Source organism: Schistocerca americana, chromosome 7 (assembly GCF_021461395.2).
Source record: "Schistocerca americana isolate TAMUIC-IGC-003095 chromosome 7, iqSchAmer2.1, whole genome shotgun sequence".
NCBI lineage: Eukaryota > Metazoa > Arthropoda > Insecta > Orthoptera > Acrididae > Schistocerca > Schistocerca americana.
The window spans coordinates 238,242,264-238,530,621 of record NC_060125.1 but is presented as its reverse complement, the minus strand read 5'-3'; the positions used below and the strand labels follow the sequence as shown (position 1 = coordinate 238,530,621).

General features: G+C 44.5%; 1 protein-coding gene across 1 annotated transcript; it reads right to left on the bottom strand.

Annotated features, from left to right (window-relative positions):
• Positions 1-99,067: 99,067 nt before the first annotated feature.
• LOC124622857 (translation initiation factor IF-2-like) lies at positions 99,068-245,031 on the bottom strand. Its single transcript, XM_047148650.1, has 4 exons — positions 244,784-245,031; positions 244,556-244,724; positions 242,302-242,446; positions 99,068-99,261 (listed from the first exon to the last, which is right to left on the bottom strand). Exons 1-4 carry the CDS (start codon positions 245,029-245,031, stop codon positions 99,068-99,070), a joined length of 756 nt encoding a protein of 251 aa, XP_047004606.1.
• Positions 245,032-288,358: the final 43,327 nt, after the last annotated feature.

Genomic DNA, 288,358 nt, shown 5'->3' with positions numbered 1-288,358 from the left:
TACAGATACGTCTCGGCTGTGTTTATTTTTAGACAAATACATGAAGACCACAAGGAATAGAAAAAATGAAAGTTTCTTCCGGAACACAACATTATAGAGTAAATAATAGTAACATAAGAACGGAGATCAGGATTCTACTACAAACATAGATCCGAATGCCTGTTCGTGTGAATGTATGTTCCTGTATTGCTATTCGTAAATCTGTAGAATTTAAGGCTTTAAGGCTTGTGTTTCTACTAAAAGGTAGACGTTTTCCTTGAAAGACTGCATTGAATCTTTACAATTCTTGCAACACGAAAAGTGTTTAAAAAGTAAGCAGAAATTTATAATTTTGTGTGTTATATTAGTCCGATTTGCACTACTTTTTTGCCACTGTCTTCGTAAACATGTCTCAAAAGTATGCGTACAATGTTATGCATATTATGTATTTACTCTGTTGTCAGCTGTCAAACAGGTTACATGTGTTTTGGTAGCACCAACGATTATTTGATTTGTATAAAAATAGATTAGAAAGAATCTGTATCAAATTTTGTTATAAGAATGGAATGAAGTTTATGAAATTTTCAGAAATGTTAAATATTGCTTTTGGTGAGCCTGTTATGAGTGAACCAAGAGCATACAAATGGTATAAACATTTCAAAGCAGGCCTTAAAGGACAGCGGTTTTACAAGCATGGATGAGATTAAAAATGCACAGTTAAGAGACCTATAAACTATCCCGAAGAAACAGTTCCTAAAGTGTTTCGGGAATTTGAAAAAGCACTGGCATACGTGTTTAATATGTAATGAGGAATGTTTTGAAGAGAATAACATTGCTGTAGATTAACAAATAAACTTCTTACTAAAAAATAAAAATTAATATGTGAACGCACGTCGTATGTCAAGCCTTTTTCTTAGAAGTTCAGAATCGGTGTACATGTTTCGAAGGAAATTTTAGCAGTGTTTAGAATAGCTATTGCGCACATGTTTTAAGCAATATGTCTTAGAATCAGATGAATAGTGATCGAGATAGAGATTTAGTGTTCCAGAAGCATTAAAGGTATTGCGTGATTTTGATATTGTCTATAACGGTGGGTTTCCTCCCAAAATTATTAGTTTTCCTTCGTGGCGATTCCAGTAAACTATGCAGCTTTTTTCGCGTTCCTTCCTTATGAGTCCTATTGGGCGAGGCTGATGTTTGCATAAATTCCAGCCCTTTGATTGGGACTGATAATATTAGCCAACAGTTCTTTTTGGGACGCCTCTTTAATACACGCTGTAATAACATTAGAGACGATCGAACGCTCGTTACTCCCCAAATACCTCCTCTTCTTCGTATTCTGCACATTTTCTTGCAATGCTAGACGTTTATCCATCACTTCCGGATGTCTAAGTATATCAATGCGTATACAAAGTTAGCTCACTGACACTGGCAACTAAGATCCCACGAACAGAAACGACATATATGACTGCACGCCGATCTACGCCGCTAGGTAACGGGCAACAGATTTTGGGTGCCCATGGAGGCCGGTGGCAGCGTTCTTCCGGGAAAGGCCACTTCCCCCACCAAAAGCGCTACTCGCTCTTGAGCTTACAGACAGACTATACACGCAGGGTCCTGGCTGGTTGTAGCGTGCTGTGAGCGGGCGCGGAGTCGCGCCGGCGGCTGGCTACGTCCTCTTTGCGCGTCTGGGTGGCAGCCGCGTCGCGAGGTTCTGCTGCTGCTGCTGCTAATGGAAATTGCGACTGTGCGCGGCGCGCCTTGTAATTCGATTTGCGCCGGCGCGATATAGGAGCGCGCCGAGATATTAAAACTGTCATCTCCGGCGAGCGGACGGACCGGACGGCGCGATGAGAATTGCGTATTTATCGAGACGATAAGCCGGACACCGGAAATATTGGAACGTCGGCCGAAAACGAACGACAAAAAAAAGGCACGCAAAAAGTGTCGCCGGAGGGAACGGCGGGGTGCAATAACAGAGTCGCCGAGCGGATCATCCGCCAGCGCCGGATAAATGATTGAGTGCGCGCCGCGTAGCTCCACAGTCCTCTGCGTGTGGGAGGAGGTGTGCATTAGTACCAGGCTGTCGCGGCGAGGACACGGCGCCGATATGTTCTTGAGCACAAATAGCTCGTGCCAAAGCTACGTGTATAGTATGGTCGTAATTCAACTTCCGCTATTTGAGCCAATGTAGACGGAAATTATTTACCGTATAGGTACAGAACTTTACAGAAATAAAATACATTGAATGTATTCGCAATTGCGACTATGGACAATCATCAGCTGTAGAATCTACAACCTGTACTCGTACATCCATTATGTACGCTACTGCCCATTAAAATTGCTACTCCAAGAAGAAATGCAGATAAACGGGTATTCATTGGACAAATATATTATACTAGAACTGACATGTGATTATATTTTCACGCAATTTGGCTGCATAGATCCTGAGAAATCAGTACACAGAACAACCACCGCTGGCCGTAATGACGGCCTGGATACGCCTGGGCATTGAGTCAGAGCTTGGATGTCGTGTACAGGTACAGCTGCCCATGCAGCTTCAACACGATACAACAGTTCATCAAGAGTAGTGACTGGCGTATTGTGACGAGCCAGTTGCTCGGCCACTATTGACCAGACGTTTTCAATTGGTGAGAGATCTGGAGAATGTGCTGGGCAGGGCAGTAGTCGAACATTTTCTGTATCCAGAAAGGCTCGTACAGGACCTGCAACAAGCGGTCGTGCATTATCTTGCTGAAATGTAGGGTTTCGCAGGGATAAAGTGAAGGGTGGAGCCACGGGTCGTAACACAACTGAAATGTAACGTCCACTGTTCAAAGTGCCGTCAATGCGAACAAGAGGTGACCGAGAAGTGTAACCAATGGCAACCCACACCATCACGCCAGCTCATACGCCAGTACGGTGATGACGAATACACGCTTCCAATGTGCGTTCACCGCGATGTCGCCAAACACAGAATCTGGATTCGTCCGAAAAAATGACCCAGGTTAGTCGTTGAGTACACCATCGCAGGTGCTCCTGTCTGTCATGTAGCGTCAAGGGTAGCCGCAGCCGTGGTCTCCGAGCTGATAGTCCATTCTGCTGCAAACGTCGTAGAACTGTTCGTGCAGATGGTTTTGTCTTGCAAACGTCCCCATCTGTTGACTCAGGGATCGAGACGTGGCTGCACGATCCGTTACAGCCATGAGGATAAGATGCCTGTCATCTCGACTGCTAGTGATACGGGGGCGTTGGGATCCAGTACGGCGTTCCGTATTATCCTCCTGAACCCATCGATTCCATATTCTGCTAACAGTCATTGGATCTCGACCAACGCGAGCAGCAATGTCGCGAAACGATAAACCGAAATCGCGATAGGCTACAATCCGACCTTTATCAAAGTCGGAAACGTGATGTTACGCATTTCTCCACCTTACACGAGGCATCACAACAACGTCTCACCAGGCAACGTCGGCCAACTGCTGTTTGTGTATGAGAAATCGGTTGTAAACTTTCCTCATGTCAGCACGTTGTAGGTGTCGCCACCGGCGCCAACCTTGTGTGAATGCTCTGAAAAGCTAATCATTTGCATATCACAGCATCTTTTTCCTGTCAGTTAAATTGCGCGTCTGTAGCACGTCATCTTCGTGGTGTAGCAATTTTAATGTCCAGTCGTGTATTTAGCGTATAGGTACCCACCTTTACAGAAATAAAATACATGGAATGTATTCGGAATTGCGGATATGGACAATCATCAGCCGTAGAACGGAATGACGGCAACGAAAATTTGTGTCGGACCGCGAGTCGCACCCGCATTTCCCGCTTATAGCGAGCAGTCGCTTTACTATTTGGCTATTTGTGCACGACTCACGGCTAGACTCCAGCTTCCATATGTTGTCAACCATGCATCTACAACTTGTACTTGTACATCCATTATGTATATTCATGTACAAGTGAGACTTGAAATTCGCTTGCCCCGTGTCGACGGATAAATACGATACTTCAATGCCTGTGTTGTTGTGAATTACGATGCTTAGTTCCTTTGGACATGCATGCATGCCCAAACAAAAAGACACTGTGGCGACTACATCCGTTATGAAATAGATTAAATATACTCGCAGTTGCGAATGTGGACAACCATCAACTGTAGAACGAAATTTTTGTGCCGGACCAGGCTTCGAATACGGATTGCATTTCCAAAGAACCTACGCATCGTAATTCAGAATAACACAGTCACTCCAGTATCGTTTTACAGGAAGGATGTTCAGACTGCGAGGTGCGGGATTTGCATTGTTATTAGTGTTATGGCACGGAAACTCATTCACACAGCCACAGTCAAATTCAAGTCATGCTGGAGACAGAGGTGGAAGGAGTAACAGATCCGGTACGACGCAAGTGTGTGAGCTCGCCGACACATTTTGACACTGTCTGCTGAGTCAGGAGACGCACTCAGCAGGACGGAGACTGCGACAGAAAATCGAAGGATGTGAGACAAACATATTCGGTAACTCGTAAGACATGTCGCAAGAAACTCTCTCTTTCACAAGAGCACATAACAAGGAATCGACAAAGCAGTTGTAAGGTGGCAGAATAAATGGTCAGATTCGCACCTTACATGAGAGCTTTACACATCGCAACGAGAAGGTGAATATGGCATCTAACGTAATTCGGCGGTTATGAGAACATTTGCCTTTCAGTATGCAATGCAAAAAGGGATGACAGTCAATCAACGGTAATTAACACACCATTTCTATACAATGCACGTCTTTGAGCGGAAGGTGGAACAGGAAATGCGAGTCATTTTCAGTTTGAAAAACCAGGCTGACAACAGGGTAGCAAAGGCGGGCTGCGGGGGTTACAACGGAAACCACTTAAAGGGGTGGCAGGAGGAAGGTCAGCGACCCTGACCAGGTGATTCAGGAGGGTGGACCGTGTGTATTGGCACATCTGCACAAGGAACAAAAAGGTTTAGAAAGCTGTGTTTTGGAATTCCAACGGGGTATGAACAAAAACTAGTAACGCATTTCGATCACGTGTCCAGCGAGTGCAACACACGAAAAGGTAAATTTACTTTAGACGTTTAGAACGTGCACAAAACGTCCAACTGGCGGAAACGCACTAGGAAGGAGAAAAATACTGAAGTTTCGACGCAGTTTGATAGAAGGAACATTGCAATTGGTAGAGAGAGTTTCCACAAAATAAGAGGAATGCTCCTATTGGTCGAAAAAGGTCTTGACATGAAGAATGAATGAACCCAAGTGGGGGAGGAAGTTCCGCCACGAGGAGGACAAGAGAGAAATTTTCTGGGGGACTCTTCTCTGAACTAGCGTCAAGTGCAGAATGGAACAATTAACACTCTGTACAATGCAGAGAAGAAATTTGTGTGGACACTGCGTTCACAGCGGCTGCACTTCAGCTAGAGATTAGCTGTAGCAACGTTTAGCTCCAACTGTGGAGAAACGAACCAGCCAAATTAGTTAATTGTTCTTGTGAGAACAGAAGGGGCACTATAATATGCACAGTGCTCCAACCATGTGCGTGTACACTGCCACATACTAAGACTAGGGCTGAGTCCATGTTTTCTTGCGTAATGAGAAACATAGGGAAAGTTTCAGCTGGAATGTTCAGCAAAGGCCTGATTAGTTTTGTAGGAATTTCAGTGGGATAGAGCGGTCTTGCAGTTGGCAGATCGTTGCAACTTAAGGTAAATACCGCGTGCAGTGCCGTAAACTTTGTTGGTTCACCAGCTTGCGTCCACTGTAAACTCGAGCGGTTGTGGGTAATCTGCGCTCAAATTTGTCACATAACTAACCATCCACCGTAGATTTCGTTGTCATCCTAAATAGTACCAAACTTAGAACTGGAATCGGACGATTTTCGTGGTACTGACCAACATCATAGCGTACGTGTAGGTGTAATTTTGTAAAGAAACTTCCAATTAAACTTTCATATTATTGCGCTTAGGACTAATGTTCTTTCAGAGAGTTAATATTTAATAGTGTTGTGTATAGGAGTATTTCACTTTTTGATGTTGGCGATATGCGTTATCCATTGCGCTGTTTTTATGTTGACGAGTTGAAAACTGTGTAGAAGCTGTAATTTTTGTGCTAAAATTTGCGACATCAAAATTGTCATTTCAACTTACACAGTTGTTCTCAATTATGGAATAAGCACCCACCTCACACAATTAACAGCCTATTAAGTAAATACAGCAGTGTAAAGAACAGATTTTGTCACTACGAATCAAGTCTAGCGTCACAGCGTCATGTTAGCTCCCTTTAAATACCCAGGCTCTCATCACAACTTGATCGTTGGGATGGATGGGATGCCATTCACAATATTAGCATTCGATTCCATGATTAACATATTGTAGTGAATCTACACTGATCATCTAGAACGTTAAGATCACCGACCTACTATCAGTATAAACCCACCCAGGCGATAGCATCATCACCTGGTGAGGAATGAATGCTTGTCACACATGTACATTGCATGTAATATCAATGAGTATACTGTCCGTTTATAGAATGGGAAACACGTGTGTTTGATCTGAGTTTGACCGAGGGCAGACTGTGATAGCCTCATGGCTTGGCACAAGCATTTTGGAAACTGCAGGACTTATCGGCCGTTCCAGGAGTGCTGTGGTGAGTGTCTTCAACACGTGGGAGAACCAAGGTGAAACCACATCCAAATGTCGTGGGGTTGGGCCGCAACCCATCTTACAAATGTCGGACATCGTAGGCTGGACAGACTGGTCAAACAGGACAGGCGGCGAACTGTGACTGAACTAACATCAGACTTTAATGCTGGGCAGAGTACAAGAGTGTCTGAAAACACAGCGCACCGAACACTCCTAACGGTGGGCCTCCACAGCAGAAGACCCTTGCATGTGCCAATGTTAACACCATGACATCGGTAACTACGATTCAAATGGGCATGTGACTATCGACAGTCGACACTGGCGCAGTGACAGGGCATTGCACGGTCCGATACCTTCTTGATCTTCTTGACGGGAGAGCTCGTATCTGCCGTCTTCCAGGGGGACAACTCCTTGATACCTGTACTGCAGGACGGAGACAAAGTGGCGGCTGCTCTATTATACTCTGGAAACATTCACTTGGGCATCCATGGGTTCTGTGGAGCTCCTGCACAGCACCATGATGACCAAGGAGTATCGACACCGGCTGAAGACCACGTACAACCCCTTCATAACGATTATGTTACCAGACAGCAGTGGCATTGTTCAACAATGTAATGCTCCATGTCACAAGGCCAGGAGTGTGACAGTGTGGTTCGACGAACACAGTGGCGAGTTCCATCTGATTCCAGCCCCGTAACTCGCTAGATCTAAACCCAACTGAACACACTCAGATGTGATTGAATGTGTTGTCAGAGCTCATCACCCCCTTCCCTGGAATTAACAGCAAGTAGGTTATTTGTGAGTGCAGATGTGGCGCCAACTCCCTCCAGCGACCTACCAAGGCCCCACTGATTCTATGCAATGAAGTGTTGCCACTGTTATCCGTGTCCGCCCTCGGTAGCTGAGTGGTCAGCACGGCAGAATGTCATACCTAACGGCCTGGGTTCGATTCCCAGTTGGTCGGAGACTTTCTCCACTCGGGGACTGGGTGTTGTATTGTCCTTATCATGATCATTTCATCCCCATCCACACGCAAGTCACCACAGTGGCGTCAAGTTGAAAGACTTGCACCAGGCGAACGGTCTGCCCAACGGGCATTTCCATTTCCACTGTTATTCGTGACAGACGTTGATATACCGGTTATTAATTTGGTGATCATAATGTTCAAGCTCATCAATGTATGTCCCATATGCTGCAGAACAGTCTATGAACTAGAAGACGATGTACTCTAGATGATGGTCTTCACCTGGTGAACTTTACACTGCTCGCCACCTACCATATACTGATGGAAGAACTTACTATCTTTCGACAACACCACATCGCAGGGTGGTGCCAGGACTAAATTTCAACGTGGAAGTCAGCAAAAGGGCCGCCTTGGGTCCAAATACCCTTCCAACTCTCACGTGTTACCTGGTGCTGAAACTTACCAGGCAGCAGGGAGGAGCTCAATAGAGCAGACTACTACTGAGTCACGTACATTGCCGATGGGTCAACAAAGGTTACACAGAATTCGGAGTGAAACCGAGGACACTCCAGCAACCAGTGCGATATTACTTCGCGCTCAGCAACGGCCGCCCCTGCTCGTCGGTAACTTCACACGGCACTAGGGTCACTAATTCCCCTGAGCGTGCAATTGCTGAGCTCACTGTACACACGTCAGCTAGAATCCAACAAGTAACTACATAAGCTACAACCGACGCTGATGCGGAAGAACAGCGACTTGGGTCCAAATTAAGCGGTGTTGGGCTTGGCTAGCGCTTGTATGGGTCATCGTCAGGGTCTGTCGATTGCTGTTTGGCGTTCAAAGTCTGTTCGGACGGTGATTGTTTAGTAGCTAACCGTAGGCAGCACGGGATGTGGACGACCTGTGATTACCTGGAATTTAAGGTGTGGTTACCTAAAAGAACTTGTGAATAAATGAACTCTAATAATGTTTTATCAGCGTTGAGGAAGCTTCCCAACGGGTACCCTGACTTCACACAGAGGTGTCACCGCTCGGTCCAGTTATAGTAGTGTCAGTGTCTTATCTTGGTGTTAGGCGCCGGTACTGGTATGGCGATGGAGGACTGATATGTAAGCACCGTTGAGCATTACAGTTGCAGACAACAAACGTGGGTGTGGATGAGGTGAGCAGAGCTTTACTCGTAAAACTGTTTTGTCAAAACAACAACAGAAGTGGTGTTGCTCTTTGCCAAAACCGACGCATTAAAGGAATACAGAGACATTTAACATATTCTGCACCTAGGTTGACGAGTGTGATTCGGAAGTTAGAATTAACTGGCAGTTTTGGAATTGCGCCACGAATTGTTGGAGAAGTTACTGTTGTCATGGCTGAGAAGGCCGTACACAATGTGCAATCTTCAACCAGTCCCGAGTTGTGTCACGACAGCTGAATGTTTCACGGTCCACCGGCTGAAAAGCACTGCTGACAACTGTTATTCAGCTATCGTGGATGCAAATGGTCATCACTTTGAGCAACGTTTGTAACCTCAAACATAAACACGGCACGCAGTTAACACATGTCACTCTCTCATGTGGACATTAGAAAGTGTTTGTTTCAATGTTTTATTTGTTATTTCTCTTCCACATGTCCTTACAAATGTTTCCACAAAGTTTCATTGTCCTACGATCACTCGTTTCTCATGGGGACCCTCTCAAGTAGCAACATTGTAATATACAGGGTGTTTAAAAAAATGACCGGTATATTTGAAACGGCAATAAAAACTAAACGAGCAGCGATAGAAATACACCGTTTGTTGCAATATGCTTGGGACAACAGTACATTTTCAGGCGGACAAACTTTCGAAATTACAGTAGTTACAATTTTCAACAACAGGTGGCGCTGCAAGTGATGTGAAATATATAGAAGACAACGCAGTCTGTGGGTGCGCCATTCTGTACGTCGTCTTTCTGCTGTAAGCGTGTGCTGTTCACAACGTGCAAGTGTGCTGTAGACAACATGGTTTATTCCTTAGAACAGAGGATTTTTCTGGTGTTGGAATTCCACCGCCTAGAACACAGTGTTGTTGCAACAAGACGAAGTTTTCAACGGAGATTTAATGTAACCAAAGGACCGAAGCGATACAATAAAGGATCTGTTTGAAAAATTTCAACCGACTGGGAACGTGACGGATGAACGTGCTGGAAAGGTAGGGCGACCACATACGGCAACCACAGAGGGCAACGCGCAGCTAGTGCAGCAGGTGATCCAACAGCAGCCTCGGGTTTCCGTTCGCCGTGTTGCAGCTGCGGTCCAAATGACGCCAACGTCCACGTATCGTCTCATGCGCCAGAGTTTACACCTCTATCCATACAAAATTCAAACGCGGCAACCCCTCAGCGCCGCTACCATTGCTGCACGAGAGACATTCGCTAACGATATAGTGCACAGGATTGATGACGGCGATATGCATGTGGGCAGCATTTGGTTTGCTGACGAAGCTTATTTTTACCTGGACGGCTTCGTCAATAAACAGCACTGGCGCATATGGGGAACTGAAAAGCCCCATGTTGCAGTCCCATCGTCCCTGCATCCTCAAAAAGTACTGGTCTGGGCCGCCATTTCTTCCAAAGGAATCATTGGCCCATTTTTCAGATCCGAAACGATTACTGCATCACGCTGTCTGGACATTCTTCGTGAATTTGTGGCGGTACAAACTGCCTTAGACGACACTGCGAACACCTCGTGGTTTATGCAAGATGGTGCCCGGCCACATCGCACGGCCGACGTCTTTAATTTCCTGAATGAATATTTCGATGAACGTGTGACTGCTTTGGGCTATCCGAAACATGCAGGAGGCGGCGTGGATTGGCCTCCCTATTCGCCAGACATGAACCCCTGTGATTTCTTTCTGTGGGGACACTTGAAAGACCAGGTGTACCGCCAGAATCCAGAAACAATTGAACAGCTGAAGCAGTACATCTCATCTGCATGTGAAGCCATTCCGCCAGACACGTTGTCAAAGGTTTCGGGTAATTTCATTCAGAGACTACGCCATATTATTGCTACACATGGTGGATATGTGGAAAATATCGTACTATAGAGCTTCCCAGACCGCAGCGCCATCTGTTGTTGAAAATTGTAACTACTGTAATTTCGAAAGTTTGTCTGCCTGAAAATGTACTGTTGCCCCAAGCATATTGCAACAAACGGTGTATTTCTATCGCTGCTCGTTTAGTTTTTATTGCCGTTTCAAATATACCGGTCATTTTTGAAACACCCTGTAACTACCCTGTATTTTGCCTCCCGAGTCAGCAGTCTAACTTCTATAGGGTTAAACTCTTAATACATGGAACTTCTATGTACAGTATTAAAATATGAACCCTACTGTTAATTTGAATTGCTTTCCTCGCTCTAATAAGCAGTCATTCCAGCAGTATGGTAACTGCCGTAAGGTGTGCCAACGATACCTAACTATCCAATCCTCCTGTGTGGGCTCTCTGTGACTGGAAGGGCCTCTGTCTTGAACTAGCAGTTCCATTAATCTGAGCAAATGCAACTGAAATTGTCGGTAAGTGGCTACTCAGGAAATCAGAACGTAGGTGATGGAGAGCTTGCATAAGCAACAGGGGCACTAACTGTCTTCCCGAGCTGGCTAACCCAGCGTGCACGCCAAATACTGTCCTGGTAAATCAGAGAACACAAATATTTAAAATTGCAGTCAACATTTCTAGGAGATCGAGATGAGATTGACTGATACAAGAAAGCCGGAATTTAGTATGTTCCCGTCAGATCACCGAAGTTAATAGCTGTCGGGCGTGACCGGCACTTGGATGGGTGACCATCCGCGCCGCCATGCGCTGTTGCCATTTTTCTGGGTGCATTCAGCCTCGTGATGCCAATTGAGGAGCTACTCGACCAAATAGTAACGGCTCCGGTCAAAGAAAACCATCATAACGACCGGGAGAGCGGTGTGCTAACCACACGCCTCTCCTACCTACATCCTCAGATGAGGATGACACGGCGGTCGGATGGTCCCGATGGGCCACTTGTGGCCTGAAGGAGGAGTGCTGCTGCTGCGGAATTTAATATAAGCAAATATTGAAAACTAATAGCAGAAGTCCGATATTAAGCTGTGTTGGGCTTGGTTAATACTTTTATGCGTCATCGTCAAGGTCTGCCGAGTGCTGTTGGGCGTCCAAGGTCTGTTCGGATGGTGTTTTGTTTAGTAACGGTAGGCAGCACGGGATATGGACAACCTGCGATTACCTGGAATTTAAGGTGTTGTTAGCTAAAAGAGCGACTCTCTGCCCACGACTGTCCCAATTCTCGTTGAGACCTATCGGAGACCTGCTCGAATTTCATCTTGAATAGCTGGTTTGTAAGAAATCGCTTTTGCAGATAAAACTGCAATTTACCAATATGCTACTATAGAAAAGAAGCGCACCAATTTGCTTTAACTACAATTGAAATTTGCCATTCTACTGCATAACACCAAACATTTTCACTCCCAGGTATGTGACTGACATTAGTTGCAACTCGCTAAATGTGTAGATTACTACGATCTTAAGTTCCAAAAAATAAACGATTTTACAATTCTCTCCGTTAAGTATTAGTTATCACAAGGTTGATTCTCTGATAAATTCACACTCAGTATGACTACAGTTATTACTAGGTAACACCTCATAGACTGCAGAGCTTATAGTCACAGCTTCGTGGTCACCCAGTATTCTAAAACGCAGAAGAAGCACGTGCCAAGGATGGGTCTAGCGTGCACGTGTCTATCGGGGCAGTGGCGAGTGACGTCACGCCGGCTCTCCACGGGTGGTGGCTAATTGCGAGTCCGGGGCGGTTGACGGATGATGACGGAGAGGGGCGCGGAGGCAAAAACCAGCGGCCATCTATCAGCCCTGGCGCTGCCGGCACTCGCTTGCAACACGTTCTCATTTGCTGGCCAGGCGACTAACGTCACAGCAGACGCGAGAAGAAAGGCGGTCACCTGAAGCGACGGGAGATGATGATTCGATACAACCATCGACAACAACGTGACTGACAAGTACATTAGTTTAACGACACATTTAAAAAATAAAAGCAACACGAAACTGGCTAGACAGACGAGTTAATCTAATCACTTTATAATGAAAGACTGAATGATAAATCATTCTGACACACTGGCTTTGTTCGGATTGGGTAAAATCCATACATATTATAAGAGTGGACATACGCACATATGTACGTACGTACGTAGTATGTACATGCGTATTTATGCATGCATTAAACTCAAAAGAAAAACTTCAAAAAGCCAAGGTCGCTATAAAACATTTATTTCGATAATTAGTTTCGGTAAGACTACGTTACTATATTGGTATCTGCAACGGATAGAACCAAGCTAACAGGCTAATGGGTTTAGAGTCAAGTATAACAATGTACATAAGTAGTTGCGCATACACTTGGAAAAGTAACGTAACTTATTACCTAAAAATTCACGAGATCTTCTCCATCTGTGATATGTATCGTGTCACATCACGAATATGCATGTGAAGATCATAAAAATCATTGGATATCGGCATGTCAAATTTAAAATAAACAATATGTACAAACATAAGAATAGTGCTCCGAATACAAGTGCTCATGCTCACACAACAGCCGACTACGGACTGAGATGCAGAGTAAACACAACAATTATTAATAAACTAACCAGGTGGAACTGAGATACTGCAATTTTGAATCGTTTTGCGTAAAGCACAGGCATGAATACAGGGTGGTCCATTGATCGTGACCGGGCCAAATATCTCACGAAATAAGCGTCAAACGAAAAAACTAAAAAGAACGAAACTCGTCTAGCTTGAAGGAGGAAACCAGATGGCGCTATGGTTGGCCCGATAGATGGCGCTGCCATAGGTCAAACGAATATAAACTGCGTATTTTTAAATAGGAACCCCCATTTTTATTACATATTCGTGTAGCACGTAAAGAAATATGAATGTTTTAGTTGGACCACTTTTTTCGCTTTGTGATAAGATGGCGCTGTAATAGTCACAAACATATGGCTCACAATTTTAGACGAACCGTTGGTAACAGGTAGGTTTTTTAAATTAAAATAGAGAACGTAGGTACGTTTGAACATTTTATTTCGGTTGTTCCAATGTGATACATGTTTACGTTACCGCTGTTGGTGAATGACGCTTCGTCGCTAATTAGAACGCGTGCAAAAAATCTGTCATCTTCCCGTAATTTCTCTTGTGCCCAGTGGCAGAACTGTACATGACATTCAAAGTCGTCGCCATGCAATTCCTGGTGCATGGAAATATGGGATGGGTGCAATCGATGTTGATGTAGCATTCTCAACACCGACGTTTTTGAGATTCCCGATTCTCGCGCGATTTGTCTGCTAATGATGTGCAGATTAGCCGCGACAGCAGCTAAAACACCTCCTTGGGCATCATCATTTGTTGCAGGTCGTGGTTGACATTTCACATGTGGCTGAACACTTCCTGTTTCCTTAAATAACGTAACTATCCGGCGAACGGTCCGTACACTTGGGTGATGTCCAGGATACCGAGCAGCATACATAGCACACGCCCGTTGGGCATTTTGATCACAATAGCCATACATCAACACGATATCGACCTTTTCCGCAATTGGTAAACGGTACATTTCAACACGGATGATGTATCACAAAGCAAATACCGTCCGCACTGGCGGGATGTTACGTGATACCACGTACTTATACATTTGTGACTATTACAGCGCCATCTATCACAAAGCGAAAAAAGTGGTCCAAGTACAACATTTATATTTCCTTGCGTACTATACGAATATGTAATGAAAAATGTGGGTTCCTATCTTAAAAAACGGAGTTGATATCCGTTTGACCTATGGCAGCGCCATCTAGCGGGCCAACCATAGCGCCATCTGGTTTCCCCCTTCAAGCTAGACGAGATTCTTTGAAGTTTTTTCGTTTGAGGCTTATGTCGTGAGATATTTGGCCCGGTCACTATCAATGAACCACCCTGTATACACAGAGGCGACAGAAGTCATGTGATAGCTATATGCAAAGATACAGACGATAGTAGCATTGGCGAAGCTGTCATTTGTATTCAGGCGATTCATATAAAAAGGTTTCCAATGTGATTGTGGCAGCACGACGGTAATTGACTGTCTTTGAACGTGGACTGGTTATTAAACCTACACGCAAGGGATATTTCGTTTCGGAAATCGTTAGCGACTTTAATATTTCGAGATCCACGCGTCAGGAGAGTGCCGAGAATACAAGAGGCATTACCTCCCTCTAGGACAACGAAGCGGCCGACGGTCTTCACTTTGGCGCCCGAGAACAGCAGCGTTTGCGCACAGTTCTCATTGTTAACACTCAACATTGCGTAAAATGATGGCAGAAATCAGTGTGGGACATACGACGAACGTACCCTTTAGAACGGCGGAACGAAATATGGTCATAATGGCTATGGCAAGTGACGACCGACGCGAGTGCCTTTGCAGTGTCTCTTCTGGGCTCATCGGTTGGACCCTCGAAGTCCGGAAAACCGTGGGCTGGTCAAATCAGTCCTGATTTCAGTTGGTAAAAACTGATGGTAGGGTTGGAGTGTGACGTAGACCTTACGAAGCCATGGACGAAAGTTGTTAACAAGGCATCCTGCAAGCTTGTTTTGGCTTCATAGTGGTGTGGGATGTTTTATATGGAATGGACTGGGTCCTCTAGTCTAGGTGAACCGATCGTTGAGTGGGAGTGGCTATGTTAGGCTATTTGGAGAGCATTTTCAGATACTGATGAACTTCATGTTCCCAAACAACGATGTCATGTCACCGGGCTACAATTGTTCGTGACTGATTTGAAGAACATTCTGGACAATTCGAGAGTGTGATTTGGCCACCCAGATCGCCCGTCATGTATCCCATCGAACATTCATGGAACGTAATCGAGAGGTCAGTTCGTGCACAGACAAAACGAGATAGAGAAAGGAGTTAATCTAATCTCTTTAGTGAATGACTGAATGGTAACATTCTGACACACTGGCTGGGTTTGAATTGGTTAAAATATCTCTATACTTCGTTTTCATTACTGCGCGTTTTCACCTAAGAAGCCATTTTCAGATATTAGTGTATTATAATACATCAAATTGGGCATATCTGGATTAGAACAAAAGGATTAATCAAATCGTACTAATAAGTACGTCATCACCGATTTCGTCCAAATTGACAGAAGTGGTAGGTCCAGATGGCAAGCGTTTAGAAAAACTAGTATTTTAGGCCTAGGCTGGATGAGACATGAGCCCTTAACGTTAGTCTAGCTTCCGGGCAACGGTTAGCGCAATGGAAAAAGTACACATGGTAATTCGAGGGACGTGGGTACGAGTCCATAACCAGTAACTTTTTTCTTTTTTATTTCCATTTTTTATGCTACTTGTACTGTAAATAAATCTAAATGACGCTCAATACACTGTATTTATTAAGATTTTCTTAAAAGGCATGAAAAGTAAAAGCAGGGAAAAAATCGGAATTGCAAATAAAATTTCCAGGGAAGGATTGTAAAGGTGCACAAGGAAACTTCTTACATAAAAGTAGACAATTTCATTATCTTACAGCTGATGATTTATACGTCCTTAGGCGATACTGATCATAAAAATAAGCCGGCCGCGGTGGCCGTGCGGTTCTAGGCGCTCCAGTCCGGAGCCGCACTGTTGCTACGGTCGCAGGTTCGAATCCTGCCTCGGGCGTGGGTGTATGTGATGTCCTTAGGTTAGTTAGGTTTAAGTAGTTCTAAGTTCTAGGGGACTGATGACCACAGCAGTTGAGTCCCATAGTGCTCAGAGCCATTTTTTTCATAAAAATGGGGGAAGAAATAATTTTCTCGGCATCTTGCAAACGTTATAAAGCCAACATTTTTACTATTACATAGTTGTTTTACATACATGAAAGGTTCTCTCTCGTCGAACAGTTTGGCAACAAAGCAAGTGTAACGCATCATTTCTCCAAATATGGCGAGAACAGGTGACCAAATTCTTCACCTGAAGATAAAAATAGACATCGCAGTGTTCACTATCGGACCGCTTTTTAGGTTAATCCCATCTTGGAAATTTATTTGCAATCCTAAATTTTCCTTTTGTCTTGTATTTTGATCCTTTTTACGAAAATCTTAATAAATACAATATATTGTGCGTTATTTCGATTTCTCTGCGGTTTAAGTGAAATAGAAATAGAAAATAAAAAGAAATTTCGCAAAGGGCCTCGAACCCACGACCCACGCACTCTTTCCTCTGCGCTTACCGCTACCCGGGGGATAAGCTGACGTAAATGGCTCCATGCCTCGCCCGACCCGTGCCAAAAATTTCTATTTTTGTCACTTTCATTTCTGACTAAGCTCTGCGTGTAGACTACCGTAAATTTGTACGAAATCGATGATTAAGAGTGGGCTTGGTCCCCTTGTAAGGTCAAAATGGTAGGCGATCATCCAGACTTCACAGTTAAACACATAGCATTGAGTATTCACTGGTATTTTACATCGCCCTTGCTCGTCTGGTCTGCAGCACGGGGATGATAGTATACAGGGCGTCCCAGGAGGAATGGTCATCAATCATTCGAAATAAAAGATGGCTAGTAAACATGGACTCTGAAATACTTTCATTAAGAACTACGAGAACTGCTTCATCTTCGATACTGCTAAACAATCTCTCCTACCGCAAGCTATTTGCTTTCCATGTTGGGAGAGGTGGCAGTAAGGACCGAAACAAGAAAAAAAGTCCAGCAAAAATGGGCCCTATTATACATAACTTAGGAGCTGAGCACTTTTTCATTTTCACTACTGAGACACATCTCTGCTAATGAACAAGTGCTCATAGCTCTTAAGGTATGCATTTTAGAGCCCACGTTTACTAGATTTTTTTTTGTTTAGAATGATCGTTCCTGTCATATCACTGAACACTGACCATATCCGGTGGAACATCGTGTGTAAGGAAAGAAAGTGAGGAAAAGAATTATGACTCACCAGGATATGAAATTTGCAGATGCTAAACATTACTTAGGTTCAAATGGCTCTGAGCACTATGGGACTTAACATCTATGGTCATCAGTCCCCTAGAACTTAGAACTAGTTAAACCTAACTAACCTAAGGACATCACACAACACCCAGCCATCACGAGGCAGAGAAAATCCCTGACCCCGCCGGGAATCGAACCCGGGAACCCATTACTTAGGAACGGAATGATTTTAGAAAGGAAATTTATGGCAAGCGTGTGTTCCTTTTGGTGCGGAAAAAAAATTTATACAATATCAAAAAAACCGACAACAAATAAATCGACAAACGAAGTACATGAGCTAGCAAATCAAATGAAGGTAACTCCCAGGTCGAAATTTCCGTATGTAATGGGAGGTAGAAGATGTACTGCAGTGAGATACTTCACTGCCAGCCGCTGTGGCCGAACGGTTATAGGCGCCTCAGTCTGCAACCGCGCTGCTGCTACGGGGGCAGGTTCGAATCCTGCCTAGGGCATGGATATGTGTGATGTCCTTAGGTTAGTTACGTTTAAGTACTTCTAAGTCTAGGAGACTGATGACCTCAGATGTTCTGTCTTACAGTGCCTAGAGCCATTTGAACCATTTTGATACTGCACTGCTAGACATTATATAAGGCACTTATATTTCTGCTGGAAGGTAACGTAGATGAAGATTCCTGACTACATCAATGGCTATGTGTTAGTGTCACTGCCAGCAGAAACCTCTGGCCGTGCGGAGTGGCTGCGCGGTTTGAGGCGCCATGTCACGGACTGCGCTGCCCCTCCTGCCGAAGGTCCGAGTCCTCCCTCGGGCATGGGTGTGTGTGTTGTTCTTAGCACAAGTTAGTTTAAGTTAGCTTACGAGAAAGATTTGAACAAAAATGGTAGCCAAAAATCTCACACCACAACAGCGAGAAACACGGAAAAATGTGGCTGCCGATCTGTTAGAGCAAACGGAAATCAATCTAGAATTTTTGAGCCATGTTATCACTGGTGATGAAAGTTGGTTTTTTCAGTGCGATACAGAGACAAAACGCCAAAGTTCGCAATGGTGCTCAAAGGGATCACCCAGACCAAAAAAAGCTCACATGTCAAAGTCAAAAGTGAAATGCATGCTTGTGCGCTTCTTTAATTCCAAGGGAATTGTTCATAAAGAGTGGGTGCCTCCTGGACAAACAGTTAACCAATACTACTACAAAGAAATTTTAGAAAGACTTCGTAAAAGAGTTCTTCGTGTCCGTGCGAACACTGCTGATAATTGGATTCTGCATCACGATAATGCGCCATCCCATACTGCTCTGTCAGTACAGCAATTTTTAACGTCAAAACAAATTTCAGTACTACCACAGCCATCTTATTCACCAGATATCGCTCCGTGAGACTTTTTTCTATTTCCAAGAGTCAAAACTGCGGTCAAGGGACACCATTTTCAAACAACACAAGGTGTCCAAAAAACTGTGACGAGGGTTTTGGAGGATATTACAGAAGATGAGCTCCAGAAATGTTACCATCAATGGCAGAAGCGCTGGAAAACTTGTGTGGAATCAGAAGGGAACTACTTTGAAGGAGGTAACACTAAACGTGACTAAAACGGTAAGCAACATTTTTTTCACATCAGTCTCATTACTTTATTGTCGCACCTCGTATGATGGAATACGACTCTGCCATGACCCAGCAGAGCTAGTGCGCGTGGAATTCCGTCACATTCGCAATCCAGCTGACCAAGTTCAGCCTCATATTGCCCTAGCAGCGGTGATCTCAGTCTAAGCAATCCAAACTATTATCTCTGTGCCCTGTCGCACAAAGGATGTAGAAAACACTCTGCGTGTAGTCGATGTACAACATCACCAGGAACTGCTAAAACGCCAAGGTCGCATAGATAACCACTCGATAATGAATACAAGAAAAGTCGTGTTGCTTAGATTCTTGTTGCCATGAGATTGCCCCATTTACAATTGCCTTAGGGAATCACTTGAAATCCTATTTGACTTACTCAGGATACGTTAAGTTAACTGTGCCAAACACTAAACATCGAAAGGGTGTCAAGAAGCTATCCTATGCCAATCTCTTCCTTTAAAATTAGTTATGCCACAAGTGGATGGTTGAGTTGAAGACACGACGCCGAACTAGCAAAGTGTTGGACGTGCCACACCTCACCAGTGAAGCCTATTCAAATGGCTTTGAGCACTATGGGACTTAAGATCTGAGGTCATCAGTTCCCTAGAACTTAGAACTACTTAAACCTAACTAACCTAAGGACATCACACACATCCATGCCCGAAGCAGGATTCGTACCTGTGACCGTAGCGGTCGCGCAGTTCCAGACTGAAGCGCCTAGAAGCGCTCAGCCACACTGGCCGGCGGAAGCCTGTAGTATCAACGTTCGATACCACACTTGTTAGGGGTTGGATGTATCGACCGCGTTCCGTAACAGATATCGCTGGACCCGCCGAGTCGCGACTAGCGCCTCTAGCGGCGCTCCGCGGCTTGTGACAAGTATGTAGCGAGCTCTCGTCCAGTCTTGCTCGGGACGTCAACTAGGAATGTAGCATAACCTTCAGTTGATAGGAAGCAACCTCTAACAAGGCTCTTAGTCAAGTATGGTTTATAAGTAATGCCTCTCTAGGTATCAGTTCGTAATTATATGTATGCAGCATATGAAGAAGCCTGCAACACAAGTACAATATATTATTTTTTACCAACGACTACGAATTATTTCAGTCTTTGCAGATACAGACTAAGCACCCAGCTCCTTACCGACTTCACTGCCAAACCTGCAATGTAGCCGGCCTCTGTGGCCAAGCGGTTCTAGGCGCTTCAGTCCGGAACCGCGCTGCTGCTACGGTCGCAGGTTTGAATCCTGCCTCGGGCATGGATGTGTGTGATGTCCTTGGTTAGTTAGCTTTATGTAGTTCTAAGTTCTAGGGGGCTGATGACCTCAGATGTTAAGTCCCAAAGTGTTCCGAACCATTTGAACCTGCAATGCATGTTTCTATTCAGCATTAGCCACCTGTCATAACGACTGACGACGAGAACCATAACAAAGCCGATCACTAAAAACTGGCGTTGTCTGCCTGTACGTCTGCTCCTCTCGAGTTGTCATCAACCATGGTCTTTTCGAATCTTCGTCTCCCGACAGCTCACGCAGCCAGCGGTTACGGTAGCCATCCGAGAGCTGGCAAATCACCCTCAATTCATTATTATTCAGCTTTACATCAACTGACAGTTCTGCCATAAAAAGATCTCCCCAGTTGACACCCTGCAACAATGATTCTAGCTGCCTATTTGCAGAAAAATTATCTGCCTCTTTTATAGTAAAAACATCCATATTTAATTGGTCTATTAGTATTTAGGCTTTTAACAGCATAGTAAAACGTGAACAAGCTTCGTAGTCATCCAGCCCCTGCATCTGATTCCGTGGGAATTATGCGCCTTGACGGCCAATGTGTGTACACCCTATTATCCCCTTTGCGGTAAGCTTTCACATGGCCACTTTAGCGGCAGTGGAGAGTTTTACACCCCCGACATGAATGGGTTCAAATGGCTCTGAGCACTATGGGACTTAACATCTATGGTCATCAGTCCCCTAGAACTTAGAACTACTTAAACCTAACTAACCTAAGGACAGCACACAACACCCAGCCATCACGAGGCAGAGAAAATCCCTGACCCCGCCGGGAATCGAACCCGGGAACCCGGGCGTGGGAAGCGAGAACGCTACCGCACGACCACGAGATGCGGGCACATGAATGGGATGTTTAGGTTCAAGGAATGGGCATTTACGAGGGGGCGTTCAATAAGTAATGCACCATAATTTTTTCTGGAAGCATGTTTATTTTATTCAGGATTACAATGCACTATATAACTCCCCACTCTCTTGGCTACAAAACTCTATTTTTCGACATAACCTCCATTCAATACAGCGGTCTTACGCCACCTCACTAGGAGGGCCTATACGTATGGTACTGCTCTACTGGTCGAAGGCAACGTCTTGTTGCTTCAATAACGTCCAAATTACCTACGTAGTGCTTCCCGTGGAGTGTATCCTTCACTGGGCCAACGATATGAAAGTCGGGAGGTGCGAGATCTGGGCTGTAGGATGGATGAGGAAGAACAGTTCAGTGAAGTTCTATGAGCTCCTGTCGGATGCGCAGTATTGTGTGAGGCCTTGCTTTGCTATTGCTATGGAGAAGGAGAAGTTCGCATGAGAGTACAACCGGCCGGTATGTGGGACATCAAACAAGTTTGCGCGACCATGTTGCGATGATGACAAATCTCTCAACCGACGACCCACCGTGTTTTTGTTCACTACCGGGCCACCGTAGACATTTTGCAAGTGCCCACGAATACACGCGATGCTCTGCTTTTTCGCCAAAAGAAACTGAATGACAGCTCTCTGCTTAGACCGCACCTGCTTTGCAGATGCTACTTTGAAAGCTTCTTATAAGGCTGCCATCGATCGGAATTGGATGAAATTAAGCGCTGAAGGGGGAATATTGCACGATGTCCCACAACAAATTCCGAATTTTTTCAACCGAAACTGGCTGAGAAGAAATGTGATGCATTACTTACTGAACATCCCTCGTAACATTGCGATATAAAGGGCAGCTTATTTTCTTTTTAATATTGTGGAGGAAAGATTTTAATTCTTGCAGAGTAAGTTTCGTGAATGGTAACGCAATCAATTTATCATTGTCCGTGGCATAAATTTCGTGGAAATAAAAGCAATCATTTTGCAATTACAGTCGTACAGAAGGTGCATCTAATGCTTTTTATTTGATACGTGTTGCAAACACGACATTCAACAGCGTTTTTCATAGTTAGTTAATGGAATTAATATATATTATGTTCTCAAGCTGGAAAATGTAGAAATCCATAACCACATAAAATAACTTCTGTAGGTTGGCCTAACAAAAGTACCACTACATCTTTATCGAACATTCAGCGAAAAAATCGCAGTGTTCCTGTAAAGTGAATAACACCTTATGAGGTCAGATGTGTATCTGAAATTAGATGAAATAATTTACTGATTCATACCATTTTTTGTGTAATCAGGCACATTGCTGCTGCTTAAGGGGGTTGTTCACTGCGTGATCAGTTTTGTAGTAATACTTCAATAGAGCGCTCAATGCGCCGTAACAGGAAAACGGCAATTTGAGGAAAACAGGAGATGGGAATGTAACGTGAGGTGGCCAGCGGTTCGGAATGGTGTTGTGTGGCGGAGCCTGCAGCAGCCCGGTTACAGCCGTCACGAACTCGGGCAGGCGAGCGCCCCGTGTTTGCTGCTGGCAAACGCGACACCTGCCGGCAAACATTTAGACTGTCAACAGCGCCGTGTGCCGGCAGACACCTGCAGCCCCTGGGGGCGGCCGTCCACTGGGGCTGGGTGTGCTCTGCCACGTAGTGCCAACTCACCCGCTCAACAGCAAGTGCGTGCCCCTTATCCCACAACAGCAGTCTGCTGCGGCAGCTCGAGTTGTCAGGTGGTGTTCGGCCATATGTATCCAAATCTGACCTGTCCGTGTTTTATTAGGCTTTGTAGCACTGAAGTAGAGAACGCAGAACTAAGGCCCGTTGAAAGGTAATAATGAGGAATATATGTAAGAAGGCATAAGGAGATACATATGAAGATCTCGGCTGAGTGGTATGCGATAGTTGACGAGTAACAAGTAAAAAATAGTTGACGAGTAACAAGTAAAAACGTGGTAAGTGGTGTGCTTCATTCGTATTAGTTGATACTTTCACGATAAAACGAGAAACGACAGCTCTGTATCTAATTACAGGTTCTCAGTAATGGCAACTTTACCAGTATCTGTGAACGTAAACAGTGGTAGGCGCCAAAAACCTGGCAGCCAGCAGTGCTAACACGTGCGGTGTTCGTGACAGGAAAATGCTTTACAGGGACCATCTGTATAAATATGAATACAATATAGATAACTACGACTCAGATAAAGATCCTGAATATCTTCCTCCACCCGAATGCGCTTCGAAAGCTGTTGGTAACCATGTAGCCGCGCGGAATTAGCCGAGCGTCTTAGGCGCTGCAGTCATGGACTGTGCGGCTGCTCCCGGCGGAGGTTCGAGTCCTCCCTCGGGTATGGGCGTGTGTGTTTGTCTTTAGGATAATTTAGGTTAAGTAGTGTGTAAGCTTACGGACTGATGACCTTAGCAGTTAAGTCCCATAAGATGTCTCACACATTTGAACATTTTTGTAACCATGTAATGTGAATAATTATTTAAGGAAGTGAATAATAATAAGTTGAATACCTTACCATCGTTTGCACAAATTTTGTGTGACAGTGTGGGGACAGAAAATGTTAAGGGACACTACAACCTTAACATTCTTTATGTGCCTTAGTAAGGCGACAGTTAAATTAATTTTGTATTGTGCTGAATCATAGATTAAGTTCTGATGTTGTTATACCTACTTAATTAACGCGATAATTGGTAATACAAATCATTGTATCACAAACTGAAACAATCTGAATGTTTTGAATTTGTATCTTTGAGAGGTTTCATAGTAATGTTTCTATAACTCGCCCAGCAAATAAAGAGTGGTAAGTCGATGCGAACCCATGTTAAATACACAGTCTGCAAGTAAACAATGATAAGCAGTCCTTCATGTATTTTTGAGAATAAGATTTTGGATAGAATTTACGATTTTAAAAATACAAACTTTCTCTAGAAATATTTGAAAAGTTACTCCTCTGAATTCAAAGAAAAATCACAGTGGATGCACTTTAAGTATATATTTTATGATATGTTATTGAAACTTCACTGAGGAATCTCTCAAAACAAATAACTTGTTCCTTACCACTGTTTATGGCCGACGTCTTCATGTAGGTACACTAACAAATGTTACTAATATGCTTGTGCCCTATGTTTTTCTTGGTAGGTCGAATGAGCCTAACATACTAAGTCGCAACCATGCAGAGCGAGAGAGGCAATGTAAACGGTCCACTCACATTAATGTGACCACAACCTATACTCGACGTCAGTGTGCAGTAACCACTGACAGGTGGCAGCACTGGCAGTCGTGGGCATATAAAGCAAGTTGAGAGGACACAGAAAACAGTGCAGTTGTTGTCGTAATGCGGAAACGATTCGGTTTGTCTGACGTCCAAAAGAGCACGATCATTGGCTTTCAATCCAAGAGTGGGAATATTTCCGAAACGACCAAGTTTATAAGCTTTTTGCGTACCGCCCTGATTAAAGTATATCGTCAGTGGCAAAATGACATCCAAAATCTGTGGCAAGGCAAATGTGGTTCACCACGGGTCATAGATGACAGGGATGAACGACGGCGGCGGAGATGTTTACGTGTGAACAGACGTGCAACTGTTGAACAACTAACACCCCAGATGAACCAAGGGACTACCAGCAGTGGCTCCTACACAACCTTCCTGCGAACGCTGCTATGTATGGTCTCCGCAGCTGGCGCCTAGCTCATGCACGCATGCCGCCTGCTTTTTGTCGGCGACAAAGGTTGGAATTTGCACGCTGGTACCACAACTGGACGTTCACTGAGTGGCGACAGGTGGACATTTCAGATGAATCACATTTTGTGCTCCATCATACGGGTGGCCGTTGGATCGTCGGAGGGTACAGGCCGGAGAAGGGTGCATTATGTCTCTGGAATGTTTTCGTGGCAGTTCTTGGGTGACCGCTTCATTCTGGAAGGCACAAAAATGCATCTACCTTTGGGGACGATGTCCATACCTACAGTATATGGACAATGGTATCTACAAGCAGATAATGCAAAGTGTCACACACCTCGCAGAGTACGTGGTTGGCTCGAAGAGCATCAGTATGTCGTGCTCCCATGATCACCATACTCCCCGGATTTAAACCGAAAGAGAATCTGTGGCACTACTTCGATGGGGCTGTTAGTGCCATGGGTCCTGAACCGAGAAAGCCAAGCCAGCGCAGTGGTTCGGCATGGCTCCACATCCTTTTCGGTACTTTTCCAGAACCTCACCGACTCTCTTCCTGTACTTCTCGCAGCGGTCTGCACTGCAAAAGATCATTACTCGGGCTTTTGACAGGTGGTCACAATGTGAGTGGACAGTGTAGAATTAAATGTGTCAATCAGCCGATGACAATGCGCCCCATCCCGCCACTCTCGCACGCCGCTCCTAGTCGTGTTGAGAGACGCAGGTGTGAATGAGAGGGTCTGCACTACGCCTGCGGTTGGGGAGTATGTCGCGCGTTCTTTCGCACGCGACGGCGTTCGTTCTTTCACTGATTGGCAGACATTTTTCGTAAGATTGTATTGGCTTTTTTTCTAGTTACTGGTATTAACATGCTATTCTTACGTGTTACCGTTAAACTACTTCGCCGTACATGGTCAAAATTTGTTTACTGATCTCAAACACTTGCGCAACTGCAAAGTGACACAGCTGCAAACAAAAATATGTTGTTCTTGTATCATTTTAAATTATCCTGTTAAGAGTTACACGAAATCAGTTATCAGAAAGAAATGTTCTTGATAAATGGGGGGGGGGGGGGGTTGGAGGGCAAGGCAACGTGACAGAGAGGGCATCCTTTACCCTCTACCACTAACATGCCAAATCTATATTAACATGCCGACCTCAAGAGAGGATACTAGGTAAAGGCCAGGAAAAAGAAGAAAATCAACGAGAATGAAATACACTCCTGGAAATTGAAATAAGAACACCGTGAATTCATTGTCCCAGGAAGGGGAAACTTTACTGACACATTCCTTGGGTCAGATACATCACATGATCACACTGACAGAACCACAGGCACATAGACACAGGCAACAGAGCATGCACAATGTCGGCACTAGTACAGTGTATATCCACCTTTCGCAGCAATGCAGGCTGCTATTCTCCCATGGAGACGATCGTAGAGATGCTGGATGTAGTCCTGTGGAACGGCTTGCCATGCCATTTCCACCTGGCGCCTCAGTTGGACCAGCGTTCGCGCTGGACGTGCAGACCGCGTGAGACGACGCTTCATCCAGTCCCAAACATGCTCAATGGGGGACAGATCCGGAGATCTTGCTGGCCAGGGTAGTTGACTTACACCTTCTACAGCACGTTGGGTGGCACGGGATACATGCGGACGTGCATTATCCTGTTGGAACAGCAAGTTCCCTTGCCGGTCTAGGAATGGTAGAACGATGGGTTCGATGACGGTTTGGATGTACCGTGCACTATTCAGTGTCCCGTCGACGATCACCAGTGGTGTACGGCCAGTGTAGGAGATCGCTCCCCACACCATGATGCCGGGTGTTGGCCCTGAGTGCCTCGGTCGTATGCAGTCCTGATTGTGGCGCTCACCTGCACGGCGTCAAACACGCATACGACCATCATTGGCACCAAGGTAGAAGCGACTCTCATCGCTGAAGACGACGTCTCCATTCGTCCCTCCATTCACGCCTGTCGCGACACCACTGGAGGCGGGCTGCACGATGTTGGGGCGTGAGCGGAAGACGGCCTAACGGTGTGCGGGACCGTAGCCCAGCTTCATGGAGACGGTTGCGAATGGTCCTCGCCGATACCCCAGGAGCAACAGTGTCCCTAATTTGCTGGGAAGTGGCGGTGCGGTCCCCTAGGCACTGCGTAGGATCCTACGGTCTTTGCGTGCATCCGTGCGTCGCTCCGGTCCGGTCCCAGGTCGACGGGCACGTGCACCTTCCGCCGACCACTGGCGACAACATCGATGTACTGTGGAGACCTCACGCCCCACGTGTTGAGCAATTCGGCGGTACGTCCACCCGGCCTCCCGCATGCCCACTATACGCCCTCGCTCAAAGTCCGTCAACTGCACATACGGTTCACGTCCACGCTGTCGCAGCATGCTACCAGTGTTAAAGACTGCGATGGAGCTCCGTATGCCACGGCAAACTGGCTGACACTGACGGCGGCGGTGCACAAATGCTGCGCAGCTAGCGCCATTCGACGGCCAACACCGCGGTTCCTGGTGTGTCCGCTGTGCCGTGCGTGTGATCATTGCTTGTACAGCCCTCTCGCAGTGTCCGGAGCAAGTATGGTGGGTCTGACACACCGGTGTCAATGTGTTCTTTTTTCCATTTCCAGGAGTGTAGATGTGGCTTTGCTTTCAGCTTGAAAAGTAATTTCAATATATTAGCCACATTTCTTATGAATTAATGTATAGCCTAACTGCATCACAGCAACGAGTGACTACATGTATCATGCAAACTGTAGAAATGAGTTACTTAAGTTGGAAACATCCTTATAACCCTGATTAACAAACGAGAGAGAACCAGTCCACGGTCAGGTGGAAGCTACAAGACATGAAATTAACAACCTCTTTTTAATCAAACTATTTCTTCAAAACAACATGTGAATGATTTAGTTCCCCTGTGCGCCTTATGAAGAAACGCGGCGCCGCGCAGCTGCCCAGCAGAAAACACCATGTGTCACAAGATTTATGCGCGATTTTAGACGCTGAGGCCATCGCGACGTGGTTTCTGCCGCGTCAGTGTGGAGAACGCCGGACAACTAGGCCCATGGTTTTTATGCAGTTTCCCACAAATATTGCCGCTCCCTAAAGCCTGCCGCCCTAGGAAGTTACCCAGTTTGTTTCCCCTTCGCCCCCAAAATACGGTCCTGGTCAATAAATTGTGTGTGTCCTGGCAATCCGTGAGTCCTCGGTTATAGTTGTGAACTCATGTACTCGCTCTCCCTTTTATGCAATTGTACCCGGCAACCGACTGAGTGACGGGGTTTCAGTTAAACGGACAACGGTGATGACTGGCGAGCGTAAGGGGACGTCGAGTTCGGACATGACGTCGTAGAAGCCGTTCTACATCTACATCCATACTCCGCAAGCCACCTGACGGTGTGTGGCGGAGGGTGCCTTGAGTACCTCTATCGGATCTCCCTTCTATTCCAGTCTCGCATTGTTCGTGGAAAGAAGGATTGTCGGTATGCTTCTGTATGGGCTCTAATCTCTCTGATTTTATCCTCATGGTCTCTTCGCGAGATATACGTAGGAGGGAGCAATATACTGCTTGACTCTTCGGTGAAGGTATGTTCTCGAAACTTCAACAAAAGCCCGTACCGAGCTACTGAGCGACTCTCCAGCCGAGTCTTCCACTGGAGTTTATCTATCATCTCCGTAACGCTTTCGCGATTACTAAATGATCCTGTAACGAAGCGCGCTGCTCTCCGTTGGATCTCCTCTATCTCTTTTATCAACCCTATCTGGTACGGATCCCACACTGCTTAGCAGTATTCAAGCAGTGGGCGAACAAGTGTACTGTAACCTACTTCCTTTGTTTTCGGATTGCATTTCCTTAGGATTCTTCCAATGAATCTCAGTCTGGCATGTGCTTTACCGACAATCAACGTTGGCGAGTTTAAAGGGATCTATAGTGACCACCCGTGCCGATGATGTACCAGCCATTGCAGGGCACATACATTCGCTGTCCTGGTAGACTCAGTCCGTTCTAGCGCACGCTCCCTCGCACTAAGACGGCAGAAGACAGGCAGAGCTGTCGCCTCGGATAGACAGTCTGCAGGAGCGAGGGTCCGTGCCACCTCGCGCGGTTCTTCCGGCCCAGTGAACAGCGTCACGCAGTTGAATGGGGCAGTGCAGAGCATGGCAGAGGCGGTGGGGGGACGCATCTCACATCACATCTGCCGCTCACTGCAGCCGCAGCCCTCACAGAGCCTGCCGGCGCCTTCTACTCAGTCCTGATGGACAGACGGCGCCGTTCCGCCAGTGGGCAAGCAGAATGCCTGCTGGAACCCTCGCCGTCCTCACGAACGGTGCCTCTTTTGTGACGACTGTTGGCAGCACTGACGGCGCGTAATGTTCAGTACCATGTGAATTATGATCCATATAACAAATGCATGTAATCTCACTAGTTGCCTTTAATGACCCGCGAGGCTCAGGAGCATACGGGCACTGAATAAAGGAACATTTCATTTATTCTGAATATACAGTTTTCTATTTCTCTTCGTATTTAATCCACATAGAGAGCGCAGGTTTTCATCTAATTTCATTTCAGTAAGTGTAATCGAGGACTCAGCTATAGTATTTTCATAGTTGCATCCAATGATTTAAACGGTCATCCAAAGTCCGTTAACATTTGACAATGCACTAATTCACGGAATACTGTAAGTAGAGAGGTAGAATTTAATACACATGCCTGAAATGACATAGGGTTTTACTGAAAACAAAAACAAGTGAAAAAATTCGCCAATAGATGGTGTTAAGACGGCAACACGTCCGTGTCGCCACATAAGGAACGGGTATGAAATGAACTGTAGTGAGCTCATTCCTAGCCTGGCTGATAAACACCTGCTGTTACAAGTGTGACAGATCTCATGCGCACATCGTTTGGTGAGGATCGCATGCTGACTCGCCATGCCCGTTGTACTTGGCCTACGAGGTCCTCAGACCTCAATTCGTGTCATTATTGGTTCTGATGGTAATTGAAGTCGCAAGTCTACGGCGATCATCCGACATCAATAGGGACACAAAAAAAGGACTGTTCAACGTTCCGTCGACAACGAGATCATTAACGACGGCGAACAAGCTCGTATTAGTGTAGGATCGAGAAAGAAAGCGGCGGTGCCTTTTCGACAGAACCTTCCCGGCATTTGCCTTAAGCGACTTAGGGGCATCACGGAAAACCTAGATCAGGATGGCCGCACACGGGTTTGATACGCCGTCCTTCCGAATGCGAATCCAGTGTGCTAACCACTGCGCCGCTCGGTGTCGGGCTAAGAGACAATATCCGACTGCAGTTTCTTACCATACCTACTGATATGCTGTACAGCGCTGCTCACAACATCCCTCGAGTACAGGTATTGTTGCTGAATGACCGCCATCATGATGGCCATTTGTTATAAAGAACATAGCCTTTCCTAAAAATTATCATGCTAATTATTGCTTTTATATCATATAAAGCGCCGTCTGTTGGTTATTTAGTGCACTTATTTTGGTTTCAATAAAACTCCATGTCATTCAAGCATGTATGTGAATTTTTACCTCTCTGCCTACATTATTCCGTCAAGTATTAAATTTAGAAATGTCGACGGGCTTTTGGGTCACTCTGTAATTCAAATGAACTGGGAAAAGCTATGTTCGAGTGGACGGATATAAACAAGAAACAGACTCTTCATCAAACGAGATCAATGTTTCCCCAGTGAACCATCTCGTTCGATATTTTATCCGCTGAAGTGTAGGATTTTAGCTACATAAAAATTTGCAACAGCGCTTCAGTGTATATCGTAGTGTTTCTCAAACGACTTCAAAATATTAGTCTGTGAGTCACACGAATTGACAAGTAGATGTAAGCTACTTTTAGGAGGTTGCGTTCCACGTTATTCATATACAAGGACTGTAGTTATCGCATTCAAACAAACACGTTTTACCGAGTAGCCCTGCATGTGTCACCGGAAGTCCCAACGGGCGAGGAATGTGAACGATACGTAAAGCAGTATGTTTGCAGAAATTGTTCGAAATTACGGCTATTCTCTTCAATTACACAACCAGGTGGATCGTTACAGATAATAATCCTGTCTGGGTTGCGTTTATCGGAGATGCGCAGTAGCTCAATACTATAAGGATGAAGAAAGGAAATAATTTGTTTTGTTGTAAGGACTCATACCAGCATTCGCTCAAAGTGGTTTCGTAAACCCTAAGCAGCCTGAATATGTACGAAGTATTACTCTGTGATAACGGTCGTGACCCGTACTGGTTTACCCTCTGGCGTTGCTTGAGTGTACGACAATGAAGGCTGCGAACGATGATTTAACGATCTTGAAGTTCCCGTGCTATTTCATTTGCTAGGCCACACACGAAATGTGCATGTCGCAGTTTAGCCCATAGGAAGAAATCCACGTCTCAGTTTCATACTTCATAGGACAATGACAAATTAAGAGTGTGTGCACCTCAGTATCAAATACAGTATAAGTACTGGGCAGCCCATAATAACCAGATAATACATGAACTCATGTAACTGAAAATAGCAGTTGTTACGTGGTTTTTCCGATAGCAGTGAAGCACAGGTCAGATAGGTTGGTTTGTTGATTTGCGGAAGGAGACCAAACACCGAGGTCATTGGTCCCATCGGATTACGGAAGGCGGGGAAGGAAGTCGGCCGTGCCATTTCAAAGGAACCATCCCGGCATTTGCCTCGAGCGATTTAGGCAAATCACGGAAAACCAAAATCAGGATAGCCGGACGCGGGTCACAGATCAGACTTGCTGCCTTCATAACATATCTGTACGAGCTGGAGAGCTCACCTATAAGATGCATGGCTACGTCTACGATTATCATTTCTCCCTTTCCGTCTTCCATTCGCGAATGGTGCGTGGTAACTTTTATTTTTTGAAATTTTCTCTTTCTGGTCAATTCACGAGGCTCCTGTGGAAGGAAGAAATACGAGGGCTATTCTTTTTCCAAGGTTCGATCCGTCGCGAAATTAAAACCGCAGTGAAAATGTGCCGAAGCTTTCCGCGGATGTGTTGCGCAGTGTGTCTGGTACACTAGTCGATCGTGTGACGTTGCACTTATTAGTTAAGAGCGAACAGTGAGCACGTTAAGATGCCTGGAAGCCCGAAAACACTTTAATGGATGTCATCTTTGTTGGGGGTCTTCTCTGGAAAAGATATGGTATTAAGTTATGTAGAAATGCGTGCTTAAAAAGTGTCTGTTTGATATTTAGAGGACGTTCATGGTTATGGAAGTGAAACAGAAATAGCTCCGAATGACTTAAGTCTATTGTTATACATAGGAAATTACGCAATGCATTGTTTGTTAACATTTATACATACATGGGTGCGATAGGGGGAGTGGGTGAGTTTGGTGCAGCGCGTAAAATGACGCACGTCAATATGACTTTAACTGTGAAAACTAGTCTTATCCGATCGGGCTGCCATCTGGAGCTCAGAACGCGGTTGCTAGTTGTCGATGCAAAGAGTATGAGTTTGTTTTGTCTTAGTTTCTTCTAATATTTTATCTCCAGTTTCTAAAGAGGTAAACCATTTCCTTTCATGTTAAAATACATGTTTTTATTGTCATGTCTATATTTGCACATTAACACTCACGATTATATAAGTATCATTTCACTTAAGCAAAGCGTGAGGATGGAACTACAGTATTATTTAAGCCGTGCCCGTTGGGGTAATTTAAGTTCCCCCCATCTGCCCTCGGCTGTGGTATGATATAATTGCCAACTTTTTAGTGCAGTGTTTAAGTGAATGTTCAGTGTTGTTCGTCTTTCCAAAATGTTGCGAACAGAAATCACACTGTCGCTGGGTGTGAATTTTATGTCTCTTGCGAACAGACACCAGACTGTCGCCGTTTTTGTTTTAATTGTCTGTCTATTATTTTACCTGTCTGTTTCATATGTATTTTATTAGCATCATCATTCCTTTGTTTCTATGTTTTAAGTTCCACGATTTTTCCTCCATGTTACCATTTAAGTCTCCGATTTTATCGCCTGTTTTTATTATTTATTATCTTCATCTTTTTAAAACAAATTCTGTAGGCCGAAGAGCGGCGTACTAAGCTGCTGCCAGCCCGCCCCCTTCGAGGGGAATCGAAACTCAATAAAGAAAAAAAAGGGGTAATTTAACGAACAAAGGCCCAGTGTGTCATTTTACCCCGCATCAGATTCACACTAATGAAAGTAGGTAGTTAAGTGAGATACGTTTATGTATATTTAATGAAAGTCAAAATACACTCCTGGAAATTGAAATAAGAACACCGTGAATTCATTGTCCCAGGAAGGGGAAACTTTACTGACACATTCCTTGGGTCAGATACATCACATGATCACACTGACAGAACCACAGGCACATAGACACAGGCAACAGAGCATGCACAATGTCGGCACTAGTACAGTGTATATCCACCTTTCGCAGCAATGCAGGCTGCTATTCTCCCATGGAGACGATCGTAGAGATGCTGGATGTAGTCCTGTGGAACGGCTTGCCATGCCATTTCCACCTGGCGCCTCAGTTGGACCAGCGTTCGTGCTGGACGTGCAGACCGCGTGAGACGACGCTTCATCCAGTCCCAAACATGCTCAATGGGGGATAGATCCGGAGATCTTGCTGGCCAGGGTAGTTGACTTACACCTTCTAAAGCACGTTGAGTGGCACGGGATACATGCGGACGTGCATTGTCCTGTTGGAACAGCAAGTTCCCTTGCCGGTCTGGGAATGGTAGAACGATGGGTTCGATGACGGTTTGGATGTACCGTGCACTATTCAGTGTCCCCTCGACGATCACCAGTGGTGTACGGCTAGTGTAGGAGATCGCTCCCCACACCATGATGCCGGGTGTTGGCCCTGTGTGCCTCGGTCGTATGCAGTCCTGATTGTGGCGCTCACCAGCACGGCGCCAAACACGCATACGACCATCAATGCACCAAGGCAGAAGCGACTCTCATCGCTGAAGACGACACGTCTCCATTCGTCCCTCCATTCACGCCTGTCGCGACACCACTGGAGGCGGGCTGCACGATGTTGGGGCGTGAGCGGAAGACGGTCTAACGGTGTGCGGGACCGTAGCCCAGCTTCATGGAGACGGTTGCGAATGGTCCTCGCCGATACCCCAGGAGCAACAGTGTCCCTAATTTGCTGGGAAGTGGCGGTGCGGTCCCCTACGGCACTGCGTAGGATCCTACGGTCTTGGCGTGCATCCGTGCGTCGCTGCGGTCCGGTCCCAGGTCGACGGGCACGTGCACCTTCCGCCGACCACTGGCGACAACATCGATGTACTGTGGAGACCTCACGCCCCACGTGTTGAGCAATTCGGCGGTACGTCCACCCGGCCTCCCGCATGCCCACTATACGCCCTCGCTCAAAGTCCGTCAACTGCACATACGGTTCACGTCCACGCTGTCGCGGCATGCTACCAGTGTTAAAGACTGCGATGGAGCTCCGTATGCCACGGCAAACTGGCTGACACTGACGGCGGCGGTGCACAAATGCTGCGCAGCTAGCGCCATTCGACGGCCAACACCGCGGTTCCTGGTGTGTCCGCTGTGCCGTGCGTGTGATCATTGCTTGTACAGCCCTCTCGCAGTGTCCGGAGCAAGTATGGTGGGTCTGACACACCGGTGTCAATGTGTTCTTTTTTCCATTTCCAGGAGTGTAACATTGTGCATCATTTTTGTAAGAATGCCTCCCTCTGTTCCGATACCGAGGACGTGCACCCGTAAAACAGAGAGACCTTCTTGGATGGCGGGTTAATTAAGAAATGCCGTCAGTGCTGTTTATAACGGGACTTCTATTAGAGCGCCATCCAGCACAACACACGAGACGCAGATCTGTACGTAGTATGTGGTGAATTCGGCAAAGATGGCAACGAATGGTATCGATGTATTTCTTGTGCTTTTTGGTGTCATTGTAAGTATAGTCGGTGGGACTCTCCTGAAATCTATGACTATGACTCCGGTCTGAAGAAGTATTAGTTATACAAGGGACCAATTACAGAATACGCTTACACTCGAGTCTTTTTTGTCGCTATTTTATAAGAAAACTATTATTATTATTTCGTATCTACTCCATAGTTACGCTGAGTAAACATAATATTCAGTAGATATATTTTGTATTATAAGATGTATGGTTTAAATACCTTACGCCACTCCTTGTGCCAATTTCCCTCACTTACTGCGTCATTTTACCAGCTATGTCGGGTCGGGTAACATGACATAATGTAATGATCTCATAATTATCAGTTATTTTCTAAAACTGTAGTTGCATATTTACGATTTTACGATATGTTAGAGTCCAGTAGCCGGCCACTGTGGCCGAGCGGTTCTAGGCGCTTCGGTCCGGAACTACGCAGCTGCTACGGTCACAGGTTCGAATCCTGCCTCGGGGATGGATGTGTGTGATGTCCTTAGGTTAGTTAGGTGTAAGTACTTCTAAGTCTAGGAGACTGATGACCTCAGATGTTAAGTCTCATAGTCCTCAGAGCCATTTGAACCATTTGAGCAGTCTAGTAAATACATGCGGCTAACGCTATACGACAATTGGAGCCTCTAGGTATTTTAGAACAAAGGTTATAGCCCAAATCCTTAGATACGTCACATTCCACCACTTTCCTCTAAATGTAAAGCACTTTTGCCGTTGCTGACGAGTTCACTTCAAGTGGAATACGCGGAGACTTTTTTGTACCGTGTGTTATCAAAGCTTTATTTTTGAAATCAGACTGAGCAACTAGTCTGAACATTTGATAAATGTTCGAAATCGCCTTGATAGAAAGTTGTCTTGAAAGTAATATTGTTCAAGGGAGTTTAGAGTTTCCATTCACCCTTCTTAGATCCTGTACAGCGCGATGAAGCATGATTAGCGGAACACGCGTTGCGTGACAAAAAAGTGAGGCATGTAGAAGTCACATTAATGTTATTTCGTACACATAAACATCACTGGCGCGTATGTAAATGATCAGACTTGCAATTCACTGTTACTAGTAAAACGGTCACAGGAGCGCTTTTGTGTCCTTCGTGTTTAGTGTTGTTAACAGGCCGGGTAGGGAATATAACGGGAGTGAACAGCGTCTGATGTTGAGTGATCATTGTGAAGTACACGGAGATGCCACATACTCTTGTGAGACAGCGTTATCAGCACCTGACACATTCTGAATCTCCATTTGGCCAGCTGGATGAATCACGCGATATCCCAATCTGAAGAGGATTTGGATGTGACAGTGGCGCACTGTTGGACTGTATGGGAACGTGAGGGAGGCATAATCGTCGTCAAGATTCCTCTTGACCACTTCTGACCACCAATAGAGGATCATCGTATTGTGCATAAAGCATATTCTAACCCCTTCATAACTACGCTTGCCGTGTAATGGATACCCCGCAATACACCGCGTCATCCTCAGCCACTGGTCGCAGACCAGCAACAACTAGACATCCTCGAGATGACGGGATGTTTGTGCTGTCTTCATCATTTCATCATCATTCCTGCAAGTGGCGAGATTGGACTGAGCAAAGGTTGGAATTTCTACAGTCGCTGATAACCGCGCTGTTGAGTGCCCCACAAACCAAACACCACCACCTCCACTTGAGGATTATCCTACCATGCATTGGTCGTCGGTAACATCACAACACAAACGGCTGCTTTTAGTGTGATGCCGTGATTGGGAAGCATGGACTGAGATCGCATTGTGTTCAGTGACGAATGGCAGTCCTGGCATTGCTACAGATCACCATCATCGGCGAGTATGGCAGCGACTTGCGGAGAGGTCCCATTCTTTCAATGTTTTGGAGAGATACAGTGGAATTATTCCTGGTGTCACGGTGTGGGGAACCATCAGGCAGAGCTTTAGGTCACGGCTGGTAGTGGCTGAGTGTACTCTGATAGCACAATGGTATGTCAAGTACAACATCCGTCTTCATAATTATGTTACCTCTCACGCAACAGTATTATGGTGGCCACTTTTCAACATGATAGTACTCATCAATGTAAGGCACTTGTCTCTATGAATAGTCTGCGGGATGTTGAGGTACCACCTTGGCCACCAAAATCTCCAGATCTGTCCCCGACAATGAGTGGGACCATCTTGGACGTCATTTCTACCTGAGTGCCAGTATCTGGGATATCAAGTACTAGTTACAACAGTTGTGGTCCAGCTTACTTGAGGAGAGAATACAGAGGCTTCGTGATAGCCTTCTCAACAAAATGAGTGCATGAATGCAAGCCAGACGCACTCATGTTGATAAAGGGCATCATATTGGTAAGTGGCCTCATACTGCCACGTTCTTTGTACATTTGACTCAATTCCGTAGTCACTGAAATAACATCATATACGCTTTCTGTCAAGCAGTGTGTAAGGTACTCCTTATTTGCAGATAAGAGTACAGTTATTTTATTTCCAGTTTTGCTATTTCACATGCGTGAAGTGCATCATCAGCGCTCCGGTACCTATAGAGTAAGGAACGAGCGGTAGGTTCCCACGCTGGCTAACAGAGGCGGTTGACAATCTGGCGCTTTCAGAATCAGTGGGATGAGGTGGTGATGCAGAAATCGCTCGTGACATCAGCAAAGAGATACGCAGGGAAATTACATGTATTCTATCCCGAATCAAGTAACTGTTATTAATAAATACTTGCTAACAAAAGTTGGTTTTTGTCACTCAGAGATTAGAAGGAGTCTACAGGTCATAAACACTATCTTTCAGAAATTTTGCAATGCCAGCATACGTTGATATTAATAGTTAAATGAATAACTTTGGCATAACCGAAGATGTACGATCTTATACGAACTATACAGATTGTACGCTCATGTTACAGACCGGGTGCCATAGTCGACAGTCGTCGATAGGATCCCTGTCGATCTAGTCTTGCGATAGACCACGCTCTCCTGCTATCAATAGTTAGCTTATAATCAGCGTGAAAAAGTTTATTTTACAGAGTTTCTTAAATAAACGCACCATAATGCACTTCCAGAATCCGACGGCGCTGCCATGGCTTAGCTAGGGGCATAAAACTACGAGAGCATCTCCACATAACAGGTAGGAAGAATTCCTGTGCGGTGGCTCACTAAGTCAGTTCAAGAAAGACTGGCTTAATTATCGCAAAACTCGGGTGAGAAAGCGCGGGCAGTTATACTATATGCCCCTTACACCACCATCTACGGAGGCGCCGGCTAAAGTCAAATTTCTGGAGGTTTAGTGCTCCAAGATGCTACTCCAGGCGGGTGTAAAATTAATGTGCGCAACGGAGAAATAATAAACGCTTAAATGATTATTTGGCTCTGTGTGACTACCCCCTGAAGCAGACCTTACGATCTCTTAATTCTCTAAATTACAATCTAAACATAAATGAATGATGAAGGCAACTAATCCTACTAATTGATAAACGTTGTTGTTTAATGCATTTCTATCATAGATTAAAGGCAATCCTTTAAGTACAATTGTCTACATTTCCTAACTAAAATTATTAATCAATAGCCCAATTCTGCCTCTTATTATGACTGCACGACCTAATATCAATAACGCGAAATGACTGACATCATCTACGTACCAAATATTAGAAGAGACTACTTTCAAAGATGATCTACGGTGGTGTGGAACCTCATTGGAAATAAACTAACGTGATCACATCTGTTTAGCTTTTATAGCCCTAATAAGCCGAAGCAATTTGCGATATCACCGTATGTAGTGCGTCCGATGCGTCGAAGTGACGGTTCTCATACTCGTCTGCGACGATAGAAGAAGTCCAGCCACAAATAACTCCTTCAAACTCTCGGACGGCAGAAGGTGGTCCTCCGACTAATATACTCTAATACTGTCTTCTCCTCTCTGTGTTCTACAGACAAGAAACGCGAACTCCCAGCCACAAGAACGGAGTTAAAATAACGTCTCGACGTAACTATAGGCAGAGGAATTGCTCTCAATTACTGAACGCTGCGTGCTCAATGATGACTTCCAACCGGGAGGGGAAGTCCAGAATCGTATAGGTTCTCTTCAGTACAGTGCCTAACTGTTCTAACTATACACTCTACTCAGAGCAAAGACAGCAAGTCCGTCTGTACCAACAAAGCCGATATCGAGCGACCGTCACACACGGACGCACAACGGAAGACTACGTCTCTCTACTGCTGGCCTCCCAGCAGGGCTCAGCTCCCTACCATCGTAATTCCGAAAACGAATCATATTCCAGAAACCACGGAATATTCTCCCTCTCTACAGATTCTTCCCAACTCCGACCAACCATATTTTAGACTTTTGTCGTCCATTGTGGAAGGTTTGCGAGGAAATACCTATACTCGTACAATGGTACGCTTCTGAGTAAAAAGCCTTGGGTGGTTTCCGAGGTGCCGCTTCTTCGTTCCTCTCACCTGCGTCCAAGATTTTCAAAGTTCGGGAGCATTAAATGGTTATCCTTCTGGCCCTACTACAATAGCGGCCGGTCGCGACTCTATTGCGCCCCAGCGCTCAGGTGTCCCAACATCCATCTTCCTATTTCCTGTGTTTAAGCGACTCCAACACACCTGTGTGGGCCTTCCACCCAGGGCTTGAGTTCTGCCTGCCATTTCATTTCCACTGGCGTTCCAACCTCTAGTAGTATAGGCAATCATTCATTACGCCGTTTTTATAATAAAGACACTCCGTCACCTTTCATGCAATAAGCGTTAACAATTATTTACAAGGCGTACATGACAATGAAACTCCCTGGCAGATTAAAACTGTGTGCCGTACTGACACTCGAACTCGGGACCTGGAAACATCCCCCAGGCTGTGCCTAAGCCATGTCTCCGCAATATACTTTCTTTCAGGAGCGCTAGTTCTGCTAGGTTCGCAGGAGAGCTGTAAAGTTTGGAAGGTAGGAGACGAGGTACTGGCAGAAGTAAAGCTGTGAGGACGGAGCGTGTGTCGTGCTGGGGTAGCTCAGATGGTAGGGCACTTGCCCGCGAAAGGCATAGGTCCCGAGTTCGAGTCTCGGTCCGGCACACAGTTTTAATCTGCCAGGAAGTTTCATATCAGCGCACACTCCGCTGCAGAGTGGAAATCTCATTCTCGTATGTGACAATGTCAGTCTCCTTTAAATATTCATATACAGGGTGAGTCACCGAACATTACCGCAGGATATATTTCGTAAACCACATCAAATACTGACGAACCGATTCCACAGATCGAACGTGAGGAGAGGGGCTAGTGTAATTGGTTAATACAAACCATACAAAAATGCACGGAAGTATGTTTTTAACACAAACCTACGTTTTTTTAAATGGAACCACGTTAGTTTTGTTAGCACATCTGAACATATAAACAAATACGTAATCAGTGCCGTTTGTTGCATTGTGAAATGTTAATTACATCCCGAGATATTGTAACCTAAAGTTGACGCTTGAGTACCACTCCTCCGCTGTTCGATCGTGTGTATCGGAGAGCACCGAATTACGTAGGGATCCATAGGGAATGGTGATGGACCTTAGGTACAGAAGAGACTGGAACAGCACATTACGTCCACATGCTAACACCTCTTTATTTGGTCTTTTTCACTGACGCACATGTACATTACCATGAGGGGTGATGTACACGTACACACGTTTCCGTTTTCAATTACGGAGTGGAATAGAGTGTGTCCCGATATGTCAGGCCAATAGATGTTCAATGTGGTGGCCATCATTTGCTGCACACAATTGCAATCTCTGGCGTAATGAATGTCGTACACGCCGCAGTACATCTGGTGTAATGTCGCCGCAGGCTGCCACAATACATTGTTTCATATCCTCTGGGGCTAGCCCGTTCTCCTGATCTTACACCTCTGGATTTCTTTCTGTGGGGTACGTTAAAGGAGAATGTGTAGCGTGATGTGCCTACAACCCCAGAGGATATGACACAACGTATTGTGGCAGCCTGCGGCGACATTACACCAGATGTACTGCGGCGTGTACGACATTCATTACGCCAGAGATTGCAATTGTGTGCAGCAAATGATGGCCACCACATTGAACATCTATTGGCCTGACATGTCGGGACACACTCTATTCCACTCCGATATTGAAAACGGAAACCACGTGTGTACGTGTACCTCACCCCTCATGGTAATGTACATGTGCGTCAGTGAAAAAGACCAAATAAAGAGGTGTTAGCATGTGGACGTAATGTGCTGTTCCAGTCTCTTCTGTACCTAAGGTCCATCACCGTTCCCTTTGGATCCCTACGTAATTCGGTGCTCTCCGATACACACGATCGAACAGGGGAGGAGTGGTACTCAAGCGTCAACTTTAGGTTACAATATCTCCGGATGTAATTAACATTTTACAATGCAACAAACGGCACTGATTACGTATTTGTTTATATGTTCAGATGTGCTAACAAAACTAACGTGGTTCCATTTAAAAAAAAGGTAGGTTTGTGTTAAAAAACATACTTCCGTGCATTTTTGTATGGTTTGTATTAACCAATTACACTAGCCCCTCTCCTCACGTTCGGTCTGTGGAATCGGTTCGTCAGTATTTGATGTGGTTTACGAAATATATCCTGCGGTAATGTTAGGTGACTCACCCTGTATACGATGTACAACCTATCAAATGATATCTAATTGTGATTGTAGTTCACGGCAAAGTATGTAGATGAGTGCTTGTAAGGTGCGAAATTATAGCCACCTCACAGTGCAAGAGAGGGGGTTCTTGCAAGTGCATCACTGTTTCTATTCTTGCACCTAATTTTCATGCTGGAAATTATAATGTGAGTTCCTTGCGTAGGCGCACCTGTACCTCTGCGTAGGCACTCACAATGTGACGTCAGGCTTGCCCCCTTCCAAGTAGGTCTCAGTCTCAGCTGAACGCTTGCGGTGGCTTTTAACGGAGCGCTCTACTCATCACGGACTCCGCGATCATTTTAACAGTTAGACATCTGAATGGGCGTTTCAACATTTTTTTCTTCTTAGCAATCACATCAGCGTCTAGTATCAATAGCTGTCTCTAGTGTGGTACAAAGCGAGATACGGAAAGATAGACGAAGACTTACAGCAGCGAATGGCTGTAAGATGTGATGTTGGGGAATATGACATTGCACGTTCACCTCCGGTTGGGATGGTGTAGCAGCGAGAGTGATCGGCGCACACAGCCGTAAATCCTGTCGTTGTTTACGTGGCGTGGCGTTCGCTGCGACGCCGTCGCTCACCGACGTCTCCCTGATTTACGACTCAGGGCGGACGCCGCTGGGAACGCGTCTCTAGCCGCGACCGCGTCGCCGCTGGCATCCATCACCGAAACCGGAGATCCGCTGTCCTGGCACGAGACGTCCCGCACAATAACACTGAAATATATGCCATGTCGAAAAACTGCGAGTCAAAACTCGTGACGGTAATAGACCAATATTTGGTGGATATCCTTGCGTCGGAGGACTGTGAAATGCGAATGTCCCTATCAGACAACTCGTGTAATGATACAATGTAGGATGTGTGGTCATAAAGACATCTATCTTGCACTACGAGGCGTATTCGGAAAGTAAAGTCCGATTAGGCGCGAAATGGAAACCACTGTGAAAATCCGATGGAACTTCGCACAGATGTGTCGGGCAGTGCCTTTTTAGTGCGCCTGTCGATCGTTTTACGTCGCTCTTTTCAGTCCAGAGACCAAAGTGCTCACGTAGAAATGCCTATAACAACAGCGTCTCCGCCGGCCGGAGTGGCCGAGCGATTCTAGGCGTTACATTCTGCAACCGCGCGACGGCTTCGGTCGCAGGTTCGAATCCTGCCTCGGGCATGGATGTGTGTGATGTCCTTAGGTTAGTTAGGTTTAAGTAGTTCTACGTTCTAGGGGACTGATGACCTCAGAAGTTAAGTCCCATAGTGCTCAGAGCCATTTGAACCATTTGAACAGTGTCTCCCGCCAAGTATGTGGATCTGGTGAGGGATTTCGCCTGAAGCTATGCAGCCCGCTTAACATAAATATCATGAGTTTCTTTCTTCAAGACAATTTTCAGCTGCATTCTGCAGGGGCAATGAAGACGCTCTGCAGCGTTTTCGATGGGAGGCGTTTGATCACCCACAATACTGCCCTTAAATGGCTCCCTCCGTTGTTCATCTCTGCTCAGTCCGCCCCCAGTAGCTGAATGGTCAGCACGACAGAACGTCAATCTTAAGGGCCCACGTTCGATTCCCGGCTGGGTTCGAGATTTTCTCCGCTCAGGGACTGGGTGTTGTGTTGTCCTAATCACAATCATTTCATCCCCATCGACGCGCAAGTCGCTGAAGTGGCGTCAAATCGGAAGACTTGCACCAGGGGAATGGTCTACCCGACGGGAGGCCCTAGTCACACGACATTCACATTTATCTCTGCTCACATGAACCGCTGGCTACGAAAACAACATTTTGGCACAAACAACGAAAGGTAGACCAGCGTAGAGAATTCGCGGAAAGCACAGGCGGCTGCTTTCTGTGACGACGGTGGTGGAAAGTTTCTACAACGCCATTATAAACGTCAAAGTCGGATCGGCGACTTTTAGAGAGGTAGGTGGAAGGTGTGGCTAACTGTTGTGTATAAAAATTTGATTTTCATAGTGGTTTTCATTTCGCTACCGATCGGATCTTACTTTCCGAACAGCCCTCGTATATATATATATATATATATATATATATATATATATATATATATATGTGTGTGTGTGTGTGTGTGTGTGTGTGTGTGTGTGTGTCTTAATTGGGTTCTGGACGACGTCCAACGTATAACTAGTTTCTAGCGTTTGGTTAAGTGTAAGTGGCAAATACAAGGCATTGTGATCTAGCAGAGAAGGAAATCTGCTCTTTATAAAATAATTATTTAAAATATAATCAGTTTTTAATATAATACGCTCTTATGTACGAATAAAAAGACAAAAATAATTTTTGATGGCTTCTTATAGGTTAATAACCAGTTACAGGTAGTTCTGAAAATTTGTGATTATGAATTTTTATTAGTTATGAAAGTATAAAATTGTTTAGGCCTTTGTGGCCACTTGTTCGCGAACTGCATGTTGGGCTCTCAATCGAATTCTCTGGCCAATATAAATGTAGGCTTCCGCGGCCATTGTCACATTCAATAAAATTTTTCTGGATTTGTGACCGCATTGTCAATATATATAAAACTACCGACAGAACAGACACCGCTCATATACACTAACGGAAAGAAAGATCGCAACACACAGAAGGAGTTGTGTGACATAAACGAAAGTTGGTAGGCGTCTTTCTACATTTGAAAGATGGTTATTCAAATTCCTCACCAGTGGCACAAGAATGGCGCTGGTATCGCGATTATGAAGGTTGAAATCTGGTTTGCTTTAAATACACGTTGTTACTGGTCGTCAGCATTTGTTACCTTTGAGATTGGACGTGGTGAATCGATTTTATCCAAGAATGCCTTTAAGGCGACAAAGACGCCATTATAAATACCTCAGAGGTAATAACTGAGCTACGAGAAGCCGGATGTTCCTTCTACGATATCGCACAAAGAATTGGCAGGAATGTAGCCATTGTACATGATTGCTGGAAGCGGTGGCCATGATAATGTACGGTCGCAAGAAGCTCCCGAGCCAGATGGCCTGTAGTGTTCATAACACTGACCCCAAAACACCGCCGTTTGGACTTGAGTGCTGTCAAGCGAGATCTCATTGGAGAGCAGGTTGGAGATCTGTTGTGTTTTATAGTGAAAGCTGGTTCTGCCTCTGTGCCAGTAATGACAGTCTGTTGGTTAGGAGGAGGACAGTTGAGGGCTTTCAACCGAACTGTCTGCTTGCTGGATACACTGTACCTACACCTGGAGTTATGGTGTTGGGTGCGATTTCGGATGACAGCAGAAGTAGTCTCCTGGTTATACCACTCACCCTGACAGCAAAATTGTACGTCAATCTGGTGATTCGTCCATTTGCGTTGCCATTCATGAAAAGCTTTCCGCCGGCGGAAGTGGCCGTGCGGTTCTTGGCGCTGCAGTCTGGAACCGCGAGCCCGCTACAGTCGCAGGTTCGTATCCTGCCTCAGGCATGGATGTGTGTGATGTCTTTAGGTTAGTTAGGTTTAACTAGTTCTAAGTTCTAGGGGACTAATGACCTCAGAAGTTGAGCCCATAGTGCTCAGAGCCATTTGAACCATTTTTGAACCAAAAACGTTCCATGGGGTGTTTTCCAACAGGATAATGCTCACCCACGCCGCTGCTGTAACCCAACATGCTCTACAGAGTATCGACGTATTGCCTTTTGCTTGCTCGGTCACCAGATGGTTCAAATGGTTCAAATGGCTCTGACCGCTATGGGACTTAACTTCTGAGGGCATCAGTCCGCTAGAACTTAGAACTACTTAAACCTAACTAACCTAAGGACACCACACACATCCATGCCCGAGGCAGGATTCGAACCTGCGACCGTTGCGGTCGCTCGGTTCCAGACTGTAGCGCCTAGAACCGCTCGGCCACTCCGGCCGGCTCGATCACCAGACCTGTCTCCGATCGAGTAAATATGGGACACCATCAGAGAACAACTCCACCGTCATTCACACTCAGCAGCCTCTGGATCATGGGGTCCCGGATTCGATTCCCGGCGGGGTTGGGGATTTTCTCCGTCCCGGGACTGTATGTTTGTGCTGTCCTTATCATTTCATCATCATCATCATCATCATCCGTGACAGTGGCTTGATTGGACTATGTAAAAAATTGGACTGTGAAAGAAATGGGGACTTTGTACGGGCGCTGATGACCGCGTAGTTGAGCACCCCACAAACCAAACATAATGATCATCATCATCATCATCATCACAATCAGCATTAACCAGTCCCGTATTGAGCTACCAAATGCAACATTCATGGAATTACGTCCCATAAACTGGCATCCGGCACTTGGGGGTAGAACATACAACCGGCCCAGGCGAGGGATAAAGCTTTGTGTCGTGTAGTCATATGAATGGTCCTTCCTCTCCGAAAGCCCATATCGATGATATTCTTTGAATAGTTCGCACGTTGACACTTGTTGATGGCCCAGCATTGAAGTCTGCAACAATTTGAGGAAGGGTTGCACTTCTGTCACGGCGAACGATTCTTTTCAGTCGTCTTTGGTCCCGCTCTTGCAGGATCTTTTTCCGGCCGCAGCGATGTCGGAGATTTAATGTTTTACCGGATTCCTGATATTTACGATATTCTAAATTTCGATACATCAAAAGAACTTTGCGTACCTGTTGAAGCTCCTCAAAGGCATAAACTGCAAATTGATATGGCATTTGCATGCAAGACTTTGTTTGTGGATGAAGAATCCCTTACAAATCATGAGGACATCAGTCTAAGGAAATCTTCGAACCAATGATTAGTAGCAATCCACCCTGTCTGAGAGACCGGATGTCCATAACGTTCCATTATCATTTCAAAACATCATTACTGAGATATTGCTAGATTATTGTGGTTTGTTGTAAAAGTTTAGCAGCTCTCAATGTACCCACATTTGGATGATTGCATTCAACATTCTGGCGGTTACACAGGTTGTACCAGCATTACACATTTACAATGGCTTATGTCGCGCTTACCCATTAACCTGTGGTCTTACAATGTTAATTCTTTAAACATGTTACCCAGACAAATGTATTCTCGATATTTAGTTACTCTAAATAATTTTTTCCGTCAATGTACATGTCCGTAGCCAATGAGATTACTGGTTTACATCTACGTCTATATGGTTACTCTGCAAATCACCTGGCGGAGGGTTCATCGAACCACCTTCACAATAATTCTCTATTATTTCACTCCCTACCAGCGCGCGGAAAAAAAAACGAACACCTATATCTTTCCGTGCCAGCTCCGATTTCCCTTATTTTATTATGATGATCGTTTCTCCCTATGGATGTCGGCGTCGATCAAATATTTTCGATTTCAGAGCTGGTGATCGAAATTTTGTGGGAAGATTTCGCCGCAGTGGAAAACGCCTTTGTTTTAACGGTGTCCATCTCAAATCCTGTATCATGTCGCGTAACTTACGGGATTTGCAAGGTTACGGAGAACTCTCCGTGACGTCGCTAGGGCTACCTGTCAGATGTAGCAGGCTACGGTACAGTTCAGGGTACCTACCCATCCGGCGTTCTTAAATGAGAGCTCTCAGGTGACGGAACTAGAGGAGAGCCGTTGGCGGCGAGTCGGTAATGAGGATGGCGGTGGACGGCACGTAAAACAGCGGAGCAGGAGTCCCGGCAGAGGCGCAGGTGGCGCGGGCGCTGAAGGCGCAGCACTCAAGCCGCCTGAATTAGTAAGCAGGCTGTCGCCGGCTGCATACTTCATACCGCCGACGCCGCCGCCACTGGCCCGTGGGCGCCGCTCCCAGCACTTCGCACGCCTACACCTCTTCCGTGGACGTTCTTTGCAACTCGCCACTTTGGCAAGAGCGTCGCTCATTGTGTGGCTGATGGAGGCGGATTACGAAGCTGAATGAAGAATGACTGAATAATTAATTTGGCTATCCGTTTTTCTTGTTTTCCTAAAAATGGTGATATTAAATCTCACTTGAGAATCTTCTGCTGTCCCGAACGCGGAGGCATCAGGCTCCATCACATCTAGTGACAATGAAAGGGTACAGTACCGCCCGACATTGAAAATAGGTACAACATTCTTCGTTATTCTTGTCAGAACAACATATTTTTTGTAATAACAACTCAATTTCACTTAATACACTGAAGCCGGATACGTGTAGGAAAGAAGGACAGTTTATTTATTTAATTGATCACATGTGCACTCCCACAAAATAAATCCCTATATCCAACTTGGTGAGATCTGCGAAATGAATGAATGCATGGTCGTCTGCTAACCGCAGATAGTGAATGTGCAATATATGATCATCTTTAAGACGGTCCTTTGGTCACCTTTGGTGGAACCAAGGAGATGAAATTTACCTGAGCTTTGAGCACCTGAAATGTGGCTCACCAATACGGTAGCAAGGTGCTCCCCCACCTCGGCGGAGGTGCGAGGTGACCTGAAGAACGGCCATGTTTCAGTACTCTGGCGCTGGATCTTGTGTTGGTAAGACCTGTCTGCTCCATAAAGACAAAAGAGTGGAGACAACAGTATGGATATGAAATACTTAAGCGTAGCTTGGAATAATAATTTCTCCATTTCAGGAACTTTTGGGGGGAGAATTAAATGACAGGCAGGTAATATTAAGGGGATCGTAGTAATATTCGGAAGCGACCAACGGTCACAATGAAACCACGAGTAGCAATAAGTTGAAATACTTCCGAGTGCTAAAGTTAAGCTAAATTACTGGCGTGTGTACTAAAAGTTGGAAATATTTAAGAAATGGCATGTGCAGGACTTGAAATTAGAAACGAGTACTTCCACATGGTGAGTACTGTGTGAGTCTCAATCTGTGTATGAGACAAAGGATAAAGAGAAGTACTCGTCCATGGTATCAGTTGAAGACTCGCGTGTGTGACGAATTTGTTCTTAATATTACCTTTGCGTGTTATGTTTCCGTGTGACGCTGGATTCAAACTGTAATATTCTGAGAGAGAAGCAAGATGAGTCAGCCGTCTATCCAGCAACGCCACTTGGCTTGCATTGCACAGGAAGACGTGCATATATCCTCCAGAGTTCGTAGTAGGAAAGAAAAGTTACGAAGTGAGGCAGTGTCGTGTGAACCTAGGATGAATACTAATTGAAGTGGGAAAGCTGCAAGTGAAGGGATTCTAACGTTGTGACTATTCTTTGTGATGTGTATGTGTGGTTTGCATGGGAGAGTAGCAAGATAGTTCAGAAGCAATGGGTTATGCATGTTCCTTTTTGTACCCCTCGGTCTGGAGGAAATTTTCGTGATGATGGGTGTGAGAGTCGAAGTGTGAGATATAGCAAAAGATCCACCATCCTATCCAGGAAGTTCACTGTACCGTTAGATAATTACGAGACCATAAGATAGAGAATCACCAATGTAAAGCCCCACTGGGCGGAGTTTCTCATGTGAAATTGTTGTACAAAATGTAATGGTGTGTTTAGGTTATCTTTGAATCATAATAGAATTTATCGGAACAAAAAAGGTAGTGAAAAGAAAAGGATTGGTGGCCTTGATCTTCGAATAGTGTGTAGTCATGATATCCATAATTTATAATGTGTGTGCCATTCACATTCAGTGCGATGGCCACGTGTTGATCAAAGCCGTTGGGTAAGAAAGAAAATGTGGTATTGCCAGTGCGTAGTGAACAGTCAGAGTTGTGTAAATTACTAATAGATGTGCGTTATCCGTTTCCGTTGCGTATTATTCAAACAGGAAAATAATTTGTAGCTTTACTGTGGGTACTAGAGCTCATAATCAGTCACTGATGTTTTTGCGAGAAATAAGAATAAATCCACTCGCTTGGCAGACCACTCATCTTGCAGGCCTGACTGCTTGATGCCACAGTATGAGCAAGGCATATGGGTGCCTCTCAACAGCTTCTCTATACGGAAGTGGCGCCTCGTTTCTTATTCAGTTTACTGGCGTCACTAAGTTGCTGGCTTGCCTGTCCGTGAATGGCAGCAGCAGCGCGTATCGATAAGAGCACTGTCGTGTTATCTTTGAAGCGACCGCTGGTATTTCCGGCTCGTCGTGTGTCGGCAGTTCAGTCGGGATTGAGCACCAGTGAGCTCCAGACAGCGAGTACTCGCCCGTCGGTTTCCGGGCCCCTTCAGTTGGTCATCTTGCGGGACGTGGGTCGGTTCCTCGGTTGTGCGGAGACGTCGGGTGCCCAATGGCCAAGTGTTCCCTATGCATGGTTGGGTCCGAGGCAGTGTCTCTGGGTCGGCGTGCGTCCGAAGTTCAGTCGGGACGCAGCGCCAGTGAGGTCCGGTCAGAAGGAGACTGGAGCGGAAACGACCATTGGTTGGTCGTTCGGTCAGTCTTCTCATCGAACGACGTATATTTGGTTTGCGACCGATTCGGGTTCTCTGTGTGTTCGACTTGCCATTCGTCCTCGTTGTTCCACAGTGATTGCTTTTACGGTTGTTCGAGTTCTTGTGGAAGCGTTTTCGTGGAACTGTGTCTAGCTTGTGTAATTTCGACTGAGCAGTTATGTTAATGCTGTCAGCGTATTGAGTAGGCAGTCGGTCGGTTGGGACAGAGCAGCGAGGAAGTCTCCGCGGCGAGGTCAGTAGTGTAGTGTTCCGCAGTGTGTTTTTCCTCGTCGTGTTGATGCTGTCCGTACCAACAGCCTTTGGTGTTGTTCATATTTTCGAGTGGTTATTGTGTCTTGGCTGTTTTTAGACGCCAATTTTGAAGACGTAGTGCTGCTGGTATCTTCGTCCTCGGCTGATATTTTACGTTGTCGTGCCGTTGGTCGACGCAGCGGAATTGATTAGGTTGTTGGTCGGTCCTTCAGCCGTCCCTGCGTCGGGTTGTCATCTGATTACGTAATCTTACTCTTGACTGCCTATCTCACCTAACCTTACGTTAGAGTTACCTCCTCAGGACGACCATTGGAACACTTCTGAGCACCATTGTTCTGTTGTTTTTAGATTGTGATTTTTGTCTCCAGTACTGTGAGAGGCCTTCAACCGCCTATTAATTTAGTTTGTTTTAATTATAAATAAGGTATTTTGAAAATTCACTTGTTTAAAATCTTTTTAAAATTTCTTCTCTATTGGATATTCTTGTTATTCAGGACTTAAGCCTCAGTTATTCTGTGTCCAGTGTGTGTCCTTCAGCCGAGTATTTATGTAAGATTTTCTTTTTTAAGTAAGGCCTTCAGCCGCGTGTATTCCTTAAACCAATTGTAACAACTTGTGTTCGGGCTTTCAGCCGTATTGTTTTGAATCCTTTTAAGGGCATGTGTGACTAAGTGTTTTGAGGAAAATAAAGTTTGTGTGTTATGTGCAACTGACAGTAGCTGATTTTGGCCCCTTTCCACAACGATAACCTGATCCGCTCTGTCCTGCGAAACCAGACTTCATTGGGTTTCAGCGATTAATCGATAAACCAAGAGACAACAGGAGGAATCCACAGAGACAGATCTGACACGATGTTGCACAGATTCTGCCGAGGCAACACGTTAGGTGTGCTTCTACATATACTCCACAAGTCACCGTACAGTGCTTGGTGGAGGGTCCTCTATATCGCTACTAGTCATTTCCTTTCCTGTTCCACTCGAAAAGAGAGCAAGGGAAAAACGACTGTCTCCCTGCCCCCGTAAGAGCCCTAGTTTCTCGAATCTCATCTTCGTGGTCCTTACGAGCAATATATGTTGGCGGCAGTATAATAGTTTGGCAGTCAGCTTCAAATGCCGATTCACTAAATTTTCTCAATACTGTTTCTCGAAAAGAACGCTCCAGGGATTCCCTTTTGACTTCCTGAAGCATCTCCGTAACATTTACGTGTTGTTCGAACCTACCGGAACCGTGCGACCACTACGGTCGCAGGTTCGAATCCTGCTTCGGGCATGGATGTGTGTGACGTCCTTAGGTTAGTTAGGTTTAAGTAGTTCTAAGTTCTAGGGGACTGATGACCTAAGATGTTAAGTCCCATAGTGCTCAGAGCCATTTGAACCATTTGTTTTTAACCTACCAGTGACAAATCTAGCAGCCCGCCTCTGAATTGCTGAATCCAAAACACTCGAATAGTACTCAAGAATAGGTCGCATGTGTGTCCTATATACGGTCTCCTTTACAGGTGAACCTCTCTTTCCTAAAATTCTCCCAATAAAACAAAGTCGACTAGTTGCCTTCCCTGTCACAGTTCTCTCATGCTCGTTCCATTTCATACTGCTTTGCAACGTTACGTCCAGATATTTAAAAGATTTGATTGTGTTAAGCAAGACACTAGTAATACTGTAACCGAACATTACGGGTATGTTCTTACTACTCATCCTCGTTAACTCACATTTTTCTGCAGTTAGAGCTAGCTGCCATTCCTGACAACAACTAGAAATTTTGTCTAAGTCGTCTTGTATCTTCCTACAGTCACTTAACTTCGACACCTTACCGTACATCAGAGCAGCATCAGCTAACAACCGCAGATTGCTGCGTACCCTGTCCGCCAAATCATCAAACATAGCGTTCCTATCACATTTCTATGGGGCACTACTGACGATACTCTTGTCTCTGATGAACACTCTCTGCCGAGATCAACATATTGGGTTCTCTTACATAAGAATTTTCGAGCCACTCAGATATCTGTGAGATTATTCCATACGCTCGTACTTTCGTTAACGGCCTGCAGTGGGGCACCGTATCAAACGCCTTCCGGAAATCTAGAAATATGAAATCTGTCTGTTGCCCTTCATCCATTGTTCGCAGTATATCTACATCTACATCTATACTCCGCAAGCCACCTGACGGTGTGTGGCGGAGGATGTCTTGAGTACCTCTATCGGCTCTCCCTCCTATTCCAGTCTCGTATTGTTTGTAGAAAGAAAGATTGGCAGTATGCCTCTGCGTGGGCTCTAATCTCTCTGATTTTATCCTCATGGTCTCTTTACTATTCCGCCCCTGCTCCCAACCCCTTGCTCCATGATTCATATCCCTGCAACAGACCTACATGCAAGGCCTGACCTATACACCTTCCCAGTACCACCGACTCCGGTCCTGTCACAGAAATCTATTACCCCATCATAGGCACGGCTACCAGTGAAAGTAGACAAGTGATCTACTAACTTAGCTGCAACCACCGTACTACATTCTATGAGGGCACTAATGAGCTGCCTGCATGAATGGCCACTGATAAACTGTGCCCAAGAGACAGCTGGACTACTCAGTTGTTGAGCATGCCACCCAACACGATGTGCCAGCTTTTCTGAACTGAGCAGGTGGGAACTCTCCATGCAACATATTCTTGGTTCCCATAGCCCCCTGGCTTCAATCTCTACCAGTGCTGGTCCTCCACTTGCCTATCTCCTTCCTTGCTCTCACTCCTACCCTACAAATACCTTCTCCCTTGCCAGCACACCTGCACAGTCCATTCTCTCCTCTACATCTCTCCACTCCGATTTGCCCTCCCCCTTACCAAGACAAACTCCGATGTTGTACCTAACAGCCCACTACGCTGTCCCCATCACAACCTTGCATGCTCCCACTGGAAGCACTAACACTGTCCCTCACCCCAACTCTGTTAGCCTTTCCTCTCCCATCACTACATCTCAATGGCCATGAACTATCCTCCCCTGAAAGTCTGTCACTTAGCATACGGAGTTACCACATCAGGTGTCACTCAATTAAAAGTGACACACAAACACAGTGGGACACTTCACAAGTGCTACAGTGCTACTCATGTAATGTGGATCAATGTTCAAAGCAGCTGCTGTCGGGTATGGTGGCAACATGAGAAACTCCATCCACGCACTGATTTTAAGTGACAAAACTGTGACTGATGACGTGTTTTGTAGTGCTGAACTTACACTCACGTCCCAACCTAACCATTGCCTCCTGATGTGCAATGTATTCCAGAAAACAGTGGTCAACAACCTGTTGCGAAACTATTATTGATGCTTATTTTGCTCATTGCAATTGTTTAAACCAGACTTCCATGAGCAAACAAGAGGCAGAAAAATTTCAGTTTCAGTACTAAAAGTGAACTGTAACTTCTCACTTTCATTTGTTACCTGAAACTATACAAGCTGACATGATACCAACCAATGAGCAATCCTGGTTGGCACTTGGTTACAGGGTATAGGCAGCACAAGCAGATTACAAACAAAACAGGAATCGTGTGACAAAAGGGCAAGCTGAGTTTCGTATGAGGGGTGCTTTCTAAAACCATCCTGATTCGTGGACATAAGGTTCTCAGTCTCAAGGCAGTTTATTATATTCGAACTGAGAATATCTTCAGTTCTGCAGCAGACCGAAATTAGGGACAGCCTGTTGCAGGTAAATAATGGATACTGCCCACCAACAAAGTCAAGAGACTGGCAAAACTCGTCCTGTTGCATGTCAAATGCAACAAATTACGGACTAATTTTGAATACATTACATGTATTCGCAATTGCGAATAGGGCCAACCATCAGCTGCAGAATGGAATGACGGCAGTGAAAATTTGTGTCGGACCGGAACTCGAACCCGGGTTTCTCGCTTATTCCCGCTTATCGGGAGCGGTCGCCATACCATTCAGGTATCCGTACACGACTCATGGGCAGACCCAGACTTCCATATATCGTCAACCATGTGTCAAAAACGTGTACTCGTACATCAGTTATGTTATCCATTTGTGGTGTTGGACAACTCCTGAGGAGTTACACTGCACGCAGTCTGCGCACTTCAGACTCGGAGGCGCTTGATCAAACCATAATTACGGGCGCCTTTTTTATATTGAAAATTTAAAATAAAGTTCAAACTACGATCAGTCATAATGACCAAACAGATCCTTTGTATGTCCTTTCATTGTCTCGGAAAAATCCAAACATCGCCTATTTTTCGCTGATTTGAATGATAAAAATGGGTCGGCCGCGGTGGTCTAGCGGTTCTAGGCGCGCAGTCCGGAACCGCGCGGCTGCTACGGTCGCAGGTTCGAATCCTGCCTCGGGCATGGTTGTGTGTGATGTCCTTAGGTTAGTTAGGTTTAAGTAGTTCTAAGATCTAGGGGACTGATGACATCAGACGTTGAGTCCCATATTGCTCAGAGCCATTTGAACCGTTTTTATCAAAAATGGTTCAAATGGCTCTGAGCAATATGGGACTTAACTACTGTGGACATCACACACAACCATGCCCGAGGCACAATTCGAACCTGCGACCGTAGCGGTCGCGCGGTTCTAGACTGAAGCGCCTAGAACCGCTCGGCCACACCGGCCGGCATTTGAATGATAACCTGGCCTTAAGCGAACTGCAGAAACCGTGGATAACCTGACTGGGTGGAAGGCGAACTGAAACCTCTTCCTCGCAAAAGCGAATTCAGCGTCTTGTGATATTTCCTTCACTTCAGCTTCCATTTATTACTGCCAGTGGATGTTTACAGTCGAGAAGGGGGCTCCGCAAGCACGAAGTGCAGTTTACCGAAGTTCACTCCCGAAGGAGTGTGCATCAAGTGAGACGATGATCTCTCTATCACGACAGCAGCAGAGCTCTGAAGCTGGTGGTCGTTCGCACCGCTTCCGGCGAAGTAACGATACGGGAAACGTGTCCCCGTGGCGATGTGGTCGCAGTTTTACAGCTCAGCTGCACTCACTGTCCCGCTATGGCTCGTAAGATCGCCTCGAGATGGCGACATGCAGCCGAAAGGGGCTGGACACACCCCACGGCTGCGTCATAACTGCCAGAGGCGTGAAACGTCCGACAAATCTCAACAGCGGACGCTTCGATTGCACGACGTCGGTGGATTAATTCGAGGCGTAAACGATAAGGATAAAATACGAAAATTTGCTGGTAATGTCTATTCATGGGCGGGTCTGTCTGACGTATGACGCGCAAAATGTTCGAGAAATCTCAGCATCGCACGAAACGCTTTCAGGATGTAGGACGATTAATTTGTGAGTGCAATGTTATCTGATTGCGGCGTTAGTTTACGTATACTATACTCTTCTCTCTGCGAATCAGCTTCTCCTTTGCAAAGCACGCACGTAATTTCTGGCGTGTTTTACTTCAGGAGCTAATGAAAATATAAACAAGGAAGGATGTGAAAGCCTTTTGTTTAAATGATATCGATATATATCGGCAATATTTTTTATCCTGACGCATCGATATATCAGTATCAAAATGGCAATATCGAGTGCCGAAATTTATATTTTATATTACTTTTTTCAGAATTTTCAGTAAATATTTGAGGTTGTTGACTTGAAACTGTAGTAGAACATAATTTTACTTTCACTGTGTGAAGGGGTCTTTTTGAGCTTTAATTACACCCAACCTTTCTCCTGGTCTGTGTGAAGCAAGTTTAAGCGGCGCAAAAGAAGAAACCCGACTGCACAGTGGTGGGGGTTGAGAATGGAATAACAACATTTTCGATGTTGTGAAGAAATAGCACACCAGATGCGTTAGAAAAAAAAAAAATTAACGCAACTAGTGTGAAATTTCTTCACATCGGCAGTCTTCAAAAGAGTTGCCGAAAATGATGAACAAAAATCTAAATGCCAAAACTGGTCTTCATGGTGGGCGGAGACGTGTAAGGGGAAATGCTGATGTAATCGGCCCTTGGCGCTACCAAAAGCTTAACGCAGTTTTGAAACTACAGCTGCCAGGTCGCTGGCGTTGACAGAAAACAAAAAAACAGGGAAGTGGGCATGAGGTGTTCCGGACAAATCCGATGTGTTACGAAACCGACCGACGGACCCATCGGACACCTTTTATTGTGCCACTTACATGCAGTTATACTATGCGTATCCGGAAACCCCCAAAAACATACTTCTTCATATTAGGTGCAGCGTGCTGCCACCTACTGCCCGGTGCCCCATATCAGCGGCCTCAGTAGTCATTAGACATTGTGAGAGAACAAAATTGGGCGCTCCACGGAACTCACGGACTTCGAACGTGGTCGGGTGATTGGGTGTCACTTGTATCATACGTCTGTACGCGTGATTTCCACACTCCTAAATATCCCTAGGTCCACTGTTTCCGATGTGATAGTGAAGTGGAAACGTGAAGGAATACGTACAGTACAAAAGCGTACAGGCTGACCTCGTCTGTTGATTGAAGAGGGTAGTAATGTGTAATAAGCAGACATCTATCCAGACCATCGCACAGGAATTCCAAACTGCATCAGGATCCACTGCACGTACTATGACAGTTAGCGGGGGGGTGAGAAAACTTGGATTTCATGGTCGAGCGGCTGCTCATAAGCCACACATCACGCCAGTAGATGTCAAATGACGCCTCGCTTGGTGTAAAGTGCGTAAACATTGGACGATTGAACAGTGGAAAAACGTTGTTTGGAGTGTCGAATCACAGAGCACAATGTGGCGATCCGATGGCAGGGTGTGGGTATGGCGAATGTCCGCTGAACGTCATCTGTCAGCGTGTGTAGTGCCAACAGTAAAATTCCTAGGCGGTGGCGTTATTGTGTGGTCGTGTTTTTCATGATTCAAAATGGTTCAAATGGCTCTGAGCACTATGGGACTTAACATCTGTGGTCATCAGTCCCATAGAGCTTAGAACTACTTAAACCCAACTAACCTAAGGACATCACACACATCCATGCCCGAGGCAGGATTCGAACCTGCGACCGTAGCGGTCTTGCGGTTCCAGACTGCAGCGCCTTTAACCGCACGGCCACTTCGGCCGGCAATATTTAAGCATACAGCTCTAAAACTAACAGTAAATTTACCATGTGCAGCCGATATTTTTGAAGGCAGGTACGTCGATATCTTTTCCGTCTATATATCGGTATCGACACTTTACTCGATATACTGAGGGCCGATAACGATATCTTCTTAAAAAAATATGAACAGTTCTATCAATTACGGTTTTTTTAAGACAACATCATAGTTGTTGTGGAGATAACATTTTTCACATCATTTTTGGATAGAGCAGAGCCCTCTATCTTTCGTGGTAGGGACGCCGTTGCCATGGGCGATAGTATATATCAAGCGCCCTCTAGCCTGTGTGGTTGGGACGCTGTCGTCATGGTAGCCGCTTCGTATAAGTCGTCTGCTGTAATACCATCTTTGCGTGGAGTACGTTGCTATGGTAACGGCGTACCATAACCATATTACAAATGGAACAAACTTTAAAATTTACGATTTCTTGCTTAAGCATGTAACTACCGTTGGTCACCGTGAGGGCGTTCCCGTCTGCCCACGTGTTGTTGACCGTTATTCAAGCTCATGCAGAGAACCAACCATGCACGGTTACCAATCGTGCACAGGCAGGATGACGACTCCATCGAACGACCAAATGGGTATAAAAATCCATTTATTTATGTAACTTTTACTAATTGCTTGTAGATTACGTACATGATTACTTACTAATATTACAACTTTACAGTGTAAATTGCCCTGAAGATGACCCCATCGCGGGTTGAAACCGGTTGGCGACAAAATAAATAATGCGACTGTGACCGCCAGTTTGATTAATTGAGTACCAGTTACGACTGCACTGGGCGCGGGGTCACAGAGATCGGACAGTATATTGAATGACAACGGGTCGCCTGGTCGGATGAATCATGTTTCTTGTTACACCTGGCTGATGGTCACCATACCAGCGAATGTCTGCTCGAAACAATGGAAGACATCATTGCAGCTGTGGACTACTTTAGGATGCGAATCACTTGCATCCCTTCATACCTGATGCCTTCCCCGGCAGCGATGGCGTCTTCCAACAGGATAAATGTCCGTGTCACAAGGCCAGAGTGGCGTAACACTTGTTTGGCGAGCACGATAGTGAACTATCGTCGATTTTTTGGCCATCAAATTCGCCTTACATGAACCAGACTCAACGAGTCGCTATCGGACGCCTGCTACGCACCCACTAACACCAACTCATAATTTACGAGAACTGCGTGACTAGAGCGTAGACTTCTGATGTCGCATACCTCATCTACATCTACATCTACATTTATACGCCACAAGCCACCCAACGGTGTGTGGCGGAGGGCACTTTACGTGCCACTGTCATTACCTCCCTTTCCTGTTCCAGTCGCGTATGGTTCGCGGGAAGAATGACTGTCTGAAAGCCTCCGTGCGCGCTCTAATCTCTCTAATTTTACATTCGTGATCTCCTCGGGAGGTATAAGTAGGGGGAAGCAATATATTCGATACCTCATCCAGAAACGCACCCTCTCGAAACCTGGCGAGCAAGCTACACCGCGATGCAGAGCGCCTCTCTTGCAGAGTCTGCCACTTGAGTTTATTAAACATCTCCGTAACGCTATCACGGTTACCAAATAACCCTGTGACGAAACGTGCCGCTCTTCTTTGGATCTTCTCTATCTCCTCCGTCAGACCGATCTGGTACGGATCCCACACTGATGAGCAATACTCAAGTATAGGTCGAACGAGTGTTTTGTAAGCCACCTCCTTTGTTGATGGACTACATTTTCTAAGCTCTCTCCCAATGAATTTCAACCTGGTACCCGCCTTACCAACAATTAATTTTATATGATCATTCCACTTCAAATCGTTCCGCACGCATACTCCCAGATATTTTACAGAAGTAACTGCTACCAGTGTTTGTTCCGCTATCATATAATCATACAATAAAGGATCCTTCTTTCTATGTATTCGCAATACATTACATTTGTCTATGTTAAGGGTCAGCTGCCACTCGCTGTACCAAGTGCCTATCCGCTGCAGATCTTCCTGCATTTCGCTACAATTTTCTAATGCTGCAACTTCTCTGTATACTACAGCATCATCCGCGAAAAGCCGCATGGAACTTCCGACACTATCTACTAGGTCATTTATATATACTGTGAAAAGCAATGGTCCCATAACACTCCCCTGTGGCACGCCAGAGGTTACTTTAACGTCTGTAGACGTCTCTCCATTGATAACAACATGCTGTGTTCTGTTTGCTAAAAACGCTTCAATCCAGCCACACAGCTGGTCTGATATTCCGTAGGCTCTTACTTTGTTTATCAGGCGACAGTGCGGAACTGTATCGAACGCCTTCCGGAAGTCAAGAAAAATAGCATCTACCTGGGAGCCTGTATCTAATATTTTCTGGGTCTCATGAACAAATAAAGCGAGTTGGGTCTTACACGATCGCTGTTTCCGGAATCCATGTTGATTCCTACATAGTAGATTCTGGGTTTCCAAAAACGACATGATACTCGAGCAAAAAACATGTTCTAAAATTCTACAACAGATCGACGTCAGAGATATGGGCCTATAGTTTTGCGCATCTGCTCGACGACCCTTCTTGAAGACTGGGACTATCTGTGCTCTTTTCCAATCATTTGGAACCCTCCGTTCCTCTAGAGACTTGCGGTACACGGCTGTTAGAAGGGGGGCAAGTTCTTTCGCGTACTCTGTGTAGAATCGAATTGGTATCCCGTCAGGTCCAGTGGACTTTCCTCTATTGAGTGATTCCAGTTGCTTTTCTATTCCTTGGACACTTATTTCGATGTCAGCCATTTTTTCGTTTGTGCGAGGATTTAGAGAAAGAACTGCAGTGCGGTCTTCCTCTGTGAAACAGCTTTGGAAAAAGGTGTTTAGTATTTCAGCTTTACGCGTGTCATCCTCTGTTTCAATGCCATCATCATCCCGTAGTGTCTGGATATGCTGTTTCGAGCCACTTACTGATTTAACGTAAGACCAGAACTTCCTAGGATTTTCTGTCAAGTCGGTACATAGAATTTTACTTTCGAATTCACTGAAAGCTTCACGCATAGCCCTCCTTACGCTAACTTTGACATCGTTTAGCTTCTGTTTGTCTGAGAGGTTTTGGCAGCGTTTAAACTTGGAGTGGAGCTCTCTTTGCTTTCGCAGTAGTTTCCTAACTTTGTTGTTGTTCCACGGTGGGTTTTCCCGTCCCTCACAGTTTTACTCGGCATGTACCTGTCTAAAACGCATTTTACGATTGCCTTGAACTTTTTCCATAAACACTCAACATTGTCAGTGTCGGAACAGAAATTTTCGTTTTGATCTGTTAGGTAGTCTGAAATCTGCCTTCTATTACTCTTGCTAAACAGATAAACCTTCCTCCCTTTTTTTATATTCCTATTAACTTCCATATTCAGGGATGCTGCAACGGCCTTATGATCACTGATTCCCTGTTCTGTACATACAGAGTCGAAAAGTTCGGGTCTGTTTGTTATCAGTAGGTCCAAGATGTTATCTCCACGAGTCGGTTCTCTGTTTAATTGCTCGAGGTAATTTTCGGATAGTGCACTCAGTATAATGTCACTCGATGCTCTGTCCCTACCACCCGTCCTAAACATCTGAGTGTCCCAGTCTATATCTGGTAAATTGAAATCTCCACCTGAGACTATAACATGCTGAGAAAATTTATGTGAAACGTATTCCAAATTTTCTCTCAGTTGTTCTGCCACTAATGCTGCTGAGTCGGGAGGTCGGTAAAAGGAGCCAATTATTAACCTAGCTCGGTTCTGAAGTAATGAAGAGTTACTGATAGAATAGGAGAGATAAGAAATTTGTGGCACAACTTTAGTAAAAGATGGGATAGGTCGATTGGACACTTTCTGAGAAATCAAGGGATCACAAATTTAGCGTTGCAGGGAAGTGTGGAAGGTAAAAATCGTAGAGGGAGACCAAGAGATGAATACAGTAAGCAGATTCAGAAGTATAGAGGTTGCAGTAGTTATTCGGAGACGAAGAGCCTTATACAGGATTGAGTAGCATGGAGAGCTGCATCAAGTAAGTCTTCAGTCTGAAGACCGCAACAACAGTTTTAAAATACCGATAGCACAGAACTGCAGTTCATGGCTCGTAGAAAATAAACTAACGTTAAATCACAGTAAGACTCAGTTCTTACAGTTTCTAACATACAATTCAACAAAACCTGACGCTTTAATTTCACAGAACGGGCATATAATTAGTGAAATTGAACAGTTCAAATTTCTACGTGTTCAGATAGTTAGTAAGCTGTCGTGGAAAGCCCACGTTCAGGATCTTGTTCAAAGACTTAATACTGCCATTTTCACTATTCGAACGGTATCAGAAGTGAGTGATACTTCGACACGAAAATTAGTCTACTTTGCTTATTTTCATTCGCTTATGTCATATGGTATTATATTTTGGGGTAACTCTTCCCATTCTACAAGGATATTTTTGGCACAGAAACGGCGGTTCGGGCAATAAGTGGTGTGAGTTCACGAACCTCTTGTCGACCTGTCTTCACGAGTCTGGGTATTTTGACATTGGCCTCTCAATATGTATATTCCTTATTGTCGTTTCTTGTTACCAATATTAGTCTATTCCCAAGAATAAGCCGCTTTCACTCGGTTAATACTCGGCAGAAATCAAACCTGCATTTGGATCGGACTTCCTTAACTCTAGTGCAAAAAGGTGTGCAGTATACTGCTGCATCCATTTTCAATAAGCTGCCACTCGAATTCAAAAATCTTAGCAGTACTCCACGCGCTTTCAAATCGAAACTGAAGAGTTTCCTGATGGGGCACTCCTCCTATTCTCTCGAGGAGTTCCTTGAAAAATTAATGGCTTGGTTCAAATGGCTCTGAGCACTATGGGACTTAACTGCTGTGGTCATCAGTCACCTAGAACTTGGAACTACTTAAACCTACCTAACCTAAGAACATCACACACAGCCATGCCCGAGGCAGGATTCGAACCTGCGACCGTGGCGGTCGCGCGGTTCCAGACTGTAGCGCCTAGAACCGCTCGGCCACTCAGGCCGGCTGAAAAATTAAGCTGATTCATATTGTATTGCTGATAGCGTTTACTTAAACTTATGGACTGACATTTTTCGGGGTTAATGAACACTTGTTTTTATCTGTTATTACTTTTATGTTGTAATTTCATGTACTGACACGTTCCATGACCTTGGTGATTTGCTCCTCAATTTGATCCTAGGGAACTTGACGTGTAAATAAAAAAAAAAATAATAATTAAAAAAAAAACAGAGAAATGACTAAGATGGGTGGCAAAACACATACATTTTCGTATTTGAAAAACTTGTATTGTTGTTTTTAGCGGTTAGAGCTTAGGTATATCCTTTGTCTGCGACAAAATAATGTAAGGATCGATCGAATAATAGGTGGTACTGCAGCGTGCAGCCGCCTCCGAACACTGGATTCAAATGACTCGCGTAACACCTGCCTAGACCAGAATATGCAGTGTGCAACTTCTGTCAGGAGCGTTCTGCTCATGTTTTCGTAACTGCAACACAGAATAGTTTTCGGCGGCGCGCCACTGCTTCGCTTCCGTGCGGAAAGGCGACAATTGCATTGTCATATTGGTATATATTACAGCAGCTTTCGGACTGCAGGGCGACGCATGATGTACAACAGAGTACAATAATTACAGTGATTCGCGCGCGGCAGAAAAATGTGCCGGCGGCTATGGCGCGCGCCGACGTTATTGGATTAGCAGAGTGCAGCCGCCGCCGGTGTGTGGGTGGGCGGTGGCCGCAGCGGGGTACCTGCGTGGCCGCAGATTTGCCAGCGCGCCGTGTTTTATGGCGCCGACTCGCCGGACTTCTTTTTTCCCCGGCCGGGAAAAATGTGGTGTGTAATGTGCGCCGTGATTAGTGGGCTAGCCACAGCGCTTCATCACGGGGTCGGCCAGCCCCTGAGGACTCTGTTCTCGTCTAGGAATGCAACGGAGCTGCTTCTGCCAGAACAAGAGTCTTGAGTCAGACGCTACGCAATTGTTTTTTTCCGAATCAGAAGTTGTACTTCCGTAGTTATCCTTCCAGAATAGCAGCTGCACTGCATAAAATTTTCTGTTCATTCATAGACGAAACATAAGTAGTTTCAGCGCAGATTTTTTAAAGGTAAAAGGAGAATGAATGATTGGTTCAAATGGTTCTGAGCACTATGGGACTCAACATATTAGGTCATAAGTCCCCTAGAACTTAGAACTACTTAAACCTAACTAGCCTAAGGACATCACACACACACCCATGCCCGAGGCAGGATTCGAACCTGCGACCGTAGCAGCCTCGCGGTTCCCGACTGCAGCGCCACAACCGCACGGCCACCGCGGCCGGCAATGAATGATTCCATGAGACAATGGGAAGAGGTTAAATTAAACCAAACGATTCCAGAAATGATCATTTATGCTTACGACGATGTGACGGCGCAGTAATATACAGGGTGATTCAAAAAGAATACCACAACTTAAGGAATTTAAAACTCTGCAACGACAAAAGGCAGAGCTAAGCACTATCTGTCGGCGAATTAAGGGAGCTATAAAGTTTCATTTAGTTGTACATTTGTTCGCTTGAGGCGCTGTTGACTAGGTGTCAGCGTCAGTTGATGCTAAGATGGCGACCGCTCAACAGAAAGCTTTTTGTGTTATTGAGTACGCCAGAAGTGAATCGACGACAGTTGTTCAGTGTGCATTTCGAACGAAGTATGGTGTTAAACCTCCTGATAGGTGGTGTATTAAACGTTGGTATAAACAGTTTACAGAGAATGGGTGTTTGTGCAAAGGGAAAAGTTCTGGACGGCCGAGAACGAGTGATGAAAATGTAGCACGCATCCAGCAAGCATTTGTTCGCAGCCCAGGAAAATCGACTCGCAGAGCTAGCAGAGAGCTGCAAATTCCACAATCAACTGTATGGAGAGTCCTACGAAAAAGGTTAGTTACGAAACCTTATCGTCTAAAATTGGTTCAAGCACTGTCTGAAGCTGATAAGATTAAAAGAATCGATTTCTGTGATTTTATCCTTGCTCAAAAGGAAACAGATGAATCTTTCGTTTCAAAGATTGTGTTTAGTGATGAAGCAACTTTCCACACTAACGGGAAAGTCAACCGTCACAATGTCTGTATATGGGGCACTGAGAATCCGCGGGAAACAACTCAGTATGAACGTGACTCGCCTAAGGTGAACGTTTTCTGTGCCATTTCAGCCAATAAAGTTTTTGGTCCCCTTTTCTTCGAAGGTGCTACTGTAACTGGACTACAGTATCTGGAGATGTTAGAGAATTGGCTGTTCCCTCAGCTCGAACAAGAAGCACAATAATTCATATTTCAGCAGGATGGAGCGCCACCACATTGGCACTTATCTGTCCGTAACTACCTGAACGTCAACTACCCGAGCGACGGATCGGCCGCCAGGCAGCCCCTGACAGAGCACTTCATCACTGGCCTCCAACAAGCCCTGATCTTACCCCCCTGCGATTTTTTCTTATGGGGGTATGTTAAAGGTTATGGTGTTTCGGCCACCTCTCCCAGCCACCATTGATGATTTGAAACGAGAAATAACAGCAGCTATCCAAACTGTTACGCCTGATATGCTACAGAGAGTGTGGAACGAGTTGGAGTATCGGGTTGATATTGCTCGTGTGTCTGGAGGGGGCCATATTGAACATCTCTGAACTTGTTTTTGAGTGAAAAAAACCTTTTTAAATACTCTTTGTAATGATGTATAACAGAAGGTTATATTATGTTTCTTTCATTAAATACACATTTTTAAAGTTGTGGTATTCTTTTTGAATCACCCTGTACTTTTATTCATTCGCTCCTAAAATACACTGACGGAAAAAACATCGCACCACCAAGGAATAATCAACGTACAGTATTAAAATTTCAGGAATACACCTTTCTAGGAAAAGTATGGAAGCGATTAATGTTCCAAGGATCATAGCTTAAATGCGAGAAAAGTCACTGCAAATGTAAAATGCTGGTTTGGGAGAGTTCATTCGTTTGTTCAGGAGGGGAGGCCGACAGTGTTTGCCCATCATTTCGTTAATGTTCATAGTTATGGTGATATTTACATGCAAGTAAGACACTGCGCGAAATTCGAAGAAGTTTTCAATGAAAAATTGGGGTCGCTATGATTTTGTATTTGATGCATATTACGTAACATGTGGCTGTGTACAAAATTTAGCTGACACACTGAAGTTTGAGTGGAGGACTCTGTCTGTCACCAACATTGAGAAATGGAAATGAGCGTATGGCATCGTTGGCCGGGAGGCCCCATTCGGGGAAGTTCGGCCGCCAAGTGCCAGTCTTACTTCAGTCGACGGCACATTGGGAGACTTGCGCGCCGGTGATGAGGATGAAATGACGATGACAACATAACATCCAGTCCCCGAGCGGAGAAAATCTCCAACCCGGCCGGGAATCGAACCCGGGCCCGCTGCAAGGGAGGTACGCACGTTACCACCCAGCTAAGCTGGCGGACAACGTTGAGAAAAATTGATGTGACGTAGCACACTCGTCTGCGATCGCGCAGCGCCAGTGATAAAGCCAGATTGATACATCCAAGCGTTCCTCATATTTCATAGGCGATTTGAGATATCGTAATGAGATTTCGCCAAATAATAGCACACAAAGAGGAGAATATCTTGCAGTATGGTTATTATGCAAAACTTCATTATCTACCATGTTATTCCACTAACTACAGACACTTTCGATGAAACAATGTAATTTTTAGGGGCCACCGATGGCTGGTGAAACGAAAATGGGTTTTTGAAACAGCATAATAAATGAAAACATTACATGTTTATTCTTATACCAAGGATGTGTTTTTTCATAAGGTATTGACCTTAATTTTCCTCAGATATCGACTTAATAAAATCAATAAATCAATGCTTCAGATTTCCTTTGCAGTTGCATCTGCATAGCATGTTAGTGACGTTACACTCTGTAATCTCTGCTGTGCAAATTTTAACGTGACAAAAAGAGACTTTTAGATTTCACTCAAAATTAACCACGCTTGACGCTTCTCTTAAAGTTACAAAAGGTTAAAAAACCAGGCAAAAGTAAGTCGCTCCTTTTGCAACATTTTCAGCGGAATTCTTTCTAGATACTAACCAAAGCAGAGGTGACAATAGATTTTTTCCAATGCTCACCATGCTAGTGTGGGCGTGGAGGGGATCCACTTAATATTTACAAAAAAAAAAATGTGAGCGTAGGCTTCAGTTTAGTCAGTGCTCGGCATTTCCCATACAGCACCTATCCATAACCCCCACGATTATTACTGTGCCCACGCAATGGGAAGTCAATGAATAGCGGTCCCATGCAGTCGAAGAAAGAGGTCAGCATGACTTTGGCTGAGCTGCCGCACACGGCTTTGGATTTTTTCGGCGGGGTGGGGCTGGGAGGGGGGCGAATCCATGTGCTTTCACTGTTGGTTCCGACACTACAGCTCAAAATGGTGACACCATGGTCATCTACGGCGACAATAGAGGACTATAAACGATATTCTTCGTAGTGATGCCATTCTAGACGCCACAGTGCGCCGTTCCGTTCAACTTCTGCTTCTTCGTCAGCTCACTGCATACATATTTTCTGAAACTAAAGATGCTCTGTCACGATGGCGTGAGCCCTACAGTGACTGGTGTCCCACATGAGCCGAGCGTCTTCACCATCTGCTGTCGATCATTTCTGACGGCAGCATCACCACAGCAGTGACTGAAGGTGTAATGACACGATAAGGCTGTCCTTGCCGACTGCTGTATTTCAATGACAACAGACCTTCTAGAAAGGATTTATTCCACACAAACATACTGTGTTCGCCATGAACAGCAGACATTTGGACAAGAATTTGAATTCATGACACTCTTTCCGCGGTCATAAACAGCGCTACACCTCGCTGATTCTATTTGCCGTCCTCCATAGTGAAGTCAGACGCGCACACAACTCGCTGACCTCACATCGAGCACGTGCGAGAGTCAAATGGCACAGCGGCGAGTGCTCGCGCTGTTCCTATCTAACCAACACAATCCGCATTGTTTTCGTTTGACTGGCCCTTCTGCCGGGTCTCTCTCCTAAGCGGGCCCTTGCAGTCAAAGGAGGACATCAGCATGACATCAGGGATGATGCACCTGACGACAATTTCGTTTTCGCATTGTGTAGCTGGAGTCAGCGCAAACAATTGCTTCTAGTCACGTCCTTCAAGCGACGCGTAGTGGAAACAGAAAGTGTCAGTTTCTTTTCTATTACAAAGAAAATGACTGTGTCGTAATTTTACGTGTCCATTCGACAGCGCGTTGACAAATTAGTCTATCCGATATTTGTTTGATCAATATGTATCAACACGTACAGTAAGCACGAAGAATAAACAGTTATCCAGCAGCGCTGCATGATTGATGCTAGCAGTCACCGCGGACCAGGGCAGTGCTATCGCTGGTGGAGTACTGCTTATCCTTTCGAGTTTTACTGTCCCTGTTAATTCATATCGATAAAACAAACGTCTCACTAGACGAACCTGGGACCGCTCTATCGACTGGGAAAGTACAATTCCGCTTTAAAAATCGTTTTGTTTGTAATGTCCCAAACTGACGCTATTTGCCGACATTGGGCGTCGCATGACAGACTTGTTGAGCAATACTCGTTTGGGCTCACTGCACCTTTACAGTTCAAAAACGAAACTGCAAATATGTGCCGAAACACAAGAGAAAATGAGCCTAATGACTCTTAGGAGAGACAACCTGTACAATACCGCTATTTCGGATCCCGATACTACTTGATGAAAGTTGCGTGTCTAACAACTTCAAGGGACATCGAAAATTTAATTTCAGTTCTTCGAGTAATTCTGTATCTACATTTATACTATATATTCGATACCTCATCCAGAGACGCACCCTCTCGAAACCTGGACAGCAAGCTACACCGCGATGCAGAGCGCCGCTCTTGCAGAGTCTGCCACTTGAGTTTGCTAAACATCTCCGTAACGCTATCACGCTTACCAAATAACCCTGTGACGAAACGCGCCGCTCTTCTTTGGATCTTCTGTACCTCCTCCGTCAATCCGACCTGGTACGGATCCCACACTGATGAGCAATACTCAAGTATAGGTCGAACGAGAGCTTTGTAAGCCACCTCCTTTGTTGATGGACTACATTTTCTAAGGACTCTCCCAATGAATCTCAACCTGGCACCCGCCTTACCAACAATTAATTTTATATGACCATTCCACTTCAAATCGTTCCGCACGCATACTCCCAGATATATTACAGAAGTAACTGCTACCAGTGTTTGTTCCGCTATCATATAATCATACAATAAAGGATCCTTCTTTCTATGTATTCGCAATACATTACATTTATCTATGTTGCGGGTCAGTTTTCACTCCCTGCACTAAGTGCCTATCCGCTGCAGATCTTCCTGCATTTCGCTGCAATTTTCTAATGCTGCAACTTCTCTGTATACTACAGCATCATCCACGAAAAGCCGCATGGAACTTCCGACACTATCCACTAGGTCATTTATATATATTGTGAAAAGCAATGGTCCCATAACACTCCCCTGTGGCACGCCAGAGGTTACTTTAAAGTCTGTAGACGTCTCTCCATTGAGAACAACATGCTCTGTGACTGAATCGAAAAATTTAAAGTGCTGTCATAATCTACTCATTAAGAGGTACAAACTGATCTAAAAGATTAACATCTAATAAAAGTACTACCACGCACGAACTGAAACTGTGGGCCTGGTTGCTCCTAGCCACAGTGACTGATAGGCACCATTCCTCTTACTACATGTTAACGGTTTCCTTTTTATAAGCGGTTTTTTAAGCTAATTAACTTTGTGGCAGCTGGAATATGCTTATACAGACTCGCATGTTCACGAATTACTTTTGTTTCCTGGAGTATACGATAGCTCATTTCCTTGACTTTTAGCATCAGTAACTTGCTTGAGAATGTTTGTGATCATAAAGAGGATGCTAGAAAGAGTGACAGTAATATACTTAAATATCCTCAACATTTCGCGGCCCTGTCAGCAACTGTATAAATTTTAATTATCAACAACCTCAGTTGCACCGTTTACCTAGAATTTACCTAGGTTTCAGTCGCGATAACCCAACCTTCTTCAGAATAACAGTAACTACCGTTTGTCCATAGTGGACATCGTCAAGCTAAAACCACAAATCCATAAATTATCTTCAGACTATAAAACTTAACTGGAACTGCCTCGGCCCCACTTCGCGACCGAGATGCGACAGCCACGAGTGCTGTACTGGAACTGACAGTCTGACGATAATTTATGTATTTGTAGTTTTAGCTGGCCGATGTCCACTATGGACAAACGGTAGTTACTATTATTCTGAAGAAGGTTGGGTTATCCCGAATGAAACCTAGGTAAATTCTAGGTAAACGGTGCCAGCTGAGGCTGTTGATTATTAAAATTAACAGTAATATACAGTTAAATGACGGTTTGTTCTTTCAAAAAATAATGCATGACTGCAGCTCTGCACCATCGAAAAACTTTTTGCATTGGTGCAGTTTAGTTCGGATATACAGATTTATACACTCAGATATCGTGAACACTTCAGAATGAATGGAATGTATGTAAATAAATTTGTGGTAATTAAATTGGTAGATCACTCATTAACATGTGCTTTACATGTGTATCAGCCGAAGGAACAAATAGTGTGAAAGGGACCCTTTTAATAGATAAAAGCCCGCCCGGTTGGCCGTGCGGTGTAACGCAATGTTTTCCGGGCGGGAAGGAGCGCCTGGTCCCCGGCACGAATCCGCCCGGCCAGTCTGTGGATGGTTTTTAGGCGGTTTTCCATCAGCCCCGGCGAATGCGGGCTGGTTCCCCTTATTCCGCCTCGGTTACACTATGTCGGCGATTGCTGCGCAAGCAAGTTCTCCACGTGAAACTTCCTGGCAGATTAAAACTGTGTGCCGGACCGAGACTCGAACTCGGGACCTTTCCTTTCTTCGAGGAGTGCTAGTTCTGCAAGGTTCGCAGGAGAGCTTCTGTGAAGTTTGGAAGGTAGGAGTCGAGGTACTGGCGGAATTAAAGCTGTGAGGACGGAGCGTGAGTCGTGCTTGGGTAGCTCAGTCGGGAGAGCGCTTGCCCGCGAAAGGCAAAAGTCCCGAGTTTGAGTCTCGGTCCGACACACAGTTTTAATCTGCCAGGAAGTTTCGTATCAGCGCACACTCCGCTGTAGAGTGAAAATTTCATTAAAGTTCTCCACGTACGCGTACACCACCATTACTCTACCACGCAAACATAGGGGTTACACTCGTCTGGTGTGAGATGTTCCCTGGGGAGGGGTGGGGGGGGGGGGAGTTCACCGGGGGCCGAACCGCACAATAACCCTGGGTTCGGTGTGGGGCGGCGGAGGGGTGAAGTGGACTGCGGTAGTCGTCGTGGAGTTGTGGACCATTGCGGCTGCAGCGGGAACGGAGCCTCTGCGTCGTTACTAGGTCCCCGGTTAACATACAATACAATACAATAATAAATAAAAGGTACAAAAATTTCTCCATTCCACCATAAATGATGCAAGCAATTGCTACTGATACCACGTAGTGTATCGAGTCTCATATTGGAACAGTCGTGAGGTTGGAGACGCTGTTGGCAAAAAGTGAGAACGGTGATCCGTGCCTACCTGTACCCTGGCCTCTGTGAGGTCGATCTTCATGGCGATCTCCTCCCGCGTGTAGATGTCGGGGTAGTGCGTCTCCTGGAAGGCGCGCTCCAGCTCCTTCAGCTGGGCCGAGGTGAAGGTGGTGCGGATGCGGCGCTGCTTGCGCTTCTCCGTGAGCACGCCCTCGTGGCCCGGGTACACCTTGTACGGCAGGCCCGCTGCAACACACCACCCTGTCACACACTTCACTCACCCATCCACATACAGCTAACCTAACAACCTCATACATACGAGGTGCGGCTAGAAAAAAACCGGACTGATGCTGGAAAAAACATTTATTTACAATTATTTACAATTTCATGTTATCTCCTTCAATGTACTCTCCTCCTCGGTCTCTACACCGCTCCATACGAATTTTCCACTGTTCATAGTAATGCTGCAGATCATTTACGGTAAGTCCATACATTACTTCCGTCGCTTTTTCTTTTACTGCTTCAACAGTCTCAAATCTAGTTCCTTTCAAAGCTGACTTGACTTTAGGGAAAAGAAAAAAGTCACAGGGGGCCAAATCAGGTGAGTAGGGTGGATGATCTAAGATGGGAATGTTGTGTTTTGCCAAAAACGTCTTCACTGACAACGCACTGTGAGCTGGGGCATTGTCTTGGTGAAAGATCCATGACTTTTTTCTCCACAAATCGTTCCGTTTTCTCCGTACTCGCTCACGTAGGGTAGCCAGGACGCTAATGTAGTAATGCTGAGTCACTGTTTGTCCCTCTGGTACCCAATCAATGTGCACAATCCCTTTGATGTCAAAAAAAAAAAAAAAAAAAAAAAAAACAATCATCATTGCCTTGAATTTCGATTTTGACATTCGTGCTTTTTTTTGTCGTGGAGAACCAAGAGTTTTCCAATGCATCGATTGGCGTTTAGTTTCGGGATCGTAAGTAAAAAACCACGATTCATCGCAAGTAATAACATTTTGTAAGAAGGTGGGATCACTTTCAGTGTTTTCCAGGGTGTCAGAACAAATCGTTCTTCGGCGTTCCTTCTGTTCAATTGTGAGACACTTTGGAACCATTTTTGAACACACTTTGTTCATGTTGAAACTTTCATGAAGAATCTGCCTAACACTTTCCTTGTCAACTCCTGTTAACTCAGACACTGCTCTGATTGTTAAACGGCGATCTTGTCGACCAAGTTTACCGATTTTTTCAATGCTTGCATCAGTTTTTGCTGACAATGGTCTGCCAGTGCGAGTGTCATCACTGGTGTCTTCGCGGCCATCTTTAAATCGTTTAAACCACTCAAACACTTGTGTTCGCGATAAACAATCATCGCCGTACACTTGTTGTAACATTACAAACGTTTCACTTGCAGATTTTCCTAGTTTGAAACAAAATTTGATGTTAACACGCTGTTCTTTCTGTACACTCAACATTTTCCGACGCACAGACAAAACGTCAACTACTTAAAAGAGACGCCACGGGCAGACTGAGTGCAGGAGGCAGATGAAACTCGAGCAGTAGGCGGAGCGAGAGTCAAGTGACAGGCCACGCGACTTTCAGCCTTATTGCATTCGTTTTATTGTTTCACCAGTACTAGTCCGGTTTTTTTCTAGCCACACCTCGTACGAGACTTCTAGCACTACTGAGGAACCACAGCGCTATACAAAACAACAACGAGATATGTAAATTGGAAGCAAAATCGGCATTGGCCGTATTTTGTTGTTTTATTGTCAGCAAAATCGATTTTCGGTCACTTAGTGACCATCCTCAGCGCTAGAAGTTAAAAATTCTCACATAACGATCAGAGAGTATAAAACCAAAAATCACAACTACATCGGCGTATGAACATAACAGTTGGTAGGAACATACCTGTAATATACAATTAAAATTGCTAGGCACTGGTAGCAAGCTATAACCACAAGCTTAGAGCGATCACATAAACTGAGGCCGCTGTCTACATGCACCTGTTCAGCAGACGTCGGTGTGACAGGGCTTGGAACGCCCTCTGTGTGACATGTGGCACGTTTAGACTTAATATTATTGGTTTTGCAAGATATTAACACAAAATACGTCTTGTGCATTTGTAATTCAAATTTAAAATACACGTAAAAAAAACATAGCAGACGAAGGGGGAAGGAACATCTAAAATACACTGGCGTATTGTTTTTTTTTGTTTTTAATCAACTTACAAAACATAAGACAGATTGATAATAAGTTGTCAGAGTGCAGGACAACTAAAAGAGAAAAAGAAAAGGAAAAAAGAATAATATATGAATAACATGAAATGAGGTATAACACAGTTTTTTAAAAAAACATAGTACCCACCATCTGGCGTGGGAAGTTAGAAGTACAACGTTCGTGACTTACGTAAACTGTTGCGTTAAGACTAAGGAGTCAAACATAAAAATAGTAATAGTACGAAAATGCCGTTACGTAATAATTAAAATGCCGTGAAACACAATATTTATTATAAAAAAGTTTTGAAGGTGTAGACAAACAATTTTGTCATCATATTTAACCGACATGATGATGTACATCTCGTTTGTCCCTTTGGACAAGCTAACATTATTATAACAATGGTTATACGCTTCCGCATGAGCACTGGAAGCCTATAACCATTGTTATAATAATGTTAGCTTGTCCATAGGTATGTTCCTACCAACTGTTATGTTTATACGCAGATGTAGTTGTGATTTTTAGTTTTATACTCTCTGATCGTTACGTGAAAATTTTTAACTTCTAACAGTGAGGATGGTCACTAAGAGACCGAAAATCGATTTTGCTGAGAATAAAACAACAAAATACGGCCAATGCTGATTTTGCTTCCAATTCCATCCACTATTCGGTCGTGGTGCACACAACAAGCCATGGAGTCGCCAATCAGTAAGAGATAAGTACAGTAACATAAGATACGCTGAAGTGACGAAAGTCATGGGATAGCGATAGGTACATATACATATGGCGCTAGCATTGAGTACACAATATATAAAAGGGCAGTAAATTGGAGGAGCTGTCACTTGTACACAGGTGATCCATGTGAAAATGTTTCCGACTCTGTTACAGCCGCACCACGGAAATTAACAGACTGAACGCGGGATGGTAATTGGAGCCAGACGCAAGGGGCATTCCATTTTTTGAAATCGATAGGGAATTCAATATTTCAAGCGCCACAGTGTCAAGAGTGTGCAGAAAATAGTGCATTTCAGGCGTTACATCTCACCACTGACAAAGCAGTGGCCGACGGCCTTCATTTAACGATCGAGAGCAGCGCCGTTTGCGTAGAGTTGTCAGTGCTAACAGAAAGGAAACACTGAGTGAAATAAGAGCAGATATCAATGTGGGACAAACAAACGAACGTGTCCTTCAGGACCATGCGGTGAAATTTAGCGTTAATGGGCTGTGGCAAAAGACGACCCATGCGAGTGCATTTACTAACAGCGCAACATCGCCTGCAGCGCCTCTCCTGAGATCGGTTGGATCCCAGACGAGTGCAAAACCATGGTCTGGCCATATGAGTTCCGATTTCAGTTGGTAAGAGCTGATGGTAGGGTTCGAGTGTGACGCAGTCCCCACACAGCCATGGACCCGAGTTGTCAACAACGCACTGTGCAAGCTGGTGGTTGCTCCTTAATAATGTGGGCTCTGTTTACAAGGCTTGGACTGGGTCCTCTGGTCCAACTGAACCAACCACTGACTGGAGATGGTTATGTTTGGCTACTTGGAGACCATTTGCACACATTCATAGACTTCATGTTCCCAAACAACAATGGAAATTTTGTTGTGACCGTAGAAAATTTTAATTTTTATTCTTGCTTTTGTGACCATAATAAGAGTCCAAACTCCATAGGCAAACAGTCAGCCGACATTAGGAAACAGTCCACCATGACGTAGGGACAAGATAAGCGGCGGAGGCTGCCAAGTATGACTTGTTGATCAAATAACTTAGTGTTTGACTTTCTGCCAGAGGAAGCAGCATGAATCAAACTTGCGCAATGGAAGAGAAAAACACCAGGGCGATGATACAGCAAGAGTGAGTGCCAGTCACGTGCGGAAAAGACTCGTGTGGAACCAAATTAAGATAGAAATGAAAGTGTCGTGTGGAACCGAAGGCATTCTTGCGCAAGCCGATCAATTAGAAACGAGGGCGTCGTGTGGAACCATAGGCATTCTTGTGCAATCTGATCACTTAGAAATGAAAGGGTCGTGTGAAACAAATTAACTCGCGTGCACCCAAGTACATGAGAAACGAAATAAAAGGCCAGGCAGCGGAATAGCTAGAGGCAGAGATTCAGATGCAGATTCAGAGCCAGTGCCGGCAGTTTGGAGATTCCGCAGCGAGACACCAGCGGGGCCGAGTAGGCCCTTAGCAGCCGATACAGCTGATAAAGACTTCAACTACGAGAAGACGGTGATAGACTCTGGTAGACACTCAGGAACTGCAGGTCAAGTAGGATTTTTATAGTTTCATTGGAATAGTGTTGAACAGAGGCTGTCAGTATTTGTCTCAATTACTTAGAGAGATTTCAGTGCTAACCAAGAACAAGTGATTGCTTTGTACTTGTTTCTTATATGTACCGGCAATTAGCTTTGAAGAAGCACGTCCGAATAAATAGACTGAATCTTACTAAGGGGTTTATGGTCCAACACTTCACATAAGTATATGTGAGAATAAACTTGATGGAAACTAACCGATCTTTTCTGCCTATTGCAATTCTGTAATCTATTTTCAAGAAACTTATTTGCTTCAAACCAAGGAGATTCTCTCCCTCTCATCTCCGATATAAAGGTTGACAGCAATTTATAACTAACCCATTGTCGTTAACGTCCCGATTGCGCTACGCAGTTCGCACTTACTTCATTCTGGTACAGTGAGGCTGTGCTGGGACGCGACAATTTTATTGATGATAACACGCCATGTCGCCGGGGAATAATGGTTCGCGATTGGTCTGAAGAACATCCTGCATAATTCGAGCCAATGGTTTGGCCACCTAGATCACCCAAAATGAATCTCATCGAACATTTATGGGACGTAATCGAGAGGTTAGTTTGTACACAAACGTTGTTGACTGCCGTGCGGAGGACGTGGGTTCGATCCCTGGTACTGAAGGAAAATTTCCTTGGTGGAAGTACTGTGAACGGGGTGCACTCAGCCCTTGTGAGGTCAATTGAGGCTCCAGGTCACGAAAAACGACAACGGCAGGGAGAGCGGTGTGCTGAGCACACGCCCCTTCATACCGCATCCAATGACGTTACTGGCGGAGGATGACACGGCGGTCGGTCGGTACAGATGGGCCATCAGGGTTGTGGAGAGAGTTTTTTTTTACCGTCTGTATATGGTTCAAATGGCTCTGAGCACTATGCGACTTAACTTCTGAGGTCATCAGTCGCCTAGAACTTAGAACTACTTAAACCTAACTAACCTAAGGACATCACACACATCCATGCCCGAGGCAGGATTCGAAACTGCGACCGTAGCGGTCGCTTCGCTCCAGACTGTAGCGCCTAGAACCGCACGGCAACTCCGGCCGGCGTCTGTGTATGCAAGGCCTTTCGAGTAGACGACAATTCTTCGGAATTGTTGAGATCCACGAGTCAACTAACCATGATTAGTGTGTGTAACCAGCTCTATGCGGGGTAAAAGACGTATGCAAACAGCTTTAAGCTTAAAGAAGAATGCAATAATGCTGATCTGAAAGCTGACAGCTGTGAGTGTTTACCGATTATCCATTTAATATGTCATGCCTGCAACTATCTAGAGAAGGAAAGAAGGAATAATAGAAACAGATTAGGGAAAGATCATTTAGCGTTCCAGAGAAACGTAGCACAGGCGAAGCGACACTGACCCTACGACGTATCTTAGAAGACAGGCTGGAGAAAGAAAAACGTACACCTATAGTATTTTTAGTATCTGCAGCCGTTCTTTCTCAGATGGTATTTAAATGACATGTATCACTTATACTGTCCATGTTTCATATGTTCTTATCCACAAACTGAAAATAATTACAGGGTGGCTATAATTAAACTTTGAAGCTTGAGCCAATGTTGACGGAAAACTATTTATCGTATGTGTTGAATCTTGCCTTGACGGTCAAAATGTGGGGTCTAGGGAGCCTGCCTTCTCGGATCGCTGGACAACATTCAACAAATCGTATTAATGAGTATTATTACGAAATGAACAGTGACAATACTTAACTTTGACAATAACACACAAGCGTCGCAAGCAAAGGGCAACATACAATTCCTAATACGAGGGGCGTTTGAAAAGTCCATGCAAAGTCCGTGCGCATCGAGGCCATGTTTAGTTAGTAGCGTCTTTGGAAAGAACGCACACCAAGTTTCAGCCATATTGGTCTATTACTTTGTGTTTGGCATTCGTGTGAATCAACGAAGTCGAGTGATTGTCAAAAAATGGACGAAGAAGAATTTCGTGTGGTGATTAAACATTACTGTATGAAAGGCAAAACGCCTCAGGAGACTAAAGAGAAGCTTGATAAACATTACAGTGACTCTGCACCTTCGATTAGAACAGTTTATAAGTGGTTTCAAAATTTTCGGAGTGGCCATATGGGCACAAGTGATGCTGAACGTTCTGGACGCCCTGTGGATGTTCGACTCCAGAAGAGTTAAGGTGTTTGAGATTGCTAGTGCTGGTGGCATTTCGAATGAACGGGTACATAATACTGTGCATAAACATTAGGACATGAGAAAGCTATCCGCAAAAAGGGTTCCGCGATTGCTCACGCTTGACCAAAAACGGATTCATGTGAAGTTTTGCAAGGATGGTTTGCAGCTGTTCGGGAAGAATCCGCAGGACTTTAGGCGTCTTTTCGTCACTGTGGATGAAACACGGATACATTACTATACCCCTGAGACCAAACAACAATCTAAACAATGGGTCAAACAACAATCTAAACAATGAGTCAAACAACAATCAAAACAATGGGTCAAACAACAATCAAAACAATGGGTCAAACAACAATCAAAACAATGGGTCAAACAACGATCTAAACAATGGGTCACCAAGGGAGAATCTGCACCAAAAAAGGCGAAGACCATTCCTTCAGCCAGAAAGGTTATGGCGACTGTCTTTTGGGATTCGAAAGGGATAATCCTCATCGACTATCTGGAAAATGGTAAAACTATTACAGGTGCATATTATTCATCGTTACTGGACCGTTTGAAAACCGAGCTGCAAGAAAAACGCCGGCTATTGGATCTAAAAAAAGTCTTTTTTCCATCACGACAATGCACCAGCACACGCCTCAGCAGTTGCGGTTGCAAAATTAATGGAAATAGGATTCCAACTCGTTTCACATCCCCCCCCCCCCCCCCCCCCTATTCTCTAGACTTGGCTCCCTCGGACTACTATTTGTTCCCCAATTTGAAGAAATGGCTGGCAGGACAAAGATTTTATTCAATCGAGGAGGTGATTGCAGCAACTAATAGCTATTTTGCAGACTTGGACAATTCCTATTATTCGGAAGGGATCAACAAATTAGAACAGCGTTGGACGAAGTGTGTAAGTCTAAAAGGAGACTATGTCGAAAAATAAAAAAAAGATTTATCCCCAAACACGGAAGTACTTTTTATTTTTGCACGGACTTTTCAAACGCTCCTCGTACAGTTGACTCTTCTCTGTTCAGGTCTCTACTCGTGAAACTCCAGTAGAACTGGGCCGCGGCGCTTATGCCCTCTCTGCTCTTTCTCGTTCCCAACTGCCGCGCCGGCGCTTGGCTTTACGCCGTAACAGTATGGGTACCCAACTTCATAGGAATGATGTTCAGACTGTGCGCTGCAGGATTTGCATTGTTAGAGCGTAAAGTGATGCAGAATGACTCTATTGCAACGTGATGCTGTCGCCTATGAACCTACAAGAAAACGCGCTGCTCTTCTCTGGATCTTCTCTATCTCCTATATAAAGTCCTTGATAGGACACACACTGAGACGCAAGGGCATAATTAACTGGGTAAGAAACATACAAGGTAAGCGTTGTAGAGGGCAAGCAATCCTTGAATGTGTTGATTGGGTTCAAATGTATGCAGACTCCGGTAGTTATGCAGGTTTGTAAAGACTTCCACGAGAGAGAACAGCGTGCAGAGTTGATGAAACTATTTTGAACGTGAGGGTTTGGGGCTCTCTCTATTAGCAACTCTTTGCTGACTGTGTAGAAAACTATTCGATGGCCTGCTACTCTCCCCCGCATCCCTCAATAAATTTACTGTGTGAGGCGGCTGTATGCTAAGACACTGGACCGGCATTCGGCAGACGGCGGTTGGAGACATTACAGATTTAGGTTTTAGTGTGGTTTACATACACCGCCGAAGGCAACTGCCGGGATGGTTTCCTTTGAAGTTAATTCGATTCAGTTCCTTCCTCCATTCCAGTCTGTACTCCGTCTCTAGTGACCGTATCTTCGACGGAACATTAAACCCTAATATTCCTTTCTTCTCGATAAAGTTTTGGGGATAGTGTGAAACCGTGCAGACCAGCCGTAAACTGCTGTTATCTTTGGGTCAATATGACCCGGAAAAAGCATGTTCTTTCATAAATCCTTTATTTTTATACGCTAGCGCTCGAAATTTAACGACTTTGTTTATCCCACTGACTGGAATACTCTCTTTCAAATTCTAAAGGTGGCAGGGGTAAAATACAGGGTGCGAAAGGCTATTTAAAATTTGTACAGAAACCAGATGGCAGTGATAGGAGTCGAGGGACATGAAAGGGAAGCACTGGTTGGGGAGGGAGTAAGACAGGGTTGTAGCCTCTCCCCGATGTTGTTCAATCTGTATATTGAACAAGCAGTAAAGGAAACAAAAGAAAAATTCGGAGTAGGTATTAAAATCCATGGAGAAGAAATAAAAACTTTGAGGTTCGCCGATGACATTGTAATTCTGTCAGAGACAGCAAAGGACTTGGAAGAGCAGTTGAATGGAATGGACAGTGTCTTGAAAGGAGGATATAAGATGAACATCAACAAAAGCAAAACAAGGATAATGGAATGTAGTCTAATTAAGTCGGGTGATGCTGAGGGAATTAGATTAGGAAATGAGGCACTTAAAGTAGTAAAGGAGTTTTGCTATTTGGGGAGCAAAATAACTGATGATGGTCGGAGTAGAGAGGATATAAAATGTAGGCTGGCAATGGCAAGGAAAGCGTTTCTGAAGAAGAGAAATTTATTAACATCCAGTATTGATTTAAGTGTCAGGAAGTCATTTCTGAAAGTATTCGTATGGAGTGTAGCCATGTATGGAAGTGAAACATGGACAATAAATAGTTTGGACAAGAAGAGAATAGAAGCTTTCGAAATGTGGTGCTACAGAAGAATGCTGAAGATTAGATGGGTAGATCACATAACTAATGAGGAAGTATTGAATAGGATTGGGGAGAAGAGAAGTTTGTGGCACAACTTGACTAGAAGAAGGGATCGGTTGGTAGGACATGTTCTGAGGCATCAAGGGATCACCAATTTAGTATTGGAGGGCAGCGTGGAGGGTAAAAATCGTAGAGGGAGACCAAGAGATGAATACACTAAGCAGATTCAGAAGGATGTAGGTTGCAGTACGTACTGGGAGATGAAAAAGCTTGCACAGGATAGAGTAGCATGGAGAGCTGCATCAAACCAGTCTCAGGACTGAAGACCACAACAACAACAACAACAACTTAAGTCTCAAATGAAAAAAAAGTTTTTCTACACTTTGTTGTACCTTAATTTTCTACACATGGTGAGAGCTGAAAAGAATGAGAACAAATTACACTTGAAGCAAGTATTAGTTTGTTAGTATCGGATGGGGTGCATAAATGGTACGGTTAATCAACGAAGTCTGTGGAATCCAGAAACACGTAGTGCTGCCGTTTATTCCATAATCTCAACGAAACGGATCACTTGCATCTCACTGTATTAGGCTTCGCTGCCAAGTCTGATCGAAGAGCACGAAAAGCAAATGACACTAGCACCTGTAAGAGTTGTTTAGGAAACGATACACTCACGTGACAAAAGTCATGAGATACCTCCTGACGTGGTGTCGGACATCCTTTTGCCCTGCACAGTGTAGCAATTCGACGAGGCAGCGACTCGACAAGCCGCCCGAAATCGCCAGCAGAACTACTGGGCCATGCTGCCTCTGTACTAGTGCACTATTGCGGAACTATTGCCGGTGCAGGACTTTGTGCACGAATTGACCTGACGATTATGTCCCATAAATGTTCGACAGGACTCACGGCGGGCGATCTGGGTGGCAAATCATTCGCTCGAATTGTCCAGAATGTTCTTCAAATCAACCGCGTAAAATTGTGGCCCGGTAACACGGCGCATTGTCAACCATAAAAATTCTATCGTTGTAATCCATTAATGGCTGCAAATGGTCTCCAAGTAGCCGATCATAACCATTTCCGGTCAATAATCGGTTCAGTTGGGCCAGAGCTCATGCTCATTCCATGTAAAGACAGCACGCAACATTACTAGGCACCACTAGCTTCCACAGTGCTTTGTTGCCAACTTGGGTCCATGGCTTCGTGGGATATGCGCCACACTTGAACCCTACTATCAGCTCTTAACAACTCGAACTGGAACCCATCCGACCAGAACACAGTTTTCCAGTCGTCTAGGACCCAACGGATATGAGCCCAGGAGAGACACTGCAGGCGATGTTGTGCACTTTGCAAAGGCAATCTTCTGCAATAGCCCATTAACGCCAAATTTCGTAGCACTGACCTGACGGACACGTTCATCGTACGTCCCACATTGATTTCTGCAGCAATTTCACACAGTACTGCTCGTCTGTTACCACAGACACCTCTACACAAACGCCGCTGCTCTCGGTCGTTAAATGAAGGCAGTCGCCACTGCGTTGTCCGTGGTGAGAGAATGTCTGAAATTTGTTATTCTCGGCACAGTCCTGACACTGCGGAACTCAGAATATTGAATTCCCTACCGATTTCCCATATGGGATGTACCACGCGTCTAGCTGTAACTACCATTTCGCGTTCAAAGTCGGTTAATTCCCGTAGTGCGGCCGTAATCAGGTTGGAAACCGTTTCACATGAATCACCTGAGCATCAATGACAGCCCGCCAATGCATTGCCCTTTAATACCTTGTTTACGCGATACAACCACTATTTCTACACTATTGGCCATTAAAATTGCTACACCAAGAAGAAATGCGTATGATAAACGGGTATTCATTGGAAAAATATATTATACTATAACTGACATGTATTACATTTTCACGCAATTCGGGTGCATAGATCCTGAGAAATCGGTATCCAGAACAACCACCTCTGGCCGTAATAACGACCTCGATACGCCTGGGCATTGAGTCAAACAGAGCTTGGATGGCGTGTACAGCCACAGCCGCCCATGCAGCTTCAACACGATACCATAGTTCATCAAGAGTAGTGACTGGCGTATTGTGACGAGGCAGTTGCTCGGCCACCATTGACCAGACGTTTTCAATTGGTGATAGGTCTGGAGAATGTGCTGGCCAGGGCAGCAGTCGAACATTTTCTGTACCCAGAAAGGCCCGTACAGGACCTGCAACATGCGGTCGTGCATTATCCTGCTGAAATATAGGGTTTCGCAGGGATCGAATGAAGGGTAGAGCCACGGGTAGTAACACATCTGAAATGTAACGTCCACTGTTCAAAGTGCCGTCAATGCGAAGACGAGCTGACCGAGACGTGTAACCAATGGCACCCCATACCATCACGCCGGGTGATACGCCAGTATGGCGATGACGAATACACGCTTCCAATGTGCGTTCACCGCGATGTCGCCAAACACGGAGCGACCATCATGATGCTGTAAACAGAACCTGGATTAATCCGAAAAAAGACGTTTTGCCATTCGCGCACCCAGATTCGTCGTTGAGTATACCATAGCAGGCGCTCCTGTCTGTGATGCAGTGTCAAGGGTAACCGCAGCCATGGTCTCCAAGCTGACAGTCCATGCTGCTGCAAACGTCGTCGAACTGTTCGTCCAAATGGTTGTTGTCTTGCAAACGTCCCCATCTGTTGACTCAGGGATCGAGACGTGGCTGTACGATCCGTTACAGCCATGCGGGTAAGATGCCTGTCATCTCGGCTGCTAGAGATACGAGGCCGTTGGGATGCAGTGCGACGTTCCGTATTAGCCTCGCGATTCCACCGATTGCATATTCTGCTAACAGTCATTGAATCTCGACCGACGCGAGCAGCAATGTCGCGATACCATAAACCGCAATCGCAATAGGCTACAATCCGACCTTTTATCAAAGTCGGAAACGTGATGGTACGCATTTCTCCTCCATACACGAGGCATCACAACAACGTTTCACCAGGCAACGCAGGTCAACTGCAGTTTTTGTATGAGGAATCGATTGGAAACTTTCCTCATGTCAACACGTTGCAGGTGTCGCCACCGGCGCCAACCTTGTGTGAATGCTCTGAAAAGCTAATCATTCGCATATCACAGCATCTTCTTCTTGTCGGTTAAATTTCGCGTCTGTAGGACGTCGTCTTCGTGGGGCCGCAATTTTAATGGCCAGTAGTGTACATGCGCACATCGCTATCGCATGACTATTGTCACTTCGGCGTAGTTTGTTAAGGAAAGGAGCAGGGTTAAGGACGCGTCGCTACACCAGAGGGTTGAGGCGGTCTCGCTCAGCGTCGGTGCGCGTCGTGGGAGCCGTGAGGTCTGGCGGCGCGTGTCTCGGGTCGATGCCGGCTGTGGGCTGGCTGGTGAGTGGCGAGCGGCGGCAGTCGTTCCCGCGGCGCAAGACGCCGAGCCGCCTCCAACGTCAGCTCGGCTATTGATCGCGCGGGCGCCGACCACCGCCTCGGCTGCGCGTCTTTTGCCGCCTGGGCGACACTTTCCGCATCGGAGGCAAGCGAATGCGAGATCGTACCGATAGTCGCTACAAAGGCCGACGCTGGCGGAAATCTGACCGAATCCCTCACGCTGAAGTCCTGGCGCTCTCGTCTGGCGCTTCATTCTGAAATAAATATGCAACCAGTTTTTGCGTTTTTCATACGACTTGTTGTACCATTAATATGTTTTCGAGCCACTGCAGGTTCATCATCAGACGCAGGTGTTACAGGAACATACAAAGGAACTGGTACAGCTGCCTAATACCGTGTAGAGCCCCTTCAAGCACGCAGAAGTGCGGGCAGCACGACGTGGCATTGACTCGATCAATGTCTGAAGTAGTGCTGGAGGGAATTAACACCGTCAATCCTGCAGGGCTGTCCACAGATCCGTAAGACTTCCAGGAGGTGGAGATCTTTTCTGAACAGCACGTTGCAATGCATCCCAGATATGCTGAACAATGTTCGTGTCTGGGGAGTTTCGGGGCCAGCGGAAGTGTTTAAACTCAGAAGAGTGTTCCTGAAGCCACACTGTAGCAAAGAAATGGTTCAAATGGCTCTGAGCATCATGGGACTTAACATCTCAGGTCATCAGTCCCCTACACTTACAACTATATAAACCTACCTAGCCTAAGGACATCACACACATCCATGCCCGAGGCAGAATTCGAATCTGCGACTGTAGCAGCAGCACAGTTCCTGACTGAAGCGCCTAGATCCGCTCGGCCACAGCGGCCGGCTACTCTGTAGCAATTCTGGACGTGTGGGGTGTCGTATTGTCTTTGTGGAATTGCCCAAGTCCGTCGGAATGCACAATGGACAAGAATCGATGTAGGTGATCAGATAGGATGCTTACGTACGTGTCACCTGTCAGAGTCGTATCTAGGCGTTCAGGGGTCCCGTATCATTTCAACAGCCCACGCCCCATACCATTACAGACCCAACACCAGCTTCAACAGTTCCCTGCTGACATGCAAGGAGCATGGATTCAAGAGTTTGTCTTCCTACCCGTACACGTCAATCAGCTCGATACAATTTGAAACGAGACTCGTCCGGCCAACCAACATATTTCCAGTCATCAACAATCCAATGTCAGGGTGGACGGGCCCAGGCGAGGTCTAAAACTTCGTGTCGTGGAGTCATCAAGGGAACACGAGTGGGCCTTAGGCTGCGAAAGCCCATATCGATGATATTTCGTTTAATGGTTCGCACGCTGACACTTCTTGATGTCCCAGCATTGAAATCTGCAGCAATTTGCGGTTGCACTTCTCTCGCGTTGAACGATTCTCTTCAGTCGTCTTTTGTCCCGTTCTTGCAAGATGTTTTTCCGGCAGCAGCGATGTCGGAGACTTGATGTTTTACCGGATTGCTGATATTCACGGTACACTCGTGATATGGTCGTATGGAAAAATTTCCACTTCATCGCTAACTCTGAAATATTGTGTCCCATCGCTCGTGCGCCGACTATAACACCACGTTCAAACTCAGTTACATTTTGATAACCTGCCACTCTAGCAGCAGTAACCGATCTAACAACTGCGCCAAACACTTGTTGTCTTATACAGGCGTTGCCTCCGCAGCGTCGTATTCTGCTTGTTTACGTATCTCTGTATTTGAATACGCATGCCTGTGCCAGTTTCTTTGGCGCTTCAGTGTATATTGTGGACAAAGTGTATTTGACGCTGTGGTGATGCGGCTAGAGAAGATGGCGGAAATGTAGTTATCAATAACGAAATGTGTACGAAACGGAAATGTTATTATGTTTTGGGTAATTGCAATACACTGCGTCGTGCTGCGCATAGTAAATTAGTTACAAAAATGTACATTTCAGGTAATACACTCAATATACACATTATTTAGCTGCGCTTGGTTTTACACTTACTCGCACAGAATAACGCTCACTTACATTTCCTGCAAACGTGACGTCATTTTGACGTCACGGCAAAATCGACAACCGCAGAAATTACTATCGACCTTCGTTACCGTTCGGTACGGGCGTCTCACAAGACTCATGGCAGCGTATCGGAGATTTAACACTTCGTTCTCGGTACGATCTATTATAATTACTGTCGTAAATCGACGTCATACACCAATTTTTTAATGGTTAATGCTTTCAGAACTGAGTTCTTATAGTTAATGATAAATTTTCCGTGCGCCGTTAACTTGAAACGATATACTACAAGTTATAATACAAGTGTGTTTCATGCTTAATTGAAAATTATTAACATGTCACCATTATCGTAAAATGTCAGTTAATAATGCATCAATGATACAAGCCTTCAGGAGGCACTATGATAACCAAGACAGGAAACTACTATCACATGACGAAGTGCTACCATAATGGATAATGTTGTGGTTTAAGGAGTTGAAGAGTGTAAGGTTCGCGTCCCTTTACATCCAGCTTTTTTACCCCATCTTAGCATTGGTGACACATTCTGGGACTTGCCTCCGAATCTAATACAAGTATATTCTGCAAAGTTCGATGCTATTTACATTTCTGTAGTGATTAGATACCGAAGAACGAAGTAGATATTTGGCGATTTCCCGGTGTGCGGTTAGGCCTGAATCTAAGAGAACAGCTTAAATTCCTGCGACTGAAAGGAGCAGCAACAAAATTCTCATTTGCCTCTATATTTCCTAATGTGTGGCGATTTACAAGTGTGTGTTTTGCCAGGAACCTAAGACGACAACTTAAATTGCTGCAAGTGAGATGAAGAGTAATAACATTTATATTCTTCCTTGTAGCTCTGTCGATAGAAATTACTGCGGTTGTCGATATTGCGTGTGGCATCAAAATGATGCCACGTTTGCAGAAAGTTTTGTGGAGTGAGTGTTACTCACACAACAGAAGGTAAACACTGGATGTTATTACAAAGAATATGAACATGATAGATATCACACTTTGCCACACATGATCCTTGGCTTGAGATGCAGTGCGTTATAGTATAATACTTACAAGCACAGGTGATATATTTAAGTGAATCTTTCTAGCTATAGGAGTGTCCTTATATTGGTAATATACACGTACTATGGATTAAAAGTTACAGAAAAGTTGAAAAGTGAGTGAAGTATCTGCTACGTAATTGAAGACTGAACGAGTTGCAGAATGCCATAGTTGTTACATGATTAGTAGAATATAATTTATGCAGAGGGATATATATTTCTTATTATTATCATTATTTGCTTTTTCGTACCAGGTGTCTTGGAAATTCTGCAAGAAAAATTTCTGCACTGTTCATTACGGATTTCTGAGGTGACCTTAGCTTGTGAATGTAAATCAACAACGTGTAGCACAGAAAGATTGTCATTGACATCACCACCAGAATGTTCATTGATGAGCAGCATGTGACGCAAAACAAGACTTGCTTAAGCCTTTGAGTCCGAGGGCATCCATATGTTCTTTGCAGAGAGTTGCAAAATTTCATTATCGATAAGTAAATTTCCGTCATTTTCGCTAGCATCATCACCACAACATATAGCTACACTTGGTCCACTTTTTGTAGCACATCCATCTGATGATGAGCCTGTAGTGACTCGAAAACACGTTAATGGCACAATAAATCGTATCACGAAAACGAAAAAAAGCGGGTGGTTGCATCTTTATTCCCAAATAAATCGCCAATTTAAATCGCAGTTGCAGCTCCTCATCCATAATGGATATACGTACTGCAGTAACTATTGTTGCCAAGGCATGGGAGACCACGCCCAGTTCACTGCAAAATAATACGAATACGCAGCAGATCTACAGGGTGTTACAAAAATGATGCCACGTGACTTTCAGGAAACATTCTTCACACACAAATAAAGAAAAGATGTTATGTGGACATGTGTCCGGAAACGCTTGATTTCCATGTTAGAGCTCATTTTAGTTTCGTCAGTATGTACTGTTCTTCCTCGATTCACCGCCAGTTGGCCCAATTCAAGGAAGGTAATGTTGACTTCGGTGCTTGTGTTGACATGCGACTCATTGCTCTACAGTACTAGCATCAAGCACATCAGTACGTAGCATCAACACGTTAGTGTTCATCACGAACGTGGTTTTGCAGTCAGTGCAATGTTTACAAATGCGGAGTTGGCAGATGCCCATTTGATGTATGGATTAGCACGGGGCAATAGCCGTGGCGCGGTACGTTTGTATCGAGACAGATTTCCAAAACGAAGGTGTCCCGACAGGAAGACGTTCGAAGCAATTGATCGGCGTCTTAGGGAGCACGGAACATTCCAGCCTATGACTCGCGACTGGGGAACACCTAGAACGACGAGGACACCTGCAATGGACGAGGCAATTCTTCGTGCAGTTGACGATAACCCTAATGTCAGCGTCAGAGAAGTTGCTGCTGTACAAGGTAACGTTGACCACGTCACTGTATGGATAGTGCTACGGGAGAACCAGTTGTTTCCGTAACATGTACAGCGTGTGCAGGCACTATCAGCAGCTGATTGGCCTCCACGGGTACACTTCTGCGAATGGTTCATCCAACAATGTGTCAATCCTCATTTCAGTGCAAATGCTCTCTTTACGGATGAGGCTTCATTCCAACGTGATCAAATTGTAAATTTTCACAATCAACATGTGTGGGCTGACGAGAATCCACACGCAATTGTGCAATCACGTCATCAACACAAATTTTCTGTGAACGTTTGGGCAGGCCTGTTGGTGATGTCTTGATTGGGGCCCATGTTCTTCCACCTACGCTCAATGGAGCACGTTATCATGATTTCATACGGGATACTCTACCTGTGGTGCTAGAACATGTGCCTTTGCAAGTACGACACAACATGTGGTTCATGCACGATGGATCTCCTGCACATTTCAGTCGAAGTGTTCGTACGCTTCTCAACAACAGATTCGTTGACCGATGGATTGGTAGAGGCGGACCAATTCCATAGCCTCCACGCTCTCCTGACCTCAACCCCCTTGACTTTCATTTATGAGGGCATTTGAAAGCTCTTGTCTACGCAACCCCGGTACCAAATGTAGAGGCTCTTCGTGCTCGTATTGTGGACGGCTGTGATACAGTACGCCATTCTCCAGGGCTGCATCAGCGCATCAGGGATTCCATGCGACGGAGGGTGGATGCATGTATCCTCGTTAACGGAGGACATTTTGAACATTTCATGTAACAAAGTGTTTGAAGTCACGCTGGTACGTTCTGTTGCTGTGTGTTTCCATTCCATGATTAATGTGATTTGAAGAGAAGTAATAAAATGAACTCTAACATGGAAAGTAAGCGTTTCCGGACGCATGTCCACATAACATAATGTCTTTCTTTGTGTGTGAGGAATGTTTCCTGAAAGTTTGGCCGTAACTTTTTGTAACATCCTGTATATGCAACGTGATTGCGAAACCCAGACCAACACAAGGATTTTCTTTTTTTCCACAACGGAAAATAAGTGCTGTTTCCTCCGTTTTCATTTCTGTGACCAAACAGATGAAGCTTGCTTTCTAATTTAAATGCAATCGTATCTAATTAAAGACGGTCCGCCTTCTCGCAGGAACACAATTTTCTGTTTTTCTTATTTCCAAAACATGTGTAACCATAGTTGTGGTACTTGAAAAGCTTTTTCCTATTTTCTCTTTCATTGTTTCTGAGGTATATGCCCACAGATTCCATATGTAATTTTACCGTATTTGAATTATGTCCGCCCTGTGGCTGTGCCAACAAAAATCAGCATAGGCAACACAGGGTTGTTGGGGCAACGTCTGAATTGAATTTTTGTTTAGGATATTATCTCTAAACTATGTATTCTGGTAAAATACTGGCACATGCCCCCTTTTTCGCTTACCACTGCTGTAATTGACCTGTTCTGAGCTGCAGTTGATTATTTGACTGCTAAATGTGTTATTGTCTTTATGTTTAAGATGATCTACGGGAATCGGTAAAATTTCGTGAGAATTTGATTTGAATAACTGTTTGTGTTACGAGTTTTTATCAGCGTTTACTTATGCTTTCTCGTGCTTATTGGCGAATTATGGATGCAACTGTGTTGTAAGCCACAGCAATAGTTTCAGTATTACATTGTAAACGAAAATTCAATTCATAAGTTGCTCTGACATATGCCGGACTGAGAGTCGAACTCGGGATCTCATCCCAGAGTGTTAGCTCTGCAAAATTCGCAGAAGACCTTCTGTGAAGTTTGGAAGGTGGGAGACGAGGTACTGGGGGAACTGACGCTGTGAGGAAGAGTCGCGAGTCGTGCTTGGGTAGAGCACTTGCCAACGAAAGCCATACGTCCCGAGTTCGAATCTCGGCCCCGCACGTAGTTTCAATCTGCCAGAAAGTTTCATATTAGCGCACACTAGATTCCTAACTTGCATAAAATTACTATGTATATATTTTAGAAACAATAAAAGACAAAAATCAACTGAAATGTATTGAAACATGTTTGGGGTTGAAGGAAACAGAAAACTGTGTTGTAGTAAAATAGGGGATTCTCTTTAATTCATTATTAGTTTCTGCAAGCACGGTAACAGAGCTCAAAATTGTATTAAATACAATCGATTTGCCGGCCGAAGTGGCCAAGCGGTTCTGGCGCTGCAGTCTGGAACCGCGAGACTGCTACGGTCGCAGGTTCGAATCCTGCCTCGGGCATGGATGTGTGTGATGTCCTTAGGTTAGTTAGGTTTAACTAGTTCTAAGTTCTAGGGGACTAATGTCCTCAGCAGTTGAGTCCCATAGTGCTCAGAGCCATTTGAGCCACAATCGATTTCTGAGCCACAACGCTTTATCTTCAGGCAGTAAAAGCGAGAATATCTGTAGAATACACCCACAACATGAGGCAACCCATCCAGTGCGTCAACAGTTATCAACTGATAGGTCCAACTTAAATTAAATTTTAGACAGATTTTGCGGAAATTGCGTGTTCTCAAGTCCATTATTACGAACAACTTAAATTGGAAGGGACACAGAAAATGTTGTGGGAAGGCTAACCAAAGACTGCGTTTTACTGGCAGGACACTTAGAAAATGTAACAGACCTACTAAGGAGACTGCCTACACTACGCTTGTCCGTCCTCTTTTAGAATACTGCTGCGCGGTGTGGGATCCCTACCAGATAGGGCTGACGGAGTACATCCAAAAAGTTCAAAGAAATATGGAAAAGAGTGTCACAGAAATGATACAGGATTTATTAAAAGAAAGGCGTTTTTTGTTGCGACGGACTCATCTCACAAAATCCCAAACACCAACTTTCTCCTCCGAATGCGAAAATATTTGGTTGGCACCGACTTACATAGGGAGGAACGATCACCACGATAAAATAAGGGAGATCAGAGCTCGTACGGAAAGAGATAGATGTTCATTCTTTCCGCGCGCTGTACGAGATTGGAATATAGAGAATTGTGAAGGTGGTTCGATGAACCCTCTGCCAGGCACTTGAATGTGATTTGCAGAGTATCCATGTAGATGTAGACAATATCACGAATTGGGAACATTAGGGTAACGCGAAACCCAGTCACCGCTCTCGTAAGTCTAAGAAATGAGCTGAAGGGGATTGAGCAACTGTGAAGCGCAGTGTACAAAAAAATAGACATTTGATGTACGGTTGTCATCAGAACGAGGGTTGGTCTGTATTCAACTAGGCACGATACCTTTGGAGGAAGTACACCCCCGCCTTACTTCCAGCCTTGAACTGCCTCACCATCTAGGAAATTTATTGACAACTACAGCCGTAAACGTTGGTTGCTTCTCTCCGGAGTTCAGTGATATAATGAACATCAGAGTCGAAATAAGACTTTGTGAACGAAATATATAAAGTGTAGAGGAAAAATTAGTAATCACAATTAGACCTGTATTTTTTTAATCTTAATTATCCTGGTAGAATTTCAATAGTTCAGATAGGAGCTGTTTGGAAAGGTGAAATAACAATTAATCTGCTAACGATACTGAGCTGTAATAGCTCAATCACGATTATTGTTAACTCCAGCAAACTTAATAATATAATCGTAATGATTCGAACGTCAAACGACTCCGGTACATTGAACTTTTTACTTGGCAAAATCTCGCCTGTGGCCTTTAACTTTTAGAGGAAGGAGATCGCAACACCAACGAAAACAATAATAAATGCACGAAGAGGAAGAAATAAAACAACATGTCTTAGCGAATAAGTGCCTAACAACACTGACAAGGGAACCTCCCCATCGCACCCCCCTCAGATTTAGTTGTAAGTCGGCACAGTGGATAGGCGTTGAAAATCAGAACACAGATCAATCGAGAAAACAGGAAGAACTTTAGTAGAACTATGATAAAAATAAGCAAAATATACAAACTGAGTTGTCCATGCACAAGATAGGCAACATCAAGGATAGTGTGAGCTGAGGAGCGCCGTGGTCCCGTGGTTAGCGTGAGCAGCTGCGGAAAGAGAGGTCCTTGGTTCAAGTCTTCCCTCGAGTGAAAAGTTTACTTTCTTTAATTTTGCAAAGTTATGATTTGTTCGTTCGTTCATTGACGTCTCTGTTCACTGTAATAAGTTTAGTGTCTGTGCGATTAGTAGACGAAAGGACGTGCCTCTCCAATGGGAACCGAAAACATTTGATCGCAAGGTCATAGGTCAATTGATTCCTCCACAGGAAAACACGTCTGATATATTCCATACGACACTGGTGACGGCATGTGCGTCAAATGACAGGAATATGTTGACGACTGACGTGGTGTGTTTCGATGTTTGTATAGGTGTAGCGTCCCCATACCACGGCGCAGTTACCTCGCATCGCACGGACGGACAGATAATAACTGTCTGAAAATAAAAAATTAAACTTTTCTTCGAGGGAAGACTTGAACCAAGGGCCTCTCATTCCGCAGCTGCTCACGCTAACCACGGGACCACGGCGCTCCTGAGTTCACAGTGTCCTTGATGTTACTTATCTTGCGCATGGACTACTCAGTTTGTATATTTTGCTTATTTTTTTCATAGTTCCACACAACTTCTTCCTGTTTTCTCGATTAATCTGTGTTCAGTTTTTCAAGGCCTATCCGCTGTGCGAAATTATAACTAAATCTGAGAGGGGTGCGATGGGGAGATTCCCTTGTGAGAAACACAACTGAAGGATGACTTTCGAAACTGCGTAGTTATCTCCCATTGTGACGCAGAACTTTGAAATTTGGCTCAAAGGCGCCCACGACGTTTCTCTGTAATGGTGCAAAAGCCTGGCATCCTACGACTTCATGCTCGAACACGACAACGCTTCAAACAGCAAGGTGTCGACACCATACCAAACAAAGGACGGAACTCAGGAGTTCTTGTGAGGGTAATGATGCCACATTGGCACTAAATTTCACTATAATTCTGCCCAACGCCACCGTTGATGTGTCACACGAAGGTCGTCATACACCATCTTATCCACATTCCACCCTTTCACTTGACGTATTTGCGGTGGAAATCAGAATCGCAGCACCCGGCATTGATTCAAGTGGTTTTCTTGTTGGGTAGCCGATCAAGACATTTCAGACACCTCAGAAGGTGGCATTAAAGCGTCAACGAAGTAACACCTTTCTTCCCGCGTTGATCCCCACACATTTCGTGGTCGAAAAATACAGTTGACAGTTCGATGAGTAGCAGGACGACGTTCGTAGCAATCTTTGACACTACTGACACTCCTGGACGTTTCATCCGTTCTCTAAGAACACAGTGGGGCTGCATCCCCATTAACGTGATGGCACCCATTTGGGGTGCAGCGCGACCACTATTTTTGCTCTTGTGTGCAGGCTGGAAACACTATGGACTGTTCAAAACCATTCATTGAAACTTGAACATGATGCGAAGCAGCGTAGGGTGGTTATGCATTCTCAGCCCTCCTGATTCGCGTGCCCCTGTGGTGTGATTTTTTTTGGGGAGGGAGGGAGGGGAGGGGAGGGATGTGCGACATTGATGCATGCGTAAATAACACGGTAAAGAGTCCCTCTAAGCTCCCCCAGTTCGACAATAGCCGGCCATCTTTATTGAGAAGTTTAAAATTGTACCTGTACTGAGACAACCCACTGGTAGTCCCACAGGAATGCTAGCAGACATTTGGGATCGCAAAGGTGTTGAGGAATTGCCTGCCTGCAGGCGCACACGTCGTCTAGTCTCGCTACAGGAACGTTTTAAAGTGGTTTCTTTTTTTTATTTATTAAAAGCTAGTTTTCAGTTTTCAAACGTACAACATACTCATGATATCCTTTGGTAGCATTTTCGATATGTGTAGATGTTTTCATAAATTTTTGCAAGAAAATAAAACTTTCCTCCAGTCGTCAAGCTTTTTCCATTCATTGACAGGAGCACTCCATTTCACCCCTCAGGTAGTTAGCAACTAACGAGGCTATTATTTATATTTTTTATCCTGAAATATTTTACTGATCTAGTATCATGTTCCTGAATATACAAGGGCATGCTGGAAAGTAATGCCTCCGAATTTTTTTAATGTCAATGCTCTTGAATGTTTTTAAATAACCAGAATGAGATTTTCACTCTGCAGCGGAGTGTGCGCTGATATGAAACTTCCTGGCAGATTAAAACTCTGTGCCGGACCGAGACTCGAACTCGAGACGTTGCCTTTCGCGGGCAAGTGACCTACCACTTCTTTTTTTTTTTTTTTTTTTTTAATCTCATTTTGTTCGATGTTGTTCGTTGCATCGGCTCGAGGCGGACGTCGTAAGACATTCGTTTAAGTTCGTCGTTGATCAATTAACTCAGTTTTTTTTTATTACAGAGGGCAGCTAACCCTCTGACCGAACACGCTGAAGTACCGTGCCGGCTGCCAGTACCTCGTCTCCTACCCATAGATGTACATCTCGTAATCGGGGGCTCAATAACGAGTTCGAGTCTCGGTCCGGCACACAGTTTTAATCTGCCTGGAAGTTTCAAACTTAATTAACGTTCTACTTCATTATTCTTCAAATCTACATACTTATTTCTCAACATTTCTGGCGACGAACAAATTACTCCCAACGAGGGACCATTTTCTTAGATATCGTCACTGTGGAATATTTGAATTTGTTACCTCTGCTTGCACCGCTTCATCAATATCAAAGTAAAGTCCTCGTAGCTGTTCTTAAAGCTTTAGAAACAAATGAAAATATGATGGGGCGAAGTTGGGACTGTATGGAGGATCGGTGACAGAGAGCCCAAGGCTTGGACTGTTGCATATGTCGCAGCGCTAGTGGTCTGGCATTGTGGCGCTCAAGGACAGAGCGTGTAGGCGAACTTTTCGAATTCGAAACTCTATTGCAGCCCGCTGTTCCTCGCGCACCGACGTAGTTCGTTACGAAGCGTCACCTTGCACGCTACAACTCGGATCCCTCTAGGGGCAGAGTGTTGCAACTTGAGACAGCGAGAAAGCCAACCGAGCAATACGCACGACATGTAATACCGCAACTGATAGTGAGAACAGAACAAAAATTAGCTGACATTACATTTTAGGAAGCCTTAGCATTAGATATCTGACTAACATTAATTTCCAAACTTGTTCAAAATGGCTCAAATGGCTCTGAACACTACGGGACTTCACATCTGAGGTCGAGTCCCCTAGAGCTTCGAATTACTCAGACCTAACTAACCTAAGGACATCACACACATCCATGCTCGAGGCAGGATTCGAACCTGCCACCGTAGCGGTCGCGCGGTGACAGACTGAAACTTATTGTTCATTAGAAATAATTTATATAAGTAACAGTTATTGAACTATATGAAAAAAAAACATAAATTAGTTACGAACTACGGCGTGTACACACTTTATTCAACATGTAAACGTCACTACAGATATTCAGATTTATATTACGGCATGTTCGATATGGCAACTGTGGTGTCACCGCCAGACACCACACTTGCTAGGTGGTAGTTTTAAATCGGCCGCGGTCCATTAGTACATGTCGGACCCGCGTGTCGCCACTGTGTGATCGCAGACCGAGCGCCACCACAAGGAAGGTCTCGAGAGACGGACTAGCACTCGCCCCAGTTGTACGGACGACTTTGCTAGCGACTACACTGACGAAGCCTCGCTCCTTTGCCGAGCAGATAGTTAGAATAGCCTTCAGCTAAGTCCATGGCTACGACCTAGCAAGGCGCCATTAGCCTTACATAGCAATTGATACTTATCGTATAAAGCATGTCTCATCAAGAACGATGTATACAACAAGGATGGATTAAAGTTAAGTATTGCAAAAGCTACATACTTTTCTTTATAGCATTCATTACGTATCCTGTTTCAGACCTCACGCCATCCTTCGTGTGTTTATAGCGTGTATTGCGGTCCCCTCAAATCACACTGTGTCGGCACTTCTGTCGACACATCAGCAACCATCATTGGCCATGATGTGACGCATGACCCGCTGAAGTGTCGAAATATTGATACCGTCGATGACTTCCTGAATAGCTCTTTTCAGTTCAGCAAAGGTTTTGGGGTTACTGCTGTACACCTTGGCTTTAGTATAGCCCACAGAAAGGAGTCGCATGTGTTCAGGTCCGGAGAATGTGGTGGCTAATCGAGGTCCATGCGGTCCTCGAAGCGCTCCTCCAGGACATCAAACACTCTCCTGCTTCGATGAGGTTGAGCCATGTCTTTCATGAACCACATCTTGTCAAATCAGGTTCACTTCGGATATTGGGGATGAAATCATCTACCCAAACCTTCATTTACTGTTCCATAGTCACTGTGGTATCAAGGAATATCGTACCGGTTATTCCATGACTGGACACAGCCCACCACAAACTCACCCATTGAGGGTGAAGAGACGTCTCGATCGCGAAATGCTGATTCTCAGTCCCCCAGATGCGCCAATTTTGCTTCGTGACGAACCCATCCAAATGAAAGTGGGCTTCGTCACCAAACCATATTCACATCAAAGTCCTGTTCGTCAGTTCTACGGACAAAAGTGTTGGTGAAACACAACCACTGTTCCATGGCCCTGGGGCTTAATGGCTGATAGGTTTGACTTTTGTATGGGAAGAGATGCAGGTCTTCAACAATAATTCGTTGCAGTGTCTCCCAGTTGATTCCCACCTGTTGTGTAGCTTGTCTTCTCGATGTTTTCAGGCGTTTGCATCTCCTTGGACGACCAACATTGCCAAGCAACACTGTCATCACGAATACTAACCGTTCTCTTGAAGTTGCGAATCAAATTCTTGATTATGTAAGTCTGCAGCCTTTCGTAGCCGTTGCCATTGAAGTTAAAATCTTCTGGGTTATTAGGCCGCATCGTGTTTCTTCTAAAAAAATTTAATTTTTTTAAAGAGGACATTGAAAGCAAATGGGTATGATAGTTACTCAATCGACAGGGCTTTTAGGTGGAATATTTATACCGGTAATAAGAATGACGAGGAACCGCCTTCTCACTCCGTCAGGTTTACAGTTCGTTTCTGGGGTCACTGACTGCATAAGCAGAATTTTAAAGAAAAATGGTATTCTGACATCTTTCTTTAGTCAAAACAAAATAAAAGACTTTTTCTGACGTAAAACGGATGCATCTGATTACCTCCACAATGCAGGCGTCAAGTGTCATGTGGCTGCGGCAAAGTGTATATAGGAGAAACGGGAAGAACTGTTAAAGAACGCATTAAGGAACACGAACGGCACATGCGGCTAAAACAAAGTGCAAAATCGGCAGTAGCGGAACATCACGAGAACTGCGGTTCTGACATCGATTTTAATAACGTACGTGTACTGGCTAAAGAAACAAACATTTACAGAGGAAAGGTCCGAGAAGCGGTTGAAATTTCTAAGAATGCATCTACGTAATTTCAATAGAGAGGACGGCTAGAGGCTTCCGGCATCCTGGCTCCCCGCCATCAAGGAAGTAAATACGCGGCCGCGGTGTGTGAGCGGCGTAAACAACGCGCTGTAAGTCACCTTCGCGGACAATAATATTCTGGGTCAACATATCCCCTCTCTTGCTATGTCCGTTTCGAATCTAACCACTGATGACGACCAACCAATTGCGGTAGCAGGCATTTCAACCAATAACCCTTCTCCAGCATAAGTGTAGAATATTGCCTTTCTATCCAATGACGATGGACCGCCAATGGTATCCACAGGAGATGAGCTACCAACGCCCCTTTTTCAGCATCAGAGCTGGAATATTAGCCTATGACTATGGCCCACCAATGGTAGCCATATGAACTTTAACCAATACTATCACTTCTCCAGCACGAACGCCAGAAAACTCCCCCTTTATGCGTGGACGCGACACTCGTCTCTGACAGTGTTCTAGCAGTCTCTCACTCTCAATTAGTCGGTTCGACTCTTCGTGACCCCATTAACCAAACCATGCCACTTTTTCCTGTCTTGCACTTGCTCCCGTAGACCTTCCAGGTTGGAACACATTGCTTCTGTCATGCCATCGAACCATCTCATCCTCTGACGTCCTCTTCTTCTAGTTCCTTCAATCTTCCCCAGCATTAATGTTTTTTCCAGCGAGGCATGCCTTCGCACTGTGTGTCCAAAGTAGGTCAGCTTTTGTTTTAACATTAGACCTTCCAGGGAGAAATCCGGTTTTATTTGCTCCAATATTGGTTCTCTTTGCAGTCCATGGAACTCTAAGAAGTTTCCTCCAACACCACAATTCGAAGGAGTCAATTCTTCGCCGTTCAGCCTTTCTAATGGTCCTGGTCTCACATCCATACATCGCAACTGGAAAGACCATAGCCCTCACGATACAGATCTTTGTTGCTACTGTTATATCTCTGGACCTCATAACCTTGTCATTGTTTGATATCGCCTGTCTACCGAGCAACAGGCGTCTCCGGATTTCATGGCTGCAGTCGCCATCAGCAGAGATCTGGGAACCGAGATAACTGAATGTGGACACCAAAAGATCCTGTGGAAGATTCCAGGAGAGGGCTCGAAACGTCGAACATTTTAGAAGAAACATGACGTGGCCTAATAACTCAGAAGATTTTAACTTCAAATTCTTGATTGTTAGCACACTTGGACCGGTTGTCTTCAGCTTGAACTCTTATCGCAAACTTCCTTTGATCCGCATTGTATGCCTTCACAAGCGCTATACGCTCGAGCACGCTGTACCGTGACATTGTCACGTGCAAATCGCCAACAACAAGGCGCATGCGCATACTGATTTCCATCATGCCCCGCAGCGAACCGTGCAGTGTGAATACCCTAAGGCAAACAGTTCAGAAGTTCTGACGATTTTGTTTCATGTAGTTCAAAAGTTGTCATCTTGTAGCTGGTTTTACCTCAGTTTCCCCTACTTCAAAGCAAACTGTGTGCTCTTTTAAAAGGATGAGCAGTATTTCGTCAGGTGACACTGGATGTGTAGATAAGGAGTTGATAGAAGCAGGGCAGCACCACTCGCGGGAGGAGCTGACAGTGCGTGAAGATGCAGTCGAGATGCGAAGAAGTAACGCACGAGCGTACGTAAGCCTAAGCGGCGTGCGTTCACGGAGGGCTGCAGGAATGGCTGCGAGTGCGGGAATCTTGTCGGGGCGTGGCTGGCCGCGTGTAATCAGCAGCGCAGGCCGCCGCTGCCGTTGCCGCCATTTGTCGGCCGGGCCCTCCCCTCCCCGCCCACGCCGCCCCCGGAGGCCTCCGCCCCCGCAGCCTGCAGCCAGATGGGGCCCGCAGCCGCCGCCACCCTCGCCCCGTCAATACTCCTTACGCCCACTCCCGCCGCTTCCAACGCCGTGGCCCACCCGTCGCCTGCAAGGAAACCTTAACAGATAGGGAGCGACTGGTCTGCTCCGGAATATGACAGCAAATATTCACGCCGCCATTATGTACCAACAGCCACAGCAGCGACGAAGCTACAACCCGCAAACCAGGTGTCCTGCAATACACTACTGGCCATTAAAATTGCTACACCAAGAAGAAATGCAGATGATAAACGGGTATTCATTCGACAAATATATTATACTAGAACTGACATGTGATTACATTTTCACGCAATTTGGGTCCATAGATGTTGAGAAATCAGTACCCAGAACAACCACCTCTGACCGTAATAACGGCCTTGACACCCCTGGGAATTGAGTCAGACAGAGCTTGGATGGCGTGGTCGGGTACAGCTGCCCATGCAGCTTCAACACGATACCACAGTTCATCAAGAGTAGTGACTGGCGTATTGTGATGAGCCAGTTGCTCGGCCACCACTGACCAGACATTTTTAATTGGTGAGAGATCTGGAGAATGTGCTGGCCAGGGCAGCAGTAGAACATTTTCTGTATCCAGAAAGGCCCGTACAGGACCTGCACAATGCAATCGTGAATTATCCTGGTGAAATGTAGGGTTTCGCAGGGATCGAATGAAGGGTAGAGCTACGTGTGTAACACATCTGAAATGTAACGTCCACTGTTCAAAGTGGCGTCGAGATGACCGAGACGTCTAACCAATGGCACGCCATACCATCACGCCGGGTGATACGCCAGTATGGCGATGACGAATACACGCTTCCAATGTGAGTTCACCGCGATGTCGCCAAACACGGATGCCACCGTCATGATGCTGTAAACAGAACCTGGATTCATCCGAAAAAATGACGTTTTGCCATTCGTGCACCCTGGTTCGTCGTTGAGTACACCATCGCAGGCGCTCCTGTCTGTGATGCAGTGTCAAGGGTAACCGCAGCCGTGGTCTCCGAGCTGATAGTCCATGCTGCTGCAAACGTCGTTGAACTGTTCGTGCAGATGGTTGTTGTCTTGCAAACGTCCCCATCTGTTGACTCAGGGATCGAGACGTGGCTGCACGTTCCGTTACAGCCATGCGGATAAGATGCCTGTCATCTCGACTGCTAGTGATACGAGGCCGTTGGGATCCAACATGGCGTTCCGTATTACCCTCCTGAGCCCACCGATTTCATATTCTGCTACCAGTCAGTGGATCTCGACCAACGCGAGCAGCAATGTCGCGATAAGATAAACCGCAATCGCGATAGGCTACAATCCGACCTTTATCAAAGTCGGAAAAGTGGTGGTACGCATTTCTCCTCCTTACACGAGGCATCGCAACAACGTTTCACCAGGCAACGCCGGTCAACTGCTGTTTGTGTATGAGAAATCGGTTGGAAACTTTTCTCATGTCAGCACGTTGTACCTGTCGCACCGGCGCCAACCTTGTGTGAATGCTCTGAAAAGCTAATCATTTGCATATCACAGCATCTTCTTCCTGTCGGTTAAATTTCGCGTCTATAGCACGTCATCTTCGTGGTGTAGCAATTTTAATGGCCATACTGTTCATCACCACAGGTATTTACTCGTTAACGAGTGTCATTCTTTGTCTTCCAGGAGAGTCAGTGTCCCATGTTGCTGATTGTTTGTAATGAAGTTTTCTGACTCTTTCCTACGGTTCTGTTGTCTAATATGGTTCTTCGTCGCTGTTGTGTGAAATATTGTCATCCACCGTAAATAACCCGACGCATGTTGAAGTGTCGAAGGCTGTGGTATCCCACAAGCTGGTGACTGTCATTTCTTTTAAGTGGGGGCCGGCCGAAGTGGCTGTGCGGTTCTAGGCGCTGTAGACTGGATCCGCGAGACCGCTACGGTCGCAGGTTCGAATCCTGCCTCGGGCATGGATGTGTCTGATGTCCTTAGGTTAGTTATGTTTAAGCAGCTCTAAGTTATAGGGGACTTATGACCTCAGCAGTTAAGTCCCATAGTGCTCAGGGCCATTTGAACCAATTTTTAAGTGGGGGATACTGAAGAATAGGATATTAATCGTTGGCTTTCAGCAGTGACGTCATAAGCAAGTAGCAGATGATACTTGACAAACATCTGAAAGCATAAACGAATGTTCAGAATCAAAGGAATGTAGTGGCACAGAGAACTTGTATCATAGACGTACATCACATAAAGCCATAACGTGAAGACAAAAGGAAATGTAGCACAGAGAACAGAGATCGTACATGTACATCACAAGAACCCAGAATTGTAAACCAATGAAAATAAAAAAAACGCTATTTATCCAAGTCCATAAAATAAATTAAACTAATGGTACGGACGTGGGAATTACAAACTAACCACAAAAGAAAATACTAACGAAAATATTAGGAAAACATATTACGCTACACGAAAAATACAACATACCGAATACTGATATCCTGTTCTTCAACTGAGGAAGGGGATACCAGTGTTACCCACGAAGGAAAAACCGACCAACCAAACACTGGTATCACCAACAGCTAACATAACAACATACCTAACATTGGTATCCCGACCTTTGCAGATTAACTGTAGAACAGAATACGAGTATTATCCACGTCGAAGAAAACAGCATACCTAACACTGTTATCCTGTTTTCTGTAGACCTATAAATTACCTACCGCGAAGAAAGGTACAATTGGCGTCCTGTACTTCAGTTGACACAGATATTACCTAGCGCGGAGAAAACGACACCTCTAACATTCGTATCCTTTATTTCAGTTGACATATATATATTACCTAACGCATAGAAAACATCTCTAACGCTGGTATCCTGTATTTCAGTTAACTTACATAGAACAACTGAAAAATCGGTACTAGTATTACCGAAATGAACGACAAACTTAACACTGGTATCCTATTCTTTAAGCCGGCCGGCGTGGCCGAGCGATTCTAGGCGCTTCAGCCTGGAACCGCGCGACCGCTACGGTCGCAGGTTCGAATCCTGCCTCGGGTATGGATGTGTATGACGTCCTTAGGTTAGTTAGGTTTAATTAATTCTAAGCTCTAGGCGACTGATGACCTCAGAAGTTAAGTCGCATAGTGCTCAGAGCCATTTTGAACCTCGCTAATCAGTCGAAGATTCTGTCGCATGATGCGATCCACCTTTTGTTTCAGCGCATCTGTGATGACGGAGGGTCGCCCTAATCTCTCTCTCCGCCACGAAAATCTGTTCTCCATTCCTAAACATTATGCACCACTTTCGGCTACTGGCTGCATTCACTGCAGGCTGTGAATGTCACAGAGACTAACATTTTTCGACTCCAGAAAACGAGTAACAACTCGCACTTCACAGTCGACGAAACTCGCAATCGGCACAGCCATGGTTACATTATATCTGCACTTACCACGTGACAAGGTCAGACTTGTAACCGAATGTGGCAACTGTCCGCATCACACTGAACATCAGAAACTAATGAGGAGCTGCCACAAGACAGATGAGAAGACTTTACTTTCTGGAAGGATGACTTTAATTATACTTACAGTTATTTGTCCAAAACGTTCCTATGTCCACCACCATTACCCCTGCACGGTTGATACGCCCTCGGCGGTTTAACGCATCGTCCGTTAGTTCACTGATGACCACTGGCCGTAATGTCTGCGGGTCTAAGTGCACTTTAATGTGGACTGTATTCTGCTCCCTTTAATCCCAAGTTCGGCAGCAAGCTTTATGATCGACTTGAAGGGTAAATGCATCAACGAAAAATTAATTTCAGCACATTTTCGCCTTGAGATTGACGGACGACCAGAGCGATGGGCATCCAAAACATTTCCCTGGCCATAATCTTTCTTCTCCCGTTTGATAAATGTATGACAATTTGTTATATCCTTCCCGAAGTGTACACGAAACCTATTACCGATGTTGTGCTTCCGCTCATAAACCCGCACATTTGTCAGTATCAATGATATCTGAACACTTTTCACCAAGCACGGTAAGACGAACAAGGAACGGGTCATCGCACAGACTTTATTCTCCTCCTAGGGCAAACACGTGACTTACACGTCAATCCTGTTGCAGTTCAAGTGAGGAGCGTGCTGCCATATCAATGATCAGAATGGGAAGTTCAGACCTTAAATATCTCACGTCTTACACTGTTACAAGAATTTAGTTCAGGTGTAAAGAGCTTTTCTGGCCGCCCCGTGGAAACTTTAGAGTTTTGGGTTTTCTATTAACAAGAACATGCCCTACCAACCGATCCCTTCTTCTAGTCAAGTTGTGCCACAAACTCCTCTTCTCCCCAATTCTATTCAGTACCTCCTCATTAGTTATGTGATCTACTCATCTAATCTTCAGCATTCTTCTGTAGCACCACATTTCGAAAGCTTCTATTCTCTTCTTGTCCAAACTAGTTATCGACCATGTTTCACTTCCATACATGGCTACACTCCATACAAATACTTTCAGAAACGACTTCCTGACACTTAAATCAATACTCGATGCTAACAAATTTCTCTTCTTCAGACACGCTTTCCTTGCCATTGCCAGTCTACATTTTATATCCTCTCTACTTCGACCATCATCAGCTATTTTGCTCCCCAAATAGCAAAACTCATTTTCTACTTTAAGCGTCTCATTTCCTAATCTAATTCCCTCAGCATCATCCGAGTTAACTCGAATACATTCCATTATTCACGTTTTGCTTTTGCTGATGTTCATATTATATCCTCCTTTCAATACCCTGTCCATTTCGTTCAACTGCTCTTCCAAGTCCTTTGCTGTCTCTGACAGAATTACAATGTCATCGGCGAACCTCAAAGTTTTTATTTCTTCTCCATGGATTTTAATTCCTAATCCAAATTTTTCTTTTGTTTCCTTTACTGGTTGCTTAATATACAGATTCAATAACACTGGGGATAGGCTATAACCCTGTTTCACTCCCTTCCCAACCATTGCTTCCCATTCATTCCCCTCGACTCTTATAACTGCCTTCTGGTTTCTGTACAAATTGTAAATAGCCTTTCGCTCCCTGTATTTAACTCCTGCCAACTTTAGAATTTGAAAGATAGTATTCCAGTCAACATTGCCAAAAGCTTTCTCTAAGTCCACAAATGCTAGGAATGTAGGTTTGCCATAACAAGCTGTTATACCATTTATATCGAGTACTGATCTTAAATTTTGCTGTGGTACTGTTAATCAGTAAGACTTCATAATAGCAGACTCCGTCGGCGGCTCGTGGTCTTGCGATAGCGCTTTTGCTTCCCGCGCACGGGGTCCCGGTTTCAATTCCCGGCGGAGTCAGGGATTTTCTCTGCCTCGAGATGACTGGGTGTTGTGTGTCTTTCATCATCATTTTATCCTCATTCACTCGCAAGTCGCCGTAGTGGCGTTAAAGAACTTGTGGATCGGCGGCCGAACCGCCCCGCGAGGGGTCTCCCGGCCACCAATGCCTTATGCTCATTATTATTGTTATTATTATTATAGCAGATTCCAGTGGAAGATGCAATTCTCGTTAGTACTTACACGCCCAGCTGTGTGTTAACAGGTTTAGAAACGCATTTTATCTGCTGAGCTGAGCGAACGAGCGAGTTCAGAACTACCTTCGTGACGCACGCGCCGCTTGTGACGTAGAACGCGATCTTGCATCTCATTGGCAACGTCCATTTTCCACGAAGCAAAAAAATGACTCGTCGTATTCACTCTTTCTCGCTACGGAACGCTGTGGGACGCGAAATTCCACGCAGTGACGCCGCAGAACTCCAACACCTCGCGTCGCCCGCGGACTTCCCCGAGCCGTGTGCGGGCGGCTGGTCGCGCGTGGAGTGTGTTCGCTGGCTGGGGCGGGCCGGTCCACGGCCACTTGTGGGCTCGCGCCGCGCCGGCCCTCAAGTGTTGGTCCATTTGTCAAGGAGGCGCCAGGCTGCCATCTGGCCAGCGCGTCGCCCGGTCAATACCGCGGGGGGAACATTTGTCAAAACACGCCGCCACCGCCGGCCGGCCGGCCAGACACTGTTTTCACGGCCTGCGCAAACACCACGAGGGCCGTCTGCGTGCAGCCTCCATTACTGTCCACCGTCTGCAAACAGCTGCTCAACTACTGTCTCCCTACCGCGTAATTCTGCATCGCTGCCGTGTAGCCAGCCATTCCAAAATTGCCTCCTCGTAGACCACCAGATGTTGAACCATTCGAAACAAAATACGTACACAGATACTGCTGCTGTAATGGAACTGATCCATAGTTCTATTTTCGTTACGTTTTGAAGTTACGGTGCAGTTTTAGAATTAGACCGCCCGATACACAAAACGTAGTCTGAAATTACAAAATTTTAGTTTCTGAATGATTAAATGGTAATAAGCATTATTCTCTTTGGTCCAAAATTAAAAATTTACGTTCACTTTCACTTTAATTGGAAACTGCATTGTTTTTAATAATCGCAGTTCGTAGGAGCCCTTAAACATTCCCTACACGATCAAACTCTGTTAGCTTTAATGCTCTCTCCACATTCCACTGTGTACTCCAGTATTTTGAAACGTAATAGATACACACCCTTAGCGAGCGCAGGCATTGCCTGCAGGGGAAACAGCGACTGCTGAAATTAAGTTTTCCAGAACAGCCACAAGTCGCACTCAGCATGTTTTATTGATTGGTTTAACTCTTTAATTTAACAGCCAACTACTCTACTTTAAATTCCAGAGTTTCTCTTGATGCTCTTGTTAAATTAAAGAGTGGAACCCGCCAATGAAATATTGTGTGTATTGTATTGTATGTTGACCGGGGACCTAGAAACGACGGAGAGGCTCCGTCCCCACCGCAGCCGCAGTGGTCCGCAACCCCACGACGACTACCGCAGTCCACTTCACCCCTCCGCCGCCCCACACCGAACCCAGGGCTATTGTGCGGTTCGGCCCCCGGTGGACCCCTCAGGGAACGTCTCACACCAGACGACTGTAACGCCTATGTGTGCGTGGTAGAGTAATGGTGGTACACGCGTACGTGGAGAGCTTGTTTGTGCAGCAATCGCCGACATAGTGTAACTGAGGCGGAATAAGGGGAACCAGCCCGCATTCACCGAGGCAGATGGAAAACCGCCTAAAAACCATCCACAGACTGGCCGGTTCACCGGACCTCGACACAAATCCGCCGGGCGGGGGACCAGGCGCTCCTTCCGGACCGGCAAGCCGTGCGTTAGACCGCACGGCCAACCGGGCGGGCATTGGAAATTGTAATTGCATTTGTAATTATTACCATTACTGATATTTTTTTCGAAATATTTGTCAAAAGAAATGATAAATCAAAAACACTCTAAGACAAAGAAAACGGTGCACCAATTCACTGATGTCTGCAAGAAAAATAGCTTCAAAAATTGAGCTCGTCAATGACGCGTTACTCCACCTCTCGCCCTTATCAAGCAGTTATTCGGTTTGGTATTGATTCACAGAGTTGCTGGATGTCTTCCTGACCGTGTCAATTTCTGTCCAGCTGGAGAGTTCGATAGTAAAAAAAAAAAGAGCTGGTTACAAACGCTCTCAGTTGGGAGAGATCCTGCGAATTTGTTGGCCAAGAAAGAGTCTGGCAAGCACGAAGATAACCAGTAGAAATTTTCGCCTCATGCAGGCGGTCATTATCTTGCTGAAATGTAAGCCCAGGAGGCTTGCTATGAAGGTCAAGAGAATGGAGTGCAGAATATCGTTTACGTACTGCTGCGCTGTAACGTTGCCGTGGATGACAACCAGAGGACTCCTGCTATGAAAAGAAGTAGCACCCCGGACCACCATCATTGGTTGTTGGCCCGTATTGCGGGACACACACAGGTTGGTATCCCACCGCTATCTTCTGACACGTCTTAGGCCTGGAGTCTCGTTGACTGGAGTAGAATTGACTTCTCATGACCAGAGAAGACTTGTCTGGAGACGCCCTGAACAGTGGTGAATCGATGATATTCTACGCCCTATTTTGTTGCCCTTCATGGCAAGCCACCCTGTGCTTACATTTCAGCAAAATAATGACCACCTGCACAGGGCGAGAATTTCTACTGCTCGTCTTCGTGCTTGCAAACCCTATCTTGACCAGCAAGGTCGCCGGATCTCTTCCCAATTGCGACCGTTTGGAGTTTTATGGACAGGATCCTCCAACCAACTCTAATGCACCAACTGGTCAGAATTTGGTACGCTGTCCCTCAGGAAGACATCGAACAATTCTGTTAATCAATGCCAAGCTGTATAACTGCTTCTATAAGGGCAAGAGGTGGACCGACGCGTTCTTGACATGCTCAAGTTTTGAATCTCTTTCTCTTGAGTAAATTAGTTTCTTTCTGAAACTGTAATCCTTTGTTTATCTGTAAAAGTACATCAAATTTCGCGATTTCCGTCTCATTCGGATAATTCCTTCGCGGTGTGTTGTTCTTTTGTGTCTTAGATTCTATATCAACTGTTTGGATGGAAAACGGCTGCGCTGTACTGTGTCTTTTTATATCTTAGTTCTTCTTAGAGAGTAATTGTTCATGGATGTGTTAAGAAGTCATGTTTGATTTCATTTGTACATAGTATGCGTGCCTTCAGCATAGGTGGAATAAATGAAAGGAACGGCCCAATGAAAAAAAAGTAAAATGTTTATTATTTGAAAATTAAAGTCTGCGTTTGCCTATGAAAACATGATTGTACCCAGACATGCACCTCTTCGTCCGAAGCAAATCGATAGACACGAATGTATTTCTTCAGGGCTCTAAAACACGAAAATCGCATGGGGAGAGATCGGGACTATATGGAGGATGTGTAAGGGCTTCCAAGCGGAACAATCTTGGCAACATATGAGGATTATTCTGCAACAGAATGACGCCGTCCATAAGCATTCCTGAGAGTTTTGACTTGATGGTGCGCTTCAAATTTTGCGAAGGGGCAACGTACCGTCGTGGCTCCGTGTTCCAGAAAGTCAATGAGCAGTGATAGTGAAAAGAAAAAGGTCACCGCGACTTTGTCCGCCCCTGGTAGCTGAGTCAGTCGGATAGGCACTGGCCCTCTGTAATAAAATAATTGAGTAAAGGAATCAACGATCAACTTGGATGTCCTATGACGTCCGCCCAGACCAAACGTATAGAACAAAAGAAGTGGTCAGCGCGACAGACTGTCAATCCTAAGGGCCCGGGTTCAATTCCCGGCTGGGTCGTAGACTTTCTCCGCTCAGGGACTGGGTGTTGTGTTGTCCTAATCATCATCACTTCATCCGCATCAACGCGCAAGTCGCCGAAGTGGCGTCAAATCGGAAGACCTGCACCAGGCGAACGGTCTACCCGACGGGAGGCCCTTGTCACTCGACACTTACATTTATTTTACCGCGACTTTCTCGGAGCTGGCGTTCATGTTGTTTCGACAACGCTGCAGAAATTTCGCTGGAAAACCAAATGTGTGTGAAATCTTATGGGACTTAACTGCTAAGGTCATCGTCCGCAGCTCGTGGTCGTGCGGTAGCGTTCTCGCTTCCCACGCCCGGGTTCGATTCCCGGCGGGGTCAGGGATTTTCTCTGCCTCGTGATGACTGGGTGTTGTGTGCTGTCCTTAGGTTAGTTAGGTTTAAGTAGTTCTAAGTTCTAGGGGACTGATGACCATAGATGTTAAGTCCCATAGTGCTCAGAGCCATTTTTTTTTTTTTTTTTTTTTTTTTGCTAAGGTCATCAGTCCCTAAGCTTATACACTACTTAACCTAAATTATCCTAACGGCAAACACACACACCCATGCCCGAGGGAGGACTCGAACCTCCGCCGGGACTAGCCGCACAGTCCATGACTGCAGCCCCCTAGACCGCTCGGCTAATCCCGCGCGGCCTGGAAAACCCTTACACATCCTCTCTACTGTTACGACCTCTCTGGATGTCATTCTCCTGGAACACTGAAGGAAGTCATTCGTCGTCGTCGATTTGCTTCGGATGAAAAGGTGCACATCTGGTTACAATCACGATTCTGCGTACAACTGCAAACGTTCTTCCATTAACATCTTCTGAATTTTGAGTTCAGCAGAAAGCCTAATGGACAAGTATCCACTTGGTATCCAGATCTCGTTCGTAACATGCAATTAATACAGAAACGTCTCATACTGACTAAAAAGTGTAGTGTGTACATGAGAGTTTTAGTGTGGCATTATTTAATAATCCTGGCCATGTCGGTATCCCTGGGAACGAAGCTGCAGATGCCGCGGCCAAGGCTGCGATCCTCCTGCCTCTGACAGCTTCTTGTTGTGTGCCTTAATTTGATTTTAGCAGGGTCATTTGTCAGCGCATTTTATCGCTGTGACATGCCGATTGGTCTACACTTACTGAAAACAAGCTTCGGGCCTTGAAACCTCTTCCCGCGGCTTGGACGTCCTCCTCACGCCCTTCTCGGCGGGAGGAGGTCGTTTTGGTCCGGTTACGGAGTGGACACTGCCGGTCCAGCCACCGCCATCTGCTGACGGCTGCGCCGGCGCCGTTCTGCCCACGTGGGCAATTGCTGACGGTACGCCACATTTTAACGTCCTGTCCGAATCTTAATACACTGCGCATTGATCTTGGCCTGCCATGTACTCTGGATGCCATTTTAGCGGATGACCCAGGAGCAGCTGCTCGCGTTCTTCGTTTTATCCACTTGACAAACCTGTCTAAGGACATTTGATTATGCTGTTTTCCTTTAATCCCTTGCCTGTTAATGTGCCTTCTATAGTGTTGTCCTTTTTAGTTGCTGTTTTAACCTTGTGCCTCGCAGTGCATTCATAATTTAGTCTGGGCGCTAATGACCACTGTAGTTGTGCGCCCTAAAACCACAAAAAAATTATTTAATAAAGTTCGTAAACTGCAACGATAAATGCAAAGCACTTTCAGCCGGAGGTAATGAGGTCACCGCAAGTGGGATAAACAGTGACGTGTGATCACTATAAAAAAAACCACACGTCACAATGCCAATCCGAGCACAGGTGCCTTGTCCCTTTGAGTGCGTACCAGTGATTTCTGCCTGAAACCTCTAGTTTATTAGTTTTGTTTGGAAGTACCAGTACATTTCGTATCAAACTATCGATGCTATTGCTACTGCACTGCAAATACATCTAGTGATTCACTGAGTTACTTCTAAGAATGTAATGCACTGTAACAGTTACAGCGTTGAAAGTCACAGTGGGTGCGGAGATTGTGCTACGTGATTGTAAGAGATTGAGTCATGTAGTTTTTTTATGGTGATGATACCGAGGAGATCATTGACAGTGAAGGTAAGTACATCCAGAGGTATGTAACGTAAATTTAGGTTTTTACTACTGCTTTTATACCTGGTTTCAAAATGAAACCATTGGGGCAGTATGTACACCTGATATAAATTCATTAATTTTAGCCCAATTATTGATTGTTATTTAGAACTGTAATTTTTTTAGGCATTATGTGTTCATGGAAGATTCGAGACGTCGGATTGTGTCTAACAAGGGAACCTCCCCATCGCACACCCCTCAGATTTAGTCATAAGTTGGCACAGTGGATAGGCCTTGAAAAACTGAACACAGATCAATCGAGAAAACATGAAGAAGTTGTGTGGAACTATGAAAAAAGTAGTAAAATATACAAACTGAGTAGTCCACGCGAAGATAGGCAACATCAAGGACAATGGAAGTCAAGGAGCGCCGTGGTCCCGTGGTTAGCGAGAGCAGCTTCCTAGGTTCAAGTCTTCCCTCGAGTGAAAAGTTTAATTTATTTTCAGTTTATGTGACAAACTCGTATGTTTTCAACACTTTTTTGGGAGTGATTATCACATCCACAAGAAAACCTAAATCGGGCAAGGTAGAAGAATCTTTTTACCCATTCGCTAAGTGTACAAGTTAGGTGGGTCGACAACATATTTCTGTCATGTGACGCACATGCCGTCACCAGTGTCGTATAGAATATATCAGACGTGTTTTCCTGTGGAGGAATCGGTTGAACTATGACCTTGCGATCAAATGTTTTCGGTTCCCATTGGACAGGCACGTCCTTTCGTCTACTAATCGCACGGTTTTGCGGTGCGGTCGCAAAACACAGACACTAAACGTTACAGTGAACAGAGACGTCAATGAACGAACGGACATATCATAACTTTGCGAAAATGAAGAAAGTAAAATTATCAGCTGAGGGAAGACTTGAACCAGCTACTCACGCTAACCACGGGACCACGGCGCTCCTGAGCTCACAATCTCCTTGATGTTGCCTATCTTGCGCACGGACTACTCAGTTTATATATTTTATTAATTTTTTTCATAGTTCCACACAACTTCTTCCTGTTTTCTCGACTGATCTATGTTCAGTTTTTCAAGGCCTATCCACTGTGCCAACTTATAATTAAATCTGAGGGGGGTGAGATGGGGAGGTTCCCTTGTAAGAAAAATTCGAAATTGCTTTCAAATATATCTCATAAAATTATGGGTGGCTGAAAACTGTATGTCCCTGTGGTTCCAAAGTGAAGACACCTGCTTAAAACAATGGTTGTTTACTTTTAGCCAGTCTCTTCTTGTATTCGATGTTTCCCATTACCATAAAAGTTACATTTAAGGGAAATTTTAAAATTATACTCCGCAATGAAACCACCTCCTTCAAACAATTGTTTGTTTACTTTTTGACAATTTCTTTTTGTATCCGTTGCTTACTATGATGCTAAAGCTCAATTTTGTGAAACATTTTAAAATAATTTTTTGTATATGTGTTTTCTTTGAGTCATCAGTCTTCTGACTGGTTTGATGCGGCTCGCCACAGTTTCCTCGCCTGGGTCAACCTCTTCCATCTCAGAGTAGCACTCGCAACCTACGTCCTCAATTATTCGCTGGATGTATTCCAGTTTCTGTTTTCTTCTACAGTTTTTATTCTCCGTAGTTCCCTCTAGTACCATGGGTGTTATTCCGTGACCGATGTTCTAGCATCCTGTCCCTTCTTTTTGTCGGTGAGTGGGCAGCTCGTGGTCGTGCGGTAGCGTTCTCGCTTGTCCTCAATTATTCGCTGGATGTATTCCAGTTTAGTTCCCTCTAGTACCACGGGAGTTATTCTGTGACCAATGTTCTAGCATCCTGTCCCTTCTTTTTGTCGGTGAGTCCGCAGCTCGTGGTCGCGCGGTAGCGTTCTCGCTTCCCACGCCCGGGTTCCCGGGTTCGATTCCCGGCGGGGTCAGGGATTTTCTCTGCCTCGTGATGACTTGGTGTTGTGTGCTGTCCTTGGGTTAGTTAGATTTAAGTAGTTCTAAGTTCTAGGGGACTGATGACCATAGATGTTAAGTCCCATAGTGCTCAGAGCCATTTGAACCATTTTTGTCGGTGTTTTCCATATATTCCTATCTTCTCCGATTCTCCGGAGAACCTCCTCATTCCTTGCCTATCAGTCCACCTAACTTTCAATGTCGTTCTGTAGCATCACACTTAAAATGCTTCGATCTTCTGTTCGAGTTTCCACACAATCCACGTCTCACTACCATACAATGCTGTGCTCAAAACGTACATTCTCAGAAATTTCTTTCTCAAATTAAGACTTATGTTTGATATCAGTAGACTTCCGTCGTGCAGGAATGCCCATTTTGCCAGTACTACTCTGCTTTTTACGTCCTCGTTGCTCCGTCCATTCCACAGGAGGACCCATCGGTTGCCATCCGCGACACCCTTACAGCACAGCGGTACGTCGACGACATTCTACGCCTCGTTTCGTTACCCTTCATGGCAAACCATCCTGGGCTTACACTTCAGGAAGATAATGCGCTCCCGCACACGCCGAGAGTTCTACTGCTTATCTTCGTTCTTGGCAAACCCTACCTTGGCCAGAAAGGTCACCGGATCTCTCCCCAACTGAGAACGTTTGTAGCGTAATGTGGAGGGCTCTCCAACCAGGTCGGGATTTTGACGAAACCGAATATCTGCTTGCAAAGGGGCTACAGGTAGATCACTTACTGACTTCCTCAATTTTTGAAGCTCTTTCTCTTGAATACATCATTCAATTTTTCTGAAATTGTAATCACTTGTTTGTCTGTACATGTACGTCATATCTACCGATTTCCGTCTTATTAGGATGGAAATGAGCGTTTGGCATCACTGGCCGGGAGTCCCCTTACGGGGCAGGTCCGGCCGCCTTGGTGCAGGTCTTATTACATTCGACGCCACATTGGGCGACCTGCGCGCCGGATGGGGATGAAATAATGATGAAGACAGCACAACATGAAGACAGCACAACACCCAGTCCCTGAGCGGAGAAAATGCCCCACCCAGCCGGGAATCGAACCCGGACCCGTAGGACGGCAATCCGTCACGCTGATCACTCAACTACCTTTTTTTGTGTTGATGAAAATTTGCTTTCGAAACATTTAACGTTCGTGATTTAGCCGGACTTGCCACGTAATGGGGGGAGCTACGTGAAGTAGTGCCGAAACGCTGGACCGTCTTACAACACGATACACTGTCACACGCCCAGACTGGTAACGGGTCCGGACTAAACACAGTCTGACGCATTCTTCGGGATCTGCGAACAAGTAGTGCACGGCGACACGGGGATGTAATCAGCAGGACCCGGCAGAAAGGAGTGTGGGGAGCTGGGAGCGTGGCTGGCCGCAAATTGGCCGCAGCCCGAGGCGAGCAGCCGCGCATTAATACGCAACGAGCCGCAACAAGTAGCGCCAGGTGGGGCCGCCGCCTTAACACCCCACCACTGCTGCTACAACCTGTCGTCACACGGCGCAATCACCAGCAGTCGACTGCGGACTCTCAAATAGAAAATGAATGAAATGAGTTGACCCTCAGCTACGTACCCTCCGACTCAACGTTGCAATATTAAAAGTTTTGGCTGGTTTCGTTGTCTAGCGGCTGGGGTACGTATTTTCGGCATTACAGGCCAAATACTGCTGAGTCTACAGTATACGGTAAGAATACACACATGAATCGAATGGTCGAAGGTTACTTCTCTCTTTTTTTTTTTGTCATCAGTCTACTGACTGGTTTGATGCGGCCCGCCACGAATTCCTTTCCTGTGCTAACCTCTTCATCTCAGAGTAGCACTTGCAACCTACGTCCTCAATTATTTGCTTGACGTATTCCAATCTCTGTCTTCCTCTACAGTTTTTGCCCTCTACAGCTCCCTCTAGTACAATGGAAGTCATTCCCTCATGTCTTAGCAGATGTCCTATCATCCTGTCCCTTCTCCTTATCAGTGTTTTCCACATATTCCTTTCCTCTCCGATTCTGCGTAGAACCTCCTCATTCCTTACCTTATCAGGCCACCTAATTTTCAACATTCATCCGTAGCACCACATCTCAAATGCTTCGATTCTCTTCTGTTCTGGTTTTCCCACAGTCCATATTTCACTACCATACAATGCTGTACTCCAGACGTACATCCTCAGAAATTTCTTCCTCAAATTAAGGCCGGTATTTGATATTAGTAGACTTCTCTTGGCCAGAAATGCTTTTTTTGCCATAGCGAGTCTGCTTTTGATGTCCTCCTTGCTCCGTCCGTCATTGGTTATTTTACTGCCTGGGTAGCAGAATTCCTTAACTTCATTGACTTCGTGACCATCAATCCTGATGTTAAGTTTCTCGCTGTTCTCATTGCTACTACTTCTCATTACCTTCGTCTTTCTCTGATTTACTCTCAAACCATACTGTGTACTCATTAGACTGTTCATTCCGTTCAGCAGATCACTTAGTTCTTCTTCACTTTCACTCAGGATAGCAATGTCATCAGCGAATCGTATCATTGATATCCCTTCACCTTGTATTTTAATTCCACTCCTGAACCTTTCCTTTATTTCCATCATTGCTTCCTCGATGTACAGATTGAAGAGTAGGGGCGAAAGGCTACAGCCTTGTCTTACACCCTTCTCAATACGAGCACTTCGTTCTTGATCGTCCACTCTTATTATTCCCTCTTGGTTGTTGTACATATTATATATGACCCGTCTCTCCCTATAGCTTACCCCTACTTTTTTCAGAATCTCGAACAGCTTGCACCATTTTATATTGTCGAACGCTTTTTCCAGGTCTACAAATCCTATGAAAGTGTCTTGATTTTTCTTTAGCCTTGCTTCCATTATTAGCCGTAACGTCAGAATTGCCTCTTCTCGTCCCTTTACTTTTCCTAAAGCCAAACTGATCGTCACCTAGCGCTCAGCTCTTGCCGTCTTCGGAATTGTGCGGTTGATGCTTTTCCGAAAGTCAGATGGTATGTCGCCAGACTCATATATTCTACACACCAACGTGAATAGTCGTTTTGTTGCCACTTCCCCCAATGATTTTAGAAATTCTGATGGAATGTTATCTATCCCTTCTGCCTTATTTGACCGTAAGTCCTCCAAAGCTCTTTTAAATTCCGATTCTAATACTGGATCCCCTATCTCTTCTAAATCGACTCCTGTTTCTTCTTCTATCACATCAGACAAATCTGTACCCTCATAGAGGCTTTCAATGTATTCTTTCCACCTATCTGCTCTCTCCTCTGTATTTAACAGTGGAATTCCCGTTGCACTCTTAATGTTACCACCGTTGCTTTTAATGTCATCAAAGGTTGTTTTGACTTTCCTGTATGCTGAGTCTGTCCTTCCGACAATCATATCTTTTTCGATGTCTTCGGCAATTGAGAATTTTGAAAGCAACATATAAATTTACAAATGAAAGATTGCAATCAAATAAAATCTTCAGGTACTATCTTAACGACTTTAAATGATGAGTACGATAGTAGAAGTACTTTTGAGAATGCGGTATATTTCTGCAAAACACTTATTGGTGTCGATGGTCCAGCAATTAAGTAAATATAAGTTGAACAACAGGGAAACAATAGATTCCTACTGCACGTAATTAGTTACGAACAACAACATAACTCGCGAGATATTCACTTCTAAACGCACACTACGTCTTCACTGCGGAAGCCATGGAAATCACACAAGAGCACAGGTCGTCAGTCCGAAATATTTCCATCATCCGCGACCAAGCGCAAACTGCTCCACGGTGCAAGTCTCTCCGCCGACCGTGCGCCCGTCGCGCAGCACTGTCCGCGTCCACAACTCACTCCCGTGTCCTGTGCCGTCCTGTCCAGTACTCGCTTCCATCCAGTCTCCCCATTCACCAGCGCTGTGATTGGCTAGAGCGCTCGCGCCATGTCTTCGAGCCAACGCACCCACAAACATATTGAAACACATACCAAATACTGGATTTACATTTAAATAACTTGAAATCAAATAAATATTCCTACATCCGGACCATAAACACGCTCTATCACACGTTATTAAATACATAAACAAATTAAATAAACATATATCAACGGAACAGCAACAAAAGGTAGGCCAGTAGCCTCATGTCTCTGTGCTTTCTAAAACACAGTAAATATTTAACCAATTTCTTCACGAATAGTATACAGGATGATTCAAAAAGAATACCACAACTTTAAAAATGTGTATTTAATGAAACAAACATAATATAACCTTCTGCTATACATCATTACAAAGAGTATTTAAAAAGGTTTTTTTCACTCAAAAACAAGTTCAGAGATGTTCAATATGGCCCCCTCCAGACACTCGAGCAATAGCAACCCGATACTCCAACTCGTTCCACACTCTCTGTAGCATATCAGGCGTAACAGTTTGGATAGCTGCTGTTATTTCTCGTTTCAAATCATCAATGGTGGCTGGGAGAGGTGGCCGAAACACCATATCCTTAACATACCCCCATAAGAAAAAATCGCAGGGGGTAAGATCAGGGCTTCTTAAAGGCCAGTGATGAAGTGCTCTGTCACGGGCTGCCTGGCGGCCGATCCATCGCCTCGGGTAGTTGACGTTCAGGTAGTTACGGACAGATAAGTGCCAATGTGGTGGCGCTCCATCCTGCTGAAATATGAATTGTTGTGCTTCTTGTTCGAGCTGAGGGAACAGCCAATTCTCTAACATCTCCAGAGAGTGTGGAACGAGTTGGAGTATCGGGTTGATATTGCTCGAGTGTCTGGAGGGGGCCATATTGAACATCTCTGAACTTGTTTTTGAGTGAAAAAAAAAACCTTTTTAAATACTCTTTGTAATGATGTATAAGAGAAGGTTATATTACAGTATGTTTCTTTCATTAAATACACATTTTTAAAGTTGTGGTATTCTTTTTGAATCAACCTGTATATCGGATATAAACAAAGACAAAGATGAATAAATATATTTATAAGCATGCTGCTACCGTTTTTTCGTGTAACTGTGGAGTACTTATGGTCTGAAGCGATCGATAGTAATCGGCCACTTTGAACTCCAGTAACTCATGTACTATTCAAGTTACATGCCTGTAATTCATACCAATTTAGGTTGACACTAGTAGCTTTCTAAAGACACGGCGATCGACAAAATCGGATGAAGCGTTAATGTTTTGGCAATTCGTTGGTGGGTGTTACTTGTATAATTTACCGTCAGATACTAAACTTTAATAAAGATATTGAAAATCTGATTACACCATTAGAATAGTCGTGCAAATAATAGTAACGTACATATTTCGTTTGAGGTATCATGATTCATCTTGCTACTATCAATTTCTACACGGCCTGTGAAATGTCTGCCATTAAGGTTTCACGAAGTCCGCCACCTTTGGCACTCCCAGCGTGTCTCCTTCATCAACACGGCATCACCACGGAACTTCCAGCCACGCGGCTGGACCAGCCATTGTGCGGCATCACACTGTTGTTAACATCCGGCACCACGTGGTCGGTCTGCCGAGCGGCCCACGCCCGCCGAGCGGCCACTGATTCCTCTGAAATTAGAATATTTGCAGGGCGCCACAATTCGCCCGTTACCTCACATGACCACACGCTAAAAACTGGTTGCTTTAATACACTGAGGTAACAAGAGTCATGGAATATACCCCAATACCGTGTCGAACCTCCTTCCGTCCGGCGTAGTGCAATAGCTCCACATAGCATGGACTCAACAAGACTTTGGGAGGCCCCTGAAGAAACATTGAGCCATGCTGCCTCTATAGCCGTCCATAATTACGAAAGTGTTGCCGACGCAGACTTTTGTGCACAAACTGACCTATCGATTATGTCCCATACATGTTCGATGAGACTGATGGGCGATGTGAGTGGCCAAAACATTCGCTCGAACTGTTCAGAGTTTTCTTCAAACCAACCGCGAACAACTGTCACCAGTGACATGGGGCACTGTCATTCATAAAAATTCCATCGTTTCTGGGAACATACAGTTCATGAATGGCTGCAAATGATCTCTAAGTACCCGAACATCCATAGGACCCAGTCTACTCCATGCAAATACAGCCCACACCATTATAGAGCTACCACTGTCTTGCACCATGCTTTGTTGACAATTTGTGTCCATGGCTTCGTGGGCCCTGTGCCACTCTCGCATCGTATTACAAGGTGCATTCAAGTTCTAAGGCCTCCGATTTTTTTTCTAATTAACTACTCACCCGAAATCGATGAAACTGGCGTTACTCCTCGACGTAATCGCCCTGCAGACGTACACAATTTTCACAACGCTGACGCCATGATTCCATGGCAGCGGCGAAGGCTTCTTTAGGAGTCTGTTTTGACCACTGGAAAATCGCTGAGGCAATAGCAGCACGGCTGGTGAATGTGCGGCCACGGAGAGTGTCTTTCATTGTTGGAAAAAGCCAAAAGTCACTAGGAGCCAGGTCAGGTGAGTAGGGAGCATGAGGAATCACTTCAAAGTTGTTATCACGAAGAAACTGTTGCATAACGTTAGCTCGATGTGCGGGTGCGTTGTCTTGGTGAAACAGCACACGCGCAGCCCTTCCCGGACGTTTTTGTTGCAGTGCAGGAAGGAATTTGCTCTTCAAAACATTTTCGTAGGATGCACCTGTAACCGTAGTGCCCTTTGGAACGCAATGGGTAAGGATTACGCCCTCGCTGTCCCAGAACAAAGACACCATCATTTTTTCAGCACTGGCGGTTACCCGAAATCTTTTTGGTGGCGGTGAATCTGTGTGCTTCCATTGAGCTGGATTGAAAAATGGCATCCACGTCTCATCCATTATCACAACCGACGAAAAGAAAGTCCCATTCATGCTGTCGTTGCACGTGAACATTGCTTGGCAACATGCCACACGGGCAGCCATGTGGTCGTCCATCAGCATTCGTGGCACCCACCTGGATGACATTTTTCGCATTTTCAGGTCGTCATGCAGGATTGTGTGCACAGGAATGCCAACTCTGGAGGCGATCTGTTCAACAGTCATTCGGCGATCCCCCCAAACAATTCTCTCCACTTTCTCGATCGTGTCGTCAGACCGGCTTGTGCGAGCCCGAGGTTGTTTCGGTTTGTTGTCACACGATGTTCTGCCTTCATTAAACTGTCGCACCCACGAAAGCACTTTCGACACATCCGTAACTCCATCACCACATGTCTCCTTCAACTGTCGATGAATTTCAATTGGTTTCACACCACGCAAATTCAGAAAACGAATGATTTCACGCTGTTCAAGTAAGGAAAACGTCGCCATTTTAAGTATTTAAAACAGTTCTCATTCTCGCCGCTGGCGGGAAAATTCCATCTGCCGTACGGTGCTGCCATCTCTGGGACGTATTGACAATGAACGCGGCCTCATTTTAAAACAATGCGCATGTTTCTATCTCTTTCCAGTCTGGAGAAAAAGAATCGGAGGCCTTAGAACTTGAATGCACCTCGTATCAGCTCCTACCAACTGAAATCGTGACTCATCTGACCAGGCTACGGTTATTCAGTCCTCTAGGGCCCAACCGATATGGCTACGAGCCTAGGAGAAGCGCTGCAGGCGATGTCGTCCTGTTAGCAAAGGCACTCTCGTCGGTCGTCTACTGCCGTAGCCCATCAACGTCAAACTTCCACACACCGTCCTAACGGATACGTTCGTCGTTCGTCCCACATTGATTTTTGAGATTATTTCATGCAGTGTTGCTTGTCTGTTAGCACTGACAACTCTACGCAAACGTTGCTGCTCTCGGTCATTACTGAAGGCCGTTCGCCACTGCATTGTCCGTGGTGTGACGTATTGCCTGGAATTTGAAATTCTCGGCACACCCTTGACACTGTGGTTCTGGGAATATTGAATTCCCTAACAATTTTAGGAGTCTACCTCCAACTACCATTCCAAGTCCAAAATCTTTTAATTCCCGTTGTTGTGGCGGCCAAAACCACTTCGAAAATCTTTTCACGTGAATCACCTGAGCACAAATGACAGCTCCACCAATGTACTGTCCTTTTATACCTTGTGTACTCGATACTACCGCCATCTGTATATGTGCATGTCGCTATCCCATGACTTACCTCAATGATGGGGAAGATGAATTTGGGTTCCGGAGAAACGAAGGCTCTGAGCACTATGGGACTTAACATCTGAGGTCATCAGTCCCCTAGAACTTAGGACTACTTAAACCTAACTAACCTAAATACATCACACACATCCATGGCCGAGGCAGGATTCGAACCTGCGACCGTAGCAGTCGCGCGGTTCCGGACTGAAGCGCCTAGAACCGCTCGACCACCGCGGCGGGCGGAGAAACGAAGGAATACGGGAAGAAATATAATACCGTATTCTCTGAGGTCTCAGATGCAGTGAGGGGCGTCGACAAGTGGCGTGAAAGAGCGTGCGAAGTACTGACAAAATTACCATAGAGAATGGAATGTCAGTGGCGCAAGAAAGACGCAAGTGTAACAACTAAAGTAATGAAACAAGTTCAGAAGTGATGTCAACGCTCGACAAAATGTCTAACATGATCAATCAATATTGTGCAATCGGTACCAGTTTTGTATATTACTGTGCGGGTAGTCCCGGCGGAGGTGCAAGTCCTCCCTCGGGCATGGGTGTGTGTGATTGTCTTTAGGATAATTAAGGGTAAATAATGCGTAAGCTTAGGGACTGATGACCTTAGCAGTTAAGTCCCATAAGATTTCACACACATTTGAATTTGAATTTTTTGTATATTAATACTCACAAAAACAAAAAGAACAATAACACAAAACGACTAATTGTGGGTTTCTCCTTTAATTACTTTCCCACACAACGCCATCATGGAAGAAGCGACGCACTCAACAAGGATTAGCCACCATTTGCGGGTGAAATAGGACACATGACTGGCATTATCCAGAAAACGTGTCTTCAAACATAGGAGACCGATCGCGGTATACATTTTGACATAAACACTATGAGAGACAGTGCTCAAAAATAAATACTGCATTTACCAAAGGAAAAATCACCAAAGAGCCAAATGCTTTCGGAGGTGGTTATTTTATTTACAAGACCAGTTTCGGCTTCTCATTAATGCAGTCTTCAGGCCCCTATGCATTCCATGTATAGAGAATAAGATAAATCGCTGCATGCATAACCAGAGCCATCAACAATGAGTTGTTGTTACGTCTTTCAATTCAAAAAAATGGTTCAAATGGCTCTAGGCTCTATGGGACTTAAAACTGAGGGTATCAGTCCCCAAGACTAAGGACTACTTAAACCTAACTAACTAAAGGACATCACACCCATCCATGCCCGAGGCAGGATTCGAACCTGCGACCGTAGCAGCAGCGCGGTTCCAGACTGAAGCGCCTAGAACCGCTCGGCCACAACGGCCGGCAAGTCTTTGAATTACAAATTCCACAAAAAATAAGGGGATCCAGATATTGATGGCTCCGGTTATGCGTACATCGATGTATCTGATTCTCTTGAGATGAAGTGCACAAGAGTATGAAGATGGCATTAATGAGATGCTGAAACTGGTCGTGTACTTAAAGTAACTTCGGAAAACATAGGGCTGTTTCGTAAATATCTGATCAGCCACTGTCCGTATCCACGATGGACCAACAGAGGTAAATAGTGCATGTCGCAGATTCTCTCACTAACATTTTCTTTTGTAGTCAGATTAGATCACACAAAAATATAACCGTTGCGGAACTGAAAAAGTAAAAGGATTGACGTCTGAAGAGCGTGAACGCTAATAGACAGTTCTGACATGCCGCTGTCTGTATTCGAGAATGATGTAATTAACTACACACGAATTGCAGAATAGCAGTCTTAGTATACTATTACTTATCTTACAAATCGTCGATTGGCAGAAAAATACTAACGTATGGTGTATATGGGCAAAAATGATATTCGCTCGAAGACTGGTTGACCAGTATAATGTCATTTACAAGAATAAAATACAAAAACCAGGAGATTATAACATGTACAAAAATCAGACTGCAATTCTAACAGTCAATAGACACGAGAGAGAAACGGTACTTGAGAAATAGTGAGACACGGGTATGCAATCTGTACACATAGCTAGGTAAACGAAACAAAGTAGAAATTTGAAACTGGAATTGAAGCTCATGGAAGAAATATACTGTGCACTCACATTAATGTGACCACCTGACAAAAGCTTCAATAACTGGCTTTTGCAGAATGGGCCTATGCGGAATGTGCAGGAAGAGAGTCTGTGTGGTTCTAGAAGATACCGACAGAGATGTGGAGCCATGCCGAGTACAGTAGGCAGGGATGTGTCATCAGGATCGATGATCTCTGCAGTTTAGTCCCTCAGCGATTCACACACATTTGATGTGTCATCTTGTGGTCATATTTGTACTAAGTTTGGTTAATATTACTCCATTACTTACAGAACAACTATATACAGGGTTATTGCAAATGATTGAAGCGATTTCACAGCTCTACAATAACTTTATTATTTGAGATATTTTCACAATGCTTTGCACACACATACAAAAACTCAGAAAGTTTTTTTAGGCATTCACAAATGTTCGATATGTGCCCCTTTAGTGATTCGGCAGACATCAAGCCGATAATCAAGTTCCTCCCACACTCGGCACAGCATGTCCCCATCAATGAGTTCGGAAGCATCGTTGATGCGAGCTCGCAGTTCTGGCACGTTTCTTGGTAGAGGAGGTTTAAACACTGAATCTTTCACATAACCCCACAGAAAGAAATCGCATGGGGTTAAGTCGGGAGAGCGTGGAGGCCATGACATGAATTGCTGATCATGATCTCCACCACGATCGATCCATCGGTTTTCCAATCTCCTGTTTAAGAAATGCCGAACATCATGATGGAAGCGCGGTGGAGCACCATCCTGTTGAAAGATGAAGTCGGTGCTGTCGGTCTCCAGTTGTGGCATGAGCCAATTTTCCAGCATGTCCAGATACACGTGTCCTGTAACGTTTTTTTCGCAGAAGAAAATGGGGCCGTAAACTTTAAACCGTGAGATTGCACAAAACACGTTAACTTTTGGTGAATTGCGAATTTGCTGCACGAATGCGTGAGGATTCTCTACCGCCCAGATTCGCACACTGTGTCTGTTCACTTCACCATTAAGAAAAAATGTTGCTTCATCACTGAAAACAAGTTTCGCACTGAACGCATCCTCTTCCATGAGCTGTTGCAACCGCGCCGAAAATTCAAAGCGTTTGACTTTGTCATCGGGTGTCAGGGCTTGTTGCAATTGTAAACGGTAAGGCTTCTGCTTTAGCCTTTTCCGTAAGATTTTCCAAACTGTCGGCTGTGGTACGTTTAGCTCCCTGCTTGCTTTATTCGTCGACTTCCGCGGGCTACGCGTGAAACTTATCCGCACGCATTCAACCGTTTCTTCGCTCACTGCAGGCCGACCCGTTGATTTCCCCTTACAGAGGCATCCAGAAGCTTTAAACTGCGCATTCCATCGCCGAATGGAGTTAGCAGTTGGTGGATCTTTGTTGAACTTCGTCCTGAAGTGTCGTTGCACTGTTATGACTGGCTGATGTGAGTGCATTTCAAGCACGACATACGATTTCGCGGCTCCTGTCGCCATTTTGTCTCACTGCGCTCTCGAGCGCTCTGGCGGCAGAAACTGAAGTGCGGCTTCAGCCGAACAAAACTTTATGAGTTTTTCTACGTATCTGTAGTGTGTCGTGACCATATGTCAATGAATGGAGCTACAGTGAATTTACGAAAACGTTTCAATCATTTGTAATAGCCATATATATATATATATATATATATATATATATATATATATATATATATATGTGTGTGTGTGTGTGTGTGTGTGTGTGTGTGCGTGCGTGTGTGTGTGTGTGTGTGTAGCGTCTCACAAGCGTGAATTGACAGGAATAACGTCACACATTCTAGAGTGATTAGAATCCCACTGGTCTTCTAACGGGCTTCACCCACGAGTGTCTATATGAGGCAGCATATAGTAGTGAATGTTTTTGCGTAAAGAAAAGAAATGCCTCAGAAAATTTTGTTTATTACAAATTACCTGCGCCTTTATTGCTGCGTGATAGATATTTGGCAAATCTTTTATGCAAGCGAAGGCCATACACTAGCATTTTTATAAAAGAAATAATAAGACATGTAGGGCACTGCCAAGTATTTTACAATAATCTATTTTGACTTAAAATACGCGCCTTTTAGGAGGGCATGCTGAAAGGTAATGCCTCCGAATTTTTTATTCTCAATATCGGTTGAGACATAACATGTCACGCGTATTACTCTGTGGAATTTTCCGCTTCGCTGAAGCAAACTTGCCACAACAGGGATCTAAAGTGCACAGTTTAACGGTTGGAGCAAGGAGGGCATAAAAAGCAATCTAGCACAGCCAACAAGGGTATTACTGGTCAAGGGAAGTCTGCTAGTATCAAACATTGGCCTTATTTTGAGGAAGAAATGTCTGAGAACGTAAGTTTGGAGCACAGCATTGTCTGTTAGTGAAACATGGACTGTGGAAAAACGGGAACAGAAGAGAATCGAAGAATTTGAGTTGTGATGCTACAGGCGAATGTCGAAAATTAAGTGGACTGATAAGGTGAAAAATGAGGAGGTTCCCTGCAGAATCAGAGAGGAAAGGAAAGGAAAGGAATATGTGGAAAGGAGAACGGACAGTACGATAGGACATCTGTTAAGATATCATGGAGTAACTTCTATGGTACTAGAGGGAGCTTTATTCGATGAAAACTGTAGAGGAAGACAGAGATTGGAGTACATCCAGCAAATAAGTGAGGACGTAGGTTGCAAGTGCTACTATGAGATGAAGAGGTTGGCGCACGAGAGGATTTCGTGACGGGCCGCATCAAACCAGTCAGAAGACTGGAAGAAGAAAAAGAAGAAGAAGAAGGAGGAAAAAAACATGGCGGTGCGTGAAAAAACAGTTCTTTACCTTTGATTCTACAGTATGTGTGTCCTATAGGTGCCATCTGGAATCAGCCACAGTTCTAAAATGGTATAACATGTCATCTGCAAACACAAGAGCGTTAGGATATTGCGTGCATTGAATTTTTGTTTACAGTCCAGCCTTTACAATATTGTTCCGGTTATCGATGACCAAACAGTATTGTGCAACACAACACTGTTCAACACTCTAAACGAACTATCAGACAACACAAAATAAGACACCCCCCCAACCCCCACCCACACGCAGAGAACAGATTCAAAATTCGCGGACGTCAAACCAAAACAAAACAGTAAATACACAACAGTCAAAAACGTATCAGAAACGTAAATTTGTGTGTGCTAGCTACAGCAATATAGCAAGAAGCAGTACTCAAAATGAGTAATTGTAAACAATGGCAAAATACGAAACATAAACAATGAAAACGAACTACGCCAAATAATTCTCCATACCCAAGCTTTACAAAATTTTTACTCATGTCCACAGATCATTCTAACTACACAAAAACGACAGAGAACAAGCCATCCACAATTCAGAATCAGCAAAATACTGCATTGGTGTAAGGTAAAAAACGTGCATAATGCCAAGAATTATACCGGAACATATTATGTTATAAAGGTTGTATTATAAACAAAAATTCAATGCGGACGATATCCTAACATCCTAATATTTGCAGATGACATGGTATACTAATTTAGAACTGTGGTTGATTTCAGTTGGCAGCCGCAGGACACACGCACAGTACAATAAACGGATTTAATTGACAACAAAATCCAATAAAACATACGAGGGCTATTCACAAAGCACATTACGTTTTGGAATTAAAAATAAATAAAGTATTGGACTGTCTTTTGGGACAGAAAAGGTGTGATTTTTGTGGATTTCCTGGAAAGAGGCACTACAATAAACTCTCAAAGGTATTGCCAAACTCTGCACAACCTCAGAAGAGCAATACAAAACAAGCGCAGGGCAAAGTTGGGCTCAAAGATCTTGCTGATTCACGACAACGCCCGGGCCCACACGGCAAATGCCACTCGTGAAGTTCTCGAATCTTTTAAGTGGGAGTTGTTTCCTCATCCGCCGTACAGTCCCGACCTGGCACCGAGCGACTTCCACTTCTTCCCAGCAATGAAGAAGTGGTTGGCTATGCAGCGTTTTGATGACGACGCACAGCTTCAAGAAGAGGTAACCACGTGGTTAAAGGCGCAGGCGGCCGAATTTTATGACGAAGGAATTTCCAAGCTCGTCCATCGCTACGATAAGTGCCTTAATTTAAATGGCAACTATGTAGAAAAGTAGTATTTAAGTGTGACTTTCATCTGTATATAATAAAAAAATTTCCAATACTTTATTTATTTTTAATTCCAAAACGTAATGTACTTTGTGGACAGCCCTCGTATTTCCTAACCTAAACGTAATCTTTATGTATGTATTTCAGAAAAAATTAAAGAAGACTCCACTGAGGGTACAACAAATGTGGTGAAACATGTTTGGGCGTTAAAGCAAAACTATAATTTGTGTACTTGTAAAAAGGCGTACTTATCCTCACTTCATTTTCTCTGTTGTTTCTCTAAATCGTTTCAGGCGATGAAAAACAATCGTCCTGGATTATGGAGAGATGGTTGTTTGCTTGTGCTGCACGTGCGGAATTATATTTTGTAGAACATCAGATCTTTGTTCGAGGTCGCAGTTTCGTTAGAACACGGGGGAATCAATATCCAATTTCGACTCAGTCATCCAGATCCGCAAGTTGCTTATCTCACTGCTTTTACATTCATTAAATGTTATGTGCGTTAATATGAATATTGGGTTACTTTCCGCTGTCTTTGTAAATGTGGGGTCATGTGAAGTAACATGGTCCGTTGAACTCCCAGTAAGACATGAGATTTTGTATTCATTTTCTGCACGCTCCTAAGAGCCGCGAAGCGCATTTTATCTGGTACTTCGGCAGATATTTGCAGTTTTGTTTTTGAAATGTGTAGATGGCGTAAGCCCAAAGAAATACTTCTCACCACGTCTTTAAATGCGACACCCACCTAGCGTTGACAAAAAGCTTCGGTTTAGTTTCCTCTTACAAACATTTATAAAACGGAATTTTACGTGTTCATGTGATATCGCGATGCCATATTAATATCGTGCGACATTCTTTTTACTAATATGTATTAACAGGGATATTACAACACGAAGAATAACGTATTCCAGCAGCGGCAGCGCCACCCTAGCCCGCGCTGACTGCTAACGCCATGCAGCAACGCTGCTCAGTCGCTACTGGCGTGCCAGTAATTCTTCGAGTTGTACTGTTGTACTACCATCTGGAATACACTGCCGAATAACTGGCACCACGCAGGGAAGCCGTACCGTACACTGCATGCAGACAAGCTCCACACATCCCCCACACAGTGAGATGATCTATGGCCGATCTCCCACTACTTTATTACGATCTTGATTGTTCCAGGAATGTAGCGGCTGCAGCAACTGGGATACATCGCCATCGCTTGCCACGGTAATGATGCATGATACAGATACTAACCAATCCAACCTTGCATGAACTATCGCAGCTAGTAAGCCACTACTGCTCTTACTACCCATCCCACTGTCGCAGAGGTTTTTTTCCCGCGGCACGAGCCTTGGCACTTTTATCCCTCTGCTCTTCAAATCGCTACCCTCACTCGCGTTTCGTCCACTATCTACCACCCGATGGACCGTGTTAATGCGTAGTCTTACCCAGACGCACGGATAACATCACAGCCCAGCATCCTGTGATCCACTTACTAGAGAACTAACATGTTTACGGAGGTGACAGCAGAACTTTTGGTTTGGTCACCACGTTCGTGCGGGCGTGGAGGGGCCCCATCTCTTAACACTGTTGTACTATCGCCCGCCCGGTTGGTCTAACGCACGGCTTCCCGGGCGGGAAGGAGCGCCTGGTCCCCGGCACGAATCCGCCTGGCGGTTTTTTGTCGAGGTCCGGTGAACCGGCCAGTCTGTGGATGGTTTTTAGGCGGTTTTCCATCTGCCTCGGCGGGCTGGTTCTCTGCGCAAACAAGTTCTCCACGTACGCGTACACCACCATTACTTTACGACATAAACATAGGAGTTACACTCGTCTGGTGTGAGACGTTCCGTGGGGAGTCCACCGGGGGCCGAACCGCACAATAACCCGGGGTCGGTGTGGGGTGGCAGAGGGGTGAAGTGGACTGCGGTAGTCCCCGTGGGGTTGTGGACCACTGCGGCTGCGGCAGGGACGGAGCCTCTCCGACGTTTCTAGGTCCACGGTTAACATACAATACATACAATACTGTTGTACTGTCGTTGTCCCTGCCATATCGACAAAACGAATATCGCACAAGCCTAATATGAGACCGCTCTATCGAAAAGGAACGTAAAATTCTGCTTTAAAAATTCTTTTTTTCCGACAGAAAGCAAACCACAGTCATTACGAGATGTTTAACAAAGTTAATCAGAATGCGTTTTGTTCGTTTATGAGTGAGACTTCGTACAAAGGGGAATGTTTCAGGGCATTAAAACTGGTGGGTCATCGTATTTCATGAACGCACAAATTAAAATCTTAAGTCGTAACTGGGTTCAAACTGCCAGCTTCCTTCCCCACCCTTGTCATACCTGAGCTTGTGTTCCTACATCTACATCTACATACATACTCCGTAATCCACCATACGGTGCGTGGCGGAGGGTACCTCGTACCACAACTAGCATCTTCTCTCCCTGTTCCACTCCCAAACAGAACGAGGGAAAAATGACTGCCGATGTGCCTCTATACGAGCCCTAATCTCTCTTATCTTATCTTTGTGGTCTTTCCGCGAAACATAAGTTGGCCGCAGTAAAACTGTACTGCAGTCAGCCTCAAATGCTGGTTCTCTGAATTTCCTCAGTAGCGATTCACGAAAAGAACGCCTCCTTTCCTCTAGAGACTTCCACCCCAGTTCCTGAAGCATTTCCGTAACACTCCCGTCATGATCAAACCTACCAGTAACAAATCTAGCAGCCCGCCTCTGAATTGCTTCTATGTCCTCCCTCAATCCGACCTGATAGGGAACCCAAACGCTCGAGCAGTACTCAAGAATAGGTCGTATTAGTGTTTTATAAGCGGTCTCCTTTGCATCTTCTCAAAATTCTACCAACGAACCGAAGACGACTATCCGCCTTCCCCACAACTGCCATTACATGCTTGTCCCACTTCATATCGCTCTGCAATGTTACGCCCAAATATTTAATCGACGTGACTGTGTCAAGCGCTACACTACTAATGGAGTATTCAAACACTACAGGATTCTTTATACTATTCATCTGCATTAATTCACATTTACCTATATTTAGAATTAGCTGCCATTCTTTACACCAATCACAAATCCTGTCCAAGTCATCTCGTATCCTCCTACAGTCACTCAACGACGACACCTTCCCGTACACCACAGCATCATCAGCAAACAGCCGCACATTGCTATCCACCCTATCCAGAAGATCACTTATGTAGACAGAAAACAACAGCGGACCTACCACACTTCCCTGGGGCACTCCAGATGATACCCTCAGCTCCGAAGAACACTCACCATCGAGGACAACGTACTGGGTTCTATTACTTAAGAAGTCTTCGAGCCACTCACATACTTGGGAACCAATCCCATACGCTCGTACCTTAGTTAGGAATGATCACGTTGTGTACGGGACGTGAAACCTTACTCTTCCCCATTGTGCACGATGCTTTTCGGGATGGCATCGAGGCTGTCTTTGAATCCGGCAGAGCCTAGTCCTGGTGTAAGGAGCCGCTCGCCTGAAGGCAGGTGAACACAAATCGGAAGGGCAGGCTCAGATGTGGCCGGCTCTTGCCGCTGGGTCCCAGATTGGCCTAGCTGCGACCCGCTGCGGCGGCGCGTTTAATCCCGTTAAGTGTGTATACGAGGGCCGCCACCAGCCCCGCCGGCGAGGCTCTTAGTTAAATTAGCGCCGCCGCTTCTTCAGCTGCTCGCAGGGTCCGTCTACTCTCGCCCTCACAGCCCTCCTCAAGGCTGCAGCCAGCAGCTCCGCGCTCTACGCCGCACTTACAACACAGGATTTAGAGTTACGTTCAATAATTCGAACAATATTGGAATGGTAGAAAATTTTAGGAACAGAAAAGAAATTACAAAGTGAGTTCCACAAGGTTCAGTTCTGGGACCACTCCTATTCCTTATACATGGTTTCCCACATCAAACTAGTACGCCTCAGTCCCGAGATTCAAGTATCAATGAACTAATTAAAACGAACAGATAATAGTAACATTAAAAAACATGGAGTTAACTGTTTATAAGAGATGCTAAAAGTGGTGGCCAGGGGCATTCGTGCATCGCTGACCTCATGTGATGACGTTACCAGCAAAAAAATGACTCTGAGCACTATGCGACTTAACTTCTGAGGTCATCAGTCCCCTATAACTTAGAACTACTTAAACCTAACTACCCTACGGACATCACACACATCCATGCCCGAGGCAGGATTCGAACCTGCGACCGTAGCGGTCGCTCAGTTCCAGACTGTAGCGCCTAGAACCGCACCGCAACTCAAGCCGGCCGTTACCAGCAACATGCTGTAATTCTGCAGGCGTGATGTTAATTTCTCTAGTAATCTTCCGTTTAGGACCGTCTATTCTGCGAGGATTGTCAGCACACTCTTTACTTTTTAGTGCACACCATAAATAAAAAATCACACGACGCTAAGTCCAGGGGTCTGGGGGGGGGGGGGGGGGCAGAGGCCTCTACTGACAAGTCTGTCTTCAGGTATCATGGCGGTGATGTGGGCCGTGTTTTAGTTTTGTGTGTAAGCGATAGCTCCACACTGTTGGAATACCGCGTACAGTTTTTCCGTATTTAGTACTGTGCAGGGAAGCTAAGACGAAATGGCTGCAGGAAAAATGTGAAGACATCGAAAAAGATATGATTGTCGGAAGGACAGACTCAGCATACAGGAAAGTCAAAACAACCTTTGGTGACATTAAAAGCAACGGTGGTAAAATTAAGAGTGCAACGGGAATTCCACTGTTAAATGCAGAGGAGAGAGCAGATAGGTGGAAAGAATACATTGAAAGCCTCTATGAGGGTGAAGATTTGTCCGATGTGATAGAAGAAGAAACAGGAGTCGATTTAGAAGAGATAGGGGATCCAATATTAGAATCGGAATTTAAAAGAGCTTTGGAGGACTTACGGTCAAATAAGGCAGAAGGGACAGATAACATTCCATCAGATTTTCTAAAATCATTAGGGGAAGTGGCAACAAAACGACTATTCACGTTGGTGTGTAGAACATATGAGTCTGGCGACATACCATCTGACTTTCGGAAAAGCATCATCCACACAATTCCGAAGACGGCAAGAGCTGACAAGTGCGAGAATTATCGCACAATCAGCTTAACAGCTCATGCATCGAAGCTGCTTACAAGAATAATATACAGAAGAATGGAAAAGAAAATTGAGAATGCGCTAGGTGACGATCAGTTTGGCTTTAGGAAAAGTAAAGGGACGAGAGAGGCAATTCTGACGTTACGGCTAATAATGGAAGCAAGGCTAAAGAAAAATCAAGACACTTTCATAGGATTTGTAGACCTGGAAAAAGCGTTCGACAATATAAAATGGTGCAAGCTGTTCGAGATTCTGAAAAAAGTAGGGGTAAGCTATAGGGAGAGACGGGTCATATACAATATGTACAACAACCAAGAGGGAATAATAAGAGTGGACGATCAAGAACGAAGTGCTCGTATTAAGAAGGGTGTAAGACAAGGCTGTAGCCTTTCGCCCCTACTCTTCAATCGGTACATCGAGGAAGCAATGATGGAAATAAAAGAAAGATTCAGGAGTGGAATTAAAATACAAGGTGAAAGGATATCAATGATACGGTTCGCTGATGACATTGCTATCCTGAGTAAAAGTGAAGAAGAATTAAATGATCTGCTGAACGGAATGAACAGTCTAATGAGTACACAGTATGGTTGAGAGTAAATCGGAGAAAGACGAAGGTAATGAGAAGTAGTAGAAATGAGAACAGCGAGAAACTTAACATCAGGATTGATGGTCACGAAGTCAATGAAGTTAAGGAATTCTGCTACCTAGGCAGTAAAATAACCAATGACGGACGGAGCAAGGAGGACATCAAAAGCAGACTCGCTATGGCAAAAAAGGCATTTCTGGCCAAGAGAAGTCTACTAATATCAAATACCGGCATTAATTTGAGGAAGAAATTTCTGAGGATGTACGTCTGGAGTACAGCATTGTATGGTAGTGAAACATGGACTGTGGGAAAACCAGAACAGAAGAGAATCGAAGCATTTGAGATGTGGTGCTATAGACGAATGTTGAAAATTAGGTGGACTGATAAGGTAAGGAATGAGGAGGTTCTACGCAGAATCGGAGAGGAAAGGAATATGTGGAAAACACTGATACGGAGAAGGGACAGGATGATAGGACATCTGCTAAGGCATGAGAGAATGACTTCCATTGTACTAGAGGGAGCTGTAGAGGGCAAAAACTGTAGAGGAAGACAGAGATTGGAATACGTCAAGCAAATAATTGAGGACGTAGGTTGCAAGTGCTACTCTGAGATGAAGAGGTGAGCACAGGAAAGGAATTCGTGGCGGGCCGCATCAAACCAGTCAGTAGACTGATGACAAAAAAAAGTACTGTGCACAGAAAGAGTCAAAGATCTATCTGGCACTGTTCAACGCATACCAAACACTTATATTCTCTGAGTGGAGAGGCTCTTCATTCAGAATATGTGGGTTATTCTGCGGGCAGTCTCTGCGATTCTGGTAGTTAACATAATCTGACAAATGAAACCAGACCTCATCTGACGTGAAGTAAAGCAAGGGATTCAAGAAACCTTCAGCAAATGATGTTAACTACTACTTACAATAATGAACTTTTTTTTCCTAAATCTGCACTGCACTGCTTGAAGATCGCACATTGCATCCAGAATTCTCAGCCATGGCGACAGTAACTTCTTCAACAATTTGTGGCGCAATTGTCCGTCGGCCTCTCCCAGAAGCAATTAACAAATCTCATTTAATTCGAATTTCCGAGTCATGTTCTACGAGCGCGTTGCAGAAAGAGGAATTCTCGGTATACCATTAATGCGTCGATACTCGCGAATAGCAGCAACACTACTGCTGTCGTTTTGATAAAACAGCTTCACGAGTGAAGCCAGACCCCTTTTGGCTGTCTGCAACAGTTAACACACACTGTTGCTTGTGTTTCAAACCTACGCCGCCGTAACAGTACCAGCGCGTAATGACAAGTTGGGACACTAACACTATTAACAATTCTGCAGCGTACAGTCTGAACATCGTTCCTATTAAGTTTGGTACCCATACGCTAAATTTTTTCCACTTAAACTTGTTCGAGTAGCGAAAGTTTAATTATAACCATTCTGTACTTACACTGACAGATTATGTTAGAGCAGTTAGAAGAACTCGGTTACAATTTGGATTGATTTAACTTATGCTACATGTCCCTTTAACCGTTCCGTTGCGCTATGAAAGTTGGTTCATTTCCTGTCAAAGTAGTCAGATCAAGTCCATTTATTCGTCAAATTTCATACAAAGCGGAATATTTTCAGGCCGTCAATACTGGAGTCATAAATTAATATGCACTCACATATTAAAATCATACACCACTGGCCATTAAAATTGTTACACCAAGAAGAAACGCAGATGATAAACGGGTATTCATTGGACAAATATATTATACTAGCACTGACATGTGATTACATTTTCACGCAATTTGGGTGCATAGATCCTGACAAATCAGTACCCAGAACAATCACCTCTGGCTGTGATAACGGCCTTGATACGCCTGGGCATTGAGTCAAACAGAGCTCGGATGGCGTGTACAGGTACAGCTGCCCATACAGCTTCAACACGATACCACAGTTCATCAAGATTAATGACTGGCGTATTGTGAGGAACCAGTTGCTCGGCCACCATTGACCAGACGCTTTCACTTGGTGAGAGATCTGGAGATTGTGCTGGCCAGGGCAGCAGTCTAACATTTTCTGTATCCAGAAAGGCCCGTACAGGACCTGCAACATGCGGTCGTGCATTATCCTGCTGAAATGTAGGGTTTCGCAAAGATTGAATGAAGGGTAGAGCCTCGGGTCGTAACACATTGGAAATGTAACGTCCACATTTCGAAGTGGCGTCAGTGCGAACAAGAGGTGGCCGAGGCGTGTAAAAAATGGCACCCTATACCATCACGCCGGGCGATACGCCAGTATGGCGATGACGAATAAACGCTTTCAATGTGCGTTCACCGCGATGTCGCCAAACACGGATGCGATCATGATGATGCTGTAAACAAAACCTGGACTCATCCAAAAAAAATGACGTTTTGTCATTCGTGCACCCAGGTTCGTCGTTGAGTACACCATCGCAGACGCTCCTGTGTGTGACGCAGCGTCAAGGGTAACCGCAGCCGTCGTCTCCGAGCTGATAGTCCATGCTGCTGCAAACGTCGTCGAACTGTTCGTGCAGATGGTTGTTGTCTTGCAAACGTCCCCATCTGTTGACTCAGTGATCGAGACGTGGCTGCACGATCCGTTACAGCCATGCGGATAAGATGCCTGTCATCTCGACTGCTAGTGAAACGAGGCCGTTGGGATCCAGCACAGCGTTCCGTATTACCCTCCTGAACCCACCGATTCCATATTCTGCTAACAGTCATTGGATCTCGACCAACGCGAGCAACAATGTCGCGATACGATAAACCGCAATCGCGATAGGCTACAATCCGACCTTTATCAAAGTCGGAAACGTGATGGTACGCATTTCTCCTCCATACACGAGGCATCACGACAACGTTTCACCAGGCAACGGCGGTCAACTGCTGTTTGTGTATGAGAAATCGGTTGGAAACTTCCCTCATGTCAGCACGTTGTAGGTGTCACCATCGGCGCCAACCTCGGGCGATTGCTCTGAAAAGCTAATAATTTGCATATCACAGCATCTTCTTCCTGTCGGTTAGATTTCGCGTCTGTAGCATATCATCTTCGTGGTGTAGCAATTATAATGGCCAGCAGTGTATTTTACAGCCAGTGCGGATCGTTCGTTTCATTGAAAACGTCGAAACTTGGATGCGCGAGACCGCAATTTAAATCAACATATTAAAGTTATAAAGTTGTCGTAGCTTTCGACATACATATCTCAGAAATAACCTTGTTATGTCTGAAACACTCATTTCCCTGTATTAGTTCCTTCTCTCAAAATACACAGTAGGGCGGCGCCCTAACCCGTCTGTACAGCTGTGGCCCCAAATACTTTAAGGCACTCTGCAAACAGAATTTAGTAGCCCAATTACGCGGCCAGGGATTTTTAAACGCTAGTGACGTCCTAATAAACAGTACTCGCCTCACGCACGAGAGTTTGTCGGCCTCAGACGAGGTGCCGGCGCGCGTCCTTATCAACGGCGGAGTGCGCGCGGCGGCAGCTGGCGCTGGTGGAGGCTAAATGAGGGCGACCGCCGTGATGGATGGCGATCGCGCCTCCGCCGCCTTCGCGCCGCGTTACGCGCCCAATCCGTCAGACGGCAGCCACCAGCGGCGGACGGGCTCCTGTGATAGCGCGCCCGTCTCGCGTTACACCAGGCCAGGCCAGGACACCCAGCTGACACCGCAGCCGACTGCTCCCCCTCTCCGAGCAACTCTCAAATCGGGTATCTCAGTTACTATTAGCGTCCTGAATGTGTATGCTACACGTAAGTACGCTACAGTTAAGTTTCGATACAGTTCCCCACAATCGTTTAATGAACAAAGTAAGAGCATATGGACTATCAGACCAATTGTGTGGTTGGATTGAGGAGTTCCTGGATAGCAGAACGCAGCATGTCATCCTCAATGGAGAGAAGTCTTCCGAAGTAAGAGTGATTTCAGGTGTGCCGCAGTGGAGTGTCGTAGGACCGTTGCGCTTCAGAATATACATGAATGACCTTGTGGATGACATCGGAAGTTAACTGAGGCTTTTTGCGGATGATGCTGTGGTATATCGAGAGGCTGTAACAGTGGAAAATTGTACTGAAATTCAGGAGGATCTGCAACGAATTGACGCATGGTGCAGGGAATGGCAACTGAATCTCAATGTAGACAAGTGTAATGTGCTGCGAATATATAGAAAGAAAGATCCCTTATCGTTTAGCTACAATATAGCAGGTCAGCAACTGGAAGCAGTTAATTCCATAAATTATTTGGGAGTACGTATTAGGAGAGATTTAAAATGGAATGATCATATAAAGTTGATCGTCGGTAAAGCAGATGCCAGACTGAGATTCATTGGAAGAATCCTAAGGAAATGCAATCCGAAAACAAAGGAAGTAGGTTACAGTACACCTGTTCGCCCACTGCTTGAATACTGCTCAGCGGTGTGGGATCCATACCGGATAGAGTTGATAGAAGAGAGAGAGAAGATCCAACGGAGAGCAGCGCGCTTCGTTACAGGATCATTTAGTAACCGCGAAAGCGTTACGATGACAAATAAACTCCAGTGGAAGACTCTGCAGGAGAGACGCTCAGTAGCTCGGTACGGGCTTTTGTTGAAGTTTCGAGAACATACCTTCACCGAGGGGTCAAGCAGTATATTTCTTCCTCCTACGAATATCTCGCGAAGCGACCATGAGGATAAATCAGAGAGATTAGAGCCCACACAGAGGCATACCGACAGTCCTTCTTTCCACGAACAATACGAGACTGGAATGGAAGTGAGAACCGACAGAGGTACTCAAGGTACCCTCCGCCACACACCGTCAGATGTAGAACAGTCATCGGATACCTCCTACTACTGCGTCTGACCTCCTTTCACCGGCGTAGTGCAGCAACTCGACGAGGCATGGACTCAAGTCGTTGGAAGTTGCAAGATCCCCTCGCTTCTAAAGTGATACTGTTATTACTCAGCTTAGTCGCGAATCCGTAGAGGGTGGTATATGTGACGTACAGTGCAATAGGTCAGAATTTCCACCCGGAATTTGCGAGTGTAAGTCGGACCTTCCTTGATCCGCCTTGGTGGGTCGTGTCGTCGGATTTCCTCCTACCTGTGTGCGGTGCAGTTCTCGTAAATGTCGTCTCGTGCAGATTATTCATTGGCGCATTGGATGTCTCTGTCGGTGGAAGCTAATTATCTGAAATTGCTGTCGATTAACTTTGGGGTATCTATTTACTCGAAATTAACTTCAGAATGCCGTAATATCACTTTTATTCCTATTAGATCAGTAATTAAATACTCATGTCACAAACTACTCGTAACCGAGAGCATGGCTACCATCGAACAAGACAGGAAGGGCTCTTAACGCCGACTGCCGACTCTGGCGTGCAGTCCGTATCTCTTACTAGTTTCGTCTCAGTTCGTGGATTTTCGATCAAGTTCGTACTTACTAAGATATACATTTGTTATTGAACGGGTGTGAATTTTATCGATCGAAAATTATGATAAAAAGTTTTAAGCATCCAGAGGCTCCTCCTAGTATTCATGTTGTCATAAATGACTTTAATTATTAAATCGGTAACTTTGGCGCCAAGATGGCGGTACTTCCCGTCATATATATTTCCCACGCTGACGCTTGTTGCTACGGTCCAGCGCCTAGCCCCAGCCCACTACGCGCGACATATGGTCGCTTCGTCACCTAGCCAGCCAGCGTGGGAAATGCTCTCCGATTCGTGGTCGGCTACGGACTACAGCACTTCCTAACCTTCGTGAATACATCAATGAGAGACAATTTATTAAAACTGGTAAAAATGTCTTCCTCACGTAAGAGGCACCTTACAAAGTCCCATGCGGAAGTACTGAGCCATGCTGTCTCTATAGCCGTCCATAATTGCGAAAGTGTTGCCGCCGCAGGACTATGTCCCATAAAAGTTCAATGGGATTCATGTCGGGCTATCTGGATGGCCAAATCACTCGCTCGAATTGTGCAGAAAGTTCTTAAAATCGCCAGCCGTTGTGACCGAGCCGCTCTACGCGCTTCAATCTGGAACCGCGCTGCTACTACGGTCGCAGGCTCGAATCCTGTCTCAGGCATAGATGTGTGTGATGTCCTTAGGTTGGTTTGGTTTAAGGAGTTCTAAGTCTAGGGGGACTGATGACCTCAGATGTTAAGATCCATAGTGCTCAGAGCCATTTGAACCATTTCTTCAAATCAATCATGAACAACTATGACCTCAGCCGACCGAAGTGGCCGTGCGGTTAAAGGCGCTGCAGTCTGGAACCGCAAGACCGCTACGGTCGCAGGTTCGAATCCTGCCTCGGGCATGGATGTGTGTGATGTCCTTAGGTTAGTTAGGTTCTAAGCCTAGGGGACTGATGACCTCAGAAGTTAAGTCCCATAGTGCTCAGGGCCATTTTTTTTGACACAGTTATCAACAAGGCACGGTGCAAGCTGCTGGCGGCTCGATAATGGTTCAAATGGCTTTGAGCACTTTGGGACTTAACATCTGTGGTCATCAGTCCCCTAGGCTTAGAACTCCTTAAAACAAACCAACCTAAGGACATCACACACATCTATGCCTGAGGCAGAATTCGAACCTGCGACCGTAGCGGTCGCGCGGTTCCAGACTGTAGCGCCTAGAACCGCTCGGCCACAACTGTGTCCATGGCTTCTTGGGGTCTGCGCCACACTCGAACCATACCGTCAGCTCTTACCAACTGAAATCCGGGCTCGTCTAACCAGGCCACGGTTTGCCAGTCGTCTAGGATCCAACCGACATGGTCACGAGCCTAGGAGAGGCGCTGCAGACAAAATCGTGCTGTTAGCAAAGGCACTCGCGTGTGTCTTTGGCTGTCATACCCCATCAACGTTTCATTTCCGACACTGGCCGAATGGTTACGTTCGTCGTACGTCCCACGTTGTTTTCTGCGGTTGCTTCACGCAGCGTTGCTTGTCTGTTAGCACTGACAACTCTACGCAAACGCCGCTGCACTCGGTCCTTAAGTGAAGGCCGTCGGCCACTGCGTTGTCCCTGGTGAGAGATAATGCCTGAAATTTGGTATTCTCGGCACGCTGTAACCCTCGGAATAATAAATTCCGTAACGATTTCCGAAGTGGAATGCCTCATGCCTCTAGCTTCAAGTACCATTCCGCGTTCACAGTATGTTAATTCCCGCCGTGCGGCTATAATTACATCAGAAACCTTTCCCCATGAGTCACCTGACAAGGGAACCTCCCCATCGCACCCCCCTCAGATTTAGTTATAAGTTGGCACAGGGATAGGCCTTGAAAAACTGAACACAGATCAGTCGAGAAAACAGGAAGAAGTTGTGTGGAACTATGAAAAAAATAAGCAAAATTTACAAACTGAGTAGTCCATGCACAAGATAGGCAACATCAAGGATAGTGTGAGCTGAGCAGCGCCGTGGTCCCGTGGTTAGCGTGAGCAGCTGCGGAAAGAGAGGTCCTTGGTTCAAGTCTTCCCTCGAGTGGAAAGTTTACTTTCTTTAATTTTGCAAAGTTATGATCTGTCCGTTCGTTCATTGACGGCTCTGTTCACTGTAATAAGTTTAGTGTCTGTGTTTTGCGACCGCACCGCAAAACCGTGCTATTAGTAGACGAAAGGACGTGCCTCTCTAATAGGAACCGAAAACATTTGATCGCAAATTCATAGGTCAACCGATTCCTCCACAGGAAAACACGTCTGAAATATTCTATACGACACTGGTGACGGCATGTGCGTCACATTACAGGAATATGTTGTCGACCCACCTAACTTGCACACTTGGCGAATGGGTAAAAAGATTCTTCTGCCTTGCCCGATTTAGGTTTTCTTGTGGACGTGATAATCACTCCCAAAAAAGTGATGAAAACATAAGAGTTTGTCACATAAACGGCAACAAATGAATGCAACAGTTTCACAGTTTTCCCTGTGCTCTGTCAAAACATACGTTTTTAACGTTTTCAAGTTTTTCCGTGTGTAGACCGTCAAATACTGCATGTGTCCAAGCAAATCTGAACATGTCCTGGAATTTTGGAGAGCGAAGTTGATCATGTCTGAGTGCATGAACTTTGATAATTGTCTGAAAATAAAAAAATAGAACTTTTCACTCGAGGAAGGATTGAACCAGGGACCTTCCGTTCCGTAGCTGCTCACGGTAACCACGGGACCACGGTGCTCCTCAGAGTATACGTACCTTGATGTGGTTTACCTTGCACACTGACTACTCAGTTTGTATATTTTGCTTATTTTTTCCATAGTTCCATACAACTTCTTCCTGTTTTCTCGATTGATCTGTGTTCAGTTTTTCATGGCCTATCCCTGTGCCAACTTATAACTAAATCTGAGGGGGGTGCGATGGGGAGGTTCCCTTGTGAGTACAAATGACAGCTCCACCAATGCACTGGCCTTTTATATCTTGTGTACGTGATACTACCGCCATCTGTATATTGCATATTGCCTCCCCATGGCTTTTGTCACCTCAGTGTCCTTGCGAACGCAGTTTCATCAGGCCTTCATTTCTTGTTGACTATTTGCTTGCACAAACATGTTCCGCATGTCGTTGAATCGCCACTAAAATAGGCAAATTTCTTTCACAAAATAATAAAACACAGGTAATTAAAGCAAAAGTAAGCTACTTGGTCAAAAGTATCCAGATATCCCTATGCAATCCGGAAGTGACCACATGTCAGCGGAGATAAATTAACGACGATAAAAGAAGGCGGAGAGTATCGTAACAGAAAAATGACGGTGAGGTATAGGGAAAGACCACAAATATACAGGTAAACATGTACAAGAACCAATACGGAGCAATAAGACTAGAAGATCAAGAACGGAGTGCTTGTATTAACAAGAGTGTAAGACAGGGATGTAGTCTTTCGCTCCTACTGTTCGATCTATAAATGGAAGTAGCAATGGCGGAAAAGTGAAGAACTAGCATAGGATAAGTTGAATGGAATAAACAGTCTATTGAGTACACAATATGGCTTGGCAGTAAATCGAAGAAAGATGAAGGCGATGAGAAGCAGCAGAAATGAAAACAGCGAGGAACTTAAGAATTGGGGATCACGAAGTAGACGAATTTACGCAATTCTGCTACTTAGACAGCAAAATAACCCATCAAGAACGGCATAAAGAGCAGACCAGCACTGGGCAAAAGGGAATTCCTGGCCAAGACAAGTCTACGAGTATTAAACTAGGCCTTAATCTGAGAAAGAAATTTCTCAGAATGTACCTTTGGAGGGCAGCATTGTACGGTAGTGAAACATGGACTGTGGGAATACCGAAACACAAGAGAAACGAAGCGTTTGGGATGTGATGCTACAGAGGAATGTTGAAAATTATGTGCACTAATAGTAAGGAACAAAGAGTTTTTCCACAGAATCTGTGAGGTACGGAATACATGAAAAACACTGACAAGAAGAAGGGACAGTATGGTATGGTAGGACATCTGTTAAGACATCACGGAATAACTTTCATGTTAGTGGAGGGACCTGTAGAGTGTAAAAACGGTAGAGGAAGACAGACACTGGAATACATCCAGCTAATAATGGAAGACGCAGGTTGAAACTGCTGCTTGCCACAAGAAAGGCATTCTTCGCGGGCCACATCAAGCTAGTCAGAAGACTGATGACTGAAAGTGGACCAGTCATTGGATGTCACCTGAGTAAGAAATCCATCAGGAACGTTTCAGTCCTTCTACAGCTATCTAAGGCGACTATTGATTTGAATGTGAAGTGAAAACGCGAAGGAACAACTACAGCTAAATTACGACTGGGCAGAAATCATGTACACTATGTGATCAAAAGTATCCGGACACCTGGCTGAAAATTACTTACAAGTTCGTGGCGAACTCCATCGGCAATGCTGGAATTCAACATGGCCCACCCTTAGCCTTGATGACAGCTTCCCTCTCGCAGGCATACTTTCAATCAGGTGCTGTAAGGTTTCTTGGGAAATGGCAGCCCATTCTTCAGGGAGTGCTGCACTGAGAAGAGGTATCCATGTCTGTCGGTGAGACCTGGCACGAAGTCGGCGTTCCAAAACATCCCAAAGGAGTTCTGTAGGATTCAGGACTCTGCGCAGGCCAGTCCATTACAGGGATATTATTGTCATGTAACAACTCCGGCACAGGCTGTGCATTATGAACAGGTGTTCGATCGTGTTGAAAGATGCAATCGCCATTTCCGAATTTCTCTTCAACAGTGGGAAGGAAGAAGGTGCTTGAAACATCAATGTAGCCCTGTGCCACGCAAAATAATAAGGGGTGCAATCCCCCTCCATGAAAAACACGACCACACCATAACACAACCACCTCCGAATTTTATTGTTGGCTCTATACACGCTGGCAGATGACGTTCACCGGGCATTCGCCATACCCCCATCCTGCCATCGGATCACCACATTGTGTACCGTGATTCGTCACTCCACACGACGTTTTCCCACTGTTCAATTGTCCACTGTTTACGTTCCTTACACCAAGCGAGGCGTCTTTTGGCATTTACGGGCATCATGTGTAGGTTATGAGCAGCCGCTCGACCATGAAATCCAAATTTTCTCATATCTCGCCTCACTGTCATAGCACTTGCAGTGCATCCTGATGCAGTTTGGAATTCCTGTTTGATGGTCTGGATAGATGTCTGCCCAGTACACATCATGACCCTCTTCAACTGTCGGCGGTCTCTGTCAGTCAGCAGACGAGGTCGGCCTGTACGTTTTTGTGCTGTACGTGTCCCTTCACGTTTACACTTTAGAATTACATCGGAAACAGTGGACCTAGGGATATTTAGGAGTGTGGAAATCTCGCGTACAGAAGTATGACAGAAGTGACACGAAATCACCTGACCACTTTCGAAGTCCGTGAGATGCGCGGAGCGCCCCATTCTGCTCTCTCGATGTCTAATGACTACTGAGGTCGCTGATATGGAGAACCTGGCAGTAGGTGGCAGCACACTGCACCTAATATGAAAAACGTATGTTTTGGGGGGTGTCCGGATACTTGTGATCACATACTGTACCTATGGACGGGGACCATCGAGCACTGGGAATCATTGAAATCAGCGGAAGGCATCACTCATGAGTTCCACAGTGCCATCAGCAGCCCAGCTACCACGATGATTGTTCGTAAGGAATTAAAAAATGTTCGGGTTCGATTCCCGGCGGGGTCAGGGATTTTCTCTGCCTCGTGATGACTGGGTGTTGTGTGATGTCCTTAGGTTAGTTAGGTTTAAGTAGTTCTAAGTTCTAGGGGACTGATGACCATAGATGTTAAGTCCCATAGTGCTCAGAGCCAAAAAATGTTCGAGCATCTCCCCATAAGCCACACATTTTTGTAGTCAGTGCTAAGTGAGGCTTAGGTGACGTAAAGAACGACACCATTGGACAGTGGATGGATGTTAACTAGTGATATGGAGTCATTAATCACGCTCTACCCTGTGCCATACCGATGAGAGTGTCTGGGTTTGGTAAATGCGTGGAGAACGTTACCAGCCGTCCTATGTAGTGCCAACTGTGAAGTACGGGGCATGTGGTGTTACAGTACGGGGGTGTTTTTCGTCGTTAGGGTTCTCCTTATTGCCCTTAATAAACACAAAATGCAGAAGGATATGACGACATTTCAGAGCCTAGCATATTGCGTACAGGAGAGGAATACTTCGGAAACGGTGATTGATTGCATCAACATGACAATATACCCTGTAGGAAAACAGCGACTGTGAGACAATGGCCGGCCGCGGTGGCCGTGCGGTTTTGGCGCTGCAGTCCGGAACCGCGAGGCTGTTACGGTCACAGGTTCGAATCCTGCCTCGGGCATGGATGTGTGTGATGTCCTTAGGTTAGTTAGGTTTAAGTAGTTCTAAGTTCTAGGGGACTTATGACCTAAGATGTTGAGTCCCATAGTGCTCAGAGCCATTTGAACCATTTTGTGAGACAGTGGTTTGTGGACAATAACATTCCAGAAATGGGCTGGCCTGTCCAGAGTCTTGACGTCAACCAAACAGAGCACCTTTGAGATGAGTTATGACTTCGCTCCAGACCCTAGCGTCCAACATCACTACCATCTCTAGTTTCAGCTCTTCAGGAAGAAGGGCCTACCACTCCTCCACAGACATTCAGACACGGCACTGTTAGTGTTCTTAGCAGAGTTGAAGCCGCCAGAAAGGCGAAGGAAAGAATGGGACACACTCCACATTGGTGTGCATTCTATGGTGTCCGGATACTTTTCATCGGATAGTGTAAGTTTCGCTGTCTTATCATTATGATTAAGCAGAGCTAGTGCATATAGGATGTATTAGAAATCCACGGACAAACTTTCCGCGGTTTATAAAATTTCCTGCTCTTGGAGCCATAGCTTTATAAACACGTTACACATCTCATCTGATTGGTTGATTTCGGGGAGCGGTCCAAACAGAGAGGTCATCAGTACCATCGAATTAGGGAAGGAAGTCGACTGTGCCCTTTCAAAGGAACCATCCCGGCCCTTCAAAGAAGGGTAGATCGTTCTGTATTATCGCGAAATATGGGAGAGGATGTCACAGATATGATAAGCGAGCTGGGATGGCAATCATTAAAACAAAGGCGTTTTTCGTTACGGTGAGATATTTTTACGAAAGTTCGATCACTAACTTTCTCCTCTGTTGCCAGCCTTCACAGGAAAATGCGATCATCATGATAAAATAAGAGAAATAGCAGCTCGTACAGAAAAGTGTTCATTTTTCTCACGCACTGTTAGGGAGAGGAACGGTAGAGAAACAGTTGAAGGTAGTTCGAAGAACACACTGCCATGCACTTATGTATAAATTGCAGAGTAGTCATGCAGTTGTAGATCAGTTAACTAGATCTTGTATTGTTACTCAGAACAGTTATCTCAATTCAATGTTGAGCACTCGGTGATTTCCTATTCTACTGATGTCAGGTGAGATACTGTAAATGAAACAGTATTTTATTAATCCGGAAAAGAAATCCCATAAATGAGTCTGCGGATCATTGCGGATTTCTGCGAATGAAGTCGTCTCGATCGCTTATTATAATTTCATCTATTACGACGTGTCAGCTACAGCCATAATCAGATCAAAACTCGTAAAACAAAGTCCAGCGTTATTTGCAATGAAACGCATGACTAAGACGGGTGCTAACGTCGTAATGAGCGACCTATATGGAGTCATTTTCAAACAAAAGTAAAACTCCTATGCTCGTTACTATTTCGCCAGTGGCCTTACATGTAAAAATTGAGTGAATACACTAAAGTGACCAAAAAATAGCCAAAGCTTATTTTCATTCAGCAATCGTGAGAAAATAGCTATTTTACCAAAATAGATGACTGATGGAATCAATCAGGAAACGAAGGTATAAATTTTAAGGTGGCCTTTACAAACCGACAACAAATCACGTTTTAAAAATTCTGCGACGTAGACGTGAAGTCATCGACTAATGATACCGAAAGTTTAGAGAAGGCTTTGGCTAGATACGATTTAAACGAGATGTCTTGTCTTATCTTAGACAGAACAGAATACCAGTACCTTATCGACAACAACTTCTCTTCTTCTCTGTACTTTTCAGAGAACAGCTGTCTGACAGAGAGAAGATGAGAAGAAGTTGGGTAAAGAATGTTTAGAATCTGGGCAACGAAGGCGTCCAGTAATGAATAGATAATATAAAAATCGTGTTCGAGATACGCTTTGGATACGTTTATTCTAACTTCTGGATTTCAAGAACTGTGCTTAAGAGGACAGCGACATCTATAAACGTTCTTATTTCATAATTTTTTTGTAAATTTTTAAGCATCGGGTAAGAAGTAGGGTTACGTAAGGTTATATTAGATGCGATAGATAGTGCTTCCCCCGTGTTAAGATGCTTACGTCATTGTAGTTCGCTGATGTAGTTTTACATCCAACTCCTTTCTTCTGACGTGTAGACCAGCTTGAACGTACTTCAGACACAGCTGCAAGCGGCGTCTAGTGCCCCCTAAGGACTTCTTAAAACTTTACCACAGACAGCGGCAGTTTGCTTGCGAGATTAAGGCCGCCAAGATTAAGTACACAGTCACAAAGTCTGGAGTGTATGAAACGGCGCATGGGCGCTGGTATCCATCCCTAAGACAGACTCGCCTACGACATCAATGTTCGCTGGAGAACGCACACTTCTTGTCGTCCTTTTCGTTCCTTCTTGAGGACAGATCCAGTCTCTTCAAAGTTAGTAATCCAACATTTTATCGCGTGTTTCGACGGAACGGCATCATGACGTCCTTCAATTTGTGAGCAAGCAGCAGTGGTTGGAATGTCCAGGGAGAGTGTTCGCAGAATTCATAATCTTGATTTATAATTTCATCCCTACAAACTACAGATTGTGCAACAATTGAAGGGCAACGATTACCTGTTACGATTAGGATTCTGTCAACAAAAATAAACAATGAAGATGAATTTCTAAACACGTTGTGGATGTCAGATGAGGCACATTTTCATCTCATAGGTTATGTGAATAAACAGGACTACCGTTACGGGGCAAACACAAATCCTAATGACGTTCATGAGCGCCCTCTACACGCTAGTAAAGTGACAGTACGGTGTGGTGTTTCATCACATTGGATTATCGGACCACATTTTTTCGCAAATGAACAGGAAAACACAATAACTGTAATGGCGATCGTTATGTGGAGATGTTTCATTACACCTGCATTGAACAACTTACCGAACGTTCAAGCAGCCTGGTTTCAACAGAACGAAGCGACACCACTCACCGCACAGCGCGAGAATTGTTTGGTAAACGTGTGATCTAACGATTCGATAACATTCCCTGGCCCCCTACATCGCCAGATTTATCCGTTTGTGATTTTTTTCTTGTGGGGCTCCCTCAAGAGCAAAGTCTACACGACTCTACCAAAAACCCTGGGGTAAGTTAAAACAGAGAATTCGGGATGCAATTCATATTACCCCAGCTGAGATGTTGCAGCCGTCGATGAAGAATCTCAACAGCAGATTTCACGAATGTATTCGTACAGGAGGACGCCATCTAAAGGACGTATTTTTTTAAAAAAATGTGATAAATGCCATCAATGTTTCGTAAATGGCAAAGTTGTAAGGTTTCAATTACTATGAATGCAATTTCTTTCCTTCATCACTTGTAGTTTTATTGGAGTGTGGAACCGTTCCCGTTTTTCTGTGGCACCCTGTAGAGGTTGTCTCTCGGAAGAAATTGAGGACAGAAACCAACACCCCGAAACGTCATCCAACGACGCTACAGAGCGCACAAGTTGTAGACGCCGGTACTGCAGATACGCCACCCATTTGACAGCGAATGTGACTTTGTATGCTGATAAGCCGTAGGCGGAACGAATCGCAATGTCGTTTGTTCCTTAGTGATCCCAGCTAGTGGAGAAGATGGAGCCAGCTACTGCGTAAACAGAGCTTGTCTTCTATGAATGTGATTATCTGTTTTCAAGGTGGATGACTGTTTCGGACATGGATGTCCGGCCGACGTTTATTTATCACCTGGAACCCACTAAGAAATAAACTGCAGGAGAAAAATAAACTGCGGATGGAAACTCATGTCCGAAACACTCATCCAACGATGCAATTGAGACCCAAGCCCTCCAGATGTCAGACACTCAGATCGGTATCAAACGTTGTATGTCGACAGAGTATCAACGAAAACATGGATATAATTCATGCTATGTGCTGCCGTCCAGTAGAACATGTGTAAACGGTAACTGAAAGTGACACCAGAACCAAGGAGCACAGGGAAGGAGCATGTGTGGGCGTTCGCTTTGAAGATCTCACGTAGGTGAGTTGTTACAGCGTGAGGCCGTCCTACCAAATGCCACGTGTTCAAACCCTACTGAAGACAATTTTTTTTAAACTGTAGGCATGAAACTGTTATATGGGAAAACATTTTCCTGCCGTATAAAAGGAGTTTTCGGACTTCGTAGCAACGTTCTCTGGCCAGTCTGCTTTCGCTTCGCTAGCTGAAAGTAGCAAACCTAGAGTGTACATCTGTGTAGGGAGGTCTGGTACTCTGTCCGACAATGTGCGACACAACACCACTCGTGATGAAACAGCTAGTGCATCTGTAGATTCACAGAATAAACATAAACAATCGGAACAGTAGAATAAAGAAACAATTGCATCACGCGTGCAGAAGTATTATCAGTCCCATATGAGACTTTCACGCACAATAACGTAAAAAAAGTTTTCACTGGAGTAAGAAACCAGGACCCTTGGTGCAGTTCTCACAACTTCCCCACGGAAGCTATAGATACTAGTCAGTGTCACATCTGCAGGTTTCGGTGTGAGCATCGCTTTCATAGGAGACAAGGCCTGTTTATGCAGCAGCTAGCTGCATCTTCCTCACTAGCGATTGCCTCATTCAGTCGCGATTACTGAATAACAGATAACATTGCCAGAGGTTCCGTCAAAGGTCAGTCAGAGTAAAAAGTCACATTTTCTGGCGAACGGGTGGCCTACCAGCAGGCGCCGGCGCCTGTAACTCCTGCGTTCTGTAGGGTCGTTGGATGATGTTTCCAGGCACTGGTTCCTATCCTCAGTTTGTTCCTCAAGACACCCTCTACAATCCCTTGAAATATGTCGGTATCATTTTGTAACACCCTGTATATTGTAAACAGTATCGGCGCTACTAAACAGAATGTTTCACAATTCCTGTTACAGGTGTCTAGGGTTTGGTAAGTAAACTCGTGGTAAGAAACGCACGTCCAAAAATGTATCGTTTGGATGTAAAATAAGTTTGAAGGTCAGGTCTCTTCCGATCTCCAACTTCATGGAAGGCACACGGTGGAGATAATGAGCGCTGACCTGCTTTTTAGGCAGGAACTGTTTCAAGTGGCAATCCTGTTGTTCGTTGGGACATGGTGTATCTGTCAGCTATCCTTTTCTACATAGTGTTCACAAACCCAAGGGCGCGTCCGTAGACTTGCACACGAACCAGTTCCTTACAGCCGTTGTCAGTGCGGACGAAAATAGTACGCGATCGCATTAGACCTGGAACCACGCGGCTGCTACGGTCGCAGGTTCGAATCCTGCCTCGAGCATGGATGTGTGTGATGTGCTTAGGTTAGTTAGGTTTAAGTAGTTCTAAGTATAAGGGACTGATGACCTCAGATGTTAAGTCGCATAGTGCTTAGAGCCATTTGAACCATTTGTACATGTTCGCCGGCCGGAGTGGCCGAGCGGTTCTAGGCGCTACAGTCTGGAACCGCGCAACCGCTACGGTCGCAGGTTCGAATCCTGCCTCGGGTATGGGTGTGTGTGATGTCCTTAGGTTAGTTAGGTTTAAGTGGTTCTACGTTCTAGGGGACTGATGACCTCAGAAGTTAAGTCCCATAGTGCTCAGGGCCATTTGAACCATTTGTACATGTTCCATTAGTACGAACGTCCTATTTCTAGTCGTTCTTATGTGTTCTGTTTTTCTTTTGAACGTGGATGTAGTTCTCCATTCGTTTGGAATTTTGTTACGGAATTTATTTACATTCAAAGTCGACTTCCAATCCTCGGACCAATCATTGATCCTCTACAGGTGTCCCATTCCTTTGTTTCGAACGAAGGACCAGATAACTCTAACGAGAATCTTCGAACAGCTGGAGCAGCATAATGAATTTTTGGCGCAGACGGGAGAACTAGAAGGCGGAAGCAGCGCAGGCCTCTTCAGATACTCTGGAGGCGGCGCGCGTTCCATCTGCGTGGGCGGCTGCGGAGGATCTGCGGGGGCGGCGAGGCCGTTAGGCGTCGCTCCTTGAGCCAGCCGGCCACCAAACTAGATTATTCACAATAAAGTTCGGCGGGGGCGGAGGAGGCGGCAGTGGCGGCGGCGGCGGCGTTCTCCGCGCCTCTCCCTGCCCCTCTGTGTCTCTCTCTCTCCGCTCTCCGTATTAAATTATTTAATTTGGCCGGGCGGGCGAGCGGGCGCGAGGCGCGCAAGGTGGTAACCTTGTTAGCCTCTCCGGAGCGACTGAGTTATGGTGTTATAGCGGCGGAAAGAAGAGGCCGGCGTCGGCGGCTCTGGAGGCGGCGCTCAGTCTGCTTGGGCCGTCCGGAGGCCGCGGGTGGCCCGCTACTCCGAGGGGGGCCTTCCTACCTGCTGCTGCCCGATACACTGCAGCAGGGGTCGTCCGTGACACTCCAGCGCACCGCAACTTCCTTCTTCTGCGCGCGCGTCTCAAATCCGACCTCCGAGAAAGCTGGCACCAACAACGGTGTGTAACGAGCTCACAACGGACTGTGTCAGTTTGTGTTGGTGTGTTCCCACATTGAGACCGCCAGTGTCAAGGCAAGACCAGGACTGTGCGTTTTTCAAGACGGCTATCATATCATGAAGTCACGCCTGTGAAGACTACAGCAGATGTTCCGTGTATCTACCTGAAGGCCATCATGATTATCCACAACACCTACTCACTTGGAGCTGCGATAGCAAGACACCTGAACCTTCACCTTCCACTATGTCAATCCACGGTGCATCTGTGTCTCAGCTCAAAACAGCGTGTTTCAGCACGATAATCGACGTGTCCAACCTGTGAAGTGTCTACTAACAAATACAATTATGTATACAACTGGTACATTTTTGAAGGTATAAAAGCAGTTCGAGTGCATTCTTTCGCCACATCACTCTAGTAAAGAAGCAGTAGTGTTCCATCTACGTACTCATCACTTCCGACAGCAGTGGTACAAAATCTTCAGCTAGTCAAAGTGTGAAGTGTTTGATGCAGTATGGAATTTCGCCGGTGGTTCTGTTGGGGGGGGGGGGGGGGGGGGGGGTAGGGTAGGACGTCAAACGGGCCGACTTGGAGCAGGAGAGGCATCACAGGACATTTTAATTTCCAGTGTCTAAACTTTCACAAATAAATTCATCAAACTTTGTCAGCATCACCAGGAAGGATTCAGGATTCACACCCATTGCAGTGGAAGCTCGAAAACATAACAAAATACCTTTTTTTCGTGCGAAATTTCATCATTTTTTTCACTTACTAATGGCTGCATTTGTTGCTATAGGTACACTTTTCTTCATAAGTTAGAGAGATACTTCGATGAATTTTGCACAGCATACATACCATACTCACAGGTGTATGAAACTCTAGAATTTATTTAATTTATGAAAAAACGAATGAACTGTTATATTTTAAACTTCATGTTTAGAAAAAACACAAATTTTATAGTTGATTGCCTCAATTTTTACAACAGTTTTTAATAGATATGGAAAGTTCTAGAGTTTCATATACCTTTAAGTATGGTTTGTGTGGTTGGCAAAATTCATCGAAGAATCTCTCTTACTTATGAAGAAAAGTGTACCTACAGCAACAAATGCTGCCATTAGTAAGTGAAAAAATAAAGAAATTTCACATGTAAAAAAAAATTATTTCGTATGTTTTCGAACTTCCACTGCTAAGAGTGTGAACTCTGAATCCTTCCTGATCATGCTGACAAAGTTTTATCAATTTATTTGTAAAAGTATAGACAGTGGAAATTAAAATGTTCAGTGGTGCCTCTCCTGCTCCAAGTCGGCCCATTTGACGTCCTACCCCCCTTAAAGGAGCAAGTGGGACCTCGCCATTGAGGCTGCAGCTTGATGATGCTCTTCCTATACGTTTTCAGTGCCATCGCGGTGCTTGGACTCTGCAGTTGCATGTGGAAGAACAATGACTGCTGGCGAAGACAAGTTTCGCTGGCATCCGGATTACTTTTGTTATCAGTTTTTAAAGAGCTAGCAATAGAGGCATTAGTGAAGTTGTCATTACACGCTATCTTACGTCACAGCGTTTCTCACGTTTTCGTTGCGATCTTGGCGGCAAATCTGGCAGTTTACGTTAGGGAAAAGGGTCCTCCCTAAATAGAAGACATCTTAAACCAGATTTCGCAAGATGTTAACTGCTGGGGGATTGAATAATGTCCGCCCGGTGATATATGTTAGTACCGAGTCGCTCCCGTCAAAAAGATGTTTTTGTATCATCTACACTATTAGGAAAACGATAGATTGCTACTCAGAGTAAAGATGGCCCGTTGAGTTGCAGACAAGCACAACGAAAAGATTGTTACACGTTACAACTTTCGGCCAAAGCCGTCGGAGCTGTCGGTGGTAGCGGTCATGTGTGCATGAGGCGTACTTGCTTGTGTGAATGTGTGGGCGTGTGTCTACTGTGCTGAAGAAGGCTTTGTCCGAAAGCTATAATGTGTAACAGTCTTTTCGATGTGCCTGTCTGCAGCTCAGTGGATTCTCTTTACCATCAGTAGCAATCTATCCTTTTCCAAATATTGTTGATATTCCAACCTGGAGTTTCCGTTGATGGTTTCATCTATTTGCTCTAGTAGAACGTTTATCGTAGCTACTGTCGTGCCCCAGAATGAATAACTACATTTTAAATTTTACATCTCTAATTATTTCCGCGGAAATAATAACTGTGTCAGTCGCGGATCCTCACACGGCAAACTACTCATGATTTGATTACCTAAGAGTTTTCTTCAACAGTGACTTCCAGCGCGTGTAGAAGAATACAATGTGCTGCGTGATGTGAAAATGAAACACAAAATTACTCCTCTGGGAGCTATTTCCGAGCTGAACTCCGTGTGAATAAAATGGCACTTCATATCCCAAATCGATTTCTTGCCAGTGACCTTATTCTTCTCACAAGGGAAGTGCGTGGTCTCTAACGCTTAGAACCGCACGCAAATGTGCTTAGAATATAAAAAACAGTGGTATGAGGCATTCGCATGCAAATCTGCGTGTCTTATCGCGAAAGACATTTGAATAACGTGCCATTCTAAGTCTAAGAGAGGAGCGATGGTAAAGCGAACAAACAAAAAATTGACATAATAGAACTAAAAACACACATATTTCAATGTCTTATTCCTATGTTTCCCTCTGATTAAAATATTTACACCATATGAACAACAAACTTTTTCTACTGATTCAATAGTGTTGCACAGCTATTCACTCTTCAAACTGCAGATGTGGGATTTCAACGAAACGGTCAAAGCGAAGTGGAACAGAACATGTACTCCTGGCTAAAGCCACTTTTTTCACATTCAACGTCACTTCAGCATTCAAGCAGTCCAATATCAAATGTTACACAAATTACATTTTCAGACTATGATATTGGTATGTTGATGTCATGACCTGCCATTTGCTAAGCATATTAATACTGGCTTGTACTTCGGTGCAGAATGTTGACCGTGTAGCAAAACGTGAAGTCTAATGATGAAGTTATGGTCGTGCAACTTCAACTGTGGTTTTCCAAGTTGGAGTCCTACAAAATCAGCGATCCTTCACTTGTAAAGCTTATATTACTCGAAGAAGTATACACATTGCAAGTAACGACATTGAAATAAGAGTGATCTTGGTCCTATTATAGCAATACATTTTGTTTCTTCGCCCTACCAAAGTTTCTATCTTAGACGCTGAATGAGTTATCACTGATTATTCAAATAGCGCTCATGGTAAGAAGGGCAGTTTTATATACGAATGGCGCACACAATTGTTTTTGGGAAGAGCGATTTATATTCTAAGCACATTTTACTAGTGCGGTTCTAAGCATTCAGGGTCATATACTTCCGATGTTAGAAACGGAGCACCACCTCATTTAGGAAAGGACGAGGTAGCAATACATTATAGCTTTCGTGTAGAAAGAACACTTGCATCCGCAATTACTCTTATCCGTTACGGATGCTATTCACCGTCTTGAGCGAATATTATAAGATTTATACCTACAGATATCTGCGACCGGTCGCTAATGCAATATTTTAGTTTATCACCTAGCTTTCGAGCCATTTCAGAATTATCTTCACTGAGACGTGCTAAAAACAACAATTGTCAGAGCATAATGTTGGGCACTGGAGATTGTTTCGCGTGGCAGTATGGACGGTACTGGTAGAATCCCAGTGACAAATTCGATTACCAATGCCTCGAATACCAGAGTAAATCACCTTGCACTGTATCTGAACACTGCCTTATTTTATTTTGAAAGACATTGTGTGTCAGAAACTGGCTAACATGCGTCAAGCGCTGTACGGAACATTCACTAACAGTAAGATTCAGTTGTGGTGCGTAGTGTAACTGCGGTGAGTAATGTAACACTAGCACCGTACAAACTGCCACATCAAGAATCTCCAGTAAGCATCATCATACTCCATGTGTTATTATACAAACTTCTTACACTGTATCTGAAAATGAGTCTGGAATGGCTCGAAAACTAGTTAATGAAAATAACGTAACATTTCATAAGTGACTGCAGTTACATATCATATGGTATATGAAAATCTGAGTAAAATGTGAAGACTGTGTATCGAGACAAAAACTGAGTGGGCTTGGCCAATGAGTCTAAATTACCCGCATATTTCCCGAAATCCTAGTGATAAGGAGAGCTGAATACAGCCCAGTCTTAGGAAAACAACACAGCCAGAACTCGTGCCAAATAATGTGACGTTAGGCACCGTTTGAAGCTACGGAGGAAGATCTGGGGATTTCTTTCAGTCCGCCGACAGCATTCAACTCACGTTCGCCAAATGTATTGGGAAGGGTGATTCAGTGACAACGCAAGCGTTCACGTACTTCAGTACTATAATGGCGTCACTGATAGTCGTAAAATGTAATACCCTCACCTCTGTTTAACTACAAGGGTAATCCCAAAAGTAAGGTCTCATTTTTTTTATAAGTACATAGACCAGTTTATTTTTACAATGGTTTATATCAGTTTACAGCTTGAACATTAGCTATTTTTCGACATAATCACCATTTCTGTCGATGGATTTTCGTAGACGCTGTGGCAGTTTTTGTATGCCCACGTCATACGAGCTCGCTACCATGCTGTTTAGAAAGTTATGAACCTATTCTTTCACCTCGTCGTCGGAGCTGAATCGCTGGGACCACAATTAACGCTGACAGGTACTGTGAGACTCTGAAAAAACTCAAATGGGCAATTCAGAACCGGAGAAGAGGAATGTTGAGCAAGGGCGTACACATTCTCCATGACAACGCTCACCCACACATCGCTCGGCAAACCGTTGCTCTCCTGCAACAGTTTCAGTGGAACATAATCACCCACCCTATAGTCTTGACTTGGCGCCCAGTGACCTAGGTTAACAGAACATTTGGCCGGAAAGCGATTCAGCTCCGACGACGAGGTGAAAGAAGAGGATCATAACTTTCTGAACAGCGTGGCGGCGAGCTGATATGACATGGGCATACAGAAACTGCCACAGCGTCTACAAACATGCATCGACAGAAATGGTGATTAAGTCGAAAAATAGCTAATTGTTCAAGCTGTAAACTGATATAAACCATCGTACAAATAAACTGGTCTATGTACTTATAAAAAAATGAGACCTTACTTTTGGGATTGCCCTCGTATATTATGTATCTTTTGGCCCTGTAACGTTTTACACCGTCTCACCACTCGTACATATGCCGGGTGTCCCAAGAGGAATGTTCAGTATTCAGGGATATCACAGCAACGATGATCCGAAACAGAAATAGTCAACTGAACATGGGCTCTAAAATGCGTACCTTAAGAGCTACGGACGCTTCATCATCTTCGATACTGTGAAACAAATATGTTCATGTGCAAGCTCTTTGATTTCTACGTTTTGAAAGACAGTAGTACGGCCCAAAAAAAGTGCTGTATGCGTGAGCTCTAAGATGCATACCGTAAGAGCTATGAGCACTTGTTCATCTCCGCTACAATGAAACACTTCTCTTCTACTGAAGACGAGCTTATAGCTCATAAGGTATGCATTTCAGAGCCCATGTTTACCACACTTTTTTTACCTCGTATCATCGTTCCTGGCATCCTTCAATATACAGAGTATACCTGGAGGAATACTGACTGTTCCTCGCGGAATACTCTGAATATGTAATTTACTGACCACCAGGAAGTAAATCGTTGTGGGTACTTACAAGTATAATACGAAAAACACGTGACATACCATAAAACTGCGTGTATAAGAAACTGTTTTCCCATTCTAAACGTTTCATTTTTTCTTGTTTTGAACTACAAAGCACAATCATGACACTAGTAATTTCCCTTTCACAAAAGTGTACTTCGAGTTACTGAACCTGCTCGCTCTAATAATAATTTATTATGTCAAGATCGCCCAATTACTGCAAACAGTCACATTTCTAGCTTCAGCGTATTATTGCCATCTTCGGAAGTGATAATTAACCCACAAACACTTTCGTTATGATATGCAAACTTTAGTTATATGCACACAGAACATCTTGAAAATGGTATAAAATATGTTAATAAAATCTTATTGACTTTTTTTCTACCGTTTTCAAAATGATCTGTACACATATTTTATAGCATTAGCAGGATGTTCTGTATGCAAAACTGAGGTTATTTCGTGATGGAACTGTTTATGGATTAATTATCACGTCTGATGATGGCAATGACATGCTAAAACTGGTAATGTAAATGTTTATGGAAATTAGGAGATCTTGACATAATTGATTACTATATGAACATTTATAAGGTTACACGCTTCCCTTTGACAATATGTTAATTCAACTTCTCGTTCCAGTTTTTGCGTGCTTAGAACTTGCAATATAAAGTCATTGCTGAATGGAACATTGAACACAATAGCCTTCTGCATAAAGTCGGTATGTTTATGTAGAATTTGTTGTCCAGGTTTAGCTGGATGACTGGGCGATCATCTCGGCAGTGTATTTCCCAGATATTTTTCTGTATCTTTAACATTTTTATATTTCCTTCTTGAATGCTCTCCATACGAATAGAGTCGAACTTTTAAAGCGAACTGGTTCGATAATAAGAAACCCATCGGAAGATTTCAACAACACGAGACCCAACAGTGTTTTTTCCCTTTATTCAAACACATTTACAAACAACTAAGAATTCCAGAGGGCATAGTTCCAACATTATCGTACGTTACTGACCAAAAATATAAGTTTTGGCAACTGCATAGCATCTCATTTAGTCTATTGTGTTGTAATCCGCTAGTTTTTTTAACCTGCAGAAGCTAATCATTAGGCGGCTTGGGTCGGTGAAGTGATAGTTCTGACCCTTATCTAAAACCAGTATCGCTCTCACTAAAGCTTTCCACGAGTTTGTTTCTTTTCCAATGAGGTCCTAATATGCTGCAGTTTTCGGAAACACAAGACAACTACGTCAACGTTGTGAAACATATTACTTTTCCCCAAGTAAAAAAAATTATAATTTTGAGCAGAAAAAATGACAACCATAACTTTCCCGTAAACAGCATCGCTGGTTAGACAGGTGTCTAACGTGCGCATCAACATTCAGATGCAGAAAATTGCTGTGCACGCACAGGGGGGACAGAAAACATGTTGAGGTGAGAACAAGGTAGTGGACGCCGAAATGAGACAAATTTTGACAACCAATCAGCAACGAGCCGTGCTCTGGGCTTATCATCAGGTTTATTATTATTACGTCATTATTATTAACGATATTGCATATTTCGTTACAGATGTAATTAAGAGCCATTAAGTTAGACTGTACAAATTATGTAAATAGACTGTAGAAGACTGTCATAGCAGCAACTGCACTTCTATAAACATATCAAAATACGAGGGCTATTCGGAAGGTAAGGAACGATAGGTCGCGAAATGGAAACCACAGTGAAAATCAAAACTGTTTTATTTGCAACAGTTAGCTACAACTTCCAGCTACTTATCTCCATAGTTGCCGATCCGACTTAGACGTTTGTTGTAGCGTTGTACCAACTATCTAATACCCTCGTTATAGAAGGCAGCCGCCAGTGCTTTTCCGCCAACTCTCTACGCTGGCCTACAGTTCGTTGTCTGTGCCAAAATGTTGTCTTCATGGCCAACGGTTCATGTGAGCAGAGATGAAACTCAGAGCGAGACAATTACGGGCTGTATTGTGGGTAATCAAACATTTCCAATTGAAAACGATGCAGGAGCATCTTCATTGCCCCTGCAGAAAGCGACTGAGAGTTGCCTTGAAGACGAAACCGCACGACAGTTATGCAATGTTAGCTGCATAGCTTCAGGCGAAATTTGTCACCAGGCCCTCGTACTTGGCGGGAGACACTATTGTTTTAGGTATCGTTACGCGCGCCCTGTGTGCTCAGAACTAAACAGAACGACGTAACGCGATCGATGCGCATACTAGAGACACTGCCCAACACACCTGTGCAAAACTTCATCGGATTTTCGCGACCGATCGTTCCTTACTTTCCGAATAACCCTCGTACAAGGAACATGACCACTCACTTTTACCGACCAGTTATTTCTTCATCAGTATGTGTAGGATTTAACAATAACACAACCATTCATCTAGGTAGATGTGAATATTTGCTCAAGACCGATACGCTCCACTTCAGATCAAAGTCACTTATTCAACAGACTCCATACTTAAAGCAGTCATGCAAAAACCTATAGAGAAGATAGCGAGTAAACAATCTCATATAACTACGCAAAGCTGCAGCTGCCACGTGCAATCTGGGTTTCTTTTGTGTTTTGGGCGCGGAACGTATAGAGTTATTAGCGTCCAGTCTTCCTATTGCCGTTGTTGGTAGTACGAGACTACAAGTTCTGTTACGTTTTTTGTCTGCCTGACAACATTCTGGCAGCCCGCCACGTTTCAGTCACGTTAGATCAGCGCTAAAACCAACATGTTACGGATAATATGACTGCACTTCACAAGACGATTCTTTTATTTAGTAACTGATTTCATCCACAAACAAGCAGTATTGAGTTTGCTAATTCCATTTAGTGGTTGAAAATAATGTCAGCACCTATTAAGAAACCATAATGGTTCCACTGAAATGTAATTTGCAATTTTAATCTCGCTGGAAACAAGACATTAACCTAACAAAACCACGTAGAGATTTGTAGCAGACGCAAAGAACAGTTAATCTTCCGTACGGTTTGCAGTCAGTCATTCGAAGAAGCGTAATTCGTGGTAAGGAAACACCTAAAGAAGCACTATTTCATATGCACGTGCTGAAAGCGAATTCCCTGGTTTTATTATTATGTCTGCACAATTGAGCGATTTTTCAAAAAATTAAAGGTCGAATCCTGTAGCAGACTGCTATAAACAGTACAAAGATTACTGCAGCGGGGAATATGATGCTCCTGCTTGTCTGACCGATATGGATACAGTAAACAAACTGTGTTCGGTAGAGGAAGCCATCGAAGACGAAGCTATTGAGGACCCCATTGTCCCATACTCCGAGGCAGTGAAATGTGTCCATCTGTGACAATAGCATTCATTCAGGACAAAATTTGTTTCACAATATCCACCTATCGACTTTCCATGAGAAAAGAGAGCGATGAAACAGAAATGGAAAACAAGTGGACGACGGTTTATAGGAAATGAACTGAAGGCAAGTGATCCTAAATATAACATGTTTTAAGTGTAATTTTGTAAATACATTGCCAAGTTTGCTGCGAATAACAAGTAATGGATGCAGTGAGCTTCCATGTGTGATATGTAGGTAGCATGGTTTGTAAATACAGTAACTAGTAGTTTCCGGCAAAAACATGCCTATTTTGGATTATCCGTATTTCTCAGTTACTGAGGTATCCGTCGTGTCTCAGGTCCCCATTTACCGGATAACTGGGTATGTGCTTATTAACAGTTTACATTTTCTGAACGAACCCGTATCTTATTCCGAAAGCGTAAAAAAACGTTAATACAGAGCATCCCCCTCTCACTGCTGACGTGCGTATGTGTCTAATTTCTAACGACTAGTGATGCAGCAATTCGCAAGAATTTCGGAAAGCACGAACAGATCATCGAGGGAAACGTGACAAATGTAATAAATTTAGGTAGAGGAGTGACCGTCAGCTGACTACTAGAAGCGTCCGATGAAGCAAGTGAAGTGACTCGCAGAACAACGTGAAAACTAGGTCAACGATGTCAGACAAACTACGGTGATGTGGTTGCAACGAATAAAAAATAACTGAGACACGTCTAATGCACATGTATAAGAAATGACCCAGCGTGAAGAATTAGAAAGACACCTATATTTGTAGTTGAGAAGACCAGTACAGCAGCCACCGAAAGTGAAAACTTAAACTGGAGAGCCTGCAGTGATATCTCATTAACAGTCTCAGATATTTCCGGAGAACATTTGCTTGTGTTTACTGCATAGTGTAAAAATATCGTAGCGTACGTTTAGGTACGTATTCTCACTTTCACTGAAATACTTAAAATCTCCACTGATCATTATTTACTAGTATCTTATTACTGTTTTACATGATCTTCATCACGAATAGTGCTGCTCATTTTTGAGTCTTTTCTATCTCGTCTGTTAATCCAGCTTCATAAGAGACGCAGACTGACGAACAGTGTTTAAGAATTGGTCGAACCTGTGCCTTATAAGCGAACTCCATCGTGAAATATGAAAGCATTTTCCCGTTCTGACTGTAGGGTGGTAAAAATAAAAACGGCCTAGAAAATATTTTACGCTAACTTAGACCATCCACCACGAGTATAGGTGATTTAAATTAGGTTGCCTATCATAAAGTGCATAAAATATTTTCTGGACCATATTTACGAGGGCGATTCGTAAAGCAAGTTCCGATCGGTCCCGAACTGGAAACCAATGTGAAAATAAAAAATTTTTATTTGCAGCAGTTAGCTATACGTGGTAGCTACTTCTCTACGTAGTCACCGCTCCCAGTTATATATCTGTCGTAACGTTGTGCCAACTTTCCAATACTCTCGTCAGAGAAGGCAGCCGTCTGTGCTTTTCGTCAATACTCTACGCTGGTCTACAGCTCGTTGACTGTGCCAAAATATTGTCTTCAAAGCCAGCGGTTCATGTGAGCGGAGATGAAACTCAGGGGCAGCCAGTTACTTCCCACTGAAAACGTTGCAGGAGCATTTTCATTGCCCCTGTTATGAAGAGGGAACCGCACGACAGTTGTGTTATGTAGGCTGCATAACATTAGGCGAAATCTCACAGCAGGCCCTCATACTTGGCAAGAGGCGCTATTTTCTAGGCATCTTTACATGCTTACTATGCACTCAGAACTGAACTGACCTGAAAAGAGCGACGTGACGTGATCGACAGGCATAGTAGAGACACTGCCCAATACATCTGTGCAAAGCTTCATCGGATTTTCACAGTCGCGCGTCCGATCGAAACTTAACTTTCCAAATAGCCCTCGTATTTTGTCCATTGTCCATAAGCCTACTATCCAGTACCGAACAGCACGCATAATACCGTCTAGTATCATTGGAATGCAGATGTTGACTGAAATCCTCAGATTTTCTCTCTTCTTTCTCACTTTGCTTTAGTGTTTATCCTTCTGCAGTGTATTAACTTGGAACACGTCCACGCTTCCACTGCATCGATTAATGCGAAGCTTCCTTCAGGTAACAAGAAAGTAGGCGGCTGACAAGACTATCTGAGAAGCTAGCTGACTGCTGTGTCATTTAGACAATTGGCAGCATACCGCTGTAATTATGACCGTAAAAGTTTTGCTTTGCATCATGTAAATAGTATGGCAGAAAATATTCACATAAGTAGGTAAGCATTTTGGGAGAATTATTATACGATACAGGAAAACTAAAGAAAAAAAAAGGTACACAGTCCCTGAAATCAGTGTTTACCCTGGGAATATATCACATTTGTTTTTTAGTTAGCAACAAAACAATTCTTTTTCGAAACGTTATCCCATTCCTCAGCAGCATCTAAACATTGGTGCTACAACCTGTTATTGAACACAGTTCATTCAGAATACTCATTGAATGAGTCGTACTCGATACCATGCAATATTGTTCTCTTGAAGCTTCTAATCAGCACGAGGTTAATTTTAAACATGAGTCATCTTTATTTCATTTCTGTGACTGTGACAAACAAAACTTTACGTTTACTTCTTAATAAAGTAAATTTGCTTATTTTTAAAATCAATAGCTACGCTACTTTCCTGCTGTAATTTACTAAATGCGACTTAAATCGTTTCCTTAAAAAACAGGTTCAACGGCAGCGAGTATTTGATAGTTCTTTTACACTCCGTGATGACATTCGTACGCCTATTTACACAGAAAAACTTTGAGGTTTTACGTAAGCACACTTTACTCTTGTCCATTTTCTATCTTATACCTAGAAACAAGGGCAACATTCCATTAGAACTACTGATAGCCGTGGGAGAGCCAGCCCTACCAAATTCTACCATCTGGTTAGCAAGATGAATGAGACAGGCGAAATACCCTCAGACTTCAAGAAGAATATAATAATTCAACTCTCAAAGAAAGCAGATGTTTACAGATGCGAAAATCACCGGACGATCAGTTTAATAAGTCACGGCTGAAAAATACTAACACGAATTCTTTACGGACGAATGGAAAACTGGTAGAAACCGACCTCGGGGAAGATCAGTTTGGATTCCGCAGAAATGCTGGAACACGTAAGGCAATACTGACCCTACGACTTAACATAGAAGCATTTGTAGACGTAGAGAAAGCTTTTGACAATGATGACTGGAATACTCTCTTTCAAATTCTGAAGGTGGCAGGGGTAAAACACAGGGAGCGAAAGGCTGTTTGCAATTTTTACAGAAATCAGATGACAGTTATGAGTCGAGAGGCATGAAAAGGGAAGCAATGGTTGGGAAGGGAGTGAGACAGGGTCGTAGCCCATCCCCGATGTTATTCAATCTGTATATTGAGTAAGCAGTAAAGGAAACAAAAGAAAAATTCGGAGTAGGTATTAAAACCCATGGAGAAGAAATAAAGACTTTGAGGTTCGCCGATGACACTGTAATTCTCTTAAGGACAGCAAAGGACCTGGAAGAGCAGCTGAAAGGAATGGACAGTGTCGTGAAAGGAGGATATAAGATGGACATCAACAAAAGCAAAACGAGGATAATGGAATGTAGTCGAATTAAATCGGGTGATGGTGAGGGAATTAGATTAGGAAATGAGACACTTAAAGTAGTAAAGGAGTTTTGCTATTTGGGGAGCAAACTAACATGATGGTCGAAGTAGAGAGGATATAAAATGTAGACTGGCAATGGCAAGGAAAGCGTTTCTGAAAAAGAGAAATTTGTTAACATAGATTATTGATTTAAGTGTCAGGAAGTCGTTTCTGAAAGTATTTATACGGAGTGTAGCCATGTATAGAGGTGAAACATGGACGATAAATAGTTTGGACGAGAAGAGAATAGAAGCTTTCGAAATGTGGTGCTACAGAAGAATGCTGAAGATTAGATGGGTAGATCACATAACTAATGAGGAGGTATTGAATAGAATTGGGGAGAAGAAGGGTTTGTGGCACAACTTGACTAGAAGAAGGGATCGGTTGGTAGGACATGTTATGAGGCATCAAGGGATCACCAATTTAGTACTGAAGGGCAGCGTGGAGGGTAAAAATCCCAGAGGGAGACCAAGTGATGAATACACTAAGCAGATTCAGAAGGATATACGTTGCAGTAGGTACTGGGAGATGAAGCTTGAACAGGATAGAGTAGCATGGAGAGCTGCATCAAACCAGTCTCTGGAGTGACGACAACAACAACAACAGCTGGTACAACTTTCTTGTTCTGAAGAACTCTTTGTATTATTGATTCTCTCATTAGTTATTTTGTTTACGACGTTCTTCATGGGACCAGGTATGTCCTCTTTATACAGCATGGATACAGAGAGTAACGATTGAAATGACAATATATACACGAACTTGCAGTGTATCAGAACAGACGTAGGAAACCTGCTTCATATGTGTGTACATTCTGGAATCTTATGCGAGCAGCTTTTGCTGAACAAGTGAAAAGTCAAAAGGCCTGATCCAACCCCGACCGTGACAACCCTGCTTGGCGGTGTTCACACTGCAGTAGCCAACTCCGATAACTTTGCCTTTCAGTTCCAGGGCACTGCCTGGTATACTGTACGTTTACTCGGTTGGTGACAAAACACTGGAAACGGTAAGTACAGTAAAATACACAGCTGGAACCATCAGAAGCACCCTGAAGGGAAACGACCACATAAATTAATTGTAACAAAAATAAAAGGGGCAGTCAAACGAAAATGAGACATGTGTGTCTACAGAGAGGAGAGAGACCAGGACGGAGAACCATCACCACACACAAAATCCTAGTAGGATTCGCGCTCTGAGGGATCCGTACAAACCTTATTATGCATACAGAAATAGAAATAATTTCGTGTGATTCTGTGGCCTGGTGCAAGTCTTTCATTGGAGAAAACCTCCGCGACTTGCGTGTCCCTGATCCTTCCTAATTATTCAACTCGGAAAAGGAGACCTACAATTTAACGAAGAATTCGAACCACGCGTTGTTTGTAGTGACTCCTCGCACCGTTCAGAGGTGGAGGCTACTTTAAAACGGAGACTGAAAAATCCGTGGCACGACTGGTATTAATCCCAACATCTCCCAGTTTCCAGAAACGCACCTCAACGTTAGACCCCTACGGGCCCTCCATGTAAGTGGATAGTTAATCTACAGATTTCGATGAGTGAGTTTCCATGTATCCGAAAATATGACATATATGGCCGGTACCTTTTTACTGCATTCACTTAGAAGCTTACATTATTTACATCGCCAAGGGACCATAGGCCTTAGTATTTTACACAAATTTCAATTTGATACCTTTACCCATTCCTGAGAAAAAGGTGTTTTAAGAGACTGACAGAGAGAGACACACAAGAAAGTCATTCCATAAGTCTTTCGTTTTTAGACATTCAGGTGCGGAACAATAAAAATAAAATAAAGTGTTTATTATTTAAAAATCAATTGCCATAACAGTTAATACATTTATCCCACTTGGGCCGGCCGGGTGGCCGAGTGGTTCTAGGCGCTACAGTCTGGAACCGCGCGACCGCTACGGTCGCAGGTTCGAATCCTTCCTCGGGCATAGATGTATGTGATGTCCTTAGGTTAGTTAGGTTTAAGTAGTTCTAAGTTCTAGGGGACTGATGACCTCAGAAATTAAGTTCCATAGTGCTCAGAGCCATTTGAACCTCTATCCCACTTGACAACAGTTGCCTACGGAACCACGATTGTTCGTAGGCGTGCGTGTCTTCATTCGAAGCAATTCCACAGCCACGGATGTCTTTCTTCTGGGCTCCGAAAGTGGAAATGGCATGGAGAGGGATAGGACTGTATGGACCCATCCACATGTGGAGAAGGTTGTTTAAATTACGCTGCAGAAACTTCGCTAACAAGGCCTTACATATCTTCCATACTCTTTCGATATCTCCCCACGCTATTTCCACAATTTTTGATCCCTGAAGGAAGACCTTCTTGGCCGACGATTTGCTTCGGGCGAAGAGGTGCGCGCCTGGATACAGCCGTGGGCAAACGAAAATATTTTTCCACGAAGCACAGTTTACTTACTTTTTTCCATCTTTATCGTTTTCATCTGACTGCCACTTACAGATGCCGGACTGAGATTCATTGGAAGAATCTTAAGGAAATGCTAGTTACCCACGAAAGAAAGGGCTAACAAAACACTTGTTCGTATGATTCTTGTGTATTATTCAACAGTGAGTGATCACTACCAAGTCTGGCCAACAGAATAGAGATAAATAAGATCCAATGGAGAATGGAAGGCTTCGTCACGGAATCGTGTAGTCGGTGAGGGAGCGGTGAGGAAGTGTTCAATGAAGTCCAGTGGCGGATACTAGAAGAAAGGAGTTGTGCATCACTGAGAGGTCTACCGTGAACATTCAGAAAGCGTACGTACGTTTCAAGAGAGAAAAAAAAAAGAAACCAACGTCCAACGGCACCGACCGGCTGCCGTGTCATCCTCAGCCCTTAGGCGTCACCGAAGCGTGTACGGATGGGCATGCGGTCAGCACACCGCTCTCCAGATCGTTGTCATATTTCGTGACTGGTCCGCTACTCTTCAATCAAGTAACTCCTCAACTGACCTCACAAGAGCAGAACTTTACTGACATTCATGCTTCCCACGCAGCATTCGCGAATGGAACGGGGAAAGGAGGATCAGTTAGTGGTACCAGAAATACCCTGCGCCCCAGGTGGCTTGCAAAGACAGATGCAAATGTTGATACTTTTGCAGTGTGTCTCAATGCGAACATTTACAAGCATTATTTCACTACATTACTTCAAGCTGTCAAAACAGGTATCTATAAGGGATAATCAATAAGTTTTCATTCGAAGTCAGTGCAGTCATGACTCATTATGGCAATCAGGCGAAATCGCCGTGAGCATTGAAGATTTCATCCCTTAGACGCATCTGACTGAAGATACTCATTTGATAAAACACCGTGTCCAGCTGCGTTAAGAAGTCCATAACTGCCTACTGCACATTCTTGTCCAACAGAAGTCGTCGACCCTTTAAGGCCTTTTCTATGGAAACGAAGGCGTGATAATCGCGTGGGGAGAGGACTAAGCTGTGCGACAATGAAGTAAGGAGACTTATTTTCTTCGCAAGATGTGGCAACCCTGCAGGCCTGCGTAGGCACAATGTCTTTGACCTTGGTCTTTAAGCTGCTTCTAGTCCAAGCGGCACATCGATGCAGCTGCTCAGTCATGTGTTGTGCTGTAATACGTTAACACGTGTTTGTGTCTCTCGTCACGGTATGCCATTTCTTTTTGCATTAAATTGGGTGAAAACGCGACAACTTTGGTAAGCTTCAGAAGGCTTTTGGAGAGGAGGTTATGTCAAGAGCTGAAGTTTTTCGTTGGCATAAAATGTTTAATGAAGGTAGAACGAATGTTGAAGATGAAGATCACAGTGGACGACCATCAACCTCACAGACGGATTTCAACTTGGCCAGGGTGCGTGAACTCGTAGGATCTGATCGAAGATTATCCGTGAAAATGATTGCAGAAGAACTGAACATCAATCGAGAAATAGTTCGTCTTAATAATAACTGAAGATCTGCATCACGATAATGCGCCATCCCATACTGCTCTGTCAGTACAGCAATTTTTAACCTAAAAACGAATTTCAGTACTACCACAGCCAGCTTATTCACCAGATACCGCTCCATGCAAATTTTTCTGTTTCCAAGAGTCAAAATGGCGGTCAAAGGACACAATTTTGAAACAACACAAAATGTCCGAAACGCTGTGACGAGGGTATTGGAGGATATTACAGAAGATGAGTTCCAGAAGCGTTACCATCAGTGGCACAAGCGCTGGAAAAATTGTCTGCAATCAGAAGGGAACTACTTTGAAGGAGAAAACACTGAAATTGACTAAAACGGTAAGAGACTTCCTTTTTTTACATCAGTCTCATTACTTTATTGTCGCACGTCGTGTAGGACAGGTGCTCGAACGTCTCTTACTTGATCTGGCGTAACTTGAGGATGGCCTCCCAGATCGACCGGCGTCTTGTGTCGAATGGCGACCAGCCAACACCTCCCGTGTCTACACCACTGGTCATTACAATTGCTATACCACGAAGATGACATGCTACAGACGCGAAATTTAACCGAAAGGAAGAAGATGCAGTGATATGCAAATGATTAGCTTTTCAGAGCATTCACACAAGGTTGGCGCCGGTGGCGACACCTACACCGTGCTGACATAAGGGAAGTTTCCAACGGCCGCGGTGGCCGAGCGGTTCTAGGCGGTTCAGTCCGGATCCGCGAGACTGCTACGGTCGCAGGTTCGAATCCTGCCTCGGGCATGGATGTGTGTGACGTCCTTAGGTTAGATAGGTTTAAGTAGTTCTAAGTTCTAGGGGCTGATGACCTCCGATGTTAAGTCCCATAGTGCTCAGAGCCATTTGAACCATTTGACGTTTCCAACCGATTTCTCATACACAAACAGCAGTTGACCGGCGCTGCCTGGTGAAACGTTATTGTGATGCCTCGTGTAAGGAGGAGAAATGCGTACCATCACGTTTCCGACTTTGATAAAGGTCGGATTGTAGCCTATCGCGATTGTGGTTTATCGTATCGCTACATTGCTGCTCGCGTTGGTCGAGATCCAATGACTGTTAGCAGAATATGGAATCGGTGGGTTCAGGAGGGTAATACGGAACGCCGTGCTGGATCCAAACGGCCTCGTATCACTAGCAGTCGAGATGACAGGCATCTTATCCACATGGCTGTAACGGATCGTGCAGCCACGTCTCGATCCCTGAGTCGACAGATGGGGACGTTTGCAAGACAACAACGATCTGCACGAACAGTTCGACGACGTTTGCAGCAGCATGGACTATCAGCTCGAAGACCGTGGCTGCGGTTACCCTTGAACTGTATCACAGGAGCGCCTGCCATGGTGTACTCAACGACGAAGATACGTGCACGAATGGCAAAACGTCATTTTTTCGGATGAATCCAGCATCACGATGGTCGCATCCGTGTTTGGCGACATCGCGATGTACGCACATTGGAAGCGCGTATTCGTCATCGCCATACTGGCGTATCACCCGGCGTGATGGTATGGGGTGCCATTGATTACACGTCTCGGTCACCTCTTGTTCGCATTGACGGCACTTTGAACAGTGGACGTTACATTTCAGATGTGTTACGACCCGTGGTTCTACCCGTTATTCTATCCCTGCGAAACCCTACATTTCAGCAGGATAATGCACGACCGCATGTTGCAGGTCCTGTAGGGGCCTTTCTGGATACAGAAAATGTTCGACTGCTGCCCTGGGCAGCATATTCTCCAAATCTCTCACCAATTGAAAACGTCTGGTCAATGGTGGCCGAGCAACTGGCTCGTCACAATACACCAGTCACTACTCTTGATGAACTGTGGTATCGTGTTGAAGTTGCATGGTCAGCAGTACCTGTACATGCCATCCAAGCTCTGTTTGACTCCATACCCAGGCGCATCGAGGCCGTTATTACGGCCAGAAGTGGTTGTTCTGGGTACTGATTTCTCGAAATCTATGCACTCAAATTGCGTGAAAATGTAATCCCATGTCAGTTCTAGTATAATATATTTGTCCAATGAATATCCGTTTATCATCTGCATTTCTTCTTGTGTAGGAATTTTAATGGCCAGTAGTGTAGAACGAGTTGGATCAGCACGGAACTGGGCACATCGTTCCACAAAGGTGGTTTTAGGCCGAACTACTGCACCATACACGGCTAGCCCCGTCGGAGGTTCAAGTCCTCCCTCGAGCGTGGATGTGTGTGGTGTCGTTAGCCTAAGTTCGTCTAAGATTAGGTAGTGTGTAAGCCTAGGGACCGGTGACGTAGCAGTTTTCTCCCATAGGACCTTTCCACAATTTTTTTTGCGCCATACGCATTGTTCATTCTCCTATGGATGTCCACCGGTGTTTGTCCTTCGGCAGCGAAGAAAAGAATAATAGCAGTTGGTTTTGTTTGGTCGCATTTGGAAATAATATAGCCATAGCTGACGTTTCCGCATTTAGCGGCCGCACCTCGGGAAGACACGAATGCCACAGTAATCCCCCCGCCTAGATGTCAGAGCTTTTATATTACCCCATCGGAGTCGTGCTACGTTGCATGCACGCTGCAACAACGCCCTCAGACGGAAAGCTCTTTTTAATTCAAGTAGCTTAGGCGCTTGCTGCTCGCTCACCTAGTCTGTATGGTCTCCACAGATTTTCTGTTTCCCTTTAACCAAATTGTTATGCTGTTCACAAATTGCAACACATTCTAAAACTTTCACGTTAATTAAGGCGGAAAAAGCATGCTACTTTCCAAATGTACTTGTAGCAGATGGAGTCCAACGTTTTTGTTAATCATTGCTTTTGCGTTCTTGTGATAATTCCATCACCTAACACATGTTTTTTATATCTAACAGAGAAGCAATTTTCATATATTTGGCTTTTAAAATTTTTTTAATGTAACGAAGTATTTTAAAAATTTTCATCTCCCATTTCATCCCCGTACGATATGAATTTCCAAAACCAGTGAAACACATATCTTTTTATTTCTAACCGAGAAGCCAAATACGATTTTTTATAGATTTGGCTTCGAAAATGATTTCATAATGAAATAATTTCATAGTTCTTTTCGTTCCCTATTTGACTCCCTTACGGGGTTGAATTTCGAAAAACAGGGTACACAAATTTTTATTTGCAACCGAGAAGTCAAATACCAATTTTCATAGATGTAGCTTTGAAATTCCTTTGGTAGTCCTTTAATAATGATTTATTTTTAAAAAATCAACATTTATTTTACCCCATTTGTACTGATTTCCCGAAAATTACGAAACAAGTCTTTTTAATTCCTCGGTGAGAAGCCAAATGCCAATTTTCGTAGTTCTAGCTACAAAACTGCCTTAATAACATCATAATGTTAAAAAAATTTTCTTTCCCTATCTCACCCCCTAGGGATGGAAAATCGAAAAATCCCTTCTTGAACGACGCCTACAGTATAAGAGCAACAACCTCTCCAATTTCTGGTTTCTATCCTTAGTTCAAATGGTTCATGTGGCTCTGAGCACTATGGGACTTAACATGTGATGTCATCAGTCCCCTAGCCTTAGAACTACTTAAACCTAACTAACTTAAGGACATCACACACATCCATGCCCGAGGCAGGATTCGAACCTGCGACCGTAGCGCTCGCGCGGTTCCAAACAGAAACGCCTAGAACCGCTCGGCCACACCGGCCGACTCTATCCTTAGTGGTTTGGGCTGGGCGATGATAAGTGAGTGGTTGGTTGGTTGGCTGGTTTGGGGAAGGAGACCAGACAGCGTGGTCATCGGTCTCATCAGATTAGGGAACGATTGGGAAGGAAGTCGGCCGTGCCCTTTCAGAGGAACCATCCCGGCATTTGCCTGGAGTGATTTAGGGAAATCACGGAAAACCTAAATCAGGATGGCCGGACGCGGGATTGAACCGTCGTCCTCCCGAATGCGAGTCCAGTGTCTAACCACTGCGTCACCCCGCTCGGTGATAAGTGAGTGAGTCAGTAAGTGAGTCAGTCAGTCTGTCGGGACGTTGCCGTTTAAATGTAGAGATCAGAAAAGAAACCAACTGTAAAAGAATTAACTATACTGTAAAACTACTCGGCCGTCCATCATTTGCCAAAAATTTCGTGTCTATATCTTGTGTTGTTTACGATGTAAAAGGGATGTTTCATCCTAACTTTTCACTACCATTGGGACGTATGTGTCTCATGGCAGGTTATCAGAGAAGTATTGGGAATTTGCTGTACATTACTGCTATGTATCTGTGTTCCACTGATAGAGGGAAGCTTGGCTCTGAGCACTATGGGACTTAACATCTATGGTCATCAGTCCCCTAGAACTTAGAACTACTTAAACCTAACTAACCTAAGGACAGCACACAACACCCAGTCATCACGAGGCAGAGAAAATCCCTGACCCCGCCGGGAATCGAACCCGGGAACCCGGGCGCGGGAAGCGAGAACGCTACCGCACGACCACGAGCTGCGGACAGGGAAGCTTGCTAATGGTTTGTAGAATTCTTATAAATACATTTTGCCACTATCGATCGTGCTGTCTCCAAGGTTTATTGTTAAACCTCTGGCCCGTACTGCCACATCGAATTAATTCGCGCCTGCAGACAGGCGACCCAATGGACACAAATACGAAGCGTGCTGCTGTCCCGCCTTCCCGGATAATTCGTGTTAGTGTACTTGTAAGGTGCCAGGACATGGGCACTTACACGTTAGCTTACCAACATCAGTAGTAATAAAAAAGGGACTGGCAAGGACATCAAATCATGACTCTATTGAGTTATGACAAATATGAGGCACTCTCGAGCAGTATTCCATGCATGTCTGCATGATTAAGTCACTAACTTAAAGCGTTCGTGGAAAGTGTCGGAAGTTGAGAATTGTGCAATGTAAGGTCTGCAGATGGCCGTAGCTCGCCGGGCCGCCGTGGGCGGCAGGTAGCGGTCACCGGAAACGCGGGACAATACGGCGCTTTTGGGGACAGCCCGGCATCCGGAGCCACATGTCCTGGGCCACATGTGGCGAAGACGGGAATTTCGTTTGCCAAGGGGCGTTATGACCTACTCGATCATTGCGTATATGTCAGAAATGCCGTTGGAGGGATTTCGGCGATGAGAGAGCGTTCGACATTGGCCCAAACTGAGTATTCTTCCGCCGCGTTTTCGTATGCGTGGGAGACGGGAGAATTATGGAGAGTATGGACTTCGCCTTCAGCCATCGCGCGCTGCTGACTTCGAGGCGGCGTCTTGGCCACCGCCTTCCAAGCGAGATATACGGTCTGTGTCGCAGCACTGCACCAACGCGTGTTCCGAGCAGAGTTCTGCGGTTAGAGGTCTTTGTGTGCTCAGAAGCGAGATTTTCACCATCGCTTAACCACTTCCAACAACTTGCCTACTATTCTTGACGAGGTAGTTATCCTTGCGAGGTGCCGACTATTTATGAACGTAGCTGCCGGTAATAGGGGCACGTAATTGCACTACAGAGGAATCACCCTGCTATGCCACTGTGGAAAAATCTATGAAAAGATCCTGGAGAAGAGAATAAGAAGCAGTATTGAAAGTAGACTGCAAGAGGACCAGTATGGTTTCAGACCGGGAAGATCAACAACGGACCTCATATTTGCGGTAAGGCAACTGCAGGAAAGGCACTATGAGTACGGGAAGGACTTAATCATGGCCTTTTTAGATATTGAGAAGGAGTATGACAGTATCTATAGGGACAAGCTCTGGGATGTGCTGAACGCAAAAGGGATAGATGAAGAGATAACACGAAAAGTCAGAAAAATGTATGAGGGAAGTGAGAGTTGTGTGAAAGTGGGGAGGGAACGTACTGCATGGTTCAAGCTGGAAAATGGGCTGCGACAGGGAAGTGCACTTTCGCCTTTAATGTTTATTATTGTTATGGATAAAATCCTACAGCAAGTATCAGATGCAATTGGAGATCATAAAATGAAAGCAGTGCTTTTTGCCGATGACCTGATGTTATGGGGAAATTGCGAGAAGGAGGTGCAAGAGCAGTTAGATGTATGGGAGGCAACGGCAGCACAATATGGAATGCATTTCTCTGCAAAGAAAAGTGAAATAATTGTCACAACAAGGAAGAAGAATAGGCCAAATGTGGATATAACTTGTGGAGGGGAAAAACTACAAGTGGTAGAGAACTTCAAGTACCTGGGAAGCATGATCGAAAGTAAGGGAGGAAACGCAATGGAAATAGATGAAAGGTGCAGAAAAGCAGGGCAGTTCTACAAATGCATTAGGAGGCTTATTTGGAGCAAGGAGGTGCCACAGAAATCCAAGGGAATTATATACCGAACCTACTTTGTCCCCATATTGGCATACGGAAGTGAGACATGGGTAATGCACAAAAGCGACAAAAGTAGAATACAGGCTAGTGAAATGAAGTTCCAGAGGAGCAGGTTGAGTGTAACAAGACGAGACAGGTTGCGAAATGTGTATGTGAGGGAAAGACTAAAGGAGGAACCAGTACAGGACAGGATAGAAAAATCAAGACTGCAGTGGTATGGACACATGAAGGGAATGGATGAGGGAAGAATTCCAAAGAGGATGTTTGATCTACAACTGGAGGGGAAGAGGCCCAGAGGAAGACCAAGAGATAGATGGGTGAAGGGAGTGAAGGAATGTGTGACGAGAAGAGGAGAGAACTGGACGAAGGCGGAAGAGGGGGAATGGTGGAAAGACAGAACACGATGGAGAGGCTTGTGTTCTCGACAGACCCAGCCAGTGGCTGGAAACTGTCCAAGATGATGATGATGAATTGCAAATTGTTAATGTGTCATTCTCAGGAGTGTGTGGGTGGACAAAGAAATTCAAATTTTTTTGTAAATTTTGTCAGTTGTGGGGGATATCAAATGAAAATGCCACTATTACAAACGAATTATCGACTTCATTGTAGCTAGCATTTACCCTATCCCAGTAAGCATTACATGTACTCTAGTCACTGCGCACCTTGCCCAGACGGGAAGGAAAGAAGGTTTGTGATCTTCTATGTCAGCGACGGACAAATGAGCTTACACACTAGACGCACTATTTCCTCGTCACAAACGGTGCCCATATTGAGTAAATGTAATACGAGTTAACTCACAAACTTGGAGAAGTGCTCTATCCACTGACGTGTGTGTGTGTGTGTGTGTGTGTGTGTGTGTGTGTGTGTGTGTGTGTGTGTGTTAGATTTCGCGCTGTCGTCTTCTCAAACCCTGGAGGTATATATGGGCAATCAAATCTAAAAGAGACTAATGGCAAACAAGTATGTAATTGTTAATAGATTTATTCCACTGTGAGACAAGACGGTGCATGCCTTCATGGAAAAATGTTTGCGGTTGCCTACGGAACCATGACTGTATCAGTGCGCGCGCCTCTTCTTCTGAAGCAAATCGACGTCCACGAATGTCTTTTTTCAGGAGGCCGCAATGGGAGAGACCTGGAGGATGTGTAAGGGCTTCCCAGCGAAACTTGTGCGGTGTACTCAAAACAACTGGCAAGCCAGCTGCCGGCCATTGTGGCCGTGCGGTTCTAAGCGCGTCAGTTTGGAACCGCGTGACCGCTACGGTCGCAGGTTCGAATCCTGCCTCGGGCATGGATGTGTGTGATGTCCTTAGGTTAGTTAGGTTTAAGTAGTTCTAAGTTCTAGGGGACTGATGACCTCAGTAGTTAAGTCCCATAGTGCTCAGAGCCATTTGAACCATTTTTTGAGCAAGCCATTTGCGGAAAAGTTATGACCTTTTTCTCTGACTGCAAGGGCCTGCTGCTCATTGACTTTCGTGGTTCCGTGGGCAATTGCAAACATTTTCCCAAGGAGGTACTGACCGTCTTGTCTCTCAGGGGGATAAATGTGTTAACAGTAATGGTGATTACTTTTGAACTAATAAACAAATGGAAGTGTAACTTTCTTAGTATCTTGGAACAGCTGGAGATCTTTCGTGCGTTAAGGAAATCTCCAAACCAAATACTAAACTCTCAAACTAAGTTACGGCATTGAGCCACTTTGGCTAACTTTGATTACTTAAATGAATAGCCTGGTTCATCCGCCCTCTCCCACTTAGCACCTCGACCTTGGTGCCTTTTTACTAGTGCTATTCCCCTTCCAGCTTTTCTTAATTTTCTTAATCTTTTAGAAAAAATTCAAAGAAATTGTAACAGTTTTTATGGTTTTTCAATTCCAAGTGTTATGCTTATAAAAGGCTCACAACAGGGTGCTATTTTAATTAGTATATTTATTTTTGTATTCCCGGTTCCCAACCATTTCTTTAAAGTTTATTCATGTTTCTCCCCGTTCCTTGGAGGCCAATGTTTTGATATCCAGTCAGTGTGTGTACGGCAGTCACAGCGTTCTGTCCCGGCGCGGCATAAACAGAAGTACCGTTTACTCTTTATTTCCCCGCCTGTTTCCGGTGCGTTTTATAAACTTTTCTCTAGTCCTATTTGTTCATGGGTTCCAATTTCATCCCTGGTTTTTTAATCCATGACTATTGCTTTTTCCGAAATTTCCTAAATTTTACGTAAAGGGTTGGGATCCGACTGCAAAAGTGGCCTGACCACTTAATGTTAAGTATTTGGTCTCTCTGACACTTTTTGTCACTGTCTTCGAGTAAAATTGTATACGATCTCTTTCTTCTTTTTATTCAAATTTGCACCTGATGGTGTAATTTAAAATTACGAAACCAGTTCTGCTTTTAATAAAGCATTTACAACAGCCGCAGCGGTTTATTCAACATGCGAATAATAAACAGTTTACTTACTTTTTTTCCATCCATCTTATTTTCACTTCTCCCAAAAATGGGAAAATTGTCAGACTGTAACAACTGGAGTGGTATTACATTGTTGTCAGTGCCCAGTAAGGTCCTCACCAGAATTATTTTAAACAGAATTAAAGAGTCTCTTGAAAAGTGACTGCGTAAAGAACATGCCCGTTGTAGGGCACAAACGCAGTTGTGTTGATCTTATTAACACTCTTAGGATCATTTTAGAGCAAAGCAAAGAATTCCAAGCAACCATGTACCTGGCATTCATTGATTTTCAAAAGGCCTTCGATTCCGCGAAACATAAAGTGCTCTGGCAGGTGTTGCGGATGTATGACATACCACAGAAGATCTTAAACGTCATAAAAGATCTATATGAAGGCTACAAATGTTACGTACTCCACAAGGGAAATATGACAGAGCCCATAAAAGTAACAACTGGAGTCCGGCAAGGTTGCATTTTGTCACCAACACTTTTTCTACTCATTCTAGACTCTTATAACACAGGCAGGAGACGAGGAATCCAGTGGGGGATCCACGAACGTCTGCAGGATTTGGATTTTGCAGACGACATAGCTTTATGAGCTCGAAGGCTGACTGATATGCAAGCTAAATTAAACTTGCTGAAAGAAGAAGCAGAGACTGCAGGCCTCAAGATAAAAACAGGCAAAACCAAGGAAATGAGAGTAAATTCAGGAGCAGGGGAGCAGCGGGTGGAGACTGTCAACTCATTCCTGTATCTGGGTAGTATAGTGAAGGAAGATGGTGGAGCTGGAGATGGCGAGAAAAACCGCCTTCATACAATTGTATCCAATATGGAAAAATAGAAATATCACGTACGAAACAAAAATCCGTATTTTTAATACAAATGTGAAGGCTGTCCTTCTGTACGCCAGTGAAAGCTGGAAAATGGATAAAAAGAGAACATCCCAGTTACAAAGTTTCATGAATAGATGTCTTCGACGCATCATGAATATCTGGTGGCCAGAAAAAATATATAATGAGAAGGTTTGGAGAATAACAAACCAGATACCTATAGAAGACCAGATACGAGAGAGAAAGTGGGGTTGGTTGGGGCACACCTTGTGAAACCAAGATGGAGCCATCGAGGAAAAAAGCACTGGAATGGAATCCGCATGGAACATGGAAGAGAGGAAGACCTAGGGGCACATGGAAGAGGACAGTGGAAGGGGAAATAACCCTAAATGTCCAAACTCTTTCCACATTGGAAAATGAAACTGTGGGTAGTAATTTTTGACATTTTAATTCTAATGACCATACAATGATGTGCTTCGTTATGGAAAAAAAATTAGTAATGAAGGGGTTGAGGAACCCATCCGGTGCCGGTGTACTTGAATTTTCGAACCAAATGAGTTAATTCTAGCTTTAGGGATGTCTGCCTCGGAAAAAGTAAAAAATATCCCAGAGTTAGTGCAGGGAAAAAACCTTGCGCCGTTGTTAGGTACCACAGCCACTTTCGTAATTATTCAGCGCAATGCCACAAAGACGCAGAGAAAACGCCCGCTAGCGTTTCAGCTGTTAATAAAACAAAATTTATCGTCTGACACTGGAGCTACCCGAGAGTGCAGGCAGTGTGAAATATGGCGCGGTATGGCGGTGGAGGTGGAGCGGAATGAAGAGGCGTGCATGCGGCGTGATGGAGGCGGGAGTCGGCTGTGATGTGCCGCCGTTACCGCGGGCCCTGAAACCGCGCCGTTTTAATTACACACCGCCAGGCCAGCGACCGCCGCCATTAAAGACGCCTGCTGCCCCCCTCCCACACTCCCCTGTGGCCGGCGGCGGCCATCTTAACGGCTGCCTCGCGCCATCCACCGCCTCGCATCACTTGCATGACTACACGCTACGCCGCGCTCTCTCTGACACACACACACACACACACACACACACACACACACACACACACACTAACACAAATGAATGTGCCCACAAAATACTCCGTCGACTGCGTTTAATAACGGTATACACAACACATGCTCGACGTACTTGGCCAGATTCGCTCCCGACAGGGGTGTAGCCACTGTAACACGCCAAGAAACCCGAAAACCCAAATAAGAATGCCATGATGAATTAAAGTAGGGAACAGTGTTATCCTGACAGGTACGACAACTTTGACAATAATATAACACCTTAAAGTTTTGATGAACACCAATTTCAATAATTACTGACAAGGGAACCTCCCCATCGCACCCCCCCTCAGAATTAGTTATAAGTTGGCACGGTGGATAGGCCTTGAAAAACTGAACACAGATCAATCGAGAAAACAGGAAGAAGTTGTGTGGAACTATGAAAAAAATAAGCAAAATGTACAAACTGAGTAGTCCATGGCAAGATATGCAACATCAACGATCGTATGAGTTAAGGAGCGCCGTGGTCACGTGGTTAGCGTGAGCAGCTGCGGAACGAGAGGTCCTTGGTTCAAGCCTTCCCTCGAGTGAAATGCTTAATTTTTTATAGTCAGACAATTATTATCTGACAAACTGTTACGTTTTCATTACTTTTTTGGGAGTGATTATCACATCCACAAGAAAACCTAAATCGGGCAAGGTAGAAGAATCTTTTTACCCATTCGCCAAGTGTACAAGTTAGGTGGGTCGACAACATATTCCTGACATGTGACGCACTTGCCGTCACCAGTGTCGTATAGAATATATCAGACGTTTTTACCTGTGGAGGAATCGGTTGACCCATGACCTTGCGATCAAATGTTTTCGGCTCCCATTGGAGAGGCACGTCCTTTCGTCTACTAATCGCACGGTTTTACGGTGCGGTCGCAAAACACAGACACTAAACTTATTACAGTGAACAGAGACGTCAATGAACGAACGGACAGATCATAACTTTGCGAAAATAAAAAAAAGTAAAATTCTCACTCGAGGGAAGACTTGAAACAGGGACCTTTCGTTCCGCAGCTGCTCACGCTAACCACGGGACCACGGCGCTCCTGAGTTCAAATTATCCTTGATGTTGCCTATCTTGCGCATGGACTACTGAGTTTGTATATTTTGCTTACTTCTTTCATAGTCCCATACAACCTCTTCCTGTTTTCTCGATTGATTTGTGTTCAGTTTTTGAAGGCCTATCCACTGTGCCAACTTATAACTAAATCTGAGGGGGGTACGATGGAGAGGTTCCCTCGTGAGTATGTCAAGATATAAAGGTAGAAAAATGACTCTGAGTACTATCGGACTTAACATCTGAAGTCATAAGTCCCCTAGAACTTAGAACTACTTAAACCTAACTAACCCAAGGACATCAGACACATCCATGCCCGAGGCAGGATTCGAACCAGCGACCGTAGCGGTCGCGCGGTTCCAGACTGAAGTGCCTGGAACAGCTCAACAACACCGGCCGGCTATAAAGGTAGAAAAAATGTTATTTTTAATTAGCTATCAAACGTCTCCGTAATAACTGCAAATCAGTTCGACGAAAGTTAAGTCCAAAGAAATATGTCTGTCAGAGATAACATTTATTGGGAAAGAGTGTTGCATACGCGGCGAAAAGGAAATTCAATGCGTCTACAATGCTCGATCATGGAAAAGTTAGTCGCTTGCTAGCTTGCTTGCTATCAAGTCATGAGTTATGGTACTACAAACCGAACGCTACGAGATTGTTCCTATTAAAAAAAAAAAAAGTACTATTGCGTGATAGAGATGCGCGAACTCTGTTCTCAGTTATTCTGACTTGAGAACTTGAACTGAAGTGATATTCTGATAGTGTACGACGAGTTAATGAACTTTAATTATTGGAGATGTTGTTGGACTCAACCTTCATCAAAGTGAGCAGTTACAACGAAGAATGGACATAGTATCGAAGACTGCAATACCAGATTAGCCTTAAGCAGGAAACATTAATACGACCACACGAAGATAATACAAATACGCCGATTGTAAAAGTTGTCGTAATTGTCACGATCACCGAACTGAAAAGAATCGAAATTGATCTGATCCATCGGTGTGCGTGTGGTATGATGATTATAAACTAGCTACTAAGAAGGAACAATAAAAATTGTTCGTTAGTAATGGAAATGTCACGTGTAGGCTCCATCATTAATTGAACTGTGTGATAGTTGATGATCAAAATTAATTGACTGTGAACATTTTAACTGAAAGAGTGACTTGATGAACACTGAGCATTGAAAGGAGCGTTTCGCCGAAATAATATTACGACGCACGAAAGCAAGATAGCATTATAGATTATCTCTGGATTTCCGTCGTGCCGTAGTGAACAATTCTGCCTAGCAACGTAACAACCACTACTGATACTGAACCGCAAATGAATTTTTCCTCGCTTCAGTGGTGTGAAACGACGCCGGTGATGAATGGTTCACTCAATACTGCAATAACTAACTAACCGGGCATAGGAAATCATAACAGACAATTAAAATCAGCAGTTCGCATCGCTGAGAAGACTGTGCGGACTCGGAAACGGACTTTCCTACGTTACGCGAGGAACAATTTTCTTTAGAGGTTTTCAGGCGCTGTTCCACGTTATCCGACGGGGACAACCATCACTGCGCGTCGCGTCTCCATTCCACCGACCGAGCTGTAGCCGTAGCGGTTTAACATCAACAGAGACAACAAAAGGGGAGAGGGGACGTCAAACCACCGAAGGGGTGCAAATAAACTAGAAGGAAACGCGTATTAAAGAAATCAGCTGAAAATGGACGTGAATTCTCCTACCCCTCATGTTTCGGAGAGAGAGAGAGAGAGGGAGAGGAAAAAAAAAACGTTGCGTAAGTATTCAGTAGTATCTTGATAAGATTACAAAGTGCCGCGAAGATTGGCAACTTACTTTAAATGTTCATAAATGTGAAATTTGAACTTCACAAAACGAAAAAAACTGGAAAAGTGCGTATAGGACTTGTCCTCTGAGGCTTCCGTACTAACTTAATTACGTTAACACTTAGCTCATCCGTACGTTTCGAGGAGTGCATTTGTGCGTGTCAAAGTATTTGCCATAAATGGCGTATGTTGATTGCACTGATCTAGAAGCTTAAATTTTTCACACCGCCAGGGGATCGCAGAACTCAATACATAAATTTCAACTTGATACCTCTGCCTGGGCAACACTGACCCTACGACTTGTCCTAGAAGATATGTTAACTTAAAGAAAGCTTTTGATAATCTTGACTGGAATACTGTCTTTGAAATCCCTGAAGGTAACAGATGTAGAATACAGGGAGCGAAAGGTTATTTACAACTTGTATAGAAACCAGACGGCAGTTGCAAGAGTCGAGTCGTTAAGATGCGAGTGAGACAGGTTTGTAGCCTGTCCCCGATGTTACTCAATCTGTACACTGAACAAGCAGTAAAGGAAACCAAAGAAAAATTTGGCGTAGGAATTGAAGTTCAGGGAGAAGAAATAAAAACTTTGGGGTTTGGCAATGACACTGTAATTCTACCACAGCAACAAAAGGACTTGGAAGAGCACTTTAACGGAATGGACCGTGTATGAAGGATATAAGACGAAAACCAACAAAAGTAAAAAAAAAAAAGACATTGGAATGTAATAGAATTAAAGCAGGTGTTGCTAAGATAATTACATTAGGAGACGGGACACTTTAAATAGTAGATGAGTTTTGTTATTTGGGCAGCTAAATCACTGATTAAAATGGGTCAAATGGCTCTGAGCACTATGGGACCTAACATCTGTGGTCATCAGTCCCCTAGAACTTAGAACAACTTAAACCTAACTAACCTAAGGACATCACAAACATCCATGCCCGAGGCAGGATTCGAACCTGCGACCGTAGCAGTCGCGCGGTTCCGGACTGAGCGCCTAGAACCACTAGACCACCGCGGCCGGCAAATCATTGATTATGGCCGAAGTAGAGAGGATATAAAACTTAGACTGGTAATGGCAAGAAAAACATTTCTGAAGAAGAGAAATTTATTAACATCGAATATAGATTTAATTATTAGGAGCTCTTTTCAAAGCATTTTCCTGGAGAGTAGCGAAGTATGGAAGTGAAACGTGGACGATAAACGTTTTAGAGAAAAAGATATTAGAATCTTTTGAAATGTGGTGCTGCAGAATAATGCTGAAGATTAGATGGATAGATCACGTAACTAATGAGGAGGTATTGAATAGAATTGGGGAGAAGAGAAATTTGTGGCACTATTTGACCAAAAGAAGGGATCAGTTGATAGCACTCACTCTGAGACATGAAGAGGTTGCCAATTTAGTGTTGGAGAGAAGTGGGGAGGAGGGTAAAAATTGTAGAGGGAGACCAAGAGACGAATACAGTGAGCAGATTCAAAAGGATGTAGGTTACAGTAGTTATTCGGAGACAAAAAAGCTTGGACAGGATAGAGTAGCATGATGAGCTCCACGACACCAGTCTTCGGACGGAAGACCACAACAACAATATCTAACACTACCTGTCCCTGAGAAAAAGAGGCGGACAAACGGATAGTGAAGTGCTCCTATAAGCATAGTCTATATGAGTATAGGCGTGATGTCGGTTCTTTATGCCATGTCCGAAAGAACAGACACCACATATAGAGGGTGTTCGGCAACTCCCCTTACAAACTTCTAGGAATTCTAGAGAGGACTGAGCAGACAATATTTTGAAATGGAAGCCATGTCCGGGAGCTACAGTTTCTGTGCTACGACCTCTGAAAACACTTTGCTAGGTAGGTATGCAATGGTGTACTCATGAAGGGGGGGGGGGGATGCTTACTTAGGACAGGCTGATGTGATTTGACGCCTTTCCTACCTCTCTGACCTGGTTCGAGACTCATTCACACGTCTGTAAGTGTTAGAGCAACATGGTTGAATACACGTTTGCAGAATACGCTGACATGATCCTTCTGAATGACGAAGCGCACGGCAATGGAAGAGATGTTCGTCGCCTTTATCAAGATCCTTATCCACAAAGTATTACCCCATTGTACATCGTTTTCGCCACAATTACACAACAGCTTCAAGAAAGGGGTACTTTCACCTTCAGCTGGTGTGACTGTAGTGCTCCAAGACGACTGTGAACAACAGTTTTTCTGAAAACCGATCAAGTTTCGTTTTTATTTCTACGGTTATTAATGAGTGGAATTGTGAATCAAGTGATGTACTGGATCACGCCTAATAAATTACTTGTCAAAGTGGTCGCGTTACGCACATGTTTTCAAATGGTACGTTTCCGGACATGGGTCTCAGTTCAAAATATTATGTACACAGTCCCCTCTACAAGTTCTAGAAGTTTGTAAGGGTAATTTTAGAGCATCCTATATACATGAGTACGCAGTGATAAGCCAAAAGATTATGCCCACTGCCCAACACGACTTTTGATGCCGCTTGGTGGCGTTGCGGGCAGGCCGGCCGCTGTGACCGAGCGGTTCTAGGCGCTTCAGTCCGGAACCGCGCTGCTGCTACAGTCGTAGGTTCGAATCCTGCTGCGGGCATGGATGTGTGTGATATCTTTAGGTTAGTTAGGTTTAAGTAGTTCTAAGTCTAGGGGACTGAGGAACTCAGATGTTAAGTCTCACAGTGCTTACAAGGGAACATCCCCATCGCACCCCCCTCAGATTTAGCTATAAGTTGGCATAGTGGATAGGCCTTGAAAAACTGAACACAGATCAATCGAGAAAACAGGAAGAAGTTGTGTGGAACTATGAAACAATTAAGCAAAATATACAAACTGAGTAGTCCATGCGGAAGATACGCAACATCATGGACAGTGTGAGCTCAGGAGCGCCGTGGTCCCGTGCTTAGCGTGAGCAGCTGCGAAACGAGAGGGCCTTGGTTCAAGTCTTCCATCGAGTGAAAAGTTTACTTTCTTCATTTTCGCAAAGTTATGATCCGTCCGTTCGTTCATTGACGTCTCTGTTCACTGTAATAAGTTTAGTGTCTGTGTTTTGCGACCGCACCGCAAAACCGTGCGATTAGTAGACGAAAGGACGTGCCTCTCCAATGGGAACCGAAAACATTTGATCGCAAGGTCATAGGTCAACCGATTCCTCCACAGGAAAATACGACACTGGTGACGGCATGTGCGTCACATGACAGGAATATGTCGTCGCCCACCTAACTAGTACACTTGGCGAATGGGTAAAAAGATTCTTCTACCTTGCCCGATTTATGTTTTCTTGTGGATGTGATAATCACTCCCAAAAAGTGATGAAAACATAAGAGTTTGTCACATAAAGTGAAAATAAAAATTTAAAACTTTTCACTTGAGGGAAGACTTGAACCAAGAACCTCTAGTTCCACAGCTGGTCACGCTAGCCACGGGACCACGGCGCTCCTGAGCTTCCACTATCCTTAATATTGCCTATATGGCGCATGGACTACTCAGTTTGTATATTTTGCTTATTTTTTCATAGTTCCACACAACTTATTCCTGTTTTCTCGATCGATCTGTGTTCAGTTTTTCAAGGCCTATCCACTGTGCCAACTTATAACTAAATCTGAGGGGGGTGCGATGGGGATGTTCCCTTGTTAGAGCCATTTGACCCATTCGTTGTGGGCAAGTGACGCGGTAGCAGAACTATGTCAGCGGAGCAAACACGGGCAGGAGATAACCCTAGCGAAGGCATGGGGAAATACATCGAGAAAAGCGACTTTGACAAAGGACAGGTTATTATTACGCAGAGCCTGTGAACGAGTATTTCGAAAACGGCGAAACTATTCGAATGTTCTCGTGGTACTGTCGTGAGGATCTACGAAAAGACGTAGGACAGTGAAACTACCACTAAGCGCTAAATGGTTGGACATCCACGACTCTTCACACAACGTTGGGTTCAGAGGCTTGCCTGCCCTGTGAAATAGGACAGACGGTGGTCTGTGGCACCTCTGCCGAGAGGGCACAATGCTGGTGCACGCACAAGTTTTTCGGAGTACACCGTTCAACGTACATTGTTGAATATGGGGCTCTGCAGCAGACCATCCCTGCGTGTTCTCCTGTTGCCCCAACGACATCGTCAGCCGCTCGGGGTAGCGGCGCGGTCTAAGGGGGTCTTGCCACGGTTCGCGCGGCTCCACCCGTCTGGGGTTCTAGTCCTACCTCGGACATGTATGTGTGTGTGTATGTGTGTGTGTGTGTGTGTGTGTGTGTGTGTGTGCGCGCGCGCGCGCGCGCGCGCGCTGTCCTTAGCGTAAGGTAGTTTAAGGTAGTTTAAGTGGTGCGTAAGCCTAGCGACGGATGACCTCAGCAATTTGGCCCCGTAGGAACTTACCACCACCACAGCGTCAGTTACGATTGCAGTGAACGGACTCAACCATCGATCAATGGAAACGTGTCGCCTCTCGGATGAATCACATTTTTGCTACACTACATCGACGGTCGTCTCCATAAACGCCGTCACCGAGGTGATCGGCGGCTCGAAACTTGCAGCGCGCCACGGGCGCAGGCTTCTGGAAGTAGTATTATGCTACAGGAGACACTCTCTTGCGCTTGCATGGGAGCTGTGGCAGTAATCGAATACACGCTGACACCTGCTAACCACCTGCATCCCTTCATGCTTGAATCGTCCCCGACGGCGATGTTATGTTTGAGCGGTATAATTTTCCTTTGTCTCAGAGCCAGAACCGTACTATAGTGGTCTGAGGAGCATTTATTGTGCTCTCACGTTGATGTCTCGGCGACCAGGTTCACCTGATGTAAATCCTGTGGAACCCATGTGGGTCGGTATCGGATGCCACTACCTCGTACGCAAATCAGCAGCACGTTATTTACGCAAATGAAATGTGGGTAGATATCTAACGCCACACACCTCCACAAACCTACCAACAAACTGTCGGATCTCAATGACGTATTTCGTTCCAAAGACGAACAAACAAGCTGTTACGCATGTGGTCATAATGTTTTAGCTCATCAGAGTACACATCCTGACGGCCATTGAAGATTATACCCGTGCGGATGTACAGGGCTATTACAAGTGATTGAAGCGATTTCATAAATTCACTGTAGCTCCATTCATTGACATATGGTCACGACACACTACAGATACGTAGAAATACTCATAAAGTTTCGTTCGGCTGAAGCCGCACTTCAGGTTTCTGCCGCCAAAGCGCTCGAGAGCGCAGTGAGACAAAATGGCGACAGGAGCCGAGAAAGCGTATGTCGTGCTTGAAATGCACTCACATCAGTCCGTCATAACAGTGCAACGACACTTCAGGACGAAGTTCAACAAAGATCCACCCACTGCTAACTCCATTCGGAGATGGTATGCGCAGTTTAAAGCTTCTGGATGCCTCTGTAAGGGGAAATCAACGGGTCGGCCTGCAGTGAGCGAAGAAACGGTTGACGCGTGCAGGCAAGTTTCACGCGTAGCCCGCGGAAGTCGACGAATAAAGCAAGCAGGGAGTTAAACGTACCACAGCCGACGGTTTGGAAAATCTTACGGAAAAAGCTAAAGCAGAAGCCTTACCGTTTACAATTGCTACAAGCCCTGCGGTTGCACCAGCTCATGGAAGAGGATGCGTTCAGTGCGAAACTTGTTTTCAGTGATGAAGCAACAATTTTTCTTCATGGTGAAGTGAACAGACACAGTGTGCGAATCTGGGCGGTAGAGAATCCTCACGCATTCGTGCAGCAAATTCGCAATTCACCAAAAGTTAACGTGTTTTGTGCAATCTCACGGTTTAAAGTTTACAGCCCCTTTTTCTTCTGCAAAAAAACGTTACAGGACACGTGTATTTGGACATGCTGGAAAATTGGCTCATGCCACAACTGGAGACCGACAGCGCCGACTTCATCTTTCAACAGGATGGTGCTCCACCGCACTTCCATCATGATGTTCGGCATTTCTCAAAACAGGAGATTGGAAAACCGATGGATCGGTCGTGGTGGAGATCATGATCAGCAATTCATGTCATGGCCTCCACGCTCTCCCGACTTAACCCCATGCGATTTCTTTCTGTTGGGTTATGTGAAAGATTCAGTGTTTAAACCTCCTCTACCAAGAAACGTGCCAGAACTACGAGCTCGCATCAACGATGCTTTCGAACTCATTGATGGGGACATGCTGTGCCGAGTGTGGGAGGAACTTGATTATCGGCATGATGTCTGCCGAATCACTAAAGGGGCCTTTTTGAGTTTTTGTATGTGTGTGCAAAGCATTGTGAAAATATCTCAAATAATAAAGTTATTGTAGAGCTGTGAAATCGCTTCAATCATTTGTAATAACCCTGTACTCTATCCCGTACTCTTGCAGAGATCAGCGTGAGGCAGCGAGCAGTGAGTATGGTGGACAGGGGGTGCTATGTAAGTAGTGTGCGACAGGTCGGGAATTCTGGCTGGAAGGGAAGCTTGTTCGGATAGCCGAAGCGCTTAAGGAGACCGCTCGCATGAAGCGAGAAATTTGGGTTCGAGTCCCGATCCCGGCCCATGTTGCCACTGAATTCATTACAGTACCCGATTTCAGGCGATGGCAGAATTTCTATTTCACATCATCATTATTTTGCAAGGGTTCCGTTTCTACCGATTGATGTACAGAACCATAAAAATTGTAGTATCCAACGATTACAATCGAAGGATCACTGTTGGTCGATTCCAACTCGTACAAATACCTGGATGTAAGAATTTGTAGGGTTATGAAATGGTACGATTACATACACTCAAATGTAAGTATAGCAGATATGAATCGTGAATTGATGTGTCGCTCGCACCTATACAGGGGAAACAATGATCAAAAATCGTCTGCTTCGACGATAATAACAAAATCGTATGTCACGCTGAGGGCGTTGTACGCTCCACGCGTGCTCGACGTGGTCTAAGGATTGCCGATTGCTTCTGCGAAAATCTCCGATATAGCAGGAACCGTCCGTAAAAGGACAGAGTGTTATGGACGTAAGACAAGCATCTCTGAAATGGCGAAGCTGGTCGACTGTTCCCATGCTACTTCATGACTATGTAAAGTGGTTGGAGAACGGTAAGACCATGAGTCGTTGGAAGTCTACGTCTTATCACAAATAGTGGACATTAGACTCTTACCCGCCTATAAAGTGGGATAGACTATGTTTTATGGCAAATCTGATGCCATAGCGCGATGCTGGAGCATGCAGAAATATTTCGGAGGGCACTATTCACCGCGCATTGTTCAACTTGGTGCTCCACAGCACACAACTCCATGTTCCCACTCTGACCCAACGATATGGACAATTATGATTCCACTGTGCACATGATTCGTGGATGAATGCAAACGTGTCGATCAGTCGGGTGCATCATGTTTCTTATTACACCAGTCGATGCCCGTGTCCGGATGCACCATATCGAGGCGAATGGTTGCTCGAGACGTGCATCCCCTCATGGACGTAGGCTGGTGGGGATAGTACTACGCTTTGCAGCGGTATAATACACTGAAGAGTCAAATAAACTGGTACACCTGCCTAATATCGTGTAGGGCCTCCGCGAGCACGCATAAGTTCCGCAACACGACGTGGCATGGACTCGAATAATGTCTGAAGTAGTGCTGGAGGAAGCTGAAACATGAATCCTCCAGGGCTGTCCATAAATCCGTAAGAGTACGAGGGGGTGGAGATCTCTTCTGACCAGCCCTTTGCAAGGCATCCCAGATATGCTCAATAACGTTCATGTCTGGAGAGTTTGGTGGCCAGAGTAAGTGTTTAAACACATAAAAGCGTTCCTGAAGCCGCCCTGTAGCAATTCTGGGAGTGTGGGGTGTCGCATTGTGCTGCTGGAATTGCTCAAGTCCGTCAGAATGCACAATGGGCATGAATGGATGCAGGTGATCATACAGAATGCTTGCGTAAGTGTGACTTGTCAGAATCGTGCATAGACGTATCGGGGATCCCATATCACACCAACTGCACACACCCCACACCATTACAGAGCTTCCACCAGCTTGAACAGTCCCCTGCAGGCATGCAGGGTCCATGGATTCATGATGTCTCCCTATCCGCACACGTCCATCCGATCGATACGATCTGAAACGACACTCTTCCGAACAGGCAATATGTTTCCAGACATCAACAGCCCAATATCGGTGTTGACGGGCGCAGGCGAGGCGTAAAGCATTGTCCTGCGACCTTGTTGCGAAGAAGACAGACGCCTCACCCAACGACTTACTGCGCTTTTGTTGACTGCCAGGTCTCCGCAGACATTCTTCAAGCGCCTATGAATATCTGCGATGTTCTGGTTTCCGCCAAAAGAAACTCAATGACAACTCTCTCCATGGAACGCATCTCCGTTACAGACGCCACTTTGAAGGCTACATACAGCACCGCCAACTACCGGAGCATCATGAAACTATAGGGACTCATGCGGGAATATTCCACGGTGTCCCACAATAAATTATGCGTTTTTTTTCAACGGGAACCGGTCGAGAAAAAAAGTGTTGTATTCCTTACTAAAAGTCCCTCGCATTATAACCACCGATAGTGTGTTGATCCAGCTTTGTAACGCAATGCAGCAGCTATTCTGCATGGCATGGATCCGTCAAGTCCTTCCTACGTTTCCGATGGTACGTGGACCACATGGCTAGGGACAGGTCACGCAATTCCAGTGAATTGCGGGACGGTGGTTTTTATGCGCGTAGCTAGTTCCTAATAGTGTCCTCGCTGTGTTCGGTCGGTTTGAAATCAGTCATCCTCTTCAAACCAATGTACCACGATTTCCGCCAAAAGAGGGCCATAGATACGGGTTCACAGGTAGATGCCGTGTTTCTTGACTTCCGCAAGGCGTTCGATACAGTTCCCCACAGTCGTTTAATGAACAAAGTAAGAGCATATGGACTATCAGACCAATTGTGTGATTGGATTGAGAAGTTCCTAGATAACAGGACGCAGCATGTCATTCTCAATGGAGAGAAGTCTTCCGAAGTAAGAGTGATTTCAGGTGTGCCGCAGGGGAGTGTCATAGGACCGTTGCTATTCACAATATACATAAATGACCTTGTGGATGACATCGGAAGTTCACTGAGGCTTTTTGCGGATGATGCTGTGGTGTATCGAGAGGTTGTAACAATGGAAAATTGTACTGAAATGCAGGAGGATCTGCAGCGAATTGACGCATGGTGCAGAGAATGGCAATTGAATCTCAATGTAGACAAGTGTAATGTGCTGCGAATACACAGAAAGATAGACCCTTTATCATTTAGCTACAAAATAGCAGGTCAGCAACTGGAAGCAGTTAATACCATAAATTACCTGGGAGTACGCATTAGGAGTGATTTAAAATGGAATGATCATATAATGTTGATCGTCGGTAAAGCAGATGCCAGACTGAGATTCATTGGAAGAATCCCAAGGAAATGCAATCCGAAAACAAAGGAAGTAGGTTACAGTACGCTTGTTCGCCCACTGCTTGAATACTGCTCAGCAGTGTGGGATCCGTACCAGATAGGGTTGATAGAAGATATAGAGAAGATCCAACGGAGAGCAGCGCGCTTCGTTACAGGATCATTTAGTAATCGCGAAAGCGTTACGGAGATGATAGATAAACTCCAGTGGAAGATTCGGCAGGAGAGACGCTCAGTAGCTCGGTACGGGCTTTTGTCAAAGTTTCGAGAACATACCTTCACCGAAGAGTCAAGCAGTATATTGCTCCCTCCTACGTATATCTCGCGAAGAGACCATGAGGATAAAATCAGAGAGATTAGAGACGACACAGAGGCACACCGACAATCCTTCTTTCCACGAACAATACGAGATTGGAATAGAAGGGAGAACCGATAGAGGTACTCAAGGTACCCTCCGCCACACACCGTCAGGTGGCTTGCGGAGTATGGATGTAGATGTAGATGTAGATTTCGTCCTTCTGATACGGACAGTTAAACTGCTGGTAGATGCCATCGCATTCGGTAAAGCCAACAAGCATCAACGTATGCAGGTGGGGCGCAGTAATATTGACGTGGTCCACAGCTGCCATGATGACTTCGTTTACTACCATCGGTTCCACAGTAGCCTGGGCGAATATGAGCAGAGCATAGTATTTCGAACATGGCTGCACTGCAGCAACGCTTACGGAACAGCACGTATAACACACAGCCAACCAGTTGCAATAAGTAGAGGCTTTCAAATAACGCTTATCATGGTTTCACACCGTACAGCAATGCTCCAGAATAGGGCGGACAAGTGTAGTGTAAGCAGTCTCTTTAGCAGATCTGTTGCGCCTTCTAAGTGTTCTACCAAGGAATCGCAGTCTTTGCTTTCTCTCCCACAACATTATCTATGTGAACGTTTCTATTTAGGTTATTTGTAACTGCAATCCCTAAGAATTTAGTTGAATTTACAGACTTCAGATTTGTGCGACTTATCGCGTAATCGAAATTTAGCGGATATGTGAATAACTTCAGAATTTTCTTTTTTCAGGGTCAATTGCCACTTTTCGCACCACAGATATCTAAATCATTTTGCAATTCGTTTTGGTCATCTGATGACTTTACAAGACGGTAAATGACAGCATTATCTGCAAACAATATAAGATGGATACTAAGATTGGCTCATATATCGTTAATATAGATAAGGAACAAAAGAGGACCTATAACACTTCCTTGGGGAACGCCGGATATTACTTCTGTTTTACTCTATGGCTTTCCGTCTATTACTACGAACTGTGACTTTTCTGACAGGAAATCACGAGTCTAGTCACACAACTGAGGCGATAGTCCATTCGGACGCTGTTAGGTTAGAAGACGCTTATGAGGAACGGTGTCGAAAGCCTCCTGGGAATCTAAAAATATGGAATCAATTTGACATCCCCTGTCGGTAGCACTCATTACTTCAAGAGTATAAAGGGCTAGTTTCGTTCCGCAAGAACGATATTTTCTGAATGCTCGCTGACTATGTGTCAGTAAATCTTTTTCTTCGAGGTACTTCATAATGATGGAATACAGTATATGTTCCAAATCCCTACTGCAAATCGACGTTAGTGATACGGGCATGTAATTTGGCAGATTACTTCTACTTCCCTTTATGGGTATTGGTGTGACTTGACCAACTTTCCAGTCTTTAGGTACGGAACTTTCTGTGAGGAGGAGGAGGAGGATATTACTGTTTAACGTCCCGTCGACAACGAAGTCATTAGAGACGGAGCACAAGCTCGGATTACGGAAGGATGGGGAAGGAAATCGGCCGTGCCCTTTCTAAGGAACCATCCCGGCATTTGCCTGAAGCGATTTAGGGAAATCACGGAAAACCTAAATCAGGATGGCCGGACGCGGGATTGAACCGTCGTCCTCCCGAATGCGAGTCCAGTGTGCTAACCACTGCGCCACCTCGCTCGGTACTTTCTGTGAGCGAGCGGTTGTATATAATTGCTAAATATCGAGCTATTGCACCTGCATACTCTGAAAGGAACGTGACTGGTATACCATCTGGACCGGAAGCCTTGCCTTTATTAAGTGATTAAAGCTGCTTTGCGACACCGAGGACAACTACGTTTATGTTTCTCATCTTAGCAGTTGTTCTTGATTGGAATTCGGGAATATTTACTTCGTCTTCTTTGGTGAAGGAGTTTCGGAAAACCGTGTTTAATAATTCCGTTTTGGCGGCACTGTAGAGATGCTCAGTTCGTTGTTCCATTTCGATATGTGACGTTGACACGCTATGGCCGCACATCCAATACTTAACAACCGCCTGGTCACAACTGGCGAGTGGATGTACGTCTGCTGCTTACAGTCGTTAGTTCAACCTGCTACCGCAGTTACTGTGCTGACGTCTCTTATACGCCGGGAATGGCATCAGTCTGGGAACTTTTATGGGCGGACTGGGTGTTCTGAGGCATCAAGGAACTGTCGGAGGTTAGCCACTAACTAGTACTGCAGGAAGGTAGGTGTGTGTGTGTGTGTGTGTGTGTGTGTGTGTGTGTGTGTGTGTGTGTGTGTGTGTGTGTGTGTGTGTGTGTGTGTGTGTAGGGAGGGGGGGTTAAAATTGCAGATGGAGCCAAAGGTTTGAACAGATTTAAATGGATATAGTAGTGACTGTAGGCAAAAACAGGCAATACACAATATGTACAAGAACTAAGAGGGAACAATAAGACTGGAACACCAAGGACGAAGTTCTCGGAATAAAAAGGGGGTACGACATGGATGTAGTCTTTCGCCCCTACTGTTGAATCTATACGTCGAAGAAGCTATGATAGAAATAAAAGTAAATTTCAAGACTGGAATTAAAATTCAAGATGAAAGGATACCATTGATGCGATTCGCTGATTACATTGCCATTCTCGGTGAAAGTGAGGAAGACTTACATTACATGCTGAATGGAATGAACAGTGTAATGAGTACAAAATATGGATTGATAGTAAATTGAAGAAAGACGAAAGTAGTGAGAAGTAGTAGAAATGAGAGCGGCGAGAAACTTATCAGAATTGGTGACCAGGAAGTAGATGAAGTTAAGGAATTCTTCTACGTAGGCAGCAAAATAACCCATGACCGTCGGAGCAAGGACGACACAAAAATCAGACTGTCACTGGAAAAAAGGGGCATTCCTAGCTAAGTGAAGTCTACATAGGCCTGAATTTGAGAAAGAAATTTTTTTCTGAATGTACGTTTGGAGCACAGCATTTTATGTTAGTGAAACACGGACTGAGAAAACGGGAAAAGAAGAGAATGGAAGCATTTGAGATGTGGTGCTACAAAAGAATGTTGAAAATTAGGTGGGCTGATAGGGTAAGAAATGAGGTCGTTCGCCACAGAATCGGCGAGGAAAGCAATACATGGAAAACGATGACAAGAAGAAGGGACCGGATGATAGGACGTGTGTTAAGATGTCAGGGAATGACTTCCATGGTGCTAGAGAGAGCTGTAGAGGGTGAAAAAAAGTAGAGGATATCAGAGGTTAGAATAAATCGAAGATAGAGATTCGATTACATCCAGAAACTAATTGAGGATTTAGGCTGCAACTGCTGCTCTGAAAAGTCTGGCACAGAAGAGGAAATCGTGGCGGGCCGCGTCAAACCAGTCGGAAGACTGAAAACTGAATAAAGTATCAGCAATTATTTAGATATGAAGAGGTTTGCTCAAGAATGAGTAGCGCGGAGAGCTGCATCAAACCAGTCTTCGGAGTAGCAACAAATGCGGACAGTGACAGTCATTTGTCCTTATGTAAATTGTGCCTGTCAATACTGGTTGAATAAGGTAACAAATAAACCGCCCCTGTAGGCGAAGTACTAACGCATCTGCTTTCGGGATACAGGGAGGCGAGTCAGTCCCGCATCGAATCCACCTGTCGGATTAACAATGAGGGCTGGTGAGTCGGCTATCTTCGATGTGGTTTTCAGGCGGTTTTCCACATCAAACTAAGTAAATACCGGGCTGGTACACGAGTCCCGCCTCAGGTACACACTGCAGGAACGCTTATAAAAACTTTCTCAGTCTTGAATATGGGATCAACGCTAGACGCAGGCATAAGGCGTACGCTGATTCCTTCATGGGAAGAGTAGTGGTTTTATGAAGTCTATCCGGCCACTAAACTCCACTAACACTGCTAAAGCCGAGACACACTGCCCAGTGACCTTAATGAGACCACGTCTCAAAAGCCTGAATACTAACCTTTTGCAGCGTGGACTGCTGCAATATGTGCAGGAAGAGTCTGTGAGGTTCTACAAGGAACCGACAGGGTGAAGCTATTCCGACTCCAATGCCTCGGGCTGCTGTGCTAGGTATCTCGTTTTGGGATTCATGGCCCGAATAGCCCGATTGAAGTGGTCCCACGGATTCTCCACTGTGTTTAAATCCTGGTGCTCTTCGAAGCGCGCACATACACTTTCAGCTTTTTGACACGTTGCCGTGTCCTGCAGGTAGATGCCACGGTGCCGAGGAAAAGCAAACGGTACGTAGACGTGAACATGGTCCCCAAGGAGAGATACATATTTGATCCATTGTGCCTTCCAGTATGACAAGATCATCCACAGAAAGCTACAAAAATATTTCCCAGACCATAACGCTCCCTTCTGCGGACTGGACCCTTCTGACGGTTACTGCAGGGTGTCACTTTCAGTGCGATGGTGAATAAACAGTGATTCATCCGAAGTGGACGTTCAATGGCGATACTAGTGTGCAAATTCCAGCCTTCGTCGCCAGCGAGGAACCAGCGTCGACTACGGAGGCCCATTAGCAGCAACGTTCTCCGAACCGTCAGTTGCTCAACAAAAAAATGGTTCAAATGGCTCGTAGCTCTGTGGGTCTTAACATCTGAGGTCATCAGTCCCCTAACTTAGAATTACTTAAACCTAACCAACCTAAGGACATCACACACATCCATGCCTGAGGCAGGATTCGAACCAACGACCGTAGCAGCAGCGCGGTTCCGGACTGAAGCGCCTAGAGCAGGGCCTGCCAGAAATTGTGCACGCGTGCGGTGCTCCTGCACATGTGTAACTTCCGCGTCACAGCGTGCACGCCGCAGCCGTCAGCGTTCATGTAGTGCATGTTTCTACGCACAGATGTCGCTCCTCTGTTACACAAAGTGCGTTATCGACACCTCGTATGTATATCACAACCTGGGCTGTATCTGTAAGACGTGTTGCTTCATCGAGCGCAACAGAGAAAGCAACAAAGTATTTAGCCTTATTTATTAGCTGCCTGTGCAGATCGCCGGCCATAGCACTGATACGTCTCGTCACTGTTTGTTTGGATAGACTGATTCCTTAAAACCTGCTAACGTTCGTGGGACACATAAGTTCTGTAGCATCAATCAGACACCCTTTCACAAACTCCCCTTCGGAAAAGGGTTTCCCAGATTGTGCAATTCTTAATGCGACTTTAAAACTTGCTCGCAGTGAAGATTTAGTGTGGTTGTCATTCTGGAAAATTGAGAACAGTACATTGTACAGCGTACAGTGAAACAGACATAAATGTAACACAAGAAACTAAGAGTTCAAGAAGTATCAGTTACTTTGACGTACAGTAAGATCGAGTTGATGTGTCTCATCCATTTTCTTAAGGACTTTTAATTTTGCTTGCCGTTCTTCACTGTTGAGTACACTACACTCGTCTTTGTGATATGTATTGCAGTGTCTTTCAATTGAAAACTTACGCTGGCCTCCTATTATTCGGCGGCACAGCAAACATTGTGAGTTTTCACCAACGGCTACAAAAAAGAATTGCAGTTCCCAGTCATTTTTAAACGACTGAGAACATAGATCTCCCGTCCTTTGCTTTTTCACAGTACCTGCCATTTCTCAGTACTTCTCTGTTAAGGTTACGGTCACCAGGGGTAAACGAGACTGGATATGTTGCGCTCTTGCTTGTACCACAGGGAAGTGGAGACGCCGTCGTTCATTTAGGACACATGTCTAATAACAGATGTCGCTGTCGCTCGCTGTCGCACACGTGCGTACATGTGCAGCACTACCGCACGTCTGCACACTGTGCAGCATTTGGCCGGCCCTGGCCTAGAGCCTCTGAGCCACAACGGCCGGCCAGTTGCTCAACAGTTGCCCCTCTTTTCACCCGTACACATCTATGGAGCCCTCGTTCATTCCTGTCTGCTATGGCCCGGATGCACAACAGTCGCCTCGGCGCCTGTTACGGATAGCGCTATTTTGGCCTACACGGTATACAGTTTACATAATTAGCCATTTCGGAAAAACTTCCACCTTTAGCCCGAAAGCCAATGGTTGGCTTTTCCAAAGCCAATGATGAAGCCGCTTTTGGACGTCAGATAAATTGCACCGTTTCCGCAATACGACAACCACTGCACTGTTTACCCCCCCCCCCCCCCACCAATTTCTATATCCCCTCTACTGAAGGGACGTACAACAGATGTGCAAAACTGTACACCTATATCTCTAACGTCGATTAGTTGTAGAATTTTGGAACACGTATTATGTTGGAGTATAATGACTTTTCTGGAGACTAGATATCTACTTTGTAGGAATCAGCATGGGTTTCGAAAAAGAGGATCGTGTGAAACCCAGTTCGCGCCATTCGTCCACGAGACTCAGAGGGCCATAGATACGGGTTCACAGGTAGATGCCGTGTTTCTTTACTTCCACAAGGCGTTCGATACAGTTCCCCACAGTCGTTTAACGAACAAAGTAAGAGCATATGGACTATCAGACCAATTGTGAGATTGGATTGACGGGTTCCTAGATAACAGAACGGAGCATGTCATTCTGAATGGACAGAAGTCTTCCGAAGTACGAGTGATTTCAGGTGTGCCGCAGGGGAGTGTCGTAGGACCGTTGCTATTGTCAATATATATAAAATATCTTGTGGATATCATCGGAAGTTCACTGAGGCTTTTTTCGGATGATCCTCTAATATATCGAAAGGTTGTAACAATGGAAAATTGTACTGAAATGCAGGAGGATCTGCAACGAATTGACGCATGGTGCAGGGAATGGCAATTGAATCTCAATGTAGATAAGTGTAAAGTGCTGCGAAAACATAGAAAGAAAGATCATTTATCATTTAGGTACAATATAGCAGGTCAGCAACTGTAAGCAGTTAATTCCATAAAGTATCTGGGAGTTAATGACCATACAAAATAAATCGTCGGCAAAGCAGATGCCAGACTGAGATTCATTGGAAGAATCCTAAGGAAATCCAGTCCGAAAATAAAGGAAGTATGTTACAGTACACTTGTTCGCCCACTGCTTGAATACTGCTCACCGGTGTGGGATCCGTGCCAGGTAGGGTTGATAAAAGAGACAGAGAAGATCCAACGGAGAGCAGCGCGATTCGTTACAGGATCATTTAGTAATCGCGAAAGCGTTACGGAGATGATAGATAAACTCCAGTGGAAGACTCTGCAAGAGAGACGCTCAGTAGCTCGGTACGGGCTTTACTTGAAGTTTCGAGAACATACCTTCTCCGAGGAGTCAAGCAGTATATTGCTCCCTCCTACGTATACCTCGCGAAGTGATCATGAGGATAAAATCAGAGATATTAGAGCCCACACAGGGGCATACCAACAATCTTTCTTTCCACGAACAGTACGAGAGTGGAATAGAAGAGAGAACCGATAGAGGTACTCAAGGTACACTCCGCCACACACCGTCAGGTAGCTTGCGGAGTATGGATGTAGATGTACTGCTCGTGCTGCCACCTACCGTCTGTAAGTTGTTATTGCACGTTGACGTCAAACGTAGACGGTGGTCACATTAGTGTAACTGGACTGTGTGTAATAATGACACTGTAGAGAAACAGAAAAAATGCAAATAAGAAGAGAAGTAAGTTAATAAAAAAATAATTCGTAATCAACAAACGATATGTTATGCCGTCTATACCTCTTTGTCATTAAAATTACTGTAAAAGATGGTGACAAAAGGTTGCAGTTTCCTAGTGTCGTAACGAAGGGCACGTGGAACCGTAGAGATTTTGGAGCACCGTCGGTCTTTACGCACAGTTGTGCGCTCACAACGTGAACCAAGCCAGACAGAGTTCACGTGTTGACGGGCAGAGGCCCGCCTTCCCCCACCATACCCTCTCCACCCTCTCCACTGCTGCGGCACATCACTCTGGTGGGGGTCGCACGTAATGCGTAGGCCGCCACAAAGTAATCCTGGTGGGACACGTCACAGCTGCGCGTGCAATTCAGCGTACAGGTGTTGGCGTAGCGTGGCCGCGTTGATGAACTCATCACAATTCGCAGCGCAATTGAAAATTTGTTTCAACCACCTGCTGGCCGTCCTCGTAAGTGCATTCCTGACACTGCACTCAAAGCAGATATTTACGTTATATCACTATATGCGTCATAGTACTTGCAATGCATAAAAAATGACGTATGAGATGTGATCAAAACTTTACGGAAATTTCTGTTGTTTGGAAAGATTTTTGTTTATTCGTCTGCGTATGTCTCACCACCCTCAAAATGATCCCAGATGGCCGGCCGTGGTGGCCATGCGGTTCTAGGCGCTACAGTCTGGAACCGCGCGACTGCTACGGTCGCATGTTCGAATCCTGCCTCCGGCATGGATGTTTGTGATGTCCTTAGGTTAGTTAGGTTTAAGTAGTTCTAAGTTCTAGGGGACTGGTGACCTTAGAAGTTAAGTCCCTTAGTGCTCAGAGCCATTTACCCCATTTGATCCCAGATGCGTTCAATAAGTAATGCAACACATTTTTTTTCTGAAAGCAGGTAGGTTTTATTCAGGATTTCAATACACCAATTATTCCCCACCATTTTGGCTACAAAACCCTCTTTTTCAACACAATCTCCCTTCAATGCGACGGCCTTACGCCACCTAAATGGGAGGGCCTCTATACCAGCATGGTACAACTCACTTCACGTCGGAACCAACGACTTGCTACATCAATAACCTCCCTATCATCCACGTACTGCTTCCCGCGGAGTGCATCCTTCATTGGACCAACCAGACAGAAGTCGGAACGTGTGAGATCCGGTTGCAAGGAGGACGAGGAAGAACGTCCAATAAAGTTTTGAGAGCTCCTCTCGGGTGCGCATGTTTGTGTGAGTTAATTTTAATTTTAATAATGAACAGCCTTAGTGGCACCGTTTACCTAGAATTTACCTAGGTTTACTGAAACTCAGTACAGCACTCGCGGCTGCCGCATCGCGGTCGCGAAGTGGGTCGAGGTAGTGCCAGATAAGTTTTACAGTCTGACGTTAATTTATGGATTTGTAGTTTTAGCTTGACGATGTCCACTACGGACAAACGATAGATACTCCTATTCTGAAGAAGGTTGGGTTATCTCGACTGAAACCTAGGTAAATTCTAGGTAAACGGTGCAACTGAGGCTGTTCATTATTAAAATTAAAATTAATATTTATACAGTTGCTGACAGGGCCGCGAAATGTTGAAGATACTTAACTTGTGTGATCCTTGCGTTGTCAGGGAAAAGGAGAAGTTCGTTTGCATTTTTGTGGCGACAAACACGCTGAAGTGGATTCTTCAGTTTCCTGAGGGTAGCACAGTACACCTCAGAGTTGATGGCTGCACTATGAGGCAGGACATCAAACTAAGCCCTTCAGAGTCTCAGCGGCTGAGGCTGCGGGTTTGAACTTTTTTCTTCGGAGGAGAGGTGGTACGGCGCCAATCCGTGGATTGTCGTTTTGTCTCCGGCTTCTAACAATACCACCACTTGCAAAATAGGTTAGAAATCATATTAATAATGTTGCTCACGCAGCATATGTTCGCTTTATCGGGCAACAACAAAGTTATTGACTGTGGATGGTAACGTCAGAATGGAAATAATGAAGTCACTGTAGAAAAGTCATTAATTTTGGCACTTATCTTGAATGGATTCCCACGTAGATTTCGTCGAAGTTGTTATGGCTCATCTTGTTGATTCTAGAGTGATTCCACTTTGACTGCTAGAAGGTCCAGATCTGTATTTTAGCAATATTTGAAGAACTAACAAATGCGTTTTTCAGGAAATTCTTGATGATCAAACAATCCCAGATCAGAACAATGGTATGGTAGAAATAATTTTTGACTTGGTGTTGACGATACACATTTTTATTAGACTTCTTGTAAATTCACATATACTTCTTCTCAATTGTCACATCATCAAGAAAACAGTTTTGTATCAATCTTTATATATTTAATTTCCACTTTAACCAAACACTGGACTTGACTGTTGTTTTACAAAGCGAAATAACAACTTAACTTCCGCAAAGTGAAACAAAGACTGCTCTGTGCGCATTCGCGCCAAAACGATTACAAGTAAGTCAAAGATTATGACAGTCTCACAGAAATGAATACACACAAGAACCATATCACTGTAATATATCGATACATAGGAGTACCTATACGTTAATAAAACCAAATGTGAATATTGTCACAAAAATATGTCTGTTACTTCGCAGAAAAGTGGTACGATATTACTGGTATCGAGAACTGGGGTTGGAGTGCCGCAATGGTCACGTAAATAAAGAACCATTACATGCTGGAGATGAAGAAATGTTTTATCTCCTGTGACGATGTTCGGCAAAAAAAATTTCACGACCAGTCTTGTAACGCGCAAGCAATTCTGTACACAGTGTCCTTCGTAGCTCCTTATGGTCTTCTGTAAGGCGGCGAGGAACTTCTGAGTACCCTAACTGAAGCGGGATTATTCCACGATTTTCGACAGCAAATTATGAAATATTTGGGCCCAAACTGGCCGAGAAAAACGCCCCTTGCATTACACACGTATTCCTGCGCTTTTTTCCAATTACAGAAACACTTTCAGTTCTCTTGGCGATGCGTTTTTCATCTGATCTATTCTTCTAAACTGAACGCCCTGCAAGGTTTTCTTTATTTTTGGGAACGTAAGGCCATGTTGGTGAATATGGAGTCTGGGGCTGTTCGGCGAAAAATTCACGAACAAACAACGAAGTGTGAACATATGCATTATCCTGGTGCAGAAGCCATGAACTGTTTCTTCACAAATCTAGACGATTCTTTTCTTTCTGATTGTTTCAAGGAAGCAGCAGTGAACTTGTACGTAGTAGTCCTTATTGAACGTTTGACGTTGTGGCACGAACTTCCTGGCGTACTACGCCGTTAAAGTGGAAGAACATAGGTGAATAGCCGGCCAGTGTGGTCGAGCGGTTCTAGGCGCTTCAGATTGGAACCGCGCGGCCGCTACGGTCGCAGCTACGAATCCTGCCTCGGGTATGGATGTGTGTGATGTCCTTAGGTTAGTTAGGTTTAAGTAGTTCTGAGTTCTAGGGGACTGACGACCTCAGATGTTAAGTCCCATAGTGCTCAGAGCCATTTGAACCATAGTGAATATAACCCTGGAGGAGGAGATAAGTGTTCAAAAATGTGTGTGAAATCTTATGGGACTTAACTGCTAAGGAAATCAGTCCCTAAGCTTACACACTACTTAACCTAAATTATCCTAAGGACAAACACACACACACATGCCCGAGGGAGGACTCGAACCTCCGCCGGGATCAGCCGCACAGTCCATGACTGCAGCGCCCTAGACCGCTCGGCTAATCCCGCGCGGCGAGGAGATAAGTCTTTAAAGACCCATCGTCATCAGAGACGGGGCACAAGCTCGAAGTAGGGAGAACTAGGGAAAAAAATCGGCCGTGCCTTTTCGAATAAACCATCCCGACATTTGCCTGAAGCGACGTACAGAAATTACAAAAACCTTAATCAGGATGGCCGGACGCGGATTTGAACCGTCGTCCTCCCGAATGCAAGTCCAGTGTGCTAACCACTCCAAATAACCTTTCACCGGACTTGTCTAGAATTCCACGTCACATTATGCGATCTGGACCACAGTGCTTCCTATGGGAGCAATGAGCCTCTTTTCGACGTCATATCAGTAAAATTTTTCATCAGTTACGACACATTTCTGTAGTTCTGCATCATTGCGGACATTATCTAGCATCTCCTGTGCAACTTGCATCCGCCTCTCTTCTAGTTCGAATACTAAAACTTTGGACCAGATTTCACTTTGTCCAAATGACAAAATGACAATAAGTAAAGTCAAATAGCAACAGTGAGCTACAGATAATAAATGACTCTCGATAAATAAACCCACAGCAACGGGACTACCAACATGCAAAATAAAAACCCTAGAACGTCTGCATCAACCTAACAGTTTGTTGCGGTTAGCGCGGGTCACTGAACTGTAAGAGACAGCCTGCCTCTAAAACGGTGAGACGGTTCAGGGAGGGCAGAGGAACGGCGAAAACACGGCGTCCCCGGACGGCAGCATCAGTTCATCCCGGCGGCTAAGCGCTGACAAACTCCTTTAAGCCGCGCCGGACCGACGGAGCTAAATCGTCCCGAAAGCGCGACACGCACTTGGCGGGCGTAACTCCCGCGGGAAATGAAGTTTAGTGGCGCGCACCGGCCGGCCAAGTTGGCCAACAAAAGTCCCGTCGCAGCTGGCGAAGTTGGCCCGCCGGTAAACACGGCGCGAGCGCGCACGCCGGTCACGTAGCGCCCCCATCCACCGGGCCCGAACCACCTCCTGCGCTTCTTTCTTTCTTTGCTCACACCCCGTTTGCTTCCCCACTCCAGATTCACACACAGGCGACGCGGGACATTTCTCCACGTCTTACTCCCGCCCTCTCGTAGATTGCCTACGCAACCCGGAAGGAAGTGAGTGAAAACAAAGTCGTTCAACATCTCTTGTCCCATCACGGTACACTTTCTGCACAATCTGGGTTTTAAAACTCTGCTTCTGCAAAATACTATGTACAGTGAGTCCATAAAGTCTGGGTACATGCGAAATTCTAATAAATTATATTCTATTTTGTTGTTGTTGTGGTCTTCAGTCCTGAGACTGGTTTGATGCAGCTCTCCATGCTACTCTATCCTGTGCAAACTTCTTCATCTCTGAGTAACTACTGCAACCTACACCCTTCTGAATCTGCTTAGTGTATTCATTTCTTGGTCTCCCTCTACGATTTTTACCGTCCACGCTGCCCTCCAGTACTAAATTGGTGATCCCTTGATGCCTCAGAACGTGTCCTACCAGCCGATCCCTTCTTCTTGTCAAGTTGTGCCACAAACTCCTCTTCTCCCCAATTCTATTCAATACCTCCTCATTAGTTATGTGATCTACCCATCTAATCTTCAGCATTCTTCTGTAGCACCACATTCCGAAACCGTCTATTCTCTTCTTGTCCAAACTACTTATCGTCCATGTTTCACTTCCACACATGGCCACACTCTATACAAATACATTCAGAAACGACTTCCTGACACTTAAATCTACACTCGATGTTAAAAAATTTCTCTTCTTCAGAAACGCTTTCCTTGTCATTGCCAGTCTACATTTTATATCCTCTCTACTTCGACCATCATCAGTTATTTTGCTCCCCAAACAGCAAATCCCCTTTACTACTTTAAGTGTCTCACTTCCTAATCTAATTCCCTCAGCGTCATCCGAGTTAACTCGACTACATTCCATTATCCTCGTTTTGCTTTTCTTGATGTTCATCTTATATCCTCCCTTCAAGACACCATCCATTCCGTTCAACTTCTCTTCCAAGTCCTTTGCTGTCTCTGACAGATTTACAGTGTCATCGGCGAACCTCAAGGTTTTTATTTCTTCTCCATGGATTTTAATACCTATTCCGAATTTTTCTTCTGTTTCCTTTACTGCTTGCTCAATATACAGGTTGAATAACATCGCGGAGACGCTACAAACCTGTCTCACTCCCTTCCCAACCAATGCATCCCTTCCATGTCCCTCGACTTTTTATAACTGCTATCTGGTTTCTGTACAAATTGTAAATAGCCTTTCGCTCCCTGTATTTTACCCCTGCCACCTTCAGAATTTGAAAGAGAGTATTCCAGTCAACATTGTCAAAAGCTTTCTCTAAGTCTACAAATGCTAGAAACGTAGGTTTGCCTTTCCTTAATCTTTCTTCCAAGATAAGTCGTAGTGTCAGTATTGCCTCACGTGTTCCAAGATTTCTGCGGAATCCAAACTGATATTCCCTGAGGTCGGCTTCTATAGATATTAATAAATAATAATAAAATAAAGGGACATGAAAGGGAAGCAGTGGTTGGGAAGGGAGTAAGACAGGGTTGTAGCCTCTCCCCGATGTTATTCAATCTGTATATTGAGCAAGCAGTAAAGGAAACAAAAGAAAAATTCGGAGTAGGTATTAAAATCCATGGAGAAGAAATAAAAACTTTGAGGTTCGCCGATGACGTTGTAATTCTGTCAGAGACAGCAAAGGACTTGGAAGAACAGTTGAACGGAATGGATGGTGTCTTGAAGGGAGGATATAATATGATCATCAAGAAAAGCAAAACGAGGATAATGGAATGTAGTCGAATTAAGTCGGGTGATGTTGAGGGTATTAGATTAGGAAATGAGACACTTAAAGTAGTAAAGGAGTTTTGCTATTTGGGGAGCAAAATAACTGATGATGGTCGAAGTAGAGAGTATATAAAATGTAGACTGGCAATGGCAAGGAAAGTGTTTCTGAAGAAGAGAAATTTGTTAACATCGAGTAGAGATTTATGTGTCAGGAAGTCGTTTCTGAAAGTATTTGTATGGAGTGTAGCTATGTATGGAAGTGAAACATGGACGGTAAATAGTTTGGACAAGAAGAGAATAGAAGGTTTCGAAATGTGGTGCTACAGAAGAATGCTGAAGATTAGATGGGTAGATCACATAACTAATGAGGAGGTACTGAATAGGATTGGGGAGAAGAGGAGTTTGTGGCACAACTTGACAAGAAGAAGGGATCGGTTGGTAGGACATGTTCTGAGGCATCAAGGGATCACCAATTTAGTACTGGAGGGCAGCGTGGAGGGTGAGCACGAGAAGGTGCCTATCTACATTGCGTCCACTGACAAGTATGCAGATCTGGTGAGAGATTTCGCCTAATGTCATGCAGACCACTAACGTAACTGTCAAGAATTTCTCCCTCGTGACAATTCTCGGCCACACGCGGCAGGGGCAATGAAGATGCTCCTGCAGCGTTTTCGATGGGGAGTGTTTGGTCAACCAAAGTACAGGATGTAATTGGCTCTCCCTGGGTTTCATCTCTTCTCTGACTATGAAGACAACATTTTTGCACATACAACGAGCTGTACAGCAGCGGAGAGAATTCGCAGAAAGCACAGGCGGCTGCCTTCTACGACGAGGATATTGGTAAGTTTGTACAACGCTACGACAAATGCGTAACTCGGAGCGGTGACTATATAAGGAAGTAGCTGGAAGGTAAATGTTGCAAATAAAACGTTTTCGATTTTCACAGTGGTTTCCATTTCGCGACCGATCGGACTTTACTTTCCAAATAGCCCTCTTATATTATTTTCGAAGTGAAAGTAACAGAAAATTACGTCTCTATTTATTAAAATATCTGAACAGTTTGACTAGCCTCCTTTGCAGTATGAGGATGATTGGGTATCTGTTTCCTTCAGACTCTGTACAGTGAAAAATGAAAATTAGTTGTCTTCCTTTTTCTATATTTCATAGCTAGTGACACACTATTTCAGTCATTTCCGCATTAGTCTGTAAAGTTGCAACACAGTTATTCTCCGTTCATGTCCATGATATTCACCCGTCATTTTGCGCTGCTTTCTGTATTTAAAATTACCCTTATTAATACAATCCATTCCACCCTTTGTAATAGTTTTTATGTAAAGCAGTAACTTTCGCCTATGCACATGGAGATACCTTACACACCACCGAACACAACATGTAGCCTTCTAAAGTGCGCGTCATTTACGACGGCGGCCGAGTTTAGGTTCGTTCTGCGCATCTGACGTCACAAAACACAGTCAGCCAATGAACAGAGAACGACGTTGCCAGATCTCGACTGCAGAGCAGAGCACAGACGAGTGTCTTCAGTTTTACAAACGTTCAGTCATATATAAAGTAATAGAACAAAAGCAATGTCTTGATAGCAGACTTTCTTTTATAGAAAGTTTGGAAAAAGCATTATTTATACCAATTGCTTCATATTCTATTAATTAATTAAACCAAACAAGCAATAAGCCTCCTAATTCAGGCAATAGCAAGGAAAGGTGTTTGTATCACTCTCACTAACCGCTGTTTCACAATAAACAACAGCGGCAACTGTTTATTTCCTATTGTACTTAGACAAAACGTGAGTACTTCATAATCATACCAACAGTGTTTGTCGGTATTTTGCGTGATCTTTTAAAATCATCCAGGAGATATATTGAGCGATGAGCTGCGTTAGCGTAATGGTTAAAGTGTATGGTTGCTAAGCGAAAGGTTCTGGGTTCAAACCTTCATCGCTGCTTAATATTTTCTTTATTTAAAAACAGTATCGAAGTGTCTTACTTCATGAATTTTATTCGATTGAATGTAATTTTTTAAATTTCTAGTGGCAACTAAAATCGGCCATACGGAAAGTATACGCTATGGACTTTTACCTCTGCTAACTCTTCAAAATTTCGTGCAATGGTTTACTACATCTAGTGCTGCACAATAACTGCGTTGAACATCGAAACAAAATTAAATCATTTATGGGGGGAAGGTATCAGTCAAGAAGATGTGTAAAAATCAAATTATTGGGCCAAATAGTTTTTGTGAAATCGAATGATAAAGTGTGTCAAAGCAGTCGAGACACCATGTGTCTGCACAGGCGAGCAGTGCAATGATGACAAAATTGCGGACATCGCGGAATGCGAGGAGCACGTCTCTGTAGCAGCGAAAGCGTTAATGCGGCCGTGGTGGCTTTACTTCATAATCTGCGCGCTCCCCCTAAATGTAAGTTTGCGAACTATACTATACTATACTATGGCGCTGCTTCTCTTGGCGCGTACAACTGGCAACGCAGCAATCTCCCGCGTCTGGGCGGGCATGCGCGAACCGCCAAGATAAAAGAATTGAACTATAGCTTGTACAGCCAATTCTACAATAACTTTCGCTCAAAATGGTTCAAATTGTTCTAAGCTCTATGAGACTTAACATCTGAGATCATCAGTCCCCTAGACTTAGATCTACTTGAACCTAACTAACCTAAGGACATCACACACATCCCGCCTGAGGCAGGATTGGAACCTGCGACCGTAGCAGTTGCTTGGTTCCAGACTGAAGCGCCTAGAACCGCTTGACCACAGCGGCCGGCAATTTTCGCCTGATTTAAACATACAACCTTTGTTGTGACTTGGCAAGACAGCCAAGCCACTAGGAGGTGAAGCCGAAAGGCACGCGTTTAAGCTCACGCAGGCTGGCGTGAGGTCTGGAACAGTTAAAGTAATTGAGACTAGCAAGTAAAGTACGTAGCTTCTTGAATACTTAACTTTAATCCATAATTGGTGGACATCGGTCTGACGGTACATGCATCACAAAATAAATAGCAATTGATAATGGCGCCTTGCTAGGTCGTAGCAAATGACGTAGCTGAAGGCTATGCTAACTATCGTCTCGGCAAATGAGAACGTAATTTGTCAGTGAATCATCGCTAGCAAAGTCGGCTGTACAACTGGGGCGAGTGCTAGGAAGTCTTTCTAGACCTGCCGTGTGGCGGCGCTCGGTCTGCAATCACTGACAGTGGCGACACGCGGGTCCGACGTATACTACCGGACCGCGGCCGATTTAAAGGCTACCACCTAGCAAGTGTGGTGTCTGGCGGTGACACCACAACCTTCGATCCAGGGACATCTACAAGCAGCAATGCATTGGGGTGACAGAAGTCATAGGATACATCCTAATATCGGGACGTAGCTGGCAGTCCCATCGAGCGTTTATGGGACGTAATCGAGAGGTCAGTTCGTGCACAAAATCCTGTACTGGCAACACTTGCGCAATTATAGACGGCTATAGAGGCAGCAAAAAAAATGGTTCAAATGGCTCTGAGCACTATGGGACTCAACTGCTGTGGTCATCAGTCCCCAAGAACTTAGAACTACTTAAACCTAACTAACCTAAGGACAGCACACAACACCCAGCCATCACGAGGCAGAGAAAATCCCTGACCCCGCCGGGAATCGAACCCGGGAGAGAGGCAGCATGGCTCAATATTTCTTCAGAACATGGCACATTGTCATCCAAATGGCCTCTACATAGCCGGACATAACCATTTCCAGTCATGATCAGCACAGTTCCATTAGAGGACCCAGTTAATTCCACGTAAACACATTGCTGACACCATTATGGAGGCAGCATAAGCCTTAACAGTGCTCTGTTGACAATTTGAATCGACAGCTTCGGGGTTCTACGCCACTCTTTAACCCTACCATCAGCTCTTAGGACCCGAAATCGGGACCGGTCCGATCACGCCACGGCTTTACAGTCGTCTAGGGCCCAACCGACATGGTCACGAGCCCAGAAGAAGCCCTGCAGGCGTTGTGCTGTTAGGAAGGGCGCTCGAGTCGGTCGTTTGCTACCATAGCCCATTTACGACAAATTTCGCCGCCCTATCTTAGCGGATACGTTCGTCGTACGTCCCACATTTATTTCTGCGGTTATTTCACGCACTTTGTTGTGTGCCGTGCTGCGGCTCGCGTTGGTGCTGTTTGTAGCTTTCCGCCCTTTGTTGGAGGCCAGACCGTATCCTTTAGTTGGCACGGTTGCGATTGTTTGTCTTCTTCTCGTCTTGACTGGCGCCACTCGTTTCGCAAGCGTTGCCTGTCCGCTAGTGGCAGCAGCGGCGGTTATCGGCATGTAGTAACTGTTGCCCTATCTTTGGGACGACGTCGTTGTTTTACCGTGTCGTGTGAGTGTGGCAGTTCGGTTTGGGACTCAGGAGGAGCCAGGTTCGCACAGTCGCAGAACACGACAGGACCGGTGGCAGCGCACATGGACTGCCAGATGGAAGGGCTGTGGTCACGAGGGTGCACGACTTCGTCGTAAACCAGATCCTGCAGGCTTCAAGATGAGTGCAGTTCAAGTAGAGAAACCTCCACCACTGCAACATCTCGCGATTCTTCAGTGACTTGGGTTCGTGTTGCTGCTCGTAGTGTCGCCGAGGCGAAGAGCAGCGAGTCGAGTGCTTGGGGAAAGCGGATCTGATTAGCTTTCCTCGACCATTTACTGCGTTCAGCTTGTTACAGTTGTTAAGTTCAACCAGCAGTATTTTTCCTGTGGTGGCCACTAATGCCCCAGTTACCTGCCATGGGGGTTAGTGTGTGTAACGGCAGTGTACGTATCCTCGCCTTGCCGCCGCTGTCCGGTAAGGCGTGTAGTTTTCAGAGTTTTCTTGATTGTAGGCCGTTTGTGATTCTTCTTCTCTGGTGGTAGTGATTCCTTTTTCGTTCCAGGCGCTCTAAGCATAGTATTCTGGGGGCGTAGTGCAGTCCGCCGGTTCCGGCATTGGCGTGTCGTTCCAAAAAATGGTTCAAATGGCTCTGAGCACCATAGGACTTAACTGCTGTGGTCATCAGTCTCTTAGAACTTAGAACTACTTAAACCTAATTAACCTAAGGACATCACACACATCCATGCCCGAGGCAGGATTCGAACCTGCGACCTGCGACCGTAGCGGTCGCGCGGTTCCAGATTGAAGCGCCTAGAACCGCTCGGCCACTTCGGCCGACGGGTCGTTCCATTCTTGCATTTGGTTTATTCGACGTCAGGTAGCTTCAGCAAGATTAGCATCAGTCGCTCGTTAGACTGTCACTAGTCTGAGTTACCATCTTGTGAAGTGAATGTAACTCTTGGCTGCCTATCTCAGCGCTCGCGAAAGTGTTTGTTGCCGGACCTTCTCAGAGGTCGATTCCTGGAGCACCGTCTGCGACTGGTCCTTGTGTTTTACTATTGTATTATTTATTAACATATCTTGTAATGCCTACATTGAGCGTTATATAGGTCTAGTTAATAGTTGTGGTCGCCTTCTGGAATAATAAGCCTTAAAACCTTATTTATTGCCATTCCTGGCGTCTGATGCCTTCTGCTGTGTTTGTGGCCACTTTTAATATTTCGATACCTTTAAGTTGTAATTACAGCGAGTTCTTAAACATTCTTAATTTATTGCCATTCTTGGCGTGTAAAAGGCCTTCAGCCGTGATCACAGAGGCTTTTTTTTTTTTAATAAAGTGTGGTATTTTTTTTTTAATTTTATTGTTGAGTCTGGAATTACTGTTTTAACCCTTTAGTGAGCCGTGGGAAATTTGCTTCCCACTTCAATGAACTCGCTCCTAGTCCCGTGGGATTCACAGTTCCCACCTCTGTACGATGCTATCACCTAGGGAAGAGTATAGGGTACTGCTTCCAATCCGAAGTTCCCGCCGTTTTTGCTGTACCTTCGCGCAGAGGCTTTGTATAGCTGAGTGCTGCTCTGTAGAGGAGCTTTTCAGTGCTGTTTGCGTGACATTTTGTGATTTTTTCCCTCAAAGCTATAGTATAAGGTAAATACTTTTGATTTACCCAAATTTATGAAGGAAAACGTAAAATTGGAACGAGGAGAATTCCAGTTTGAAACAAAAGGAGCCATTTCTGCAGTAAATTGGATGGATAACCGTCCAGTCACTTTCCTGTCCTCAAGTCATGGGCCATGAGAAACAGCAACAGTAAAAAGGAAAAACAAGGATGGTACTAGTAAGAGATTTCTTGTCCTGAAGTTGTGGCAGAATACAACAAAATAATGGGTGGTGTCGACAAGTTTGATCAATTACGAGAATGGTATGCTATTGGCAGACGTTCTGTAAAATGGTGGCACAGAATATTTTATTTCCTGCTGGACGTTGCTGCAGTGAACAGTTTCATCCTGTGGAAAATAAGTGAAAGAGAAAGTGGACAGCATGATCTGCTCACATACAGGATCCATCTAGCCACACAAATGATCGCTGGCTTATTATCCAGAAAAAGGCGGGGACAAAAACCTGTCTTTCTTGCAAAAAGGGGTAAAGTACCCGAAGATTTTCGTCATGTGGCTGTAGGGGAGCATCTACCCATTTTAGGAGAAACCTATTGGACGTGCCGTCATTGTAGTACCAAAGCTGCAGAAAAGAGCACTCGCTGTGTTTGTACATATTGTCAAATACCACTTTGCATAGACCCATGTTCAGAAAATTTCATGGCAAGTAATTGTGAACAATTATTGTAACAAGAGAAGTAAATTTATCGAATAAATATGACATATATTGAAAAAGTTGTTTTGTCATTTAACTACAAGGAAGGGCAGTGGGAAGAATACTTCCCACCTTGTTGTGTAAACTCACTTTCACAGTTGGAGCAAATTTGATATTCTGTATGATAAATATACCTATCTGTTAACTACTATCTGCTCTCCATTCATTCAAAAAGAGTGCTCAATAATTTTGCCCACGAAAGGGTTAAAAATAAATGTGTGTAGCTGTAAAAGGCAACCAAGAGTGATTACGGCCCCGTCCACAATCGCAACCGAATCCTGCCTTCCAGTGACTAAAAAGTTTCAGGTTGCTTGTCTGTTAGCGCTGAACTCTACACAAACGCTGCTGCTCTCGGCCATCGGCCACTGCGTTGGTACTGGTGAGAGGTAATATCTGAAATTTGATATCCTCGACACATTATTGATACTGTGGATCTCGGAATATTGAATTCCTTAACGATTTAAGAAATGGAAATTCCCATGCGTCTTGCTCCGACTACTACTTCGCTTTCGAAGTCAGTTGATTCCCATACTGCGGCCATAATGACGTTGAAAACTTTTTCACAGGAATTGCCTCAGTACAAACGAGAGCTTTTGCCAATACATTGCCTTTATAACTTATATACTCGAAAGTACCTTATCGGATGAATCACCTGAGTGCAAATGGCAGCTCCACCGATGTACTGCCTTTTCATACCTTATGCATACGATTCTACAGCCATTAGTGTGTGTGCGTGCCGCTATCCCATGAACTTTGTCACTTCACTGTATAACATACGAGGGTCAGTCAAAAAGTAATGCCTCCTATTTTTTTTCTACGTTTAATTGTCAGGAAATTTAAATGCAATTACATAGGTTGAAAACCACAACATTGAGGATCATTTTGTCATTTTTCAATGTAATCTCCGCCCATCTCTACAGTTTTGGTCCATCTTTGAACAAGGGCATGTATCCCAGCACGGTAAAAATCACAGCTCTGCTTCCTAAGCCATTGACGCACGGATGTTTTGACGGCCTCCTCATCTTCAAAATGAATCCCACGATGAGCTTCTTTTAGTGGCCCGAACAGATGGAAGTCTGATGGTGCCAGGTCAGGGCTGTATGGGGGATGAGGCAAAACTTCCCATCCAATTTTGACAATCTCGTCAGAGGTGTGACGACTGGTGTGTGGTCTTGCATTGTCATGCAAGAGAAGAACATCTGCCATTGATTTTGTTGGGCGAACTCGCTGAAGACGTGCTTTAAGTTTGTTGAGGGTTGTGACGTATTGAACAGAATTTATTGTGCATCCCTGCTCCAAAAAATCAACCAGAATCACACCCTCTGTATCCCAGAAAACTGTTGCCATAACTTTCCCTGCCGATCGCACAGTTTTGAATTTTTTCTTCCTCAGCGAGCTTGTGTGACGCCACTCCATTGACTGCCTCTTTGATTCGGGTTCAAAAAAATGCACCCATGTTTCGTCCCCGGTCACAATTTTTTTCAGAAACTCATCTCCCTCCAAACGGAAGCGCTGCAAGTGTTGGGAGGCTATTGTTTTCCTTGCCTCTTTATTCTGATCGGTTAACATTCTTGGAACCCACCGTGCACAAACTTTTGAGTACCCCAATTGTTTAATAATCGTGATCACACTGCCTTTACTAAGAGAAATAATGCGACACACTTCATCTGCAGTCACCCGACGGTCACCACGAATGATGTCATCAACTTGCTGAATGTTGTGTGGAGTCACTGCACTCACCGGCCTGCCGCTCCGCTTTTCGTCAGTCAACGGTGTTTGCCCTTCAGCTTCCTTACAACGACGAACCCATCGTCTAACAGTGCTGACATCCACTGTCACAACACCATACACCTTCTTCAGTCTTTCATGAATGCGTATGGGCGTTTCACCTTCTGCATTCAAGAATTAAATCACACAACGCTGTCTCAAACGAACATCGATGTCGGCCATCTTACAAACTTCTGCTGTGCTGCCACCTGTTGACACAGAAAGTTACTACTGCAGTGGATTGCAGAAGAAGGTTTGAGGAATGGCGCCAAATTCAAATTTTTCACTTAACTTAATTTCTTTAAGTAGAAAAAAAATGGGAGGCATTACTTTTTGACCGACCCTCGTACGTTGCAGTAGCAGTTACCGTTAATAACAATAATAATAATAATAATAATAATAATAATAATGAGCGTATCTTTACAAACGAATGGAAAAACTAGTAGAAGCCGACCTAGGGGAAGATCAGTTTGGATTCCGTAGAAATATTGGAACACGTGAGGCAATACTAACCCTACGACTTATCTTACAATGGAACCTCCCCACCGCACCCCCCTCACATTTAGTTATAAGTTTGTACAGTGGATAGGCCTTGAAAAACTGAACACAGATCAATCGAGAAAACAGGAAGAAGTTGTGTGGAACTATGAAAAAAATAAGCAAAATATACAAACTGAGTAGTCCATGGGTATCATAGGCAACATCAAGGTGTCTGTGAGCTCAGGAGCGCCGTGGTCCCGTGGTTAGCGTGATCAGCCTCAGAATGAGAGGTCCTTGGTTATAGTCTTCCTTCGAGTGAGAAGTTTAATTTTTTTATTTTCAGACAATTATTATCTGCCCGTCAGTCCGTACGATGCGAGGTAAACTGCGCCGTAGTATCGGGTAAGGTAGAAGAATCTTTTTACCCATTCGCCAAGTGTACAAGTTAGGTGGGTAGACAACATATTCCTGTCATGTGACGCACATGCCGTCACCAGTGTCGTATAGAATATATCAGACGTGTTTTCTTGTTGAGGAATCGGTTGACCTATGACCTTGCGATCAAATGTTTTCGGTTCCCATTGGAGAGGCACGTCCTTTCGTCTACTAATCGCACGGTTTTGCGGTGCGGTCGCAAAACACAGACACTAAACTTATTACAGTGATCAGAGACGTCATTGAACATACGGACAGATAATAACTTTGCGAAAATGAAGAAAAAATTTTTTTCATTCGAGGGAAGACTTGAACCTAGGACCTCTCGCTCTGCAAGTGTGGTGCTCACGCTAACCACGGGACCACGGCGCTCCTGAACCCGTTCTGTCCTTGATGTTGCGTATGTTGTGCATGGACTACTCAGTTTGTATATTTTGCTTAATTGTTTCATAGTTCCACACAACTTCTCCTGTTTTCTCGATTGATCTGTGTTGAGTTTTTCAAGGCCTATCCACTATGCCAACTTACAACTAAATCTGAGGGGGAGTGCGATGGGGAGGTTCCCTTGTTAGAAGCTAGATTAAGCAAAGGCAAACCTACGTTTCTAGCATTTGTAGACTTAGAGAAAGCTTTTGACAATGTTGACTGGAATACTTTCTTTCAAATTCTGTAGGTGGCAGCGGTAAAACACAGGGAGCGAAAGGCTATTTACAATTTGCACAGAAATCAGATGGCAGTTATGAGTCGAGGGGCATGAAAGGGAAGCAGTGGTTGGGAACGGAGTGAGACAGGGTTGTAGCCTCTCCCCGATGTTATTCAATCTGTATATTGAGCAAGCAGTGAAGGACACAAAAGAAAAATTCGGGGTAGGTATTAAAATCCATGGAGAAGAAAGAAAAACTTTGAGGTTCGCCGATGACATTGTAATTCTGTCAGAGACAGCAAAGGACTTGGAAGAGCAGTTGAACGGAATGGATAGTGTCTTGAAAGGTGGATATAAGATGAACATCAAGAAAAGCAAAACGAGGATAATGGAATGTAGTCGAATTAAGTCGGGTGATGCTGAGGGAATTAGATTAGGAAATGAGACACTTAAAGTAGTAAAGGAGTTTTGCTATTTCGGGAGCAAAATAACTGATTATGGTCGATGTAGAGAAGATATAAAATGTGGACAGGCAATGCCTAGGAAAGCGTTTCTGAAGAAGAGAAATCTGTTAACATCGAGTAGAGATTTAAGTGTCAGGAAGTCGTTTCTGAAAGTATTTGTATGGAGTGTAGCCATGTATGGAAGTGAAACATGGATGATAAATAGTTTGGACAAGAAGAGAATAGAAGCTTTCGAAATGTGGTGCTACAGAAGAATGCTGAAGATTAGATGGGTAGATCACGTAACTAATGAGGACGTATTGAATAGAATTGGGGAGAAGAGGAGCTTGTGGCACAACTTGACTAAAAGAAGGGATCGGTTGGTAGGACATGTTCTGAGGCATCAAGGGATCACCAATTTAGTATTGGACGGCAGTGTGGAGGGTAAATGTCGTAGAGGGAGACCAAGAGATGAATACACTAAGCAGATTCAGAAGGATGTAGGCTGCAGTAGGTACTGGGAGATGAAGAAGCTTGCACAGGATAGAGTAGCATGGACAGCTGCATCAAACCAGTCTCAGGACTGAGGACCACAACAACAACAACAAAGTATTCACTAACGGTAATTTTCGGAATCCAAAATTACACTTGTCCGTCGTCTCTTTGGTTATACATTTATTTCAAACAAAGTCCAACTACGGCGACTTGCGAGTGAATAAGGATGAAATGATGATGAAAGACACACGTCACCCAGTCATCTCGACGCAGAGAAACTCCCTAACCCCGCCGGGAATCGAACCCGGGACCCCGTGCGCGGGAAGCGAGAACGCTACCGCAAGACCACGAGCCGCTGACAGCTACCGTATACTGAAGCTTATATGACGGATACAAGTCCTACGAGAATTAATGTTTCTAGTGAAAGTGTGGCTAGATATGTGACAGAGACTGTGGTCAGTCGGAAGTTGAATGTCCTTGCGCCAGTTATGGGAACAAGGGGGCGGAGGTTCCCTTCATGATGTGTCACACGGCCCGGTAGGAGAAAATTTTGGGGATTGAGTGAATTAATTCGGGCAGATGCAGCGGACTGGCGGCCGGTTATTAGCGACTAATGCCCGGTAATTCGAACAAACGACCGCGGCAATTACTGCGCTGCCTCTCGCCGGGCAAAAATATTCCCCGTAGCGATTATTTCTGCAGCCCCCACGCCGGCGGCTGGCGCGCAGATTTTACTGGCACGCACGTCCCGGCATTGTTTCGAAAACCGTGCCGCTGCGTGGGGGTCGAAACTCTCTCGCAGAAATGATCGGTACTTGAAAATAATTCAGCGTACCTGTTCTGATGGAGCAGCTGAAGTACGTGGGCATCTCGTCTTGCGTTTTCAGTGACGTTGGGCACGGACCTAGAAAACAAAACTTCATTCTGGATGGTCTCCAGCGTGCAACCGGCTACTGGTCAGCCTACCGGTAATCGAAAAGGCGTAAAAAGTGTTTGCTCTCTCTTAGGCTTACACAGGCACAAGGGAAACACTAAAACACTAAGCACTGAAAAGATAACAGTGTTTGCACATTACATTTCACATCTATATTAGCAAATGGCCACCCAGTCAGGCTGTCACAGTTGCAGGTTGCCTCTCCAACAGCAACAAAAATTTTATTTTCAGTATCTCATACAATTATTGACCGATTTAGAGATCTAAAATACTTCATTAAGAGGTATAATCATCGATTAAACACCTAACAAAATAAGTCCAGTTATTAAAGTTAGAATATATATAACTACAAAGAACGAAACTTGTCTGGCTTGAAGGGGGAAACCAGATGGCGCTATGCTTGGCCCGCTAAATGGCGCTGCCAACGGATATCAGCTGCGTTTTTTTTTTTTTAAATAGGAACCCACATTTTTTATTAAATACTCGTGTAATACGTAAAAAAATAGGAATGTTTTAGTTGGACCATTTTTTTCTCTTTGCGATAGATGGCCAACATGCCAAGCAGCATGTTTTCTGTAACTAGAATTAAGTTCTTAAAAGCATTTCGTCATAAGACGTAAATCAGAACAGCTGTCTACGACCTTTATACGTAAGTTATATATTCAGCAGATGCAACGCGCGTGGTAAAAAGGCTAATTTTACAACAGGACCCCTCCTCCCTAACGCGCGTGCGCGTGCCCACACACACACACACACACACACACACACACACACACACACACACACACACACACACAGTCTACACATATTTACCGGATTGCTGCGTCTGCAATCAGCGGTGTTGATACGATCTGTACTTCATCCCGTTCTTTCCGTAAAAGAGGAGGCTTACAAACTGCTTCTATTATTGTAAGTGTGGAGTTGGACGAGAAATTGAACTAAACGTGGTTTTGTAAACACGCGCCTATTGAACTCGTGTCACATCCAATTAGATATCGTATTAGGTTGGAATTAATGTATGACTGAGTCATCTTGAATTAACATCCAAGTGTCCCCCATTCAGAGTCGTGATTTTAGTCGAACTGTAGTTTTTCTAAGAGCGGGTCATCTTGATGGGGCACAGTAAAATGCTGCTTACACCTCAAACGCCATCGACCAGTTGCAATCGTGCGATGAAGCCGTAAAAATCTGTGAAAACAGGAAATTCTAGCTCCTGTCATATACTTTTATGCGCCACAATTTAGCCATCAAGGTCTGTCCTGTTTCACGCGAGGAAATGTACTGAAGAGTGAAACGAAAGTCACCGCAACCACCAGGAAACTACAATTTGAAAGCGCTATCAACTGTTTTCTTTTCTGGAGCAAAACTTTATGATTTATATGTGTATTCGATGACTGCTGTTGTCGACGGCTCAATGATGCATTGTTGCACATAAAAGTAAAGTCAGGAGAGCTCTAAGTTAAATGTCATGTGGCTGCTTTCCGAGTTCGGTGCTGGTGCCTTTATGAAAATATGAAGAGGAACAGACTTCTGCAAATCCTCCTGGTATCATTTATGTCTCGCTGTAGCGACAGATACCACAGGCTTTTCACAGAAGTGATTGTGTTACGTCTACACGAGTTGTTACGTGTGCAAGTGAATAACACAGCCTCTTAATGATGCCAGCAAGTGGTCGAAACGCTGACCACTTAGTGAATCGGTGACTGGAACAGTCCAGCTGAAGAGTTAGCTGAAATTCTCCTCCCGCAGTCATCAAGGGAAAACATTCTCAGTGCACAGGACAAGTTGCTTGGGAGGTAATACGGAAATTACACATTTGGACTTGGAAAATAAAACACCACGAGGAAATCTTCAGAGATAATGCTACATTAAGGCTACGTATGCATCAGTTCAAATGGCTCTGAGCACTATGGGACTTAACTTCTGAGGTCATCAGTCCCCTAGAACTTAGAACTACTTAAACCTAACTAACCTAAGGACATCACACACATCCATGCCCGAGGCAGGATTCGAACCTGCGACCGTAGGGGTCGCGCGGTTCCAGACTGTAGCGCCTAGAACCGCTCGGCCACCACGGATGGCTATGCATCAGTGACGCGGTATAAAACAACATGACCAAATCGTAGCATGAGAAATTAGGTTGTTAAGAGTGTGCGCAGGGTACGGTGACCGATGCGCAGTGAGCAATTTTCGTTCGAAGCGCTGGGCGCTGTGTTCGAAGGGGTGGTCTACATCGTTTGCCAGCTTTCAGCCGGTCAGTAACGCTCTGCGTTGACGGAATCGAGGCGCACGCACACCAATCTTCCTCAAACGACTCTAAAGATACTATTCAGTAAAAAAAAATTTCGTTTTTGCATTACTTTTAGTTTTATATTATCAGCTTAATGATGAAGTGCCCGTCATTTCATTAATAGTCGTATTGTGATATTTGCATTTAAGTAAGACACTGTGAAAAACATAAAAAAGTTTGCAATGAAGAACAGAGGCCGCTATGATTTTGCGTTTGGTGCATGTTACATAATATGTTGCTGCGTATAAAATTTAGCTAATGTATTGAAATTTTGTTTAGATTTGGGCGGATGACCCTGTACCTCACGAATCTCGAGAAAACTGACCTGATGTAGCACACACATTTGCGATGGCGCGCGCCAGCGATAAAGCCAGTATCGAATACCTATGCATTCCTCGTATTTCATAAACGATTTGAGATATCGAAATGAAAGTTTGCAAATGATAGCACGCAAAGAGGGGAGTATTTCGCCACTTGGTTATTATGCGAGACTTCATTATCTGCCGTGTTATTCTACTGACTACAGACTTGTTGGTTGGTTGATTGATTGATTGATTGATTGATTTGGGGGAGGCGACCAAACAGAGAGGTCACTGGTCCCATCGGATTAGGGAAGGATCGGCAAGGTAATCGGCCATGCCCTTTCAAAGGAACCATCCCGCCATTTGCCTGAAGCAATTTAGGGAAACGAACCGTAGCCCTCCCAAATGTGGGTCCAGTGTGCAAACTACTGCGCCACCTCACTCGGTAGACTTTTTCGCTGAAAGAATAATTTTTAATGCCCATCGATAGGTGGTGAAACAAGAAATACTGTTGGTTTTGGAACAACATTAAGTGAAGACATTACACGTTTATTTTTGTACTGAGGATGTGCTTTTTCGTAAACTATTGCCCTTACTTTTCCTCAGTTCGTCACTTAATAAGCCACTGTTTCAGAATTCTCTTGCAGTTACGTTTGCACAACATGACAATGAGGTGAAATTGTGGAAACTGCTGTGTTTTGGCAAAAGAAGCAAATTTTAACATGGCAACAAGAGTGTAGGTTTTTCTCAAAATTCGCCACACATGACACTTCTCTAAAAGTTACAAACGCCTAAATATCCAGTGTGTGTTGTATTTTCAGTGGAATTCTTCGATACTAACCAAAGCAGGGGCGACAGTAGGTCTTTCTGAATGGTCAACGTGCAAGTGTGGGTGTGGAGGGGCTAAACTTAACATTTACAAAGAAATACGAGCATAAGGTTCAGCAATCGGCATTTTCCCTACATTGCCTGCCCACAACCCCCACACCTATGGCTCTCTCTACCCGTGCGCATCTATCGGCCACGTTATTCTGCGCTCACTCTACACAGGTTGTGTCCCGAAAAGTAAGCTGTATGATTTTTTCCTACCAACACCGAAGTTTGCTGTACTGCGACTGGTGAGGCATAAGTTGGTGGGATGTCTTGGGAAGACAATGCATTCCTCGACAGTTGCCTGCTGACCGTTGCCCAGTGCGAATTGCTCGTATTGTGCACTTGTGTTCAAGTGACGCATCGGGAGATGGAAATGCCGCAATTCACAGAACAGCTGCATGCCATTAAATTTTGTTACGTTAGTGAAATCAGGCTCCGAGACAGTCACAATGCTTAAACAAGCCAAAAAATGCAAGGATCACTAAATCACAGGTGAAGGTGATGCGCAGCATCTAAAATGATTCCAAAGGCATTGTCCACTCGCAGTTTGCGCTGTAGGGATAAACCGTGAAAGCCAGTTTTGCTTGGAAGTACTTTAAATGCTCAGAAACCGGCTGCTTCGCGTCAAGAAGGAAATCAGTAGAAACTGACGACTGCATCACGACAACGCGCCGTCTCATAGCGCCTTCCTTGTTAGCAACTTCCAGGCCAGGCTGGCACCAGCGGACATCTTTTTTAAAAGAACAAGAAACCAGTCCAAGTTGCAAATATTTTATTTTTCATTTGATGACTATTTTCGGGCCGAGACCCATTCTCAAATCAACATAACAAAGTCGAAAACAGCATATCCGACTAAATGTACATTACACATTTTGTTGAGATCTTCGGGAATGCCATTATCGACTTTGTTATGTGGATCTGAGAATGGGTCTCGGCCCGAAACTAGTCACCGAATGAAAAATAAAAATTTGCTACTTGGACTGGGTTTTTGTTCTATTGATTAACAGAAGTTGCTGACCCAAGTTACTCCAGTATGATGGAGTTTTTGTTTCCTCAAATAAGGAGAAGCTTGCAGGATCATCATTCTGGAAGAGTAGATGCCGTGAAAGCTGTCGCGACGAGGTATCTGAAGGACGCTCCCGTCAACGTGTTCCAGGAAACTTATCAGAGCTGGCGCCCAAGGGTGCTATTTTGAAGAATAGCAAACATTTGTACTTTTATTTTCAATAAATTGTTCTTTACGGATGTATTCAACGTATTTCCCGGATACACCCTATATGTCCTCGAAGTCTTTCGTGGCGTCGCGACTGAGTTAAAACATTCTCGGCTGACAAACCGGACAGTTCGAATAAAATCCACGAGATTTCAACAGCGGTCATCGGTGACGCCTACTACTGACTGCCGGGAGTGGAAAGATGCCCTCCTTATATGTGCGAAAAGAACTTCCTGATTTGGACCAAAATTACGACTTTTATGGACGTAGAAAGAGATGTTGAGTCTATTATTCACTCGAAACGGAGACTTTTTCTATTCCTAAAGTACCACCTGTTCCGCTGTCCGAACTACGTCACAGTTCTTCAGAACCGTATGCTGGAGAACCATAATGAAATCAAAGTTGGAGAGATCTGTTTCCCGATAATCAATACATATCGCATGAAATGCATAAACCTTCTACGCAGCACAGCGTCACATTTCTTCCGTCGCCGGTAAAACCGTTTGGCATAATGTCACTTGACAAATCCGTATAACGTCTGGATTTGAATGTAATTCTTTTGAGTATTAGCGTCGTTCGGGAAGATTAAAAAAGAACTAGAAAACAAAAGCTGAAATTTCGATCAGTTTCCTGTGGCCTCTACGATGTGACGAAAATCATCGAAAACTTATTCAGTATCTTATACATCAGAGAAAATAATAATTGCATACAATGCCACAGAAACACACAAAACGATCTAGTCTGATATATTGACGCTGAAAACCTCTATCAACTCGAGATTCTACGTAGAAGACATTTTCATTGGCGTTAGTTTAAATCTGCTACCTTGACATTTATTTCGTTTATTTGAGTCACCATGCGGCCTGTGCTACGTCAGTTTCTTGTTATTTTGATGATTCCACCATGGTTCTACAATTATTTTTGTTCATTAGTGGATTTCGAGGTGCTGCTCTTACCGTAGATCGTCGTGTCTTCTCAATACGTTAAGGCGGCTAAATCTGCCAGTAAGAAACAAAATGGCGCCGAATCAACGATAGTTAGTCTGGTACATTCATCAGCCCGAGTGTATTTTCCAGGTTTTCCCTCTTACACCTCAAGACAAAAGTGAGCTGATTCACCGACTTAGAAAGGTGGTAAGCGAATATCACACACACACACACACACACACACACACACACACACACACACACACACCCACCCACCTCTCTCTCTCTCCCCCCCCCCCCCCCCCCCCCCCCCTCCTCCGGGTTGGTTAAGATGAAGATTTTCTTTTTCTGTCTTCAACTTTTCGCAGTATTTTTTTATAGATTTCATCTTCGATGGAAACTTCGTGAGTTTTTCATAGGCCAGAAATGACAAAGATGTTAAATTTATTAAAAATATTTTTAGATCACGCATAATCTCGGTAGATGCCTGAACCAATACTCTGCATTAACAAATGCAAACAAACATATGATGACCGGTTGCTTTCTAAAGACTTGTGCTGACGGATGTTATTAGCTGGCTAAAACAGGAGGGATATTACTTATTACAGTCATAGGACCCGTGGTAAGATGGCGAAAAAAGTAGATTCATTGGCGGTCCAGTCTGCGACTAGAATTGTGTGCGTCGTACGAAACTATTCTGTTATCAGTTTATTGCTAAGAGTGATATGGAGGGCAAAGAAAGATAAAAAGATCTCTACAGTTTCTATCTGTGACATCAGTTAATTATAGTTACAAGAACGCTTTCTATCAAGGGGTTACCATTATTAGCTTTCCGTTTTAGGTACCAAAATCATTCCAGACTGATGTTACCTGTCACATCACATTAACACAAATAAATTTTGTAAAAATTGCTGAGACGACAGTCGGAGAGGTGATTAGTTGAACATTTCTTACGCGTCGTGTGTGCCAACCAAGTACTCTTTGGAGTGCAGGGATGAATGCGAATATCGTTATTCCAGAGCTTTATTTACAATTTGGATTTTCATTATATGGGTTGACTCTTACATAGAAGAAAACAGCGATCAGCCATTTCTTACAATGCTGTTTGTTTATTTATTTATTTAAATAGCACAGTTACCGGTTTCGAACCGACAGAGTCATCTTCAGACGGCTAGTTCGCGTTTTACATTAGCTTTCGCCTTTTGTTGCCGATAACAAAAGACGATAGATCGAACGAAATACAGTGGCATAACAGACATTGCCGCAACTCTTGTGCATATTCACGCTTATATTAGAATACTACTTGTACTGGCTGCAATACTGAAACATAAGACAGACGTCAGATGACATTTATTTGAAGAGTATGTAACTGTAAATGCACAATTATGCTGCTGTACACGATGTAATTGCTGTCACTTATGTGTTATCAATATTTATCACTATAATTTTCTGGGAAATTAGATTGCCAGCAACATGAATGTAGAAGGCGAGTGTTGCTATGTTGTTAATATTAGTGAAATTGATGTACTAGAATACCAGAAGCATAACTGTATACTACGACAAAAAACTACACTAAATTAAATTATGTGCGATTGGTTTAACACAATCTTTGTCCGCAGCTCGCGGTCGTGCGGTAGCGTTCTCGCTTCCCGCGCCCGGGTTCGATTCCCGGCGGGGTCAAGAATTTTCTCTGCCTCGTGATGACTGGGTGTTGTGTGCTGTCCTTAGGTTAGTTAGGTTTAAGTAGTTCTAAGTTCTAGGGGACTGATGACCACAGATGTTAAGTCCCATAGTGCTCAGAGCCATTTGAACCATTTTTAACACAATCTCCAGCTGCTTGCAAAATTTAAACCAGTGAAAACTAGAGTGTGTAATACATTAGTGTTCAACACTCCGCGTGGCCGACCTTGTTTTTTTTGTACTTGGCGCGAGTCAAACATTCCTACACGTGTGGATAAAGCGTCCAGGGTAGAAAGTGAGAATTAAATAATATAAATCATTTTATGAATTAATTATACACAGTAGTTTCAAAGAATACTACAGGGCAAATGGAAGAAATTATTTAACCTAGAGATTACAATGAATTCACCATTTCAACGAAGTAACTGACGACGCGAGCTGAACTCGTTTCAGCAAGGTAACTGTTGCCCTATGTGAGCTGAAATGTAGCAAAAACCTATAGGTTTTGACGTAGAAATGTCCCAACATCCTAACAGAAGCTACAGATAGTAATTCTTAATTTGCTGAGGTGAACATAATAATTTTGAAGATAGGAGCCATTTGTTATAGACTGAAAACCTTATTCCCACGATCTTTGATTCCAAATACGCTGTAACGGTCAACTATGGACTTCTTGTCTTTCCATAAATCATTGCGTTACACGTCCGAATCTATGTTAACGACAGAGAATTCTCACAAACTGTTCTATATGAGATACTTTTCTCCCCCTGTACATTTTGTGTCAGCTAAATGCGAACCAGAAACAAAAGGATATATCTTCTTTAAGATAACAACACTACGAATTTTTTGAGGCTTTGGCCTGAATATCCATTGTATGTAACGTCTATTAATAGACGACCGACTTAAAGCATGAACAAAGAAAATACTGAATTGGTGTTCCAGTTTTTTTATGAAATAGGCATTTCTTCAAACGTCACTATATCGCGTTTACCGGATTCACGGTGCTGGTAATAACTTATAATTTCATTTACTATTAATTTCATTTAAACTAATATTAGTAATTATTATTGAGTAGTAACATAGGATTTATAAGCTCGTTTTCGTGAAAGAAATACCTCAAAGCCTATAATAGTTGCACTTATACCAGATTTACTCAAACTATTGGAATTCACAACGGTTCTAAACCTACTATTCACAACGGTTCTAAAACTACTTCATTATAGAAAAAATTACTTGTATGGTCTGTATATCACTTCTTGTTGCTGGTTACAAGGAACGTCTAAATTTTTTACGGATGGTCGATATTATTCTTTTATGTTCAATACCAATCGCCGTTGTATAGGCTTATTTCTAGACAACCGGTTTCGACGTTACACTACGTAATCTTCAGGCCTTAACTGCTCCAGTCCAGTAACCTTGGTGTTACAGATATAGCAGTGCCTATAATTTAGTTTTCTGTTCGCTATGGAGTTGATTGCGATGATTTCCCAAAATATCAAAATGCTTGCTTTCGGTGGCCGCCCTCGAACGCCGCCAACAGGATGATGATTTTGGTATGTTGTTTCCACCAGACCTCCCTAACTCTCGCGTGGCCGCTACGCGGCTACTGGTGGAATACAAACTACAATCATTGTAACACGGTAAAATGACCGTGAGGTGATAGTGACAGATGCACATGCTTCGGTATTCATCGAAATTAAGCACCCCTATGGGGAGAACAAAGAACAAATTACAGAAATGCTGTCTCGGGACTTTCGAAACACATTACGAGACAAAGAAGCACCTGATAATGCCAACGAGTACTGGAATATGCTGAAAGAAGGAATCATTAAAGCAGGACAGCAAAATATAGGATATGTAAAAGGGAAAAGATCAAAAAAACCATGGGTCACACAAGAAATTATTTCCAAGATGGAGGAGAGAAGAAAATTGAAAAACAAGAACACTGAAGATGCAAGAAAGATATACCGAAGGTTAAATAACGAACTGCGAAGAGAAACAGAGCAGGCTAGGAAAAAATGGCTAAAAGAGGAATGTGATGAAATTGAAGAACTGGACAGGAAGGGAAGATACGACTTACTATACAACAGAGTAAAGACTATGACATGGGAACAAAACAGAGCAGGAAGTGCTACTATGGAAATTTTGAGTAAAGACGAAGAGGTAGTGTACAAAGATCGTGACGATGTCCTCCAGAGATGGGAAGAATATATAACAGAGCTATATGACACAAATAGCAAACCAGAAACTCAGGAACTTGAATCACACAACAGTGTGAGTGATGAAGAAAAAGGACCGACCACCATAATGGAAGAAGTAAGTCTGCCATTGCTGCAATAAAAAATGGCAAAGCTGTAGGTACAGATACAATACCGGGAGAAATACTAAAATGCTTGAACCACAATGGAATAAGAGAAATATTGAGGTTATGTAATAAAATATATGACAGTGGTGAATGGCCTGAGGACTTTTTGACAACAGTAATGATTCCATTACCGAAAAAACAAGGAACCAAGAAATGCAGCGAGCACAGGACAATCAGCCTCATTTCACATGCAGCCAAAGTGATGTTAAGAATAATTAATAAAAGACTTGAAAAAGTAATAGAGGAGAATCTCGGCGAGGGGCAGTTTGGCTTTAGACGGAATACGGGCACCAGAGGTGCAATAGGGCTCCTACGAATCTTGGGAGAAAGGTTTATTGAAAAAGGAAGAGATCTATATATGTGCTTCATCGATTTAGAAAAGGCATTTGACAATGTGGTTTGGGACAAGCTGGCGACTATTACGAGGGAAAAGAGAGCGTACTGGAAAACGAGAAGACTTATAAACTCGTTATACCTTAATCAAAAAGTTTCAGTTAAAGTGAGAGGAGAAAGTACAAACTGGATCAGACTAGGGAAAGGAGTAAGACAAGGATGCTGTCTATCACCTACTCTTTTCAACTTCTACTTGGAAAATATGATTGACCAATGCTCATTAGACGACAAAGGCGTAGAAATTGGAGGAAGAAGAATAGGGTGTTTGAGGTTTGCTGATGACATGGTCCTTCTAGCCACAGGGGAAAAAGAATTACAGGATTTGGTGGACACCATTGCAACTAACGGAAAAAAAATATGGAATGAAAATTAACACAAATAAAACAAAAGTATTGGCAATAGGAGGACATAAGGAAATAAAAATTGTGCTGAATGGAGAAACACTAGAACAGGTGCAAAATTTTAAGTATCTTGGAAGCAGGATAGACACCGACTGGATGTGCACCACAGAAATTAAAACAAGGATAGCAATGGCAAAAGAGGCGTTTTATAAGAAAAGGAGAATCTTCTGCAGCGGTCTGGACAGAGAACTCAGAAAGAGACTCATAAAATGTCTTGTATGGAGTGTTCTATATGGCGCTGAAACATGGACTATGAGGAAAAAAGACAGAGAAAGGCTGGAGGCTTTTGAGATATGGACATGGCGGAAGATGGAAAGAATAAGTTGGATGGACAGAGTAAAAAATGAAGAGGTACTGAGAAGAGTGGGAGAGAAAAGACAGTTACTAGATGTAATAAATAGAAGAAAAAGAAATTGTATTGGGCATATATTAAGAAAGAATGACGGACTGATAAAAACAGTTTTAGAAGGTTATGTAGAAGGGAAAAGGAAGCGAGGAAGGAAGAGATTCCAGATACTGGATGACATTATGGACAGTACAACATACAGCAGTTTTAAGAAGGAAGCAATGGATCGCAGAAAATGGAGAGGCAAAGGACCTGCTAATATAGCAGATAACTGATGATGATGATGGTGAGATGGAAGGGGGCTTTCCGAAATCAAGCGTTCCAATGGGAACAAAAATCTATTACATCCACGTCGTTGTTCCTGGATCACGCTAAACGTTGAAACGGATAACCATACTGTACTGTACAATCAAATTTGCTACACTTAAAGTAAAATATCGAAAATGAACTGTAGAATGAAATGCACCGATTCTTAATTGCAGGAACAGGCGCACTTATATTTGTCTATTACAGCGCCATTTAGCACGCATGGAAAACTATGGTTCGAGTAAACCGAACGTATTTTTCGGTGCATTATCCGAACATGCAACAGCAACGGAAGTTCCCATTTGAAAATACAAGTTAGTAGGTGGTCCGTTGCAACACAGACTTTACAAATAATAACTTCTTATCCATAATATTTTTAGTACGATGCATCATTTTCGAATATTTAGCTGTCTCAAGTTAAAATAAATACCATGTATATATACGTATGAGTTTATCGTATTCAACCACTTAGCATTCTGCACAGATCGTGCCTGCAGTGTTAATCGGAGATAATGTGGCGATCATTTCCAACAGCCACTGGTTATTAGCATTCTTCAACGAAGTACTCCATATGAAGACAAAGCTGCACTAAATACATTCAAGCTGCTGAGAACTGTAATATCTTCGTTGTGAGATAGTTCAAAAATAAAAAGTAACAAGTTAATCCGCAATAATTTTGGACTGCAACTACGTTGTCAAAGCAGCAACGTTATAAAAAAAGAATATTTTCGATACTTCGTCAGATAATTTTCGGTAACTATAGACACGTTGATGTATTGAAAGTTTGTGACAGATTAAAACTGGCTTCCGTATTGGGACTCTGGGCAATATCCTTTCTTCCTGGAGTGCCAGTCCCGCAAGGTATGCAAGATAACAGTGAACTTAAGTTTGAGGTGAGGTATCGGCGGAAGTAAAGCTGCGAGAAGAGATTGTCTGTCGCTCTCGGGTAGCTCAGTTGGTGAGCTCTTGCCCGAGTTTCGAGTCCCGGTTCAGCACACCGTTTTAATCTGCCTATGGGTTTCATCATATCGGCGCACACTCAGGTGCAGAGTGAAAAATTAGTCTGAAGACTCTGATGTATTATCTGTAGCAATTGTAAGCTACTGAGCTAATATTTTTGTTAAGTCTGGATAACAGACTTTGTAACATATTACAAAGCTTAATAGATTTTTTTGCATATTATAAACTTATTTACTGAGTTTTGCTTCTCTTTTTGGGAAAATGAAGTAAGAAGCAAAAATCAGGAAAAACACATTTTAGCCGCTCAATTATTTTGTAATTTAGTTCAAAGGTACAACTTTTTTCTTAACATGCATTAAAAAGTTTCAAACAGGGGTTCTGTGATCCGGTTAGCGGTCTCTGGTTGTTCACAAACAAGATAATTAGTAGTTTCTTTACTTTTTAAATTTTATTTGCTTTTCATTTATATTATTAGAATATGTCTGATGAAGTGAACATATGGATTCACTAGAGCTGTACTCATTTGCATATTCTCGTTTGATCACACATATTCTTGCACCATACATGCAAGAAGATTAATTTCCTGTCACAGCAAACCAGAGGGATATCCGTCAAAATAAACCAGTAACAAATGGAATAACTGAGAGTTACATGCAACATTACAGAATAACAGAGAGATTCGTTGGCCGTTTAAGTGATAAAAGAATACATGATTTCGTTTCTAAATATTCGTGACAGCCGCGAACTTCCAAGTTCTGAGCAGAGACGGTTCGAAAGCAATTCACAAATAATTATTCCGAGTGGAGATGAACCACGAACAAATAGTCGCCGACGATATACGAGTATACCACCAGAATACTATTTTACTCAATGAAGACAGACTACAGATTCTTACGTTTATTCAATTTTTTTTACACTCTGCGAAAAGAAATCCCGCTTCATGGACGATATGTAGGATATAGGCAAGCGAAGACGTTAGTCACAAAACAGTCCTCGAGGAAGAAAACTGTTTTCAAATAACCACAAATTTTGCGTTGTTTCTTTTGTTTCACGGTAACGAAATGTCTGAAATGCAACTATGTAAAGATGATGGAGAATGATTATCCCGGTAGACCAGAAGATTAACCTACTGGCTGCTCCATATAACCATGGGTCGGCCGTTGTGGCCGAGCAGTTCTAGGCGCTTCAGTCCGGAACCGCGCTGCTGCTACGGTCGCAGGTTCGAATCCTGCCTCAGGCATGGATATGTGTGATGTCCTTAGGTTAGTTAGGTTAAAGTAGTTCTACGTCTAGGGGTCTGATGACCTCAGATGTTAAGTCCTATAATGCTTAGGGCCATTTGAACCATATAACCATAGATTATATGTAATAAAGGTGTTTTAGAGTGAACTCTAAACTGCCGGCCGCGGTGGTCTAGCGGTTCTAGGCGCGCAGTCCGGAACCGCGCGACTGCTACGGTCGCAGGTTCGAATCCTGCCTCGGGCATGGATGTGTGTGATGTCCTTAGCTTAGTTAGGTTTAAGTAGTTCTAAGTTCTAGGGGACTGATGACCACAGTAGTTAAGTCCCATAGTGCTCAGAGCCATTTGAACTCTAAACTTACATGCAATGTTCCAAGAAAAAACTGAGACGTTAGGAGGAGAATTACGGGTCGTTAGGAGGAAAAGACGTCACATAAGTAATGTATTCCCAACGGTTTCGAATGAGAGGTACAGCCGCAAAAAACTACGGGATGTAAAACAGAGCAGCTGACAATATACTAAAAGATAGCGCCAAAATATTCTCTTTCCATAATTCACGTATTCGTTCAGACAATTTCCACATTATTTATCGATAGCGTTGTGTACACCATTTTCTTTTCAGGTCCACACGAGTATTTTAGAGTCGGGCAAGGAATTTTTGCCTTGATTATGCTCTTTACCTTTTGACACCAGTCTTTAATCTGCCCTATAAACCGCAATATGCAGTAAATGCAGGGAAATCTTATGCGATAAATTTGCGTTATTAAAAACCTCATTCTTTTACTTTTCTTTCAATATGTATCCTTACGGGGTCAGCATTTTAATCTGGATTTGGCAATGTGAGTGTTAATAGGGTGACCGGAAGCCCTTCCTGTCGCCTACGCTAAAGCTTTCGTACTATGTACCTGTTGTTGCAAGGGCTTTCGGACGTCGTTTAAAAAAGATCGGCATTCGTAAAAAATGATAGACACTATATCCCGGTTAATATAAGAATTTACGAGTATTAATCGACTGTTTCTTTGGTTCCTGGCAGAGTATTTTACACATTATGAATAAAACAACACACGACAATAGTATAAGATTCCGCAACATTGTTTTAATGTTGCACGAGTGGTGTGCATTTTTTCGTTCATTGATTAACGAATGCTAAACAAAGAACAAAACTGCGTGCCTTTCTGCCAACTATCACTTGCCGAAAACGTCGTTTCGGCGTTTTGAACCGCTCCCGAAATAAAAAGGGTGTTACGTTTTAATAGACTTAAATATGGCAATTGTATTTTGAATTTCTGTGTACGAAAGCGTACGATATGCAACTAATGAATCCCTGCCAAACTGTATACCGATCTAGCGGTAATTCAGTTAATAGGACTCTTAACATTTAAATGTTTTTTTTTATTTTTCTTATTTATTGATGCTCTGAAGAGAAGCACCAATGGTTTGCAACGCGTCGCGCGTAAATCGATGCTAAAACAATTGTGATTGGTTGCAGCGAATACAGTAACCTTAAAAATAAAAGTTTTCGTTAAAACAACTGAAGGCAGTCAGTGGCAGACTCGAATACTGAGGAGGTTTCGAAACGTAAGTGACACATTGTTATGCAGGCCAAGTAACTTTTATTCAGTGCTGTACTACACTTCAAAATCACACAGATACGCGACACTATTTTTCAACATGGTCACTAAGTCTCTGCCTAAAAGATACGGACGGAACACTGAACGAATCGTTCTATTCCTCGGCGATAAAAATCCGCTTCTAGGTCAGGGAGCCAGTCGAGAAGCGACAAGTGAATATCCTCATCGTTGAAAAATCTCTTTCTCCCCAGACTTTCAATCAGCTTGCCGATAATATTGCCTTAACACTGTCACCTGTGGTCGATGCCTATACCATTCCTTCTCGATCGACCTCACCCTCTCATCTGTGCGACCTTGGTACCATTTCGCTGCGGCTCGACCCGACATTGCATTTGGTCCATAAACCGCCAAGATTTCACGGTGAATCAGTGTGCAACTTTCACGTTTTGCTCACAAGAATCGTACTGTCCCGCTTGCTTCAGCTATGCAGTATGTTTCCAGTTGCCGCGTCATTTCACTCTCACACTGTGGTGCGGCTTTATCCGTAACACAGCAGAACTGCCTGTACAGGAAACCAGGAACATGTAGGTTTCTCTACAAGGACAATGCGCCAATCTTGTACCTAGTGGTCTTAGCGTGGGAACTTCCTGATGTCCCTAAATATTTGGACAATCTATGGATTAGTTGCAACTAAAATACACGTTTTCATGTTGTTTTCCCTTCATAATCATCAAAATGGCTCTGAGCACTATGGGACTTAACATCTGTGGTCATCAGTCCGCTAGACTTAGAATTACTTAAACCTAACTAACCTAAGGACATCACACACATCCATGCCCGAGGCAAGATTCGAACCTGCGACCGTAGCAGTCACGCGGTTCCGGACTGAAGCGCCTAGAACCGTTCGGCCACCGCGGCTAGAACCGTTCGGCCACCGCGGCCGGCTCATAATCATCCATATTACCACGTGCAGTCGTAGAGTTACCGCTAGATACGCCATGTATTTACACTGCCGCAAAAAAATTAGTACGCCTGGAGAGAGGGCGTTAATTTTGATCCGATGACGGCATATGCCGCCTGGGGAACAGTGGATGTACTGATAGTGGTTTCAACGTCGTCCGCCAACAGATAAAGAAATGGCATAGCTATCAAAGCACCATCTGTTTGTAACCTTCAACAGGGAATGCTCATAGCTAGAAGGCTCAGTTTGGTGCAAACGTGTGAGGAAAGCAGGTAGCTACGCCACGGAGACGTAATCGTGCTTCCTGCGGCCAACTGAGCGAGTTTGAAAGGGGTCAAAAAGAGCCTTTCGACTAGGGGGATGGCCCATTCAGGGAATTGCCACATAACTTGGGCGTGCTGCGTCAGTTGGATTCAAATGGTTCAAATGGATCTAAGCCCTAAGGGACTTAACATGTGAGGACATCACACACGTCCATGCCCGAGGCAGGATTCGAACTTGCGACCGTAGCGGTCGCGCGGTTCCAGACTAAAGCGCCTAGAACCGCTCGGCCACACCGGCCGCCGTTTAGTTATTAATAACATGTTCTCCCTCACTGTTGACAACAATCCGCCAACGCTGCGGCAAGTTTACGAGTCCGCGACTATGGGAACCACGTAGTTTTGAGGCAAAGAACTTGTCGAGCCACGTTCGGAGCGCACTTTCATCTGGAAAATAAGTTCCTTGAAGGTTGTTCGGTAGAGAACGGAAGGTGCAAGAACAGGTGAATAAGGTGTGTGCGGAATGTTCCCAACTCAACGCCTTTACAGCGTTTTTTGTCAGTCTAGCAGAATGGTGGTGTGGAGCCATGGTGAAGAACAGCTCGGTGACTTCCTAAGACACTTGAACGGCCTCCATGCCAACATAACATTTACCATGGAAGTAGAAAAGGACAAGAAACTGCCATTTCTAGATGTGTTGGTCACAAGGGACGGCGAAAACCTGGGACACAGTTTGTATCGGAAACCGACACACACGGACCGATACCTGCACAAACTGTCAAACCACCACCCGAGCCAGAAAAGAGGCATGATTAGTACGCTCGTAACGAGAGCAAGACGAATATGTGAGCCGCAACACCTCAAACGAGAAATGCAACACCTGGAAACTGTCCTGAGGAGCAATGGGTACTCCACAAATTATATTAGAAGTTTAACAGAGCCAAACACTCGGCGAAGTAAGGAACCAGGAAAAGAAATGTCGGGTACGGCCTTTCTGCCGTACATTCCCAGAGTGACGGACAGAATCGGCCGTATATTGCGCAAACATGGAGTAAAGACGATTTTCAAACCGACAAGGAAGATCAAAGAGTGTCTTAGATCGGCGAAGGAGAAAAGAGACCCACTTGCAATGTCGGGAATATACCGTATACCATGCACATGCGGAAAAGTTTATGTCGGAATGACTGGACGATCCATTAACACCAGGATCAAAGAGCATAAGCGACATTGCAGGTTGGGGCAAGTGGAGAAATCGGCCGTGGCATAGCACGCACTCAATGAGACCGACCACGTAATAAAATTCGCCGACACGGAAGTTCTGTCTGTAGAGAAGCACTATCACACGCGCTTGTTCAGAGAAGCTGTAGAAATACAAAAACACACGAACAGTTTGAACAAGAAAGAGGAAAGCCTTAAGGTAAACGGATCCTGGCTTCCCGTACTGCAGCGAACGACCGTCGCAGGTAGCAAGAGGAGAACCGCACCGGAAATGACCGCGGAGAAGCCCTCGGACGTTGGCGCGCCAGGTACATATAGTCTGCGCCCGCGAGCTCGCCTCCAGTTCACCACCGGCAATGGAGGGTGAAGCTTTGACAATGCCAGCCACTCGTGCTGGCGAAACGTCAGAAAAATCATTAGATGAACGTCGGCCGAAGAACCCGAGACACAAGCCAGTAGGCGGTTTGTCAACAAGTGGCCACGAAAGCCTCAACAATTTTGTAGAGTAGTATCACTTCACGCAATCTTCCTGGTCGTTGTTCTTGGACCGCGTCTGCAAGACGTCTCAGTTGTTGTTGATAAATTTCAACAGTGATGGTTACACCTCAGCGAAGCAATTCGTCGCACATGTCTTTGTACGCGGAGTTGCTGTTTTGTTTGGGCTCAACCAGTCCTTTCTTTTCCTTGTTAGCATATGGACATCAGTATCCATCAGCAGTAACTATAGAGGATAGGAATGGTCGGTGTTGTTCACGAGCCAATTGATGACGAGTAAGCAGAGATGCACGTATGGCTACTCGCCGATTTTTGTGATTATGGATTGGAGCATGCGGTACCCATATACCTAATTTTTGAACCTACCCCATTGCATGCAAATGTCGCACGACGGTGGAATGCTCACATTTCGCAGTTCCCGATCACAGTGACGTGAATCATTCAGTATTAATGCATTTAAACGATATTCATCAAACTCCGAAGGTCTACCTTAACGAGGAGAATCACTAATGTCAAAAATGTTCCTCTTAAAACCAGAAAACAATTTTTTGGGGTGCTGTGTCCAGTGGCATTATCCCCGTGCACGGCGCAAATGTTTTTGGCTGCCCCCGCTGCTGTCACCCCTCTATTGAACATAAACAGCAGAATATGTCGGAAAACTTCCAATTTCTCCACTATGCACAGCTCCGCTCACTATCTCCAATGACAAACAGCAATAATGAACTAGAAATAAAAAATGGTAATGGATAAATAAACCCATAGCAACAGGAATATCAACGTGCAAAACAAAAACTCTACGGACATATGCACCAGCCTAGTAATAAAGACTGCAGGACATTTTTTTATGCTGAATAAATAAGAGTTGCTTAACAGTGAAGTCGTATTGGAAAGAAATCAATAAAATTCGCGAATAGTAGTTTCTAGTGAGTTGACGTTAGAATAAAGGTCTTAAGTAACAACTGGCGTCCTGATGATTAAGGTGTGACTTGGAAACATACATTGATGCAGTAAAAACATTATAAAAGTCAGTAGACAGACTTTATTGTTAAGTTATGCAGTTTTTTACCGCCTCGGCTTGCGATGACGAGCTGCTTCGGCTGCCATAAGATAAACTGGCCATGACTGTTTTCAGGAGTAATGGATAAAGTGGTAACGATATCTTGTCTAAAGTAAGTACGAGAACCCTGGATGTAGCATAATTATAAAGTTTATAATCTGACAAAGGAACCAGCCGAAAGTATGGTACAAAACAGTTGTTTAACCCTTGATTACCCCGCTTTGCCCAACTGCAAATCACATTTTGAACTGGATTTTCTCTGCTGTCACTGCTTTACTTCTCTGAACTGAACGAGTATCGGTGAATGTCACCGCATACACGCAGTTTCGCAGGTAGTCTATTCGAAGAGGCGAAAAAATGTCTTAAAATTGTAGGTGAAATATTTTCCTATATTCCTTGTCCAAACCTGCACATGAAAATAATTACTAATGGTCTTTTATGAAAACTACAGAACGAAGAATTAAAACAAACTATGGCCGCTTCGGCTTCCTATACAGACTTTCTTGCTTTCCTACTGGTTTTTCGTTTTGTCGTAGTTAATGATTCAATGATCTAAGACAAGCAAAAAGTTTTTCGTTCAAAATTTGGTAAACTTTTTTCCGCATAAACATTCAAGAAATGTGGTGATAACCTACGTGGTGCATGTTTCTGTGCGATGCGATTGACGTTTAATTATATCGCTTTGCCAAAGAAGTATTTTGCTGTGTCCAAGAACTCTATATAGCAGCTGTAACTTAACATCTTCACTAATTTAGCACATTTCAGACAAATATTTTTATCACTTATTTGAGTGTGAGTTGTCACAAAAGTCAGTATGGTATGTACTCAAGCAGTTTTTTTGGAATTAGACGATACTGATACAGTGCATGTGTCGAAATGTGGAAATTTTAAAATGTACAACATAAATGGACTTAAACGTATCGCACATTAATAGCCACCACGTACGTTGTCGCCACAATTCATGTTTTATTAACTTCGGGAGCATTGTATGTATGTTTAGGCAAAGCAAAAAAAAGTTAAGAATAAAAAAATTCTCGTAACTTTAACTAATTTTGAACGAAAATCTTTTTGTTTACCTTAGTGCGTAAAAGCATTAATGACTGCTTACCTTCCATGATAAGCTAGAAAGTAACGACGCAAATTTCTTGAAAAATTTTTCTAGTGTTGAGTACAATTTTTGATAGTATAAAGAGTTAACTGGAAGGAAAAGAAGTTCTCTTGACATTACTGAATGATCTACAAATACCAGATAGCCGTGCTATTGATATGTGCCATCACATAAATATGCTTATATAAAAATATTTCCGATGTTTGTGCTATCCCAACAATTGCAAGTTCGTCTCAGCAGCTGAGAACCTTTGTGGAACGCAAACATCCGAATGTTGAAGTGTTAAGTGATGAAGTCATGTTCATTACTGAGATCTGTGCTCCAGACAAATTTCCAGCAATAACGTAACTGAAGACATCAATGAAACGGTAAAAACTGAAATAAATGAATCTTTCTCTACAGCGTTAAATTTCGGTACATGACCCCACTGCCACATCCAGGAAATAATCCTCATCACATTTCGGATTAATGTACATGTAACTAATGCTCGTGATGGTGACAGCATACTGCCGAAACGCTCTTGCTAGCAATTACTTGTAAAATTGACTGATACTGTAATAATTACTTCATAAAGCAGTAAATAGACTCTCTCAAACCGTACTTGTGGCTGGCTGCTGTTTCAAATAAAGGTCTTAGACAAGGCTGCAGTCTCTCCATAACATTTTTTTTTTAAAAAAAATCTGTGTGTATGACGTCACAGATGGAAACAAACTCAAAGGTATGGTATAGTATTTTGACCGCGGTGTTGATTACATAGTTTTATATGCACACGATGTTGTTAGTGTGCGACGAACAGAAGACAATTTACGAAGAGCGCTATATATCTTAAGAAATATAGTAGAAGAATATGGACTGATATTATCTCCACACAAATCAGAAGTATTGGCATTTCTGGGTAACACGTGATAAGATCCCAAATTAACATAAATAGTAAACTGTTGAAACAGGTAGACACCTTTATCTTGCGTGTGAAATATCCCCGATGTAGCAACAAAATTTTGCTAATTTAGACATACAGTGCCTACAGAAAGTTTAGCGTCTGATCTAAATTTCGTTGAATCCGTGTGTGTTCCTAAAGAAACAGCATTTCAGTCAATGTTTAACATGATGTTATTAGATACCTTAACTGTGGGTTTTCAGTTAAAATTTCACTACTCTAGCTCTAATACTTCTGGAGAGGGAACGTTTTACGCTTTGTACACGGGCTCGACAACTCCTGTTTTCTTAGTCTAAAGTCTTACAGTCATGACTTTTACAGCTGTTTTAGTACAACGTAGTAATCGCAAAAATAAGAACACAATCTGGTAAAAAAAGACCCAACTCATTTGGTCGTCTGTCCATAGAAGTCGTATAAAACCACAAAGGGAACTAAACGGAAGCTTTATAAAACAATGGCGTTACCGGTAGTATTACATGGAAGTGAGGTGTGTGTACTCTCGAAGAAAGACAGAAGGAAAACTGCGTAAAAACATATAAAATCTCTCAGGGCAGGCAAAGGCTGCAAACTGATGTGAAAATTCGAAACACAGAAATAAGATAAAAGCTACAGATTATCTGTTTGCAAATAAAACCTAAAAAACAAACTCAACTGCAATTTAGAAAGAATGCAACGAGATTGTCTACCTAGAATCGCCATGAACGTCAAGCGCACTGGGTAGCGAACTGTTGGCTGAAAGAGAACAAGGCTGTTCCCGGGACTCCATGAAGTAACGATGAGGATTCAGTCGAATGAAGCTATGTAGTCTCTGTGGCCAGGTCAGCTGCATGAATACTTTTCTTTGGCTCTCCCCGTTTTTGAGTGATTTCACATACATAGTTTTTCACTCTTTTCTATTTTACATAAACCTTGATTAACGATGCCAATTTTTTTTATACAGACAAAGAACGTATAGTATTTCAAGGAAAGGTGAATAAAAATTACATTTCTAAAGACGACGTGTTTTCAAAATTTATTTAAATACAAATTTTATCTTCTGGCATTAAATATGGATTCTTGGTTGGTTTTAAAAGGCTAACAACTGGCGTTAAATTATAAATTTATTCTTAAATAAGTCAGCAATCACGTTTTTATTTAAGTTTATTGAAACACTGTCTCTCTTCTTTGTAGTTTTCCACTCATTAGCGACAATTTTCTTTCTTTCGGCAAATACTGAGGTTATGTGAACAAAAATCATACGAGATACACATTTATTTATTTGTTTGGTGACTTCATCACTTGCTTTTAAAGTATATACTGTCACTTTTCAGTCACTTTAAGTATATTCTGTCACTATCTGTCATCATTCGTCAATTTGCTCTGAATTTCTTTAATTAATAGAGTTTCAGAATGCGAATCATTCTTGCAGATAATGTATATCGCACTGAATTTATTTTGAGGGTAATTCTTTGAAATGTCACACGATTTCTTCCATTCGCTCGCCACTGAGCGTTTCGGTATCTTGCGAGTCACATAGCTCACTAGTAAGTTAACGACTGCTCATAAATATGGACGAAAAACTGAACTGAACGCTACTTATTGGCATTCAATAAAAATCAAATATATGCATGATGAAAACTGTGACAACGCGCGACAACAGTGAGCAGTCAGCAATAATGACTTAAAAATGCCAAAACGTTGCAATGTTTTCGTTGAGAAGTGAATGCGCCGGATTGCGTCGACTGCTTCCATTCAATAGCTACCATCACTATCATAAAGTGAAGATAACGATGATAAGTAGAGCCTAGATTTCCATGCATTTTTTGGCCAGCTGGGAAGTAAATTCATCGATATGACTGCATGAATTTAAATTGCTTACAATACAATTTTTCTGGACTCAGCTATATATTTTCATATCTTTCATTGTAGCACATTTTACTGTTTTTTTATATCAATTACGCCAAAAGTGCAGAAAATGAGTAATTACGCGAATTTTGTTACAGCCTGTAACCTCATAGTATGCTCAAGTGCCCTACTTTGGCTAGGCAGATGTCGGCAGAGGCCGATATACTTAGCCAATAAATTTAAAAAAAGAGTCCCACTGTTATTAAGCGACTCAGTAACTTATATAAGTAAGGCCGAGACAGCAATTAAAATATATTATCCTAAATTAAAGCACGTTACGTGTTCAACTCGTATGTTACATCGTGTAGCTGAAACAGTACATCTAAAATGTGAAAATGTGAATATGCTGTTGCTCTCCACAAATAAGGTAAATAGATGCACGATATACAAAGGTTGGATAATTCTGACAACATTAACTCATACGCTGATTTTTTTTCATACTGAAGATATTCTGTCCGTATTGCCGCATTTGGAGATATACTGCCAGATTTAGCTTTGTCACCACAACCTGTTTTAACCAGATGGGGTACCTGGATAAATGCTGCAAACTTAAACTCTGTCAATTTTGATGAAGTTAAGTCGGCAAGAGACCGTAAATTACATAACACTCATCAAGATACCATCTGTCTGCTTCATACTAGTGAAAAGCTACGTAATTTATCTTTCCGCTTTGGGCCGTAGACATTTTCGAAGCCACTAATGCAATTTACATCAAATTTACGGAAGTGGTATTGAAGAAACAGATTTGAAACAAGATCTGACTTACATTAAATACGATTTTGCGTATTTGTCTACAGCGACAACGAAGTTGGAAGCCACAGGTAACTGGCGGAATCTCTAACGATTATTGAAGATGTTGAAGAACGGAGTGTTGCAACAGAAGTTGAGATAAGGTTATCTGATCAAATTCTGATTTTGGGTTTATGAAGCTGACAAAAAAATTTATGGCAAAAAGTAAGTCTTTCAATTTGACATTGTCCGAAATTTCGTCAGTTAAGTATGTATGTGTCACTTTTTGTAACGTGGAAACGCCATTTTCGATGTGCAAAAATTTGTCTGAAGCGCATGAGGAAAGTAAAGAAAATTTACAGTTGGTTTTTTACTGTTTTAGAAGAAACTTGAAATAAATACAGAACTGAATTTTGATGCTGCATATTTTTATTGTTTTGCTGCTACGATTTTATTATTTTTTTAAGTACCGGTATCTTTTGCGTGAAAGTACCGAAGGTATTGCTGTATAATGAGGTAGTGTTACGAATGTGTGCATTTTACCGGTTGATTACAGAGTTCAAAGAAACAGTTCTCGTACTGAGAATATCACTGGCAATGAAAATAACCTAAAGTATCTGTAATGTAAATTTGAGTTTGTACGACTACTTACATGTGGTTCCGATATGAAACCAATGGGTGTGTACTATTCTGAATTTTGTAACTGAATATATAATTTATTGAATTTATGCCAGTTGTTGCTTAGCACTTAGCTTGTTGCTTAGCAATACAATTTGGTTTAGGCATTATGAGTTAGTGGAAGTTTCAAGATGTGGGATTGCGTTTAGGAAAAATGCGACACTGCTTTCAAACATACCACATGAGACTGCACGTTCGTGTAGTGTCAAAGTGAACCACCGCCTTAGAACAACTGATTGATTGGTTGGGGAATGATGCAACTAGTCACAAGCACATATAAAACGTTTTATTTCAATGCGATGATCGATTTCGGGCTACCACGTCCATCTTCAGATGCCGAATACTTTCAGTTGAGCTACATAGCTGTTTTGGTTAGCAGCATGTCGTCTATTCCTGCACTGCACAAGACCATTTGAACCATTTAGAGCCACGTTATGGGTTGATTCATTAATTAAAACATGCTAAAGTGCTTCCATTTATTTAAATATAATTTGAAAAAGTTGTATTCACGTACATAAGTTCCAATAGATGGCTATTTTATTTGTTACGCTAGATATGCTTCTCCAAGATCACGCATATCTACATGTACATCCATACTCGATAAACCACTGTGAAATGCATGACAGATGGTACGTCCAATTGTACCACTTATTAGAGTTTCTTCCCGTTCCATTCAAGTGTGGGGCGGGTGAAGAATAAGAGATTAAATGCCTCCGCGTGTGCTGTAATCTTGTACTTACGATCCCTACGGGAGCGACATGTAGGGGGTGTGATTCTTAGAGTCGTCATATAAAGCCGATTCTTGAAACAATTTTTGGTAAACTTTCTCGAGATAGTTTACGGCGATCTTCAAGAGTCTGCAAATTCATTTTCTTCAGCATCTAAGTGACACTCTCCGATTGGTCAAACAAACCTGTGACCATTCGTGCTTGATAAAATTGTTAACGTCAATGTTGAGCGTCACGCACTTGCTTATACACTCGATGCTTTCGTTTAAAATGCAAAGATTATCCATTAAGCAAAAATATAAAGATACCATTTACCAGAAATAGAACATTTTAGAAGTATTTGTGGCTGGTTGCGTCCTTTAACAATTAGCATTAAAGACTGCGGAATTCACAAGAGCCCAACATGTGTGAAATAAAATTGTTTACTTTTGCCAGTTTCTTCTTGTATTCGTTGCTTACGTGATAATATCTGTATTATGTGAAAAATTTCGAAAATATTTTTTTCGTGTTGTTGGGACTTAAGGATGAATACCCGCCAGGTTAGCCGAGAGCGCTAATGCACTGCTTCCTGGAGTCGGGTAGGCGCGCCGGCCCCGGATCGAATTAACGACGAGGGCCAGTGTGCCGGCCAGCCTGGATGTGGTTTTTAGGCGGTTTTCCACATTCCTCTAGGTGAATACCGGGCTGATCCCCACGTCCCGCTTCAGTTATACGACTCACAGACATTTGAAACACGTCTGCACTTTTCCACGCTTTACACTAGACGCAGGCAGACTGGGTAGTCTGATTCCGTCCCGGGGGGTACGGGGTGGCGGCAGGAAGGGCACACGGCCACCCCTTCACATTAACATGCCAAATCCGGATTAACCACGCCAACACCGAGCACAGTGCGGGACAAAGGCGATAGCGATAGGACTTTAAGGAAGAATGCATGCATTTTTTGCTATTTCATAGTGCACGAAAATGCGGGCTATATTGATAAGGTTGAAGAGACACTCAACAGGGTAAGAGCTGACGCTGCGTTACGAGGTAGTAGGACTGCGGGGCTTACCCTGGAGGTTCATGGCGGGGAAGACGGCGGGCGGCGGCTGCGGCCGCTGGGCCCCGGGCCCGGCGCCGCCCATGACGCAGGGCGGCGCGTGGTGGTGCGGCACGCCGACCACGGGCTGCGGGTTGTAGGCGCGGTAGCGGTAAGGCTGCGCGCACGGGCCGCCCACCGACAGCTCGCCGCCCACGCCGACGCCGCCCCCGTAGCCGCAGGCCAACCCCACGCCCACGCCGCCGGGCACGTCCACGGCCGCCGCCGCAGCGTCGAAGCCCGCGGCGGCCGCCGCTGCCGCCTGGTTCAGGTACGAGTAGTCCATCTGGAGACCTCGCCGGCCGCTACTGAGCCGCCTCCTCCGCGAACGACTGGTGACCCGACAGTCTTACCGCTCACTCGGCCACATCACGGCCCAAAACCACACATTCGTCTCACAAAATTGTCCACTCGGCCCCTCGCTGGACTCTCTCGTCAGTTACCCTCACTTTCCACACTGGCCGAACTCGAGAGGAGACCTCGTCCCTTCAGTTCCTCCTGCAATCTTCCAAACTGAAGTCCTCAGGCACCTTCCTTACATTCCTCAGCATCTAGACCTAAGCGGATCACCCCGGTCACTCCTCTGACACTAATACGGAGTGTATACACCAGCTGAATCCTCCGACAGAAGCTCGACTAGTAGCATAAAAACTCTTCCCCTTTAAAATCTTCCAGTCTCTTCTGCAGTACAGTGCTGGTGCAGTTGATCCCCTCAATACACCTTCTCTCGTTGTGTTCTTCAGTATCTCATCACCATTCGAATGTCCATCTGGATGGAGATCCAGCCGATGTTCTCCAGAGTGGCTTGAAAGTGCCGAACGCGGATTTGAAGCTTGCAACTGTGCTGGACACTAACACTTCCAAACAAATGTCTTGAAGAAAATGGCTCTATACTTCACAAAAGACTCAACAAAACCTGCTACTCTTGACTGGCCAGTGGTGATATGGAGAATGAATACTGCAGCAACAGAGTAAACCTTAGGCTGTGGCCAACTGCCAGCAGAAGCTTCGAGCGTATTGATGTCCCAGTCGTACAGTTGTGTCTGAGATTCTAACTGGGTAACCTCATTCCTAGCCCCTGTCCATCTACACTCCTACTGTTCACCACTGTCCAACAGTTTCCTGGTCACAAAGTGAGTGGCCGCAGATATGGAGTAAATCGGCAATTCCTGACCTGCTCAGTGATCCAACTGCTGAAACTCTTCTTCCAATCTGGCTCCTGTAGCACTAGCAACAACCTGCTTGATTACTGGCGAGATTTCCAACGGACTGTCTTGAGTAGTTAATGGCCTAATGATCCAAATGTTGGAACCTTGTCTTCCGACTGGGATTCTGTAGCACTAGTGACAAGCTGGTTGATAACTGCCGACGTTTGCGAAAGACTGTTACGAGAATTGATGGCCTAATGGTCCAACTCTTTCAAAATTGTCTTCTGGTTGAGATTCTGTAGCAGTTCTGACAACCTGTTTGATAACTAACGAGATTTCCGACGGAGGGTCCTGAGTGGTTAACGGCCCAGTGACACTCTTCTTCCAATTAGGGTTACGTAGCACTAGTGACAACTGGTTCGATAACAGGAGTGTCCCGAGTGGCAAATAGATAGCCTCGTGCCTGGTTAAACTAACTGGCTAATCTCAGTGCACTCGATACAACAGCCAGGTCGCAGCAGGGATGAAGAACGGATTGTCACCTTAAAGGCCCGGCTGAAGCAGTCCACCGCGTCCTTCACCTAGAGAACAGCACTTTGGAGGTCAGGGACTTCCCCCCACAGGTTTGACACCCCTGACGGCGCGGCCGCTAATTCCGGCGGGCGCAAGGGGGTGTAACGCGGTTAGCCGGCCGTGTATAAACTAGTCATAAAGCGTCGCCCGTCTCGCGGCCGCAGCCAGCAACAGATTACGGCCCAAACCGGATTCGACGTGGCGCGAGGAAATATTAAGTTAAAGACGGAGAGGGGTGGTGGTGCTGGAGAGATCGGCAGACGCGAGAGAGAGAGAAAGGGAGGGGCGGGAGGAGGAGGGGGGCGGTCGGCGAAGGAGAGGAAAAGAAAGGAAGCAAGGCGCGCCCCCGGCCCGCTATAAGAAGCAATAAATTAATAAATAAAGCGCGGCCCGGCTGAGAGCCGCGTCTTGCCCGAGCGCCTAATTGGATGACGGCCCGGGGCCAGCGGCAGCGGCGGCGGCGGCAGGCCGGTTCGCCTCGGCCGATATCAGATTATGGCGATTACGGGTAATATCGGCGCAGGGCAGCGCGGCGCGGCGCAGCGGATCGGCGGCGGCGACTGGGCGCCGGAGGCGGATGCGTCGCGACGCTGCCGGCGAAGAGGCCACTCGGCGCTCGGCGGGGCTCGGCTGCGTTCGCCGACGGTGCCGCTGCTGCTGCTGCTACCGGCGGTGCTTCGCCGCCGCGACGCCGAAATCAAATGATGAGCCTAATTCAATAACGCCGCCCGGACCGGCGGCGCGAGGGGGACGGGCGGGGGAGTCCCGCAGGCGGGGCGCGCTCCGCGGCCGCCGGCCAATGGCGGAGCGCGGTGCGGCGCAGAGGCCCGCGGTTGGGCGTGCCGGCGCGTGACGTCAGCGGGCGCGGCGCGGGGTGGGGGCCGCGCGCGCCCCGGGCGGCGGCGCAGACCCGGAGCAGGAGCGGCAGCGCGTGTTTACACTGGACGGAGAGGCGCGGCGCGACGGCGCGTAATTTATTCATTAGCAGCTATTGCGCATTCAGAAGAGCGGCGCGCGGCCGTGTTCTCTTCTTGGTGGACAATGCGCCGGCCGCTTAGCTCCCCACACGATCAAATAAACATGCGCGCAAAGCGGCCGCACTCGTTACAATCATCGTGTGTCGCGCCCGCGCTGAAGGGAGCCGAGAAACAAAGCTCTCTCTCGTCTGTTCGTGCTCGTGTTCGTGTGGGTTGGGGAAAGGCAGAAGGAGGCGGGGGACGGCTTGCGAGTTGGGGGTGTTCAGTTAGCTCGTAACCCCGGCAGACGTCGAGTCCCGCATGAAGCTCTGTAGATAAGTAGCAATCCTCCACGTCAGAGGAGAAGCTTCACGCAGGCGGCTTTCTGCCAGATGACAGGTTTCAGATTCTGCTCACGGTACCCACGGTTAGGGGTGTACCAAGGCCTTACGATAATTATTGTCTGTTAAGAAGGCTTCGCTAGAGAAAGAAGCTTCAAATGTATGTACGTTTGTGGACAGATACAAAAATGGTTCAAAGGGCTTTGAGCACTATGGGACTCAACTTCTGAGGTCATCAGTCCCCTAGAACTTAGAACTACTTAAACCTAACTAACCTAAGGACATCACACACATCCATGCCCGAGGCAGGATTCGAACCTGCGACCGTAGCGGTCTTGCGGTTCCAGACTGTAGCGCCTAGAACCGCACGGCCACTCCGGCCGGCGACAGATACATCAAACTAGTTTTCGGACTGAAGACCACAACAACACCACCACCACCACCACCACCACCACCACCACCAACAACAACAACAACAACAACGACGACGGCGACGACGACAACTACTACTTTGATTTTTATATATGATGAAATCCAAGCAGAAGGGGGGGTGGAGATAAACATACAAAGTATTTAACAATTCATATTACGGGCTTTTATGGGCTCTAGAAGAGGCTTAGTAGATACGATAGTGGCAAGGAAACCATGTCTGGAAATTTACAGTTTGAATCTCGGAAAACTTTCTTATCCCCCGCCTAACGACACTCTCTCGGCGGAGATAATAAACACAGACCCGTGTGCTGTTTTGAGTCCTCTGGTTCTCTTCTACGTGACGAAGGACGTCCTCTTCATACTAGCACACAACAATTCACTTCCAATTCTTTGTCTGGCTATATTTCTTGTTGATTTGGGGTCCCGAATCGTGGTTCTGGCACTTTTGTTTCACATTTCATCACAATTGATAACGACACACACACACACACACACACACACACACACACACACACAGACACACACACACACACACACACACACACACACACACACACACACACACGGGGTCCGGAATCGTGGTTAATGAAACACACATGTTTGATAAACCAAACACAACTGGTACTTCTGCAAAACACACGATTCCGCGTCGCACGAAGTACCATAATCATGGAGATCGGCCAACAGCAATAGCCACTAATAAATGTATGAAGCTGGAACTCTTTGTTGCATTAATTATAAAGCCCACTTATTAGTTTATGCAGTGGGTTATGCTGTATGATTATTATTGTATTGTGTTGAATAAAGATTTTTTTAAAAAAGAAGAAAAAGAAAAATACCTGAAATTCATCATTGATACTAAGTCACTACAGTCATAAATACAACTATTTAATCTAATGTTGTAGCGTAGCGCCTGGGTTAACGTTTAAACTTTACGTTTGAAAGATCGTACATTCGAATCTCGACAAATGTAGCGTATCTATTTCAAAATGGTTCAAATGGCTCTGAGCACTATGGGACTTAACATCTGAGGTCATCAGTCCCCTAGAACTTAGAACTAATTAAACCTAACCAACCTAAGGACATCACACACATCCATGCCCGAGGCAGGATTCGAACCTGCGACCTTAGCGGTCGCGCGCCTCCAGACTGTAGCGCCTAGAACCGCTCGGCCACCCCGGCCGGCCGTAACTATTTAATCTAATGTTGTAGCGTAGCGCTGTGGTTGACGTTTAAAATTTACGTTTGAAAGATCGTACGTTAGAATCTCGACAAATGTAGCGTAATACTTTTATTTCTGAATCTTATCTTATGAGTGGTTGTTATTTTTATTCAGTTAATTGGTTTAAATGTAATGTTTTTTTTATTTCTAATTCTTTGGCACGTTGTTTCCATCATCTTACTGACTTTTTTTATTTGCTCTTATTTTTCTTTTTTCGTCTGGAATTTGCCTGTGTCGCCTATAACCTGCAGCCAAGTGCGAACGATTACTGCTCATAGTTTAGTAACACTTCAGCTCGTGTTCCTAGTTTCTGGTAAACTATAGCGAGAAATTACAGTTTGCTTTTGGCGCTGAGACTTAATATTTCCTGTGTTGAGTTTCCTCGTAGAGGTTAGTTTCAATCGCCACGAATGAAGCGATCGTGATGTTATTTTTGCCGCGGGCTGCTGACCGCCATTTTTAGCGGAAACAATGCGGCTAGGTTTAGTTTAAATTCAGTGCAACAAAACCCGTCGCCTGCAAAATTCAGTCATTGGTAACATTAAATCAGTTGTTAACAGAGCACCTCGCATACTTCGCGGCCGCCACTTCCAACACAGCTGTGCGTTACACGTTCATTGTGAAGTGAGCCGCCGTTGTGTGTCTCTTAGAACGGTGCGGTACCCGGCGGCCGTTGTGGCAACACTGTAGCGGCAAGTGACAGACGTCAGCTACCATGAAATATTGAACAGACTATAGTTGCGAACGTATCAGCTTCTCGAAGCCGATAATGGTATGAGATGTCATAATTACAACAGGGACTGACAACACCGCCCTCTTCTCAGTTTGTGTGCGCACTGTGAAGCAGGAGATTCGAAAGTGATCCGATATTCAAACTTATTTTATACCCAAACGGTACATTTTCGGACATGAGTTCTTATCCAAAAATTTATCGTCTTGTAAGGTGGCTACAATTTCGCACCTTACAAGCACTCATCCACACACTTTGCCGTGATCTACAAACACAATTAGGGATCATGTGATAGGCTGCACACCGTATATGTGAATATATAAAGGAGACTGACATTGTCACGTACGTCTTGAAAATAATAATTAACGCTTATTGCATGAAAGGTGACAGAGTAATGAATGATTGCTTAGTAGAGGATGGAAATGAAACGGCAGGCGGAACTGAAGCCCTGGGTGGAAGGCCCACACAGGTGTGTTGGACCTGCTTGAACACAGGAAGCAGCAAGATGGATGTTGGGACACCTGAGCGCTGGGGCACAATAGAGTCGCGACTGGTTGGTTTGGTAGCCGAACCTGAAGGATTATATTTCAGAAACTACGGAAATCTTGGACGCAGGGGAGAGGAACGAAGAAGCGGCACCTCGGAAACTACGCAGGCTGGGTTATTTCCAACGATTTTTACTCAGAAGCGTACCATTGTACGAGTACAGGTTTTTCCTCGCAAACTTTCCGCGCTGGACGGCAAAAGACTAAAATATGGTTGGTCGGCGTTCGGAAGAATCTGTAGAGAGAGAGTATATTCCGTGGTTTCGGGAATATGAATAGTTTTCGGAATCACGAGGGTGGGGAGCCGAGCCTTGTTGGGAAGACAACACTGGAGAGACAAGGTCTTCCGCTGTGAGCGCCCGTGTGTGACGGTCGCTTGATACCAGCTTTGTTGATACAGACGGATTTGCTATCTTTGCTCTCAGGAGAGTTTAGAGAGAGAACAGTTACGAAGAGTATTGTTGCGAACCTATACAATTCTGGACTTCCCCTCCGTGTTGGAAGTCGTCGATGAGCACGCAGCGTTCAGTAATTGAGAGTACTTCCTCTGCCTATACTTACGTTGAGACGTTATATGAACTCCGTCCTTGTGGTTGGGAGATCGCGTTTCTCGTCTGTAGAACACAGAGAGGAGAAGACATTATGAGAGTATATTAGTCAGAGGACCGCCTTCTGCCGTCCTAGTGTTTGAAAGAGTTTATTTGTGGCTGGACTTCTTCTATCGTCGCAGACGAGTACGAGAACCATCACTTTGACGCACCGTACGCAGTACATACGGTGATATCGCAAATTGCTTCGGCTTACTAGGGCTATGAAGCTAAACAGCTGTGATCACGTTAGTTTATTTCCAATGAGGTTCCACACCACCGTAAATCATCTTTGAAAGTAGTGTCTTCTAGTGTTTGGTACGTAGATGATGTCAGTCATTTCGAGTTATTGATATTAGAACGCGCAGTCATAATAAGGGGCGGAATTGGGCAATTGATTAGTAATTTTACTTAGGAAATGTGAACTTTGTAATCTAAAGGTTTTTTATCTACAATAAATATATAAAAAGGAACAACGTTTATCATTTAGTAGGATTAGAGCCTTCATCATTCATTTACGTTTAGATTTAGAGAATTTATAGAATCAAGAGCCCCTAAGATCTGCTTCAGGGGATAGTCAGACAGGGCCAAATCTTCATTGTAGCGTTTATTATTTTCCGTTGCGCACATTCATTTTACACCCGCCTGGAGTAGCATCTGAGTCTAAATACCTTCTACATCTCCTAGAAGTCTGTAATAAGAATTATGAAACAGTACTTGAATGCACAGTGTCTGTTCCTTCAAAAGAACAAACACGACGGAGATCCAGCAACTGCGAAAGGCTATATGTAATTGAAGGGAGATCACTGTTGTCAGCTGCATCGGGACATTAAGCGGAATCGGCGGCGAAAAACGAAAATGCGTACCGGACCGGGATTCGAGCCCGGGATCTCCTGCTTACTAGGCAGGTGTGTTAACCACTGTGCCATCCGGGAGACAGCGTTTCTCGGTCGCCTCACGGCCAATCCACACTCCTATAGAGCGCCATTTACCCGCAGTCCCTGTTCATTAAACTTCTGTTCGCTACTTAGAGATTCCTGCTGGAGGTCGGATATATTTGTGGATTCGCACTGAAGAAAGTGGATCCATTCCCAAGCCAGGCTTATAAAGTATAATGGACAGGCACTGCGGATAGGTGGCCTTCGATGGGAGTGTGGATCGGCCGTGAGGCGTACCGACATAGTCCTTGTAGTTGTGAGAACTCTGTGTCCCTGATGGCGCAGTAGTTACCCCAAATGCCTATTAAGCAGGAGCTCCCGGGTTCGAATCCCGGTTCGGTACACATTGTCGTTCGTCGCAGCTGATTTTGCTTAATATCCCGCTGCAGCTGAGAGAGTGATCCCCTTCAGTTATGAAACAGCCTGTATATACGTATGTTCTTGGATAGGGTCCGCCTTTAGCAAAACACAATTTTGTTTTTTAACCCAAACACGTTTCACTGAAGTTGCAGCATCTTCAGTGGGCTTTTTATTTTATGGCTTTTTTTTACCACATGGTGTGGTTTTTTTGATGTATGTAATCTCCTGAGAAGAATAGGCACAGAGCAGACAATTGAATGACCTACATAAAACAAGAGACCGCAATAAAGGACAACGAAAACAAGTTTAATGAAAAAATTGTTTCATTAATTGTTATGGCCGAATGAGGCCCACTTCAGATTTGACACAGGAATGCAGGGCTGTTGCTGCCAGAGGCGTCAGTTGGAGGACACAGTGCGTGCACTATAATGACGAGCAACGGCTGACGCCAACGCCAGTAATAATTTTGTATTTTGGTGTCCAGTCTGAAGAAGGCCAATTCGGCCGAAACCGAAAACAAGAGCAGGCACGGATCCAATCGCGGCCGCAGTGGCCGAGCGGTTCTAGGCGATTCCGTCCGGGTCGCAGGTTCGAATCCTACCTCGGGCATGGATGTGTGTGATGTCCTTAGGTTATTTAGGTTTAAGTAGTTCTAAGTTCTAGGGGACTGATGACCTCAGATATTAAGTCCCATAGTGCTCAGGGCAGTTTGCACCATTTGAACTCAACCCCCCCCCTTACAAGAACATCTTACTATAAACAATCCCAATTTTTCAAGCAACAATGTCCAGTTTTCTCGGGTAACTTTCGGACAATAAAGTAGCCTGAAAACTAAGTAGCGAAAGTGGCTACTTAGAAAGTACACACATCAAAAATAGGTTTCCAGGATTCCGCTTCCCAGGACTCCTGGAGACAGACGTTGACAATGCATATTGTATCACAGACACAGTCCCTTTGACTTTTCAGAGATGTCACTAATCCCGCCCAAAGATGTAAACAACCATGCATGAGCAGGTCCAGTTAGACGGAGGGTGTCCGACAACCTATCAGTTCAAGTCATTCCACCAGTAAGGATGTACACGACTCGTGTTGTCTGTAGTTCAACCTTGCCTAGATGGTCAATGCCGCGGTTCGATCGCGTTCGCATTGTTACTTTGTGCCAGGAAGGGCTCTAAACAAGGGAAATGTGCAGATGTCTGCGACTGAACAAAAGCGATGTTGTTCGGACATGGAAGTCACAGAGACATGGAACTGTCGATGACATGCCTCGCTCAGACCGCCCAGGGGCTACCACTGCAGTGGATGACCGCTACTTGCGGATTATGGCTCGGAAGAACCCTGACAGCAACGCCACCATGTTGAATAATGCTTTTCGGGCAGACACAGGACAACGTGTTACGATTCAAACTGTGCGTAATCTGCATGATGCGCAACTTCACTCCCAAAGTCCATGGCGAGGTCCATCTTTGCAACCACGACACCATGCAGCGCGGTACAGATGGGCCCATCAACATGCCGAAGGAAAGCTCAGGATTGGTATCACGTTCTCTTCACCGATAAGTGTCGCATACGCCTTCAACCAGACAATCGTCGGAGACGTGTCTGCAGGCAAACGTTCATTCTGAACGCCTTACACACACTGTCCAGCGAGTGCAGCAAGGTGGAGCTTTCCTGATGTTTTGGGGTGGCATTATTTGGGGCAGACGGACGCCGCTGGTGGTCATGGAAGGCGCTGTAACGGCTGTACGATACGTGAATGCCATCCTCCGATCGATAGTGCAACTATATCGGCAGCATATTGGCTAGGCATTCGTCTTCATGGACGACAATTCGCGCACCCATCGTGCACATCTTGTGAATGACTTCATTCAGAATGACGACATCGCTCGAATAGAGTGGCAATCTTGTTCTCCAGAGGTGAACCCTATCGCACCTGCCTGGGATAGATTGAAAAGGGCTGTTTATGGACGACGTGACCCACCAACCACTCTGAGGGATCTACGCCGAATTGCCGTTGAGGTGTGGAACAATCTGGACTAACAGTGCCTTGATGAACTTATGGATAGTATGTCACGATGAATACAGGCATGCATCAGTGCGAGAGGACGTGCTACTGGGTATTAGAAGTACCGGTGTGTACAGTAATCTAGAGCACCACGTCTGAAGATTTCGCTGTATGGTGGTACAACAAGCAATGTGTGGTTTTCATGAGCAACAAAAAGGGCGCAAATGATGTTTATGTCGATCTCTAATCCAATTTTCTGTACGGCTTCCGGAATTGCCGGAACCGAAGTGATGCAAAACTTTTTTTGATGTGTGTAAAAGCGCGTTTATTGAAGCATATAGCAAGGAAAATGTGTCTGTATGATCCTCTACATAAACTGTTCTATGATAAGGTACAAAGGTTTAATTCTGACTTTGTATGTTTTACATGAATGTGCTTGCAACTAAAATTTCCGTGGATCTGATCCTACGGCCTTAACTCCTTCATTAACAGGGAATATAGGTCCCTGCCTTCATCCCTTCTTCCTACTCCTGACATTACGTCGCCCTTACGCTCTTCTCCCAACGACTAAGGCGGACAATACATCGGCAGATGCCACACAGATAATTGCGTCCTCCATGTGTAAAATGCTGTGAAACGTAATCATAATCATTTGCTTGTACCAACATAAAACAGACACTTTAGTCTATTAATTCTGTATAATCACAACGTAATTTAATTCAGATGCATAAGATAACAGCAACTGCTTAATAAATGTGGACCTAGACCTCTCACAAGTTTCAGTACGAGTAGATATCAGCTTTACAGAAATATCTGTTTTCACACTCAACGTTGTAAACAAACCTGCAGTCCTGCAAATATAGGGTGTAAATTTTAAGTTGACAAAGCAGAATAACTCGAAAAATAAGCTTCACACGAAAAAATGTGTAGAATCGAAAGTTGATTATTTTCGAGGTGGACATCTGCTCCCCAAGGAATTTTTTTTCTTCCTGTGCAAAGACACAATGCTGGCGGCCCTGTTGATAAAACCAGACGCAGACGAAGCGTGATGGTTGAATTTCGTTATTTACGAAAGTTTTTAGCTTGAAAGTAGGTTTACCCAATCTACGGCCACCGGGGTACGTTACACGCCTCTAACCGGCTCAGTAGGCAATCCGAATCATGGTTTTTTTTTTTTTCTCAACAGTTTTCTTTTGTGACAGTATTATTTAGCTTGTGTACAGCCATATTTTCATGGACATACTGAACTGTATACCTTGAAGTCACAAAAACTTAAGCGAAATATTACGTGAGAACGATAGCTTATGTCTTGGGGGGGGGGGGGGGGGCACGCTTTCGTTGTCCCAGTTCGAAACAGAGACATCATAATCTAGCGGTTGGCCAGTTCTTTTTGGAAGCTTGGACATGACAGACGCGTCACCAGGGGAGCTTACGCTGTGACGACGTAGTCTACCTATGAAAAGTTTTCATATTCAGTACCCCAGATTTCTTAAAAAATATGTTCAATTAAGTGTAATAACATTCAAACTCAGTATTATATTGCATTGTACGAGGGTCGTTCAATAAGTAATGCCCCACATTTTTTTCTCAGACATATTTAATGTTAAGAGTCAGAATTTGGTAACAATATACATCAACATGTCTTGTCCATGTCCTATTTTTCTACGTTGTCTCTATTACGTTCTATGGCCGTACGACAACGCTGTGGAACAGCATGTATTCCCTACCTCTTGTTTCGTAGGCGTAGCCATGTTTTCACTGCATGACTGACACTCTCGTCACCTTCAAAGTGTGTACCCCGTAGAAAATCTTTAAGCAGGCCAAAGTGATGGAAGTCCCTGGGTGCCAGGTCTGGACTGTAGGGTGGATGAGGCAATGATATCCAACCCAATTTGGTGATGTGTTCCCGGGTTCTCAGAGTTGAGTCTCGATCGTTGCAGATGCAATTTCAATGCTGACCGACAACAGTAGAGCCAATTGTCGAGTTGTGATGCGCCGGTCGGCACGTTTAATGGCATCCGCACGATTCAGCACGTCTAGAGCAGTGGCTGTGACAGGACGTCCCGAGCGCGGCTGATCTGCACTGTTTCTGCATTTCCTGAGGCTGTAGCTTTCTTTACCCACCGCCCAACTGTACTATCAACTGCAGCATCGCCATACACTGCACACAAACCTTTATGGATGTTCACAACGGTTTCTTTTTCTGCGCACAAGAATTCAATAACAACACGCCGTTTGTAACGTGAGTCGTATGTAGACGCCATTTTGACGCTGTACTATACCTCTGCCATCTGCTAGAAGGTTTCGAAACTTTACCGGCGCACAGAGTAAACATCAAATGTGAAGCACCAACAGAGACATTTGTCTATGTATATTAACGGTATATTAACGGCTTTTCAACAAACTTGCATTCCGTAACTTGTACATTTTACAAGTAACTGGTCGGTGAACTAATTCAAATTGAGATCATTACAGGTGAGATGTGGTACTATGGGGAAAGGCAGTATTCGGTGTGGACAGGGCCTTACTCAATTACCGTTGATTGCTCAGTTAAAAAAAAAAATATCACGTACACTTTATTTGGAACCAATTGCATATGAGGTTGACAATACGGAACAATTATCAAATTTGAATGTTATGACAACATCTAATTAAAAATTCTTTAGACAAATTGCATTCACGGCTGAAGGCATTATTGACCAGAAATTCAAATTATTTGAAGGCCCCAATAGTAATTACTCAAAACAATTTGACAGCTGAGGGCCTAGATAGCAAACTCTTACTAAAATCTTATAAAGAAAGGACAATCATATTAAGAGACAATATCTAATTGAAAATTCTCAAGAGAAATTGCATTCACAGCTGAAGGTGTTACTGACAAACACCACAATCTGATCAAATCAAGAGAGAAGTTAGCCTCAGACATTGCTCCAAGGATCGACCTGGTAAAGTCGCTCAACTTCGTAAACGACGAGAGACGCTGCCAAGAGTTGTCTTCACTTAACGGGAGGGCAAGTCAAACTCGTGACAGTTTAAACGCAGACAAATACTCCTGCAAAATCTACCTAATGTTAGGTAACCAGCACAACGACGGAATAACCTAGGCAAGGCGGAACCAGCGGACAGCACTGCGTCATCTGAATCCGGTGTTTAGAACATCAACCAGAAGCAGAAGGAACATCTACGACCAAGGTAATCCAAAAGAACAAAATATCCGAATCACAATAAAGGAGGCTGTCAAACTACACGCCCTACCAGACAGCAGCGGCAAGGCAAGGAAAAGTACACTGCCGCGAAAATACGCCAAACCCCAGGGAAGGTTCAAATGGCTCTGAGCACTATGGGACTTAACTTCTATGGTCATCAGTCCCCTAGAACTTAGACTAACTACTTAAACCTAACTAACCTAAGGACATCGCACAACACCCAGTCATCACGAGGCAGAGAAAATCCCTGACCCCGCCGGGAATCGAACCCGGGAACCCGGGGGTGGGAAGCGAGAACGCTACCGCACGACCACGAGCTGCGGACCCAGGGCAGGTAACTGGAGCATTAGCGGCCACTAGGCAGAAAAATAACGCTGGTTGAACATCAGTAAACACAAGGAATTCAATGTTTAATAATAAAAGGCAGAGGACGGCTAATTAATCTCGCCTACTCCAAACACTCCACTCGTTGGTCTTCGTCTCAGCGACCCCGCGAGCAGCAACACATGAACAAACGGCGTGATCTCAAAATAATGGAGGTTTCACTACTAGGTAAATGTTCACTCAACGCAAACGTCCCGAGTCCGGTAGACAACGAGGTTGTGACCCTCGCAACTACAGCCCCTTAATCCAGCAATGCCTACGTGCCGCCAGCGGTCCCAGCACCTCACTGCTGCTCCGTCCCAACCGAACAACCCGACACACTCCGCCCCGGAAGACACTTGACGTTCCCCCAAAGATAGTACCACTGTACTACATATCTATAACCGCTGCTGCTGCTGCCACTCGTGGACAGACAATGCTGGCAAACGTCGTGGTGCCAGTAAACACCAGACGAAAACGAGACGCCACTATCCCTATTACACTATGCCAACCTAAGAATGGCACCAAAGCGAGCCACAACACAGCTCAACAGGTATTGTCTGGATGAACACACCAGTATGGTGACGTAAAAGATGCCACACAAACAGGAGAGGAAAGGTGAAGTGTCTGTGTCCAGTTTTCATAGTACTAGAACATCTTAGCACTTCTAAAGCTGTCCAAATGACTGCTGGTGATGTGATTTTGAAGCGGCAACACGGATGGACAACCACATGTAATAGAAGACTAGGCAGACCTCATGCAGTGACTAGCAGGGACCGTCAAGCATTGCGGTTGATGGCTGTAACAAGTTGCCTGGAATCAGCGGGAGGCATCACTCATGATTTTCAATGTTCTACAGCAGTCCATCTAGCGCAATGGCTGCGCTTAGGGATGTAAAAAAAATGGTTCAAATGGCTCTGAGCACTATGGGACTTAACAGCTGTGGTCATCAGTCCCCTAGAACTTAGAACTACTTAAACCTAACTAACCTAAGGACATCACACACATCCATGCCCGAGGCAGGATTCGAACCTGCGACCGTAGCAGTCGCACGGTTCCGGACTGCGCGCCTAGAACCACGAGACCACCGCGGCCGGCGGATGTAAAAAGAACTGGGTACAATGGTCGGGCAGCTCCTCACAAGACGCTGCCAAAGCAGAGCTACTAAACACAGCCTTCCGAAATGCCTTCACAAAAGAAGATGAAGCAAACATTCCAGAATTCGAACCAAGAACAGCTGTCAACAGGAGTAACTTAAAAGTAGATATTCTCGGAATAGTGAAGCAACTTAAACCACTTAACAAATGCAAGTCTTCCGGTCCAGTCCGTATACCAGTTAAGTTCCTTTCAGAGTATGCTGATACAATAGCTCCGTACTTAACTATCATATACAACTGTTCGCTCGGCGAAAGATCCGTACCCACAGACTGTAAAATTGCACAGGTCATACCAGTATTCAAGAAAGGCACCAGGAGTAATGCACCAAATTACATACCCATATCATTAACGTCAATACGCACCACGATTTTGGGACATATATTGTGTTCGAGCAATATGAATTGCCTCGAAGAAAACGATCTATTTGCATACAGTCAACGCGGATTCAGAAAACATCGTTCTTGTGAAGTGCAACTAGCTCTTTACTCACACGAAGTGTTGAGTGTTATTGTCAGAGGATATCAAACTGATGCTGTATTTCTAGATTTACAAAAGACTTCTGATACTGTATCACAGAAGCAGCTTGTCGAAAAATTACGTGTTTATGGAATATTGTCTCAGTTATGTGACTGGATTCGAGATTTTCCGTCAGAGAGGTCACAGTTCGTAGTAACTGACGGAAAGTCATGGAGTAAAACAGAAGTGATTTTTGGCGTTCCCCAAGGTAGTGTTATAGGCCCTTTGCTGTTCTTTATCTACATAAACGATTTAGGAGGCAATATGAGCAGTCGTCTTAGGTTGTTTGCAGATGATGCTGTTGTTAATCGACTAATAAAGGCATCAGAAGATAAAAACAAATATCAAAACGTTTTAGAAAAGATATCTGTAAGGTGTGAAAATTGGCAATTGACCCTAGATAACGAAAAGTCTGAGGTCATCCGCATGAGTGCTAAAAGGAATCCGTTGAACTCCGGTTGCAAGATAAACCAGTCAAATCTAAAGGCCGTAAATTCAACTACATTCCTAGGAATTACAGTTACGAACAACTTAAATTGGAGCACCTAGCAAATCTTGTGGGAAAGGGTAACCAAAGACTGTGCGTTTTATTGGCAGAATACTTAGAAAATGTAACAGATCTACTAAAGAGATTGCCTACGCTACCGCGGTGGTCCAGCGGTTCTGGCGCTGCAGTCCGGAACCGCGGGACTGCTAAGGTCGCAGGTTCGAATCCTGCCTCGGGCATGGGTGTGTGTGATGTCCTTAGGTTAGTTAGGTTTAAGTAGTTCTAAGTTCTAGGGGACTTATGACTTAAGATGTTGAGTCCCATAGTGCTCAGAGCCATTTGAACCATTTTTTTTGAGCCTACGCTACGCTTGTCCGTTCTCTCTTGTAATACTGCTGCGCGTTGTGGGATCTTTAACAGATAAAACTGACGGAGTACATCGATAAAGTTCAAAGAAGGGCAGCACGTTTTGTATTATCGCGAAACAGTGGAGAGAGTGTCACTGAAATGATACAGGATTTGGGGTGGGCATCATTAAAACAAAGCCGTTTTCCGTTGCGGCGGAGTCTTCTCGCGAAATTTCAATCAACTTTCTCCTCCGAAAGCGAAAATATTTCGTCGACGCCGACCTACATAGGGAGCACGATCGCCATTATACAGTAAAATAAGGGAAATCATAGCTCGCACGGAAATATATAGGTGTTCGTTTTTTCCGTGTGCTGTATAAGATTGGAATAACAGAGAACTATTGTGAAGTTGGTTCGATGAACCTTCTGCTAGGCACTTAAATGTGATATGTACAGTATCCATGTAGATGTCGGTGTAGACGCACGTTCTGCATTCAGTACTAAGTGAAACCTGAAGGGATATAATGACCGACGCCAGTGGACAGTGGATGACTAAACGAGCGATTTGTAGTAGTGAACAAGCTATACGCTGTGACAATCCGACGGAAAGGTTAGGATTTACTGAATGCTTGGAGAGCGTTGCCTGCCATCACGTGTAGTGCCAACAGTGAAGTACTGAAGACGTGGTGTTACAGCATGGAGGTGTTTTTCGTGATCAGGATGTGGTACCCTCATTGCGCTTCAGAAAACGCTAAATGGGAAGGGATATGAACATATTTTACGACGATGACTGCTTCAGCATGATAGTGCACCGTGTCATATGTGTGGCAGTGGTTTGTGAACAATAACATTCCTGAAATCGAATTGTTCTGTCCGTAGTCCGGAACTGAACCGAATAGAACACCTCTGAGATGCGTCAGTATATCGATTTGCTTCCAGATCCCAGCGTCTAATGTGACTGTCTTGTGCGGTTTCGGCTCTTGAGGCAGAATGAGCCGTCATTGCTCCATACACATTCAGACAGCTGATTGGACGTGTCCCCAGCAGAGTTCAAGCCGTCATAATTCATATCGACTAATAGGTACCCGGATTCTTATGACCATGTAGTGTACATTTCAAACAAGGACCTCTTCAGAACACAACATTACGCGGCGCGGGTGAACGACAAAGGAGAGACCAAATCAGACGGCTAACACAAATGCGGGCGTCTACACAACGAAGGGACCTTCCACGCTCTTCGGAGCTTCCTGTCTCAAACCATCAAGCAAAATCTGCCTAAACGTGCGCAGCAGTGTGTGAATTTCACGAATGGCCAATGCAAAAAAGACGTACACCAACACTAACAAGGGGACCCTCCATACTGTAAATCACGGATTTTGATGCGCTTCAAATATGTTGTAGAGGCACTTACCCTAAGTACCTGGCTATCCGGTTTTTTAGCGACGGGAGTTAGTTTTTGAGAAAATGGATTTTGAAGTTCATTGCTGGCTTTGTATCTCCGTTATATCAGAGACATTACGAGAATGTTAGCGCAGCGCAGTGGTAAAGGTTCAAATGGCTCTGAGCACTATGGGACCTAACAGCTGTGGTCATCAGTCCCCTAGAACTTCTTGTTGTTGTTGTTGTGGTCTTCAGTCCTGAGACTGGTTTGATGCAGCTCTCCATGCTACTCTATCCTGTGCATGCTTCTTCATCTCCCAGTACCTACTGCAACCTACATCCTTCTGAATCTGCTTAGTGTATTGATCTCTTGGTCTCCCTCTATGATTTTTACCCTCCACGCTGCCCTCCAATGCTAAATTTGTGATCCCTTGATGCCTCAAAACATGTCCTACCAACCGATCCCCTCTTCTAGTCAAGTTGTGCCACAAACTTTCCTTCTCCCCAATCCTATTCAATACCTCATCATTAGTTACGTGATCTACCCACCTTATCTTCAGCATTCTTCTGTAGCACCACATTTCGAAAGCTTCTATTCTCTTCTTGTCCAAACTGGTTATCGTCCATGTTTCACTTCCATACATGGCTACACTCCATACAAATACTTTCAGAAATGACTTCCTGACACTTAAATTTATACTCGATGTTAACAAATTTCTCTTCTTCAGAAACGATTTCCTTGCCATTGCCAGTCTACATTTTATATCCTCTCTACTTCGACCATCATCAGTTATTTTACTCCCTAAATAGCAAACCTCCTTTACTACTTTAAGTGTCTCATTTCCTAATCTAATCCCCTCAGCATCACCCGATTTAATTTGACTACATTCCATTATCGTCGCTTTGCTTTTGTTGATGTTCATCTTATATCCTCCTTTCAAGACACTGTCCATTCCGTTCAACTGCTCTTCCAAGTCCTTTGCTGTCTCTGACAGAATTACAATGTCATCGGCGAACCTCAAAGTTTTTATTTCTTCTCCATGGATTTTAATACCTATTCCGAATTTTTCTTTTGTTTCCTTTACTGCTTGCTCAATATACTGATTGAATAACATCGGGGAGAGGCTACAACCCTGTCTCACTCCTTTCCCAACCACTGCTTCCCTTTCATGCCCCTCGACTCTTGTAAGTGCCATCTGGTTTCTGTACAAATTGTAAATAGCCTTTCGCTCCCTGTATTTTACCCCTGCCACCTTCAGAATTTGAAAGAGAGTATTCCAGTTAACGTTGAACTTAGAACTACTTAAACCTAACTAAATGGTTCAAATGGCTCTGAGCACTATTGGACTCAACTTCTGAGGTCATTAGTCCCCTAGAACTTAGAACTAGTTAAACCTAACTAACCGAAGGACATCACACACATCCATGCCCGTGGCAGGATTCGAACCTGCGACCGTAGCAGTCGCGCGGTTCCTGACTGGGCGCCTAGAACCGCTCGGCCACCACGGCCGGCGCAGTGGTAAAGGTGCATGGCTACCGCGCTGGAGGTACCGTGTTCGAATCCTGATTGCGTATTTTTTTTCAAAATCGACCGAATTTTTCAATTTTAATTTGAAAGAATATCAACAAACAGTGTAAGGTGTGCGAAATTATGATGATGTATTCAGTTATTAATTTTTTCAAATATTCATTCCGTTTGTGGCTCGCATCATATTCTCCCAATTCATCATCTTCGTTGAAATCTATGAATTCATCGCCAATAATTATCTGTCTTTCGGCAAAGAGATCCTGTATTGCGATACATATCTCATCGCCAATTGCAACGGAATAGGCATATATCACGCTAGGCGGTGTATTCGCGAAGTAGATTTTCGGCGTATTGAATGGCATTTGTGATTTCGCCTTTTGATTCTTCGTTCAACTCCTCTACTTATGGATCTTCTTCTGGCTGCACTACTGCAGAAACACTTCGTTCTTCCTTTTCACGGAATTTTTCTAACACACGGCACTAGAGACGTTTCGCGAGCAACTGACGCTGTAGTTAGATGCGAACGTAAAGGAATGCAACTCGCATCCTGATTGGCCGCAACTAGGAGCTGGGGTTCCCGTTACGGATAACGGTACTCACGGGAGAGGGAGCGATAATGGGCGGAGATCGATTTCAGGTAATACAAGAAGCGACCGTTGTACGAATATTTGGAACTCTTTAACTGCGAGCCACAAATGGAATGAATATTTGAAAAATTAATAACTAAACACAACTTTATAATTTCGCACACTTTACGCTGTTTGTTGATATTGTTGTGACCATAGAAAATTTTAATTTTTATTCTTGCTTTTGCGACCATAATAAGAGTCCAGATTCCAAAGGCAAACAGTCAGCCGACATTAAGAAATACTCCACCATGACGTAGGGACAAGATAAGCGGCGGAGGCTGCCAAGTATGGCTTGTTGATCAAATAACAGCATGACTCAAACTTGCGCAATGGAAGACGCAGATACCAGGGTGATAATACAGCAAGAGAGAGTGTCAGTCACGTGCGGAAAAGACTCTTGTGGAAGCAAATTCAGTTGCATGCACTGTCGTGTGGAACCGAAGGCATTCTTGCGCAAGCCGACCAATTAGAAATGAGAATGTCGTGTGGAGCCATAGGCATTCCTGTGCAATCCGATCACTTAGAAATGAAAGGGACGTGTGCAACCAAGTACATGAGAAATGAAATAAAAGGCCAGGCAGCGGAATAGCTAGAGCAGAGATTCAGATGCAGAGTCAGAGCCAGTGCCGGCAGTTTGGAGATTCCGCAGCGAGACACCAGCGGGGCCGAGCAGGCCCATAGAAGCCGATACAGCTGATAAAGACTTCAACTACGAGAAGACGGTGATAGACTCTGGTGGACCCTCAGGAACTGCAGGTCAAGTAGGATTTTTAGAGTTTCATTGGAATAGTGTTCAACAGAGGCTGTCAGTCTTTGTCTCAATTACTTACAAGGGAACCTCCCCATCGCACCCCTCTCAGATTTAGTTATATGTTGGCACAGTGGATAGGCCTTGAAAAACTGAACACAGATCAATCGAGAAAACAGGAAGAAGTTGTGTGGAACTATGAAAAAAATAAGCACAATATACAAACTGAGTAGTCCATGTGCGAGATAGGCAACATCAAGGATTATGTAAGCTCAGTAGGGCCGTGGTCCCGTGGCTAGCGTGAGCAGCTGCGGAACGAGAGGTCCTTGGTTCATGTCTTCCCTCGAGTGAAAAGTTTAATTTTTTTATTTTCAGACAATTATTATCTGTCCGTCCGTCCGTCCGTCCGTCCGTCCGATGCGAGGTAACTGCGCCGTAGTATGGGGACGCTACACCTAAAGAAACATCGAAACACACGACGTCAGTCAACTACAGCGCACGGAAGAGAGAGTATATCTGCTAACGAGGCTCCCTGGTTGGCAGTTGACTGTTCGCTACTTTGGACGAGAGTGCATTAAATACGTGAGATGTATTCCGTGAGCAATATGAATACAGCAAATATAGCTCGCGACTTCAATAACAAGGTCAATGAATTCTTTCCGAACTGTAAGGCATCGGAAAGTCCCTTAAGGGATCGAACGACTGTCGAACATTAGTATGATTATTTCCTACATTTGCTGATAAACAGTTCGTGTGGTGATGACGATACCTTGCTGACTGCTGCGGAGCTGCATGTACCAGTTGATGAGGTTGTTGACGATCCGTACGAAGAACACGAAGAGGAAATACTGCGACTTCAATATTTCTTTGGGTTACATGAAGGAAATGCTCCAATACAGGTTACTATCCAAACCAATTGTTGTTGTTGTTGTTGTTGTGGTCTTCAGTCCTGAGACTGGTTTGATGCAGCTCTCCATGCTACTCTATCCTGTGCAAGCTTCTTCATCTCCCAGTACCTACTGCAACCTACATACTTCTGAATCTGCTTAGTGTATTCATCTCTTGGTCTCCCTCTACGATTTTTACCCTCCACGCTGCCCTCCAATACTAAATTGGTGACCCCTTGATGCCTCAGAACATGTCCTACTAACCGATCCCTTCTTCTGGTCAAGTTGTGCCACAAACGTCTCTTCTCCCCAATCCTATTCAATACTTCCTCATTAGTTATGTGATCTACCCATCTAATCTTCAGCATTCTCCTGTAGCATCACATTTCGAAAGCTTCTATTCTCTTCTTGTCCAAACTATTTATCGTCCATGTTTCACTTCCATACATGGCTACACTCCATACAAATGCTTTCAGAAATGACTTCCTGACACTTAAATCTATACTCGATGTTAACAAATTTCTCTTCTTCAGAAACGCTTTCCTTCCCATTGCCTGTCTACACTTTATATCGTCTCTACTTCGACCATCATCAGTTATTTTGCTCCCCAAATAGCAAAACTCCTTTACTACTTTAAGTGTCTCATTTCCTAATCTAATTCCCTCAGCATCACCCGACTTAATTCGACTACATTCCATTATCCTCGTTTTGCTTTTGTTGATGTTCATCTTATATCCTCCTTTCAAGACACTGTCCATTCCATTCAACTGCTCTTCCAAGTCCTTTGCTATCTCCGACAGAATTACAATGTCATCGGCGAACCTCAAAGTTTTCATTTCTTCTCCATGGATTTTAATACCTACTCCGAATTTTTCTTTTGTTTCCTTTACTGCTTGCTCAATATACAGATTGAATAACATCGGGGAGAGGCTACAACCCTGTCTTACTCCCTTCCCAACCACTGCTTCCCTTTCATGTCCCTCGACTCTTATAACTGCCATCTGGTTTCTGTACAAATTGTAAATTGCCTTTCGCTCCCTGTATTTTACCCCTGCCACCTTTAGAATTTGAAAGAGAGTATTCCAGTCGACATTGTCAAAAGCTTTCTCTAAGTCTACAAATGCTAGAAACATAGGTTTGCCTTTCCTTAATCTTTCTTCTAAGATAAGTCGTAAGGTCAGTATTGCCTCACGTGTTCCAGTATTTCTACGGAATCCAAACTGATCTTCCCCGAGGTCGGCTTCTACTAGTTTTTCCATTGGTCTGTAAAGAATTCGTGTTAGTATTTTGCAGCCCGTGCCTTATTAAACTGATTGTTCGGTAATTTCCACATCTGTCAACACCTGCTTTCTTTGGGATTGGAATTATTATATTCTTCTTGAAGTCTGAGGGTATTTCGCCTGTTTCATACATCTTGCTCACCAGATGGTAGAGTTTTGTCAGGACTGGCTCCCCCAAGGCCGTCAGTAGTTCCAGTGGAATGTTGTCTACTCCGGGGGGCCTTGTTTCGACTCAGGTCTTTCAGCGCTCTGTCAAACTCTTCACGCAGTATCGTATCTCCCATTTCATCTTCATCTACATCCTCTTCCATTGCCATAATATTGTCCTCAAGTACATCGCCCTTGTATAGACCCTCTATATACTCCTTCCACCTTTCTGCTTTCCCTTCTTTGCTTAAAACTGGGTTTCCATCTGAGCTCTTGATGTTCATACAAGTGGTTCTCTTATCCCCAAAGGTCTCTTTAATTTTCCTGTAGGCAGTATCTATCGTACCCCTAGTGAGATAAGCCTCTACATCCTTACATTTGTCCTCTAGCCATCCCTGCTTAACCATTGTGCACTTCCTGTCGATCTCATTTTTGAGACGTTTGTATTCCTTTTTGCCTGCTTCATTAACTGCATTTTTATATTTTCTCCTTTCATCAATTGAATTCAATATTTCTTCTGTTACCCAAGGATTTCTACTAGCCCTCGTCTTTTTACCTACTTGATCCTCTGCTGCCTTCGGTAAGCTACTACAAACAGCACAGTGAACGCATTATTGTGGCCAAGAAAGATACGAAGCCCACGCCTACTACAGTAATACAAGTTTATATGCCAACTAGCTCTGCAGATGACGAAGAAATTGAAGAAATGTATGATGAAATAAAAGAAATTATTCAGATAGTGAAGGGTGACGAAAATTTAATACTCATGGGTGATTGGAATTCGGTAGTAGGAGGAGGGAGAGAAGGAAACGTAGTAGGTGAATATGGATTGGGGCTAAGAAATGAAAGAGGAAGCCGCATGGTAGAATTTTGCACAGAGCACAACTTAATCATAGCTAACACTTGGTTCAAGAATCATAAAAGAAGGCTGTATACATGGAAGAAGCCTGGAGATACTGACAGGTTTCAGATAGATTATCTAATGGTAAGACAGAGATTTTGGAACCAGGTTTTAAATTGTAAGACATTTCCAGGGGCAAATGTGGACGCTGACCACAATCTATTGGTTATGAGCTGTAGATTAAAACTGAAGAAACTGCAAAAAGGTGGGAATTTAAGGAGATGGGGCCTGGATAAATTGAAAGAACCAAACCAATTAAAAGACGCAAATATAGATTATGGAGTGAAGTAACAAATAAATTTAAGAAGTTTAAAGGGATGAAGGAAAAAAGCACAATTAAATATTGCAAAGAAGTCGTGGAACGAGGTGCAACCCGAAGATAGAAGTTCAGTGAACTAGAAAACCATGTATACGGACAATTTATTAAAGCCAGAAATGGATTAAGTGCAGTGCATGATAAAGATTTGGGGATTGCATTACGCTAAACAAATCGGCCTGGTCTTCAAGGCTTCATGTCATTGGCTTGTCACGTTCAAAAGAAAATACAAAATTACGAGCAGGAAGATTACGAAATATGTAAGCAAGAACTACGCGAATAAACTGGAAGAACTTTTAGAGTGTTCCAAGACGTTTGTTACAGAAACTACCGTCAGATTCCAACAGTATGAAGACGCATATATTATCAACACAGATCAGTCCGGTTTTAACTATGAAATGAAATCGACCCGCACGTTATCGTTAGTTGGAGAAGGCGACACGGAATGTACTGTAGACTAGCTGCATGCCATTTCACATAGTTATACCATACAATATGCTCTGAACAAAGCAGGATTTCTTTTACCTACATTTTATTTATGTTTGCAGGAAAAAAATGGTGTATTTGGACCGCAAGTTCAGCAACAGGAGAATAGGGTACTTGCGCAAACGCCGAATGTCATCGTGAATTGCAATGTGTCAGGAAAAATGGAGAAAAGATTAGTGAAAGACTTTAATGAGCTTGTGACTGCTTCTTATGCGGACAAACATTTTGCCTTACTCCTTGACAGCTACACAGGACAGAAGCATCAGGCATTGTACAATGTTAGTGTGGGAGTAGACGTGATTACCATTCCTCCAGGTTGTACACCTCTTGTGCAATCGTTAGATGTGTTTGCTTCTCGGCAAGTGAAATACTTTGTGAAAAGATTCTATGATTTTGCGAAGCTGCACAGGTACACAGAGCAGTATTGTTTACGCGATCGTGTGTCAATTATCAAAGTTCAGGCACTCACAAATAATCAACTTCGATCTCCAAAATTCCAGGACATGTTCAGATTTGCTTGGACATATGCAGAATTTGACGGTCTACACACGGAAAAATTTGAAAACGTTAAAAACATATGTTTTGACAGAGCACAGGGAAAACTGTGCTACTGTGAAACTGATGCATTCATTTGTTGCAGTTTATGTGACAAACTCTTTTCTTTTCATCACTTTTTTGGGAGTGATTAAATCGGGCAAGGTAAAAGAATCTTTTTACCCATTCGCCAAGTGTACAACTTAGGTGTGTCGACAACATATGCCTGTCATGTGACACACATGCCGTCACCAGTGTCGTATAGAATATATCAGACGTGTTTTCCTATGGAGGAATCGGTTGACCTACGACCTTGCGATCAAATGTTTTCTGTTCCCATTGTAGAGGCACGTTCTTTCGTCTACTAATCGCACGGTTTTGCGGTGCGGTCGCAAAACACAGACACTAAACTTATTACAGTGAACAGAGACGTCAATGAACGAACGGACAGATCATAACTTTGCGAAAATAAAGAAAGTAAACTTTTCATTCGAGGGAAGACTTGAACCAAGGCCCTCTCGTTCCGCAGCTGCTCACGCTAACCACGGGACCACGGGGCTCCTGAGCTCACACTGTCCATGATGCTGCGTATCTTCCGCATGGACTACTCAGTTTGTATATTTTGCTTTTTATTTCATAGTTCCACACAACTTCTTCCTGTTTTCTCGATTGATCTGTGTTCAGTTTTTCAAGGCCTGTCCACTGTGCCAACTTATAACTAAATCTGAGAGGGGTGTGATGGGGAGGTTCCCTTGTTAGAGAGATTGCAGTGCTAAGCAAGAACAAGTGATTGCTTTGTACTTGTTTCTTATATGCACCGGCAATTAGTAAGATTCAGTCTATTTATTCGGACTTGCTACACCTCACGTAAGTATAAGTGAGAATAAACTTGATAGAAACTAACCAATCTTTTCTGCCTATTGCAATTCTGTAACCTATTTTCAGGAAACTTATTTGCTTCAAACCAAGGTGATTCTCTCCCTCTCATCCCCGATAAAAAGGTTGACAGCAATTTATAACTAACCCATTGTCGTTAACGTCCCGATTGCGCTACGCAGTTCGCACTTACTTCATTATGGTATAGTGACGCTGTGCCGGACGCGACAATGTTCTTTGAAATAAAATTGAATAATTCGGTCGATTTTGAAAAAGAAGTGCACTAGCAGGATTCGAACACGATACCTACACCCCAGTAGCCATAAACCTTTACCGCTGCGCTACGCTGACATACTCGTAATGTCTCTGATGTTACGGATATACAAAGCACGTAATGAACTTCAAAGTCGATTTTCTCAAAAAGTAAGGCCCGTCGCTAAAAAAACCGGATAGCAGGTACTCAGGGTAAGCGCCTCTATAACATATCTGAAGCGCATCAAAATCCGCGATTTACGGTATGGAGGGTCCCCTTGTAAGAGAAATTATAACGTAATGGACACAGATGAGGATCACGTCACAGTGTCCCTATTCCGATGCAACAGAGACAGGATAACGCTCCACACTCGTAGAGCGCGAGTCTTGACTACTTGCTGCTCCTACATGGAAGACTGCTTGGCTCGATAATAGCCAGCAATGCACGGCAACTCTGGCCAACGGGGTTGTGCGGCGCAGTACAAATCCGTGCTCCCCTGTGGCTAGGTGCTCATAACTAGTTGGGAGTTGGGAGCCGGAGCTGGCTGCATTTGCAGAAACCGCAGTCGCGCCGGGCCAGACCGTAGCGTATTACTTACTGTTGGTCGCAACAGGTGGGGCCCACACCGCACCTTGAGACATAACGCATGCAGCCCCGAGTCCGGTACTGCACCACAGCCTGTCGTTCGAAAAAGCACTCTTTCTCAATAAATAACCCTATCCCCTATGGGCAATCGCCCTCCGCCCGCCAAGTTTTTTTACAAGATTGCGCGGAAAGGTTGACATATTACCTCTGCAATTTTGGATTTTAATAACTTAACAACTGTATTAGAACAGCTCAGTTGGTTTTCATCAGCCGATATCGAAATTAAACGAAGTTTTAAATGAAAGGATACTACCGCCTTGACTAATTTTTCTGGTTTCTCATACGTCGTTTATGGAAACAAGTAGTGTCATCCATAAAAGGGGTGGGGGGGGGTCATCTGTTTCAGACAAAGTGGACGAGATACAGCAGGCGTTTGGAAGGAGACCGACTGCCACAGATTTGGAAATGCCGCGATTAACAGTGTACAATGTCTTGCGTAAGAGGTTCCGTCTTTATGCCTGCGAGGTGCAGCTCCTTCAGGTACTAAGGACTACGGACAAAGTGCAATGCGAATTGTTGGCGGTGGATAGGCTATGCCAGCCAACATTGACGTAGATAATTGACTTATTTGGAAAAGATTTGTTTGTCCGATGAGTCAACTTCTGATGTATCCCGCAGATTTTACCGTCAAAGTGTTCGTATACAGGGGTGGTCCATTGACAGTGACCGGGCCAAATATCTCACGAAATAAGCATCAAACGAAAAAACTACAAAGAACGAAAGTCGTCTCGCGTGAAGGAGAAAACCAGATGGCGTTATGGTTGACCCGCTAGATGGCGCTGCCATAGGTCAAATGGATATCCACTGCGAATTTTTAAATGGGAACCCCCATTTTTTTATTACATATTCGTGTAGTACGTAAAGAGACATGAATGTTTTAGTTGCACCACTTTTTTCGCTTTGTGATAGATGGCGCTGTAATAGTCACAAACGTATAAGTACGTGGCATCACGTAACATTCCGCCAGTGCGAACGGTATTTGCTTCGTGATACATTACCCGTGTTAAATGGACCGTTTACGAATTGCGGAAAGGTCGATGTCGTATTGATGTGTGGCTATTGTGATCAAAATGCCCAACGGGCGTGTGCTATGTATGCTGGTCGGTGTCCTGGACGACACCATCGTAGTGTCCGAACCGTTCGCTGGATAGTTACGTTATTTAAGGACCAGGAAGTGTTCAGCCACATGTGAAACGTCAACAACGACCTGCAACAAATGATGATGCCCACGTAGGTGGTTTAGCTGCTGTCGCGACTAATCCGCACATCAGTAGTAGAAAAATTGCGTGGGAATCGGGAATCCCAAAAACGACGATGTTGAGAATGCTACATCAGTCTCGATTCCACCCGTACCAAATTTCTATGCACCAGGAATTGCATGGCGACGACTTTGAACTTCGTGTAGAGTTCTGCCACTGGGCACAAGAGAAATTACGGGACGATGACAGATTTTTTTGCATGCGTTCTGTTTAGCGACGAAGCGTCATTCACCAACAGCGGTAACGTAAACCGGCATAATATGCACTATTTGGCAACGGAAAATCCCCGATGGCAGCGACAAGTGGAACATCAGCGACCTTGGTGGGTTGGCCCCCATTTTAACGATGACAATCTAAATGGTGATTTCCTACGTAATGTTCTACCGATGTTACTACTACAAGATGTTTCACTGCATGACAGAATGGCGATTTAGTTCCAACAAGATGGATGCCCAGCACATAGCTCGCGTGCGGTTGAAGCGGTACTGAATAGCATATTCCATGACAGGTGGATTGGTCGTCGAAGTACCAATAGCATGGCCCGCTCGTTCACCGGATCTGACGTCCCCGGATTTCTTTCTGTGGGGAAAGTTGAAGGATATTTGCGATCGTGATCCACCGACAACGCCTGACAACATGCGTCAGCGCACTGTCAATGCATGTGCGAACATTACGGAAGGCGAACTACTCGCTGTTGAGAGTAATGTCGTTACACGTATTGCCAAATGCACTGAGGTTGACTGACATCATTTTGAGCATTTATTGCATTAACGTCGTATTTGCAGGTAATCACGCTGTAAGAGCATGTCTTCTCAGAAATGATAAGTTCACAAAGGCACATGTATCACGTTGGAACAACCGAAATAAAATGTTCAAACGTACCTACGTTCTGTATTTTAATTCAAAAATCCTACCTTTTACCAACTGTTCGTCTAAAATTGTGAGCCATATGTTTGTGACTATTAAAGCACCATCTATCACAAAGTGGAAACAGTGGTCCAGCTAAAACATTCATATTTCTTTACATACTACACGAATATGTAATAAAATATGGGGGTTCCTCTTCAAAAAAACGCAGTTGATATCCGTTTGACCTATGGCAGCGCCATCTAGCGGGCCAACCATAGCGCCAACTGGTTTCCCCATTCAAGCTAGACGAGTTTCGTTCTTTGTAATTTTTTCGTTTGACGCTTATTTCGTGAGATATTTGGCCCGGTCAGGATCAATGGATCACCCTGTATAGGGAAATGATTATCCTCATGAAATGGAAGGAGATGGCACCAACGCCAATATGTGGTGCAGACTTGTGCATAATTCCATCATTGGTTCAACAGTGATTTTCATCCGGATTTGCTGCAACCACACAGCGTATGAGTCATCTGCCTTCAGACTGGCTCGATGCAGCCCACACCGAAATACTCTCTTGCTCTAACCACTTCGTCTCAGAGTAGCACTTGCACTCTACGCCATCAATTATCTCCGTAATGTATTCACATCTCTGTCTTCCTCTACCGTTGTTACCCTGCACAGCTTTCTGAAGTACAATCGAAATTATTCCCTGACATCTTACATGTCCTATCATCGTGTCGGTGTTTCTCTTATGTTCGTTTCTTCTCTGATACTGCGCAGAACCTCCTCATTCTGTACTTAATGTTCAGCTTCTTTCTATTCCCACATCTCAGACGCTTCGATTCTCTTCTTTTCCTGTTTTCCCACAGTCCATGATTCACGCTGTGGTACAAACGTAAATTTTCAGAAACTTCTTCCTCAGTTTCAAGCTGATGTTTGATGCTAGTAGACTTCCTTGTCTATCCTAACCTGCCTTTTATGTCATTCTTGCTTCGTCCATAATGTGTTGTATTACTTCCAAGGCAGCATATTTCTTTACTAGTACTACTACTACTAGTAGTAGTACTTTCGTCTTTCTTCGGTTTACACTCAGTCCATATTCAGAGGTCATTACATTCGTTTAACAATTCCGGCAATTCTACTTCACTTTTGCTGAGGATAGCAAAGTCCTAGCAAATCTTTTCACTGACATGCTTTCACCCGGAATTTTAATCTCACACTTGAACCTTTCTTTCATTTCCATCATTGCTTCTTCGATGTTCAGACTGGAACGTACGGGTGAAAGACTACGTCCTTGTCATACACCCTTTTTAATCCAAGAACTTCTTTTTGGTATTGAATTCATACTGTTTCTTGTAGGTCAGTGGTCGTCAAATGTTTTTGCTCAAGAGCCAGTACTGGCATTGTGGAGCGGTACCTAGGAAACCATATGCACCGATCTAATTAGTAATTGGTAACCTAGGTAAATTAGTAGTTTATGAACTTCCAACACGATCTAATTATTTATTGAACCTCCATAAATTAGTTTGTTATGAGCCACCAACACACGTACTACAGTAAGGGCGTGAGAAGTTGGTCGTCAGCCCTCAAATATTGATCGTTAAAAGTCAGCACCATTCCTTTGTGTCGACTGTTTCAGATTGCTGCTCTCAGCGACCCCAGAGATGTCACTTAAGTTGCCTGGCGAAGCGTTGTGTTGTCTGGGTGGGCAGATAATTATTTTATTAATAACAGTAACTGTACGAGATCTCTTCAAAAAATTTCAGAACATTCACGATTTCGTGCCAACGGCGTGTTGAAGCGAAACGCGGTTGGCATCCCTGCACACATCTGTGTTAAATGTGTAACTGCCAGAAATTTCATTGTTGTATGCCTGTTAATTATTGTTGAGAGCTGTAATGAGTAGACTGTTGTGTCCCACAGTTTGCGAATTTCGAGATGGCAGAGTTAGAGGACCAAGGCGTCTGCACTAAATTTTGCGTGAGACTCAAGAAAACTTTACAGAAACACAACAAATGATGCAGGAAGCCTACGGTGATTAGTGTTTAAACCGTTTTCGGTGTTATGAACGATTCACACGGTTTAAAAATGACCGGACAGAAGTTAAAGATGACCGGACAGAAGTTAAAGATGACCCACGCTCAGGACGCCCTTCGACGTCTACCGACGACGCTCATGTCAGGAACGTCAACGAAACAGTGCGCGGCAATCGAAGACTAACTGTACCCCGCCAGGATAGCCGAGAGCGCTGCTTCCTGGACTCGGGCAGGCGCGCCGGCCCCGGATCGAATCCGCCCGGCGGCGTAACGACGGAGGCCGGTGTGCCGGATGTGGTTTTTAGGCGGTTTTCCACATCCCACTACGTGAATACCGGGCTCGTTCCCGTGTTCCGCCTCAGTTACACGGCTCGCAGACATCTGAACACTATCGCACTATTCCACGGATTACACTCGTCACAGACAGTTGGGGTACACTAGTTCCGTCCCGGGGGATACGGGATGGCGGCAGGAAGGGCATCCGGCCACCCCTCAAACATTAACATGCCAGATCCGATTAACGATGGCTGACCCCGCATCACTGCGAGACAAGTCTCAAGTGATAGAAATCGAAGACTGACTATCCGAGAGATTGCAGAAGAATGTAACATTTCAATTGGATCATATCATGAAATCCTGACACAGCAACTTGGAATGCTTCCTGCTGCCGCCAAGTTCGTCCCACAGCTCGTGAGTGAAGACCAGAAAGCCTTTCGCCTCGCAGTCTGTGAAGAGCTTTTGTATCGCGTAAACTAGAGCGAGATGTTCCTTAAGAGAATCATAACTGGTGATGAGACGTGGGTCTACGGTTATGACCTTGAGACCAAGGTTCAATCTTCACAATGAGTCGGGAAAGGTTTTCCAAGACCAAAAAAAGCTCGTCAGGTCAAAGCCATGCTGATAGTTTTCTTTGACTTTGAAGGATTAGTTCAGCATGAACTCGTGCCACAGGCACAAACTGTTAATCGATGGTACTATCGGGACGTATTGCAACGCCTGCGGGAAAATGTGAGAAGGAAACGGCCTGAAAGGTGGCAGGAAAAAAACATGGCTCTTGCATCACGATAAGACACCTGCACATTCATCCCTGTTGGTGCGTGACAGTTGCATAAAACCCGAAATCACTGTGTTGCCTTATCCTCTGTACTCTCCAGACCTGGCCCATGCGGATTCTTTTTGAATTTTCAAAGCTGAAAATCTCGTTGAAAGGACGAAGATTTGCAACTATAGACGAGACAAAAGAAAACTCGCAGACAGCGCTTCGCGCGATCCAGCTAGAGACGTGTCAACTCTGTTTCCAGAAGTGGAAACGATGCTGGGAGCGGTGTATCAATTGTGGAGGATATTTCTAGGGAAACTTTGCATAGTAAGTAAAAGGTAAGTATAGAAAAATTTTGATACAGTGGGCTGTCGACTATCCGGACTAATGTGGCGACATGTCAAGCAGGATAACAAAAAAGCCGCATAAGTTGGAGTTCTGGCGTTGCGTCCTCCTGCTCGCTAATGTACTGCAGCGCTGACTCAATCGCCTTGAAATCTTCCGAATGTGGGAAGAGATTTCTCCTCTCATCTGAGTCTGCCACCTTCTCTTGTGTTACTCTCCCCTGCATCACTAATTACACAATATCGTTATCAGTTAGTACATCAACTTCATCATGTGTCATCCATTCTGTGACGTCCTCAGCATCGACATCCTCAAAGTCCGGTAAATTCTTGAGCATCGTTTCCGTCTTTGACTTCTGTTTCACAAATAGTTTGTGAGTTAAAATGTGCACCTTCATCGTCTACAACAATTTTCCAAGACCCTACAAGTTATATGTTTGGAATCTCTTCCCACGTTCCGGCCAACCACCGTATGATGTATAGCAAATCAGTCCTCTTCAGAATGGTTAAGCAGTCTTCATTACTAGCAGTCGCCGATATCAGAGAAATGAAATGAGGGTATCTATATAACTGCTTTAGCATTTCAAAGAGGCTCTGGTCCATCGGCTGAGAAGGAGAAGTCACATTTGGCGGCAAAAATAGTGTTTTGATATCTCCATCCGTGAGTTCGTCACCAGTAGGATCCAAAGCCACATTATCAAAACGCAGCAGAGCTTTCCTCAGTAAATCATTGTCTGTCAAATATTTCTCTACAGCTGGTACGAATTCATTTTGGAATCAGGTATTAAAGACTGATGAATTAGTCCATTGTAATGTAGAGGCATTCGTGATTTTTCAAGTTTTTGAAAGCTCTACCTTTCCGTGATTTTCGCTATTAATTGAAGCCTGTAGTTGCCAGTTGCAGTACTGCAAACCATGTCAATTAGCATCGATCCAATGGCATAGCCTTTTTGTTAGAGGATAAAGCCTCTCCAATAACGTTCATGTTGAGAATGCTGATCGTTTTTTCTACCGATCCAACAATCCATCACTGGCGGTAAATTCTGAATCTTCTATTTATCGCTGATAATGCAAGGCTTTTTCCTGTAATATCCAGACAAATCTCATGCCACGAAAATAAATTTTCTTAATTTTTTCATGCTCACCTTTCGACATTGTCTTCCTTGGTTTTATCCCACTTCCATTATCTTGGAAGGCACACCACTTTTCAATTTCTGCTCGGTTTTTCTTCGTCTCGAACAGTACTTTTTCCTACCCCTGCCTCCAAATAAATAGTTTTGGCTGTTACTCCAGAATCCTGTCGCATTACACACGTAGTTTCTGAGCTACAGTCACTATGACTTTTTTCATTTATCAATCATTCGTTTAAGTAAAACATACGGGACCACACAAAACAACAATTTAACAACGTACGCACTTTGGGCGTCTGAAATATACTGAAGAAACCAAGAACACAGGCTCGATTCTCTGCGTGAGTTCATTGTTGTTTGTGAGCGCCCTTGTACTTAAGGAAGAAAACTGCTGAACCTGTTGAGCTCAAACTGCACGAGTTCCCAATACACTGGGTTTATCTTAGGGAATAGCATTTAAGTGGGCTTCAAAAATTCGATTTTTAGATTTTAATATATTTGAAATGCCTGGTCTTGCCTGCTTGAAACAGTTTTTGTTTTATATAAATACGACAATTTTTTCGTCAGATATGACGGTTTTCCTGACGCTCTGTGCAATCTGGTATTTAAATACCATGCCTTCCTTTTGCGCCATGCAGAGATAATGCACAGCATTATTTTACTCCTTGTATATTATTTCATGCTTTTATTGTTTTATCGCTTCAGTGTTTCCTACCCTGTATCTACTATCGATACTCGTTTTTCCGACCGTGTTTGCTATTGTTTTCGAGTGTTAATGGTTGTACTTAGTGAAGTTTGTTGTGAGTGAAGTACGTGTTGATTTGTATTTTCTGTGGTTCCGCGTGTTTTCATAAAAATGCTGCGAATAAAGAAATTCTCGCCTAAATAAAGTCAGAGGAAATAAATACATAAAGGTAAATGAGTTTAGTGTGTCAAAGGACCCAAGAATGTTAGAAATAAAGAAAATCAGCACATCAAGAAAGAAGCTGCAGTGTCTTCAAGACATTTCCTCCCAGTCAGCTTGTGGAGATGAACATTTGTTTGGAAATATTAGCATGCTCTGTGATTTCATTTCCAAAAATACTGTGTGCAGAATATGTGGTGGTGACGTATATTTGGGTGAGAATCAGCGTCTTCGTAAAGGGATTGTGTCAAACCTGACATTGAGTTGTACAAAATGTGGTGCAGTTGCTACAACAGACGTCAAAAATAGCAAATAATAATTTATATGAGAATAACATAAGGTTAGTTTACGGTCTCAGATATGTTGGTAAAGGAATGAGGCAGGAAACTTATGTGCGTCACTTGACATTCCAAATCCTCCTGCAAAATTTATGACTTAGAATAATGTTATTGGTACTGCTGTTCCTGAAGTTTGTAACATCTCAATGAAGGAAGCAGCTGAAGAAGCACTCAAGGAAAGTGATGACAGTGAAAGTTGTGATATTTGTGCATGTTTTGATGGCAGCTGGCAGAAACGTGGGCACACTTCACTAAATGGTGTCGTGACAGCTACATCATTTGATACCGACAAGGTAACTGATGTAGAGATTCTAAGCAAGTACCGTAAAACTTGTGCCAGTGGCACTGAGAAAGAGCGTGAACATAACTGTCAGATGAATTACTGGTCCAAGTGGTGGGATGGAAGTAGCAAGAGTTCTCGGGATTTTTAATCGTTCAGTAGCAACAGAGGTGTCATATAGGCACAGTATTTAGGGGACGGTGACAGCAAGGCTTATGACCGGGCATGTACAGAACAATCCAATGGTCCTAATGTCACAATTTCTAAATTAGAGTGCATTGGGCATGTCCAGAAGAGAGTAGAGTCCAGGTTGAGAAGATTATTGAAAGAAAAGTCAAAAACAATATTGGAAGATGGCAATAAGATAGGTGGTAAAGGCCGCCGGACAAATGTTGAAATAGATACATTACAGAATTATTATGGGTTGGCCATAAGAAGAAATGAAGGGAATTTGGAAAACACGAAAAAAGCTGTATGGGCTATCTTTTTCCATAAGCTTTCCACAAATGAAAATCCAGTGCACGGTCTTTGCCCGAATGATCCTGACACTTGGTGCAAGTACATGAGAAGTGCCAGATATGACCACAAACATTCTTTACTCGCATCAGAAATGAATGAAATTAAACCCATATTTAAAGACCTTTGTAAAGATACCTTGTTGAAGAAATGTTTTCGAGGGAAAACACAAAATTTAAATGAATGTGTGAATTCTGTCATCTGGAACCGGTTACCGAAAACTGTATTTGTTCAGCTTACAACCCTCAAATTTGGTGTTTATGACGCTATTTTATGCTTCAATGATGGTGTAATTAGAAAACTGGATGTTTTGGAATTATTGGGCATAAAATCTAGTGGAAATTCTGCAAAATCCTTGGTGCAAATACACTCCTGGAAATAGAAATAAGAACACCGTGAATTCATTGTCCCAGGAAGGGGAAACTTTATTGACACATTCCTGGGGTCAGATACATCACATGATCACACTGACAGAACCACAGGCACATAGACATAGGCAACAGAGCATGCACAATGTCGGCACTAGTACAGTGTATATCCATCTTTCGCAGCAATGCAGGCTGCTATTCTCCCATGGAGACGATCGTAGAGATGCTGGATATAGTCCTGTGGAACGGCTTGCCATGCCATTTCCACCTGGCGCCTCAGTTGGACCAGCATTCGTGCTGGACGTGCAGACCGCGTGAGACGACGCTTCATCCAGTCCCGAACATGCTCAATGGGGGACAGATCCGGAGATCTTGCTGGCCAGGGTAGTTGACTTACACCTTCTAGAGCACGTTTGGAGGCACGGGATACATGCGGACGTGCATTGTCCTGTTGGAACAGCAAGTTCCCTTGCCGGTCTAGGAATGGTAGAACGATGGGTTCGATGACGGTTTGGATGTACCGTGCACTATTCAGTGTCCCCTCGATGATCACCAGTGGTGTACGGCCAGTATAGGAGATCGCTCCCCACACCATGATGCCGGGTGCTGGCCCTGTGTGCCTCGGTCATATGCAGTCCTGAGTGGCGCTCACCTGCACGGCGCCAAACACGCATACGACCATCATTGGCACCAAGGCAGAAGCGACTCTCATCGCTGAAGACGACACGTCTCCATTCGTCCCTCCATTCACGCCTGTCGCGACACCACTGGAGGCGGGCTGCACGATGTTGGGGCATGAGCGGAAGACGGCCTAACGGTGTGCGGGACCGTAGCCCAGCTTCATGGAGACGGTTGCGAATGGTCCTCGCCGATACCCCAGGAGCAACAGTGTCCCTAATTTGCTGGGAAGTGGCGGTGCGGTCCCCTACGGCACTGCGTAGGATCCTACGGTCTTGGCGTGCATCCGTGCGTCGCTGCGGTCCGGTCCCAGGTCGACGAGCACGTGCACCTTCTGCCGACCACTGGCGACAACATCGATGTACTGTGGAGACCTCACGCCCCACGTGTTGAGCAATTCGGCGGTACGTCCACCCGGCCTCCCGCATGCCCACTATCCGCCCTCGCTCAAAGTCCGTCAACTGCACATACGGTTCACGTCCACGCTGTCGTGGCATGCTACCAGTGTTAAAGACTGCGATGGAGCTCCGTATGCCTCGGCAAACTGGCTGACACTGACGGCGGCGGTGCACAAATGCTGCGCAGCTAGCGCCATTCGACGGCCAACACCGCGGTTCCTGGTGTGTCCGCTGTGCCGTGCGTGTGATCATTGCTTGTACAGCCCTCTCGCAGTGTCCGGAGCAAGTATGGTGGGTCTGACACACCGGTGTCAATGTGTTCTTTTTTCCATTTCCAGGAGTGTAGATAGAGAGAGAATCCACAAAGCAGACACTGCTAATTTAAAATGCGCAAAAGAAGGCAGACAGAAAAGAAGAGGAATCAAGAGAAGAAAAGAAGAGCAGTATGATTCAGATGATGCTCAGTATGGTGCAGGAAAATATTAGTGGCAAGTAATTCTCATCAATAACTACACTAAATTGCAATATTAAACTTTAAATGGATTTTTCTCAAAACTACAGTTTTTACTTTCAGGTACCATTATTTGATAAACTAATGGGGTTAGAAACATGAAATTTGGTCAATTTGTACTGCAGATGGTAATAAGTTATTACAAGTAAATTGAGAACCACCAAACAATCAGAAACTGTTTTATAATAATTAATGTAAAAAAAGCTAAATTTTACTAGTTAAAGAAAAATTTTTTTCTTCAAAACCATAAGAGGTATTATGTTTATTTTACTTGTAAATTGAGGCATATACGTTATATATATGCAGTAAAAATTTCATTCTTTTTTATCACTTTATAGTTCTTTTGAAAAGTATACCTATCCAAAGAGTAAAATAGCATTGGCACAATAGGGACAAAAATTGCCTTTCGTCTCCCCAAGAGCGTAGAATAGTGGAGAATGTTGTATTTTTTTATATCAACCTGTGCGACACGTATCAAGTTTCCTTTGGTAAAAAATAAACAGTTCACAATCCAGTGTCCGGAGTTTTCAGAGGAGGAGGAGGAATGTTGCGCCACAACTCTACTGTGGCGATAAACTGCCCTGTCAGGCAGCAGAATGAAGCCATAGAGCGCGAAGTGGTCGTCAGCCTGAAACCCAGGCACCACTATGCAAGATCTATTCAGAGCACAAGAACACTCATTCAGGGTGCTGACAAAGCGAAAGACACCACCCCACATTGTCGAAATCCCAAGTTGCGAAATCTTACAACTCCGGCTGGACTTATGAAAGAGCTGATGAAAGAGGAAAAAAGTGGCAAATGAAGACATCGCTGCGCAATGGTGATGCCCTGCTGCTTCAGCATGCTAAGAGTTCCAAGATGGGAATGCAGCCGTAGGAGACATACTAACCAGCAGCTCGCATATTTAACACCACCGACTGAGGTTTGTTCTCAGTGCGATCACATAGTACCCAGACTAAAGGGCGCTGCAGTCTGGAACCGCAAGACCGCTACGGTCGCAGGTTCGAATCCTGCCTCGGGCATGGATGTTTGTGATGTCCTTAGGTTAGTTAGGTTTAACTAGTTCTAAGTTCTAGGGGACTAATGACCTCAGCAGTTGAGTCCCATAGTGCTCAGAGCCATTTGAACCATTTTTTAGTACCCAGGCTACGAAGAGCTGCCACGGTCATACCTCGCCAACGGTTGCCCCGACACCATTTTTACTAGAACTTTTGTGGGCGCTCACTGCTTCTACATAACGGGAACCATGTAAAACTCGAGAGTTTGCTCTTTCCAAGAGTAGGCCTACGTTATTGACGCACGTATCTCAAACAAAATAATGTTTATGATTTTTTGAAATCGGAGGGTTCTTTTTGATACACCCTGTATTTTGTGCTGCACTCGGGAAATTGATGAAACGATTTCACAGTGTTCGTCGCCACAAAAGAGCTAACAAAACTTCATTTGACTGTTCTTTCTCATCCACCCTACAGCCTGGATCTCGCATCTTCCGTCTTCAATCTGTTTGGTCTAATAGAGGATGTACTCCACGAGAAGCAGTGTGTGGATGATAAGGAGATTATTGATGCAGAAAGACGTTGGCTCCAACACTTCATATAGTAATTATATTGAAACATAGGGTCATGTAGTCCAAAAAGTGGGCAATAATATTGGAATCCTGAAAGAAACCAACTCGCTTTCAGGAAAAAGTGTGTTGCATTACTTACTGAACGCCCCTCGTACTTAGCACTCTTTGAAATTCTTGATTAACAGGTCTGATGGTCCCTTTGTTAGGTACAGGCTCCGTAGTTTTGGCGGTTTCATGCAACTCTGCAGTCGGATGACCCTTCTGTCACTGCAGCCGTCAATTATCTAAGGGAGGAAAGTCGTGTGCGTCCCTGTCTGCGAATTGTGTAAATTTTGTTCTGTTTGCGAATCTGTTTTAACTGTTTGGGTAATGAAACTTCCTGACTGATTAAAACTGTGTGCCGTACAGAGACTCGAACTCGGGACCTTTGCCTTTCGCGGGCCAAGTGCTCTACCAACTGAGCTACCCAAGCACGACTCACGACCCGTCCTGACAGCTACAATTCTGCCAGTACCTCGTCTCCTACCTTCCAAACTTTACAAAGCTCTTATGCGAACCTTGCAGAACTAGCACTCCTGGAAGAAAGGATATTGCGGAGACATGGCTGAGCCACAGCCTAGGGGATGCTTCCAGAATGAGATTTTCACTCTGCAGCGGAGTGTGCACTGATATGAAACTTGAATTGAAGCTGTGAGGACGGGTTGTGAGTCGTGCTTGGGTAGCTCAGTTGGCAGAGCACTTGCCCGCGAAAGGCAAAGGTCCCGAGTTCGGGTCTCGGTCCGGCACACAGTTTTAATCTGTCAGGAAGTTTCGTATCAACGCACACTCCGCTCAGAGTGAAAATCTCATTCTGTTTGGGTAATGTGTTGTCTGATGCGGAAAGTTGAGACCGGACTAAGAGTGTGTGCGAAAGCGCTTAAAAACCACAATGAGTTTTGCCGGTGGACCAGCCACAGTCGTTAACCCATCGCGCAGATACGCTCCTGGTCTGGTCACCTACTAAGCTAGCGCGGTGCGCGTTAGGCCTTGTGGGCATGTTGAGTTTCACTTGCTTTCTTACAATAAGTAACTGTTGCAATATACAGGTATGTTGATGTCCATGAAAGGGTGAGCGACGGTGAGAATTAACCGAAACAAATAGGGATAGGCCGGCAAGAGAGAGGCGGGAGTAGGGGGAGGGGTGGTGGTGGTGGAGGGGGAAGAGAGGGGGGGGGGGGGGCAAGGTCTAAGTTTGCGTTGCGCGCTAGTTCCGCTGCAGTAATAGTTTTAAAGTTACGCCACTGCTGATGTGACTTTAGACATGAACTCTCTAGAGGTATTCTACTCGCACAGGTTATTAAAAAGCTTAGAAAATAAAACACTCGTTCAGCAAGGAAAAAAAGATGACGCTAGCCAGAGAGCAAAATAGCGAAGCCAAAGCTGTGTGTGTGTGTGTGTGTGTGTGTGTGTGTGTGTGTGAGAGAGAGAGAGAGAGAGAGAGAGAGAGAGAGAGAGGCGTAAAGTAAGCCGCGAGCTGTCCGTGTACGTCAGGAGGCGCGCAGCTAATTAGAGCGGCAAATTCATTACCGCGAGCCGGCGCGCTGCCGAATGGAATTACCGCGCGCCGCGGATCAGCCCTTAAGCCGGACAAATGAAACGCGAATTTATTTGGCGCGCAGATACGGGCAGGTGGGCGTGGCCCCTCCCACAGCGCGGCGCCGCGCTGCCAGGCGGCGTCACATCCGGTCGCGGGATTCGCGTGACATTTTCCACGCCAACTATGTTCCTTTGTATGTGCAACACACACGCACACCGCACCAAATCCTACGCAGGAAAATGTACATCTGCAGATGAACCACTCTTATAATTCACTGCTAACGTTCAGTGTTCGGTCGAATATACAGGGTGGTCCATTGATAGTGACGGGCCAAATATCTCACGAAATAAGCATCAAACGAAAAAAATACAAAGCATGAAACTTTTCTAACTTGAAGGGGGAAACCAGATGGCGCTATGGTTGGCCCGATACATGGCGCTGCCATAGGTCCAACGGATGTCAACTGCGTTTTTTTAATACGAACCCCCATTTTTTATTACATATACATAAAGTGTAGTGCATAAAGAGATAAGAATGTTTTTTGCGGAAAAGGTCGATATCATGTTGATGTATGGATATTGTAATCAAAATGCCCAACGGGCGTGTGCTATGTATCCTGGACGACATCGTCCAAGTGTCCGGACCATTCGCCGGATAGTTACGTTATTTAAGGAACAGGAAGTGTTCAGCCACATGTGAAGCGTCAACCACGACATGCAACAAATGATGATGCCGAAGTTGGTGTTTTAGCTGCTGTTGCGGCTAATCTGCACATCAGTAGCAGACAAATTGCGCGAAAATCGGGAATCTCAAAAACGTCGGCGTTGAGAATGCTACATCAACATCGACTGCACCCGTACCATATTTCTATGCACCAGGAATTGCATGGCGACGACTTTGAACGTCGTGTACAGTTCTGCCACTGGGCACAAGAGAAATTACGGGACTATGACAGATTTTTCGCACGCGTTCTATTTAGCGACGAAGCGTCATTCACCAACGGCGGTAACGTAAACCAGCATAATATGCACTATTGGGCAACGGAAAATCCACCATGGCTGCGACAAGTGGAACATCAGCGACCTTGGTGGGTTAATGTATGGTGCGGCATTATGGGAGGAAGGATAACTGGGTCCCATTTTATCGATGGCAATCTAAATGGTGCAATGTATGCTGATTTTCTACGTAATGTTCTACCAATGTTACTACAAGATATTTCACTGCATGACAGAATGACGATGTACTTCCAACATGATGGATGTCCGGCACATAGCTCGCGTGCGGTTGAATCGGTATTGAATAGCATATTTCATAACAGGTGGATTGGTCGTCGAAGCACCATACCATGGCCCGCACATTCACCGGATCTGACGTCCCCGGATTTCTTTCTGTGGGGAAAGTTGAAGGATATTTGCGATCGTGATCCCCCGACAACGCCTGCCAACATGAGTCAGCGAATTGTCAATGCATGTGCGAACATTACGGAAGGCGAACTACTCGCTGTTGAGAGTAATGTCGTTACACGTATTGCCAAATGCATTGAGGTTGACGGACATCATTTCGAGAATTTATTCCATTAATGTGGTATTTACAGGTAATCACGCTGTAACAGCACGCGTTCTCAGAAATGATAAGTTCACAAAGATACATGTATCACATTGGAACAACCGAAATAAAATGTTCAAACGTACCTACGTTCTGTATTTTAATTTAAAAAAACTACATCATATGGCCATGCCCAAGGCCAAACACTATTACCCGTTTTTGCCACTCTGTCACGTCCTTACATTCACTCGTGTTGACGTGCAATGTCCGCTTAGAACATAAATGTCTCACTGATCGCTACTTCTTTACGGCCACGTGGAGGCAGTGCACGTGCGGTTGAGCATGTGACTCGATCGCTGCGCCGTCTATAAGGACTTCACGATTCATTTGCGCGTGTGCGCTATGGTGACTAATCTTTTGTGCGGTGAGCTTAGGTAGACTTCGTGGACTTCACAACATCACATCCCTTATGTGATTCACTGTTTATTCCAATAAGGCTGGTCAGCCTGACCGCGAACGACCATCCTCTTCATACATCTTGTACCACTTGATTAAGCTGTCGTAAACGGGTTGTGTTGTGAAACTATCCGCTGGAAGCCCTTTCCACGCTCACTACCGATTGAGAACAGGCAAAGTCTAGAAAACAAAATGTATTCTCTGCCTGGTTCGCCGATCTTTTCAATAAGTTTGGTCGGTGGTTTACCAAACTTACCGGCACGACGTACAATAAAATCTTTGAGTGTTTGTCTTTCAGTTACTGTACCATTGGTTACGTTATGTTTAGCCGTTTACCTATACCGATTTTTTAAAATGCTTCATGATTTTATCATGTATATGTTGTTTTATCAGGAGCTGCTACTGTAACATACATTCACATTTGGTATTATAAGACGGTCACAAAAATGAGGCTCGACTGTCTACACAAATGAAACCAAGTTCTCTTTTTTCGTCCGAGAGACCCAGAAAGCAGCATACAAGCGCCCACGTAGATGCCGTGTTCTTTGACTTCTGCAAGGCAATGGATACGATTCCTCACTGCTTCCGAATGAACAAAATTCGATCTCACGGAATATCAGACCAATCTTTCTGATTGGACTGAAGTGCACATGACGAACAGGACACAGTATGTCATTCTGAACAGAGAGAACTATCGAAACAAGAATAGTAAGTCCAATAAACATGGGTCCGGAAGTGAATACTTTCTGAGATGAACACGTGTTTACAGGTGGTGTTCAACGTCGCGTCCATTCGTGACAATGCGCCCCTCTGCTCTCCGGCATACGGAATGACGCACTCTTTATACACTACTGGCCATTAAAATTGCTACACCAAGAAGAAATGCAGATGATAAACGGGTATTCATTGGATAAATATATTAAACTAGAACTGACATGCCATTACATTTTCACGCAATTTGGGTGCATAGATCCTGAGAAATCAGTACCCAGAACAACCACCTCTGGCCGTAATAACGGCCTTGATACGCCAGGGCATTGAGTCAAACAGAGCTTCGATGGCGTGTACAGGTACAGCTGCCCATGCAGCTTCAACACGATACCACAGTTCATCAAGAGTAGTGACTGGCGTATTGTGACGAGCCAGTTGCTCGGCCACAGTTGACCAGACCTTTTCAATTGGTGAAAGACCTCGAGAATGTGTTTGCCAAGGCAGCAGTCGAACATTTTCTGTATACAGAAAGGCCCGTACAGGACCTGCAACATACGGTCGTGCATTATCCTGATGAAATGTAGGATTTCGCAGGGATCGAATGAAGGGTAGAGCCAGGAGTCGTAACACATCTGAAATTTAACGTTCACTGTTCAAAGTGCCGTCAATGCGAGCAAGATGTGACCGAGACGTGTAACCAATGGCACGCCGGGTGATACGCCAGTATGGTGATGACGAATACACGCTTCCAATGTGCGTTCACCGCGATGACGCCAAACACGGATGCGACCATTATGATGCTGTTAACAGAACCTGGATTCATCCGAAAAAATGACGTTTTGCCATTCGTGCACCCAGGTTCGTCGTTGAGTACACCATCACAGGCGCTCCTGTCAGTGAAGCAGCGTCAAGGGTAACCGCAGCCATGGTCTCTAAGCTGATAGTGCATGCTTCTGCAAACGTCGTCGAACTGTTCGAGCAGATGGTTGTTGTCTTGCAAACGTCCCCATCTGTTGACTCAGAGATCGGGACGTGGCTGCACGCTACAGCCATGCGGATAAGATGCCTGTCATCTCGACTGCTAGTGATACGAGGCCGTTGGGATCCAGCGCGGCGTTCCGTATTACCCACTTGAAGCCACCGATTCCATATTCTGCTAACAGTCATTGCATCTCGACCAACGCGAGCAGCAATGTCGCGATACGATAAACCGCAATCGCGATAGGCTACAATCCAACGTTTATCAAAGTAGGAAACGTGATGGTACGCATTTCTCCTCCTTACAGGAGGCATCACAACAACGTTTCACCAGGCAACGCCGGTCAACTGGTGTTTGTGTATGAGAAATCGGTTGGAAACTTTCCTCATGTCAGCACGTTGTAGATGTCGCCACCGGCGCCGACTTTGTGTGAATGCTCTGAAAAGCTAATTTGCATATCATAGCATCTTCTTCTTGTCGGTTAAATTTCGCGTCTGTAGTACGTCATCTTCGTGGTGTAGCAATTTTAATGGCCAGTAGTGTAATATCATGTAGTGTAATGACAGTGGCACGTAAAGTGCCCTCCGCCACACACCGTTGGGTGGTTTGCGGAGTATAAATGTAGATGTAGATGTAGATCATTGAAGACGCAATCCTGTAGTGTCCGCACATCGTTGATTGGTGTGGCGTACACCAGTTCCTTCAAGTGTCCCCATAACCAAAAGTCTAGGCGATTCTGGTCTGGGGAACGAATAGGTCAAGGTGTGTTCCCGCGTACCAATCGCGACTGGAACAGGAAATTGATGAAAGTAATAGTAGTAAACAAAGTACCCTCCGCCACACGCTGCAAGGTGGCTTGGGAAGTGTATAAGCAGATGAACGTTCAACTGGTGTATGAAACTGCTCGCTGCCTCTTGTTGCGGGAGGCACATTTCAGGCAAATTGGCGCAAGATGCGCCCCCTGCGCCCTCTCTGTGGTGAGCGACGGCTGGCGCGGAGAACGACTCGGCACCGCGGCCTGGACCATTCGTCTGGTGCAGCGCTGGCAGGGGTGTGGCGTGATGGACCCGTCCACATTACGTCTCGATGTGCTGCCACAATTCACGCAGCCACACACTTGGGAGGGGTCTCCATCAACATCTGACTGGCAACCAAGTCGTAAGAGAATCAAGGAGGCCTTGACGCTACTGGAACGCCATTTGCGAACACGTTACTTAGTGTGGAGAGTGCTGATGCATTTTCCCACCGAAAATAACATTTCCTTTAAAAAATAATTATGTCCCGATTAAATTTCTCTCTGAAATAAAAAAATAAAAAATCAGTAACGTGTTATAAAAGGGCAATGTAAAAGTCCCGTTTGAGGGCGTTGCTACAGTGCATATGGAACGTAGCGCTACTCTGATGCGTTTATACTGTATAAACACCGACTGTAGGCAAGGGATTAGTGTGTCACTCGAGTCTTTCCGACACACATGCAGTAAATGCGGAAACTTGAACTGTGGCGACATCATAGCAAAAGCGTCCAAGTAGCACCGAAGTGCTGCTATTCTTTTCTTGGATGCCGGAGGACAGACATCCATCAGAGAATGAAGAATGTGTATGGGGCAGCATATCTGTCGAAAACCACTGTTGTGGAATGGTGCGCCAAGGTGTGGTGGTCGTGATTCGACACAATACGTCGGTAGATCTGGTAGTGTCATCATTACTGACAACAAGCGAGTGGTAAATGATGCGATTACGGCGGACCTGCGCATAAAAATTCGTGGGCTATGTTACGGCACAGAATAGTAAGGGGTAGAAAATAAATTTTTACTAAAACTCCACACCAGAGGCAGAATCAGGATATAAGCGGTACGTCGCAAGTGGGTCGCAACACAACGTAGCGTAGACTCGATTAATGCCTGAAGTAGTGCTGGAGGGAATTAACATAATGAATCCTAGAGGTCTTTCCGTAAATCCGCAAGAGTACGAGGGGGCGCCGATCTCTTCTGAACAGCATGTTACAAGGCATCCCAGATACGC

Bases quoted from the DNA above. Each gene is read 5' to 3' on its own strand.
- LOC124622857 (XM_047148650.1), bottom strand. From the start codon at position 245,031: ATGAATAAATTACGCGCCGTCGCGCCGCGCCTCTCCGTCCAGTGTAAA. The intron at 244,725-244,783 runs GTCCGGGCGGCG...GCGGCGGCGAAG, and splicing joins CCGTCCCCCTCGCGCCGCCG to CACCGCCGGTAGCAGCAGCA. The intron at 99,262-242,301 runs GTAAGCCCCGCA...GTTTCCTTGCAG, and splicing joins CCCCGCCATGAACCTCCAGG to GCGACGGGTGGGCCACGGCG.